Source organism: Muscardinus avellanarius (genome assembly GCF_963383645.1).
Source record: "Muscardinus avellanarius genome assembly, chromosome: 4".
NCBI classification, from domain to species: domain Eukaryota; kingdom Metazoa; phylum Chordata; class Mammalia; order Rodentia; family Gliridae; genus Muscardinus; species Muscardinus avellanarius.
Genome location: NC_137789.1, coordinates 116,060,636 through 116,285,011, shown reverse-complemented (window position 1 = coordinate 116,285,011; position 224,376 = coordinate 116,060,636). Strand labels below are relative to the sequence as shown.

The 224,376-nt window shown below is 39.8% G+C and overlaps 2 protein-coding genes across 8 annotated transcripts; one reads left to right on the top strand and one right to left on the bottom strand.

The window, feature by feature from the left end:
- Positions 1–61,867: 61,867 nt before the first annotated feature.
- HERC4 (HECT and RLD domain containing E3 ubiquitin protein ligase 4) lies at positions 61,868–171,955 on the top strand (the record flags this gene model as incomplete). 4 transcript variants are annotated; one of them, XM_080694269.1, is made up of 24 exons in its annotated part: positions 61,868–62,093; positions 87,618–87,777; positions 100,960–101,036; positions 105,243–105,464; positions 107,068–107,159; positions 110,185–110,315; positions 116,220–116,380; positions 119,367–119,443; positions 119,722–119,846; positions 122,341–122,400; positions 122,509–122,620; positions 123,092–123,281; positions 124,630–124,802; positions 135,058–135,177; positions 146,051–146,074; positions 149,446–149,544; positions 150,949–151,116; positions 151,335–151,478; positions 156,270–156,436; positions 158,879–158,945; positions 161,653–161,735; positions 167,536–167,719; positions 170,608–170,710; positions 171,706–171,955. In XM_080694269.1, 24 exons carry the CDS (start codon positions 61,868–61,870, stop codon positions 171,912–171,914), a joined length of 3,174 nt encoding a protein of 1,057 aa, XP_080550395.1. In that variant the 3' UTR covers positions 171,915–171,955. The 4 variants fall into 4 exon arrangements, with proteins under 4 accessions (XP_080550395.1, XP_080550396.1, XP_080550397.1 ...); XM_080694270.1 differs by lacking the exon at positions 146,051–146,074; XM_080694271.1 differs by lacking the exons at positions 156,270–156,436; positions 158,879–158,945.
- Positions 171,956–177,111: 5,156 nt separating this feature from the next.
- On the bottom strand, positions 177,112–213,288 carry SIRT1 (sirtuin 1; the record flags this gene model as incomplete). Of its 4 annotated transcripts, none has more annotated exons than XM_080694235.1 (9): positions 177,112–177,440; positions 181,582–182,133; positions 185,599–185,785; positions 187,028–187,107; positions 188,212–188,359; positions 201,849–202,001; positions 205,712–205,953; positions 210,499–210,663; positions 212,856–213,288. In XM_080694235.1, 9 exons carry the CDS (start codon positions 213,286–213,288, stop codon positions 177,112–177,114), a joined length of 2,289 nt encoding a protein of 762 aa, XP_080550361.1. The 4 variants fall into 4 exon arrangements, with proteins under 4 accessions (XP_080550361.1, XP_080550362.1, XP_080550363.1 ...); XM_080694236.1 differs by having other exon boundaries at positions 210,499–210,615; positions 212,880–213,288; XM_080694237.1 differs by lacking the exon at positions 210,499–210,663 and having other exon boundaries at positions 212,880–213,288.
- Positions 213,289–224,376: the final 11,088 nt, after the last annotated feature.

The window sequence follows — 224,376 nt, the reverse complement described above, 5'->3', positions numbered from 1 at the left end:
GTGGTGGCGCACACTTGTAATCCCAGCATTTGGGAAGCTGAGACCGGAGGATCGCGGTTCGCAGACAGCCTCAGCTACTTAGTGAGGCCCTCTGCAACTCAGTGAGACCCTGTTTCAAAGTAAAGAATAAAAAGTTGGGCAGGGGGTGTAGCTCGGAGGTCAAATGCCTCTGGGTTCCATCCCCAGACCTGCAAAAAAACCCAAAACATATATATATATATATATATATATATATATATATATATATATATACAAATTTTACTTTAGGAACTTAAAGGTTATTCTCCAATGATAAGACAAGTAAGAACTGAATGAAGATTCGCTGAAAATAAAAATAAAAACTTGAGCAATTACTATCTTACTAAATTCTTTAAATGCAGGTTCACCTGTGAGGGCTATGATGTCACTATAGTGACAATATTAAATACAATGTTGAGGCTGCGGTGTAGCCCAGTGGTAGTAGAGCGGTTTGCCTAGCATGTGTAAGGTTCTGGCCCCTAAAACACAAACAAAAAACCTACAACAACAACAGCAAACAAAGCAATGCCTAAGCCTAATTTTCATAACATCTGTAATGATCTTTTGGTCATGAAGTGTTTTTATATACAAACAGATTTTCTTTTCCATTCCCTTCTTCTTAACCTTGTTTATAATAGCATTATAGAAAATAAAAAGATATTAGTGTGTGCACTGGCACACATTTGTAATCCCAGTTTCTTGGGATCCTAAGGAAAGAAGATCACCAAGTTCAAGGCTAGCCTGAGCAATTTAGTGAGAACTTGTCTCAAAAAATGAAAAGAACTGAATCAGGCATGATGGCACATGCCTGTAATCTCAATACTTGTGAGGCCGAGACAGGAAGATTGAAGGTTCAAGACCAGCCTCAGCAAGAAGTGAGACTTTCATTAACCTAGGTAGGGCTGGGGTATATAGCTCCGAGGTAGAATAACCCCGGGTTCAATCCCAATTACCACACACAAAAAGGGCTGGGGGTATAGCTCAGTGGTAGAGTACTCCACAAAAAGGTAAAATAAAATAAAATTAAAAGATACTGATGACATCATAATCTCTATTAGCTAGTGAAAATACGAACTTGGTCTAGCTCATGAAAAATAAACAATGCTTATATTTTTTGACTAGAGACAAGCTATTTAAATTTGCCAGGTATTGTGGTACACACCTGTAATCTCAGTATTTGGGAGGCTGAGACAAGAGATCACAGGTTTGAAGCCAGCCTCAGTAACTTAACAAGGCTCTCAGCAACTTAGTGAGACTCTGCTTCCAAATAAAAAATAAAATAGGATGGAGGGTGTAGATCAGAAGTAGAATGCCCCTGGGTTCAATCCCCAGCACCATAAATAAATAAATTAATTAATCAAATGTTATCTCCATATGCTCTTAAAAGCTGTAATGATTTGGCCTTTTCATATAGGGCTTTAAAGATGAGTTAGATACTAGATTTTTTTTTAAGTCTCAAATTAGCACATGTTAAGAGGAGTTATGGGAGAGATGCGAATGCGAGCATCCGAGACATGGCAGGAGAATTTTCATAGTATCTTTCCTAATAAACTTTAAATTTCTGAGTATATTTATCTTCTCCAAAAATAAATACTTTAAAAAAGTACAATAATTAAAATTGATTTCATATTATTACTCTCATACCCATTTAACCATTCAGATATTTGCTAGTGGGATGGCAAGCTTGTGACTCAAAGGCTGTAAAGTCTCTCTTCCTAAATAGATGCAGCTCAGTGATGACAGTATTCTTCCCATTGACCGTGACTGGCTCGGCACTCCTCTCCTTTAGAAACCAGAGGTGGAAATGGACCTGAAGACGATTTGCCTTTCTTTGCAACTATGTTCTGGACCTCATGCTAAGAAGATGGAAAAGAAGGTAACCAAGATTCTCCAGGCTCTAAGATTCTGTGACAAAAAACCTGTTTAAGCCCATTCATCTCCTTTCCCTTACACGATAGCCTTACTTCTATCACAAGGCTTCCCAGCAATGGCCCTATTTCCCAAACTTCTACAGGGCTGCCCTAAACTAACCTCTCAATTGGCAAAGTAGGCAGTCACCTTGAGAGGGCGATTAGAGACGGCTAAAAGGATCATTTACAGCAAAATATTTTTTCCACATGCTTGCCAGAGCCTGAGCTCGTCCCTGCTGGAGACACTTATTTGGGTGAAGTGTACTGTGCCTTTAAAAGAGATTAATTTAAAATACAGAGGGGTTAGCTGAGGGCAAAGAGTCCATCTACAAAGATGTTTAACATAGTATGGATTATAATATTAAAAATCTTGGACTTTGTCTAATAATGAGAAACTAATTAAATTACATTAGACATTAACTAGAACTACATGACTATTTTAAATTTTGTTGAACAGTGAATGATATACCAAATAATATAAGAAAGTATAATTGATTTTCCCAATTGAAAATTTTCCCAATTTGTGCATCAGCCCTATAGAAGAACAGCAGATATGAAATAAGCTTAAAATGCTATTAGAAAATATAATTAATATACTGATTGTTACAATCAGCAATTCACAAACCAACTATTGTAATTACTCATTTGTAAATCAACTATTTCTTCAGCCTAGTTTGAGTTTCTATATATATTTAGATGTGAGGGTAAAAATTAGGTGCCTTATAAATCAGAATGCCTTTCTATTAGACATCACTATGTATTGTATTATAATGTGATTTTCTCCTTACCTCTTTATTATTTATTTATTATTTATTTATTTATTTATTTGCGGGCCTGGGGATGGAACCCAGAGGCATTTGACCTCTACGCTATATCCCCTGCCCTATTTTTTAATTCTTTATTTTGAAACAGGGTCTCACTAAGTCACAGAAGGCCTCACTAAGTAGCTGAGGCTGTCCACGAACCGTGATCCTCTAGTCTCAGCCTCCCGAATGCTGGGATTACAAGTGTACGCCGCCACGCCCGGCTCTTAACTCTTTATTTTATGATGTTTATACCTTGAGACAACATGGACTGAGCATTGGCTTTGAAACTAGATAGATCTGACTTTAATTTTTGTGACCCTGAGAAATTTACTTAACTTCTCTGAGCTTTGGTTTCCTCATCTGTAAAACATTGATAATATCTATTTCTTAGGGAAGAGGGACTTAACACCAGAAAGGCAAAGTCCTTAAAACAAGGCCTGTCACAGTAATGGGTACACAGCTGGTGTTACTTGAAAAACAATTTAGCCAGGGGTGGTGGCGCACGCTTGTAATCCCCACTCATGGGAGGCGGAGACAGGAGTTATCGCTCAGGTTCGAAACCAGCCACGGCTGGCTTAAGAGACCCTGTTTCCAAATAAAAGTATAAAATAGGTCTGGGAGTGTAGCCCGGAGGTAGAAGGGTTTCCAGGAACCCCAGTACAACACACACACACACACACACACACACACAAATTTAAGTTGGGCATGGTGGGACATGCTTGTAATTCCAGTACTTGGGAGGCTGAGACAGAAGAATTAAAGATTCATGGCCAGCCTCAGCAACTTAGTGAGGCCCTCTGCAACTTAGTGAGACCCTGTTTCAAAATAAAGGAATAAAATAGGGCTGAGGTGTAGCTATGGCAGGAGGTAGAATGCCCTGAGTTGAATCCCGAGGACTACATACAAAGTCATTAAAAATAAATAAATAAATAAATAAATAAATAAATAAATAAATACAGTATTGTAGTAGAGCACTTGCCCAGCTTATATGAGGACCTGGGTTTGATCCTTAACACTGTAAAAAAAAAAAAACAACAAAAACACCCCCTTTTATGTTAAGGTGATGTTAATATTGAAGAACTGTCAAAAGTTTATATTTAGTTGGACATGGTGGCACACGCCAGGTACTTGGGAGACTGAGACGGGACAGGAGGACTGCAGGTTCAAGAGCAGCTTCAGCAAGTAGTGAGACTCCCAGCCATGCCACCTAGCAAGACGCTGTTTCAAAACAAAAAGTAATATTGGGGGTCTAAGGGGTGTGTAGCTTAGAGGTGGAATGTCCTGGGTTTGATATACAGTAACACACATACACACACACACACACACACACACACATACACACACACACACAGAGTTATATATATATATATATATATATATATATATATATATATAATAAATGGAAAAAAGAATATTCATATACTCATATAAGTAATCACTGTTTCCCACATCTAGTTATTTTTTTTTAAAGAAAAGATAGTTGAAGTGTAGGTGTGTACTTGTTCTTATGGTTATGAGAAATTATGACAAACTTCCAACTATTCCAAAATATAAGATTTCTTTACTATTTTACTGTGTGTGTGGGGAGGGGATACTGGTGATTCAACCCAGGGGCATTCGACCTCAGAGCTACACCTCTAGCCCTTTTTATTTTGAAACAGGGTCTAGATAAGTTGCTGAGGGTCTCAATAACTTATTGAAGCTGGCCTTGAACCTGTGATTCTCCTGTTTCCGCCTCCAAGTGTAGGGATTACAGGCATGTGCCATCAGCTCTGGCTTCTTTTAATGTTTTATGACCTAACACTTTGGTGTTAGATAAAACTGGTTCAAACCATAGTTCTGACACTTCCTAGCTATATACACTTGAGAAAAGTTAATCTCTGTAAGCCTCAGTTTCCTCGTCTATAAAACAGAACTAATAACAGTAGCCATCTTATAGTTTGAAGTGATAATTAAATGTGCTTGGCATTTAGTAAACATTGAATAAATGGTAGATACTATTATTATATATAACAATATTATTATATAACAACTTATATAACAACTAAGGCCACATATACTCTCCATTTTATTTTATTTATTTATTTATTTATTTTTTGTGTGTGTGGGTCTGGGGATGGAACCCAGGGGCATTTTACCTCCAAGCTTCACCTCCAGCCCTGTTTTTGTATTCTTTATTTTTGAAACAGGGTCTCACTAAGTTGCAGAGGGCCTCACTAAGTAGCTGAGGCTGTCCGGGAACCGCCATCCTCCGGTCTCAGCCTCCCAAATGCTGGGATTACAAGCGTGCGCCACCACATCCGGCTCTCTCCATTTTATATATAAGAATTAAAAGTAGAATTGGTTGAGAAGTGACTTGATCACAGGCAAAACTGCAAAGAGAAACTGAACTTTAGATTTGTAGTTAACTTGGCATATTTATATTTTCTTGAAATACAGGCTCATGAGTGGATTACCCTGACTCTGGGTCTTTGCACATATCCTTTGGGCGTGGACTGCTCCCTGGCCCCACCTTCCTTCACTCTCTCACAGGGACAAATCCTACAGGGTCTGCAGCTCCCAGCTGAGATATCACTGTCCTAGGAGCTCTCCCCCCCATACTGGATACTGCTCCAATGTGCGCCCACTACTGTCGCTGCCCTAAAACAAGGTACCTAACCCAACATATTTGTCTCTCTGCTTTTCTGTCTTACTCTCTTTGTTTTGTACGGTCATCTCTCGATACACACAGCACATAGAAAGCAGTCAATAAATATCTGTTAAATTATTTTGTTCCTTAGAACTTCCTACTAACTCTATTGTTGTTGCTATAGTTGTTTGTGGTGCTGGGGATCAAATCCAGGGGCAGTCTACCTCTGAGCTACAGTCTCCGCCCTTTTATTTTATTTCATTTTTTTGAAACAGGGTCTTGCTAAATTGCTGAGGTTGGCCTTGAACCTGCAATCCTCCTGTCTCAGCCTCCCACATACTGGGATTATATGCCATGCACCACCACACTCAACTTTTTTACATTTTTAAACACAGGGTAAAATGGAGTAAAGAAAGTAGGGCAAAAGAAACTTAAAGAAAAGGAGAGAAGATAGGCTGGGCAAGGTGGCCCACGCTTGTAATCCCCGCGCTTGGGAGGCGGAGACAGGAGGATCCAGCAGGTTCCAGGCCAGCCACGCTGACTTAAGAGAACCTGTTTCCAAATAAAAAAGTATAAAATAGGTCTGGAGCCGGGTGTGGTGGTGCACGCTTGTAATCCCCGCGCTTGGGAGGCTGAGACAGGAGGATCACACAGGTTCGAAGCCAGCCTCAGCTACTTAGTGAGGCTTTCAGCAACTTAGTGAGACCCTGTTTCCAAATAAAATATAAAAAAGGTCTGGGATTATAGTCTGGAGGTAGAAAGCCTCTGGGTTCCACCCCCAGTATCACCAAAAAAAATAAAATAATAAAAAAATAAAATAGGTCTGGGAGTGTAGCCTGGAGGAAAAAGGGTTTCCAGGAACCCCAATACCACCGAGAGAGAGAGAGAGAGAGAGAGAGAGAGAGAGAGAGAGAGAGAGAGAGAAGCTAGTAAAGGCAGTCATAACTTCATAACTTTAAGGTAATTGTCGGATAAATATTTATAGTAGAAAAAATAACTGGGAGCAGGGCATGATGGCACATACTTGTAATCCCAGTATTTGGGAGGCTGAGACAGGAGTATCAAGGCCAGCCTCAGCAACTTAGTGAGGCCTTCTGCAATTTAGCGACATCCTGTTTCAAAATAAAAGCTAAAATAGGGCTAGGGTGGTGGGCGTGGTAGCAGATGCTTGTAATCCCAGCATTTGGGAGGCAGAGATAGGAGGATCCCAGTATTTGGGAGGCAGAGATAGGAGGATCGTAGTTCACAAGACAGCCTCAGCTACTTAGTGAAGCCCTTTGCAACTCAGTGAGACCCTGTTTCAAAATAAAGAATAAGAGCCAGGTGTGGTGGCTCATGCTTGTAATTCCAGTAATTGGGAGGCTGAGACAGGAGGATCATGCCGGTTCGAAGCCAGCCTCAGCTACTTAGTCTCTCAGCAATTTAGTGAGATTCTGTTTCCAAATAAAGTATAAAATAGGTTTGGGAGTATAGCCCAGAGGTAGAAAAGCCCTGGGTTCCATCCCCAGCATCATACATACACACACACACACACACACACACACACACAGAATAAAAAATAGGGCTGGGGGTATAGCTCAGAGGTAGAATGCCCCTGGGTTTCAACCCCAGTTTTAAAATAGGTTTGGGAGTCTACCTAGAGGTAGAAAAGCCCTGGGTTCCATCTCCAGCATCATACATACACACACACACAAAGAATAAAAAATAGGGCTGGGGGTATAGCTCAGAGGTAGAATGCCCCTGGGTTTCAACCCCAGCACTGCACACACACACACACACAAAAAAAAAAAAAAAAAAAAAAAAAATTGGGCTAGGGGTGGAGCTTGGAGGTAGAATATTTCTGGGTTCAATCTCCAGTACCAAAAAATAGAAAGAAAGAATGAATGAAAGAAAGAGAATAAAGAACTGAAATTATACTTTGTTTTGTTTTTATACCAGAAATATCCAAGAATTGCTGGGCATAGTGGCACACGCTTATAATCCCAGTGTTTGGGAGGCTGAGACAGGAGGATCGCACAGGTTCAAAACCAGCCTCAGCTACTTAGCGAGGCTCTCAGCAACTTAGAGAGATGCTGTTTCCAAATAAAATATAAAATAAGTCTGGGAGTATAGCCCGGAGGTAGAAAAGCCCCTGGGTTTCACCCCCAGTACCACAAAAAAAGAAAAGAAAAGAAAAGAAAAGAAATATACAAGAACATCTGATTACAATCAGAAAAACCAGGGCTTAAAATCCAGCTTTACCACTAAATAACTATCTTGAGAAATCTCAATAATCTTCACCTTTGAAGAAAAGAACAATTCCAGGTAAAAGCAGCTCAGATGCACGTGCATCTATGAATTGTTAAACTGGTCCGTATTTGCTGAAATAGGAAATACGATGATGCAGCACTTTCAAGTATTAATTTAAAAACTTCCTCTTTTAAGCATTAATTTAAAAACTACTTGTCACAAAATTTGTACTTTTTTTTTTTTTTTTTTTTTTTTTTTGGTGGTACTGGGGTTCCTGGAAGCCCTTCTACTTCCGGGCTACACTCCCAGACCTATTTTTTATACTTTTTTATTTGGAAACAGAGTCTCTTAAGCCAGCGCGGCTGGCTTCGAACCTGCGCGATCCTCCTGTCTCCGCCTCCCAAGCGCGGGGATTATAAGCGTGCGCCACCATGCCCGGCCAAAATTTGTACTTTTTTAGAGTCCAAGTGCTATTATGCATAACCTAGCTTTTATTCATCCGTTCAATTTTTTTCCAGTGCTGCTGGTCAAGCCCAGGGTCTTGCGCATGCTCAGCAAGCACTCGGTCACTGAAATCTTCCAATAAATCTTTATTGAGCGTCTCCTATGTGCCGGCTATCATTCTAGGAACTGGGGGTACAGATGGAAGAAAAGATAAAGTCAGTGTTCTCGTGGAGCTGGTGTGCTGGTGGGAGAGACCGCAAAGCAAAGAAGAAAATGAAGCAGAACAAAAGAATGGAGAACAGAGAAGAGAGAAAGTTATGTTCTTTTAGCTAAGAAGGCCGAGCAAAGCTTCTAAAGTGAAGAAGTTAGCTGTGAGGTCATCTGGGGGAAGAATGTTCCTACGCGGGGAAGAAATGTCAAGGCCTGAAGAGACAAGTGTGTGGCGTGTTTGAGTCAAGCCTGGTGTGCCTGGCCAGTGAGAGAGAGGAAGGAAACGAGGTCAGAAATGACAGACCAGGTGGTATGAAATCTTGCAGATCATGAAAAGGATTTCAAATTTCATTCAACTTTTATGTATTTACTTATTTATTTTTGTGGTACTGGGGATTGAACCCAGAGACACTCTACCTCCCAGCTATACCCCCAGGCCAATTTTATTTCTTCTTCGATTTCTTATTTGGAAACAAGGTCTCAATAGGTGTCTGAGAGCCTCACTAAGTTGCTGAGGCTGGCTTTGAACCCATGGTGTGTGCTCTTGTCCCAGCGTCTCAAGTACTGGGATTACAGGTGTGCGCCACTGTGCCTGGCTCTTCATTCAACTTTTATTTGTTTTGTTTTGTTTTGTTTTTTGGTACTAGGGATTGAACCCTGGGGCATTCTACCTCTGAACGATACCCCCAGCCCTATATTTTTATTCTTTATTTTGAAAAAGGGTGTCATTGAGTTGCAAAGGGCCTCACTAAGTAGCTGAGGCTGGCCTCGAAACACGATCCACCTGTCTCAGCCTCCCAAATGCTGGGATTACAAGCGTGGGCCACCACGCCCGGCTTCATTCAATTTTTAAATTGGCAATCATTTTAAGGTTTTGAGAAAAGGATGACATGGATTTGAAAAAGTTCAGTCACAGCTGCAGTGCAAAGCATTGGACTGAAAATGGCCACGCAGGAGCAAGCAGATCAGGTAGGAGGTGACTGCAGCATGTTAGGCCAGGGTAGTGGTGGCTTGGACCAGTGGGTGGTCGTGGTGGGAGGTGGTGAAAAATGGGTGGATTAAAGATCTCCTTTAAAAATGGAGCCAAACTGTTTGCTGACCGATGGGAAGTGGGATATGAGAATAAGAGCAGATTCAAGGATGACTCCGATATTGATGGCCTGGGAAACTGGGTGACTGTAGAAATCATTGCTGTGAGGAGGCAGGAGTGGGTTTCAGGAAAGAAAGTCAAGAGTTATCGTCGACATTTCATGTGGGGTGCTCAGAGTGACCTTTGACCTTGCTCCCTCATTTCTGTCCCTTACGAAATTGAGATGTGGTTTTTATGCCGCTTCCAAAACAAGAATGAATGATCGCTCCTGTGAGCAGACCGTGGTATCGGTGAAAAGGTGCCAGGCTGGAAATAAAGCAAATACTGTGGCCTCAGTCATGCAGACAGACTTCAGTAAATCATGGAAACTCATTTGACCACACAGTAAACTTAATTACTTTGCTAAATTTCTCTATTTTTATTTCTTTCCCTAGGGCTTTTCTTAAAGAGATGATTTTCCCTAAAAACTTGTTTTGTTTCATAAAAATAAAACTTGAGCCGGGTGTGGTGGCACGCTTGTAATCCCCATGCTTGGGAGGCTGAGACAGGAGGATACCCTGTTTCCAAATAAAGTATAAAATAGGTCTGGGAGTATAGCCCGGAGGTAGAAAGCCCCTGGGTTCCACCCCCAGTACCACCAAAACAAAAACAAAAACAAAAACAAAACAAAAAAGACTCTATTGTTGGAAATAGCAACAGTATGAATTCACTTTTCATTTATAATAAGATTATTTTATTATTTATTTATTTATTTAGTGGTACTGGGGATTAAACCCAGGAGAGTCTCACTACTTGCTAAGGCTGTTCTTACACCTGTGATCCTTCCTTCTGTCTCGGCCTCCCAAGTACTTGGAATTATAGGCATGTGCCGTCACACCCGGCTATAATGATTATTTAAACTGGGTATCGACAGAGAACTGGCAAACCTGATATTAAGTAACTTGAATTCAAACACAAATACTGAATTTTTGACTCTGAAGTATCATGAGCTGTTCATTATTTCATTTGATTTTTATTATTGCTTTATATTTTGTACTGAGGATTGAACCCAGGGATTTGAGCCTGCTATGAATGTATAATTATCATAAAGATTTAATGAGAAAGAAACTTAAGATGATTGGGGTGAGGAGATGTCAAAGTATACAAAAATTTAATTAGACAAAAGGAATATGTTCTGGAGATCTAGCATAGAACATGGTGACTATAGCTAATAATAATAAAATGTGTACTTAAAAACTGCTTAAAGAATTGATCTTAGATGTTCCTATCGTAAAAATTAAATATGTGGGATGATAGGTATATTAATTAGTTGAGTTAATCACCCCACAATGTATATACATTTTAAAATATCATACTGAACACCATAAATATATACAATATTTGTCAGTTGAACTTTAATGAAACTGCAAAAAAAGGAAACATCTTGTATGCATATGCCTTTTTTTTTGGTGGTACTGGGGGTGGAACCCAGGGGCTTTTCTACCTCTGGTCTATACTCCCAGACCTATTTTATACTTTATTCAGAAACAGGGTCTCACTAAGTAGCTGAGGCTGGCTTTGAATCTGTGCGATCCTCCTGTCCCAGCCTCTTAAACGCTGGGATTACAAGCGTGCTCCACCACGCCCGGCCACATATGTTTATAAACATTGCTCTACATTCACTAAAGTGTGGGGAACTCATCAATTAAAAATAAAGTGTCTCTACAAACCCCAAATCTAGCTTCTAGGTCAACACAAAAATAGCCTAAATGTAACCAGGCCTGATGACACACGCCTGTAATCCCAGTACTTAGTAGGCTGAGACAGGAAGGTTGCAAATTCAAGGTCAGCCTCAGCAATTTAGTAAGACCCTGCTTTAGAATTAAAAAAAAAAAAAAAAAAAAAAAAAGGCTGGAGGTGTAGCTTGGAGGTAGACTACCCCAGGGTTCAACTCCCCCAGAAAGGTAACTCTCCTTAAACTGGGGACGAATAGAACTACCCTACCTATTCCCTAGGTTTGTTTGTGAAAGTACCTTAAAAATGTGGAATACTGTGCACATTTAATCTCTTAACCCTTTTCTGCTGATGTATAACTACCATGCCTAGAACTTTCTTTAAAGGATTGAGAATAAAAACGATTAGACTTTGCTCTTTCTTTGTAATGCCAGTATTGACCTGTTTGTTTTGCTGTCTGTATCCCATGACGTTGTGCAAGAGAAGTATCTAAATTGATTCTTTTGGAGAAACTCTTGCTGAGCCAAGAACCAAATCTTAGTACACAGGAGCCAGTTCTGGAGAGCTGTGCACACCTCACCTTTGAACATTTGGCTGCAGATGGTATGAACTTTGTACTAAAACAGTGTCCATCTCCTCGCTAGTAAAGTGATCGTCTAGCCGGCGTGGTGGCGCACGCTTGTAATCTCAGTACTTGGGAGGCTGAGACGGGAAGATCGCACAGGTTCGAAGCCAGCCTCAGATACTTAGTGAGACCCTGTTTCCAAATAAAATACAAAATAGGTCTGGGAGTGTAGCCCGAAGGTAGAAAGCCTCTGGGTTCCATCCCCAGCACCACAAAAATAAAATAAAGTGATCATCTCTATCTTAGCCTTATTTCTAGTTAACTTTTAGCACGAATGGCATCAGTAATTTAACAGATTAGAATAAACAGTATGACCAGAATAAATACTTGAGGTATGTGAAAATGCCATACCAATAATAATATAGAAAGGAAGAAGAAAAAGAAATACTATAAACATATTCTGTCACTGGGCACATGCCTGCAATCCCAATATTTGGGAGACAAGAGACAGGAGGCTTGCGGGTTCGAGGACAACCTCAGTAATTTAGCAAGACCCTCCACAACTTAGTGAGGTCTTGTTTCAAAATTTAAAACGAAAGCTGGGCATAGTGGCACATGCTTGTAATCCCAGTATTTGAGAGGCTGAGACAGGAGGATCGCAGGTTTGCGGCCAGCCTCAGCTATTTAGTGAGGGCCTCTGCAAGTTAGTGGGATCCTTGTTTCCAAATAAAGAATAAAAATGAGGGGTTGAGATATAGGTTGGAGGTAGAATGCCCTGGATTCAATCTATAGTACAAAAAAAAAAAAAAAAAAACACCCTTCAACAAACAAAAACAAAACTGTAAGCAAGCATATTAAGGATTTTGAAGCTAGAGCCTAAACTTACTATTGCTGAAAGACAGCAAATAAATAGATAAAAGAAAATCCTGGGGCCTATAGAAAGGCTAATGGTGGGCACACAAAAACTTCAAGAATCTAAGATCAAAATGGGGGTTGGAACTAGAGTTAAGCTTGTGACAGGGTGCTTGCCCAGCATATGCAAGGCCCAGGGTTTTATCATCACCCCCCAAAACGGAAGGATGGTAGTCACAGAAGTGATTAGCATGAGAGCCTTTATATGTCTCTCAAGATCTCACCATTCAGGAAGGACTGAGCTGCAGTCTAAATGAAAACTCTTTACCAGTCCTGATTAACTAACTCAAAGATATTTTATTTTTTGTGGTATTAGGGATGGAACCCAAGGGCATTCTGCCTCTGAGCTATATTCCTGGCCCATTTTATTTCTTTATTTGTTGTGGCACTGGGGATTGAAGCCAGGGGCATTTTACCTCTGAGCTCGATTCCTAGCCCTATTTTATTTTTATTTTGAAACAGGGTCTTACTAAGTTGATGAGTCTCATTACTTGCTGAGGCTGTCCTTGAACCTACGATCCTCCTGTCTCAGACCCCCATGAACAGTACAGCTATTTTACTTTTTATATCAGAAAACTAAGAGAAAATTTAACACTTTCATTCTTTGGAAATTAAGTATTCCACGGTTAGTACCACTCATCTTACAATTTCAGGTTAATGCATTGAGTCTGTTAATCTTATTATATATAGGAAACTGCTGAAAACTTCAGCTGTTACCTGATCATGTATTAACATACAGTTCATTAAAGTCCTTTCAAAAGGGAGCCAGATTTATCTATTGTTCCATTTCTTCAAAAGTAAATTTGCAAAAGCTATCTCCAGGAATTTCAAAACCAGCTTGGATTTAAAAACTCATTAAGTTCCTTGTGTCCATAAATGGTAGTTCTGAGCCTGTTCCACTGAATATGTGCTTTGGTAAGTTCACTGTAATAGAAATACATAATAGAGTCTATATGATATATTATAGATATAAGGAAAGCTGAGGTTTACACATTATTATAAGTTCCAGTGGCATTAGCCATAGACTATAAGTGGGGTTAGAGACACCCTTCTAGTATTTGGATGGCATTCGGCTGTTTGTTTCATAGTCCATTATTATAAGATTCTGTAATGCCTATAATTTAGTCTCTCGACACCTCTGTAGTATAGTGTCCATATATTTCAGATTTCCTGGAATGGCCTTGAATTTAAATACTTAGCCTGTTGTCAAACAATGTGTCAGATAGTATATCTTAATTTTGTTTTTAAAAAGATGCTTATTATAGCTTTAAATATAGACCTTCTTTATTTCCTAAAAAAGCCTGTAATTTTATATGAACTTAGAGTGGCTGTTAAGGAAAGACTATAAAATTATGACAAAATTTTAATTGAGAGCTTGTAGAATTAATTTCATTATTCCTAAAATGAAAGTAACTGAGTCATCATAGTGTTCTGAGAAAAAAAAAAAAAAACCTAGATAGCTGTTTTGTTTCAAATTGTATGATGCTAATACTTTAATAGTCTGTTGATAAAGTGATAAAAATTTCTGAACACCATTACTGTAATGTTCGCTTTTGGGGGGCCAGAAGTACAGAGTAATTCATCCTTTTCTTATACAGTTTTAAAAATATTATTCAAAATGTGCATCTAATTACTGCTAATAGTACAATGTACTAGGCCAAACATTTGCCACTGAATGTCAAATGTCTTTCTGATGTGGGAAGAGAGAGAGAGAGAGAGAGAGAGAGAGAGAGAGAGAGAGATATCGAGATCCCTTGAGCAAGACTTTCTGCAGCTGTTGTGTACATTAATCCAGAGAGCAGATCTTCCAATACTAAATATAGCAAGCATATCCTTTTACATGATACAAAAAATTTTAAATGAAAGTCTTTAACTATGGAGTCACATTATTTTAGGTTTGGTTTCCTTTAGAAAGGAAATCGTATTGCACCCATAGTGTCTACGTATATGACATTATTTTAATAGATGAACGTGTGGAAAATGCCAATAATATTCACAGCATGTCACGACTCCCTCTGCTAAGTAATCTTTCTTTGGACTCAAATAGGTTGTGATCTCGGTGAGTCTCACCAATTCTTTCCAAAAGCCTGACATGCAGAATTTTATTTTTCACTTAATTATTGTCCTTTCGTACATAATTAGAAAGTTACCCTAGGTTTCACTCTTAAGTAATAGTTCTCTCAAATAGTCCTTTCCCCATTGTCAGTGCCCTGTTATCAAAGCACACTTGTGAGCTTAAATCTGGATATTACCTTTCTTTTTTTAGTTGACCCAGATGAGGATGTCCAACCCAGGCACTCCACTGTGATGATAATTGTCCAAGGAGAACTTTGAGTCGAAAGCACAGGAGGAAAGGAAAATTCTTCACGTCCTTGGAAATAGAGAGTAGCCGTCCATAGAGAGTGAGACGTTAACCTTAGTTTCAGTGAAGATGGCTGTAAGAAGCTGGGCAACCTGTCACCACCAAAGCCGGAGCATTTGTCAGCTCACAGGTCCCAAGTTATTTTGAGCTGTATAAACCATGTGCCTGTGAAACATTCCACCTGATTGGACAGGAGAAAACTGAGCAAAGGGATTCCAGAGCAGGACAGCACCTACGAGAGTTTGGGGGTCAATTGATTTTTCTCACTAAAGAATTTCACTTACAGCGCGGAGTCCCAAGTATTTATCGAGTGATTGGGAATTGAGACTAAATGCGCTACATCACATTCCATCTGTCAATGAACATGACATTATTTTTAAAATGTATTGAAATTACTAATTTTTAAGATCCTTTTCTTTAATCAATGGGAAATTTACAGTCATCGAGTCACCGATAAATTCAAGGAAATTTGACCATGAAAAACCAATATGAAATTGAGGTCTAATGTTTTAAAGTTGAAGGCTTAAAATTGTTTATCCAAAGGCCAAGCAAAAGCAGAAAAATGTTAAAAAGTAGCCAATTAGAAATCACAGAGGAAAACACATCAGCCTGAGATAAACCAGAAACAAATTAGTTAGAACATGCTTCCTTAGGAAAACCAAAAATCAATACTGCTTAAAAGTCAAAAGGACTAGATGACATAATACATTACAATTCTTTCACGTATTAGTACCTGGAGATAACTTTTTACACATTATTTTGAAAAAGTCAGTGATGACAGGTCTGGTGATGCACGCCTGTAATCCCACCTACTTGGTAGGCTGAGACAGGAGGATTGAAAGTTGGAGACCTGCCTGGGTAATTTAGTGAGACTCTATCTAAGATGAGAATTAGAAGCTGGGCGTGGTGGCGCACACTTGTAATCCCAGTACTTGGGAGGCTGAGACAGGAGGATAGCAGGTTCATGGCCAGCCTCAGCTATTTAGTGAGGCCCTCTGCAACTCAGTGAGACCCTGTTTCAAAATAAAGACTAGCCGGGCGTGGTGGCGCACGCTTGTAATCCCCGCGCTTGGGAGGGGGAAACAGGAGGATCGCGCAGGTTCGAAGCCAGCCGGGCTGGCTTAGGAGATCCTGTTTCCAAATAAAAATTAAATTAAAAAAATATATAGGTCTGGGAGTGTTGCCTGGAGAAGGGTTTCCAGGAATCCCAGTACCACCAAAAAAATAAAAAATAAAATAAAATAAATAAAGACTAAAAATAGGGCTGGAGTTGTAGAATGCCTCTAGGTCACATCCCCAGTAACACACACACACACACACACACACACACACACACACACACACACACACATTGGAAAAAGGACTGAGTGTATATAGCTCAGTGTAGGAGGGCTTACCTAGCATATGCAAGGTCCTGGGTTCAATCCCCAGTACTAAAAAAACCCTAAACAGTTCAATGCTAGATGTCTTCTTTCTACTCAACTACTAACTTTGTAAATGTATAGTTTCTTTGATATTACTTTCATACACTTTTTGAATTAAAAAAAATTGGCCCCGTTGATTAATGCGGACTAAGTGATGCCATAACATTCTCAATCTTCTTAGAAGCCTGGGGTTTGAAAATTCAGTGTCAGTTTTTTTTTGTTTTGGGGGGCACTGAGGATTGAACCCAGGGGCATTCTACCTCTGAGCTATACCCCTAATCCTATTTTTTTTAGTTTTGAAACATCTCACTAAGTTGCTGAGGCTGTCCTCAAAACTTTGATCCTCCTGTTTCAGCCTCCCAAGTACTAAGATTTCAAGCATGCACCACTACACCCAGCTCTGAGTGATTATTTATTTATTTAATTTTTTGTGGTACTGGGGATTGAACCAAAGGCATTCTATCTCTGAGCTACACCCTCAGCCCTATTTTTTATTCTTTATTTTGAAACAGGGGCTCACTAAGTTGCAGAGGACCTCACTAAGTAGCTGAGGCTGGCTGTGAACCTGCCATCCTCCTGTCACAGACTCTCAAGTACTGGGATTACAAGTGTGTGCCACCATTCCCGGCTTGAGTGATTATTTTTTTTTAAAGAATCATTGTTAGGAGCCCGGCGTGGTGGCGCACGCTTGTAATCCCTGAGCTTGGGAGGCTGAGAGAGGAGGATCGCACAGGTTGGAAGCCAGCCTCAGCTACTTAGTGAGGCTCTCAGCAACTTAGTGAGACCCTGTTTCCAAATAAAATATAAAATAGGTCTGGGAGTATAGCCCTGAGGTAGAAAGCCTCTGGGTTCCACCCCAAGTAGCACCAAAAAAAAAAAAAAAAGAATCATTGTTAGATTTTGTCTTTTCTTTTTTTCTTTCTTTCCTTTTCTTTCTTTCTTTCTTTCTTTCTTTCTTTCTTTCTTTCTTTCTTTCTTTCTTTCTTTCTTTCTTTCTTTCTTTCTTTTTGTGGTACTGGGATGGAACCCAGGGGCATTCTACCTCCGAGAGATACCCCCCCCCCGGGCCCTATTTTTTTATACTTTATTTTGAAACAGGGTCTCACTGAGTTGCAAAGGGTCTCACTAAATAACCGAGGATGTCCTCCAACAGCGATCCTCCTGTCTTGGCCTTCCGAATGCTGGGATTACAAGCATTCACCACCATGCCCAGCCTCATGGTTAGAATTTTTTAAACTTTTTATTGGTGCATTGTAATCATACATCACATTGGAATACAAGACTTGAGAGGATATCATTGTTAGATTTTGATACCATGAAATGCATCAGTTTAACTCTAGCTTTATAATTAAATTATGCAATTGCTTGTAGGGTTTCTTCCTATTCATCCATTCAAAAATATTTACTTGCCAGGCATGGTGGTGCGCACTTGTAATCCCAGTACTTGGGAGGCTGAAAGAGGAGGGTCACAGGTTTGTGGCCAGCCTCAGCTACTTTGTGAGGCCCTCTGAAATTTAGTGAGCCACTGGTTCAAAATAACAATTAAAAAAAGCTGGGCGTGGTGGCGCACGCTTGTAATCCCCGCACTTGGGAGGCTGAGACAGAAGGATCACACAGGTTCAAAGCCAGCCTCAGCTATTTAGTGAGGCTCTTAGCAACTTAGTGAGACCTTGTTTCTAACTAAATTATAAAAATAGGGCTGGGAGTGTAGCCCAGAGGTAGAAAGTACCTGAGTTCCATCCCTTAGTACCTCCAAAAAAAAAAAATAATAATAAAATAAAAAATAGGGTTAGGGTGTGGCTGGGAGGTAGAATGCCCCTGGGTTCAATCCCCAGTATTGAAAAAAAAAAAAATAAATATATATTCAAATCTTCCTGACTTCATGGAATTTACTAGGTGATCCTTATCCTTGAAACTATCTCTAGTTCACTGAACAGAGATAAAATTTTTTATTTTAATCACATCAGAAATTTCACTACACCCTTTGTTAGCACGCTGGCCTACACTATGCAAGGCCCTGGGTTTGATCACTAGCACCACATGCAATCAATAAATAAAATAACATTTTTTTCTATTATCCCACTTAAATCTTAGGCCATAATAGATATCAATGCTGGTAGGTCTTGGGGAAGCTAATAGGTATGCTACAATTTGATATTCCAGAAGGAAATGCTCATAGATGCTATAAGTGAACATATTTTTACTTTCCTGCAAATTGCCATAATCAGCCTGGTATCCTAACTTTCATGCAGGTATAAATATTGAGGAGACCTATACTGAAAGATTAGAAGCCAGGTGTGGTGACGCACGCTTATAATCCCCGCACTTGGGAGGCTGAGACAGGAAAATCACACAAGTTCAAAGCCAGCCTCAGCTACTTAGTGAGGCTCTCAGCAACTTAGTGAGACCCTGTCTAAAAAAAAAAAAAAAAAGGTCGCTGGGCATGGTGGCGCACGCTTGTAATCCCCGTGCTTGGTGCTTGGGAGGCGGAGACAGGAGGATCACGCAGGTTCTAAGCCAGCCGCGCTGTTTTAAGAGACCCTATTTCCAAATAAAAATATAAAAATAGGTCTGGGAGTGTAGCTCAGAGGTAGAGGGGTTTCCAGGAACCCCAGTACCACCAAAAAAAAAAAAAAAAAAAAAAAAAAATGTCTGGGAATGTAGCTCGGAGGTAGAAAGCCCTTGGGTTCTACCCCCAGTACCACACACACACACACACACACACACACACACACATACACACAAATAAAAAAAGAAGCCAAGGAAATTATCTTTTTTTTGTTTTTGTTTGCTTGTCTGTTTTGAAGTACTGGAGATTGAACCTCAGTCCTATTTTATTTTTTATTTGGAAACAGGTCTTGCCGGGTGTGATGGTGCACATTTATAATCCCAGTACTGTGGAGGCTGAGACAGGAAGATCACAGGGTCGCAGCCAGCTTCAGCTACTTAGTGAGGCCCTCCGCAACTTAGACCCTGTTTCAAAATAAGGAATAAAAAATAGGGCTGGGATGAAGCTTGAAGGTAGAATACCCCTGGGTTCAATCCCTAGTATCACACACACACACACACACACACACACACACACACGCACACAGAAAAGAAAAAAAAGAAACAAGGACTTGCTAAATTCCTGAGGCTGGCTTTGAACCTGCAATCTTCCTTTCTCAGTCCTTCAAGTACTGGGATTACAGGTACATACCACCAATCCCAGTTTTTTTTCTTCTTTTTTTCTTTTGACTATAGTTCCTTCCTTCCTCTCTCCCTCCCTCCCTCCCTCCTTTCTTTGGTTCTGGGGATTGAAATCAGGGGTTCTCTACCACTGTGCTATACACCCAGTCCTTTTTATTTGTTTTGAGACTGCATCTTGCAAAATTGCTGAGGCCTTGAACTGACAATCCTCTTGTCTCATCCTCCCAAGTATTGAGATTACAGGCATGTGTTACTGTGGCTATCTACTATAGTATTTTCTTAGCTCTCCTTATCTATTTATCAATCATCTATCTATCTATCTATCTATCTATCTATCTCTATCTCTCAGTCGGGGAAGTTGAACCTGGGGACATTCTTCTTCTAGCCTATGCTCTTAGGCCTTTTATTCTTTTGTTTTTGAAACAGGGTCTCACTAAGTTACTGAGTATCTCAGTAAATTGCTGAGTCTGGCCTCAAATCTGTGATTCTCCTGTCTCAGTCCAAATTACTGAAATCACAGTCATGTGCCACCATGCTTGGCTACTATAGTATTTTCAAATATAGGTAGGATACAAAATTTTTTGAGCTTTTCAAAAACAACAAAAAAGATAGATACAGATATTTAAAATAATATTAGTAACTATGGACACCTTGCTTATAATGTATCCAACTCATATTCTAGATTTTAGTTTTTTTAAATTAGTTTCTGCTTTTATATAACCCAGTCTCCACATTGTTTATTATCGGTAAGAATTACATAAACATCAACCACCAACCTGCTAGTTCAGATTTTACTAGAGTTTATTGGGATGAAGATTAATCTTTAAAACTTTTTTAATACACAACACAGTTAAAAGCAAACTATGAACAACAAGCAGACACAAGGTTACATGTCTTAAGCCCTCCCCATAGAGCCAGTGGCCCAGCCAACACGTGTGTTTATTGTGGTTTGAACATGATCCTGTGCTTGCCTTCAGCTGTTTTCTTAATTCAGTCACTCAGCTACAGAAATAATTTACTCACATTGGGATGATCCGGAGGAATGCCAAGGAATTTGGAAAATCTATGACGGAGGAAGTCTTAACTTGGAACATAATTTCCTTGTAGTCGATTCATGTACAATTTTTTCATTTGCTATTTTTCCATCTTGCCGTGGGCTCTAATTCTTCCAAAGAAACTGCTCACACACACCAAAATTTCAATAGGTTTTGCTCGAAGTTCATAGGTTGATGTTGAATTATCCCCATCCAGTGTCAGATGAAAAAACAGAACCAAATTTCTGTATCTTCTTTTTGAAGACCAAAAACACGCGTGTGTCTTTTCTAATCTTTTGTAATGAGAAACATTTTTCACACACAGAGACAAGTTCTTGACCATCCAGAATAATGGATAAGTGGTAGATTATAAACAGCATTATGCAAACCCCACAATAAGATTTAAAAATAACAATAACATTTTTTTATCTGAACAGTCTTGAAGACATTTGCCTGGAGAAACTAAAAACATTTTTACAAATATAAAGTTCAAATTCGACTTAATTTTAAAAACTAAAAACATTTTCAAAAGATACACAGAATGCCTGTTTAAAAACACGATCCTGAAAGGTAAATTTGTAGTTACCTGTCTCGGGAGAGGCGCCATTCCTCTATCAATCACCCGGGATCATCTAAAGTCCAAATCACACTGCCTAACTTATGTCAGCCACCAAAGGAGCATGAAGGAAATGTGATATGCCCCGCCAGAGCAACGAAGGGTATCTGCAGGGCTCCGTTGCAGATCCAGGGACAGTCTTTAGAACAGTCTGCTCTTTCGGATCAACCTTAATAACTCGGTCTGTACAATGTGGTCAGCCTGGGGGGACAGTGGGCGTGGATAATAACTAAGAAGACTAAGGATGCAGGCTTTCTTAATCTCATAGACGAGATGGAAATGATAGTACAGAAAGTCTAAGGAGTGCACAAGATTATCACATGTATAGGACGTGGAATGCCTTTATTTGGTATAAAACTGAGGTTGTGGTTAATGCATTTAGTTAAGTAAGTATGGAAAAACAATCGATTAATAAAAAAACACTCAAATTTGGTTCTTCAGTTTTAGAGTAATTGAAGTATTACCATGTAGTTTCCATGAAAACTCAGTAAGACTTCCTTTACTTGTGTCCATATCAAAGCTTATAGTGTGTGCTTGTGTGTACACAGCACACTTGTGGGGACTGAACTCAGGGATGTTCCACCTTTGAGCTTCACCCCCAACCCTTTCGGTTTTTTTTTTATTTTTAAACAGGGTCGCCGGGCGTGGTGGCACACGCTTGTGATCCCTGTGCTTGGGAGGCTGAGGCAGCAGGATCACACAGGTTCGAAGCCAGCCTCAGCTACTTAGTGAGGCTCTCAGCAACTCAGTGAGACCCTGTTTCCAAATAAAATATAAAATAGGTCTGGGAGTATACCCTGGAGGTAGAAAAGCCCCTGGGTTCCACCACCAGTACCACCAAAAAATAAAATAAAATATAATAAAATAAACAGGGTCTTATTAAGTCGATGAGGCTGGCCTCCAGCCTGTGATCCTCCTGTGTCACCCTCCCAAGTACTGGTGGGATTACAGGAATGCACCACCATGCCCAGTTTCAGAGTTTACACTTTAAAAAAAAGTATTGTTGTTGTTATTATTATTATTGTTATTCTGGGGATTGGGTCCAGAGGCATTCTACCTATGAGCTACACCTCTAGCCATTTTATGTATTTTTTTAATTTTAAAACAGAGGCTCAGAGCCAGGCGTGGTGGCGCATGCTTGTAATCCCCGCACTTGGGAGGCTGAGACAGGAGGATCGCACAGGTTCCAAGCCAGCCTCAGCTACTCAGTGAGGCTCTCAGCAATTTAGTGAGACCCTGTTTCCAAATAAAATAGAAAATAGATCTGGGTGTATAGCCCAGAAGTAAAAAAGCCCCTGGGTTCCACCCCCAGTACCACCAAAAAAAAAAAAAAAAAAAAAAAAAAATCTGGGCGTGATGGCACATGCTTGTTAATCCCAGAATTCGGGAGACTGAAACAGGAGGATCGTGGTTCGCAGCCAGCCTTAGCTACTTAGTGAGGCCCTGTTTAAAAATAAAGAATAAAAAAGCCGGGTGTGGTGGCACACGCTTGTAATCCCAGCATTTGGGAGGCTGAGACTGGAGGATCGCGGTTCGCGGACAGCCTCAGCTATTTAGTGAGGCCCTCCGTAACTTAGTGAGACCCAGTTTCAAATTAAAGAATAAAAAAATTAGGGCAGGGGGTATAGCTCGGAGGTCAAATGCTCCCGGGTTCCATCTCCAGACCAAAAAAAAAAAAAAAAAAAAAAGAATAAAAATAGGGCTGGGGGTGTAGCTCAGAGGTAGAATGCCCCTGGGTTCCATCCTCAGTACCTAAAAAAAAAAAAAAAAGCTTTATTCATTTGAAACTACATTTTAGTGCTTTACATGTTATTTCTGAGAACATCAACATCTATGAATAATTGTTTTGCAGATTAGCGGGGGGAAAATGAATCTGAATTCTCTCTTTGTAATATTTACATGGAATTTGCCTGTATGCAGGCTTCGGGCAATTCCACTCCAATTTTATTTTGGGGCTGCACAAACATCTTGAAAGCTGAAAACAAAGTTTAGTGTTCTCACTCATGACCAAATAATCACACTAACACTAATGATATAAGGGAAGAAAATGGTAAGTAACTTTTCTTGCAGGTGTACTCTGGGCCTGAATTACTCTTGCTTAATTCTGACATCCTGCAAAGTACTGTTATCTGTGTGATACTGGGAGAAACTTAAGCATAACAAAGTGTAGAGGCAGGTATGGCAGCACACACTGGTAATCTCAGTACTTGGGAGGCTGAGAGAGGAGGATGGCAGTTCGAGGATAGCCTCAGCAACTTAGTGGGACCCTATTTCAAAATAAAAAATAACATAGGGCTGGTGGTGTAGCTCAGATGTAGAATGCCCCTGGGTTCAATCCCCAGTAACACGCACACACACGTGCGTGCGGTGAGAGCTATTACTTTGGTTTTGTGGAGTTAATAGTGATTTGACAAAAACAAGAAGAGAACAGAATAATGGTATACAATCAAGTCTAGGGACATTTTCACCAAGAAGACCGATAAAATTGTCTGATTAAAATACCAAGAAGAAAGCTGGGCGTGGTGGCGCACGCTTGTAATCCCAGCGCTCGGGAGGCTGAGACAGGAGGATCACGCAGGTTCGAAGCCAGCCTTAGCTACTTAGTGAGGCTCTCAGCAGCTTAGTGAGACCCTGTTTCCAAATAAAATATAAAAAAATAGGTCTGGGAGTATAGTTCAGAGGTAGAAAGCCCCTGGGTTCCACTCCCAGTACCACCAAAAAAAAAAAAAAAAAAAAAACCAAGAAGACCGATAAAATTGTCTGCTTAAAATAACAAGAGTGAATACGCATTTTTTTTCTTTTGCAATACTGGGGATTGAACTCAGGGGCATTCGACCTCCATGCTACACGTTGTGCCCTATTTTTTATTCTTTATTTGGAAACAGGGTCTCACTAAGTTGTGGATGGCCTCTCTAAGTAGCTGAGGCTGTCCCTGAATGGCGATCCTCAACCTCTGGAATGCTGGGATTACAAGCGTGCTCCACCACACCCACCTAAATTTGCATTTCCTATCCCTATCCAAGTTCATATTTTTACTTGCATATGAATCTATCTAGTTGGCATTTCCTTGAGCTAGCAAACTTTCTATCAAATAAAGGCAGCATGCCTTCATGTAGCAGACCTGCAAAGTCTTTCTGTTTTTTTCTAAGTTGCTCTTCATTCCAGTATGAGAATGGAGTATTTAAAGTCTAGTCTAAACAAAGTCTTCTGGTCTGGTCCAAGGTAATTATTATGTGTGTTAAAAAATCTTAGGGCTCTTTTCCTTTCATCTTCTAGCCCAGCTAAGCTTTAATTCAAAATGCGGGTGATAGTGTCAATAAAAGAGATAAGAAAAGCAGACCGTGTTGAGGAGGCAAAAGGAAATAGGCAGATCGGGAAGAGGGCTCATAGAAAAAGCTTAATTTCCTGCTCTTCCAAGGCTCAGAGATAAGAAAGACCAAAGCTTCATAAAACCATCTGTTTACTAATCAACAAACCCAGGAGACATCACTAGAGCAAGGCTGACACTCCTACTGAAAGGAGACCCTTCAATGGACATGCAAATACCCTATGCAAATTCTGAGAGCTGCTTCCCAGAATTCCCAGAATCCCAAACTCACCACAACCAACAGAGGACATGCAGATATATATAAACCCCTAGCACAGTCACCAAGGCAGTTTTTCCCTCTCTGGGAACCCCTCCCCTTTGGGGAGCTTTTCTCTCTCTCTTGAAGGTTGCGTTAGCTTTGAGAGAAGGTGGAGTGCAACTGAAGGCATGTGGCCCAGGCAGCACTTGGGTAGTGACCTGAAGGCCTCTGCTGGACATCAAGGCTGACCAGGGCCCCTAGGGGTGACCTGCACTTCTTTTCTGGCAGATTGCATGGACTCTGGGAGAAAGCAGCTTGCAACTGAAGGCATTTGGCTTGGGCAACCCTCAAGTATTGTCCTGAAGTCAGCTGCTGGACTTCAGAGTTCCGATAGCCCCTTCAGGGTGTTTGGCTTCTTTTCCCTATTCTCTGATGCTTCCAATAAACCTTTTACTCCCCTTCCTACAGTCTTAGGGTATCATTCTTCACTCACCATAGACAAGAACCTGGCAAGGAAACGCCGAGTTTCTTCTCAAGAAACTCCGTTTCATCTTAATGAAACACTGGGTTTCTTCTCAATAACTCCCCCACCCCCTCCTCCCGTTTCAATGTTACAGAGAATTTTTTCTTTTTTTTGCAGTGTAGTATAAATTGGATTGGGGTACTCTACCACTAAGCTGAATTCCCACCCCCCCCCTTTTTTTATTTTGAGAAAAAGGCTTGAAAAATTGCTAAAGCTGGCCTTGAGTTTGTGATCCTACTCTATCTCCAAAGTGCTGGGATTACAGGCCTATGCCACATCCAGTTTGTTAAAGAGAAAAAAAAATTTTTTTCAGTACTAGGGATTGAACCCAGGGCCATTCTACCTCCGAGTTATACCCCCAGACCTATTTTTTATTCTTTATTTTGAAACAAGATCTCACTAAGTTCTTCAGGGCCTCACTAAGTAGCTGAGGTTGTCTGAGAACCACAGTCCTTATGTCTTAGCCTCCCAAATGCTGGTATTACAAGCGTGTGCCAGTATCCTGTATTGTTAGAGAGAATTTGAAAACAAAAACTGACCATAGTTTAAACTGAGTAGATAGTCCGCGATAAGTTGGGTCCCTCCCCCATGTGATCTTGCAGTGGAACCCCGGAAGCCAGAAGTGGTGCCTCGACTCCAAACATCGCGGGACTCCGTATGTTGTGAGAGAATCGGCTTGCCTATAAAACATCAGTGTCTCCGATCCACCTTGTGACTCAGCTGGCTGATGAGGACTAGGCACAACTCTCCTGACTCTCTGGAGGGTGCCTGGGTTGGGGCCTAATAAAACAGCAGTCTCTGATAACCCGGTTGGTGTTTTTGCCTCCCTCCTAAACTCCCTAACTCTATTTTCAACTATTCAGTCCACTGGCCTATCTACATTAAAATATTGTGCAAATTTTGATAAAGACTAAGAAAAGACACCCGGTATTGAGGAGATAGAAAGGAAATAGGCAGATAGGGAAAAGGCCTTGGTAGAAAAAAGCTAATTTCCTGAGTTCCCTGAGGGGCAACAAATGCCTGAAACTCCAAAGGCTCAGAGATAAGAAGACCAGAGCTTCACAAAGCCATCCTGAGTTTCCTGAGGGACAACAGATACCTGAAACTCTAAAGGTTCAGAGATAAGAAGGTCAAAGCTTCACAAGGCCATCCTGAGTTTCCTAATCAACAAACCCACAGAGCAAGTCTGGCATTCCTGAAAGGAGACCCTTCAAAGAACTTGCAAATGTCCTATGCAAATTCTCCTTGGAGTCACCCTAACCACAAACGGACTTGCAAGCGGTCAGGCATTGGCCAGTCAGATGGCAAAAGTGGGGCACTTTCCCACTCGGGACCCCCTCCCCCTTTGGGGAGCTGTTCTCTCTCTTGCAGGTCGTGTTGGCCCTGAGAGAAGGCAGAGTGCATCTGAGGGCACGTGGCTCGGGCGACTCTCAAGTAGTGACCACACCCAGCTACAACCTTTGTTTTATATCAAGTCCTTGCTTTCTTTCCACCTCCCCCAAAAGACTCTCATTTTGCTCCCCTCTTGAGTTTTCTACTTCATGACCCTAATTCCCATAGCTGAGAGGCAGCTCTGTCCATTCTCCTGTCCTGGTTTTGGGAATCCCAGCTCAAGTCCCCCAATGAGCTTTCTGTTTGCCCAGAAATAACAAGTACAAGCTGGTCATGGTGGCCCAGGCTAGGTAATCCCAGCATTTGGGAGGCTGAGACAGGAGGACTGCACAGGTTCAAAGCCAGCCTCAGCTACTTAGGCCCTTTGCAATTCAGTGAGACCCTGTTTCAAAATAAAGAATAAAAAACAGGGCTGGGGGTATAGTTCAGAGGTAAAATGCCCCTGGGTTCCATCCACAGTACCGCAAAAAAAAAAAAAAAACCAAACAAAAAAAAACAAGTACACTTAAAACACACATAATATTCTCTATTTTCATTCAAGATTTCAAAAATTTGTGACAGATTCCAATTGGAATTACTTCTTAAAACGCAGATACACGAAATGAATGATTTAGTTCTCTGACTGACACTAGCTAACCCCCAGCCCAGTGTCCAAATCAACCCAAGCCTAGCTGTTGATATTTAATATGTAATTTAACTTATACAACAGCCCAAGAAGTATAGATCATTATCCCCATTTTATGGGCAATGAAACGGAAAAGATTATATGCTGCTGTGTTTTTTGTGAATTCAAGGATCTGAAAAAGTCTCAGGAAGTCTACCTTGAGACTGTCCAAGGTACACTATGTCATTATCCTCTTTTATAGAGCAGGAGACTGAACATCAGAGAAGACATTTACACCGCGCCACTCAGAGCTGCGCTTCACACCCGCGGCTGACATGACGCCGAGGCCCAAGCTTGCTCTAGTACACCACGCTGCCTTTCCGAGGCGCGTCTACCTCACTATTAATGGGGTCAGGAATCAATTCAGGAAAAAAAACACACAAAAAAACAGAGGAGGTAGAGTAACAAGAAAGACACATCCACCGATATTGGGATTGTGTGGTTTTGGTTACTCCTTTCAAGTGCTTCCAAGTCCTTGGAAATCCTGATGATTCACTAGCTCTGACAGGTCAAAGAAACAACTTAAAGGAATTGAAGCCGGGCGTGGTGGCGCACGCTTGTAATCCCCACGCTTGGGAGGCTGAGACAGGAGGATTGCACAGGTTCGAAGCCAGCCTCAGCTACTTAGTGAGGCTCTCAGCAACTTAGTGAGACCCTGTTTCCAAATAAAATAGAAAATGGGTCTGGGAGTATAGCCCGGAGGTAGAAAGCGTCTGGGTTCTACCCCCAGTACCACCAAAAAAAAAGAAAAAAAAAAAGAAAGAAAGAAAAAAGAAGTAGTGAGACTCTAATCAACCTAGCAAGACCCTGTTTCAAAATAAAAATAAAATAAAATAAGGCTGGGAGTATAACTCAGAGGTAGAATGCCCCAGGGTTCAATTCAACACACACACACACACACACACACACGCACCCCAAGATGGGCATAGTAGCCCATGCTTATACTCCCAGCTTCTAGGGAGGCCAAGGCAGGAGGATTACTTGAGCCCAGGAGTTGAAGGCCAACTTGGGCGACATAGCAAGAGATTATCTCAAAGAAATAAAATAACAGAAGCCAGGCATGGTGGCACACACATGTAATCCCAGTACTTGAAAAGCTGAGACAAGAGGATCACTTCACAGCCAGCCTCAGCTACTTAGTAAAGCCCTCTGCAACTTAGTGAGACCTTGTTTCAAAATAAAGACTAAAAAATAAGGCTAGGGGTGTAATTTGGAGGTAGAATGTCCCTGGGTCCAATCAGAAGAAAAACAAAGAAGAAGAAATAGAGTAATAAATAGCACAGCAGCACTATTGCCTTTGAGGTTGCCTATTATTATTAATTACTGTTGTTATTATTATTATTATTATTATTATTATTATTATTATTATTTTGCAGTACTGGAGATGGAACCCAGGGGCATTCTACCTTCAAGCTACACTCTCAGCCCTATTTTTTATTCTTTCTTTCTTTCTTTTTTTCTTTTTATTTATTTATTTTTGGTGGTACTGGGTTTCCTGGAAGCCCTTCTACTTCCAGGTTACACTCCCAGACCTATTTTATACTTTTTTATTTTTGGAAACAGGGTCTCTTAAGCCAGCGTGGCTGGCTTCGAACCTGCATGATCCTCCCGTCTCAGCCTCCCAAGTGCAGGGAATTACAAGTGTGTGCCACCACGCCCCGCCGAGGTTGCTCTTTTTAATGATTATTTGGTACAGAGGAAATTCATTACTGGAAGAATCATGCTACATATCGATGCCAATCAACAACAATAACAACAGCCAGATTTCAAGTTTATCTATTAATTTAGTTTAATGAAAGATATTTCGGGGAACACCCCAAATTTACCCATTAGTGAAACTGTAGCAATAAATGTGCTCAAAGTAAGACTTAGAACAGCTTTGAGCTGGGCACAATTGCTTATGCCTGTAATTCCAGAGATTTGAAAGATAGAGGCAGGAGGATTGCAAGTTTGAGTCCAGGCTTAGCAGCTTAGTAAAATCTTGTCTCAAAAGAAAAAATAAAAATGGCCAGATGTGTAGTTCAATGGTAGAGCACTCCCCTCTAAAGTGAGGTTCAATTCCTAGTACCACAACAAATAAGTAAATACATACATGCATGCATAAAACAGGTTTAAAAGCCAGGTGGTGCATGCTTGTCAACCCAGTACTTGGGAGGCTGAGACGGGAGGATCAGGGTTCGCAGCCAGCCTCAGAAACTTAGTGAGGCCCTCTACAATTTGGTTAGACCTTGTTTCAAAATAAAAAAAAATAAAGCTGGGTGTGGTGGCACACACTTGTAATCCTAGTGCTTGGGAGGCTGAGACAGGAGGATCACAAAGGTTTAAAGCCAGCCTCAGCTACTTGGTGAGGCTCTCAGCAACTTAGTAAGATCCTGTTTCCAAATAAAGTATAAAATAGGTCTGAGAGTATAGCCCAGAGGTAGAAAAGCCCCTGGGTTCCACACCCAGTACCAACAAAAAAAATTTTTTAAATAAGGTCTTGGGGTGTAACTAAGAGGTAGAATGCCCCTGAGTTCAATCTCCAGTACCACAATAAATAAATAAGTGAATAAATAAATAAACCAGGTTTAAGTAACTGGATAGAAAATACAACTAAAAGAAACATTAAACGTTGTCTATAGACTATTTTATGTCTCTAGACAGTAATTCCTCCAAATAATATTTTACTAAGTCTTTTTTTGAGCTATTTTTATTTTTATTTTTTAATAAGTTGTCTATAGACTATTTTATATCTTTAGACAGTAATTACTACAAATCATATTTTACTAAGTCTTAAGAAAACCATGAGACTTGGGTTGATTTAGTCATTGAAACAGTTCTAATCACTTCATACATTTAATTTAATTTAATGGTGGTGCTAGGGATTGAACCCAAGGGCATTCTACTGCTGAGCTTTTTTAATTTTAATTTTTTAAGTTTTTTTTTTTGTTGTTGTTGTTTTGAAACAGAGTCTGCTCCGACATTGAGGAGGTTTTCCTCAAACCGGCAATCCTCTTATCTTTACCTCCCAAGTACTGAGATTACAGGTATGTGCCACCATGCCTGGCCAAAAACTTGATTTTAAAGGTCACCTATCCCATTAAAAACCTCTCCTAACTACTATGCGAAATCTCATCTCATAGAGAACCATATTTGTAAAAAAATCCCTGGTCTGCTACATTAACACAAAGAAATGATTGGACAATAATTTGCTGGTTGTTTGCTGGGTTTGTTTTGGGATGGAGTGGTTAAAAATAGCTTATTTTATTTTATTCTCTCTTCCCTACTAATTTAGATAGTAAAGGGCAAAGGATGTTTCCAAGCCGTGGTAATATTTAACTCAAAACAATAACACAAATAGATGAGCTAACCACCACTGTTACATTATTATTATAAAACATATCTTAAATAAATGTCATATATGCAGTTGCGCTGAGCTGTAAATTTAAAGAAAGGCCAAAGGCTGAATGGGCCACCTAGACTGATGACTCAGACCCAACAGCAGTTCAGATTTCCAGACTGATTCATCCTTGGCGCCTGGCCCGAGGCTGACAACAGGAACGCCAACTAGTGCCAAGAGTGATGAGTTTTTGTAACATGGGGTGCTGACCAGTAGGGACTGGAATCAGAGCACTTTGTAGAACACTGATAGAGCTCAATCAAGTTCAGATTCAAACCAATGGCATCCAGGTAAAATACTTCAGATCTAGCTACCACGCTCCTGAACCATCTGCTTCTGAATTCCACTTTCTCCACTTGCCCACTGCAAACGGGCTGAACACAGCTAAAGGATTTAAATTATAATTTGATCGGACAACCCAGGTATCACACAAGATTTCTTCAGCCAAATAAGTGAAATGGTGACAGTGATCAGTGCAGTATATCTACCCTATGGTATGCGCTTTCTGACAAGAAAATAATAATCGAGGGTACTGGTGAATATCTTGTTTCTCATCTAATCTAAAAACATGATGTCAACATAAGTGTGGTATTTAACATGGACTAATCCAACTAAGACTAAGTGCTTTGAGGGCAGAAATCTGGAAAGTGGGGGCTCTCTTGGTCTTTCCATGACCCTAAGTTGTTTAGAAAGCATATTAATACCTCATATAGAATAAGACAAAGCAACTGCAGACCTACTAAGTGCTTCTACTGCTAATGATGATGAGCTCAGGCAAACGTCAAATATGCAGAACAATAATGTTTCCAGACCTATTATTTAAATGTGGGAGTGTTGACATTGTATTTGAATTTTTTTTTTTTTTTCAGTACTGGGGATGGAACCCAAGGCATTCTACCTCTGCGCTACACCCTCAGCCCTATTTTTTTTCTTTATTTTGAAACAGGGTCTCACTGAGTTGCAAAGGGCCTCACTAAGTAGCTGAGGCTATCTGTGAACTGTGATCCTCCTTCTCTGCCTCCCAAATGCTTGCGATTACAAGCGTGTACCACCATGCCCAGCTAAAAATATTTTATTGCTCTTTCTTTCTTTCTTTCTTTCTTTCTTTCTTTCTTTCTTTCTTTCTTTCTTTCTCTTTCTTTCTCTCCCTTCCTTCCTTCCTTCCTTCCTTTTTCTTTTTCTTTTTTTTTTTTAGATACTGGGGATTGAACCCAGGGGCATTCTACCTCCAAGCTACACCCCTAGCCCTACTTTTCAATCTTTATTTTGAAATAGGGTCTGACTAAGAAGCTGAGGCTGGCTGAAAGCCCATGATCCTCCTGTCTCAGCCTCCTAAGCACTAGGATGACTAGCATGCGCCACTACTCCCTGCTGATTTGTTTTTATTAGCTATTTCTCATCAGAATCCTGTCAGCAGCCAGGCATGGTGGCACACCCTTGAAATCCCAGTACTTGGGAGGCTGAGACAGGAGGATCGCTGGTTCGCAGCCAGCCTCAGCTACTTAGTGGGGCCCTCTGCAACTTAGTGAGACCCTGTTTCAAAATAAAGAATAAAAAATAGGGGTTGTAGCTCAGAGGTAGTACGCGCCTGGGTTCTATTCTCAGTGATACTAACACACACACACACACACACACACACACACACACACACACACACTAATTCGGTCAGCAGATTGGCTTTAATACTCATGTTTTTTTTTTTTCTTTTTCTGTAAACCAATGAGAAAACTGACATGCAGAAAGAACAACTGACTCCGCACTGCAGGGAGACTCACGCTAGATCACCACTTATCTTCAAGTTGTGGTGCAAGTGATTGTGTCCATACACAGGGTGATAGAGTTTAGAAAGTATTCAGAGTATTGGTTGATTTGTATGCATTACCATTTATCCACCTCTCAACTAAACTCAGCTGAAATATCTTAGCATAATTCTGTTCTATTTCAATTTTTTGAGTAAATTTCCTTATTTAAAAGAACCTATTTGAAATATGATCCCCCAGTTACCTTTTTTTAAATTCTATTTTGAAATGTGGTAACATAAAATTTACCTAAAATGGTAAATTAGCCATTTAGGTTTATTTATAAGCTAATTATTTATAATCTAATTTATAACATAAAATTTACCTAAAATGGTAAATTAACCATTTAGGGGGGGCACTGGGGATTAACCCAGGGGGATTCTACTTCCAAGATATTCCCCCAGCCCTTTTTATTTTTTTGTTTTGAAATAGTCTTGTTAGGTTGCTGAAAGTCTTACTACATTACTGAGGCTAGCTTTGAACCAGCCATCCTCCTGTCTCAACCTCCCAAATACTGTGGACAACACCACACCTGGCCTAAATTAACCTTTTTAAAATGTATAAGCCTAGTCAGGCATGGTGGTGCACATCTGGCCTTATAGGTAATTTATGGTGTGTGTGTGTGTGTGTGTGTGTGTGTGTGTGTGTGTGTGTGTGTGTGTGTGATCTTAGGAGGTATTAAGAATGACAGGTAGGGCTGAGTGTGGTTGTGCACACTTGTAATCCCAGTACTTGGGAGGCTGAGACAGGAGGATTGCAGATTCACAGCCAGCCTCAGCTACATAGTGAGGCCCTCGCAACTTAATGAGACCCTGTTTCAAAATAAAGAATAAAAAATAGAGCTGGGGGTGTAGCTTGAAGGTAGAATGCCCCTAGGTTCTATCCCCAGTACTACAAGAAAGAGAGAAAGAAAGGGAGAAAGAAAGGGAGAAAGAAAGAAAGAAAGAAAGAAAGAAAGAAAGAAAGAAAGAAAGAAAGGAAGGAAGGAAGAAAGAAAAAATTAAAGAAAGATTCAGTACTATTTACCCATGAGAGCCTTGTCTGACAGTGCAGTGGGGAGCTTGAGGTTGGCACTGCTAGGCATCATGACCAGTAACTTGCCTTCTCTGATCTAAACCATCCAGTGGAATTTGGATTCCTTCCTTCCTTCCTTCCTTCCTCTCCTTTTTTCTTTACTTCCTTTTTTTGATACTGGATATCAACCTAAGAACATTCTACCTCCAAGGTACACCCCAGTCCTTTTATTATTTATTTGTTTGTTTATTGGTATCAGGGCATTCTATCTCTGAGATACATATCTAGTCTTTATTTTTATTTTAAGACAGGGTATCACTAAGATGCTGAGGGTCTCGCCAAATTACAGAGGCCGGTTTTGAACCTGCAATCCTTCCATACTGGAATTACAGTACAGGAATTACAGGCATGTGCCACCACACCTGCCCCAATTTAATGCTGTTGTTGGTGGCCTTTTTTCTGTGTGTGTGTGTGTGTGTGTGTGTGTTACTGGGAATGGAACCCAGGGGCATTCTACCTCCCAGCTAAACCTGAAGCCCTATTTTTTATTCTTTATTTTGAAACAGGGTCTCACTAAATTGCAGAGGGCCTAAGTAGCTGAGGCTGGCTGGAAACCTGTGATCCTCCTGTCTCAGCATCCCAATTACTGGGATTAAAAGTGTGTACCACCATGCCCAGCTTCCATTTCCTATTTTAATAAATATTTACTTATTGACTAGCATATTTAAGCACTTAGTTAAAATTTTCTTTAAATTGGCTCTGTAGGTTTTATGACTAAATGTCTAGGAAGGAGAGAAACATTGTTATTTACTAAGAATTCAGTATCCCTATTAGGTAGACCATATACATTCTCTACTGATATCCTAAGTATATGAACTTCATTCCATTGGGTGGTACCCAAGATTATCATTGAGTAAAAGCCATCATTATTGCAAATCACTTAACAGCCATTTAATCACAAAGCACTGAAGTATTACAACTGAGTAAATCTAGAGGAATGGTTATAAATATTCACTGAAAATGGAGACCGAAGGCAATGACAATTCCTTTTTAGAGTGAATCAATAGTTAATACGACAACAAAAGAGGCTTCTCTTCTCTTTTGCCACACACTTAAGTATGATCTTAAAAAGAAGAAATGCAGCCTGGTGTGATGGTGCATGCCTATAATCTTAGTACTTGGGAGACTGAGACAGGAGGGTCACAGGTTCAAAACCAACCTCAGCATTCTAGGCTGACCAAGGTTAGTAAGACTCTTAGCAACCTATTGAGACCCTGTATCAAAACAAAAGATAAAAAGGGCTGTAGCTCAGAGGTAGAATGCCCCTGTTTAATTTCTAGTAACACACACACACACTTATATACATATATATACCATGTTGTCCATTTATATCAAATGTGTAGAACAGGCAAATCTGTAGAAGCAGAAAGTAGTAGTTAAAATTAAAATTAAAAATTAATAGTTAAAATTACAATTAAAAATTAGTAGTTGCCTGGGTCTGTGGGTGGAGGATGCTGGAGCAAAAGCATGGCCACTACTGGATATGTGAATTGGGGGATGATAAAAATGTTCTAAAATTGATTGTGGCAGTAATTGCCCAACTCTGTAAATATTAGCGTATATGGTAGGTAAATTATGTGATGAGTAATTTTTAATATTTAATTTTTGGAAGCCGGGCGTGGTGGCGCACGCTTGTAATCCCTGCGCTTGGGAGGCGGAGACAGGAGGATCGCGCTGGTTCGGACCCTGTTTCCAAAAATTAAAAAATGGGTCTGGGAGTGTGGCCTGGCGGTAGAAGGGCTTCCAGGAACCCCAGTATCACCAAAAAAAAAAAAAAAAAAAAAAGAAAAAAATTAATTTTTGGTACTGGAGATTGAACCCAGAGGTATCATGCCTACCTCCAAGCTAAACCTCCAGCCCCTTAAAAAGTGTTTGTTTTGGAACAGGGTCTCATTAAGTTGCTGAGGCTGTCCTCAGACTTTCGGTCCTCCTGTCTCAACCTCCCAAGTACTGGGATTAAAGGTGTGTGTGACCATACTCAGTTTATTTAAAAAAACAAAACTTCTGAATCTCTGCCACCTAATTGTGTAATCCCTTCAGGTTGACAGTGTGAGGAAGCCTCCTTTTCTATTGGTGTATCTCAATTATACAGAATGGTGGGTTTCACTGGCATATTTGCACATACATAAAAACACAATCTGAGCCGAGAGTGGTGGCGCACGCTTGTAATCCCAGCATTCCTGAGTCTGAGACCGGAGGATCGCAGTTCCAGGACAGCATCAGCTACTAAGTGAGGCCCTTTTGCAACTTAGTGAGACTCTGTTTCAAAATAAAGAATAAAAAACAAGGCAGGAGGTGTAGCTCAGAGGTTGAATGCCCCAGGTTCCATCCCCAGACCCGCAAAAAACAAAACCACCACCAATGGTTAGGCTGGTGCCAGGACCACTGGCCAGCATCGGAGCCTTCCATGAAGCAAGGCCGCTACTGAGGCCTCCGAGGCCTGGAATGGAGCCTGCCGAGGGGTTAGGCCGATGCCGGGGCCATCGGCTAACATCGGAGCCTGCTGTGAGGAAGGCCGGGATCAGAGCCTGCTGAGGGGTTAGGCCGGTGCCGGGGCCACTGGCCGGCATCGGAGCCTTCCGTGAGGCAAGGCCGCTACTGAGGCCTCCGAGGCCTGGAATGGAGCCTGCCGAGGGGTTAGGCCGATGCCGGGGCCATCAGCTAACATCGGAGCCTGCTGTGAGGAAGGCCGGAGCTGGGGCCTCCGAGGCCGGGATCGGAGCCAGCTGAGGGGTTAGGTCGGTGTCAGGGCCAGTGAGGCCAGAACCGGGGCCTCCCAAGAGGCAAGGCCGCTGCTTGAGCCAGCGAGGTCTGGATCAGTCCACCGGGTAGCCAAGCCACAACTGGGGCCGTCAAGAGTGGAATCGGTATTTGCAACACGGCATGCACAGAGAAATATCGCAGAAAATTAAAACCAGATGCTTCTCCTAATCAGCAATAACTAGGAGGAAAGGGGCAACAGGAAGTGGTCGAGCTATAGAAAGGGCCCTATAGTGAAGCAATTAAAGTGACCAATCAGAGGGTATGGAATAGGGGAGGATGGAGCCTCTTTAAAAAGCAGGAGGTACATAAGCATATGTATCAAAGTTAATCACCAAACAAGCATGGGATTGAGGGAGGAGGAGGGAATGGGATGGGGACTGGATGAGGGCTAATTGGATGATGTGTGCTTGTATATCCTCTCAAGTCTTGTATTCCAATGTGATGTATGATTACAATGCACCAATAAAAATAAATTAAAAAATAAAATAAAATAAAAACAAAAACAAAACCACCACCACCAACAACAACAACAAAAAAAACCCCCACAATCTGATCAATTTCATGCCCCAATATCCTTTTCCTCCTCCAAACAAACCTCTTAATACCACTGCAGGGGTTGTTGTTGTTGTTGTTGTTGTTGTTTGTATGTGTTTAATACCGGAGATTGAACCCGGGGGCATTCTACCTACAAACTACACCCCCAGTCCTATTTTTACTTTTATCTTGAAACAGGGTCTCACTAAATTGATGAGAGAGTCTCACTACTTGCTGCGGCTGTCCTCAAACCTGCTGTCTCAGCCTCCTGAGTACTGGGATTAAAAGCATGCACCACCACCCCAGACTACACTGCAGGGTTTTAACATTAATGAGGAGTTGTAATTGTAAAAAGCAATAGGTAACATAAAACTGAATTCGAATACAGGAGGCAGGAATTTACAGAAACAATGGAGAGGGATGGGGGGGTGGAGAGGAGTGTAGATCGGTGGTAGAGCACTTGCCCAGCATGCATGAAACTTTGGGTTCAATCCCCAGCACCACAAAAGCAACAGTAACCAAAAGAGGGTGAAAGATCAGTGCCCTGGCTGGGAATGACTCATGAGCATTGTAAAATCAACTGATGCCCAGTTCTTTCTGAAATAAAAATACAGAAAATTCTGGCCCTTTGTAGAATCTATCTGTCTCCAATCAGCCCAACTTCTCTGTACTTCATACATGAAAAAAAAAAAAAGCTCACTGTGGCCCACCAAGTCTTATTTGTATGATCTCGAATCTTTCCTTCTTGGATCTGCAGTATCTCATCCTTCTCTTCATATCGTTTGGTGATGCCCTGTTATTATTCCTCTTCCCAAATGGTTTTAAAGATTTTGTGAGACATCTTCCCCTTTTACTCCAACACCTGAAGAAAGCAGCACCTATAAACCCCAGATTCCTGACTCAGTCAGGGCTCTCAATGAGTGGTTTGGATGAACACCTTGGGTGAGGATGGATATAATTCTTTTATTACTCTCTTAATTGTTAGATTCCTGGAGGCATCTCTTTACTGGGCAATGTTAAATTTTTACCTTCTCTGGACATTCCCTTAAGAAATCCCTTGCTTTACCTCCCAGGTTGAGATCTGACGGAGGGCCTTACCTGGCAGGAACAGCCGCGCAGTCTGAAGGCTAAGCGGGGTTCCCGGGGGACTCCCGGGCTCGCCTCACTTGCTGGGCAGGGAAGGCTGGGAAGGCTGCCTGGCTTCCCTTCCTGGGCTTGCCCATCCTGCTAATTTTAGGCTGCTTCCTCATGCGGCTGCCATGAGCATCAGGGCATGTGGCCTCCTCTGAGGAGCTATTTTTTCCTGTGAGTCTCATTGTTTGTTCCCAGCTTCCTCCCTTCTCCTCTCCCTCCCCACCTCTTTGACGGTGAGCGATTTCATTTTCTTTTTTCCCTTTTTCTTTTCTTTTTCTTTTTGCAGTGCTAGGGATTCAACACAGGGCTTCACACATGCTAGGCAAGGGTTCTACCATAGAGCCACATCCCCAGCCCTTTTTATTTTTTAATCTTTTTTTTGTGTGTGTGTGGGTCTGGGGCTGGAACCCAGAGGCATTCGATCTCCGAGCTACACCCCGTACCCTATTTTGTATTCTTTATTTTGAAACAGAGTCTAAGTTGCAGAGGGCCTCACTAAGTAGCTGAGGCTGGCCGCGAACCCAGCCTCCCGAATGCTGGGGTTACAAGCGTGCGCCACCACGCCCGGCTTTGAAGAAATCTTGATAACAGATCTAATCAAGTCTCATTATGTTCTTTGTCCTCTGTTAAAATCTTTAAATATAAAAGTCCTAAGCCCAATTCCTCAGAGAGGTCACAGACATTGCGATATACAGAATGATTCAAAGACACAGGGCTTATAAATTCCTGTTGAGATTTGTCTTTCAGCTAATGAATGGAATCACTCATCTAGTTAATCAGCAAAAATGGATCTGAGGTGATTCCTTGAATATAATATTCTGATTGCCACTGGAGGTAATATATGAAAATACATATACCATAGGTCTCTCCCTTAGAAAGATCACAATATAAATAAGGAATGATTGCTCAATTCACAAGTATTTAATGGATATTTGCTATTATATGTTCACAGTTTGCTCTGAGTCAGTGTGTGTGTGTGTGTGTGTGTGTGTGTGTGTGTGTGTGTGTATTAATGGACATTGAACCCAGAGGCCTTCTACCTCTGAGTTACATCCCCAGCCCTATTTTATTTTTTTATTTTGGATCAGGATCTCACTAAGCTAAGGCTGGCTGAGAACCTGCGGCTCTTCTGTTTCAGCCTCCCAAGTACTGGGATTACAGGCGTGTGCCACCACACACTAAGGTCTTCTTAACTATCCTGGAGATAATTGTGGAAGCAGAGGAGACTCCATTTTGCCTCCCCCCTTGACTCCATTTTGTCTCCCCTCCTGTTGTAAGCTGCTGATCTAAAAGTTTAACCTTGTATTTTGCAGGAGGACCACTCCCCTGCCCTATGTTAATGGTTTATCTCCTACCTGAAATTCCTGTGTCCCTTCCCTCCACCCGCTGACCTTGGGTGGGGCCCGACTCAGCACCTGACACACTAACTTCCAAGTTTTCCGCTTCTGTAACCTGCTTGCCTACCCCTTATAAGCCCCCCACCCTGGCCACTTGGGGCTCCCCTCTGGTCTGATTTTATTTGAAGATTTAAAGAAGTTTATTAGAAAGATAGAAATACAGAGGATAGGTACAGCTCCATACCAGACTGGCATGGAGGGGTGACTCGAATGAATACACCCCCTCTGGTCTGATTTTTGACTGAGGGCTCCGCCATTGGCCAGCTAATAAAGGCTTCAATTGGCACATTTCCCTTGGGCTCTCGAGTCTCTCATTTCTCGCAAACTCTGCATACAAAATAATGTTTTGAAAGATTTTTATATACTAAAAAACATTTCACAATAATTTATCTCTCCTATATTATTAATCAAAGATATAATTTTTGCCAACTAGTTTCTAATTAACATGAAACAATTTGTATTCATTCATTCTTAGGGATATATGAATAAAAAGATTCAGGTTTCTGACCTAGGTAGTGGTCTACTGAGGAAAAAGACAGACAACTGATAATGGTATAATATGTCAAGCTATATAGAAGAGGTTGGCACCAGAAAGAAGAGGGTCTCCTGATTGACACAGATAGTGCAAGTCTTCATAAAGAAAGTACTGCAGAGCTGGGCATGGTGGCGCACACTTTTAATCCCAGCATTCAGGAGGCTGAGACCAGAGGACTGCGGTTCGCGGGCAGCCTCAGCTGCTTAGTGAGGCCCTCTGCAACTCGGTTGTTGGGGGGTGAAATGTTGTGGGGAGAAGTAATTCCCCCACCACCACCACACAAACAGACAAACAGAAAAACCGTGGATAAGCTAAGAATAAGTATTCATCGCTTGGACCGTTGCTGAAGAGTTAAAGGAGTTTATTAGAAAGATAGAAATACAGAAAGTAGAAATATAGCCCCATGCCAAAATGGCATGAGGGGATGACTCGAATGAGTACACCAAAGGGCTTACACGTGGACTCAGCCTTTTATATCCATGACCTCCATCTTGTTTGCGTGACTCTGACGTAGTGAACATCCCTGTAAGGTACCTCCCCTAGCAAGGTGTGGTGAGGTATCTCCTTTCATGAAGGGCAAGGTCAAACCCTGCCCCATTCTCCCTAGCTCATCTAGTAGACCAGTCTTTAGAAAGAGGAAGCCCTAGCTCTCCTCTATTGACTTGTTAATTTTTTGAGCTAGGTTGATTTACATTGGAATAGCTGCCTGTTTTAGGCAGAAACCAAGTCCTTTCTTTTTTTTTTTTTTTTTTTTGTGTGTGTGTGGGTCTGGGGGTGGAACCCAGGGGCATTTGACCTCCGAGCTACACCCCCTGCCCTATTTTTTATTCTTTATTTTGAAACCGGGTCTCACTGAGTTGTGGAGGGCCTCACTAAGTAGCTGAGGCTGTCCCCGAACCGCGATCCTCTGGTCTCAGCCTCCCGAATGCTGGGATTACAAGCGTGCGCCACCACGCCTGGCTTCCAAGTCCTTTCTTTACCCATTTCTGCCGCCATTCTGACACAACTATTTTGAAATATACCAATTATTTTCTTTTGAAATATATTAATAATCAGAGCTTTCCCAAATCTTCCTAGGTCATTCCCAATACTGGCACATCGGTGAGACCTAGTTTCAAAATAAAAGAATAAAAAATGTACCAGTATTGTGAATGGCTTAGGAAGATTTGAGAAAGCTCTGATTATTAATAGATATATTTAAAAAATAATTGTGTCAAAATGGCAGACCTGGAGAGAAAGACTTGGTTTCAGTTTCAGTCAGGAAGCAAACAGCTTTATTTCTTCCTATCTGGTGGTACTGGGAGTGGAACCCAGAGGCTTTCTACCTCTGGTATATACTCCCAGACCTTCTTTTTTTTATATTTTATTTGGAAACAGGGTCTCACTAAGTTGCTGAGAGCCTCACTAAGTAGCTGAGGCTGGCTTCGAACCTGTGTGATCCTCCTGTCTCAGCCTCCCAAGCGCGGGGATTACAAGTGTGCGCCCCCACGCCTGGCTATTTTTTTTTTTTTTTTTTTTTTTTGGTACTGGGGATGGAACCCAGGGCCATTGTATCTCCAAGCTACACCCCCAGCCCTAATTTCTGTCCTTTTTTATTTGTGAAACAGGGTCTCACTGAATTGTGAAGAGCCTGGCTAAGTAGCTGAGGCTGTCTGTGAACCATGACTAGCCTCAGCCTCCCAAATGCTGGGATTACAAGCGTGCACCACCACGCCTGGCTTTTACTCCTAGCTTTTTTTGTTTCCTATTTTGAAACAGGATTGTTGGCTTCAAACCTGTGATCCTCTTATCTCAGCCTCTCATATACTAAAATTACAGACATGTACCTTGCACTTGGTTTATGCTGCCTTTTTTCTTGGTGGTACTGGGGTTCCTGGAAACCCTTCTACCTCCGGGCTACACTCCCAGACCTATTTTGACATTTTTATTTGGAAACAGGGTCTCCTAAGCAGCACACGCACGGCTGGCTTATGCTGCCTTTAAAAAAAAAAAAAAAAATACCGCCGGGCGTGGTGGCGCACGCTTGTAATCCCCATGCTTAAAGGGCTGAGACAGGAGGATCGCACGGGTTCGAAGCCAGCCTCAGCTACTTAGCGAGGCCCTCAGCAACTTAGTGAGACCCTGTTTCCAAATAAAATATAAAAAAGGTCTGGGAGTATAGCCCGGAGGTAGAAAGCCTCTGGGTTCCACCCCTAGTACCACCAAAAATAAATAAATAAATAAATAAAAAATAAGCCAGGTGTGGTGGCAAACGCTTGTAATCCCCACGCTTGGGAGGCTGAGACAGGAGGATCGCGCAGGTTTGAAGCCAGCCTCAGCTACTTAGTGAGGCTCTCAGCCACTTAGTGAGACCCTGTATCCAAATAAAAATATAAAATGGGTCTGGGAATATAGCCCAGAAGTAGAAAGCCTCTAGGTTCCACTCCCCAGTACCACCAAAAAAAAAAAAAAAAAAAGCCGGGTGTGGTGGCACACGCTTGTAATTCCCATGCTTGGGAGGCTGGGGCAGGAGGATCTCATAGGTTTGAAGCCAGCCTCAGCTGGCTTAAGAGACCCTGTTTCTGTTACGGTTTGAGATGATATGATTTTGGGGAAACTGTCCCCGAGGACCTGTTAGGGTTCCGGACACAATTTCCCTCAAACCACACACACACACAAAAAAAAAACCCAAACAGAAAATCCGTGGGTTCTTGTTCTGAGCTAAGGGTAAATACACATTAGCCCGGACTCTTGCTTGAAGATTTAAAGAAGTTTATAAAAAAGATAGAAATACAGAAGACAGGCTGGGCGTGGTGGCGCACGCTTGTAATCCCCACGCTTGGGAGGCAGAAACAGGAGGATCATGCAGGTTCTAAGTCAGCCTCTCTGGCTTAGGAGACCCTGTTTCCAAATAAAAATATAAAATAGGTCTGGGAGTGTAGCTCGGAAGTAGAAGGGCTTCCAGGAACCCCAGTACCACCAAAAAAAAAAAAAAAAAAAAAAAAAAAAAGTCTGGTCTGGGAGTGTAGCCAGAGGTAGAAGGGTTCCATCTCCAGTACCACAAAAAAATGTCAAGGGGGGCGGTGGGTGGAGGTGGGGGTGACGGTTTGAGCTAATTCCCCAAAGATACAACATGTGGAGCTTTCTTATAGGCCACCTGACCAGATCTGGGCAGGTCCTTTGATATGTAGATGTGCTGTCCTATCTCTAGCCCAGGTATCCTGCTCTGTCTCCATCCCAGCCAGATCCGCCTCCTCTCAGGCATGGAGGGGCAGCTCTGTCTCTGGCACAGACCCCCACACCTTTGGTTACACTCCAAAATGTGTTAAGTTGCTTCTCCAGAATCTGGGATTTCCTCACATCCTTGAGGAACTCTGCCTTTCTTTAGAAATGTAAAAAGACCCTAGGCTTCTTCTATTCTTTTGCTAATTATCCACTGAGAAATCTGCAGGCCCTCTCCCCACAGCTCCAGGCTTTCTTCACTACCAAAGATATAAATATATATATATATATATATATATATATATATATATATATATATATATATTGGTGGTGCTGGGGTTCCTGGAAGCCCTTCTACCTCCAGGCTATAGTCCCAGATCTATTTTATACTTTTTAATACTTTTTATTTGGAACAGGGTCTCTTAAGCCAGCGTGGCTGGCTTCGAACCTGCTTGATCCTCCTGTCTCAGCCTCCCAAGCGTGGGGATTATAAGCGTGCACCTCCACGCCCGACCCAAAGATATATTTTTAAAATTGGAAATCTTTCCCAATACTGGTACATTAATACATTTTTGTACCAGTATTGGGAAGATTTGAGAAAGCTCTGATTATTAATATATTTAAAAAATAATTGTGTCAAAATGGTGGCAGACCTGGAGAGAGAAAGGCTTGGCTTTGGTCAGGAAGCAAACAGCTATTGAAACTTAGATTGACTTAGCTACATGTAATTACCAAGTCAATAGGAGAGGAGAATTAGGCCTTTCTCTATCTAAAGACAGATCTACATGATTAGATAAGCTAGTTAAGATGGTAGGAGGGGTTGACCTTCATGAAAGGAGACACCTTGCCACACCTTGCTGGGAGAGGTACCTTACAGGGATGTTCACTACATCAGAATCACGCAAACAAGATGGAGGTCATGGGTATAAAAAGTCCGGTCCACGTGCTGTATCTTGGGGGTGGTGAATCGGCTCAGACCACCCTCCTCCCATGCCATTCTGGCATGGGGCTGTAACTATTTTCTGTATTTCTATTTATTGTATTTCTTTTTAATAAACTTCTTTAAATCTTCAGCAACTGTCCAAGCTATACATATTTATTCTTAGCTTAGGACAAGAACCTGCAGGTTTTTTTTTTCTGTTTTTGGTTGTTTTGGGTTTTGTTGTGGTTTGAGGGAAATTGTGTCTGGGACCCTAACAGGGGTCCCTGGGAACAGTTTCCCCACAACCATATTCTTCCAATCTGTAACAGTTTTGACACCTCTTCCCAATACTGGTACAGTTTCCAAATAAAAAATATAAAATAGGTCTGGGAATGTAGCCCGGAGGTAGAAGGCCCAGTACCACAAAAAAAAAAAAAAAAAAAAAAAAAAAAAAAAATATATATATATATATATATATATATATATATATATATATATAAAACTGGGCGTGGTGACACATGTTTGTAATCTCAGCATTCAGGAGGTTGAGATGGGAGGATCACTGTTCCTGAGTGGCTTGGCTACTACTTAGGCCCGTTGCAACTCAGTGAGACCCTATTTCAAAATAAAGAATAAAAAATAGGGCTGGGGATGTAGCTCAGAGGTATAATGCCCCTGAGTTCCATCCCCAGTATTGCACACACAAAAAAGTAAAATAAATTAAGAACAATTCTAACATTCAACATCCCACAGGATTTTTTTTTTTGCGGGTCTGGGGATGGGACCCAGGGGCATTTGGCTTCCGAGCTATACCCTCTGCCCTATTTTTTATTTCTTTAATTTGAAACCGGGTCTGACTGAGTTGCAGAGGGCCTCCTCACTAAGTAGCTGAGGCTGTCCGCAAACTGTGATCCTCCAGGTCTCAGTCTCCTGAATGCTGGGATTACAAGCATGCGCCACCATGTCCGACTTTCCCACAGGATTTTTAAAATTGTCAACAGTATCAGAGCTTGTGAATGGAGCAATTGGAAAGCTACCTTTTGGGATTTAGCTTGCTGGTTAATACTTCCATTTTAGAAAGGGGTTTAAGGCAGGCGTGGTGGCACAGGTTTGTAATCCCTGCACTTGGGAGGGGAAGACAGGAGGATCACGCTGGTTCGAAGCCAGCCTTGCTGGCTTAAGAGACCCTGTTTCCAAATAAAAATGTAAAATAGGTCTTGGAGTGTAACCCGGAGAAGGGTTTCCAGGAACCCCAATACCACAAAATAAAAAAAAGGAAAGGGGTTTATACTTTTATTAGTACATTATAATTTCCCATCATAATGTAACTTACACAGTGATGGTGACAAACATGCACACAGCATTTGGTAGCCTTTACCTGGGTTCTGTAATACTTTCTTTTAAAGATTGAACAGATAAGCCGGGCATGGTGGCAAATGCTTGTAATCCCAGCATTCGGGAGGCTGAGACCAGAGGATTGCCGATTGCGGTTTGCAGACAGCCTCAGCTCCTTAGTGAGGTCCTCTGTGACTCAGTGAGACCTGGTTTCAACATAAAGAATAAAAAATAGGGCAGGGGGTGTAGCTTAGAGGTTGAATGCCGCTGGGTTCTATCCCCAGACCCCCCCCCCCCAAAAAAAAACATTGAACAGATTAAAACCCAGGGTGGTGGTGTAGGCTTGTAATCCCAGTACTTGGGAGGCTGAGACAGGAGGATCATAGGTTCAGTGCCAGCCTCAGCAACCTAGTGAGACCCTGTTTCAAATAAAAAAGAATAAAATCAGGCTGAGGGTATAGTTCAGAGGTAGGATAACTAACCCTGGGTCCCGAGAGAGAGAGAGAGAGAGAGAGAGAGAGAGAGAGAGAGAGAGAGAGAGAGAGAGAAGAGGGGAGAGGGGAGAGGGGAGAGGGGAGAGGGGAGAGGGGAGAGGGGAGAGGGGAGAGGGGAGAGGGGAGAGGGGAGAGGGGAGAGGGGAGAGGGGAGAGGGGAGAGGGGAGAGGGGAGAGAGAAGAGAGAGAAGAGAGAGAGAGAGAGAGAGAGAGAGAGAGAGAGAGAGAGAGAGAGAGGAGAGACAGATGACAGATGTGTATGTTGCTTTTTGAAAGGAAACAGTGTATAGCACCTCAGTTTACTTCTTAAGATCCTATGTTTATAAAGAATAATTTTTCTTGTTTGGCATTTAAAAAATGTGTAGGTTAACAAAAGAAGCTTGGACTGCATAGTCTTTTTCTTGGGCAAATATTTCTGTCATTTAAATACAGTTAAGCTGTGTTTAGGTGATGTGGAGGTGGCAACTATAATTTATCTTCTAGGAACACTCAGTGCTTCTAGTCACTACTGCTCAACTGTTCCTTCAGGCTATCAGATCTTACATCAAGATTATAAGAACACATTTTTCAAACTCTCATAAAAACTGCCCATAAAAATGTCAGTGTTTTATTTATTTCTGAATTCCAGCTATTAGGGCAATTTTTTTTACTTTTCCAAAGAAGCCCAAGCAGCAGTAGACTTTTTTTAAAATTTTCAATGTGCATAACCAACTGTTTGCTAAAGGCAACCAACAGTTGCTTCTATACACACAGGATGTACAGTAAACATAAGGAATTATGGTGTGCAGGAGTTGAAAAGCTTTTCTATCTATTTTTATGGTCTTCTGTGCTGCTTTCATAACAAATTTTAGTGCTTAAGAATTTGAACGTGTCAGTTGTACTCCTAAGTCATTATTAAAGAAGATGGTTAGAAAAAGCTGTTTTCCTTATATTATTACTCTGAGAGTTTAACAAAAGATTCAATAGATGAAGATATTCATGCTCTGGTTCATTTCTATTCAAAACACAATATTGCTAATTTTACAAAAAATTGTAGTTACAATTAGTTTTCTTCCTAATCTTAATTGATGGCAAATGAGGCATGCATCTTACAAATATACATCGTTGTTGTTATTATTATTTGATACAGGGGATTGAATCTAGGGGCATTCTATCTCTAAGCTACACCCCCAAGTCCTATTTTATTTTGGTGGACTGGGGGTGCAACCCAGGGGCTTTCTACCTCCGGGCTATACTCCCAGACCTATTTTTTATATTTTATTTGGAAACAGGGTCTCACTAAGTTGCTGAGAGACTCACTAAGTAGCTGAGGCTGGCTTCGAACCTGTGTGATCCTCCTGTCTCAGCCTCCCAAGCGTGGGGATTACAACCATGTGCTACCACACCTGGCTATGACAGTAAGCTTTAATATTTGAAATTCCTCATTGTCATTGCTATATTAGCTGTTTTTCTTTCTTTTTTTTTCTTTTTGCAGTCCTGGGGATGGAACCCAGGGACATTCTGATGTATATGCCCAGCCCTTTTTTTTTTTTTTTAAATTCTTTATTTTGAAGTAGGGTCTCACTGAGTTGCAAAGGGCCTCACTAAGTAGCTGAGACTGTCCTCAAGCCATGATCCTCCAGTCTCAACCTCCCGAATGGTTGGATTACAAGAGTGTGCCACCACGCCTGGCTATATTAGCTGTTTTATTGTATTTATTCATTTTTTTGTGGTTCTGGTGGTGGAACCCAGGGGCTTTTCTACCTCTGGGCTATACTCTCAGACCTATTTTATACTTTATTTGGAAACAGGGTCTTACTATGTTGCTGAGAGCATCACTCAGTAGCTGAGGCTGGCTTCAAACCTATGCAATTCTCCTGTCTCAGTCACCCAAGTGCTGGAATTACAAGCATACGCCACCACACCTGGCTTATATTAGATGTTTTAAAAAATAAAACCAGGATGGGCATAGTGGCGCACATTTGTAATTCCAGCATTTGGGAGGCTTAGACAGGAGGATCATGATTCACAGATGATAAATCAGGGTCCCTCACTCATGTGACCTCCTCACCCATGTGACCTCTGGGGGGGGGGCAGGGGGCGGACCCTGGAGGCAGAAAGAGTCTGCCTCGCAATAGTATTCCCAGGAGTAAACCCCACCCCCGAGATGCAAACCTTAAAAGAAGGGCCCTCCTCTTCTAGCCTGGGATGGGCCAGCGGTCTGGAACTGCCCAGCCCCATCCCCATCCCCATTCCAGGGAGAAATGTCCCATTAAAGCTGATACCTGATACCACGTGTACTGGACTTCTCTCGTGTTTTACATTGCATATGGATCTGCATTTTACTTTACAATGGACAGCTTCAGCTACTTAGTGAGGTCCTTTGCAACTCAATGAGACTCTGTTTAAAAATAAAGAATAAAAATGGGGCTGGTGATGTAGCTTGGAGGTAGAATGTCCCTGAGTTCTGTCACAGTATGACAAAAGAAAGAAAGAAAGAAAGCCATTGTATGTAAAGATTCATATAAGTATAGATCCCACACTTCATGTTGTATTATCTTGGTGAGGTGCACTATTAATTAAAACTCACAGAATCTTCATCTTATAATTGCTGTGGGATAAATTTAAATTTATTTTTTATTTTTTATTTTTTCTGCGGGTCTGGGGGTGGAACCCAAGGGGATTCGACCTCCGAGCTACACCTCCTGCCCTATTTTTTATTTTGAAAATGGGTCTCACTGAGTTGCAGAGGGCCTCACTAAGTAGCTGAGGCTGTCCGCGAACCGCAATTCTCCCAAATGCTGGGATTACAAGCGTGCGCCACCACACCCGGCTTAAAATTTATTTATTTATTTTTATTTTATTTTATTTTGGTGGCACTGGGGGTGGAACCCAGAGGCTTTCTACCTCCGGGCTATACTCCCAGACCTTTTTTATGTTTTATTTGGAAACAGGGTCTCACTAAGTTGTTGAAAGCCTCACTAAGTAGCTGAGGCTATCTTCGAACCTGTGCGATCCTCCTGTCTCAGCCTCCCAAGCGTGGGGATTACAAGCGTGCGCCACCACACCCGGCTTAAATTTATTTTTAGTTAATTTTTTGTGGTACTGGGGATGGAGCCCTTCTACCTCTGGGCTACACTCCTAGACCTATTTTTTAAATATACTTTTTATTTGGAAACAGGGTCTCTTAAACCAGCAAGGCTGGCTTTGAATCTGCATGATTCTCCTGTCTCCGACACCCAAGCACAGGGATTACAAGCATGCGCCACCACGCCCGGCTATTTTTGCGGTACTGGGGATGGAATCCAGGGGCATTCTACCTGTAAGCTACACTCCCAGCCCTATTTATTTATTTATTTATTTATTTATTTATTTATTTATTTATTTATTTATTTATTTATTTATTTGTGTTACTCAGGATGAAACCCAGAGGCTTTGAAACAGGGTCTGACTGAGTTGCAAAGGGCCTCAGTAGTAGCTGAGGCTGTTCTCAAACCGGGACCATCCAGTCTCAGGATTATAAGCATGGGTCACCATGCCTGGCTTAAAGTTAAGTTTAAAACATAGTTTATTATGCGATTAAGTATTTTTAAACACAAGTTTTATTTTTACTGCTGCAAAAAAACAGTACAGTTTGAGAAGTTTCTCTGATAAGAGAGAGTAATAACTGGAGTAATAGCCATAATTTCAAAACGTATGAACACATCCCCACATACTGGTCAAGGGCCACATTACATGTCATTTCTCAAGTTTATGCCTGGACAATGTCTTTTAAATTCCTGTAATGAGAGGATGGAAAAACAAATACAAAGAATCACAAAGTTATAAAAGAGAGCTCTCAAGCAGAGTGCAGTGCCTTGCATCTGTAATCTAGTAGTTGGGAGGCTGAGACAAGAGGATTGTAGGTTTAAGACCAATCTCAGCAATTTAGTGAGACTCTCAGCAACCTAGCAAGACTCTGTTTCGAAACTTAAAAAAATTTTTTTAAGCTTTAAAAGAAATTTTAAAATTAAAAAAAATTTTTAAAAAGGTCTGGGGGTGTAACTCAGAGGTAAAATGCCTTGGGTTCAATCCTCAGTATCAAAAAGAAAAAAAAAAATCACTTAAAGTATTTCTAGTATTCATAACATATAGATTACTATTGTTTTACACTAAAATACTGCGAAGGAAAATGAAACCAGAATGTAAATTTGAAGGGGCGGAGGAGGTTGGGATGATGTGAGGGTGAAGTTTGAGAAAGATTACTATAATAAATACCCAGAATTATTATTCTTTATTTATAGATTAAGTGGCATATTTCAGACCATATATATATGTGTGTGTGTGTGTGTGTGTGTGTGTGTGTGTATTTTTTTTCTTTTTTTTTCTTTTTGCAGTACTGAGGATTAAACCCAGAGGCATGCTACCTCCAAGCTATACCCCTAGCCCAATTTTGTGTGTGTGTGTGGGGGGGTGGGTGGGTCTGGGGATGGAACTCATGGGCATTCTATTTCTGAGCTACACCTCCTGCCCTATTTTTATTCTTTATTTTGAAATAATAGGGTCTCACTAAGTTGCGGGGCCTCACTGAGTAGCTGAGGCTGTCTGTGAACTGTGATCTTCCAGTCTCAGCCTCCCAAATGCTGGGATTACAAGTGTGGGCCACCACACCCGGCTTTATTCTTTATTATTTATTGGTGGTACTGGGGTTTCTGGAAGCCCTTCTACCTCTGGGCTACATTCCCAGAACTATATATATATATATATATATATATATATATATATATATATATATTTTTTTTTTTTTTTAAATTTGGAAACAGTGTCTTTTAAGCCAGAGAGGCTGGCTTCGAACCTTTGTGATCCTCCTGTCTCCGCCTCCCAAGCACAGGGACTACAAGCATGCCCCACCATGCTTGGCTATTTATTTATTTATTTATTTATTTTGTGGGTCTGGGGATGGAATCCAAGGGCTTTATACCTCTGGGCTACACTCCCAGATCTATTTTTATATTTTATTAGAAACAGGGTCTCACTGGGGTCTCTATAAGTTGCGAAGGGCCTCACCAGCCTCCTGAATGCTGGGATTACAAGTGTGCGCCACCACGCCTGGCATATTATTATTATTATTTGCAGTACTGGGGATGGAACCCAAGAATATTCTACCTCTGAGCTATACCCCAGCTCTATTTTTTATTCTTTATTTTTGAAATGGTCCCACTGAGTTGCAAAGGGCCTCACTAAGTAGCTGAGGCTGGCCACAGACAGTGATTCTCCTGTCTCAACCTCCCAGATGCTGGAATCACAAGTGTGTGCCACCATACCCACTTCCTAGTTTACTTTTTTATTTTATTTTATTATTTTATTTTATTTTTTTGGGTGGTACTGGAGGTGGAACCCAGAGGCTTTCTACCTCCGGGCTATACTCCCAGACCCATTTTATATTTTATTTGGAAACAGGGTCTCACTAAGTTGCTGAGAGCCTCACTAAGTAGCTGAGGCTGGCTTCGAACCTGTGCAATCCTCCTGCCTCAGCCTCCCAAGTGCTGGGATTACAAGCATGTGCCACCACACCCAGCTGATTTTGCTTATTTTTAAAAATTCATTTTCAGCTGGGCGTGGTGGCGCAGGCTTCTAATCCCTGCACTTGGGAGGCGGAGACAGGAGGATCGCGCTGGTTCAGAGCCAGCCTCGCTGGCTTAAGAGACCCTCTTTCCAAATTTAAAAAAAAAATAGTTCTGGGAGTGTAGCCCGGAGGTAGAAGTACCACCAGAAAAAAAAAAGCATTTTAAGCTGAACATGGAGGCACACACCTATAATCCCAGTACTTGGAAAACTGAGACAGGATGATTACAGGTTTGAGAACAGCCTCAGCAAGTAGTGAGACTCTCATTAGCTTAGCTAGACACTGTTTCAAAAATAAAAATAGGGCTGGGGTATAGGTCAAAAGTATACCCAACACAACATCAAACAAACAATAACAAATGTGTTTTCAGATCTTTTTTTTTTTTTTTTTTTTTTGCGGGTTGGGGGATGGAACCCAGGGGAATTCTACCTCCAAGTTACATCCCCAGTCCTATTTTTTATTCTTTATTTTGAAACAGGGTCTCACTGGGTTGCAGAGGGCCTCACTAAGTAGCTGAGGCTGTCTGGGAACTGTACTCTGGTCTCAGCCTTTGGAATGCTGGGATTATAAGCGTGCACCACCACGCCTGGCTTTAGAGCATCACTTAAAAAAAAAAAAAAGCCATGCTTCCCACTCAAGAACCTTTAGATCCCAGGTAGGAAGACAAGATTTGAAAATCACCCGAAAGAGGCATAGATTTCTAGATAATCCAGCCTGGGCAGTGTAAAACGTGAAGAACCTGGCAGAGATTTACAAGACCCCCACATTCATTTAGGTCAGATCCAGCCTGCCTGAGACTTCCTATTACCTGGAGAGCCACAGAGACAGGTTCCAGACCATATATTATCAATAAAATGGCTTTGCTTTCATATATTAAAAACAAGGGTTATATTTACCACTCTGCTTTCTCATCTGTGAGGCAGTAGAGTTATTTATCTCTTCTCACTCATTTTTTGGACAGGGTCATACCTATCTTGGATGTCAGCAAAAAGATTTCTTCTTATACAATTCAGAAGAAAGAAACTGCGGAGACGGGGTTTCTTAAGAAACACCGCGTTTCCTTACCAGATTCTTGTCTGCTGCGAGCGAAGAATGACACCTGCAGACAGCAGGAAGGGGAGCAAGAAATTTATTGGAAACAGCATGGAATAAGGAAAAGTGGCAGAATACCCCTAAGGACTGTTGGGAATCTGGTGCCCAGCAGCTGCCTTCAGGACAATACTTGAGGGTAGCCCAAGCCAAATGCCTTCAGTTGCAAGCTGTTTTCTCCCAAAGTCCACGATCTGCCAGAAAAGAATAGGGAAAGTGGCAGAACACCCCTAAGGGCTGTCGGGACTCTGGTGCCCAGCAGCTGCCTTCAGGACAATACTTGAGGGTAGCCCAAGCCAAATGCCTTCAGTTGCAAGCTGCTTTCTCCCAAAGTCCATGCAATCTGCCAGAAAAGAAGTGCAGGTCACCCCTAGGGGCCCTGGTCGTCCTTGATGTTCAGTGGAGGCCTTCAGGTCACTACCTGAGTGGAGCCCAGGCCACGTGCCTTCAGTTGCACTCCACCTTCTCTCAAAGCCAAGGAGACCTGCGAGAGAGAGAGAGAGAGAGAGAGAGAGAGAGAGAGAGAGAGAGAGAAAGAGAAAAGCTTCCCAACAGGGAGGGGTTCCCAGAGTGGGTAACCGTCCTAGTGACTGGTCTAGGGGTTTATATATCTCAGTAAGTCCTCTGTTACTTGGAGTCTGGGAGGCAATTCTTAAAATTTGCATAGGGTATTTGCATGTCCTTGAGGTGTCTCCTTCCATTAGAGGTATCAGACTTGTCTCCTGGGTTTGTTGATTAGTAAACAGATGGTTTTGTGAAGCTTTGGTCATTCTTATCTCTGAACCTTGGAAAGGCTGGTCTCATTTTAGGAGCCTTAGAAGTTAATTAGTATTCCTTGCCCCTCAGGAAATTAAGTTTTTCTACCGAGTGAGGCCTCTTCCCTACCTGCCTACTTCTTTTCTACCTCCTCAGGGCTATGGGCCAAATTATGTCTCCCAAAGAATTTATATGCTGTAATTCCAGTACTTGAGAGGCTGAAACAGGAGGATCACAGGTTTGAGGCCAGCCTCAGCAATTTAGAAAAGCCCTTAGCAATTTAGGAAGGCCTCAGAGTGAAACTTTTCAAATAAAAAATAAAATTGTGTGTGTGTGTGTGTGTGTGTGTGTGTGTAGCTTGAGGGTAGAATGCTCCTGCCATCAACCTCCAGTACCACACACACACACAAAAAAAAAAAAAAAAAAAAGAAAGAAAAGTATGCTCAAGTTCTCTCTCTCAGTACTTTAGAAAGTGTCTATATTTGATGATAGGTCCTTTTTTTTTCAGTGCTGGAGATGAAACCCAGGGGCATTCTACTTCCAAGCTACACCCCCAGGTCTATTATTATTTAGAAACAGGGTCTCATTAAGTTGTGGAGGGCCTCACTAAGTAGCTGAGACTGTCAGTGAACCGTGATCTTCCTGTCTCAGCTTCCCAAATACGGGATTACAAGCAGTGCCGTCACGCCTGGATCAATAGCTCCTTAAAAGAGGTAATAAAAGCAAAATGAGGTCATAAGTCTAGGCTTTAATCTAATATGAATAATATTTTTACAGGAACTAAGACAGGACTAGGACCAGAGAGCACACAGATCAAAGGAAGACCACGTGACTGTGCAGTGGGGGAGGTGTCTACACTCATAGAGGAGGCCTTAGGAAAACACAGACAAACCAACCTGCTTCGACTTGTAGCCTCCAGAACTGTGAGAAAACGAGTTTCTGTTATTTAAGCCACCCAGTCTGTGGTGTTTTGCCATGGCAGCTATAGAAAAACTAAGACAGAAACACATTTTTAATTTTTCAAACTTAAGGTCAAAGCAGAAAATTTGACATTTCCTAGTCAAGAACTGTCTTCTGGCCACTGCCCTCAATAGCCGCCTTCATCTTTATAAATGTTATTCTTATTCAATGAATAGCTCAATTTATTTATTTATTCATTTATTTGTTTATTTTTGCGGGTCTGGGAATGGAACCCAGGGACATTTGACCTCCAAGCTACATCCCCTGCCCCACTTTTTTATTCTTTATTTTGAAACAGGGTCTCACTAAGTTGTGGAGGACCTCACTAAGTAACTGAGGCTGGGGTTACAAGCCTGCACCACCACACCCGGCTGAACTGCTCAATTTAAAAAGCTAACAGTGCCAGGCTTGGTGGCACACGCTTGCAATCCCTGTGTTTGGGAGGCTGAGACAGGAGGATCACACATGTTCAAAGCCAGACTCAGCTACTTAGTGAGGCTCTCAGCAACTTAGTGAGACCCTGTTTCCAAATAAAATATAAAAAAGGTCTGGGAGTATAGCCCGGAGGTAGAAAGCCTCTGGGTTCCACTTCCAGTACCACCAAAATCTCCTATGACCACAGACCTGTTAATCCTCTCCCCTAAATTGTTGTTGTGGGGTTTTGTTTTGTGTGTGTGTGTGTGTGTGTGTGTGTGTGTGTGTGTGTGGTGCTGGGGATTAAACCCAGGGACATTCTACCTCTGAGCTATACCACCAGTCCTATTTTATTTATTTATTTATTTATTTATTTATTTATTTATTTATTTATTTATTTTTATGGTACTGGGGATGGAAACCAGGGACATTCTACCTCTAGGCTATACCCCAGCCCTACATCTTAATGCAGTACAAAATGGTAGAGGCATACATGCACACATCACTCATGTAGGATTACCCAAATCACACCCAAATCCCTCCCTCCGCCACGCTTCCCATGTTTGACTTAGTGTTAACTTCAGCATGCTTGTTAATGGACACCATGTACATTAGGGAATTCTCCTTCCCCCACCCCTCACAGCTAGGTCGCCTTTTTGCTCATCTATAGTGTCTCCTTTGTCTAGAGTTCCTCCTATGACCCATTTTCTCCCTTTGCTTCCGCATATAGGAAGAGCATCTGATTTCTTTCTTTTTTTTTTTTTTTTTTGCGGGTCTGGGGATGGAACCCAGGGGCATTTGACCCTCGAGCCACACCCCTTGCCCTATTTTTTATTCTTTATTTAGAAACCGGGTCTCACTGAGTTGCAGAGGGCCTCACTAAGTAGCTGAGGCTGTCTGTGAACTGTGATCCTCTGGTCTCAGTCTCCCAAATGCTGGGATTACAAGTGTCGCCACCACGCCCGGCCATCTGATTTCTTTTTGTGGTGAACTAATCTCTTAGCAGACTGTTTTCCAGTTCCATACATTTCCTTGTAAATGACATAATTTTGTTCTCCTTTATGGCTGAGTAAAATTCCATGTGTACAAAACCCATAGTTTTGTAATCCACTCATCTGCTAATGGGCATCTTGGCTGCTTCCATAGTTTGGCTATGATGCAACTATGAATATAGATAACTCAATCCTTAGTTTGGTAGCTTGGTTTTTATTCTTTTGGGTAGATACTCAGAAGTGGTATTGCTGAATTATATGGTAAGTTTGTATTCGTTCTTCTGAGGATCCTCCATACTGTTTTCCAAAGTGGTTGCACTAATTTGCAATCCCACCAACAATGTATAAAATATAAAATAGGGCTGGGGGTAGAATGCCCTTGGGTTCAATCTTCAGCACCACAAAAGCAAAAAACAAAACAACAAAAAATAATAAAATATAGAACTCTGAACAAAACAGACAAAACCCCTGCTTTTATGGAGAGTTCAGCCTAGTATAGGAGACAAAGTTATATAGTTACAGATTATATATAATTGCTCATCTGTTTTATCTATGTTTTGTTTTGTTTTGGTGGTACTGGGGTTTCTGGAAACCCTTCTACCTCCGGGCTACACTCCCAGACCTATTTTATATTTTTATTTGGAAACAGGGTCTCTTAAGCCAGCGAGGCTGGCTTCGAACCTGCACTTATCCTCCTGTCTCCACCTCCCAAGTGTGGGGATTACAAGCGTGAGCCACCACGCCCGGCCTGTTTTATCTATATGTTACAAAATTAAATATCTTATTTTTGAGTCATATAATAAAATGTCAGGCAGTAATAACAAATGGCAGAGAGCAAGGGTGCGGTGTTGAACTTTGCTTAAGCACTTGCCATTGTATATTTATTTCTGTACCATACTGCTGTGGGTTGAATTTGGTCTCTAAATATGTGTTGAAGTTTTAACCTCAAGTACCTGTGAATGTGACCTTATTGGGAAATAAAGCCTCTCTAGATGTAATCAAGTTACAATGAGCTCATAATGTATTGGGATGTGCTCTAACCCAATCACTGGTGTCCTTCTAGAAAAAGGGAACTTTGGACAGACATATAGGGAAGACACCAAATGAAGATGCAAGCAGATATTAATGTTTCCTTAAGGATGGGCAAGGATTATTAGCTACCACCAGAAGCTACAGGAGAGGTATGGGAGAAATCCTCCTTGTGAAACAAACTCCAAAGGGAAACCATTCTGTTGCCGCTTGTAGACTTCTGGCCTCCAGATCTTTGAGACAATAATTTTTTTGTGGTGGTCTGTCATATAAACCCTAGAAAATTAATAAAAATATTCTAGCACAAACACTTTCTAATCTGAAATATACTTCTCAGTAAAAGATAAAAACATCAATTGTGGAATTTCTTCTAGGTTCTCAATTTCAAAAGCAAAGTGCTTTGTTTCATGTTCTACTTTTCTTTTCTTTATTTTTTGTACTGGGGATTGAACCCAGGGACATTCTACCTCTGAGCCACATCCCTGGCCTTTTTTTAAAAAATCTTTTTGTGCTACTGGGGTTTGAACTGGTACTGGGTGTAGCTCTACACCCCCAGACCTATATTTTGTTTGTTTGAAAAAAGATCTCGCTAAATTACCAAAGCTGGTCTTGAACCTGTGATCCTCCTGTCTCAGCCTCCAAAGTAGTGGGATTACAGACATGTGCACCATGCCCAGCTTATTTTATTTTATTTATTTATTTTTTGGTGGTACTGGGGGTGGAACCCAGAGGCTTTCTACCTCCGGGCTATACTCCCAAACCTTTTTTATATTTTATTTGGTAACAGGGTCTCACTAAGTTGCAGAAAGCCTAAGTAGCTGAGGCTGGCTTCGAACCCGTGAGATCCTCCTGTCTCAGCTTCCCAAACGCAGGGATTACAAGCGTGCGCCGCCACGCCCGGCTGCCCAGCCTTTTTTTTTTTTGGTGGTACTGGGGTTCCTGGAAGCCCTTTTACCTCTGGGCTACACTCCCAGACCTATTTTAACATTTTTATTTGGAAACAGGGTCTCCTAAACCAGCGCGCATGGCTGGCTTCGAACCTGAGCTATCCTGTCTCTGCCTCCCAAGCGCTGGGATTACAAGCGTGCGCCACCACGCCCGGCCGCCCAGCTTATTTTAATTAAAAAAAAAAAAATCGAGTCAGGGTCTTCTTCCAGTCTCAGTCTCCTAAATATTGGGATGATAGGAATGTGCCATCCTGCCTGGCAAAACTTCCCCCTTTTATTTTATTATCCTTTATTTTTTTGCGGGTCTGGGGATGGAACCCAGGGGTATTTGACCTCCAAGCTACACCCTCTGCCCAATATTTATTCTTTATTTTGAAACAGGGCCTCACTAAGTAGCTGAGGCTGTTCGTGAACCGCGATCCTCGGGTCTCAGCCTCCCAAATGCTGGGATTACAGGCGTGTGCCCCCACGCCCGGCTCCCCCTTTTAAAGACACTGCCACCACACTTAAGGTTATCATTTGCTGGAAAGCACCCATACCTCCTTAAGCAGAAAGACCTCATTGATCTTTCTTTAATTGAATTGATCTTTTATTCTACCTACAAGCTACACCCCCAGCCCTATTTTATTATTTGGAAACAGGGTCTCACTAGGTTGATGATTCTCACTACTTGCTGAGGCTGTTCTCCAACCTGTGATCCTCCTGTTTCAATCTCCCAAATACTCGGGTTACAAGCGTGTGTCACCACGCCGGCTGAGGACCTGCATTTATCTTTCCTAAGCATACCTTTCCGGGAGAGCACAGACAGTCGAGCCAACACCGTAACAGGAACCTGAAGTGGTGGTGTGGACAGGGCCAGACAAACTACAGCCCTTGCGATCAATTATATCTGAACCTTAGAATGACTCCGCTTGAGTCTAAAGGATAAAAAAAAGTCACCTGCCTTCACATCCGTATTTGTGGATTCCTCGACTACAAAATCTTCTTGGGAAAGGGCAGAATAAAATAAGACTAGGAAACGTCAGCAGAAAAGCTACCTAAAGACAGATATTCTTAATTCAGTAGCCCCGGTGCACGACGAAGCGTTGTTGAGAACTCCTTGCCACCTTCGCGTCATCTTCGCGCACTCCAACTTCTGTATTTCGCGGGGCCGCGCAGCACCGAGCCGCAGGGAGCCGCGCACTGCGCAGGCGCAGGACCAGGCCCTCCTCCGGGGAGGGCTCGGGCGCAGGCGAGGCCCGGAAGTCAGGGGGCGGGCTCTCGCGCCGGCCCGCGGTTCACTTCCGGCGGCCCCTCCCCCTCCCGCGCGTAGCCACCTCCCCCTCTCCCTTCTCCTCCCCAGCCTCTCCCTCAACTCTCTCCACCCCGCGCGCTCTCGCCCGGCGCCTCCAGTCCTTCCCCTCCCGCTCCATCCGGGTCGCTGACGGCTGCGCCCGAACTGGACCGCGGTGGCGGCTGCTTTCCTGAGGAACCTGGTAAAGTTTCGCAGGGGCCGAGGAGGGGAGCCGCGGAGCGCGGCCCGACGCCGGAGGAGCCCCGGCGATCGGCGGCCCTGGCTGACGGAGGAGCGTCCCCGGAGCTGAGACCTGCCTGGGCACGCGGGGCCGGTGAGTCGTTGCGGCGGCGCCGGGCGGGCAGGCCGGGCCGGGCGGATCCGGGCCGGCGGGGCGGGGGCGCTTTCCGGGGAGCGGGGCGGGGGCCGGGCCGGGCTCGCCGCTCGGGGCTGGAAGGTGGCACCCCCGCGCGAGGGCCCCCGGGGTGAGGCCGCCCAGCTCGCCCGCCGGCCTCCGCGCCGCGGGTGGGCAGCGCCGGGCCACCTGGGCGCCGCGGGGTGGGGCTGCCGACCCTGGCCGCGCCCCGGCCGCGGGAGCCGGTCAGGGCGCCGGTTCCGGGAAGACGGGACTAGACCACACCGCTTCTCTTCCTCCTACCTGTTGCTGGAGAGCGGACGCCTCTCCAGGCCCCCTTCTGAGTTTTAAAAGGGGAAAAGCATAGTTAAACCTAACGCGCTGAAAGCGGGGGTTATTTCCCAGCCCTTTCCTTCTGGAATAAAACACGCGAAGACAATGCCAAACTCTGGGGAACTGTCGAGTTCTGTTGCGTCCCCCTCCCAAAATGAAATCAAACTTCGGTGGTGGCCAGGGACCTCTTCAGCCCTCGCCAGCCGCCATGTAGGGTAATTGGATTTTGAAACTTAGTTTTTAAGGAACGTGGGTGGCTGCAATAGAAATAAGGCCGGTTTTCAGTAGTATTAGTGTTATTTAACAACGCGATGTGTTTGAAAATCTGTGGAGGCTTAGGTCAGGTGGACTCTTTGTGTCTTTACAAGCTAAGAAGTATTCAGTCAGTGTACTGGAAAGTTCTACAGATTTCGCCACCAAACTATCAGCGTCCCAGCCCCCATTGCTATTCTTGAAAAATCAGCAGTCCTGATGAGGTTCTTTGCAATTTTTTTCATCTTCGAATAATTGCCCTAGGGCTATAAATAAACATAGATTGCCCAAAAAGAATTTTGTAGCCACAGTTACTACTCGTACTAGAAAAGGTTGAATTGATATTTAAGCTGCATTTTTTTTATTATAATCACATTGATCTATTAATTGTGAGGTTGGGGTCTTAGTATTTTGATTTGTAACACCCGGTCTTTGGGGGCAGTTGTTTTAAGGTTATGGCCTAAAGAATCCTAATTGTGTGCATGGCCTATTAGTGTGAATAATTGAGTCATCTAAATTGTGGGAAACAAAATTTTAGTGGGCAGCTTACTGAGACTCTGGCTCAAAAATAAAAAGGGCTGGGGCTGTAGCTTAGTGGTAAAGTGACCCTGGGTTTGATCGCTAGTACTAGAAAGAAAAAAAATTTTTTTATTATTGATTTTATTTCTGTTACAGATAAGAACTTCAGTTTTCTGTTGATGTGGAGGTAGGTATTAGATTAAGTATGCTGTGAGTTGAAGGAGGTAACAAAGTTATGTTTCTGGAGTTGGCTGCATATTTTATTTGTTTGGGCATTGGAAAGATATCTTATTTCCTGCCTCTTTTGAAATTATTTAGCTCAAGCCCAGATTGGTGGCTCATGCCCATAATCCCAGTACTTGGCACAGCCAGCTTCAGCAATTTAGTGAGGCCTTCTGCAATTTAGTGAGACTGTTCTGCCGGGCCTGGTGGCACACGTTTGTAATCCTGGCTCCCTGCTTCCTGCACTTGGGAGGCTGAGACAGGAGGATCACACAGGTTCAAAGCCAGCTTCAGGTACTTAGTGAGGTTCTCAGCAACTTAGTGAGACCCTGTTTCCAAATAATGTATAAAATAGGTCTGAGAGTATAGCCCCGAAGTAGAAAAGCCCCTTGGGTTCCACCCCCAGTACCACCAAAAAATAAAAAATAAAAAAAAAGAGAGAGAGACCCTGTTCAAAATAAAAAGTAAAGCGGAGTGGTGGTGCACGCTTGTAAATCCAACATTTGGAAGATTGAGACAGGAGGATCAGGGTTCTCAGACAGCCTCAGCTACTTAGTGAGGCCCTTTTGCAGCTCAATAAGACCCTGTTTCAAAATAAAGACCAAAAAATAGGGCTGGGGGTGTAGCTCAGAAGTAGAATGTCCCTGGGTTCCATCTCCAGTACCAAACACAAGCAAAAATAAAATAAATAGATAAGTAAAAAAATAAAATAGGGCTAGGGTGGGGGAGTGTAACTCAGAATGCCCCTGGGTTCAATCCTCAGTACCACTAACACACACACACACACACACACACACACACACACACACACACACACAGATTAATCAACATACTGTTGCCATTAGTTTATTCTATTACAAGATGACAAATTTGAAACTAGTTAACATTTTTTTGCAAAGAATCTTATTACATGTATTTTCCTTAAGTATTTCTGTATGATGCATTCACTTTATTTTTTGTAATGAACTAATTATTTAAATTGGTATATTGTGATTATACATAATAGAATTTGTTGATAATATATTGTTTGTTGCATTTTACAAAACTACAACTAGTTGGTTTTTGAAGCTAAATGATAATTATGTAGCACAATATAAAATATAAAGTTTACTATGTAGTGATTATTTTAGCCTAGCACTTGTTGAAAGTTGTACATTGTATTTTCTTTGAAGTCATATTAACTTTTTTTCTATCTCCCCAGACATAGGATACCTCCAACTTCCCAGTTTTTCAGAAGGGAGTTTTGTATTGAAACTGGAAGACCAGAATAATTACAAGCATGTTGTGCTGGGGAAATGCATCCTTTGGACAACTAGGTTTGGGTGGAATTGATGAAGAAATTGTATTAGAGCCCAGGAAAAGTGACTTTTTTTTAAATAAAAAGGTCCGAGATGTAGGATGTGGACTCAGACATACTGTATTTGTTCTGGAAGATGGAACTGTATACACATGTGGATGTAATGATCTAGGACAGCTTGGTCATGAAAAATCCAGAAAGAAACCAGGTAAATTAAAAAAAATTATTTGTTATTTCTAATATATCATTTTAGGTTTGAAGTGTCATATCATTTCTGTAATGTTAAGCCAATATTCTTTATAAAACCTTAAAAGCAAAGCAATAGTTAAATATATCCTTGACATTTGCATGCTTGCTTCTTGGTACTTTAATATTTTGTGATTTTTTTTTTTTTTTTTTTACTACTACTACCACTATTATAAACATCATATGGCGCTATAAAACAACAAAGAAAACGAGCCTGCAATACATCTTTGGTAGAGAATATAAAGGTATAGAGCTCTTTAATAAGTTCAACCACTTTGGACAGGTTTTAGACTCATAACTTACTTATTTCTAAATCTGGGGGAAGAAAAACTAAGCTTAAAACTTTCTGCATTCATTTGCTTAATACATATCTTACTTTTTTTTTTTTCCTTTCTGGTACTGGGTATGAAATCCAGGAGTGCTCTACTATTGAATTGTACCCCCAGCCCCTTTTATTTTTTGAAACCAGGGTCTTATTAAATTGCTTAGGCTAGCCTTGAATTTGCTCCTGCCTCAAGCCTCTCAAGGGGCTGGGATTACAGGTGTGTGCCACTGCACCTGGCTGTAAAAGTTATCCTTATTCTATTTACCTCAACCATATTTTAAATATATAACATTATTTGGTATAGTTGGCAATGTCTTTTATTCCCCTAATTTTCCACTTTCAAGTATAAGTACTGTTGAAGGTTTTATGAATAGGAGTGTCCTGATTTTGTAGTAGCTGTACAAACAAATTCAAAATAATTTGTAGGGTAATAAGAATTTTGAGGAATCTGGTCACATTTAATTTTCTGTTTTTCTGGGAGTTATACTTAAAAGTGAACATTACTGCACTGAGTAACATAATATTTGATTTGCATTCAATTATGATAACTAAAAGTTACTCTCTTAAGGTGGTAAATTTTTTTTTAAGGTGGTAAATTTAAGTGAGACTAGCTGTACTGACTTAATTTCTATAATAATAATGACACAAGTATTTCCTATGGCAGTTATTTTTTCTTTATCAGTTCATTATTTAAGTGGTTTTGTTAATCTGCTTTTGAGAGTTAGTACTTAAAATTAAGGTATGTTTCATCTGTCATACTGTCTCACCAGCATGCCAAACCTCACTTTTCTAATTTGCAAATAATGTAGTTTGCAACCTCTCTGGTTAGGGTCTTAATCTCTTCTTTTCTGCCTTGATTTGTAATTTATTCTTATTGGATGAATCACAGTGATGCTTCTAACAGTAGGTTTAATGATTGAAGAACTCAAACTTGTATTCTACCTCACTAAGGGTATTTTATGGGTTCTTAACAGAATGTCATAATTTCAGTCATTGAGGTGGTCATGTTGGTAAAAGTGGATGGTAATTTACTGCTAATGTGTATGCTGTCTCTGCTTTAGAGGCAAATGGGCCCTTTACCTTTTTTGTTTAGCTTTGAAATCCTGCCTTAGGTTGAGATTTTCATGATATTGGGGTTTCTACTTTTTGGGGGGGAGATGGGTACTGGGTATTGAATCCCAGGGGCAATTCTACCTCTGAGCCATACCCAGCCCTTTTTATTTTGTTTTGTTTTGTTTTTGGGTGGTACTGGGGATTGAATGCAGGGGCATTTTACCACTGAGCTCCACCTCCAGCCCTATTTTTTATTCTTTATTTTGAAACAGGTCTCACTGAGTTGCAAAGGACTTCACTAAGTAGCTGAGGCTACTTAGCTGAGAATCTCGATCTTCCTGTCTCAGCCTCCCAAATGCTGGGATCACAAATGTGCACCACCACGTCTGGCTGGCTGGCTGGCTGGCTGGCTGGCTGGCTGGCTGGCTGGCTGGCTTCCTGGCTTCCTTCCTTCCTTCCTTCCTTCCTTCCTTCCTTCCTTCCTTCCTTCCTTCCTTCCTATTTTGCAGTTAGGGATAGAACACAGGGGCATTCTACCTCTGAGTTACACCCCCAGCCCTATTTTTTTTTTTTTAATTCTTTATTTTGAAATGGGGTCTCACTGAGTTGCAAAAGGCCTCACTAAGTAGCTGAGGCTGTCTTCAAACCATGGTCCTCCTGTTTTAGCCTCCCAAATGCTGGGATTAAAAGTGTGTGCCACCATGCAGGGCTTGGCTGTATTTTGAAACAAAGTCTCAGTTGCAGAAGGCCTCACTAAGTATCTGAGACTGTTCACAAAACTCGGTCCTCCTGTCTCAGCCTCCCAAGTATTGGGATTACAAGCATGCTCCACCACGCCTAGTTTAAGATTTAGGAATTTTAAATATTACTAAACACCTGTTCTATGTCCAGGACAAGGATAGACTATGAGCTCTTAATAGTATAATGATTATAGTGCCTGAAAGAGCTTCTAACTCTAAAGGTGTGATTCTGAAAAACTTAACCAGCCACTTCTTTGTAGTCTTGTTGTCATTGTGATGGTTGCATTGTGACATCTGTATCATTCTAAAGTTTCATCCTGGAGCATCATTTGGTAATATAAATTTGGGAGGGTGGATTTCTTTATACATCTTTAGGATTGCATCATTGTTGTCTAGGGAATATACCAGTCTGTAAAATAGAAAAATGAAAAAAATGTGCTTGGTGTATTAGAGATTTTATTCCTTGAGTTGGAAGTTAAGGCATAGATGAAATAATGTGATGGAACTGGAATTTGACATTATGTGCTATGTGTGCTTTGGACCTAGGGAATTTAAATGATGAGAAATGTCATTGAGAGAATTAGATTGCTGGGAGAAAATGAAGCTTTAATTCTGTTGATAGCTACACAAATAGTCAGAAAGTAAGTCTGGATCTAGAATTGCTTAGTCTTAAGAAAAGGGGGTTTCTGGTCTTGCTGAAAGCCTTTTATTATTGGAAATCCTAGTTCAGTAGATTGAAATGTACCTAGGTTACAGAAGTAGGAGAAAGTATAAGTTCAAGGAGAGGTGACTGCTATAGAGGAATTTCATCTTTAACCTCAGTCTTGTTTTAAGGTGCTTGAGTGTTATATTTTAATAATGTTTCTAACAAAAAATAATGAGAATGATTTCTTAATGTTTTAAATATGTTCTTAATATTGTCAGTCCTTTTTTAATATCAGTTTGAGGACTGGATTAGAAGATAGGAAGTTGTTGGATTCATGTAATAAACAGGTCATTTTTTTTTGAAGATTTAAAGAAGTTTATTAGAAAGATAGAAATACAGCTCCGTATCAGACTAGCATGGAGGGGTGACTCGAAATGAATACACCCCAAACAGATAATTTTATCAGAGCTTTAAACTTGTGTTGGGAAGAGGGGACCTAAAATTATTTCTTTATGTAGCTTGACTTTATAAATATAACATATTCTAATAGAGTGAAAGAGAGCCTTATCAAAGATAAGCTACTGTTACTATTTTTGATACTGGAGGTTGAATCCAGGGGCATTCTACCTCTGAGCAACACCCCCAGCCATTTTTATTTTTTATTTTGAAACAGGGTCTTGCTAAATTGTGAGGCTGGCTCAAACATGTGATTCTCCTCAGTCTTTCAAATACTGGAATTATAGGCATGTGTCACTATGCCTGGCTAGGATAAGCTATTCTTGAGTCATAGTAATTTACTGGAGGAACTCCTCTTGCAGTGTAGTAAATAGATTTGATGTGTGGCCTGTTGAGAGAATGTTTCCATTCTGGACATTTTCTGATCCAGATAGAAGATTTAACTGATTTCCTTTATTATATCAAGAATGTAGATTAAGTCCATATTCATTTATATTCTCTTACACGTCTGTTTCCCATGTTATCCTCACTAGCTGTTTCTGAGTATCAAGAGGAGTCTATTTCACTCTCATATATTTTTCTTATATAAGAACTTTTCATATATTTTTGTGGTACTGAACTTGAGGTTTTTTTTTTTTTTTTTTTTTTTTTAACAATTTCGCTCAGTTGCTGATGGCCTTGCTAACTTGCTGACGCTGGTCTCAAATCTTTGCTCCTTCATCTCCGCCTCCCAAGTACTGGGGTTATAGGAGTGTGTCACCACACCTGACTCAAATACTTTAAGCTAGTGCCTGAATTTCTTAATTCATAGTTAACAAGTAAATACATTTTATCTTCAGTATGCTGTATCAGTCCATTTAAGTGAATTGTTTTGTGTTTTATATTTCCTTCCAAAAAAACTTATGAACATTTTAAGATAATCTATAAGAAGTGTAGTTTTCTAAGTATGTAAAGTTATAATTATGACTTGGTGGCCATGGTCTTAAAGACATATTTTGCACATCTATTTGCATGTGTTTTGTATTAAAAATAGTATTAAGCCGGGCATGGTGGTGCATGCTTGTAATCCCAGCATTCCAGCATTCGGGAGGCTGAGACCTGGAGGATCGCAGTTCACAGACAGCCTCAGCTACTTAGTGAGGCCCTCTGCAACTCAGTGAGACCTGGTTTCAAAATAAAGAATAAGAAATAGGGCAGAGGATGTAGCTCGGAGGTCGAATGCCCCTGGGTTCCATCCCCAAACCTGCCAAAAAAAAGTACTAAATTATTTCATGACCATACTTTGTAAATACTGTGGTGTTGGGTTAAAAAGGACTACTTCAGTAGCTGTTTGTAGTTTATAAAGTTCCTTGAAATAGTATCTCATTTAATCCTCACAACAGTCTTGTAGCTAGCACAGGTTTTATGGTCCCCATTTTATGCATAAAGAAACTGAAATTAAAAGAAATTGAGACTGACAGGGATACTAGGTTGCCAGGCATTAACAGAAACTCTCTAATGTCTCTAGTTTCTTTTATCTCCACAAAGCTTTTCTCCTGCTATATTGAGAAGATAGAAGAATATTTGTTTACCTAGGAGGAAAATTTCCATCAGTATTTTAAAGTAATTCAGGGGTTTTAAGAAATATCTTTAAAATTATTCTTTTATAACTAAGGTTATATAGTTAGTGTTTTATTATCTTCCCTTTTGTGCATAAACTCAAGTCATTTTAAGAACCAAAGAAGAGCTAGGTGTGGTGGCACGTACTTGTAATCCCAGTACTTGGGAAGCTGTGATATGAGGATTTGCAGGTTTGAGGCCAACCTCCACAACTCAGCAAGATCTACTGCAACATGGTGAAATCCTCTTTCAAAATAAAAGAATAAAATAGGGCTGGGGATGTAGCTCAGAGATAGAATGCCCTTGTTTTCTATCCCTAATAGTACACAGACACACACACACACACACATACCAAAAACAAAACAAACTCACAGAAGATTGATAATTCTAGTTTCAAGATGTATTATTGTACCAACCCAAACTAAAAATTCAAATATGTGTATTTTATTCTTGAATGGAAGTAACCTGACTAGCAAAGCTCCAGCAATAGGTAGTTTTGAATAGTATGATAAAATTGTTTAGAATTCAGTTCTTTAAGATAGAAAGATGATCTGCTCTGATTCTATTTCCTGTATTAATGTAACAGCAATTCCTGTCAGTTACTCCAACAAGCATTTTGATTACACTGTAGTACTTTTCATTTTCTCACCTGTGCTCTGTTCACGAAACAAATCTATAAATGAGGTGTTCTGTAAAATGCAGCTAAAATCTACAAAGTAGTATAGGAAAATAAAAGTATAATATGGGAAATAGAATTACTTACTGGAGAGCAGATTAAAAATACTCAATTATCTCCTATTTCTTAATTGAAACAAAGCATATAAAGCCAAAGAAATTCATTGTTTTATAATTCCTTAATTCCACAATACCATCTAAGGAAGAAAAAGACGTAGATGATATGAGAACTTGAAAAAAGTAATTACATGGGTTGGGACAGGAGCCTTCCTTTGGACACTTTGAGACAAGTTAGTGCCCAAGAATCACAGTGTCAAGTATAGGGAAGAAATCATAATGCAAACAGATGCTGTTAGAGAGATGTATAATAATACTTTACTTTGTGTAGGACCCTACATCTGAGGAATTTCAAGAGCATTACACAATAATTCATGGTTCCTTTCAAAGTGCTTGTGACACAATTTGCAAGGATTATCCTCATCTTAGGGGATAAAATTATGGAGAAATGGCAGCAAAAGTTGGTAAGTAACTTATCAAAACAGCAGGTGACTGGTGAAAAGCTATAAATTGAGTCTGAAAGTTTAAGCCTGCCAGTCTCCTACCTTATTCACTAAATTGTGCTTATGTTTAGAATTATTTACCGTAGTATCTTCTGTTTGAGGCAGAGCAACAATTAATTCACAAATCGTTTCCTTGTCATTCTGTTTGATGGCCTGTTGAAATAAACCAGTATTTTACTGGAATGATTGCATTATAGTTATAGCCCTGTATGGTCTGAGGAGTATTTATTTATTTGTGTTGCTGAGGATCAAACCCAGGGCCTCATGCATGCTACCCAGGCATTCTTACTAGTGAGCTATACCCCCAGCACAAAAACTTACTATGGTGACACCTAGTCTTTTCTTATTTCTCTTACATTATCAGAAAGCCCTTTGTTCTTTTAACTGCTATGCTGTCCTGCTATCCAAGTTCACAGTAATTACCATGTGGGGTTGATTTGGTGGTAAACATTGACACATATAATCAGTCAATTGATTGATTGGTTATGTTGCATCATGCCTGTCATAGACCCATTTATGTGTTTCTGGGAAGCATTGGTTTGGTGAAGCTTTATAAAATTGTTAACCTACAGAGAAAATAGTAGTGGATACCGAATCTAAGCAGTCTAACATATGGTGGTTTCTTTAAAAAGTTTACTCTGTATGTTTGGTATGTTAGTGCTTTTTTTTTGGGGGGGGGTGCTGGGGTTGAACTAGGGGTATTCTACCTCTGAGCTACACCCCTAGCCCTTTTTTGTTTTTTATTTGGAAATAGGGTCTCACTAAGTTGCTGAGGCTGACCATGAACCAGGGATCTTCCTGTCTCAGCCTTGCAAGTACCGGGATTACAAGTATGCTCCACCACCTGGCTTGTGTGTTAGTGTTTTTAGAGGATTACAAGTGAGCAACAGAGCTGGGTGTGATGGTGCATGCTTGTAATCCCAGCTTTTGGGAGGCTGAGACAGAAGGATCCAGGTTTGCAGTCAGCCTCAGCTTCTTAGTGAGGCCCTCTGAAAATTAGTGAGACCCTGTTTCAAAACAAAGAATTAAAAAAAGTAGGGCTGGAGGTGTAGCTCAGAGGTAGAATGCCCCTGGGTTCCATTCCCAGTACTGGGGTCGGGGAGAACCAGGAACATGGTAGTTTTCACTTCTAGAGTTTGGGCATTTATCAGGATTCCTATTGCAGATGGCAGGTAATGAAAACTAGGTGGTCCAGTTTTCATTATCACCATAGGAGATTCTTGAGGATTCGTAGGGTTTCTCATATATATATATGAGAATATATATATATATATATATATATATATATATATATATATTTTTTTTTTGCGGTTCTGGGACTCAGGGGGCATTCGACCTCCGAGCTATACTCCCTGCCCTATTTTTTATTCTTTATTTGAAACTGGGTCTCACTGAGTTGCAGAGGGCCTCACTAAGTAGCTGAAGCTGTCTGCGAACTGCAATCCTCCAGTCTGAGCCTCCCAAATGCTGGGATTACAAGAGTGTGCCACCACGCCTGGCTTGGTTTCATATATTTTAAAATGTAGCACTCACTGCTGTTAACACTCATTCTCACCAACCCCCATCCTTTTTTTTCTTTTTGGCGGTATTTGAGATTGAAGCAGGCAATCTACCTCTGAGTTATATCCCCAAGCCTCTTTTTGTGGTACTGAGGATTGAGCCCAGGGACATTCTACCTCCATTGTTTGTTTGTGTTAATATAATTTGAGAACCCTTCTACACAGCTAATTTGCCAGCATTATGTCAAAATACTTTTTTTTATTTTTGGTAATAGAGATTGAACCTGGGCATTCTATCTCTGAACTATACCATTTAAAAAATTTTTTTAGAGCCGGGCGTGGTGGCTCATGCTTGTAATCCCAGCATTCGGGAGGCTGAGACCGGAGGATCGTGGTTCGCGGACAGCCTCAGCTATGTAGTGAGGCCCTCTGCAACTCAGTGAGACCCGGTTTCAAAATAAAGAATAAAAAATAGGGCAGGGGGTGTAGCTCGGAGGTAGAATACCCCTGAGTTCCATCCCCAGACCCGCAAAAAAAAAAAAAAAAAAAAAAAAAAAAATTTTAATATTGGAACAGAGCTCAGTTGCTGGGACAGGTCTGGAACCTGCAATCCGCCTGTCTCACCTTCCAAGTACTGAGATTACAGGTGTGTGCCACTATACCCAGCTCAGAATACCTTTTTATCTAAGAGAAGGTATCTAATTGGAAATTCTATTAATAGCTATACTTGTACAAAATAACATGTACTGCAACATTTATGATAGCAAGACAACAGAAACAACCTGTCTTTTAGGAACTGGTAAGATAAATTATGGAGCGGGGCGTAGTTGTGCACGCTTGTAATCCCAGCATTCCGGAGGCTGAGACCGGAGGATCATGGTTTGCGGACAGCCTCAGCTACTTAGTGAGGCCCTGTTTCAAAATTAAAAAAAAAAAAAAAAAAAAATCAAAATAGGGCAGGGGATGTTTGTTGCTCAGGGGTCAAATTCCCCTGGGTTCCATCTCCAGACCCACACATGCAAAAAGTATGGTCTGTCCTGTCAGTGTAATAAAATGCTATGTAGTTATGAAAAGGTTGAACGAGTTCCTTGTGGACTGATGGAGAAATCTGTTATAAGCATTAAGTAAAAAGAACAAATTGTAAAAAATTATATAGAAGTTATATTTTGTTAAGTCAAAAGGAAAAATATAACTGGGCATGGTGGTACATAACTATAATCTTAGTACTTGGGTGGCTGAAACAGAAGGATCCCAGGTTCAAGGACAGCTTTAGCAACTTAGTAAAACTTTTAGCAACCTAGCCAGAACCTGTATCAAAAAATAAAAATAGGAATGGGGGTGTAGCTTAGCGATTAGAATGCCCTTGAGTTCAATTCCTAGTACCAAAATGAAAAAATACATATTTGTATTTACTCAGATTTTTTTTTTTTTAACACTCCTGGGGATGGAACCCAGGGGCATTCTCCCTCTGAGCTACACTCCCAGCCCTATTTTTTATTCTTTATTTTGAAATACGGTTGCACTGAGTTGCAAAGGTCCTCACTAAGTAGTAGTTGAGGCTGTCCGCAAACCAGCATTTCTCCTGTCTCAGCCTCCCAAATGCTGGTATTACAAGCCTGCGCCACCACGCCAGGCTTGCTCATAGATTTTTTTAAAACTCTAGAAGGATACATACTAATAACATTGTTTACTCTTGGTTCAGAGGTAGGAAGAGGTGTGATCTAGGTTAATGGAGACTTGAATGATAGACATTTCACTGCATATTTGTTTTCCCCAGAGAAAAAGTCAAGAGGTTTAGATGGGAGTGATAGTGCATCCTTGTAATTATAGTACTTGGGAGGCTGAGACAGGAGGATCGTAAGTTCAGAGCCAGTCTCATCCGCTTAGTGAGACTCTCAGCTTACTTAGTGAGACCCTGTTTCCAAATAAAATATAAAATAGGTCTTGAGGTGTTGTTCAGAGTTAGAAGGCCCCTGGGTTCCATCCCCAGGACCACACACACACACAAAAAAAAAAAAAAGACAAGAGGTTTTACTTAGGAGAGTGAAGGATTTGAGGGAGAAGGCAGGCCATCTCAAGGGTGGAAGGGAGATTATCCCAGCAAGAGTGCATACTTTTTTTTGAACAATATAAATATGTTGCCTAGAGCTGGGCATGGTGGCACATGCTTGTAATCCAAGCATTCGGGAGGCTGAGACCAGAAGATCACAGTTCGCTGACAGCCTCAGCTACTTAGTGAGGCCCTCTGCAATTTAGTGAGACCCTGTTTCAAAATAGAGAATAAAAAATAGGGCAGGAGCCGGGCGTGGTAGCTCACGCTTGTAATCCCTGCGCTTAGGCGGAGACAGGAGGATCGTGCAAGTTCGAAGCCAGCCGCATTGGCTTAAGAGACCCTGTTTCCAAATAAAAATATAAAATAGGCCTGGGAGTGTAGCCCAGAGAAGGGTTTCCAGGAACCCCACTAGCACCAAAAAAAAAAAAAAATAGGGGGTGTAGCTCGGAGGTCAAATGCCCCTGGGTTCCATCCCCAGACCCTTAAAAAAAAAAAAAAATATATATATATATATATATATATATATATGTATATAGCTAATTAAAATTTGGGGGAGGGTAAAGGGTAGGTTCTATAATTAAAGTGCCTATTAGGCACTTGTTAGGCAATGTGTTGTTGGACACATTGCTTATCTTATACTCTGCGTGTTTAAGTGTTCCTTTTTGTAAAATTAGTAGTCATGCTAACTCCTAGAGGGGTTTGTAAGGATTTAAATGAGATAAGATGTAGTGCAAAGACCAAAGCTTGGCATATGGTGAGTATTCCATGTATGTTTGCTAAAAAAAAAAAGTGAGCTGGCGTGGTGGCACATGCTGTGATCCCAGTCCTTGAGAAGCTGGGACAGGAGGATTACAGGTTCAGAGCCAGCCTCAGCAATTTAGTGAAACTCAGTAACCTAATAAGACTCAGATAGACTGCCTCAGGGTTCTATCCCCAGTTTTTTTTTTAAAAAAAGCTATTAATGTTAGAGTGCGATTTTAGTCAGCCATACATGAATATGGGTGTTATGCTATTTTCATATTTGTCTTATGCCTGTTGTGGTTACATTGTCGGGTATAGAAACTATGCTGTTTACTTATTTGTATCCAGTAGACAATGCCTGTCTTCATTATAGCCGAAGCTTACTCATTTGTTAAACAAACAGGGTTTTTTTTGGTACTGGGGTCAGAAATCAGTACATTCTACCTCTGAGCCACACTCCAATCCCTGTTTTGTTTATTTTTTTAAGCAGGGTTTAGCTAGGTTGGTGAGAGTCTCACTACTTGTTAAAGCTGTCCTGTAACCTGTGATCCCTGTCTCAACCTCCTAAATACTGGGATTACAGGCATGGGTCACTACACCCCCCTACAAGTGTTTTACTATTGTGTCTCTGACATTGTTCTAAGCATCAAAGTACTTCCTTGCCTTTAGACTTTAATGACCTTATTGGAACTGTTATTCATTAAAGATTATACTGAAATTTAAAATATTTTGTTTGTGATGCTGTATTAGAACAAGATATAAAAGACAAGAAAAGAGCCGGGCATGGTGACACACGCTTGTGTGTAGCCCGGAGGTTGAATGCCCCTGGCTTTCATCCCCAGACCTGGGGGAAAAAAAAAAAAAAGACAGTAATTAAAGATGCTTTTTTCTTTTTTTCTGGGGATGAAACCCAGAGGCATTTGACCTCCGAGCTATACTCCCTGCCCAATTTTTTATTCTTTATTTTGAAACAGGGTCTCACTAAGTAGCTGAGGCTGTCCGCGAACTGCGATCCTGTGGTCTCGGCCTCCCGAATGCTGGGATTACAAGCGTGCACCATCACGCTGGCATATTTTTTAAATTTTTGAAACAGGGTCTCACTGAGTTGCAAAGGGCCTTGCTGTCTGTGAACTGCGATGTTCTGGTGTTGGCCTCCCAAATGTTGGGATTACAGGTATGCGCAACCCCGCCAAGCTGAAAGATGCTTTTTTTCTTGTGAGAAACACATAAATGATGGAAGTTAGGTTGGTCATTGATTTTAATAGATTATTAATTATGAGTAATTATATGGTATAGTTCCAGTTCCTTTTCTTTCTTTCTTTTTGGTACAGGGATCAAATCCAGGGGCACTCTACTACAAAGCTACATTCTCAGCCCTATGTTTTTTTTTTTTTTTTTTTTTTTTTAACGGGCCTGGAGATGGAACCCAGGGGCATTCGACCTTCGAGCTATACTCCTTGCCCTTTTTTTTATTCTTTATTTTGAAATTGGGTCTCACTAAGTTGCAGAGGGCCTCACTAAGTAGCTGAGGTTGTCTGTAAACTGGGATCTTCTGGTCTCAGCTTCCCGAATGCTGGGATTACAAGCATGCGCCACCACGCCCAGCTTAGCCCTATGTATTTTTTTTATTTTGAGATAGGTCATTCCAAGTTGCCAAGGCTGGCTTTGAGTTTACAGTCTTCCTACTTCAGCCTTCTCAGTTATTGGAATACCTTCTTCTTTCACTGTATCAGGTTGTACTGAGATTTTGAGTGTATATACTTGAGTAAATACTTATTTACAACTTTAACCCTTCCCTGATTCTCCCAAAATTTGGGCTAACCTTAATATTTAAAATAAATGCGTTTGATTATACCTTTTTATTCTTATTTTGCATTTGTAGTTATTTTCACATCAGTCTAAGTACACTTTTTACTTACTCTGTAAATATATTTTGGGGGAAGTATTGGAGATCAAAACCAGGGGCATTCTACCTCTGAGCACACCCCTAGCCCTATTTTACTTTATTTTTTTATTTTGAAACAGGGTTTCACTAAGTTACTGAGTGCCACCACACCACTATGCTCAGCTCAAATATATTATTAATAAACAGTACATTCATTACTTTATATGGCACTTGACAACGGGAGGAATTTATATATAAATAAAACCAAGAAAAATAGAAATTATAAAATGAATAAACTGGTGAACAACAATAACAAGAAAAGAACATTTAAAATACCAACCAAGCCGGATATGGTGGTGCAAGCTTGTAATCCCAGCATTCAGGAGGCTGAGACCAGAGGATCGCAGTTCACGGACAGCCTCAGCTATTTAGTGAAGCCCTTTGCAACTTAGTGAGACCCTGTTTCAAAATAAAGAATAAAAAAAAAATAGGGCAGGGGGGTGTAGCGTGGAGGGCAAATGCCCCTGGGTTCCATCCTTAGACCCGCAAAAAAATAAAAAAATAAAAAAATACCAGCCATTCTCTCCAAAACAGATGGCAAAAACCATTCTTCCTTGGGTCTAGGAGTATAGCGCACTAGTGGAGCACTTGCCTAACGTGTGTGCAGCCCTGGATTCAAGCCCCAGTGCTGCAGAAACAACAAAAAAACAAGTCATCCCTTTTTGTCAGTGCTTCTTGAACACAGCTAGAACCTAGATTCAAACCTTAGATTTTTGCTTGAGGGTCTGCTTTGTGGCTGGTAGCACTAACATTGAATCAGTTGCCAAATTCTATTATTTTCTCAGAAACTCTTGCCTTTTTATTACCTTTGCAAATGGCTATGTGATCTTGAGCTAGTTACTTTAAACTCTGGGGCCCTTAGTTTCCTTCTAGCTCCATCTGTTTTAGTCAGATTTTCAGCACTCTGACCAAAATGCCTGCCAAGCAAAATTTAGAAGAAAGATTTACTTAGCTCATAGTTTTAGAGGTTTCAGAGTATTTTTAAAATTTTTGAATTTTGTGGTACTGGAGATTGAACTTGGGCATTCCACTTCTGAGCTATACCCCCAGCCATATATTTTTTTTTATTGCAGCCCTATTTTTGTTTTTTATTGTACCAGGAGCATTCTAACTTTGAGCTACACCCCCAGGCCTATTTTTTATTCTTTATTTTGAAACAGGGTCTCACTGAGTGGCAAAGGGCCTTACAAAGTAGCTGAGGTTATCCGTGAACCATGATCCTCCTGTCTCAACCTCCCAAATGCTGGGATTATAAGCGTGTACTACCACGCCTGGCTCCCCAGCCCTATTTTTTATTCTTCCTTTTGAAACAGGGTTTCACTCCGTTGCAGAGGGCCTTACCAAGTGGCTGAGGCTGGCCATGAACCTGTGATCCTCCTGTCTCAGCCTCCCAAGTAGTGGAATTACAAGTGTCTGGGACCACACCTGGCTATCAAAGGTCATTTCTTCCTTCTTTTCTTTTCTTTTCTTTTCTTTTCTTTTCTTTTCTTTTCTTTTCTTTACTTTACTTTACTTTACTTTACTTTACTTTACTTTTTGCGGTACTGGGGATGGAACTTAGGGGCAGTCTACCTCCAAGCAACACCTCTGGTCCTATTTTTTATTCTTTTTTGAAACAGCACGGAGTTGCAAAGGGCCTGGCTAAGTAGAGGCTGTCCACAAACCGTGATCCTCTGGTCTCTGCCTCCTGAGTGCTGGGATTACAAGCGTGCGCCACCACGCCTAGCTACTGTGTGCTATCTTGAAACCCTCAATTCTCCTATTTCAGCTTCCCAAGAACTGGGATTATAGATGTGTTCTATGAGACCTGATTTCCAGGTTAACATGTGTGTTGGTGTGTGTGAGAGAGAGACACAGACAGACAGACTGGGATCAAACTTGGGCATTCTACCTCTAAAGTCTCTAGGTTGTTGAAAGGCTCACTATGTTGCTGAGGCTGTCCTTGAACCTGTGATTATCTTTTCTCAGCCTCCTAAGTACTAGGATTACAGGCATATGCCACCATATCTGGTTTAGGTTAATCTCAGAGCATATTTCCATTTCTCTCTCTTCTAAATTTCCAGCCAAAATATTCTCTCCTTCATATTCCTGAGTCACTCTTATAAAAACTCCAAAGAAGTGATAATGTTTCTTTATATTTTAAAAAGTATAGTTGGGTGGGCTTGGTGGTGCATGCTTGTAATCCCAGTACTTGGGAGGCTGAGATGAGGTCGCAGGTTCGAGGGCAGCCTCAGTTAGTGAAGCTCTTTGCAACTTAGTGAGACCTTGTTTAAATAATGAAGAAAAAAATGGGACTGGGTATAGCTCAGTATGTATAATAGACTGTAACTTGTAAGCCTTTCATTATAACGAATTTTATAATCTTTAGTTGTATCCATATAAACATTATTTTAACTGTTTATATGTATCAACTAACATTTGTAAGTTATTTTATATTAACTTTAAATTAAAAAGATATATGTATGCTTTTATGGTGGTAGTGATTGAACCCAGAGCCTAGAAAATGCTTAATCACTGGACCACAACCCCAGCCCTTAACTTTAATTTTTTTTTTTTTTTTTTTTTTTACAGCACTGGGGATGGAACCCAGAGGCATTCTACCTCCTAGCTACACTCTAGCCCTATTTTTTATTCTTTATTTTGAAACAAGGTCTCACTGAGTTGCAAAGTAGCTGAGGCTAACTTCCAACCTATATGATCCTTCCTGTCTCAGAGCCTTCCAAATGCTGGGATTATAAGGGTGCACCACCATGTCCGGCTTCACTATTTTTTTTTTTTTTTTTTTTACTACTAGAGATGAAACCCAGGGGCTTTCTACTCCCGGGCTATACTTCCAGACCTTTTTTATATTTTATTTGGAAACAGGGTCTCACTAAGTTGCTGAGAGCCTAAGTATCTGAGGCTGGCTTCGAAGCTGTGCAATCTTTCTCTCTCAGTCTCCCGAGTGCTGGGATTACAAGCGTGCGCCACCACACCTGGCTACTATTTTTACTAATAGGGAAATTTGTGCTTCAGGTGATAAGGCCTTTGGTTATTTTTTTTTTTTTCTGTAATGAAACTAGCAATATGATTATTTAAGGTAAAAAAATCTGACTTATTCATTGGTGCTGGTCACTAATTTCCAAGTGATTAATGTCTTCATCTTCAAAAAGTCACAATCATAAAATGCCTTAATTATACATCCATTTGTTTAAAGAAGAAAAAAAAAAAGAAAAAGAAAACCTCCGCAGATTAGTTTTGACAATTTGCATTTATTTTTCCAGTTTTTTCTCACCGTAGAAATTAGGGCTGTTGCTGGGCGTGGTGGTGCACATTTGTAATCCCAGAGCTTGGAAGGCTGAGATAGAGGTTCAAAGCCAGCCTCAGCTACTTAGTGAGGCTCTCAGCAATTTAGTGAGACCCTGTTTCAAAATAAAGTATAAAATAGGTCTGGGAGTATAGCCCAGAGGTAGAAAAGCCCCTGGGTTCCACCCCCAGTACCAAAAAAAAAAAAAAAAAAAAAGAAAGAAAGAAAAAAAAAAGAAATTAGGGCTGTTTGTGACTTTTTTTTTTTTTTTTGGAACCCAGAGGCATTTGACCTCCGAGCTACACCCCCTGCCCAATGTTTTATTAATTTTGAAACAGGGTCTCACTGAGTTGCAAAGGGCCTCACTAAGTAGCTGAGGCTGTCTGCGAACTGTGATCCTCCGGTCTCAGCCTCCCAAATGCTGGGATTACAAGCGTGTACCACCACGCCCAGCTGTTTGTGACATATTTTTAAAATAAGAAGGTGGAGGAGGTGGTCCAAGCCCTGTAATCCCAGTTAGTGGGAAGGATGGGGAAGATTAGGGCTATGGCAGGAGGACTATAAACTTTGAGGTAAGCCTGGACAATTAAGGCTGAGTGTGTAGTTAAGTGGTAGAGTGACACTGAACTCAATCTGCAGTATTGCAAAATAAGAGTAGGATTCATAACACCTTTTAAATTTTATGATATATTTAAATTTTTAGGTATGGATTTTAAGTACTTTATGTTCTAGTTACAGTTTTGAGTTTTTCAGAGAGAAGAGGAAAATATGTTTTTTTTTATTAACTAATGAGGCATGGTAGAATAGGGTTTTGAAACTTAACCTCTGGCAGAATTAAACAGATCAAAGAGTTGAAATGTTGCCTTTTAGAAATATGTATTTGTGCTGGGCGTGGTGGCGCACGCTTGTAATCCCCGCGCTTGGGAGGCGGAGACAGGAGGATCCCGCAGGTTCGAAGCCAGCCGCGCTGGCTTAAGAGACCCTGCTTCCAAAAATAAAATAGGTCTGGGAGTGTAGCTGGGAGATAGAGGGGCTTCCAGGAACCCCAGTCCCACCAAAAAAAAAAAAAAAGTATTTGGACACTGGGGACTTAGCTCACTGGTAGAGCATGTGCTTTGTAAATGTAGACCCTGGAAACTGCAAAATATAAAAATAAAGATAGTAAGCCATTAAGTTTGGAAATCTATGAAACAGAGTCTCAGTCTGGTGGGTGGGTTATTCTTGTACAAAATAGAAGAAACATTTTAGTAGCATGTATGAAAAGAACCTTTTTCCTTTTAATTATGTGCAAAAAATTTTAATTTTTTTTTGTGTAATGGGGTTGGAACCTAGGGGGCATTCTACCTCTGAACTATATCCCCAGCCCTATTTTTTTATTCTTTATTTTGAAACAGGGCCTCACTGAGTTGCAAAGAGCCTCACTAAGTAGCTAAGGCTGTCTGTGAGCCCGGATCCTCCTGTCTCAGCTTCCCAAATGCTGGGATTACAAGCGTGCACCACCTTGTCCAGCCTTTTAAATATTTATTTATTTATTTATTGCGGTACTGGGAATGGAACCAAGAGGCATTCTACATTTGAGTGACACCCCAGCCTTATTTTTTATTCTTTATTTTGAAACATAGTCTTACTGAGTTGCAAAGGGCCTAAGTAGTAGCTGAGGCTGTCCATGAACCGAGATCCTCCTGTTTCAGCCTCCCAAATGCTGGGATTGCAAGTGTGTACCACCATGCCCAGAAAAAAATTGTAATATACTAACAAAGATTGCCCTAAATTGGCATAGTTTCTGTCCAGAACTAGAAAGTTGTCTCATCTAAGGATGTAAAGGTTTACCACATCTTTTAGCCCTCAGTGTACCATTAGAATACATTTGGCTTCGGTTTTTTTTTTTTTTTTTTTTTTGTACTGGAAATGATACCCAGGGGCATTCTACCTTTGAGCTACACCCTCAGCCCTACTTTTTAGTCTTTATTTTGAAGCAGGGTCTAAGTTGGAAAGGGCCTAAGTAGCTGAGGCTGCCCCAAAATCGCAATCTTCCTGTCTCAGCCTCCCAAGTACTGGGATTACAAGCGTGTGTCCCTATACCTGGGGGGACTTAGTTTAGTTTTTAAGAGGTTCTTTTTAAAGAACAAAGAATGTTTATTGTTTTAGATTTGGAAACTCAGCTGGGCGTGGTGGCACATGCTTGTAATCCCATTACATGGCAGGCTGAGATAGGTTTAAGGATAGCCTCAGCAAGACCGACATCAGCCTAGTGAGACCCACTTTCAAAATAAGAATAAAATAAGGCTGAGATATATATCAGAGGTAGAATACCCTTGGCTTTAATCCCCAGCACTAAAAAACAAACAAACAAATAAGCAAACAAACAAACAAACAAAAAGAATTGAAAACTCATCTCCTCACCCCAATTTTGGGAATCAAACTCGGGGCATTACATATGCTAGGAAGGCACTCTTACTGAACTACATCGTTTGCTTTTACTGTATGGTTCATAGGACCCTTTTTTAAATCTAAGTTATATTACATATGCTTCATGAAATTATTTTACCTATGTCTTGAAAATCTTGCCTTTTCATTATAAGGGTTATCTTTGCCAAATCTTTCTGACAAGTTGAGAATTATACATTCATATTTGTAGCATTATTATAGCTCCTATTTATCAAGGGAATGAATAGTATTTTAGTATACTTTCTTGTCAAACCTTTATTTTTCTATAATCCTCCTCTTTATGCACCCAATAACTGAAGTGAAGTGAATTTAGTTCTCATTTGCCTTGTAACTTGGTGATTATAAGTTAATGTAGTTAGAATAGAACCTGGGACATAGTAAAAATAAATGTTAGCAGTTAGGCCTGACAATTCTGTTTGGCTGCTTTCTTACACAGGGCATTACTGAGCCAGACTTTCTAAGTGAATTTTACTGGGCTAATTTATTCCTCCTTCATTTTTGCCTGTCATTGACTCCCTCTTCAGGCCATCTTTTATTTTTTGTGATAATGGGAATTAAACTCTGAGGCATTCTACCTCCAAGTTACATCCCCAGACCAATTTTATTTATTTGGAAACAGGGTCTCACTAGGTTACTGAGAGCCTCACCAAATTGTTGAGGCTGTCCTCCCAAATTATGATCATTCTCTCTCAGCCTCCCAAGTACTAGGATTACAAGCATGCACCACCACACTCAGCTTATTCAGGCCATCTTTATTTTAGAGTATTAGTCAGAATTTGCCTGGATATGGAATGTCTCAACATACTGTTAATCTGGCTTTCTAAAGAACTAGGCAGCCAGCCAGGTGTGGTGGTGCACACTTGTAATCCCCGCGCTTGGAAGGCTGAGACAGGAGGATTGCACAGGTTTGAAGCCAGCCTCGGCTACTTAGTGAGAGTGAGACCCTGTTTCCAAATAAAATATAAAATAGGTCTGGGAATATAGCCCGGAAGTAGAAAGCCTCTGGGTTCCACCCCTAGTAGAACTTAAAAAAAAAAAAAAAAGAAGAACTAGGGCAAAAATGGCCAAAACTATTCCATTTTGATGGGCCATTTGGGAAAAAATATGTGATTTAAAAAAACTTATGCAGATAGGAGGCTGAGACAGGAGGATCACACAGGTTTAAAGCCAGCAACAGCTGCTGAGTGAGGCTCTCAGCAACTTAGTGAGACTCTGTTTCCAAATAAAGTATAAAAAATAGGTCTGGGACTATAGCCTGGAGGTAGAAAAGCCCCTGGGTTCCACCTGCAGTAACACACACACACACACACACACACACACACACACACACAATAAATAAATAAATAAATATAAATAAATTTAATAAAATAAATTATGTAGAGAAGTCCATTTTTGTGTGTGTGTTTTCTGAAATGTCAACTATTAAATACTGTTCTCAAGGCATATAACTGTTACATTTCTTAAATAATGCTTTTTTTTTTTGTGGCACAAGGGCTTGAACCCAGGGGCATTCTACCAATGAGCTACACCCCCAGCCTTAGCTTTTATTCTTTATTTTGAAACAGGGTCTCACTGAGTTGTGAAGGGCCTCGCTTAGTAGCTGAGGCTGTTGATGAACTGTGGTCTTCCTGTCATAGCCTCCCTGCTGGAGTAGCATTTTCTTTGGATAACCCCTTGTTCCCTGAGTATGGTATTCCTGTGTATAGATGAGATCCTTTTATGGATACTTGGAGAATTTCCAGGTTTTTTTGCTGTTAGATATGTAGTGCTGAAAATACACATGTTCTTAGGTGCATCTTTAGAATAAATTCCTAGAAATGCGATTGCTAGATGTGATTGGTAAATACTAATTTTTTTTTTTTTTTTTTTTTTTGGTGGCACCGGGGATTGAACCCAGGGGCATTCTACCTCCAAGCTTCATCTCTGGCACTAATTTTTATTCTTTATTTTAAAACAAGGTCTTCCTAAGTTGTGGAGGGCCTCACTAAGTAGCTGATGCTGGCCGTGAACCTGGATCCTCCTGTTTCAGCCTTCCAAGCATTTGGATTACAAGCCACCACACTATTAATTTTTTTTTTTTGATAATGCCACATTTTCTCCATTAGAGGTGGTTCTTCCTCTAACAATATACAAAGATGCCTCTCCCACCCTCAGCCTTACCAACAACTTTTTTTTTTTTATCATTCAAGGAATATCTAGGAATATATGGTTCTCCTTAAAAAAACAGAAGCATTTTTATTTATTTATTTAATTATTTATTTTTTATTTATTTTTGGTGGTACTGGGGGTGGAACCCAGAGGCTTTCTACCTCTGGGCTATACTCCCAGACCAATTTTATATTTTTATTTGGAAACAGGGTCTCACTAAGTTAAGTTGCTGAAAGCCTCACTAAGTAGCTGAGGCTGGCTTCGAACCTGTGTGATCCTCCTGTCTTAGCCTCTCAAGAGCGGGGATTACAAGCGTGCACCACCACGCCCGGCCAGAAGCATTTTTAATAGCAGGCTTTTTTTTTTTTTTTTTTTTTGGTGGTACTGGGGATGGAACCCAGGGGCCTTCTACCTCCATGCTACACCTCCAGACCTATTTTATATTTTATTTGGAAACAGTCTCACTAAGTTGCTGAGAGCCTCACTAAGCTGTGGAGGCTGGCTTCGAACCTGCAATTCTCCTGTCTCAGCCTCCCAAGTACTGGGATTATAAGTGTGCCATGCCCTGCTCAATAGCAGGCTTTATTTTGGAGCAATTTTAGATTCACAGCAACACTGAATCAGAATAGTTCCGTACACCCCATTGCCATTACCACACCATGCATTGCTTAACTTTTCCACTATCTATATCTTGCACTGCATTGTGCATTTGTTACAGTCAGTGAGTGAGCCTACATTGACACGTCATTATCTGTAGTTTACATTGGGTTATTCTTAGTATATTCTAAAGATTTTAGCTGGACACTCAGATGGAAACCTGTAATCCCAGTAGTTGGCAGGCTGAGACAGAAGAGTGTAGATTTGAGACCCTCATGGAAATCAGACTCTGTTTCAAAATAAAAAAAATAGAAGGGGCTGGAGGCCTACCTCAGTGGTAAAACCCTCCTGGATTTAATTTTTCAGTACCATAGAAAAAGTATTCTAAATTTTTAACAAATGTGTAATGACATAATGCAGATTAGTTTCACTGCTGTAAAAATATTCTGAGCTCTTCCTGTTCATCCTTCCCTCCCCCAACCCTTGCCAATCACTTGTCTTTTTACTTTTTCCATAGTCTTTGCCTTCTCCAGAATGTTACATGGATTTTGGGCTCATAGTGTGCTGCCTTTTCAAAGTGATGTCTTTCATTTAGTAATATGAATCTAAATTTTCTCCATATCTTTTTGTGTCTTTGATGGTTCATTCCTTTTTAGCACTGAATACTATTTCATTGTTCAAATGTAATAGTATTTATCCATTTACTGAAAGATATTCTTGTATGATTCCAAGTTTTGACAGTTGAATAAAACTGTTACAAATATCCATGTGTGGGTTTTTGTGTGAACATAAGTTTTCTTTTGAGTAAATACCAAGGAATGTGATTATTGGATCATATGTTAAGTTTTTTTTTTTTTTTTTGGTGGTCCTGGGAATGGAACCCAGAGGCTTTCTACCTCCGGGCTATACTCCCAGACCTATTTTATATATTATTTGGAAACAGGGTCTCACTGAGTTGCCGAGAGCCTCACTAAGTAGCTGAGGCTGGCTTCGAACCCATGCGATCCTCCTGTCTCAGCCTCCCAAGCGCTGGGATTACAAGCGTGTGCCACCACGCCCAGCTAATATGTTAAGTTTTTTAAGACACCATCAAACTTGTCTTTCAAAGTTGCTATATTGTTTTTAATTCCCACAGCCACTAGATAAGATGTCCTGTTACTTCATATCCTTACCAGCATTTGGTAGTGTGAGTATTATAGTTTTTGGTCATTCTAATAAATGTGGATCTCAGTGTTTTAATTTGCAATTCTCAGATGGCATATGATGTTGGGCATCTGTTCCTATGCCTGTTTGCCATCTGTACATCACCCTGCGTGAGGTATCTATCATGTCATTTACTATTTTCTAATCAGGTTGTGTTTTGTATTCTTATTGTTGAGTTGTAAAGAATTCTTTGTGTATTTTGGATAGCAGTTCTTTGTCAGCTGTTTCTTTTGCAAATATTTTCCTCCAGTCTGTGACTTACCTTCTTCTCTGGAAATCTTTTTGTTGAAGGTTAGCCCGTATAGACAAGTATACTATTGATTCCTCAGTGTTGTTCCTTCATTTCTTTTATCATTGAAGTTGAGCATCTTTGATATGAGTAAAAGAAAAAGCTGTTTCAGTTTTTGTATGCCCTTTCAGTTCACATCTTTTACCTACTTTTCATGTGAATTACTGATATTTTGTTTCCTTAGGAGTCTTTAAAAATTGGGAAGGTTAGTCTTTTGAGATATGAGTAACATTTTTTTCCTTATTTTTCTCATCAGTCTTTTGACTTTGCTTTTAATTAGTTTTGCTATAAAAATAACTTGAATTTCCTCAAATAGGTACATGGAATCTCTTCCTCTTTCTCAGCTTACCACTTAGCTTAAGCATTACTGTCTTCCAGAATTCTTCCTAATATTTTTCAAGGCTTAAATAAGTATCTCTTGCTCCCATTGTGTTTTATCTTTATCTTAGCATTGCTCATAATTATTTCATATTTTTCCACAAACTGCAAACCCCTTGAGAACAAGAACCCAGTTTTATTCATTTTGTGCATTTCGTACCTGCAGAAGTATTCATAATATTAGTGTTTGATATAAATGATTGTTCCTTGAAATTTGATCACATTTACAGCCATTGCTCTCTAATTTAAATACTCCTCATTTGTTATTGTGAACCGACCAGTCTTACTCATTGCTTTTGTCACCCTGTCACTTCTTTGAAGATTGTTCTGGGGAGACATTGACTTATTTTGGGGGCCTCTATGAGAAATAACAGGTCTTTTATATGTTTTACTTTTTTCTTCACAATAAACATTTGTAGCCCGTCGTGGTGGTGCATGCTTCTAATCCCAGTTTTGGAGAAGCTGAAACAGGAGGATCACAGGTTCAAAGTCAGCCTCTGCAACTTAGCAAGACTCTGAGAAGCCTAGTGAAACCCTGTTTCAAAATAAAAAATTGGGCTGGGGGTGTAGCTTGGAGGTAGAATGCCTTTGGGTTTAGTCTCTAGGTACCAAAAATAACAATAATAATCAAGATTTGTAGGAATATTTTGATGTAAGTAATGATCTTTTAAGTCCTTTTCTCTTTTGGGGGGGACAGCATGTTACATATCTTGTTTTCCTTTTTGTTTTTGTGTTTTTATGATTTTATGAAAACATACACAAAGTATATGCAAAAAATGAGAGATTAGTGTAATGAACTTCAATATACTGGGCACCAACTTAGAGTCACAAACTCAGTACCAAGGTAAGTATTTAAAATAAATATCATTAGAATTTAGTTTCCTAGAGGCTATCTAGGGCTAACTTCTCATTTCAGAATGCTGGATATAGTAATCCAGATATAATTTGAATTGCTCTATATGCAGGAATGTCGACCCTCTTGTTGTAGTCCGTTTTGTTATTGAATAGCTATTTTTGTAAATGTGCCAACAAACCTTAATTGATCCAGTTTTAATCACTCAACATAAGGCTTTTAGTTTACTGAATTCAGTAATTGTAGCTTCTTATTTTAGCTAAAAGAAAACAAAACCTTTTTTTTTTTTTTGGTGGTGGTACTGGTGTTGGAACCCAGGGCCTTTCTACCTCCGGGCTATACTCCCAGACCTATTTTATATTTTATTTGGAAGCAGGGTCTCACTAAGTTGCTGGGAGCCTCACTAAGTAGCTAAGGCTGGCTTTGAAGCTGTGCAATCTTCCTGTCTCAGCCTCCCAAGCACAGGGATTATAAACATGTGCCACCATGCCCAGTTACAAAACAAACAAACAAACTTTTAAACGGCGTTTTAGAAAAAAGAATCTCATACTGGTCCTAGTGAAACACTGACAAACGTTGCACATCTCAAGGATATTAAGGAGACTAGAGAAACAATGTCACTTTCTTTACTGGTTTGTCAGTGATTGGCTTCTGATGATTTTTTTTGGAGGTCAGTATTTTAAACTAACTTCTGATTTAAAATTTGAACACTGTGTGTGTGTGTGTGTGTGTGTGTGTGTGTGTGTGCGCGTGCGCACGTGCATGTTACTTGGGTTGAACCCAAGGCCATTCTACCTCTGAGCTATACCCCCAGCCCTATTTTGTATTCTTTATTTTGCAAAAGGATTTCACTAAGTTGGGGGGGCATCTCTTTAATTAGCTGAGGCTGGCTTCAAACCTGCTGTCCCAAGTACTGGGATTACTACGCCTGGCTTAAACTTGAACACATTTAACCACATGTGGAGATTTCATATCTTTTGATGTCAACATGACAGTACATATAGAACCTGTCATTTATGGTCATTGCCTTTCACTTCTTTACTAGCGTAGATGCTCTATTTATGTGAACTGTAAAAAAATTATTTTCCATTCAGAAATTGCCAATTCAGAGTCGGGCATAGTGGTGGACACCTGTAATCCCAGTACTTGGGAGGCTGAGACAGAATTGTAATTTCGAGGAAAGCTTCTACAAGTAGTGAAACTCTATCAACCTAGTGAGACCCAGTTTCCAAATAAGAAAAGAAATGGGGGTGTAGCTCAAAGTTGTCTCTGCGTTCAATTCCCATTACTACCAAAAACAAAAAATTGCCAATTTAGCTTTTTTCATTAATTTTAGCACCACTTCACTGTAGTATCTATATGGTACTATCTGGGCTTAATTGCAATTTTATTGTTAAAAATCAAACAGGCAGGTGTGGTGGTGCATGCTTGTAATCCTAGCATTCGTGAAGTGGAGACCGGACGATCGCGGTTCATGGACAGCCTCAGCTACTTAGCGAGGCCCTTCGCAACTCATTGAGACCCTTTTTCAAAAACTAAAAAGACTAAAAAATAGGGCTAGGAGTGGGGGTATAGCTCGGAGGTAGAATGCCCCCTGGGTTCCATCCCCAGTATTGAAAAAGAAAAAAAAAAAAAGAAAAAATCAACTAGCCAATTTATTAAAATTTTTTTTTAATCTGGACTCTTCCTGGTAATGATTTTGAATGGAGTACATTCTGAGAGACTCTTTATGAACTCATAACTATTTTATCAAGATATTCAGGTCATTTAAAATTCTGAGTGGGTTGCGTCATATAATGTTATTAGTATTTTGCCACAATGAGAATTATGTATGGAACATCAGTTTGTTAGATTTTTCAAGGTAACTGCTTATTTTTGGTGTTTTTAAGCATTTCTTAGCTTTTTTTATATAAAATAGATTGAATATACTTATTCTCATTGGAAGTTTAAAGTTAGAATGTAATGTCTCTCTTCTTGACTTCTGTTCTGTAGAGCAGGTTGTTGCCCTGGATGCCCAAAATATCGTAGCTGTTTCATGTGGAGAAGCTCATACATTAGCACTTAATGACAAGGGCCAGGTGTATGCTTGGGGTCTCGATTCTGATGGACAACTTGGCCTACTAGGATCAGAGGAATGTATCAGAGTACCCAGGTAACAAAGGTGACCACAAAGAGGTCCTTCATTTTTAATAATATTTGTTTATCTAAATTATCTGCTTACTGTGAGCATGTAAGCATTGACATCTAATTATTTCTGTCCTTTGAATCATTTAAAGAATTTACTAGGTAAATTTAATTTGGGTTCAGGTATGACTGATTAGGTATTTTTATATACTCTGTTATTTTCTCCACAATCATTAGAACTTCTATTTATGTTTGTAAAGAAAAGACATAGGGAATGCCTACTTCATTATAAATTTTCTTTTAGTAGTATAAACTGATTTAAGCTAATTATTCTATCTTGAATACCCTAGCTATTGAAATATTCATTAAATATCAGTTGATTGCATGCTTTTCTCTTAACTTTTCAGTCTTACTCTTTTTTTTTTTTTAACCTGAGTATGGAAGTTCAAACATACTTAGTGTAAAAATAATTTGGTCAGCTGGGTGTGCTGGCACACGCTTGTAATCCCAGCATTTGGGAGGCTGAGACAGGAGGATCACAGACAGCCCCAGCTACTTAGTGAGACCTTGTTTCAAAATAAAGAATAATAAAATAAGGCTGGGGGTGTAGCTCGGAGGTAGAATGCCCTTGGGTTCCATTCCCAGTACTTCAAAACAAACAAGCAAACAAAAATTCATTCACATTCTACTTTTTTTATGAAGCAGTGACCACAGTTTAATTACTATTAACTCAGACTTACAGAATTATTTCAAAATTCAAAAATAATGCCTAATCAACATTGTAGTTTCTCAGATTTGTATTGGACATACTAATTATTTAATATTAAAAAATGTAAGAGTATGGACAAATCCAGGGGAAAATACAAAGATCTAAAGAAAAGTATTCACTTTTTTAGATATATAAATAATAGCTCACATTTAGTTTTTTAAGTTATATTAATTCTAGAATCTTTAAACTCTTGTTCTTTCTTCCTAGTTATAGTTATAGGGACAAACGAACTCTCCAGGGAACCAAGGTATTCTTAAACTATATTTAGATTTATTTTAGGTAGCAATTTTTACACATATTAATGTGTTTTATTTTTAACATTTGATATGGTTTGTTTTATGAACTAGATGCAACTACTAGGATGAAAAATAGAGCACAGGAATTAGTATATTTCAAAACAGGAACTTTGTTTTATAATGAACTCTCTTTTTAATTTTTTGGATATATCACATTCATGTGTTTAAAGAAAAACATATAACAAAATTCTCCCAAATTCCCCAAATTTCTCTCCTTTTGTTTTGCAATAAGAAATTAACTTCCCAGTAAGTTTATAGTGTTCATTACTGATGATGTTATTGGGAAGAAAACATTTTTTCCTTAGGCTGAGTAATTTGAAATTTCTGGACATTTTAGTTTTTTTTTTTTAGAAAATGATAATTTGCAACCAGATTATTATTGACTAATAATACAAAGCATTTATGGAAACACAATGAAATTCACATTTGACCTACTTTACTAGTTTCTTTCATTTCTCTTCAAAATAATTGTTGTAGAATGAGATTTCTAATTTAAATTTAAAATAATTGTATTTTTGGGATGTAAAAGGATTTATATGTTAGATCTTCTATGTACCTATTCTCAAATTCATGGCTCATGGCAAAGTAACCCTTATACTTTTTTGTTTTGTTTTACTTCTGGTATAAGGGATTTCAGTCAGTAATACAGGTGAATAATAAATAAAAAGGTAATTATAAAGAGTTTTAAGATTTATTTGAAGGTTGCCTGATAGTAAAGTATGTATTTATTTAGTTAATTACTTTTTTTTTTTTTTTTTTGGTGGTGATACTGGGAATAGAATGCAAGTTATAACCGCAGCCCTATTTTATTTTGAATCAGGGTCTTACTAAGTTGCTGGGGCTGGCTTTGAACCTGTGATCCTCCTGTCTTAGCCTCCCAAGTATTGAGATTATAGGCGTGTGCCACCATGCCTGGATTATTTACTTACTTTTTTTGGCGTGTGCAGTATTTTTGTTTGTTTGTTTGCAGTACTGGGGATTGAACCTAGGGGCATTCTACCTCAAAGCTACACTCCTATCCCTATTTTTTACTCTTATTTTTTGAAACAGGGTCTACTGAGTTGCAAAAGGCCTCACTAAGTAGTAGTTGAGGTTGTCTGTGAACCATGATCCTCCTGTCTCAGCCTCCTAAATGCTGGGATTACAAGTGTGCACCACCAAGCCTGGCTCTTTTTTTTTTTTTTTTTTTTGGTACTGGGGATTGAACCCAGAGGCATTCTACCTCTGAGCTATATCCCCAGCCCCATTTTTTATTCTTTATTTTGAAACAGGGTCTCACTGAGTTGCAAAGGGCCTCACTAAGTAGCTGAGGCTCTCCGCAAACCGAGATCTTCCTGTCTCAGCTTCCCAAATGCTGGGATTACAAGCATGTGCTGCCATGGTTGGCAAATTGTGCTTTTTTTTTTTTTTTTGGTGGTACTGAGGGTGGAACCCAGGGGCTTTTTTTTTTTTTTAACCTCTGGGCTATACTCCCAGATCATTTTATACTTCATTTGGAAACAGGGTCTCACTAAATTGCTGAGAGCCTCACTTAGTAGCTGAGGCTGGCTTTGAACCTGTGTGATCCTCCTGTCTCAGCCTCCCAAGCGCTGGGATTACAAGCGTGCGCCACCACGCCTGGCCCAGTGATTTATTTTAATATCACTTTTTAGATGTATAACTTTCCTTAGGTGGTTTAAGAATGTAGAATTTCACATACATTATGAGTAAATGGATTTTTTTTCTTCTTCTTCTTCTCAGGACTGGGGATGGTATCCAGGGGCATTCTACCTCTGAGCTACACTCCTAGCCCTGTTTTTGATTCTTTATTTTGAAATGAGGTCTCACTGAGTTGCAAAGGGCCTCACTAAGTAGTAGCTCAGGCTGTCCAGGAACCACGATCCTCCTGTCTCAGCCTCCCAAATGCTGAGATTACAAGCATGCGCCACCAAGCTTGGCTTTATAAGTGGTTTTCTAAAAATTAGTCTTTATAAATTTACATAAGAATCAGAAAAGTAAAGATTCATATTAAGCTATTACCTTTTTTCCCTACCCAGTACTGGAGGTTGAAACCAGTCTTACTCATTGCTAAGAAGGCACTCTTCCACTGATCTACATCCTCAACCCTTTTAAAATTTGAGACAGGTTCTCACTGAGTTACCCAGGCTGGCCTTAAGCATGTGATCTTTCTGTTGAGTAGCTGGGATTATAGATGTGTGCCACCAGGTATGGCAGAATGTCACTTTCTTGACAATGAAAAAATGTGTGTGTGTGTGTGTGGGGTACTGGGAATGGAACCCAGGGGCATTCTACCTCCGAGCTATACCACTAGCCCCTATTTTCTAGTCTTTATTTTGAAACAGGGTCTCACTGAGTTGCAAAGAGTTTCACTAAGTAGCTGAGGCTGCCCTTGAACCACAATCTTCCTGTCTCAGCCTCCCAAATGCTGGGATTACAAGTGTGTGCCACTACGCCTGGCTTTTTTTTGGGGGGGGTGCTCGGTGTCAAACTAATGCATTTTAGGCATTTAGGCATTTGCCTAATGCATTTTAAGCAAACACTACCACTGAGCTACAGCTCTAGCCCCTAAATTCATTTTTATGCTATTAGATAAGAGTATGATTTAAGCAGCACTCAAGAATGTGAAATTAATAATAAATAGGTTATATTTAAAACTTACTAGTTTGCTGGGGAGTTTATGTTTTGTTTTTGGTTTTGGTGCTGGGGATTGAACCCAGGGGCATTTTACCTCTAAGATATATATAGTCCTTTTTATTTTGAAGCATGGTCTACTAAGTTACTGAAGCTGGGTTTGAACCTGCAATCTTTCTGTCTCAGACTCTCAAGTACTGAGATTATGGTTGTGTACCACCATGCCCAGCTTATACGTAAAGATTTAAGCCTAATTTTATTACCCTTTTTTTAGGTACTGGGGATGGAACCCAGGGGCATTCTACCTCTAAGCTCTACCCCCAGTCCTATTTATTTATTTATTTATTTATTTACTTACTTACTTACTTACTTACTTACTTACTTAACTTATTTGTGGTACTGGGGATGGAAGCCAGGGGCATTCTATCTCCAAGCTACACCCTCAGCCCTATTTTTTTTAAATTATTTATTTTGAAACAGGGTCTTACTGAGCTGAAAAGGGCCCCACTAAGTACCTGAGGCTGTCCAGAAACTACGGTTCTCCTGTCTCAGCCTCCCAAATGCTGGGATTACAAGTGTGGGCCACCATGCCTGGCTGGTACCTGTTTTAATGTAAGGAGAAATGTATAATTTTCCATATAGACCTTAGAACAGTAACACCTGGCAGTAAATTTGTAGTTTATTTTATTTGTTTATTTTTTTTGTGGTACTGGGGATGGAACCCAGGAGCATTCTACCTCCAAGCTATATCCTCAGCCCTATTTTTTTATTCTTTATTTTGAAATAGGGTCTTGCTGAGTTGCAAAGGGCTTATAGTTTATTTTTAAAAATCTTGCCTTTTGGGGAGTGGTGAGTTGGCCCGGGCCACCCTCCCCCCTCATGCCATTTTGGCATGGGGTTGTAACTATTTTCTGTATTTCTATCTTTTTAATAAACTTCTTTAAATCTTCAAAAAAAAGTAAAAATCTTGCCTTTCAGATATATGTAGTAGAAATTATAGCAGAATAGGTTATATGATTATCATTATCATGAGTATATATGACTATTTCTAGACTTAAAATTTTTGAACTGTCATCTTTGTCAAAACATTTTTCTTAGTCTTAAACATTTTGCAATTTTTCTTATTTTAGCACTTGAATATTCATAACCATGTTAGATTAATAGGGAAAATTAGTGTGTATTTTGTCTTTTGTTTAAGCAGTCTTGGGGATTTGAATTCAGCTCCTCCTGCATGCTAGGCACTTTACCACTGAACTATATACACTGCCCAGTGTATTTCCTAATAATAGAAACTAGGTCAGTTATTAGCCTAAATTCTGCAAAATTAAAAGAAGCAGCTGGCATGATGGCTCATACCTGTAATCCCAGTAGTTGGGAGGCTGAGACAGGAGGATTGTGGTTTGAGGCCAGTCTTGGTAACTGAGACCCTATTTCAATGCAAAAAATAGAATAGGACTAAGGATCTAACTCAGAGGCAGAACAGTCCTGGGTTCAATCCCCAGGACTGAAAAAAAAGTTTGTGTTAAGATTTTTGAAAAAATGTTTAGTGGTTATGGGAACCAAACCCAGGGTCTCACACATGCCAGGCAAATGATCTACCCCTGACCCACATCCTCAGTCCAGTGTTAAGGTTTTTCTTTTTTTTTTTTTTTAAGGTTTTTCTTAAATCAAGAAAGTTGCATATCTGGTAAATACAAAATTCTTAATTTTTTTTTTTTTTTTGCAAAACACTAAATGCTTTTGTTCCTCAATTTTAATTATATAATGTGAATGTGTTACTAATATTTATTATCAGTGGTTAGAATTTTGTCTTCAGAAATATAGCTCACAGCTGGGCATGGTGGTATACACTTGTAATTCTAGTATTTGGGAGGCCAAGACAGGAGGATTGCAGGTTTAAGGAAAGCCTCAGCAAGTAGTGAGACACTTATCAACCTAGGAAGACCCTGTTTCCAAATAAGAAATAAAATTGGGCTGGGGGTGTAGCCTGAAGGTAGAACACCTCTGGGTTCAATCCCTAGTACCATTAAAAATAAAAGAAAAATATAGCTTACAATGCCTAATTTCTGTCTTACATTGTCACTATATATGTCATTAAGTTGGAAAAGTAAAAGAATACAATAGTACTATACATAATTGGTAATTAGACTATGTTAGAATTCTGAGGGGTGACTAAATCTTATTTCTAAGATTAAGTTTTTTTATTGTTTATAAATTTCTAACCACTTTCAAAATCCATTCAAGAAATGACCCAGTTCTTTACAATCAAATCATTTTAGTTATACCAGTCATTTAAAATGTTTGCCATTCTTTGAATTTTAAAGTTGTTTTGATTTTTTGTTTGTTTGTTTTTACAGTACTGGGGATTGAACACAGGGGCATTCTACCTCCAAGCTATACCCCCAGCCCTATTTTTTATTCTTTACTTGGAAACAGTCTCACTAAGTAGCTGAGGCTGTCTGTAAACCTGTGATCCTCTTGTCTCAGCCTCCCAAGCAACTGGGATTACAAGCGTGCACCACCATGCCCGGTTCCATTTATTTCCTTTTTAAAATTGTAAACAGTTTAGGCATTACTTGACAAAGAGGATTCTCTTAAAAATGATTTTAAATTGATATATACAACACAAAAATTGTACATATTAATGAGATACTATGTGATGTTTTAGTACACGCATACGCTCGGCAATTATATTAGACATCTGTCTCCTCAAACATCATGTTTATGTTTTTTGTTTTGTTCTGATACTGGGGTTGATCCAGGGGCATCCTGTCTCAAAGCTATACTCCCAATTCAATTTTATTCGGTGTGTGTGTGTGTGTGTGTGTGTGTGTGTGTGTGTGTGTGTGTTTTACTAGGGATGTAACCCAGGGGCATTCAGTCTCTGAGCTATACCTCCAGCCTTTATTTTTACTTTGAAACAGGGTCTCACTAGGTTGGTGAGGGACTCACTACTTACTGAGACTGTCCTCAAAAGTGTGATCTTCCTGTTTCAGCCTCCCAAGTACTGGGATTACAAGAATGAACCGCCATGCCCAGTTCTATTTGTTTTTTTACTGGGGATTGAGCCCAGGGGCAGTTTACCTCTGAGACACACCCCTAGTCCTATTTTACTTTTTTATGTGGAAACAGCATCTCATGTTAATGAGTCTCACTAGTTGCAGAGACTGAATCTGCAATCCTCCTGTCTTGGCCTCCCAAGTACTGGAATTACAAGTGTGTGCCATCACCCTCGGCTAGTTTTTTGTTTCTTGGTTTTTTTCAGTACTGGGGATGGGATCCAGGGGCATTCTACCTCTTAGCTCCACCACCAGCCCTATATTTTATTCTTTATTTTGAAGCAGGGTCTCACTGAGTTGCAAAGAGCCTCACTAAGTAGCTGAGGCTGTCTGCGAACCCCAAGCCCGTCTCAGCCTCCCAAATGCTGGGATTACAAGTGTGTGCTACCATGCCTGGCTTTGTTTTTATTTATTTATTTATTTATTTATTTATTTATTTATTTATTTATTTATTGTGGGTTTTTTTTTTTTTGGTGTTACTGGGGTTCCTGGAAGCCCTTCTATCTCCAGGCTATACTCCTAGACCTGTGTTTTATATATTTTTATTTGGAAACAGGGTCTCTTAAGCCAGCGCGGCTGGCTTCAAACTTGCGCGATCCTCCTGTCTCTGCCTCCTAAGCGCGGGGATTACAAGCGTGCGCCACCACGCCTGGCTGTTTTATTTTTGAAACAGGATTTTGGTAGGTTGTTGAGGGTCTGGCTACATTGCTAAGGCTGTCCTTAAACCTCCAATCCTCCTGTCTCAGCTTCCCAAGTATTGGTATATAGGTGTGTGCCACCACACTCAGCTTCAAACATCACTCCTTTATGGCATAAAGCTCAAAGTTCGGAAATCCTAGCTTTTTGAGACACACAGTACATGGTTGCTATCTATAGTCACTACTGTGTAATAGCAAGCTAGAACTTATTCCTACCTAACTGTAAATTAGTACTCATTGGTCAACTTTTCCCTTTCTTTCCCATTTCTCTAATCTCTCTATTCTCTGGTAACCACCATTCTACTCTGAATTTACATAAGATCAACTTATCTATATCCCACAAGAGTGAGAGCATACTGTCCTTGTCTTTCTGTGCCTGGTATACTTAACATAATGCTTTCCAGTTGCATTTATGTTGTCACAGGTGACAGTATTTCATTCTCTTTTTTTGGGGCGGGGGGGAGTCCTAGGCTTAAACCCAGGGCCATTCTACCTCTGAGCCATATCCCCCAGCCCTATTTTATTTTTTCATTTTGGAACAGGGTCTCGCTAAGTAGCTGAGGCTTCTGGTTTCAAACCTGTGATCCTCCCAAGTATTGGAATTACAGATATGCACCACCATGCCTGACTTTTTTCCCCCTTAACACAGCTAAATAATATTCTGCTTTGTATATGTATCACATCTTCTTGATTCATTCATCATCTGCTGGACACAAGATTATTTCCATTTCTCAGATATTTTGTGTACTCCTACAATAAACACGGAAGTGCACATGTCTCTAACATACTGATTTCATTTCCTTTGGAAATACATATGGGATTTTGGATAATTCATTTAAAAATTTTTTTGAGAAACTTTTTATTTTGCTTTTCATAATGGCTCTACTAATTCACATTCACACCAACAGTGTACAAGTCTTCTCTTCTTTTTTTCCACATTCTCACCAGCACTTAACATCTTTTGTTTTTTGATAATAGCCTCTTACTAGTGTGAGGTGCTATCCTGAGGTTTTTATTTGCATTTCCTGATGATTTGTTATGTTTGCTTTTGCTTCCTGTGTTTTAAGACTTTTAAAAAAAAGTATACATTCCAATGTTTTTTAGCATTTCCCCTATTGTTTTTGTTTAGCTGTTCATTGTTTGGGGTCTTATTTTTTATTTGTAGTAATGGGGATCGAACCTAGGTGCATGTGCATTCTACTTCTCAGCTCCACTCCCAGCCCCGTTTTTTTTTTTTGTTGTTGTTGTTTGTTTGTTGGTTGGTTGTTTGGTTGGTACTGAGGGTGGAACCCAGGGGCTTTTCTACTTCTGGGCTCTACTCCCAGACCTGGCCTTTTATTTTCAAACAGGATCTCAGTAAGTTGTAGAGGACCTTACTAAGTAGCTGAGGCTAGCTGTGAACCTGTGATCCTCTTGTCTCAGCCTCCCAAGTACTGATTACAAGTGTGTGCCACCAAGTCTGGCTTGGGTCTTACAGTTAAATCCTTAATTCATTTTGAGTTTATTTTTGTAACTGGTGATAGAAGTCTAGTCTCATTTTTCTGCCTGTGTATATTGAATTTTTCCAGCACCATTTAATGAAAAGGCTGTCTTTCTGCTTATTCTGCTTAATGTATATTTTAGCACCTTTGTTGAAATCTTTTGGTTGGAAACTTTCTATTCTGTTTCATTGGCCTGTGTGTCTATTTTAATGCCTATACCATGCTGTTTTTTTGTTTTGTTTTTGTGGTACTGGGTATGAAACCCAGGAGCATCCTACTGCTAAGCTACACCCCCAGTCCTGTTTTATCCTTTTATTTTGAAACAGGGCCTTACTAAGTAGCTGAGGCTAGCCACAAACCTGCAATCCTCCTGTCTCAGCCTCCTAAGTACTGGGATTACAAGCTTGTGTCACCATGCTTGGCTCAGACCATGCTGCTTCGATTACAGTAGCTTTATAGTGCATTTTGACATTGGATAGTGTAATCCTCCCTTGTTTTTGTATGTTTGGTGCCATATTTTGGCATTGTGTTTTGATAGGGATTAAATTGAATCTAGATCACTTCAGGTAGTATAGAGATTTTTAACAATATTGGCTCATTTCATCCATGAACACCAATGTCTTAATGGCTTTTTGTGTCTTTTTATCAGTTCCTTTCATCTGTGTCTTATAGGGGTTTTTGTTTTATTTTATAGATATTGTATATTGAATTGTTTTCTTAATTTCTGTTTCATTATGTTTATCATTAGTGTATAGCAACACTACTGGTTTTTGTATGTTGATTTTAAATCCTGTAATCTTACTGAATCCTTTAATTAGTTCTAATAGTTTTTTGGTAGAATCTTTGGAGATTTCTATAAGATTATATTATCTACAGTTACAAATTGACCTCTTTTTTTAATTCCAATTTGGGTGCCTTGTATTTCTATCTTTTGCTTGAATGCTTTGATTGGACTTACAGTACCATGCTGAATAATAGTGGCGAAAGTGGGCATCTTTAGTTCGAGATCATAGATTCCTAAAGTGGACACTGCCCCTCCCTGGGTGTGCTGGAATTAAATATAGATAAAAGAACACAAATTTGTCATTCTGTCTTTTTTTTTTTTTTTTTTTTTCAGTACTAGGAATGGAACATGGAACCCAGGGGCATTCTACCTTTGAGCTACACCTCTAGCCTTATTTTTATTCTTTATCTTGAAACAGGGTCTCACTGAATACAGAGGGCTTCACTAAGTAGCTGAGGCTGTCCGCGAACCACTGTTCTCCTGTAATCCCAAATGCTGGGATTACAAGAGTGTGCTACTATGCCTGGCTATTTGTTCCGTGTTTTCGTTAATTTAAGGTAGATTTCAGCTGGGCATGTTGATGCCTGCTTGTAATCCCAGTAACTTGGGAGGCTGAGACAAGAGTTATTGTGCGTTTTTGCATCTATGTTAATCAGAGATAATGACCTATATTTTTATTTGTTGTATCTTTGGTTTTGATACCAGTAATGCTGGCCTCAGAATGTGTTTAGACAAACTTCCTCTTAAGTTTTTGGAATAATTTGAGAAAGTGCTCTAACTTAGTAGTGAAGCAATTGCCTAGCATGTTCAAAGTCCTAGATTCAATTCCCAGCACCAAGACAAAAAAATGAAAAGAATTGGTACCAGTTTACTCAGATAAAACAGACTAAGTAAAAAGTATTAGATAAGTAAGGTCATTATATAGTTAGTGATAAAGGAGTTAATTCAGCAAGAGAAAAATAGCAGTTCTAAATATATGCACTTAAAATTAGAGTATCCAAATATGTAAGCAAATATTAATATATCTAAAGGGAATAACAGAGCTGGGCGTGGTGGCACATGTTTGTAATCCCAGCATTTGAAAAGCTGAGACAAGAGGATCACAGTTTGAGGACAGCCTCAGCTACTTGGTGAGGCCCTCACAACTTAATGAGACCCTGTTTCAAAATAAAGAATAAAAAATAGGGTTGGAGTATAGCTCAGAGGTAGAATGCCCCTGGGTTCCACCCCCAGCACCAAAAAGAAAAGGGGGAGGGGGATGAAGGGTCCAATACAGTAATAATAATGATAGGAGACTTCAGTCCTTCTCTTTGAGCTGAGTAAAATTGCATCCTAGACTAAATGAACCTAATAGATCTCTATGGTATATTCCATCTAACAGCAAAAGATAATACATTCATTTTTTATTATTTTTTATTTTTTGCGGCTCTGGGGATGGAATCCAGGGGCATTCTACCTTCCAGCTCCTCCTCCAGTCCTACTTTTTTCTTTTTTCTTTTTCTTTTTGGTAAAAGAAATTAGAGATTGAACCCAGGGGCATTCTGTCTCTGAGCTACAACCCATTCCTATTTTTTTTTTAATTTTATTTTATTGGTGCACTGTATTCATACATCATAGTGGGATACAAACTTTTGTAGACATACATGCACACATCGCCCAGTCAGCCCCCACCCGATCCCCACCCCATTCTCTCTATTTTTTAACTCTTTGTTGTGAAACAACACGTGATTATGTTCCTCCCCACTTTTCTTTTTTTTATAGTTGGGATTGAATCCAGGGCCTTGTGCGTGCTTGGCAAGCTCTCTACCCCTAAACTAGACCCCCAGCTCCACATTTTGAAATTTTGATTTTCTACTTTACATCTTTTTATGTTGCCTTTCTAAATTAATGTGGTTATTTTTAATTGCTCCTTTTTGCATTGCCAGTGTTTAATTTTGCTACATTTGAAATTTTGAAGGTGCACTGGATTCTGCTAATTTGTTGGATTCTGCTAAATTGTAGCAGTACAACTCTCAGGCTTTGTAGTTAAGATCATAAATCCACTAAATAAAAATATATTTAATGCAACAATATGGAATTAGAGTAACTCTCCTTTTTCCTGCTCACAATTTGATTTGCTGAAGCTGCCTCCTGAAAATCATGGGTATTGACACTCTGTTCAGGACTTGCTCTGGATTCTCATTTGGCAGAATCAGGTCAGGTGGCAGTATAAGGTAAAGGGAAATAAGAAACATGTATCTTTCCCCTGTTCCCTTTTAAATTTTTTTTCTTGAAAGCATTCGTTCAGGAAAACAGTAGAATGGCCAAATAAAGGGAGAGTACATAGATGATGCTAGGATGGTTGATACATAGTGTTAATAGATTTTGATAGTTACATTTTTCTTTTAGCCTTTAGGGTTGCATCACAACTAAGCAAAAATTAAAAGGGAGGGATGTTATAAAAATATAAGGACAAAAAAACAATATGGCAGAAAAGAAGTGCTCAGCACATCAGTGATCACCATAAATGTGAATTGATTAAATTTCCCTACTAAGCTGGGTGTGGTGGCGCATGCTTGTAATCCCTCCTCTTGGGAGGTTGAGACTGGAGGACTGCACAGCTTCGAAGCCAGCCTCAGCTACTTAGTGAGGCTCTCAGCAACTTAGTGAGACCCTTTTTCCAAATAAAGTATAAAAATGGTCTGGGAGTGTAGTCCTGAGGTACAAAGCCCCTGGGTTCCACCCTGAGTACCACCAAAAAAAACCTTTTTTTTTTTCTACTAAAAGAATTGAATGTCACTGATTTAGATTTGAGCAAAAGGGTAGCCTGGCGGGGCGTGGTGGTGCTTGTAATCCCAGCGCTTGGGAGGCTGAGACTGGAGGATTGCATAGGTTCAAAACCAGCCTCAGCTACTTAGTGATGCTCTCAACAACTTAGTGAGACCCTGTTTCCAAATAAAGTTAAAAAAGGTCTGGGAGTATACCCTGGAAGTAGAAAAAGCCCCTGGGTTCCACCCCCAGTACCACAAATAAAAAAAAAAAAGGTAGTCTGAAAGGAGTAACTTTGATAATTTGTGCATTGGTATAGAAACATGATAGGAATCCCTGTTCTTAAAGAGCTGGTTAGAGAAAAACACATATTAAGCTATGCAAAACACCACTTTTAGACAAATTAGATGGATATACATTTGTTTTACAAACTGCCAAGTTTCATACCCTAAGGATTTAAACATTTTTTTTATAATAAAACATCTGGATTTTAAGAGGATGCTGAGGAGTACTTTCTGTGTGAGCATATTTCATTTTGCTTGAGTACTTTCCAAGGTATTTTCTTGTTATACCTTTTACTTTTAAAATATTTGATTACTCATTATAGCATAAAGTTTTGGTAAATTGTCCATGATTAAGAAAAATAGTGTGACCTGCTAGGTCAGCAGAAAACTTTTCACATATAGGTGGTCAAGATTGATTTAATAGAATGAACTGATCCTTCTCTCTCTTCTTGTTTTCCAGAAATATTAAAAGTTTATCAGATATCCAGATAGTTCAGGTTGCTTGTGGTTACTATCACTCACTTGCACTTTCTAAAGGTAAGCATTATTTTTTTTTAGTTCATTACTTGGTTTTCTTTCCTTCCTTCTTTCTTTTCTTTTCTTTTCTTTTCTTTTCTCTTCTTTTCTTTTCTTTTTTTGTACTGGAGGTGGAAGTCAGAGGCTTTTCTACCTCCAGGCTATATTCCCAGACCTATTTTTATACTTTTTGGAAACAGGGTCTCACTAAGTTGCTGAGAGCCTCACTACGTAGCTAAGGCTGGCTTCGAACCTGTGCGGTCCTCCTGTCTCAGCCTCCCAAGTGCTGGGATTACAAGTGTGCCCCACCATGCCCGGCTACTTGGTATTTTAACTGAGTAGAAACACCTCTGATTTTTCTTTCTCCTAGATTGTTTGTCTTGTTTCTTTATGATCCTTTTCATTTCCATATAATTTTAGAATTAGCTTATTATTTTTCGTATACACAGAAAGAAACTGTTAGGATTTTGATTGCATTGTTTATAAATGAATTTGAAGAAAATTAGTCAATTTCAAGATCATACCTCTCTATTGAAGTCTCCTTTTAATTTTTTTTTTTTTTGTGTGTGTGTGTGTGGGGGGGGGTCTGGGGATGGAACCTGGGGGCAATCCACCTCCGAGCTACACCGCCTGCCCTATTTTTTTTTATTATTTTGAAACAAGGTCTCACTGAGTTGCAGAGGGCCTCACTAAGTAGCTGAGGCTGTCTGTGAACCGCCATCCTCCGTCTCAGCCTCCCAAATGCTGGGATTACAAGCGTGCACCACCATGCCCGGCTCCTTCTAATTTTCTCATGAGTATTTTTTAAAGAGAGATTTAAAACCTCTTTTATTAGTTTATTTTTTATTTTTTATTTTTGGTGGCACCTGGAATAGAACCCAGGGGCATTCGCAGCCCTATTTTTTATTCTTTAGTTTGAGACAGGTTCTCACTGAGTTGTTTAGGGCCTTACTAAGTAGCTGAGGCTCTCCGTGAACCACCATCCTCCTGTCTCAGCCTCCCAAATGCTGGGATTACAAGCGTGTGCCACCACACCCTGTTATTTTTATTAGATTTTATCCCTTCCTCCCTCCCTCCCTCCCTCCCTCCCTCCCTTCCTTTCTTCCTTCCTTCCTTCCTTATTTTTTGTGGTGCTGGGAATGGAACCCAGGTGCCTTCTATTTTTGGGACACATCTCCAGACCTATTTTTTATATTTTACATGAAAACAAAGTCAAACTAAGTTGCTGAGATCCTCACTAAGCTACCAACACTGGCTTTGGACCTGCAATCCTTTCTCAGCCTCCCAAGTACTGAGATTTTAAGTGTGCATCACCATGCCTAGCTTACATCTTTTCTTAGGTATTTGAGTTTTTGTTGTTTGATATCAGTTTTAATTATTTACTATATAGTCCTGAAATTGATTGATTTTGTGCCTAAGAATTCAGGAAATAGCTAAAAGCTATTTCTTCATAGCTGGGGATGATTACTCTCCCAACATTATTTAGTCTCACAGATAAACTTGGTGAATAAAAACAAGAGTAGAAGGTTAAACATCCTATTAGCTTTGTTTGCTTATTTGTGTTCCTATCTCACTGGTTTAACTTTATCTTCATATGCCTGCTAAGTTGTTGGAACATGAGTTAATGAAGAGCCTGCCATGTTTTTCTCTTTTTCTTTTTTTGAAGCCATTTTAGGAAATAAGTTCTAGTCTCTCTATGATTATCATTGTTGTTAAATTTAGTAAATACCTAATTACTTTATTACTATGAATAAAGCAGGCTGAAGCAATGAGGAATCAGATGAGTTAAAATAATTTTAGGGACAATAAAGTCTACTGGAAGAAGTAGATATCTAAATAAATATAGTAGGAGATAGGAGCTAATAGATACTATCTTGGTCAAGGTAGAAGTAAAATCCTTTGATATAATGAAAAAGGCATAATTAGTTCTAACTGATAGAATTAGTAACATAAGGAGAGGATTGCTATTTGATATAAGTCATGAAAGATGAGTAGAATGTATTAAGAATTAGAAAAATGTAAGCCAGGCTTGCTAGGTTTTACTGGTAATCCAGTACGTGGGTGGCTAAGACAGGAGAATCACAAGTTTGACAGCCTCAGCAACTTACTGAGACCCTGTTTCAAAAAAAAAAAAAAAAAAAAAATGGCTGGGGGAGTATTTGGAAATAGAATGCTTCTGGAGTCAACTTTTAGTACCAAAAATAGAAGAAGAAGAATTGAGCCATGAATGGTGGTGCATACCTATAATCCCAAAACTGAGAAGATTGAGACAGGAGGATCACAGATTTGTTGCCAGCCTCAGTAACTTGGCGAGACTCTGTTTCAAAAAAAAAAAAAAAAAAAAAAAAGGCTATGGATATTCCTCAGAGGTAGAATGCCTCCGGGTTCAATCCCCAGTCCTCCTCCTCCCTCCCCCAATAATAATTAGAAAAATCCTAAGTGGTTAAGTAGTTTGAATGGATAAGGGTATATAAAGGCATAGAATAAAAAAGTGGTTTATTTGAGTATTGACATGTAGTTTTATGTGAGTATTGTGAGGGAATGGGAGACATACTCAGAGTTGAAGCTGTGCATGTGTATAAAAATGTTTCCTAGCTGGTCGTGATGGCACAGGCTTATAATCCTAGCATTTGGGAGGCTGAGACAGAAGGATCACGGCTCGTGGACAGTGTCAGCTACTTAAGGCCCTTTGCAACTCAGAGAGACCTTGTTTCAAAATAAATATGAAAAATAGTGCTGGGGTTGTAGCTTGGAGGTAGAATACCCCTGGGTTCTATCCCCACTACTGCGCCCCCCCCAAAAAAAAAATTGTCCTTGTATATGCATAGAACATTTGTGAAAGGATTTTGTTAGTAACTGGTAAGATTAGTTATTTCTTAGAAGAAGGATTCAGGGATCTTACTTTTGGTGGGATGCTTACTTTGTAAGTATTGCTTTGTAGTATGCGTTTTTAAATGCTTATTTGTTGCCAGTTGGTTTAATAAAAAAATAAAAAGATGATTAAAGTTACAAAATAGATCGGCAATGAAGGAGTAAAAGTGACAGGTAGATAAGATGATGAGAAATGGATTTGTCATGTTTTTCTTTAGAAAGAAAACTGAACATGACTAGGGGATAGATGATAGATTTGGAAGTGTGTGAGGTAAGAGGAGAGGATCTATTCAGGATACCTCCCTAGGTTTATGACTTGTGCTGCTGACTCAGTTATGTCATTTACCAATGGGCAACACTGGAGAGAGGTTAGGTATGGGAGGTAGGTGGAGGTCGTGAATTCAGTTTGGGGCATGCTTAGTGAGCCTCTCATATTTTACTTTTTTTTTAACCATTTCTTTTGAAATAGGCGGTTAGATGTCAGGTAAATAATGAGATACATGGGTTTATTGCTCAGGAGAGATCCAAACTAGTGATAAATGTTGAATATGATCTGCATATACTTAACTGAAGCCTCAAGTCTTACATGAGTCTCTCTCAGAAGTCCTAGAAGCCCAGTTGGTGGCGCACGCTTGTAATCCCAGCATTCGGGAGGCTTGACAAGAGGGTGGTGATTCAAGGCCAGCCTCAGCTACTTAATGAGGTCCTTTGCAACTCAGTGAGACCCATGTTTCAAAATAAAGAATAAAAACAAAACTAGGGCTGGGAGGGTAGCTCAAAAGTAGAATGTCCCTGGGTTCCATCCCCAGTAGTGCCCCCCCTTAAAAAAAAATCATAGAGCTGGGCGTGGTGGCGCACGCTTGTAATCCCAGCGCTTGGGAGGCTGAGATGAGGATTGCACAGGTTCGCAGCCAGCCTTGGCTACTCAATGAGGCTCTCAGCAACTTAGTGAGACCCTGTTTCCAAATAAAGTATAAGATAGGTCTGGGAGTATAGTTCCGAGGTAGAAAGCCCCTGGGTTCCATCCCCAGTACCAAAAATAAAAAATAAAAAAAAAGAAAATAAAAATTCATAGAATAAAAGTGAAACTTATAAAAGTCCATGTTAAGGAACATAAGGATGAGATTACCCCTAGTTATATAACTCATTGGTGTGATTACTCAATTTAAAAGTACTTTAATATAGAATGTTCTTCTAAGTAGTATTGGGTTTCCATTTAAGAACAAATTTAATTGCTCAAAAAAGAGGAATATTATATTTTCATCAGATGAGAGGAAAATGTCCCCAGATACTAATGATCTTCAAATGAATTTTTTGGTGTGAGAAAAATAATTTATTTTATTATATTTCTTACAGCAAGTGAAGTTTTCTGTTGGGGACAGAATAAATATGGCCAGTTGGGTTTAGGTATTGACTGTAAAAAGCAAACATCACCACAGCTGATTAAGTCTTTGCTCGGAATCCCGTTCATGCAAGTTGCAGCAGGAGGAGCCCATAGTTTTGTACTCACCCTTTCTGGAGCTATCTTTGGATGGGGACGCAACAAATTTGGTCAGCTAGGTCTTAATGATGAAAATGGTAAGTTCTCATTATAGTTCAGATGCTCTTTTAAAAGAGATGATCTTTTAAGATGAATGAGTGATTCTTAGTGTGTCAGAAAAAAATGTATGTTATAGAGATACAGCTGAGATGTTAATGTAAAATTTTCATTTGATAATATTTTAGGAAAATGGTAGGGAGGCATAAAAATTCTTTCATCATAAAATAGAGAAGTATATCTGGACAAAATCTTTATTTTGGAGATTCATTAAAAAGACAATTGAACTGGGCATGGTGGTAATCCCAGCATTTGGGAGGCTGAGACAGGAGGATCAAGGTTCGCTAACAGCTTCAACTACTTAATGAGGCCCTTTGCAACCCAGTGAGACCCTGTTTCAAAAATAAAGAATAAAAAATGAGGCTGGCAGATAGAATGCTCCTGGGTCCCATTACCAGTACTGCAAAAAAAAAAAAAAAGTACTGAAAATATTTAATTTGTAACCACATTGTTCCATTATTGGCTGTCATCAATGAAATGGAACTGTAAAATTACTGAAAGTGGTGTCTGGAAATCTACCTCAGGGGTAGAGTACTTGTGTAGAATATGTAAGACCCTGGGCAGAATCCCCAGCACTGCAAAAATAAAGACCACTGGGAAAGTAACATGAAGAGTTTCATTGTTTCAGGAAATATTTATATAATTTGGGGTCATTAAATGAAATTTTAGGGGGCAAGGTGGGGTGTTATTTGCCTTTAATCCTAGTATTTGAGAGGCTGAGACAGGAGGATAGCAGTTTCCATGCCAGCTTCAGCAACTTAGTGAGACCCAGAACAACTTAGTGACTTAGTGAGACCCTGTTTTCAGATAAAAAATAAAGTAGGACTGGGGTTTAGCTCAGAGGTAGAATGCCCTTGGGTTCAGTCCTCAGTAAACACACATACACACTCTCTTGATAATAATAATTTTTTATTTATTTCTCTTTGACACTGATGCTAGCTAGAGTCTTGAAAATAAATGTGTTTTGCAGTTTAAGAAATCACAACTATTTGAAACAAGTTCATATTTTGGATTTTTTTATGGCTGTTATAGGTTGAATGCAAGTATTTGAACTTAATTTCATTAAGCTCAACATAATTGTAATGAGTGGGACAAAAGTGAATTGTTGATCTAGTAACAACCGGAGGGAATTATAAGCAAACAATACCCTCAAAGAATTAAATAGTAGTTCTGTGAAAGAAATATGTGGCATAATAGGACATAATGTCTTTTCTGCTACAAAGTATTAGAAAGTAGAATTTTTTTGGTTACTAATTAGGATCCTGTGAGCACATTACCACAAGGGGAATATAAAGAATGATATATAGAAATGAGAAACAGTTAAATAGGCTTGAAATTCCTTGGTGGGAAGTTCTATGCAGATTGGCATATAGGCTGATAAACACTTAACTCTTTAAGTTCCTCTTTATCACAGTAGCATGGATAGATAGGCCTAGGAACGCCATTTAGCAGGCTGTACTACAAAATCATTCACTCATAATTAAAGCTATTTAATCATTACTGAATTTGGGAAGCTATAGAGAAGACATTTTAGAAGAATTTTAATCTAAAAATATTATTAACATCTCCTATTGGAATTTTCAGATAGGTATGTTCCTAATTTACTAAAGTCACTAAGATCTCAGAAAATCGTTTATATTTGCTGTGGAGAAGATCATACTGCTGCGCTAACCAAGGTATTGTACTTCTAAAACTTATTACTCATAGTAGTTCTTTCATAATTAGTGAATGTCTTCATGATATTTACATTAAGACTTGAGATTGATATTGGTATTTATTTATTTATTTATTTTTTAATTTTTTGGTGGTACTGGGTTCCTGGAAGCCCTTCTACCTCCGGGCTACACTCCCAGACCTGTTTTTTTACATTTTTATTTGGAAACAGGGTCTCCTAAGCCAGTGTGTGCGGCTGGCTTTGAACCTGCGTGATCCTCCTGTCTCTGCCTCCCAAGCAGGGGGATTACAAGCGTGCGCCACCACGCCTGGCGATATTGGTATTTCAAAAATAATTTGTCTTGAACAAAGATCATTATTCTTGAAAATGTCTTAGCTGGGCGTGGCAGTGCACGCTTGTAATCCTAGCATTTGGGAGGCTAAGACAGGAAGGAGGATCATGGTTTGCAGGCAGCCTCAGCTACTTAGTGAGGCCCTTTACAACTCAGTGAGACTGTTTCAAAATAAAGAATAAAAAATAGGTCTGATGGTGTAGCTCAGAGGTAGAATGCTCCTGGGTTCCATCCCCAGTACTGCCAAAAAAAAAAGAAAAGAAAATGTCTTGCCTTAGTCTTCAATTTTGTTTAGCATTATGAAATATGAATTGTGATGTCCTATTACATGTGATAATATATGTTTATATTCCTGAGTTCCTCAGCTTTATAAGAAATACTTTAATATTTTAGATAAAATGATTCCATTTTAGTTTATCAGGCTTACCATGCTATGTGTATCCATCTCAGTTATATTGTATTTGCCTAATTTGTAGCTTGGAGGTAGAATGCTCCTGGTTCAATCTCTAGTACTGCAAAACAAAAACAAACAAACAAAAACTTATAGCTGGGCATGGTGGCGCACGCTTGTAATCCCAGCATTTGGGAGGCTGAGACTGGAGGATCGCAGTTCACAGACAGCCTCAGCTACTTAGTGAGGCTCTCTGCAACTCAGTGAGACCCGGTATCAAAATAAAGAATAAAAAATAGGGCAGGGGCTATAGCCCGGGGGTCTAATGCTCTTGGGTTCCATCCCAGACCTGCCAAACAAAACAAAAAAACAAAACTTATTCTGTCACTAGTATTGGGAAGAAGTAAGTTTTCATAGAAATAATAGAAGATAGCTGGGCGTTGTGGAGCACGCTTGTAATCCCAGTATTTGGGAGGCTGAGATAGAAGGCTCATGGTTTGCAGTCAGTCTCAACTACTTAGTGAGGCCCTTTGCAACTCAGTGAGACACTGTTTCAAATTTAAAAAATGGGCTTGGGTGTAGTTCAGAGGTAAAATGCCCCTGCGTTTCATTCCCAGTACCACCAAAAAAATTAAATAAAAGATAAACATCTTGGTACATAATTGAAATCCCAGTACTTGGGAGTTTAAGACAGGAGGATCACAGGTACGTCGTCAGCTTCAGTAACTTAGCTAGGGTTTCTGCAAAGTGAGACCCTATTTCAAAATAAAAAATAGGGATGGGAGTGTAACTCAGAGGTAGAATGCCCCTAGGTTCAATCCCCAGCATAAAACGCACACAATGCACACACACACAAAAAGCAAAGACTACTTGAAGTTCATACTGGATATTAGAAAGAAATAATACAGCCAGGTGTGGTGGCGTATGCTTGTAATTGCAGCATTCTGGAGATGGACATTGGAGGATCACGATTTGCGGACAGCCTCAGCTACTTAGTGAGGCCCTTTGCAGCTCAGTAAGACCCTGTTTCAAAAAATAAAGACTAAGCCAGGCGTGGTGGCGCACGCTTGTAATCCCCGCGTTTGGGAGGCTGAGACAGGAGGATCGTATGGGTTCGAAGCCAGCCTCGGTTACTTAGTGAGGCTTTCAGCAACTTAGTGAGACCCTGTTTCCAAATAAAATACAAAAAAAGGTCTGGGAGTATAGCCCGGAGGTAGAAAGCCTCTGGGTTCCACCCCCAGTACCACAAAAAAAAAAAAAAAAAAAGACTAAAAAGAAAGAAGAAAGAAAGGCCAAATAATGACCACAAAAAATGGAAATACATCAAATATATAAAGTCTATGAGTTTGTATTGATATTGCTATCAAATCAATATAAGCCAGTTTCACCACTTACCTTGGGAGTTACTAGAACAACTCATTTTTTAAAATTAGTAAATAAATACCCTGCCTTTCACTTGCAGTTTTTGTTTCAGGGTATTTTAATAGTTAATGGATTAAGTTTTTATAGAATTCCAACCAATAAGCCTAGAAGAAATGATAAAATTTTATTTTGTTGTAATGATTGATCTAGGCAAATACATTAAACATAATGGGGATGGATTAGGCTGACACACTCTGACCCACTTACTTACTTATTTATTTGGTGATATTGGGGATGGAACCCTTCTACCTAAGGGCTACACTCCCACCTCTGGGCTACACTCCCAGACCTTTTTTTAAAAAAATATTTTATTTGGAAACAGGGTCTCTTAAGCCAGCAAAGTTGGCTTTGAACCTGCACCATCCTCCTGTCTCTGATCTCTGGGCTATACTTCCAGACACCTTTTTTTTTTTTTTTTTTTAAATATTTTTATTTGGAAACGGGTCTCTTAAGCCAACACGGCTGGCTTCGAACCTGCGCAATCCTCCTGTCTCTGCCTCACAAGCGTGGGGATTACAAGCATGCGCCACCACGCCCGGCATCCACTTATTTTTAAGTGTCAACCACACATTTTGTAACATGCAATAAAATAGGAAGATTTAAACATGTATGGACATGGTGGCACATCCCACCAGAACCCAGCTTTTTGGGAGACTGAGGAAGGAGAATAACAGCTTTGAGGCCAGCCCAGGCAATTTAGTAAGACCCCGTCTCAAAATATAAAATAAAACGTCCTAGGTATGTAGCTTAGTGAGAAAAATAGAAGAGAAAAAAAAAAATCAAGTCCATATTAAAGACCAGCATATTTTTCTGAAGAGTTATCAGGTCTTCTAATAAGTGGTTCTTTTCTCTCATTCTTTTTTTTTTTTTTTTTTTCTCCAGGAAGGTGGGGTGTTTACTTTTGGAGCCGGAGGATATGGACAGCTGGGTCATAATTCTACCAGTCATGAAATAAACCCAAGGAAAGTTTTTGAACTCATGGGAAGTATTGTCACTCAGATTGCTTGTGGAAGGTAAGCTATTATGGAAAAGAGTAATTAGATCACTATACCATGATTATTTAGAGATTTTTAGTAAATTGCTTTAGAGATCTAATAATCTGAGGTAAAACATTTCTCCCCAATGCTTAACTTGCTGCTGAGGAGTCATAGTTTATTTTTAAAATTTTGGGAACTGCTATTCTATTTTCCTTCATGACTACACCAGTTTATATTTCCATCAACAGTGAGTAAGGATTCTAGTTTCTCAGCATCCTTACCAACACTCATCAGTTTTTCTTTTTTTAATCATTTGTTATGATAGAGGTGGGGTGGAAACTCATTGTGGTTTTGGTTTTCATTTCCCCGTGTATGGCCACACCACCCTGAATGCATTGAAACACACCTGATCTTGTCTGATTGTCTGATTTGCACTTCCCTAATGTTTAGTGATATTGGATATCTTTGGGGAGATATCTATGCAGACCTTTTTCCATTTTGAATTTTGTTTTTGTTTTGAGTTCTATATATTCTGGATATTAATCTTTATCAAATACATAATTTGGAAATTTGAAGGCATTTTTTCTTCTTCCTGTGGATTGTCCTTGTATTATGTTGGTAGTATCCTTTTATTTTATTTTATTTTTTTACTTTTTGTGGGTCAGGGGATGGAACCCAGAGGCATTTGACCTCCAAGCTACACCCCCTGACCTATTTTTATTCTTTTTTTTATTTTTTAATTTTTGGTGGGATTGGGGTTGCTGGGAACCCTTCTACCTCTGGGTTACACTCCCAGACCTATTTTTATATATTTTTTATTTGGAAACAGAGTCTCTTAAGCCAGCTAGGCTGGCTTCGAACCTGCGCGATCCTCCTGTCCCCACCTCCCAACACCTCCCAAGCGCAGGTGTTACAATCATGCGCCGCCACGCCCGGCGTCTTTAGGGTATTTTTAAATGGTGAAAAATATACAGAAGTTGAACTCAGCTGCACATATACAACTCAAGCTTTTGAAATTCTATTGATCAAAAGCAAATTACATAGCTCTTAAGGTATGAGGAATATACGCTTCTTAGTCACCATTAGGCTGTGACAAGAATAAGCATGAAGCCAAGTGTGGTGGTGTAAACATGTAATTCTAGCATTTGGGAGGCAGAGACAGGAGGATCATGCAGGTTTGAAGCCAGCCTCAGTTAGTTAATAAGGCCCTTTGCAACTCAGTGAGACCCTGTTTCAAAATAAAGAAAAAAAAATAGGGCTGGGACTGGGTGAGGTGGTGCATGCTTGTTATTCCCGCACTTGGGAGGCAGAGACAGGAGGATCGTGCAGGTTCAAAGCCAGCCTTGCTGGTTTAAGAGACCCTGTTTCCAAATAAAAAATAAATATAAAATGGGTCTGGGAGTGTAACCCGGAGGTAGAAAGGTTTCTGGGAAACCCAGTACCACCAAAAAAGAAAAACAAACAAACAAACAAACAAACAAAATCAGAGAAATACTTTATCAGTACCTTGTAAAATATAAAAAATCATTTAATATTTTCCACTTTTGTAATTTTTTTTATTTTTTTGTTTTTTGGTGGTACTGGGGTTCCTGGAAACCCTTCTACCTCCGGGCTACACTCCCAGACCCATTTTATACTTTTTTTTAAAATTTGGAAACAGGGTCTCTTAAGCCAGTATGGCTGGCTCTGAACCTGCGCAATCCTCCTGTCTCTGCCTCCCAAGCGCGGGGATTACAAGTGTGGGTCACCACACCCAACCACTTTTGTAATTTTAAACAGGTAAAATGTACACTATATAAATACTTATTCCAAGCTGGATGTGGTAACATACGCTTGTCATCCCAGTATTGTGAAGCTGAGATAGGAGGATCACAGGTTCGAAGCCATCCTTAGCTACTTAGTGAGGCCCTCTGCAACTTAGTGAGGCCTTGTTTTGAAATAAAGAATAAAAGATAGGGCTTGTGGTGTATCTTGGAAGTAGAATTCCCCTGGGTTCCTCCCCCAGTACAAATTAGAAACAAACAAAAAATACTTATTTCTAGTTTTAGAATTTTAGTTCTTTCCAGCTGGATGGTGGTGCACACTTGTAATCCCACCATTTGGGAAGCTGGGACAGGATTGTGGTTCACGGACAACCTCAGCTATTTAGTGGGGCCCTTTGAAATTTAGTGAGACCCTGTTTCAAAATAATGAAAAGTGGGACTGGGGGTGTAGTCAGAAGTAGAATAGCCCTGGGTTCCATCCCCAGTACCACAAAAAAAAAATTATTTAGCTATAAACTTGAGTAGATATATCGTTATTATGAGTTCCAAGAATTTATTCTGCAGAAGGAATATCTTGAGCAGTTTGACTTCCAGGTGGTTAGTAGTATAAGATTTTCTTTGTTAAAGGTGTATCCTTGAGCCAGATATGGTGGTGCATGCCTATAATCCCAGTACCTGGGAGGATAAGATAGGAGATTCTCAGGTTCCAGACCAGCCGTAGCAACCTAGCAAGACCCTGTTTCAGAACAAAAAAATAAAATGGGCTGGGGGTATATCTTGGAGGTAGAATGCCTCTGAGTATTTTGGTATTAATCCCGATTAGTACCAAAAATATATATTCTTGCTTAAAATTTTTGATTGAGCTGGTCATTGTGGTATATGTCTGTAATACTAGTCCTTAAGAGGCTGAGGCAAGAGAATCACAGGTTCAGGTTCAAGGACAGTTTCAACAAGTAGTGAGATGCTCACCAATTTATCGAGCCCCTGTTTCCAAATAAAAATAATATAGGACTGGGAGAATAATTCAGAGGTAGAATGCCCCTGGGTTCAATCCGTAGTGTCACCCCCCCCAAAAAAAAAAAGAAAAAAGAAAAATAAACACTTTTATTTTTAATTGACATTGACTCACCTGGATCTGAGGTAAGATGGTTGTTAGATTCTACTTAGTTTTCAATAGTGTTGGCTAAGTTTGCCAGGGAGTAAAGGTATTGCAAAACAAAAATCTGAAAACCAAAGCTGTTAGTTTGTATAGACGCTGAATTCACGCTTTAATAATTGCCAGTCTAAGTAATATTAGATTATATTGCTAAGCAAACCACTTCAGAACTTGGTGGCTTAAATTGTTTATTTAGCTAATGATTCTGTGGTTTAGTAGCTGTGGCTGCTTGGTTGATCAGCTGATCTGGCTGTGGACAAGAACTCTAGGGCAGCTTCATCCAGGACAAGTTGTTTCTCTATTTTGTATCTCACACTTCTGCTGCTAAACTTGGATTATTTTCATGATGGTGGAGCAGAATTCCTAAAGATAGAGAGGGAAAGAGTATAAAGCCATATCTGAGGCGTGTAGACTCAGAACTGCAACATCATCACTGCTGCTGCATTCTGTTGGTCAAAGCTAGATGTAGGCCAGAACCAAGATGTAAGATATGGAGAGGTCTAGAGAGCTAGTTCAGTGATAGAGTGCTTGCCTAGCATGTGGGAGGCCCTGGGTTTAGTCCCCAGTGCTGAGGGGAAGAGGGATACCTTATCTTGGGAACAGTTGCAAAAGTCATATTGTATAGAATAAAGGCATAGGGAGAGAAATAATTGAAGCCATTTTTATAAAGAACACATACCAGCCTGGCGTGGCGACATGCTTGTAGTACTCGAAAGGCTGAGACAGGAGGATCACAGGTTCAAAGCCAACGGCAGCTACTTAGCAAAGCTTTCAGCATTCTAGTTGAGACCCTGTTTCCAAATAAATAAATTTGGGCTGGGGTTGTAGATCGGAGGTAGAATACCTCTGGGTGCAATTCCTGGCACATACATACATACATACATACATACATACATACATACTACATGTTTCCAGGTGGCAAAGAGGTTTGAAGCAGGAAATGAACTCTCTTAAAACATGATAGAAGCAGGAGTGAGGGCTGAGATACCCTCTTCTCTAAGTAAAACTAACCAGAAAGGGTACATGCAATTAAATATATTCCTGCTGGCATGCGGAGACTTTTGTCTTTGGCCTGGTTTTTGGTTTGGAACTTCAAGAGAATATATAACCACAGGTTATCCGGAGGCAAGTTTGGGACCTGAGTTTATTGAGTTTATACTCAAATGCTTTATATTCCAAGAAAGTAATACAAATCTGTCCTGAATTAGTATATTTATAACTCAAAACATATAAAGGGTTTTTAATGAAATAAACTAGTGATTTGGGGAGGGAGGACTTCTAGAAATGTGGTAAAACAAAATCACTGAAACTGAAAATTCAGGGGCTAGATAAAATACTAGGTTGGGTACCTTTCTCAAAGAAAAGCTGTAATTTGAAAGATTCAAGAAATTACTCAAGGGTATAGAGATAAAGAAAGATTAAGAAACTGATAGGATTTATATTGGGAAGATCCAACATTTTTCCAAAAATGAGGAATAAATGGGTGAGAGACTACAGAAGTAATCCTTTAGAATTTTCCAGTTGACTAAAACATGAAACCTGAGATTGAAGATGACAAGGCCTATATGGGTAATCACATTTAACTTATTCCTGTACACACTAAACATTAGAGAGGTTTGAATAGATTAGTGGAGAATAGATCGGTAGGTCATCTTTGTCTTTTGTTCTTTCATTTCTTTAGGTTCCTTTGACCTAGTCGTCTGAATCAATTTCCCCAGAAAAAAACGGAACACTGTTTCTATTGTGATTGGTACCAAATTACCTGCCAAATGCTTAACCTAAATCTTTTGGGTAGTATCCAAATAGTGGGCCCTCATGGATCATGGCTCTAGGATAGAACCTGACCAATAGGAAAGGGGGAAAGGACCTGCTTGGACAAAATACTTGGGTGCTACTCTGGTGCTGAATCACTTGTTAAAAGGAATTTTAGTATAAATTTGATCCCTTCTAAGTTTGGACATTTTCTGGACCTAGCTTACATAGACTGCCTATGTGATAATGAATTCATTCTGTATAGATTAAGACTGTATTCTTTGTGTGTGTGGTTTTAGAAGACCACCATAATAGCTATTTTGTAGGTAAACTAGATAGTGAAAAAGTAAGAATTACACTAAAATGAGAAATTTTGGTTTTAGGCCAATGAAGCAGACATACCCTAAGTGACCCCCAGTGAAACATGCCATTATGTTTTCTCCTCTTCTGTGCAGCAAGAAACTGGGACTTCTTCCTAGCCAGTACATAATAGCAAAGGTGAAGGGATTTTTCAATTTTGGATGGCCAAGTAATTTTTAAGCACTTGCATTGTAATTACATGTTGTAGTAATGTTCAAAGTCAAACAAACAAACCTGCCCACAGGTTCTGGTGTGCTTCCCTTCGGGTTCTACCCTGCTGCCCACCTTTGCCTATACATAATAGTGAGATTGCTAATGGTATTGTCATACATGGACACAGTATAATTTGAACTGTTTCTTTCATCAATTCTTATTCCCCCATCCCCTTTCACTCTTTTACTGATTACTCTCTTCAGTTATCTAAAGTCTTTTGTTTCCTGTTTTCTTAATAGTTTCCTCTTATGAGAGAAAACATTGAACCCTGACTTGCTGAGACTGATCTCACTTATCATAGATTAAGGCTGTTATTTTGTACAGAAGTTTTAGAACTTAATACTAAATTTATTATTTATTATTTATTAATTTATTTTTGCAATACTGGGGATGGAACCCAGGGGCATCCTACCTCTAAGCTACACCCTCAGCCCTATTTTTTATTCTTTATTTTAAACAGGGTCTCACCGAGTTGCAAAGGGCCTCACTAAGTAGCTGAGGCTGTCCTTGAACCATGATCCTACTGTCTCAGCCTTCCAAATGCTGGGATTACAAGCATGCGCCACCATGCCGGGCTAATACTAAATTTATTTTTGAACAGAGAAATTATATCAATTAATATTTTCTCGGTTTTTCTCACTCTGAATTGGTTAGAAGGTAACACCAAATCTGAGATTTTCTATTATTTTATTTTAGGCAGCATACCTCTGCTTTTGTTCCTTCATCAGGAAGAATTTACTCCTTTGGGCTTGGTGGTAATGGGCAGCTGGGGACTGGTTCAACAAGCAACAGGAAAAGTCCTTTCACTGTAAAAGGAAACTGGTTTCCTTATAATGGGCAATGTCCACCAGATATAGGTAAGTTCTAATATATTGAAACTTCCGTATACATGTTAAAATTCTTATTAAAACATTGCTCTTAAGTGATAAAGCCTGTATTTGCAAAAATTCTAAGATACATTGTTAAGTTAAAATAGCAAGTTGTAAAACAATGTGTATAGTTGCTGGTTTGTTTGTATTTACTTATATATGTAAAAGAAATTTTGGATAAAGCAAAAATGGTTTCGGAGAGTGGATAATACAGCAACTAGTTAGTAATTAGGTACCACGGAGAGGGAGTTTTTGTTTTTATTTATTTATTTTTGGTGGTACTGGGGTTCCTGGAAGCACTTCTACCTCCGGGCTACACTCCCTGACCCCCCCTTTTTTTATATATATATTTTTATTTGGAAACAGGGTTTATTAAACCAGCGTGGCTGACTTCGAACCTGCGCGATCCTCCTGTCTCCACCTCCCAAGCGTGGGGATTACAAGTGTGTGCCACCACACCCAGCAAATTTTTGTTTTTAAATTGGGCTAAAGTTTAAATAACATAAAACATACCAAATTTTTTTTTTTTTTGTTTGTGTGTATATGTGTGGTTCTGGGGATTGAACCCAGGAGCATTCTACCTCCAAGCTATACCCCCAGCTTTTTTTATTTTTTGCCTTGAAATGGTCTTACTAGGTTGCTGAGAATCATGCTAAATTGCTGAGGCTGTCCTCAAACCTACAATCCGCCTCCCTAGTACTGATATTATAGGCATATACCATTATACCTAGCTCTAACAACCATTTTTAAGTTCAGCAGTGTATATTTACAAAGTACATTCACGTTGTTCTATCATCATTCCCCAGAACTTGTTTTATCTTGGAAAACTAAGACTTTACATCCCAGAGCACACTACCACTAAGCTACATCTCCAGACCTTTTTATTTTTTTATTTTGAGATAGAGTCTCGCTGGGTTGCCAGGTTGGCATCAAACTTGTGATCCTTCAGCCTTCCGAGTAGTTGGAATTACAGGTGTGCTCCACTACACTGGGCTAAAACTACTCTTTTTGGTTGGAGGTGTAGCTTGTGGTAGAATGCATGCTAAGCTTTTTTTCTTGTAAAACAAAAGCACATACTCATTTGTATCTCTGTCACTATTTTGCTCCTAAGTAAAAGTATAATTTACAGAATTATGAATGTCTTCAAGGCAATTAAAAGTAAGGATAATCTGAAATAGTGACCTAATCAAGACAACCCCCCATTTAAAAATTTTTAAATTTATTTTCAAAGTCTACCATTTTTTCTGGTAGTGTATTTTATAAAGAAGAATAGGGAGAAAGTGAGTTAACACCTCCCCCCAAATATGGAATCCATTTATATACCATAAAACAAAGCTGGGCATAGGGGGACAAACCTGTAATCCCAATCCAGGAGAATCATGGTTTTGTGACCAACCTTTGCAATTTAGCAAGTTAGTGAGACCTTGTTTAAAAATAAAAAAAAAATTAGGTCTGGGCAGTTGTGGTTCAGAGGTAGAATGCCCCTCATTCAATCCCCAGTACCATCTGGGGAAGAGCAGGGCTCAGGGTATAGCTCAGAGGTAGAATGCCCCAGATCATTCCCTAGCAACACAAATACAAGAAAACAGGAGTTAAACCAGATTGTTGGTATAGAAATAGAAAGTCAAGGAAGAATAAATTCTTACATAAACATTCTACATGGGTTCTGTTTCAAGTACAAAATCCATTTGGTTGTTTGGAATAATTATTGAGAGACTTTTAGAACACTTTGACAATAAAGTGTGATAGAGTGTGTATTATAGTGGAAGAGATAGTACCTGAAACATTAAATCAAGGCATCACTAAGGCTAGAAAATGGGGAAAAATTACTCAGCACATGAAAATAGTGGGGATAGCCAGATATGATGGTGCATGACTCTTGTCCCTATACTTAGGAGGCTGACACAGGAATATGGAAGGTTTGAGGCCAGCCCCAGCAACTTAGCAAAAACCTGAATAAAAATGAAAAGGGGTGGGAGGTAATACACACACACACACACACACACACACTTTATAATTCTGTTTTTGGTACATATAGTATAATATAAATAATAAACCAAGGAGTCAGAAGTAAGATAATAGATGGCTTATATTTGAAAATAATTACCCTTAATATACAAGAAAATTTAAAGCTGTATTATCTTTTGAACATTGAAAATGAAACTAATTTCGCATTATGACTTATTTATTCAAGCTTAACTTTTACTGTGTATTGTTTTCCTTGTAGGAATGAGTATTCCTAAGTGTGTACTAGGGATTGAACCTGGGGGGCATTCTGCCTCCCATCTACACCCCCAGCACTTTTTGTGTTTTGTTTGGAAACAGGGTCTAAGTTGCTGAGGCTGTTCTTGAACATGTGTTCTTTCTGTCTCAGCCTCCTAAGTACAATTGCCACTACACCTGGCAATTTTCTTTACTTTTTTTCTTTCTTTCTTTTTTTTTTATACTGGATATTGAACCCAGGGATATTCTAACTCCAAGCTACATATTCAGCACTATTTTTTATCCTTTGTTTTGAAAGAATCTCAAACAGGATCTCACTAAGTTGTAGAAGGCCTCACTAAGTTAGCTGAGACTGGCTATGAAGCTGTGATCTTCCTATCTCAGCCTCCCAATTTCTGGGATTACAAATGTGCACCACCACACCTGGCTTTTTTGTTTTTATTTAAGCTATCTCTTTCAACTTTCATTTAATTTTTATATTACCTTCAGTTTAAATTGAAATACACTGAGATCCAGACTTTTTGTGTGCAGGCAAGAAGAAAGGCTTATAAACTCACCGAGTGCTGTTTATGCTCATGTAATCATTTAATGTTCATCCTTTGGTCAGTCTCATCCCCAGAGCAATTAGAATATTCCAAGTTAATTTATGTTGTGAAATTCCTTAGATAATTAAGACAAATCCAATAGCAGTTTGATGCTTTGAAAAATACACATTTGGGTTGTAATTTTTGGCATTTCATTTTTATTACAGATTCTGTAGAATATTTCTGTGTAAAAAGAATTTTCTCAGGTGGAGATCAAAGCTTTTCACATTACTCTAGTCCCCAGGTAATAATATGGTCATGTAAATAATTATTTATCTCAAATAATTTTGAGAAATTAAAAAACTGATTATAATATTGCAAAGTATAACTGCCTTAATTTTTATCTATAAAATAAAATTTATCTTTCTGATCTATTTTATAAGCCTTTGTTCAAAGTACTTAGTAGTAGGGTTTATTCTGTTTAAAAAAATACAAAAAATATCACATACTGGGAGGTTCTTGGTGTTGAGTTATAGACACTGTCTCTTCCCTCTGACTAATCTTTTTAATTTAAAATTTTAGACCTGTGGGCCACCAGATGACTTTAGATGCCCTGAGCCTTCAAAGCAGATCTGGACAGTGAATGAAGCTCTGATTCAAAAATGGCTAAGTTACCCTGCTGGAAGGTTTCCTGTGGAGATAGCTAAGTAAGGACAACATTTTACTTTAGACAAACACAGCCTTTCAACCCTGTGATAGAATGGCCTTTATTAAAGAGTGTTACTGGGGATTGAACCAAGGGGCATTTTACCTCTGAGCTACAGCCCCGGTTTTGTTTTTTTTTTTTTTTTTTTTTTTTAGGTACTGGGGATGAAACCCAGGGGGATTCTACCTCTGAGGTACACTCCCAGCCCAATTTTTTATTCTTTATTTTGAAACAGGGTCTCACTGAGTTGTAAACGGCCTTACTAGTAGCTGAGGCTGTCCGCAAATCACGATCTTCCTGTCTCAGCCTTCCAAATGCTGAGATTACAAGTGTGCATCACCACACCGGGCTCTTATTTTTAATTTTGAAACAGAGCCTTATTAAGTGGCTAAGGCTGTTTGTGAACCGTATCACCACACCCAACTAGGAGTTTTCATTTCACCTTTAATTTCATTGAATATTCCTCCACTGCATGGCTTATATGTAAAAATGTAAATATCTAATTTTCATGATGATGGATATTTTAAAATATTTAAAATTGTACCAGTTGTAATTTTTTCATATAGATAAAGATGCCTAAGTGATAAAATATGAAATTAGCTGTTTTAGGATTGGGTTTAAAATATGTTCCCTTTGACATTATAGTGAGCACTCTCCCTGGTGTGGTGGTACACACCTGTAATTCTTGTGAGGCTGAAATAAGAGGATCACATATTTGAAAACAGCCTTAGAAACTTAGCAAGACTTTGTAACCAATGAAACCCTGTTTCAAAACAAAACATAAGCCAGGCATGGTGGCACATGCTTGTAATCCCAGAATTTGGGAGGCTGAGACAGGAGGACTGCATGGGTTTGAAGCCAGCCTCATCTACTTAGTGAGACTCTCAGCAACTTAGTGAGACCGTTTCCAAATAAAGTATAAAATAAACTAGGTCTGGGAGGATAACCCAGAGGTAGAAAAGCCCCTGGGTTCCACTCCCAGTACCAAAAAAGAAAAAACAAGAAGAAATTTAATCACATCGGTTTGATGAATCAGAAGATAAAATTAATATTTGAGAAAGTCTAGGGCAAGCAGTAATATGTTTTTAAGTATTCTATAATTATTCCTCAATAATTTATATAATTTCTGGCTGGGCATGGTAGCACACACTTGTAATCCCAGTACTTGGGAGGCTGAGACAGGAGGATCACAGATTCACAACCAGTCTCAGTTATTTAGAGAGGCCCTCCACAACTTAATGAGACCCTGATGCAAAATAAAGAATAAAAAAATGGGCTGGGGTATAGCTTGAAAGTAGAATGCCCTGGGCTGAATCCCCCAGTACTGCAAATAAATAAATAAACAAACAAACAAAGTAATTCAAATTAATTTTATTTTATTTTTTGGTATTGGGCATCGAGTCCAGAAGCATTCTACCTCCAAGCTATGTCCCTAGCCCTCTGCCCCCACTTTTTTGCAGTGCTGGGATGAAACCCAGGGGACTTCGACCTCTGAGCTACACCCCCTGCCCTATTTTTTACTCTTTATTTCGAAACAGGGTCTCACTAAGTTGCAGGGGGCCTCACTAAGTAGCTGAGGCTGTCTGCAGACCACAATTGTCCAGTCTCAGCCTCCTGAATGCTGGGATTCCAAGTGTGTACCACCATGCCCGGCTACCCCAGCACTATTTTTTATTCTTTATTTTGAAACAGGGTCTCACTGAGTTGCAAAGGGCCTCACTAAGTAGCTGAGGCTGGCCATGAATCCCAATCCACCAGGCTCAGCCTATTTTTTTTTTTTTTTTTAATTGTGTCACTATGTTGCAGACGGTCTTGCCAAGTTGCTGCGGCTGTCTTTGAACCTGTGTTCCTACTGTCTCAGTCTCCCAAGTACTGGGATTACAGGGGTGCACCACCATGCCCTGCTTCTAATGTGTATGTTTGTTTGTGTGTATTTTGCAGTACTGAGAAATGAACCCAGGGCCCTCTATCTCTGAGCTATATGCCCAGCCAGCCCTGTTTTTTTATCTTTATTTGAAACATTCTCACTAAGTTGCTGAGGCTGACCTTGAACCTGTGTTCCTACTGTCTCAGTCTCCCAAGTACTGGAATTACGGGGTGCACCACCACACTCTGCTTCTAATGTATGTATGTATGTATGTATGTATGTATGTATGTATGTATGTATGTATTTTGCGGTACTGAGGAATGAACCCAGGGGCCCTCTCTCTGAGTTATATGCCCAGCCCTGTTTTTTTTTTTTAATCTTTATTTTGAAACAGAGTCTCAGTAAGTTGCTGAGTCTGGCCTTGAACCTGCACTCCTTCTGTCTCAGCCTCCTAGGTACTGGGATTATAAGCACGAGTCACCTTTCATAGCCTAATTTATTTTAATTGGCTATTGGTTAGAGGAATGCTTCTGCTGTTAAATATTAGATCAAATATTCATCGTAATTTTTTATTAAAAGACAATCAAATTTCTCATTTTGTGATTAATATTTTAAAATATGTTTTTAGTGAAATAGATGGAACATTTTCTTCATCTGGCTGTCTGAATGGAAGTTTTTTAGCTGTTAGGTAAGTGGCAATTTGTTGCCTTAGTGAAATTTTCTAACTAATTGCATCAAGTAGTAAAGTGAAATAATGTAAAAGTTTTTTATTACTCTCTCTCTTTTTTTTTTAAAGCAATGATGATCATTATAGAACAGGCACCAGATTTTCAGGGGTTGATATGACTGCTGCTAGGCTTTTATTCCACAAGCTTATACAACCTGATCATCCTCAGATATCTCAGCAGGTTTGTTTTTTAAAGTATTTTATATTTAAGTTATTTAGCTTTTGAGTTTTTCCATTTTATTATATATTTCATAACTTATTTGTAGTTTTATAGAATCAATGCATTTTATGTAATTTTATTAAATATATTAATGTAATAATTAAAATAAGATTTTAGTTTAAAGCATTTATAATGTAGCTGTCAAAGATCTATGCTTGTCAAACATTTTGAATTACCTTTATATTGCCACATTGGTTAAGTCTGTTTATACCTTTATTTGTTTTTTGGTAGAGTATTTGAGTCTTTAACAGTTATCTTAGTATTGCTTAGGCATTAACTTTCATTATGCTTCAAAGTACATTCATTGTCTAGACAGTTTTTTATCTTTACCATTTTGTACCTTTTCTTTTCTTTCTTACCTGCTTTTTTTTTTTCTTTGCCGAAGTGTATTCATTTTAAATTAAGTAGGTTTTACTTTTTGTCAAAATTTAGGTGGCAGCTAGTTTGGAAAAGAATCTTATACCTAAACTGACTAGCTCCTTACCTGATGTTGAAGCACTGAGGTTTTATCTTACTCTACCAGAATGTCCCTTGATGAGTGATTCCAACAATTTCACAACAATAGCAATTCCCTTTGGTACAGCTCTTGTGAACCTAGAAAAGGCACCACTGAAAGTACTTGGTAAGAACTTCAGTTGTTTTAAAATCCTTTCTTGTTAATTGACAAATACTTAAAAATTTATTTTGCTATTTGAAATTTACTGGCTTGCGTATTTAACATTGTTCTAATGAAAAAATAAACCTGCTTTTTCTATTGTTGTTTTTTTCTAATCACTTAATTCTTATTTTTGGAGTTGCTAAAGGCAGTTTGTTAGAGAATCTTATTCAAATCTAACAGTAGAGACAGTATCAAGAAAGAAAAACCTACCCTTTATCTCCCTCATTGTCTTAAGAGTGATCTTGCTATTAAAGAAGTAAAAGAAGAAAAATTAAAACTGAACAAATGTTTTTAAAATTACTTACTTTAAATTTTAAATTGTTCTCTGATGTCACTCCTTTGCCTCATGTTTCTTCACTTGCTAATCTGAGGTTTGATTTTATGTCTCTGTAGGAGAGATTTTATTCCTCATGATCTTGCAGTTGTCTTTAGTTGCTCTGGTTTGTCAGTTGAGACACTTCTTACCTTAATCATTTTGATTGTATAGGTTTCCTTTCTAATTCATGGCCTTTTGCTTGCTATATTTAATCCAGTTTTCTTCTAATAGTATTTGCTAGATATGTGGAGCTGAAATAGAAGTAATAAAATCAGTATAAGAACTTCTAAGGCTGTGGGATGAGCAGAGGAAGCAAGGGTAGAATGCCGGTATTGGAAGAAATTAGCCAATAATAGAAAAGTGAAGCCAGGATTCATGAGAGTTATTTCTACTCTTTTAAAAAAAAAATTTTTTTTGTAACCTGCTTCATAGGATTGTAGTATTTGTGGTTATCAACTACAAATAGTGAATGGACAGATAGACATGTTTTATAATTTCACATTGTTAGGTTTAATACTTTATCTTCAGTAGTTCCTTGCATTTTAAAAGTGGTGCTTTGCAGTGCTTTAGGCTTTATATTAATCTGAAAGAGAAAACATGGAAGGATCTTTAAATATTAGAGCAATACAATTTTAAAGTGTGTTTAGTTTAAAAATCAAAAATTTGACTTCAAAAACATTTTAATAACTGGCTTAATACTAGGTATAGTATGTGTAGTGGTGATTTCTTAATAGGATTTAGGAAACCAGAAATGTAAATTCAACAGGTTTTTCATACTTTATTTTTGCTTTTGACAGCTTTTACAATCATAACATGGTTCATTGTTGGGGGGGGTATCTATAAACCCTAGAAATGTTATGTAAAGTATTGCTTTGTGCATCTTCTTGGAATGTTCAAACGGATTAACAACCACTGTTTGAGAAAAAAAATCAGTATGGTTTTTTAAATTGTGATTTTTTAATTCATTTTATTTGCATGTTCACCCTTTGATAACAGAAAACTGGTGGTCAGTACTTGAACCTCCACTATTCCTCAAGATAGTAGAACTTTTTAAGGAAGTTGTGGTACATCTTTTGAAACTCTACAAGATCGGCATTCCCCCTTCTGAAAGAAGAATTTTCAACAGTTTTCTTCATACTGCATTAAAGGTTTTAGAAATATTACATAGGGTATGTCCAATAGTTCCTTTATTTTCCTCTTTCCCCATTTCTACTAACAGATTGATGTTCATTTTAACATTAATATATTACAGATTTAGATTGAGTAAAAGATAAATATTATAGAAATTTGGAAAAGTTATCTCTAGTTTCCTTTACAGGAAATAGTATATCTTAACTTTGGAGCGTTGGTCTTACTTGACTTTGTTTAGGCATTTATAAATAATTTGTTTATAGTTGGGCAGAACAATAGCATACTAATGAATTAGAATTTTTCTTATTTTCCTTGAGAACATAATTTGTTAGCTTAATAAATTTTTTGTTAGTTTTATGTGGCTATCATATGAAAGAGACTGGGCCCTAGTTGTTACCAACATTTAAGCTCATGTTCTTTTGCTCCTGGGTACTAATGGCCTCAATCAAAATAGAATGTTTCATTTGAAACAAATGACTAATTTGAAATCAGAACCCTATATAATTCATTAATTTGCTTATTGTTCTTTCCTGCCCTTCTTCCCAGTGTAAGAAATAGTACCCTTTACACTTGTAGCAGTACAGTTATATGAAGAAGTAGAGTCTCAGCTGTTTCATTAAAGATGGATTTGAGTCATCCCTGACAGTTGGTAGGTATATCTTTGTTATGCCATTTGGTATTCTTGAATTGCTATTTAGATGAGACATGACCTAAGGGAGAAGCATATGTTTTCTAGTCTATAGAGTGACTGAAAAAATCATATGAACCTTTAATCTTTAGTTTCTTTTCCTTAACAACTTCTTTGCACTTTCAGACTCTTTTTGCCTAGTGCTAAGGTATATAATAAAAAGATAAAAGTGATAGTCCTTCTGCTCTGTAAGAAACAAACCTTATGGATTATTTATTATTTTTTTATTCTTTTAGTGACACTGCTGGGTATTTTTTCAACTACTTAATTTTCTGTACTTTTCCTTTTTCTATTTAGTATATTTCTAGAAAAACAAGTAATTTCTTATTGTAATTATAAAAACATGATAGCCATTTCTTTCCTAGTGAAATGATTTTATTCCCCAGGACAAGGCTTTCTTGCAGCAAATCAGGGTCTGTGTCTGCAGAAAATTGCCATAACGAAGATACTCAAACTCATGGGTTGGGTCTACCAAAAATACCTGAAAATGTATTCCTTTTGCTTAATATTCAAGAGATTGATTAGATTTTTCTTTCCTCCAGATTCCTTTTTACTGCTTTAATAAATCATCTTTTTTCAGCTGGACCCTGGTCCTAAATAAATGGTTCACTCTCTTTGCCTTTATTATCTGCTTATCTTTATTCCCTTTTGAAAATATTGGTTTTTCTTAGCTGTACCTTTTACCACAGAAAAGGGGAAGGGAAAAGAAAAAGAAGTTGGGTATTTTGTCTTTTATTTTGGGGGGTGGTGGTACTGGGGATTGAACCCAGGGGTTTTCTACCTCTGAGCTACACCCCCAGCCCTATTTTTTATTTTTTATTTTAAAACAGGAGTTGCTGAGAGCCTAAGTAGCTGCGGGTGGCCAGGATCCTCCTGTTTTAGCCTCCCAAGTACTGGGATTACAACTATGGGCTACCATGCTGGCTATATTTTGTCTTTTTAAACTATAGCTAGAACTTGAGTACAAAGCTTATCTGTATAGCTTACAAACCTGTTTCTGCTGAGGAAGAACCACATAGGGTTATATCTCCAAAGCCTTTTTATTTTTCCCTAGAATCAGGCAACATTTAGAAAGAATCGGATAGTAGGATACAGTTTCTTGTTAGTTGAAGGAGAAGGGAAAATAGCCTAACATTTACTGCTTGCTAATAATATCCAGCATTAGAACTTCCTTTGTATATAGTATATATGAGTGCTTTGTATCTGTTATTCATGAAACTTTTTTAACCTTGTATAGTTGGTATTTTGCCCCTTTTTAGACTGGGAAAATAAATGAATCTCTACATCAAAGGTCATAAACCAGTAAGTAGCAGAATTCAGTTCTAAATCCAAATCTTCTTCCAAAGTCCCTGCTGTCTCTAATATTCTTTTATATTAGCAGGTACAGTAATATATTTAGAAGGGGGTTTGCTTTTATATTATGCCCCTAAATCTAGAGGTTCATACTCTAGGTTATAGATAGTTATGGGACCTGGATTAGGAATCAAAAGACCAGCTTTAATGTCTTTGTGCTGCTTTCTACCACTGTGATTTTTGAATAATTCTTTCTGTTTATTACTTATGCATGTGAACATTTATCTATAAAATAATTAAAATATCAGCCCTGATAATTTTCCAAGATTTATGTATTGTATAAATTATACAATATATGTATATTAGCTGAGCGTGGTGGAGCACGCTTGTAATCCCAGCATTTGGGAGGCTGAGACAAGAGGATCATGGTTTGCAGACAGCCTCAGCTACTTAGTGAGGCCCTTTGCAACTCAGTGAGACCCTGTTTCAAAAATAATAATAAAAAATTGGGCAGGGGGTGTAGCTCGGAGGTCAAATGCCTCTGGGTTCTATCCCCAGACCCGCAAAAAAACCAAAAACAAAACAAAAAAAGCCCAATATATGTATGTTGCAGGATGATGATACTTGGATGGATTTCTTAATCATTTCCTCAAAATGTCCTTATGACAGTCAGTTATCTCTCTTCTACCCCTTTGAAGAAAACTTTGCTTCATCCTATTCTGACATAAATAAATAAATACCTATAGATATTAATAGGGATGATTCATTTTCATCTTTAGAGAAACCAAAGTTAAGAACAGAAACTTGTTTTTCAAAGACACTTATGAGCTGGGTGTGGTGGCATACACTTGTAATACCAGTACTTGGGAGGCTGAAAGAGAAGGATCATGGGTTCACAGCCAGCCTCAGCTACTTAGTGAGACTCTCTGCAACTTAGTAAGACCTTGTTTCAAAATAAAGAATAAAAAAATAATGCTGGGGGTATAGTTTGGAGGTAGAATGCCCCTGGGTTCAATTCCCATTATTGCCAAAAAAAAAAAAAAGGACACCCTATGTTTGACAGTTGTATATACTCCTTCTCTCTGCTCCATGGTTAAGAATTATGCCGGGCGTGGTGGCGCACGCTTGTAATCCCCACGCTTGTAATCCCCGCGCTTGGGAGGCGGAGACAGGAGGATCGCGCAGGTTCGAAGCCAGCCGCGCGCGCTGGCTTAGGAGACCCTGTTTCTAAATAAAAATATAAAAATAGGTCTGGGAGTGTAGCCCGGAGGTAGAAGGGCTTCCAGGAACCCCAGTACCACCAAAAAAAAAAAAAAAAAAAAAAAAAAAAATTATAGGAAGTAAGCCACGTGTGGTGGCACATGCTTATAATCCCAGCATTTGGGAGACTGAGACAGGAGGATCGGGGAATGCAGCCAGCCTCAGCTACTTAGTGAGGCTCTCTGCAACTTAGTGAGATCCTGTTTCCAAATAAAGAATAAAATAATAGGGCTAATGATGTAGCTCGGAGGTAGAATGCCCCTGGATTCCATCTCTGGTACTGAAGAGAGAGAAAAAAAATTATAGGAAGTTAGCCTGGGTGTGGTGGCACATGCCTGTAATCCCAGTATTTGGAAGCTGAAACAGGAGAATCAAAGGTTTAAGGCTAGCCTCAGCAACTTAGCAAGACCCTGTTTGAAAATAAAAAAAAATAAATAAATAAATAAAAGGAAGTAGAACACCTCCAGGTTCAGTTTCCAGTATTAAAAAAAAAAAAAAAAGCCGGGCGTGGTGGCGCACGCTTGTAATCCCCAGCATTTGGGAGGCTGAGACCAGAGGATCACGGTTCGTAGACAGCCTCAGCTACTTAGTGAGGCTCTCTGCAACTTAGTGAGACCCTGTTTCAAAATAAAGAATAAAAAAATAGGGCAGGGGATGTAGCTTAGAGGTCAAATGCCCCTGAGTTCCATCCCCAGACCTGCAAAAAAGAAGAAGAAGAATTAGGAAGAGCATCCTTTTTTAACCTACCCTGAAACAGAATTAGGAACTAGAAAATTGAATATTGTGTTTCCTATGCATTTCAGGATGTGTCTTTGTTCCTCCCATATGTCATGTCCTTTGGAAAGCTTTTGAATTAAAAATAATTTCCAGTGTTCCAAATGGCATCGTAAGAGAAATACCTTTGATACCTGCTGTCAAGAAAGGGGGTAATATTAGATAAATGAGTTAACTGGCACGTAATTGGGTTATTTCTACATTTTCACAGTGTAGTGATACTAGTATGCCAAAAGAAAAGACTAACTTGGTCTGTCTAGCCTAGTTGTTCATGTATTGTGCTGCTCTTCTAAGTCAGTGGTTTAAAAAAAATATTTTTTTATTGGCATGGAACTCTTAATAAACCAAATCGATAAGTATTCAACATTACCCCTGAGCTAAGGTTTATGAACTAAACTGTAGTTAAAATGTGAAATAAAAATATGATCAAACTTATACAGATTTTGTTTAATGTATTTTAATGTATAGGTTATGAACTTCTACCATGAGATTTATTTTTATTGATTTTTAAATATTTATTGAGTGCCTACTATCACTGTTAGATATTAGGGTTGCAGTAATAAGGAAAAGATGTGATTTTTGCCCTTGCTTAGTTTATAATCTAGAGGAATTGTGCATGTGTATCTGTGTGTGCAAATGTACATATACATACATACATACATACATTGCAAGTAAATAACATTTGTGATATAGCATGGTATGTGTTAGATTAGGAAGAATATAGGTTGTTAACGCTGAAGGTTTAAATAACGAAAGCTTCCTGGATAAAAGGGTGTCTTGTTGATTCTTATCTACTATGCATATTTTATATGTATAGGTTTTTGAAACTCTTGGTTTTATATGTAAATTTGCAATGCAGATCTTTTGGATCAGACTTTTGTTCCATATTTAATTTTCCTATTTTTAAAAATAGTGTTAAGCTGAGCGTGGCGGCACACGCTTGTAATCCTAATGCTTGGGTGGCTAAGACAGGAGGATCACATAGGTTCAAAACCAGCCTCAGCTACTTAGTGAGGCTCTCTGCAACTTAGTGAGACCCTGTTTCCAAATAAAGTATAAAATAGGTCTGGGAGTATAGTCCAGTGGTAGAAAAGCCCCTGAGTTCCACCCCTAGGACCACAAAGGAAAAAAAAAAAAAGCTGTTCATTTTGCCGGTGTGGTGGCACAGGCTTGTAATCCCCACTCTTGGGAAGCTGAGACAGGAGAATCACACAGGTTCGAAGCCAGCCTCAGCTACTTAGTGAGACCCTTTTTCCAAATAAAATATAAAATAGGTCTGGGAGTATAACCTGGAGGTAGAAAGCCTCTGGATCCCACCCCCAGTACCACCAAAAAAGAAAAACAAAAACCAGTGTTAATTGGTTTCTTTTTTGTTGTTGTTGTTGTTGTTATCAAGTCATTATGTCTGGATTAGCTGTCAACCGTAATTTATCCATAAATCTACTTTTGAAGTTAGTTGGTAGTTGGTTCCTGGATACACACCGGGTTTCTATATTATATATATATATATATATATATATATATATATATATATTTTTTTTTTTTTTTTTTTGGTGGTACTGAGGTTCCTGGAAACCCTTCTACCTCCGGGCTATACTCCCAGACCTATTTTTACATTTTTATTTGGAAACAGGGCCTCCTAAGCCAACGCGCGTGGCTGGCTTCGAACCTGCGTGATCCTCCTGTCTCTGCCTCCGAAGCGCGGGGATTACAAGTGTGCGCCACCACACCCGGCTCTATATTGTAAATTTTTATTCCAGCATATTAGCTTTTTTTTTTTTTTTTTTTTTTTTTGGTGGTACTGGGGTTCCTGGAAGCCCTTCTACTTCTGGGCTATACTCCCAGACCTATTTTTACCTTTTTATTTGAAAACAGGGTCTCCTAAGCCAGCGCACGCGGCTGGCTTCGAACCTGCGCGATCCTCCTGTCTCTGCCTCCCAAGCACGGGGATTACAAGCGTGCGCCACCACACCTGGCTACTTTTGGTGAAAGAAACTATGGTTTACCTTTTAAAATTTACAGTAGTTAAGATAAAAATATGAGGTCAATAAAATGTGAGTCAATCTATCAATCATTAAATATTTAGGATAATGTGATTCAAAGTTTGTGTTTATAAATATAAATGTTGGGATTGTCATGGTTTTTGAATAATTGTATATCATCTCCTTATCTTCCCCCCCGCAGTACTGGGGATGTACAGGGTCTCACTGAGTTGCAAAGGGCCCAGATGCTGGGATTACAAGGGTGTGCCACCACGCCCAACTTTTTTTTTTTTTTTTTTTAACACATGTCTGGGAATGGAACCCAGGGTCATTCGACCTCCGAGCTACATTCCCTGCCCTATTTTTTATTTTGAAACAGGGTCTCACTAAGTAGCTGAGGCTGTCCATGGACCATGGTCCTCAGGTCTCAACCTCCAGAATGCTGGAATTACAAGCATGCGCCACCATGCCTGGCCTATACTATTTATTTATTTATTTATTTTGCATGTCTGGGGATGGAACCCAGAGGCATTTGACCTCAGAGCTACACCCCTTGCCCTGTTTTTTATTCTTTATTTTGAAACTGGTCTCACTGAGTTGCAGAGGGCCTCACTAAGTAGTTGAGGCTGCCCGCAAACTGTGATCCTTTGGTCTCAGCCTCACAATTGCTGGGATTACAAGCATGCGCCACCATGCCTGGCTTACTTTCTTTTTTAATAAGGAGTTTGGCTAATGATTTTAGTTAACTAAAGCACAGCACTAAAGGCTAGGGCCAGATAGTAAGTATTTTATACTTTGTGAGACATGTCATTTCTGTTGCAGCTACTCAGCTCTACACTCTGCTATGGACAGGATGTAAATTCCATTAAAATTTTATTTATAAAATTAATGGGTAAGCCGGGCGTGGTGGTGCACACTTGTAATCCCCGCACTTGGGAGGCTGAGACAGTAGGATTGCACAGGTTTGAGACCAGCCTCAGCTACTTAGTGAGGCTCTCAGCAACTTAGTGAGACCCTGTTTCCAAATAAAGTATAAAATAGGTCTGGGAATATATAGCCCGGAGGTAGAAATACCCAGGGTTCCACCCCCAGAACCACCAAAAAAATAAATAAAATTAATGGGTAATACGTGACCCACAAATGGTTGTTTGCTGACTTCTTGCTCTAGGATGAAGATTTTGATCTCCATATAGGAATTTGGTATCTTTGATTTGTTTGAAAGCCAGTAAATAGCAGTTTCAGTTTGGTCTGTCTTTTCTCAAATGAGTACCCTCACCACAGAATAAATCAATCAAAACAATGGATGAAAGAATTCAGAATATTCTTGTGAATAAATAGAAAGCTTAGAAACTATAATTTGGTAAATAAAAGTAGTACTGTTAAGTATGTGCTTCTTAAATTAGGTTTTTTTGTACCCAGAGTAAGCCACAAAATTAAGCATTTCAGACATTCATAAAAAGGTAACACATGTATTCCACATATTTTACATAGTTTACATTTTTATATACCTGCATATTTGAACATATTTTAGGAGTAAAATTAGAGATTATGAACTAAGAATACATGGTGACTGGGCATGGTGGTACACACTTATAATCCTAGCATTTGTGAGGCAGAGACCTGAGGATCATCGTTCTTGAATAGCCTCAGCTACTTAATGAGGCCCTTTGCAACTCAGTGAAACCCTGTTTCAAAATATTAAAAAAAAGACTAAAAACTAGGGTTGTGGGTGTAGCTCAGAGGTACAATGCCCCTGGGTTCTACTTCCAGTACCACAAAAAAAAAAAAAAAAAAAAAAAAAAAAAAAAAAAAACATGGTATGAGAGCTGGGGGTATAGCTCAGTCTTCAAAAGCTTGTGCTTATCATATGGCTCTGTGTTCAATCCCCAGCACTTGGACAGGGATGGTGCAGGATACATTAATGAAGTTTGTGTTAGATTTCTGGCTATGTAATCTTCTAAGTCTTAATATATGTAGCTATATGAGATAATGTACACTGATATCTCCTTCATATTCCATAACAATAGCTATTATTAGAACATAAAACTTAAATGAATTTTAAGGTAAAATTTGCATTTCAATTAAAAATTTTTGCTTCCCATCTTGATGTGCATGATAGAGACCTGACACATCCCCCTACCTTCTGGGGAAGAAAGTAGTAATGATATAAGGTGTGTGTGGGTTCTTATTTTCTCTTAGAAATACTTCAGAGCTAAAGTATGAAAAATATGGAAATCATATGAACAGTTCTTTTAACTAAAAATGAATAATGACATTATGACATATCTTGGTAAGAATGCAGCGAATTTTATAGACTTGTCATTTTAAAGTACCATTAGAAGCATGGAGTATATGCATATCTCTTATACCTTTTGATTGGACATCAGTGTTATCTGGTTAGATTTATACCTCCAGTGGATGATTTCTTTTGTTCGTGTGTGTGGGGGGGTACTGGGGATGGAACCCAGGGACATTGTACCTCCGAGCTACACCCCCAGCTCTATTTTTTAGCCTTTTTATTTTTGAAACAGGGTTCAGTGTGTTGCAGAAGGCCTTGCTAAGTAGCTGAGACTGTCCACGAACTGTGATCCTCAGGTCTCCGCCTCCTGAAAGCTGGGATTACAAGTGTGCACCGCCATGCCCTGCTCTTTTGTTCCTATTAAGAAATTACTTAGTTGGTGTTTGAGATTTTGTAATTTCCCATAGGAAACTTAGCTGGTTTATATGTAGATCAGTTTTTTGTTGTTTCTTTTGGTAGTTTATTTTCTTCTAAGTACAATATGTCTGGTGTCTTCTAGCTTTTTTTTTTTTTTTTTAACTCCTATGTCACCCTCATCTTTTGCCATATCTACCACACATAACAGAATTCCTCTAGTCTCTTACCCCCCCCCCCTTATTTTGGTGGTACTGGGAGTGGAACCCAGAGACTTTCTACCTCCGGGATATACTCCCAGACCTATTTTTATTTTATTTGGAAACAGGATCTCACTAAGTTGCTGAGAGCCTCACTAAGTAGCTGATGCTGGCTTCGAACCTGTGCGATCCTCCTGTCTCAGCCTCCCAAGCGCGGGAATTACAAGTGTGCGCCACCACGCCCGGCTCTCTCTCTCTCTCTCTTTTTTTTTAAAATACTGGAGATGATTGAATGGAGAGGCATTCTACCTATGAGCCACACACCCCCAAGCCCTATTTATTTATTTTTCATTTGGTATTAGAGATTGAACCCTGGGGCATTCTATCTCCAAGCTACACTCCTGCCAATTTTTGTTTTTTGTTTTGAAACAGTCGCACTAGGTTGCTGGGAGTCTTGTCAGGTTGCTGAAGCTGGTCTGGAACTTGTGATCTTCCTGTTTCAGCCTCCCAGGTACTGGGATTTCAGGCATGACTCACCATGCCCAGCTTATTATTATTATTATTATTATTATTATTATTATTATTATTATTGAAATAGGGTCTTGCTAAATTGCTGAGGCTGGTCTGAAACCTGTGTGTGATCTTTCTGTCTCAGTCTCCCAGGTACTGGGATTACAGGTGTGTGCCACCCTGTCTGGCCAACTCTCTTCCTTCTGTTCTCATTACCTTGACTTTTTGAAGTGTCTTGGCCAGTGTTGTAAAAGTCCCTCAATCAGGATTCCTCTGATTGTTTCTTCATGGTATCATTTAACTTGTCTGTCCCTTATATGTTTTCTGTAAACAGGAATTTGGATCACAAGAGTCAGATCATTTTTTGCTTCTTAAACTATGTGTTTGTTTCCTGTTGCATTTTATCAGCAGTAACATAATATTTTCATTATTTCATTATAGGTGATGGTTAGTTTGATCACTTGGTTAAGGTAGTTCTCTCCACTGTAAAGATTTATTTTTCCCTTTCTAATTAATCATCTCTGGGGTGATGATATGTACCCTCTTCATTTTACACATCCTATCCAGATGTCACCATTTAAGGTTTATTTCAGTCAGATGTCAAATATATTTAACCTGAAGTCTCATAGTTTCTAATTTATAATATATATCTTATTTGTAATATTTCGTACTATGTTGTGATTTTAAAGGTATTTGTGTCTCTTTTCTACTAGATTTCGGGGTACTGAATATCACATCTTATAAATTGTCTCTCCCATAGCAATTAACTAGCATTTTGCATATAGTAGGCACTCAGTAATTATTATTATTTTTTTTAGGAAAAGAAAATTAGCTAAGAAATCTCCAAAGCCTTTTTCTATTTAAACATTTTTCAGTCTTTGATTTAGATACAGGTAAAACTTAATGTTAATTATGCCCCCCCTTCTTCTTTAGGTAAATGAGAAAACAGGACAGATCATACAGTATGATAAATTTTATATCCATGAAGTACAAGAATTGATAGACATAAGGAATGATTATATCAACTGGGTTCAACAGCAGGCCTATGGAATGGTAAGTTTCCTGTGCATTTTGTGATTTCATTTTGATATATTTGTTCTCATACAAAAGAAATGCTTTTGAAACACCAAATGTTTTCAGAGGTTTTGTTGAAAGCTTATCTCTTAAATAAAAATACATTGCAGAGAAGTAGCTATATTTATAAGCAAACATTTTATTTGTCTACTAAAGCCAAATCAGAGAGACATCATAATTTTCTAAAGAAAAATGCATATGTGATGTGAAATTTTAACTCTTATTTATAAGTTTTCTATGTTGACAATACTGGAGTCTCTGTTAATAGAACTCTAAAGAATGTGTTATTATTGTGGAATCATGCTTTAAAATTAGAAGAAAACCCTGGGACTACTGATTTTATTTTGATCTTCCCTTTTGTGTTTAATTTTATTTCAGCCTGTTTATATGTATTCCCATTCGGCTTCCTTTGTAGGTGGCTAAGTAATAACTAGATACTTAGTATATTAAAAGTAATATAATCTAATAAAACTTGAATGAGGCACATAAAAATTTTTAATGTAGAAATGGGTAAGCAGCTAGATATAAAGTAGCTTTAATACTGTTAGGTATCTGTTTATAGTAGGGTGAATAACCTTTTATTGCTTGCTAGGAACCAGCTGTAAGCTCTTAATCATAAGCATTCTGTCATTTTATTCACCAGCACCTCTAGTAGTGTCTGGAATATGTTTAATGCCAGCAACGTACAGTAATTTATGAACAGCTTGATTAGTGCATCCTATTTTTAAGATAGTCTCAGCATTAGGAATTAGGTAATTTCTAGAACATCCCTTAGATACTTGAGTCTAGACTAGGAGAGACTCACCAAGTTTTCTTCAGAGTGAGTGGAAGGCTAGATCAGGTTTTTAGCCATCTGTAGATTTAGTTTATTCATCTACTCATTCAACAGATACTTTTAAGAATCTCCTGTATAAGAGGCATTGATTTTGGTATTGGAAATACAGTAGTGAACCAGTCACAGGGTCTTATTTCTCATGGAACTCATAGTTTAGTGGGCAAGATTAACATTAATGAAAGCAAAAAATATCAGTAAATAAATTATTATATAGAGAATTAAAATTAAGGAATGTTGTGAAGACTAGTTTTTTGAGATTAGGTAATAAGATAATTGATGAAATATGAGTGGTAATATGATAACAAGGAGCAGCCCTGTTAGATCATAGTCCAAAGAATTTCAAGAAAAAAATGAACATCTGGTGAAAAGCTTAGGTGCAAACAAACTTGACATGTTTGAAGGATAGAAAGAGTCCAGTATGGCCAAAATATGGGAGTGGGGAGGAATTGGAGAAATGGAAAGGAACCAGATCATATTGAGTTAGAATTGGGAATTTGAATTTTATCTGAAGCGTTAGGGCGGACCATTGATGAATGGCAAGCAGTGAGGAGTGTAATCTAATTGATTTGATTTTTTTTTTTTTTTTTTGGTGGTACTGGGACTGGAACCCAGGGACATTCTGTCTCTGAGCTATACCCCCAGCCCTATTTGTTATTTTTTATTTTTGAAACAGATTATCATTGAGTTGCAATGGGCCTCACTAAGTATCAGAAGCTGACCACGGACCGTGATCCTCCTGTCTCAGCTTCCCAAATGCTGGGATTACAAGTTACAGCCCCACAGCCAGCTCTGAATGATCACATTACTGACTGGCTGAGAAGAGAGTATAGGAAATTGGACCAAAATGAGACCAGTGAGAAGGCTATTTTAGAAAATTAGGGGAGGAGAAAATGATGGGTTTGACTAAATTTTGTAAATGGAAAAAGGAAATAGATTTGGGATAATTCTTATAGATAAAAGTGACAGGAATCACTGATAGAATGGATATGAGATGAGGAAAGGAGAGAAATCCACATAGGAGATTAAAGAGTAGTATCAGGTGAGGTAAGGGGAAAACTCAGGAGTGTTATGGAAACCACAATTAAAAAGTGAAGAGTGCTGGGTGTGGTGGTGCACGCTTGTAATCCCTGCGCTTGGGAGGTGGAGACAGGAGGATCGCGCCATGCTGGCTTAAGAGACTGTTTCCAAATGAAATATAAAATAGGTCCGGGAGTGTAGCCTGGAGGTAGAAGGGTTCTATCTCCAGTACTACCAAAAAAAAAAAAAAAAGTGAAGAAGAATCAGGTGTGGTGGTGCACACTTGTAATCCCAGCATTTGGGAAGCTGAGACAGGAGGATCGGGGTTCGAGGTCAGCCTAAGCTATTCAGTGAGATCCTCAGGAACTTAGTGAGACCCTGTTTCAAAATAAAGAATAAAAAATAGGGCAGGGTGTCTAGCTCGGAGGACGAATGTCCCTGGGTTCCATCCCAAGACCTGCCCCGCCCCCCTCCCCGCCCCCCAAATTGAAGAAGCCTGCATCACACATCACACACTTGTAGTCCCAGTACTTGGGAGGCTGAGACAAGAGGATTGCAGGTTTGAGGCCAGTACTGTGCAGTAATTTAGCAAGACCATGTTTCAAAAAATAAAACAGGGCTGGGAGTGTAGCTCAGGTAAAATGCCCCGGGATTCAATCCCCAGTACTGCACAAAAATATATATATTTTTTTAATTTTTTATTTTACTTTATTTATTTTATTTTACTTTAAAGAAATCTTGTGTTGAATGAGGAGAATAAAACCAAAGACTTGAGCAGTGAATTTGGTTACATGAAGGTTATTGGTACCCTTGATAATGACAGTCTAAGGTTGGGGGTTGCTAAGAAGAAACTTGGAAATTAAGAAGTAGCATCAACAACCATTGGAAGCCTTCTGAGAGGTGTGCTTTAGTGGCTGGAGTCAAGGGATAGTTTTGTTGTTGTTGGTTTGTTTGTTTTGTTTTGTTTTTGGTGGTACTGGGGTTCCTGGAAGCCCTTCTACCTCCGGGCTATACTCCTACAGGCTACACTCCCAGACCTATTTTATACTTTTTTATGTGGAAACAGGGTCTCTTAAGCCAGTGCGGCTGGCTTCGAACCTGCGCGATCCTCCTGTCTCAGCCTCCCAAGCACAGGGATTACAAGCGTGCGCCACCACGCCCAGCTAAGGGATAGTTTTTAAGCAAGAAAATAATTGACCTCAGAAAGTTTTGAATAGGCATTTTTTTCTTCTTCCCTATTTGAATTAAATCTCTGACCTAGACTTAAACTCTTCCTCCAGAGTACCTGTGAGGGCAGGAGAAATCATATATTTATTTATTTTTTAACCTTTTCGTAGCAAGGTAAGCCCCCCTTGTCTGGGGGCTCATATTCTATCTTTGAACACATGCCAAGTATGCATTCTACAGATATAGATACTTACTGTAATGTAAAAGGAATTAAATGTATTTTACCATTGAAGAAGCTTGAAGCCCTAGACACATCACTACAGGCCTTTGAGCAATGTTTTGTTTGTTTTAGCAATACTGGGGATTGAACCCAGGGGCATTCTATCTCAGAGCTACACCCCCTACTTTGTGTTTTTATTATTTCTTTTGAAACAGGGTCTTGCTAAGTTGTGGAGGGCCTAAATATAGTTTAATGATTATGTAAAAAATATTTACACATTAAACTAGTTCTAGTGCTTAGCTCTTAACTCTAAAACTAGACAAATTGATCTTATAAATAGTATTACATTTAAAAAATTTTTTTTTTATTGGTGCATTATATTCATACAACTTATTGGGGTAAAAAACTTGTGTGTACAAACATGTACTCATCGCTGATTTAACCCCTACCCAAATCCCACCCCATTCCCTCCCCGTCCCTCCCTCCCTTGATTGGCTTAGTGATTGACTTCAATATGTTTAAGTACATTGTGAGCTTTAGAGATTTTCCTCTTCCCCTCTCATTTCTCCTCCTTTAAGTTGACTTGTTTGCTCCTCTTTTCTCCCTAACTCTCACATATTAGGGAAAGCATCTGATTTCTTATTTTTTGTGCCTGACTAATCTCACTTAGCATAATGTCCTCCAGTTCCATCCATTTCCCTGAAAATGATGTAATTGAGTTTTTTTTGATGGCTGAGTAAAATTCCATTGTGTACATATCCCACAGTTTTGTAATCCATTCATCTGTTGATGGACATCTTGGCTGGTTCCATAGTTTGGCTATGGTGAATTGTGCAGCTATGAACATAGATACACATGCATTAGTTTGGTAGTTTGGTTTCTTTTCTTTTGGGTAGATACCCAACAGTGGTATTGCTGGATCAAATGGTAGATTTGTTCCCATTCTTCTGAGGATTCTCCATACTGTTTTTCAAAGTGGTTGCACTAATTTGCAATCCCACCAACAATGTCTTAGAGTTCCCACTTCTCCACATCCTCGCCAGCATCTGTTGTTTGTGTTTTGAATGATGGCCATTCTAGTTGGAGTTAGGTGGAATCTCAGGGTAGTTTTGATTTGCATCTCTCTGATTGCCAGTGATGTTGATCATTTTTTCATGCATTTATTGGCCATTTGAATTTCTTCTTTTGTGAAGTGTCTATTTAGTTCATTTGCCCATTTTATTATTGGATGCTTTGTTTTCTTAAGTGTTGGGTTTCTTGAATTCTCTGTATATTCTAGATATTAGTCCTCTATCAGTGGTGTAGGTGGCAAAAAATCTTCTCCCATTCTGTTGGCTCTCGATTGAGATTCTTGATAGTTTCCTTTGCTGAACAGAAGCTCTTCAGTTTCATGCAATCCCATGTGTTGATTCTCCTTTTAATTTGTTGTGCCTTTGGGGTCTTGTTGAGGAAATGTTTGTCTGTGCCTATGTGTTGTAGTGTTGGACCTATGCCCTCTTCAAGGAGCTTCAAAGTCTCTGGTTTAATTTCCAAGTCTTTGATCCATCGTGAGTTGACTTTTGTACAGGGTGAAAAAGTGGGATTAACATCCAATTTTCTGCATATGGTTAACCAGTTTTGCCAACACCATTTGTTGAAGAGGCTATCTTTTTTCCAGTGTATGTTTTTGGCCTCTTTGTCAAAAATCAATTGGCTGAAAGTGTGTGGACTTGTTTCTGGGTCTTCTATTCTGCTCCATTGGTCTATATATCTGTTCTTTTGCCAGTACCATGCTGTTTTTATTACAATGGCTTTGTAGTATAGGTTAAAGTCAGGTATTGTGATTCCTCCTGCGTGGTTTTTGTTGCTGAGAACTACCTTGGCTATTCTGGGCTTTTTGTTATTCCAGATAAATTTAAGGACTGATTTTTCTATGTCTGTGAGGAATGATCTTGGTAGTTTAATGGGCATTGCATTAAATCTGTATATCACTTTTGGGAGGATGGCCATTTTAATGATATTTATTCTGCCAATCCATGAACATGGAAGGTCTTTCCATCTTCTAAGATCTTCTTTGATTTCTTTTTTCAGTGTTTTATAATTTTCTTTGTAGAGATCTTTTACCTCCTTGGTCAAGTTTATTCCTAGGTATTTTATTTTTTTGTGGGAGATCCTGAGTGGAAGTGTTTTCTGAATTTCTTTTTCAGTGGATTTATGGTTGGTGTACAGGAAAGCTTCTGATTTTTTAAGATTGATTTTTGTATCCAGATACCTTGCTGAATTTGATCAGTTCTATAAGCCTTTTGGTTGAGTTTGTTGGGTTTTCTAAATATAGTATCATGTCATCTGCAAATAGTGAAAGCTTAAGTTCTTCTTTTCCTATTTGTACTCCTTTGATTTCCTTTTCTTGCCTTATTGCTCTGGCTAGAGTCTCTAGTACTATATTGAAGAGAAGTGGTGATAGTGGACATTCTTGTCTCGTTCCAGTTTTTAGGGGAAATTCTTGAAGTTTTTCCCCATTTAATATGATGTTGGCAGTGGGCTTATTGTAGATTGCCTTAATAATGTTGAGATATGTTCCTTCTATTCCAATTCTCTGCAGTGTTTTTATCATAAATGGCTGTTGAATTTTATCAAATGCTTTTTCAGCATCTATTGAGATGATCATGTGGTTTTTGTCTTTGATTCTGTTTATATGATGAATTACATGGATTGATTTTCGTATATTGAACCAGCCTTGCAATAAATAGTATTACATTTAAAAAAATCTAGTTGATATTTAGTGTGAGCTAGAAGTGGTAGCACATATCTATAATCCCAGTACTTGGAAGGCTGAGGCAGGAGGATCACAAGGTCAGGGCCAGCCTCAGCAACTTAGTGACATGCTGTTTCAAAATTGAGCAAAGGATGAGTTGTAGCTAGAGGTAGAATGTCCCTGGGTTCAATCCCCAGTCCAAGTAAATATAAATATATAAATTTAGTACAAAGAATGATTAATGTTCTGATTTTTAGGAATCCCAGTTTACTACCAAATATGTTAAAAAAGCATTGTAACATGAAAGCGCCTATGTTCAACTGAGCATTTATTCAACTCTTTGTCCCCTTGGAGAGATTATTTAATTTCCCTTAGATTTAATTTATTATTCTATAAATTAGGATAATAATGCTTGCCTTACATAGTTACTGATATTAACTGACATGATCCATATGGAGCACTTAGGGTAATTTTGGTAAATGAATATTGTTATTGGCAGCCTTGTTACAAAGCTTTAAGTCTGGCAGTAGCCTTCGTGTGTGTGTGTGTGTGTGTGTGTGTGTGTGTGTGTGTGTGTGTGTGTGTGTAGATTGAACTCGGAACATTCTGCCTCTGAGCTAAATCCCTAAACCTTATATTTTATTTTTTGAAGCAGGGTCTCACTACGTTGGTGATAGTCTCACTATTTGGTGAGGCTGTTCTTGAACCTGCAATCCTTCTCAGACTTCTAAGTACCGAGATTATTGCAAGTATGTGTAACTTGCAATATATAGCCACACCTGGCTAATAATTTTCATTTTGAGGTGTCTAATAATTTTTCTCTTGCTGCCTTTTCCTGTCTGCACTTTAATGAGCATCTGCTTTTAGAGTGAGATGGGATCTTTATTTGGCCTCTACTTACCAAGCACACCATTCAAATATGGAGTTTTTTTTTTTTTTTTTTGTGGTACTAGGCAAGGAACCCAGGGGCTTTTCTTCTCTGGGCTGTACACCCAGACCTATTTTATATTTTATTTGGAAACAGGATCTCACTAAGTTGCTGAGAGCCTTACTAAGTAGCTGAGGCTTGCTTCGAACTTGTGCGATCTCCTGTATCAGCCTCCCAAGCGCAGGGATTACAAGCGTGTGCCACCACGTCTGCCTCAAACATGGAGTCTTACACAATTACAGAGATCCTGTTTGGTGCCAGTTTGATTATAATCAGAACCATTGGAATTTCTTGGAAATACTGGGATTATAAATGAATGATTCTTCTTCTGGAATTTTAAATTAATTGTTTTATTAGTATAAAGGAACTAAATTTAAAATGCTCCCAGAGCACTGATAGAACACCTAAGAATATTTCCCTGAGGGATCTACAAACCTACTTTGAGAAGCATTGTCTTGGAAATACCTGCTTTGGTCATGCCACCACACGCAGCTCTTAACTTTTGTTAGATGATTTTTATCTACTTCCTTGGTACTGTTTTTAGTTACACTTTTTTTTTTTTAACTTTCTTAAGTTATTGATAAAAATACCTTAGTAGCCGGGCGTGGTGGTACACGCTTGTAACCCAACATTTGGGAAGCTGAAACGGGAGGATCGTGGGTCACAGACAGCCTCAGCTATTACTTTAGGCCCTTTGCAACTCAGCGAGACCCTATTTCAAAATAAAGAATAAAAATAGAGCTGAGGGTGTAGCTTGAAGGTAGAATGCCCCTGTGTTCCATCCCCAGTACCGCAAAAACAAACAAAAAAAAACCTCAGTAGCTACTTCCAAACTCTGCTTGCTTTCTTCCCCTTTTTATATTTTTAGTTAGAGCTGGGCATTGTGGTGTGCACTTGTAACCCCAGCGCTTGGGAGGCTGAGACAGGAGGATCTCACAGGTTCGAAGCCAGCGTCAGCTACTTAGTGAGGCTCTCAGCAACTTAGTGAGACCCTGTTTTCAAATAAAAAATATAAAAATAGGTCTGGAAGTATAGCCCGGAGGTAGAAAGCCTCTGGATTCCACCTCCAGTACCACACACACACAAAAAAAAAATTGTATATTTTTAGTTATTATATCTGTATACATCAATATATATCTAGTAATATTGACTTGAATAAGGTATAGACAGGTTTATAAACCTTAATTATTCAGTATTAATTGTGCTTTGTTTCTGAATCATTACCATACTTGTCTTATAAAATTACATTGTTATGTTACCTGTGGCTATCTTCTGAGACAGCAACATGTGCTCACCAGCAAAATAAGTAGGAAGATCAGCTGGTATAATATCTGGGTGGACTAGCTTTAGCACTTTCCTGGGTTGAATTTCTTCCTCATTTAATAAAATGAGAATGTTGCCTAAAGTGTATTTTTATTTCCTTATAACTGTAGTATTTACCAAAAAGTTCATCCTTATTTTAAAGTTCTCCCTTATAATTTGTAATGACAGTATTTAGTAGGGATCCAGTTTTCAGACTTTTGGACTGATCATATCATTTTCTTTCCTTAGGTATTAGATTACCGAATTGTTTATGTAATTTTCCATTTCCTTCATGATTCAGAGAAATTTTATTTCTACCTTAACCACCAAGGCTACTTTTCTTATTTATTTGAAGTAGTTTAATAACTTCAGTGTTCTTTATTAAACTTTCTCGGAGTAATCTATGTCATATCCTTAAATCAAGATGATACTAGTAATGGTTGAGTTTTTGCTCTAAGTAATCAGTCCAAACTAAAAGATACTGCATCCTTTTTGTTAATTAAGTCTGGAGTCATTACTAATCATGGTGAATTTTTTTTTTTCTTTTAGAACTGGGGGGTTCTAGAAGCAAAACTGATACTACATGACCTACATCCCCATCATAAATCATATTGTTAGATTGTCCAGATGGCAAATTAAAAAAAATTCTATCAGGCATAATATTCCAAAGGCTTATAAAACGTCTCCCAGTGGCCAAGGGAAAATGTTCTTCCTTGGATAAGCTTAATCCTTTATTACACAAGGAACCTTTCACAAACATAGTGGCATCTCTTTGCGGGGCGGTACTGGGGATGGAACTCAGGGGCCTTCTACCTCTGGGCTACGTCCCCAGACTTTTATTTGGAAGCAGGATCTCACTAAGTTGCTGAGATCCTAAGTTGCTTAGGCTGGCTTCAAACCTGCAATCCTCCTGTCTCAGCCTTTCAAGTACTGGGATTATAAACATGCACCACCACTCCTGGCAACATATTTCTGAAGATTCTAGAACTTTACATAAGTCTAAACCCTGAACACATAAGGAAGTGTTCAGCAAGAACATGTGCATTTTTTCAGTGAAGTGATAAGTTTTCATTATAATTTTTTTTTCTACTTATCAGCCCTGTCCTATACTTGGTATTGATTTTCTTTTCTTAACTCTTTTCTTTTTCTTCTTTCTCTCTCTCTCTCTCTTTCTTTCTTCTTTCTTTTTTTGTGGTTGTGGTAGTGGTACTGGGGGTTGAAGCCAGAGACATTCTACCTGTGACCTAAATCCTTAGCCTTTTTTTTTTTTTTTGTGGTACTGGGGTTCCTGGAAGCCCTTCTACCTCTGGGCTACACTCCCAGACCTATTTTATATTTTTATTTGGAAACAGGGTCTCTTAAGCCGGGGAGGCTGGCTCCAAACCAGCACGATCCTCCTGTCTCCACCTCCCAAGCGTGGGATTACAAGCGTGCGCCACCATGCCCGGCCGCCTTTTTCATTTTTATTTGGAAATAGCGTCTCGCTATGTTGCTGAGAGCCTCACCAAGTTGCCAAAGCTGGCTTTCAACCTGTGATATTCCTGTCAGCCTCCTAAGTATTGGGATTACACGTGTGTGCCACTATGCCTAGGTTAATTTTTTTTAAACACAATATAAAATACCTTATATTTTACTGGTTATTTCTGTCAAATAAAAACAATTTATGGCTGGACATGGTGACACACATTTGTAATCCTAGTATTTGGAAGGCTGAGAGGAGGATCGCGGTTTGTGGCCAGCCTTAGCTACTTAGTGAGGCCCTTTGCAACTCATTAAAACCATTTCAAAGTAAAAAATAATAAATAGGGTTGGGAGTGTAGCTTGGAGTTAGAATGCCCCTCTGTTCCAGCCCTAGTATAACAACAACAACAAAAAAGGCTTTTTTCCCTTCGTTTTGTTTCTGTGTAGCATTTATTATACTAAATACTTTGGCTTTGTTAAGATTAGCCAAGGCTTTAAGTCTGAGAAATAATTTCTCTATTTCCCATGTAAATACACAGCCATAAAATTATTTCTTCAAGACCATGTCAGGTTTAGGATTAGTTTTCCTATTCTATATAAATTCTTTAAGCAGAGATATTTAGCAACAGAAACTAAATTTCGTTATGTTCAAGCCTTGATAACTTTTATTTTTTTAAAATATATTTTTATTGGTGCATTGTAGTCAAACATCTCAATGGAATACAAGACTTGTGAGGATATACAAGCACACATCACCCAGTTAGCCGTTATCTGATCCACATCCCATTCCCTTCCCCTCCCTCCTTCCCATGCTTGATTTAGTGATTGACTTTGATATATTTGTGTAGTACATCATCTGCTTTAAAGAGTTTCCATCTTCCCCCCTCCCATCCCCTCAGATAGGTCACCTTAATTGCTTCTCTATAGGGCCCCTTCAACTAGAGTTCCTTGTTACCCACCTGATAGCTTTATGATCACAAGATATCTAAAATGAACTGTTACATTTATAGATGTGGATATATAAGGTTCATGAAAGGGTAAGTTTTGTTGTATATGTATTTTCTACCTTTTTAATTTGGTATTCAGTGTAGCAAAATACATGAATTGCTACTTTGATAGAAATAGTTAAACCTGGACACTAACATTGCTCTTTCCTCATTATTGTTGCATTCTGCACTGCTGTTTTAGGATGTCACCCATGGATTGACTGAGGTAAGTTTGGTGTAATAGTTTCATATTCAGCGTGAGATACATTCTGTGTCATAGTCAAAGATTCCTTTTTGTATTTTTTTTTTTATTGTGCATATTGCCAGTTATGGTGGAACATGCTTGTAATCCCAGTATTTGGGAGGCCGAGACAGGAGGATTGCTCAAGTATGAAGCCAGCCTCAGCTACTTAGTGAGGTTTTCAGTACTTTAGTGAGAACCTGTTTCCAAATAAAATACATGTGTGTATAGCTGGGAGTGGTGACGCACACTTGTAATACCAGTACTTGGGAGGCTAAGTCAGGAGGATTGCAGGTTCACAGCCAGCCTCAGCTATTTAGTGAGGCCCTCCGCAACTTAGACTGTTTCAAAGTAAAGAATTCAAGCCTGGCATGGTGGCGCACGCTTGTAATCCTAGCACTTGGGAGGCTGAGACAGGAGGATCACAGAGGTTCGAAGCCAGCCTCAACAACTTAGTGAGACCCTGTTTCCAAATAAAAGTATAAAAATAGGTCTGGGAGGATAGCCTGGAGGTAGAAAATCCCCTGGGTTCCACCCACAGTACACAAAATAAAGTAAAATACATAATTCTCTGAGCGTGGTGGTGCATGCTTTGTAATTCCAGCTCCCAGGAGGCTGATACAGGTGGATTGCACAGCTTCGAAGCCAGCCTCAGCTACTTAGTGAGGCTCTCAGCAACTTAGTGAGACCTGTTTCCAAATAAATTATAAAATAGGGCTGAGGGTATATCTTGGAGGTAGAATGCCCCTGGGTTCCAGTACCACAAAAAAAAGGTATTTTAAAAATTGATTTAATAGAAATTATCCTGTGTAATATCAGAAGAATTTTCTGAAGAGAACTAAAACTTGTTTTAGTTAGCATTATATCTGTATGATGCCTTTCAACTAAGTTTGCTTTAAGTGGTTCTTATTCTCCTTGTCTCATAATGTGTCCTCAGAATATAAAAAAGGCTTTTTGTTTTTTACCTAATAAAGCAAAATATATATTAGAGAAGTAAAATGATCTTCACTTTTTAAACCTAAATCGATATTTGAAATTGTCTTAAAATAAAGCTTTCAATATGATCATTTTTATTTTGTCTTATGTACTCAATAAACAAAGTTATAGCACTTTAAGTAGTCAGTAACCCTGAATCACCTTTTACCACTTGGGAACATTAGAGTATTACTTTTATCTGTTATATATGTTAGGTTTCACTTTGCTTTTGTTACTTTGTTTACTTGATAGTGTTTTCTCTGCACTAAAACCAGTGAAGCATTGAGTTAGGTTTAAATTATAGATTTAAGCTAGGCGTGCTAGCACAGGATTGTAATCCCAGTACTTAGGAGTCTGAGGCAGGTTTTAGGACAGCTTCAGCAAATAGTGAGACTCATTAACCTAACAAGACCCTGTTTCAGAATAAAAATAAAATAGGCCTGGAGGTGTTACTCAGTGATAGAATGCCCCTGGGTTGAATCCCCAGTGCCAAAAGACAAAACTAAATTATAGGTTCAATATTTTTTTCCTCATTCTCAAATAGAAATATTATGAAATTATGATGTAAGACTGGGTGTAGAGGTACTGTTTGCTTAACATGCACAAGGCCCTGGAGTGATCTAGAGAGAGGGGGGCAGGGAGGGCATGCGGAGAGGGAAAGGAGAGAGAGACACACACAAAAGAAAATAATTTTGAAGTGAAAGGGGACTTAGAAATATTTAAACCTTTGACTTTCATAGTAGTAAAATGCCTTTCTATGATCAGTAGTGAGGTTGTTACAAATAGAGGATGGAGGTAAATTCTGTCACATGAAAAATATTAAAGAGAGATAATTTAAGGTATAATATAACTTAGCATATTATCTTAATGAGAGCAGTTAATAGTGATTGAACAATATTAGATTATTTTGGTTTGAGTTCAAAGGTGAGGAAGACAAATTGATATCCATTGAAAATAAGGCAGTTAGTAGCAAAAAAGAGCTGGAACCCATATTAATTTGAGAAGGGCTAGGGAAATTGTAAATGTTTAGCACAGAAAAAAGACCATTTTGCTTGGCATAGTGTTGCATGCCTGTAATCCCAATACTTTGGAGGCTGAGACAGGAGGATCACAGCAACATAGCAAGGCTCTCAATACAAAAGGACTTTCTAATCACTTTTTAAAAGGGGATTTTTTTTTTCTTGGTCTATCAGTTCTCCATTTGAACCCTCAGCAGGTTTCTATCTCAGGTCTAGCACAAAAAATATAGCCATGTTTGATACAAGAAAATGTATATTGTTGGATAGATGGCCATCTCTAACTGCAAGAATATGTGACTGACAATTCATACCTGTATGTTACTTCATGGTTAAAATAGCAATCACTACATTAGGTTAAATGTCTTTTTTTTGTGTGTGTGGTACTGGGGTTCTTAGAAGCCCTTCTACCTCCGGGCTACACTCCCAGACCTAATTTATACTTTTTATTTGGAAACAGGCCAGCACGACTGGCTTCGAACCTGCGCGATCTTCCTGTCTCCGCCTCCCAAGTGTGGGGATTACAAGCGTGATCCAGCACGCCCGGCTGGTTAAATGTCTTTATAGTATCTAATGTCTGATCATGCTGATAAGAGATCAGCTCTCCAAAATAACAACTAACAGAATAAAAATAATGATGCTTATTTTGAATTTTGACTGTATGAAAGATTACTTGGCTTATAACTTTAACCCCCTCCTGGCACTCAGTATCTATTAAATGAAATATCTGTTAAATGAAGGAACAGGCAGATTAGTTTTCAGCGGTCTCAGTTGCTAGAGTAGCCTTAACATTAGAACTGGATGTGGTACTTAATATCAACCTGTTTTTTTTGTTTGTTTCTTTCTTTTTTGTGTGTGTGTGTGAGTCTGAGGATGGAACCCAGGGACATTCGATTAAGAACTGTACCCCCTCCTCTATTTTATATTCTTTATTTTTGAAACAGGGTCTCACCAAGTTGCAGAGGGCCTCACTAGTAGCTGAGGCTGTCCGGGAACCACAATCCTCCAGTCTCAGCCTCTCAAATACTGGGATTACAAGTGTGTGCCACCATGCCCGGCTAACCCCATTTTTAAAATAAACATAATTCATTAAACTTGGAGCTAATATATGCTAAAATACTTTTTATTTGTAATGTATAGGTTTTTAAGGATTCATTTGCCTTCTAAAATTGGAAATTGGGTTTATCCTAGTGTTTCATCTAATTATCAAGAAAAACTCTACATTTAGAAATAAACATGTTATATAATTCCTGAACCACATATAAGTGAATAGATCATGAAAGTGCTCTTTTCAAGAAATGACAGCACCCACAATAGATGTTTCACTAGTTAACTTGTACTAATGAGTTAATCTTTTATTTCCAGTTGGCAGATATCCCTGTTACAATCTGTACATATCCATTTGTATTTGATGCCCAAGCAAAAACTACTCTGTTACAAACAGATGCAGTCTTACAGATGCAGGTAAAATATTATATGATACTGATCTAATTTGAGGATTTGAGAGGGTTTTTAAAAAGTTCTTTCTGTGATATTTCTAAACAGTAAATATTTGAGACTTGGCTGTATACAGTAGTCATTGGGTATATTTTATATAACTATCTTTTTTTTTTCAAATGCATTTCGTGTTTTATATCATCCCAGGCATTTTAATAAATACAAGGGAAATTTTTAGAGATTTGCTTCTATTTTCATCTCCAGATAAAATATTTTTGTTTGGTTCTATGTGCTAGTAAAGTAGTTTTGAGGGAAACTCTTTGTTAAAATGGTATTTTAAGCTTTAATATGGTATATTTGTTTTAGAACAAGAACACAGGGAATGCCATAGGAAAAGAACAAATGCTGTACATGCTGAAGGCCAAATGCTTGGTGTGTGAGCACAAATGCTGACCACTCTTCTAGATGTGTTTCTATAATGTGCTGCCTTAGCCAGGTTGTTTCTCATTCTCTTTAGGGGTTTGTTTAGTGCTGTTTTAACTCTCCATTTCTACCCCCTAGGTATTATTATTAATGCTTTTAGAAAAAAAATGTTCAGGTTGAGCAGTATTATTGCAGATCTGGGCTTAATAATGTTTGGATTAATAGAAAAATTAATGTGAAATAATTAATATAAAATTAATATAAAAATCTCCAGGGAAATGGATGGAACTGGAGAACATTATGCTAAGAGAGATTAGTCACAAAAAATAAGAAATCAGATGCTTTCCCTAATATGCAAAAGCTAGGGAGAAATGGGTAATAGCAGGAACTCTAGATGAAGAGGAAAGTCTATAGAGGAGCCAATAAGAGGACCTAACTGAGGGGATGGGAGGGGGGAAGAGGGAAACACTCTTAAGCACATGATGTACTTAAACATATCAAAGTCAATCACTAAGCCAAGCATGGGTAGGAGGGATGTGGAGGGAATGGGGTGAGGGTCGGGTAAGGGCTAATTGGGTGATGTGTGCATGTATGTCTCCACAAGTCTTTTATCCCATTAAGATTTATGACTATAATGCACCAATTAAAAAAAAAAAATCCCAAGCCATGCATGCCTGTAACCCCAGTACTTAGAAGGCTGAAACAAGATCACAGGTTTGAGGGTAGCATCTAGTAACTTAGTAAGACCCTGTTTCAAAATTGAAAAGGTCAGGGGATATAGCTCAGTGGTGGAATCCCCAGTACTACTATTTAAAAAAATCACTACTCTGTATTCTCAGTTCACTAAATTCTAATGCCATATTAGATGCTGTGTTAACTGCTATGTGAAATCAGTAGCATTGGAATTATTCCTGGAATCATAACCTCCAAGAGGTAGATGCTAGCATATCCAATCACAGTAGCTTCTTTGTAGCATTTCTATTAAAATTTTAATCTTTTGTTTTCTAGATGGCTATTGACCAGGCCCACAGACAGAACGTCTCCTCTCTTTTTCTCCCAGTGATTGAATCGGTGAATCCCTGCTTAATTCTAGTGGTGCGTAGAGAAAATATTGTAGGAGATGCAATGGAAGTCCTTCGGAAAACAAAGAACATAGATTACAAAAAGCCACTCAAGGTAATTTCTTGTTTTCTTCTGTATAACTGGGATTTTTATTTAGAAGTTGTTTTAAGTTGTCTTGTTTTTAGTGTGTCCTTGAAATGTAATAAATTTATGTAATTTTTAAACTATAAATTGCTGAGCATTTATTAATAATAAGTAGCATGTTATAGGGCCTCCAGAATTTACTTTGATTTCTTTACAGTCCATTCAGTGTTTGCATTATGCTATTTTAGGTTATATTTGTTGGAGAGGATGCTGTTGATGCAGGAGGGGTACGCAAAGAATTTTTCTTGCTCATCATGAGGGAATTATTGGACCCTAAATATGGCATGTTTAGATATTATGAAGATTCCAGACTGATTTGGTTTTCTGATAAGGTAACATATCCAACAATGTAAATTACTTCTTTGTGTATGCCTATGTATATATACCTAGATATATCAAATTATACCAGTAAGAGTTATTACTAGATTCCTAATATATTTATATCCAGAGGTATGCTTCATTACAATTTGAAAAATTTTATATAATAGGAGTTGTCAAAACATTTTAATGGTACTAAACACATTTTAAATTAACAAAATGAGTTAATAGTCTCAAAATAATGTTGATTTTTCCTTTGACTTATTTCAGTTTTGGAATTGAATAATAATTGATTTTGAAAAGAATTATCAGTATTAGAGATCATAGGTCTCTCATCATTTAGCCAAAGGGCCAGCAAACTATAGTCTAGAAGCCAAAACTTAAGCACATAGTTTTGTAAATAAAGTCACACTCACTTATTTACCTGTTGTCTGTGGCTGCTTTTAAGTTACAATGCCAGAAGAGTTAAGTAGTTATAACAGAGACCCAGTAGACTAAAATATTCACATGGCTCTTTATGGGAAAAGATTGCTGACTTGTGATTGAGTAAAATGAATGGTTTGATTTTTTTACAACTCTGAATTGAGAAGAATTTGAATAGAATTCCTACTGTATAATAAAATTATGTATTACTTAGTCTTTCTTCCAGGATACTGGCCAGCTTATCTAATATTAGCAGTCATTAATACTCAATGCGTAATATTACTGTGATTTATGAATCTTTGAAATAAGTTTTTTTTTGGTTTTTTGGATTTTTTTTTTTTTTTTTTTTTTTTTTTTTTTTTTTTTTTTTTTGCGGGTCTGGGGATGGAACTCAGGGGCATTTGACCTCCAAGCTACATCCCCTGCCCTATTTTTTTATTCTTTATTTTGAAACAGGGTCTCACTAAGTTGTGGAGGGCCTCACTCAGTAGCTGAGGCTGTCCGCTAACCACAATCCTCCGGTTTCAGCCTCCCAAATGCTGGGATTACAAGCGTGCACCACCACGCCCAGCTTAAAATAAGTATTTTTAAAAACAGGGCTATATGCTAGGTGTTGGTAGTGCATGCTTGTAATCCCAGTACTTGGAAGCTTAGACAGGAGGATCACAGGTTCGCGGCCAGCCTCAGGTACTTAGTGAGGCCTTCTGCAATGTAGTGAGACCCTGTTTCAAAATAAAATTGGGCCGGTCGTGGTGGCACATGCCTACAACGCCTGTACTTCAGAAGCTGAGACAGAAAGACCAAAGGTTCAAGGACAGCCTTGCAAGTAGTGAGACTTGCACCAACTTAGTAATACCCTGTTTCCAAATAAATAAAATCAGGCTGCATCTCAGAGGTAGAATGTCCCTGAGTTCAATCCCCAGGATCATAAATAAATAAATTTTTTAAAAACCAGGGCTGTTATGAGCCAGGTGTGGTGGCGCACGGTTTATAATCCCAGCATTCAGGAGATTGAGACAGGAAGATGACGGTTCATGGATAGCCTCAGCTAGTGAGGCCCGATGCAACTCAGTAAAATTCTATTCCAAAATAAAGAATAAAAAATAGCGCTTGGGGTGTAGCTCAGAGGTCGAATGCCCCTGGGTTCCATGCCCAGAACTGCAAAAAAACCAAAACAAAACAAAAAACCAGAGCTGTTCTATACATATTTTTCCCTTCATCACAAAAGGATATTTTAGCCAGGCATGATGATGCGCACCTATATTCCTGCCTGCACTGGAGACTGAAGCAGAAGGATCACAAGTTTGAGGACAGTCATGGCAACTTAGGAAGAACTTCTCTCAAAATAAAGGGATATGAGGCCGGGCGTGGCGGCGCATGCTTGTAATCCCAGTGCTTGGGAGGCTGAGGGAGGTTCACCCAGGTTCAAAGCCAGCCTCAGCTACTTTAGTGAGCCAGCCTCAGGTTTCAGCAATTTAGTGAGACTCTGTTTCCAAATAAAACATAAAATATTTCTGGGGATGTAGCATGGGCTAGGCCCTGGGTTCAATCCCTAGTGCCAATAATTTATCAATTTTTAAAAGAAAGGATATACTTTCAGCTTCTTTTTTTTTTTTTTTTTTTTTTTTTTTTTTTTGCGGTACTGGGGTTCCTGGAAGCCCTTCTACCTCCGGGCTACACTCCCAGACCTATTTTATATTTTATTTGGAAACAGGGTCTCTTAAGCCAGAGAGGCTGGCTTCAAACCTGCGCGATACTCCTGTCTCCGCCTCCAACGCGTGGGGATTACAAGCGTGCGCTGCCACACCCAGCCAGCTCCAGAATTTTTATTTGATCCTTTTTCATCCTCACCCTCCTCCTCTCTCCCCTCTATCCCCTTTCTCTATATTGATATTCTATATTTGATGATGCACTATTATCCTAGTTTCCTACAACTCTAGTCTGTGGTTTCCCTTCACTCTTCAAGTGTATTAAATACAGTTTATTTAAAATCTTTGTCTTAGCTGCGTGTGGTGGTGCATGCTTGTAATCCCAGCATTTGGGAGACTGAGGCAGGAGGATCGTGGTTCGTGGACAGCCTCAGCTACTTAGTGAGGCCCTCTGCAACTTAGTGAGACCCTGTTTCAAAATAAAGAATAAAAAATAGGTGTGGGTATAACTCAGAGGTAGACTGCCCCTGAGTTCCATCCCCGGTACTGGAAAAAAAAAAAAGAAAAGAAAATTCTCATAAGCTATTAAAACTATCCCATGCCACATCAGTTGGTATAAGGTTTTTTTTTTTGGAGGGGGGTAATACTGGGGTTCCTGGAAGCCCTTCTACCTCCGGGATACACTCCCATGGGCCACACTCCCAGACCTATTTTTTAACTTTTTTATGTTGAAACAGGGTCTCATAAGCCAGCGAGGCTGGCTCTGAACCAGCACGATCCTCCTGTCTCCGCCTCCCAAGCGCAGGGATTACAAGCGTGCGCCACCACGCCCGGCATAAGTTTTTTTTTTTTTTTTTTATTTTAGTGGTACTAAAATAAATTTATTTTATTCTTTATTTTGAAACGGTCTCACTAAGTTGTGGAGGGCCTCATTAAATAGCTGATGCTGGCAGTGAACCTGTGATGCTGTTCTCTCAGCCTTCCAAATGCTAGAGTTAAAATCATGCACCATCACGGCTGCCTGCTATAATATAAATTTTATAAAGAGGTAATAGAAACATTTGTGTTGAGGGGATGAGTACTGGGGATGGAACCCAGGGGCCTTCTACCTCTTAGCTACACCCCAGACCTATTTTTTTTTTTTTTTTTTTTTTTTGCAGTACTGGGGATTGAACCCAGGGGCATTTCTAACTCCTAGCTAAACCCCCAGCTCTATTTTTTATTCTTTATCTTAAAACCTGGTCTCACTGAGTTCCAAAGATCCTCACTAAGTAGGCTGAGGCTGTCTGCAAACCATGATCCCTCCTGCACAGCCTCCCAAATGCTGGAATTACAATTGTGCACCACCACGCCTGGCTCATTTTTCTCTTATAGGATTCATTTCCTCTGAAGGCAAGTGATTCATTTCTGAGTAGTGTGTATACCGGTGCTATTTTATGTATAAATTCATCATTAATATTCTGTGTGTGTGTGTGTGTGTGTGTGTGTGTGTGTGTGTGTGTGTGTGTGTGTTACTAGGGATGGAACCCAGGGTATTCTATCTCCAAACTACACCTCCAGCCCTATTTTTTTTTTTTTTTTTTTGAAACAGGGTCTCACTGAGTTGCAGAGAGCCTCACTAAGGAGCTGAGGCTGTTTGCAAACCGCGATCCTTCTGTCTCAGTCTCCCAAATACTGGGATTACAAGCAAAGCTAGAACTTTCAATCCACCTGTCCTCAGCCTTCTAAGCACTGGGAGTAGAGGCCTGCCACTAACCTGGTTTGTGAAATATTTTAATTTTATATGTTGTAGTATTTATTAATATGTACATATTAATCAAGTTCAGTGATAAGTCCGTACATGTATATAGCATGCACTGATCAAATACCACTACCACCCCCACTACACAAACCATACACACATATACATACATGCCTTCTTTCAAGTAGACTTTATTTAGCTTAAGTGATCAGATTTGCAGATATCTATTTTATTTTCCCCAAATTTCAAATAATATATTGTGTTTTAAATCAGAAAGGTATTGCAATAATTTTACCTCTAATTTAATGTTCTGTTTTGTTTTGTTTTGTTTTTCATGGTGTTAGGGGTTGAACTTACAGCTGCCCCTGTTAGGCAAGTTCTTTACCACTGAGTTATATCCCCAGCCCTAATTTAATGTCAAAAGACTTGGAAATGCTTATATTTCTAGAAAACCAACTGGTTTTATCTATAAATATAAGCAGTAGATTGTAAAATCACACATACACACAATTACGTCAGCAAAGTGTTTTCTTAAGTGGTAGAAAATACATTGAATGGAAACGTGCAAAAAAATTTGTTTGTTTTGGTTTGTTACTGGAGATTAGACCCTAGGTATTCTACCTCCGAGCTATACCCCAACTCTATTTTATTTTGAAACAGGGTCTCTCCAGTTGCTGCTAGTCTCTCAAAGTTGCTAAGGCCGCCCTCAAACCTGCAATCCTCTTGTCTCGGCCTCCCAGGTACTAGGATTATGGGCATATACCACCAGGACCAGCAACAAAACTTTTTAACATTGATGCTATGCCAGAGAGTTAATGAAGAAGAACTTTTTTGGTTCATGTCTATGTGTTTTTGTAATATGAACTTATATATATATATATGTATATATAAATATATTTTTTCACATATTTACATCTATTATGAGTTTAGAGAAATTTTTAATGTTTTAGCTTAGAAGATAAGACTGACTTTTTCATTATTGTATTTTTTAGACATTTGAAGACAGTGATTTGTTCCACTTGATTGGTGTTATCTGTGGATTAGCAATTTATAATTTCACTATTGTGGACCTCCATTTTCCTTTGGCTTTATATAAGAAACTCCTAAAAAAGAAGCCGTCCCTGGATGATTTGAAGGAACTAATGCCTGATGTTGGGAGGTTAGTTGTGAAGTGTTAAGGATAGAGTTTGAGATATTAAAAATGGGGAATGTACAGAAAGCTTTCCTTTCAAGAATAATTATGTTTTGTGTTTCTATTAAATTACTCTAGTAAGCCAGGTATGGTGGCACACACGTGTAATCTTAGTACTTGGGAGTCTAAGACAGGAGGAACGTAGGTTCGAGGATAACCTCAGCCAATAGTAAGGCTCTCATTAACCTAGCAAGACCCTGTTTAGAAATATAATTAAAAAGGCTGGGTAGAATGCTATTGGATTTAATCCCCAGTACCACGAAAGTATATATACACATAAATCTAAAATAAGCAAAAACCTTTCCAAGAAAGGAAAATTTATTTTATTTTTATTTTATTGAAAGTAAATGTTATACATTTAATCTGTATTTGGTGCCCTCTCCCCGCCCCTCATTTCCCTTCCCCCCTCCCGATACTTAATACCCAGGCTAACCTTGCTATATTTGTATTTTTACACCTATTTGGAAATAGCCGCTCATCAATCAAGTTCAGCCTCCTTCCTCTCTTAGTTTTCCATTCAAACTTTGCTGAGATTTCCCTTCCATTATCTGGCGTACCTCTGGTATCCCCAATGCTTACTTGTTTGGGCATATTAGAGGAAACATATGTCCCTTCTCTAATAAAGGAAAATTTATATGTTACTAAGATAAAAATTTCCTACTGAAAGACTGAATTCACTCGGTAAAATTGGCTAACTTTTTCTAATAGAAAGTCTGAATTTTTGAAAGTCAGAACTCATGTTGCTGAGGGTCTCACTAAACTGTTATGCTCAAATCTGCTGTTCTCTTTTCTCAGTTTCCCAACTACTAGGATTAGAGGCGTGTGCCACCAGGTCAGGCCAAAATTCAATATTTAGTGGTTTATCAGTACTTTCCAAATATCAGATAATAAATACAGAAAGATAGTATTTTCTACAACTGAATAAATAATTTATCTGAACTTTTGGGCTGGTGATGTGGCTCAGTGGTAAAGTTCTTGCCTAGCATGAGTAAAGCTCTGGGTGGATTTTAATTACACACTTATTCTTACTTTGAGTATATAAAATTTTTAAATTTATTACATAAAATGCAATAAAAATCAAACCAGGTGTGGTAGTTAATGCCTATAATCCCAGGACGTGGGAAGCTATGACAGGAAGATTGCAGATTTGAGGATAGCCTCAGCAAGTAGCAAGACTTTTGGCAACCTAGCAAGACCCTGTTTCAAAAACAAAAAATAAAAAGGGGCTGGAGGTGAGCCAGGCTTCCTGGTTCATGTCCGTAATCCCAGTACTTGGGAAGATGAGACAGGAGGATTACAGGTTCAAGGCCAACCTCAGCAACTTAGACCCTTTTTCAAAATAAAATAGGGCTGGGTATATCTAAGAGGTAAAATGCCTCTGGGTCCCACCTTTAGTACCCAGGTGGGGAATACTGGTAGTGTGGCTTAAAGGTACAATGCCCCTTGGTTTAATTCCCAATACCACAAAAAATAAAATGGAATAAAAATCACATGTAAATAAGAAAATTCTTAGACGGGCGAGGTGGCGCACACTTGTAATCCCAGTACTTGGGAGGCTGAGATAGGAGGACCACAGGTTTCGTGGCTAGCCTCAGCTCCTCTGCTACTTAGTGAGGTCGTCTGCAACTTAGTGAGACCTTGTTTCAAAAACTAGGGCTGGGCCTGGTATGGTGGCGCACACTTGTAACCCCAGCATTCGGGAGGCTGAGACGGGAGGATCGCAGTTCGCGGACAGCCTCAGTTACCTAGTGAGGCCCTCTGCAACTCAGTGAGACCCGGTTTCAAAATAAGAAATAAAAAAATAGGGCAGGGGGTGTAGCTCGGAGGTCGAATGCTCCTGGGTTCCATCCTCCCCAGACCCTTAAAAAAAAAAAAAAAAAAAAAAAAAAGCTAGGGCTGGGAGTATAGCTTGGAGGTAGAATGCCTCGAGTTCAGCCCCCAGTTCTGAAAAGAAGGCAAGTCTTAAAAATAAGTTGGTATAGCCGGGCGTGGTGGCGCACGCTTGTAATCCCCGCGCTTGGGAGGCGGAGACAGGAGGATCGTGCAGGTTCGAAGCCAGCCGTGCTGGCGTAAGAGACCCTGTTTCAAAAATATAAAATAGGTCTGGGAGTGTAGCCCAGAGGAAGAAGGGCTTCCAGGAACCCCAGTACCACCAAAAAAAAAAAAATAATAATAATAAGTTGGTATGTGGCCTTTTTATTCAGAGAGAGGGGAAAAACTAGATTTTTTTAAATTTTATTTTGCATCATAAGTTTGCCATTGCACACTCACTGTTACGAAATAGGTTTTAAAATACAAATTAATGGGAGTGTTTTATCAAAAGGGAATGAGTATATATTTACTCATAAACAAAATACTCAAAATACCTAATAAAGTTTTACCTTAAAGACATATATATTTATTTTACAGAAGCATGCAGCAATTACTGGATTATCCAGAAGATAATATAGAGGAAACATTTTGTCTAAATTTTACGGTAAGATAAAAGAACATATGTTAGCCTGATTATTATTTCTCTCATTTAACATACTATGTAAAATAAAACTTGTCATATAACATTAGATTATTTTCTTTAAATTGTGCCTTACGGTTTGTCTTTTTTTTTTTTTTGGTGGTACTGGGGATGGAACCCTTCTACCTCCGGGCTACACTACACTCCCAGATCTATTTTTTATATTTTATTTGGAGACAGGGTCTCATAAGTCAGCGAGGCTGGCTTTGAACCTGCACGATCCTCCGTCTCCGCCTCCCAAGTACAGGGATTACAAGCGTGCGCCACCATGCCTGGCAGTTTGTCTTTATTTTGATAGATGGAATTTTCAATTCTGTACCTACACTTACTAAACATTTGCTATGTGCTGGTCACAATATATGCATTATTTCATTTTATCCTTAGTATTCCTGTGAAGTTAGTATTACATTATTTTACAAATAAAGAAAGCAAAACAATAATTCCACATCAGAGTCAGTATTCATACCCAGCTCTATGACTTCACATTTTATGTACTTTATGCTGAAGATATTTATAAAACCAGGCATGGTGGCACACTCGGATAATCTCAGCTACTCTGAGATAGGAGAATTGCAAAGTCAAAGTCCAGCCGGACAACTTAGCAAGACTTCGTATCAAAATAAAATGAAAAGGGCTGGGGATGTAGCTCAGTAGTAGAGCGCTTAGCTAGTATGTGTATGGTTCTGGGTTCAGTCCCCAGTACCATGGAAGGTGGGAGTGGGTAAGATAGTAACAAATATAAGATATCTTTATCTATGTGTATATTTTTGAACCTGCAATTACAGGAATGCTTAGAAAGCAAAGATGTATTATAAAAGGAGAAGTTATTAATGAACTTACCGCTTAAAAGGTTAATTCCCTCCGATAGGTGCCTTTCTCCTTCACACTAATATTTATCCTTGCCTATCTGGTCTTACTCACTGTTGGATGACTTAGGAGAATAGACACTCAAATAAATACATTCCAGTATTACTTGGAAATGAAATTGCCAGTCATGTAAAAGATGAAAAATTTTATTAAGTCAGTGAAAGAAATGTTAAATAACCAAGTCTAGTCACATGCAGAGCCACTGACAAATGAAGACCTGGCAGAAATAGACCAGTTGGCAATAAAGAAGAGAAAGTTATCAAGGATGATTAGGCACTTTAGAAGGAAACAGTTTGAATATTATAAATTAGACTCTTGGGAAATTGGTAAAGCCTTTAATTTTCTTTTTCTTTAAAAAAAAATTAGTGTCTTTGTTAATTTTCCTCCCCTAGTCTCTCCTGATGATGTCATATTGTGCCAGTACACAGTTTTACCCATAAAAAAGTGCCCCCCTTAAAAAAAACTTTTATCAGAGCCTGGCTTGGTGGCTCATGTTTGAAATCCCAGCATTTGGGAGGCTGAGACAGGAGAATTGAGGTTCACAGACAGCCTCCACTACTTATTGAGGCCCTGTGCAACTCAGTGAGACCCTGTTTCAAAATAAAGAATAAAAAATAGGGCTGGGGGTATAGCTCAGAGGTAGAATGTCCCTGGTTCCATCCTCAGTACTGAAAGAAAAAAATCAGTATTTTGGTCATTTTAAGAATGCTGCGTTTATAAGAAAATTTGATAGATGAAATAAGTACTTTTTTTCCCTTTTCTCTTTTTGCAAGAAGATTCATCTTTGGAGTTTTTCCTCACTACTTCATGTGAAATTTTAGTTCCTATTTTCAGTTGATTTATTTATATCCATTTAAGTGTCTGAATCTGTGTTGATCATTCTCAATAGATTAAAAAATTTTGAGTTCCAAGCAGTTTAATTTCTGATTTATTAACCATCAAATTTGTAAACTCAATATATTAAATCATTTTTTTCTATTGCTATTTCTTCTCTAGAGTTTTAGTATCTCTGTTGCCCGCAGAATATAAGTTTTAGAATGGGTACCATTCTAAAAAAAGACATTATTATCAGGCACTTTTAAACAATTACCTTGTATTCCCCCACTCATACCAAATTGTATAATGTCACAATATTTTCATATACTTAGCTTTCTTTTTTTTGAGCTTCTTGCCACATATTTTCAGAACATAATCATTTCTCTCATGTTTATCTTTTTTTTTTTTTTTTTTTTTTGGGTGGTACTTGGGGTGGAACCCAGAGGCTTTGTACCTCTGGGCTATACTCCCAGACCCATTTTATATTTTTTTGGAAACAGGGTCTCACTAAGTTGCTGAGAGCCTCACTAAGCAGCTGAGGCTGAGGCTGGCTTCGAACCTGCGCGATCCTCCTGTCTCAGCCTCCCAAGTGCAGGGATTACAAGCGTCCGTCACCACGCCTGGCTATGTTTATTTTTTTTTAAATTGATGTGCTCAGTAAGATTCCTTCTCCTCTCCTAGTGTTTTAGAATCTTGTCCTTCTAGTTCTTTTGCAACTGGCATTTCTTTTTTTTTTTTTAATTTTCCTTCTTTCATGTGTGTGTGTGTGTGTGTGTGTGTGTGTGTGTGCGCGCGCGCGCGCGCGCTCTATTGGGGATGGAACTCAGGGGCAGAAATTCTACCTCCAAGCTAAACTTGTGGTATCAGAATTTTTTTTCAAATTGTCTAGATTTTATATCTAATGAGAAAAAGGGAGATATAATAGATTATTAAAGTACTCTCCTTTCTGAGTCTGACATTGACTTTTTTTAAAAATTTAAATTACTAGATCACAGTTGAAAACTTTGGTGCAACAGAAGTGAAAGAACTGGTTCTAAATGGTGCAGACACAGCTGTTAACAAGCAAAATCGGTAAGTAAGACATAGCAGCAACAGCGGGAATAATGGGACTCTGCAGACATTTTTCTCTGTATTTAGAAACATGTCACAACCCTTAGTTTTTACTCAGGTTAAATTTAATCTCGGACTGTTTATTGAGGAAGTAATCTGTCTTTGCTCCTGAAATGCCCTTAAGATATCAACAAATGAATGAAAAGATGGTAAAAGAACAAAGAGGAGTGAGAGGATACTGTAGTCAACACAGTTTGTTTTTTGGGTACTGGGGATGGAACCCAGGGGCATTATGCCTCCATGCTACACCCCAGCCCTGTTTTTAATTCTTTATTTTGAAACAGAGTCTCATTGAGTTACAAAGGGCCTCACTAAGTAGCTGAGGCTATCCACAAACCCACGATTTTCCTACCTCCCAAATGCTGGGATTACAAGTGTGAACCACCACACCCAGCTCCAAATTAACACAGTTTTGAAAGCCTGAAAATGTTGGCAACTTCAGCAAACAAGAAAAAGTTGCAGCATAAAATGGAATGGAGATGCCAAGAAGCTCGCCAGTTCATGTTGCAAAACAAGGGCTTGGGCATTGAGCATAAAGCATACCTTTTGGAAGTGTATGAGGTTTGGGGACATGCTATAAACAGAAAGGTTGGCTTTTGTAAGAAACAGACGCCTTTCCTTTCGCACATCCAGTAGCCAGGCAAACGACCCTTTCCAGCCTAGGCAGATTAGAAAATCTACCTCCTAGAGAGATTCAGCAAAAAAGACTGTCAGTGTGAGCCACCTTAGGTACAGCTGTGGGAAAGGAGCTATACTGAAAACAGGGATATTAAGCCAAGTCTACAGCTCCAAATTGAAAAAGAAAGCATGGAAAGAAATGGAGTGAAATTTGTCAAAGAAACAATACCAAAAACATTCCCCAAATTAAACAACATGGCTTTCAAGATCAAAAGCATGGGAAGTAGAAAAACACAAGATAGATGAAATTTCAAAATCTTCAAGATAAAAGAGGCACGAAGTCCATTCAGAAGGAAGGAAGAAAGAAAAAGGAGACCACATACAGAGGATTAGGAATCCGAGTAACATCAAACAGGAAAAACAACACTGGAAGCCAGAAGATCAAAATTCTGAGCTGGGTGTAGTACACATCTATAGTCCTAGTTCTTGGGAGGCTAAGACAGGAGGAAGATCACAGATTTGTGGTCAGCCTTAGCACCTTAACAAGCAAGGCTCAGCAGCTTAGACCCTGTTTCAAAAAACAAAAAATAAAATGGGTTGGAAATGTAGTTCAAAGGTAAAGTGCTCCTGAGTTGAATCTCCAGTAACACACGTACTCTGGAAAAAAAATTAGTTTGAATTTAGAATCCTATATTTGTATACATATATATTTGTGTGTGTGTGTGTGTGTACACTTTTTTTCTTGGCACTGAGGATAGAACTAGGTGTGATAAATCTCTGAGCTACACCTCTAGCCCTGTTTTATTTTTATTTTAATTTGAAACAGGGTCTTGTTACAATGATGAGAGTCTAAGTTGCTGAGGTTGGCTTCAAACTTTTGATACTCCTGTCTCAGCCTCCCATGTACTAGGATTACAAGTGTGTACACCCTGCCTGCCTTTATTCATATAGAAATATGTTCATACATGCATAATATCAAGAAATTTATTTCTGCTACATCTTAGGTGGATTCAGTATACCAAAACAAGGAATTACACCAAGAGAGAGGAAGGCACAGGACATTATAGAAGAAAGGCAAAGGGAATTTTTCTTTCTTTCTTTCTTTCTTTCTTTCTTTCTTTCTTTCTTTTTCTTTTCTTTTCTTTTCTTTTCTTTTCTTTTCTTTTCTTTTTTTTTGCTGAGTGTGTGTGTGTGTGTGATACCCAGGGGCTTTTTCTACCCCCAGGCTATACTCCAGACCTATTTAATGCTTTATTTGGAAATAGGTACTCACCAAGTTGCTGAGAGCCTCACTAAGTAGCTGAGGCTGGCGTTGAACCTGTGCGGATCCTCCTGTCTCAGCCTCCCAAGCGCTGGGATTACAAGCGTGCGCCACCATGCCCGACTGTTTCTTCTTCTTTTTTTTTTTTTTGGTGGTACTGGGGTTCCTGGAAGCCCTTCTACCTCCGGGCTACACTCCCAGACCTATTTTATATTTTGAAACATGGTCTCAAGCCGGGCGTGGAGGCGCACGCTTGTAATCCCCGCGCTTGGGAGGCTGAGACAGGAGGATCGCGCAGGTTCGAAACCAGCCTCAGCTACTTAGTGGGGCTCTCAGTAACTTAGTGAGACCCTGTTTCCAAATAAAATATAAAATGGGTCTGGGAGTATAGCCTGGAGGTAGAAAGCCTCTGGGTTCCACCCCCAGTACCACCAAAAAAAAAAAAAAAAAAGAAACAGGGTCTCTTAAGCCAGCACCACTAGCTTCAAACCTGCGCGATCCTCCTGTCTCCGCCTCCCAAGTGCGGGGATTACAAGTGTGCGCCACCACGCCCGGCTTTTTCTTATTTTAAAGGTTGTATTGTTGAAAGAATTCTTAGTTCCTAAGAAATATTTCACATAGATTACTTAATGGAGGAATAATTTTAAATTTTTTTACTATAAACTGGGCGTGGTGGCGCATGCTTGTAATCCCCGTGCTTGGGAGGCAGTGGAGTCCAGAGGATCGCACAGGTTTGAAGCCAGCCTCGCTGGCTTAAGAGACCTGTTTACAAACAAAAATATAAAAGTTTTGGGGGTGTAGCATGGAGGTAGAAGGGTTTCCAGGAACCCCAGTACCACCAAAAAAAGTTTTTTTACTATATCTTGGCATATAAAATAATTTAGGTTTTTGTGCTTGTGAGACTAAACTAATATAGATAAATTTAACTTTCTAATAGATTTAGTTAAAAAGTTCTACATAAGCTGGGGGTGGTGGCACATGCCTGTAATACCACTATTTGGGAGGCTGAGACAGGGGGACTGCAGGTTTGTAGCCAGCCTCAAATACTTGCTTTGCAATTCAGTGAGACCCTATTTCAAAATAAAGAATAAAAGCAGGGCGTGGTGGCGCACACTTGTAATTCACGCACTTGGGAGGCTGAGACAGGAGGATCACGCAGGTTTGAAGCCAGCCTCTGCTGGCTTAAGAGACCCTGTTTCCAAATAAAATATAAAATAGGTCTGGGAGTGTAGCCCGGAGGTAAAAGGCCCCTGGGTTCCATCCCCAGTACCATAAATAAATAAATAAATAAATAAATAAATAAATAAATAAATAAAATAAAGCCCGGTAGTATAGCTCGAAGGTAAAATGCCTCTGGGTCAATCCCCTGTACCGCAAAAAAAAAAAAAAAAAAAAAAAAGTTCTGCATTACTAAATTGGCTTTTTCTTTCATCTCAACTTGATAGTATATAGATCCAAAATTTTTAAATTTTTTTTATTTATTTTTATTTTTTTACTTATTTTTTTTGGTACTGGGGATGGAACCTAGAGGCATTCTACCTCCGAGCTACACCCCCAGCCCTATTTTTTATTCTTTATTTTGAAACAGGGTCTCACTGAGTTACAAAGGGCCTAACTAAAAGTTGCTGAGGCTGTCCATGCACTGCAGTACTCCTGTCTTAGTCTCCCAAATGCTGGGACTAGAAATGTGTGCCACCACACCAGGCTCATATTTTTATTTTTTGATGGTACTGGGGATTTAACCCAGAGGCATTCTACTTTTGAGCTACACTCCCAGCCCAATTTTTTTTTTATTGTTTGGAAACAGGGTTTCTCTAGGTTGAGAAGAGCCTCACCACTTGTTGAGGCAGTCCTCAAATCTTCAATCCTTCTGTCTCAGCCTCCCAAGTACTGGGATTGTAGGTATTCCCTACCAGTCTTCTCATTTATAGAATTGTCTTATTATTTAGAAAATAAAGATATAAAATGTTAAAATTCTTTAGTACCTATTTTTATTATTTGGTTCATGAGAGATATACTTCATAGAAAGGTTTGTGACTCGCTTTTCTTTACAGTATCCTTTTGTTTCTTAAGAGCCAGAAGGAAATTAAAGGTGTTTGTGTGCATGTGTACTGTGCATACAGTGAAAAAGAAACTGCGTTTCTATTCAGTATGATTATCCTAAAAGAATGATTAGTGCCCACTACTTGGAGATATTTTGGTCTTTTTTTGTGGGGGGGACTGGGGATTAAACTCGGGCATTCTACCTCCCAAACTAACCCTAATCCCTAGCCGTATTTTATTTTTTATTCTAATACAGGGTCTCACTAAGTTGCTGAGGCTGTCTTTGAACTTGCTATATCCTCCTGTATCAACTTCCCAGTACTTGGAAGGCTGAGACAGGAGGATTTCAAGTTAGAGGACAGCTTTACCAATTTAGTGAAACTTTCAACAACTTAGTGAGACCTGTTGAGTGAGTGAGTGAGTGAGTGAGTGAGTGAGTGAGTGAGTGTGTGTGTGTGTGTGTGTGTGTGTGTGTGTGTGTGTGTGTGTAGCATACACCACGACACCCAGCTAGCAGGGGTTGAACCCAGGAGCATTCTATCTCTAAGCTATACCCTCAGCCGTATTTTTTATTCTTTAATATGAGACAGTGTCTCACTAAGTAGTTGAGGCAGGCTGTGAACCTGAGATCCTCCTGTCTCAGCCTCCCAAGTACTGGGATTACAAGCATGTGCCACCATGCCTTCTAAAATTTTAAAAGGGACTGAGGATTTAACTCAGAGGTAGAATGCCTCTTGTTCAATCCCAGTGCCAAAAATAAATTTTGTTCAGATTCCTTGGAATTCAAGTAGAAAAAGACTGCTGTTAAGACTGCTTAAATTCCAAAACTGTCCTTTTACCCAATATTTATGTAGTTTTATTTTATGATACTGAGGATTGTGCCTCTGAGCTACATACACCCCTAGTCCTGTATTATTTTTTATTTCGAAACATGGTCTCACTATGTTACCTCACACTTCTCCAACCTGTGATCTTCGTGTTTCAGCCTCCCAAGTACTGGGATTAAAGGTGTGTACTGCCATCATCCAGTATTTTAACAGCCCGCTCTTTTAGGGAGTATTAGAGGTTGATACATGCAAATTTTTGATGTATTTTAACTATTTAAAAATTATTTTGAGGCTGGGGGTGGCCCATGGTCATATTCCTAGTTACTTGGAGGCTTAGACAGGAGGATCGCAGATTCAAAGCCAGCCTTGGCAACTTAGTGGAGCTTTTAGAAATTTAGTAAGACTCTGTTTCCAAATAAGAAATTTTAAAAAATCAACTGGGGGGTGTAGCTTGGAGGTAGAATGCCTCTGGGTTCTATCCTCAGTTCCACCCCCCACCAAAAAAAAATCATTTGCATCACTTTACCCATTAAGAAATGAAATTTCAGCTGGGTGTGGTGGCGCACGCTTGTAATCCTTACTCGGGAGGCTGAGGCAGGAGTATCCAAGTTCGCAGCCAGCCTCAGCTACTCAATGAGGCCCTCCACAACTTAGTGAGGCCCAATTTCAAAATAAGTAATTAAAAAAATATTGGGCTGGGGGTGTAGCTCAGAGGTAGAATGTCCCTAACTTCAATCTCCAGGACACACAAAAAGAGAAATGAAAATTTTCCATAAAAAATAACCTAAGAACTATGAATGTTTCGTGTGTAGACATACCTGTTTTTTGGCCTTGTTTGATAGATTTACTCCTAAATAGCTTTGTCTACTTTAAACCCTACTCATTTTCCTGTTTTGTAGATAAGTAGCAAAAAATACCAAAGCACACTCAGTGTTTTATTTAATTAGCTTATATTATGTATTCTCTATAAATTATTTCTTTAATGTGTGTATGTGTCCTTTTTCATCTATAGGCAAGAGTTTGTTGATGCTTATGTGGATTACATATTCAATAAATCAGTGGCTTCCTTATTCGATGCTTTTCATGCGGGCTTTCATAAGGTCTGTGGAGGGAAAGTTCTTCTGCTCTTTCAACCCAATGAGCTACAAGCAATGGTTATTGGAAATACAAATTATGATTGGAAGGAACTGGAAAAGGTATGGAAAAAACAAAATGTATGGCATTGGTTAAATTGAAAGGGAAAAATATTGCCCTTCTATGTAATTCTCTCCACCTTATACAGTTTATTACTTGCATTTTATAGGAAAACTATACCCTTCTTACTCTACAATGAATGAATGAATTTGAACTGTGTATAAATTAGGGGAAGCATTTTTACATTTGATGGTATTACAGGGAAAATGTCATATATGACATCTGTAGAATAGAAGCCGCAGCCAAAAATGGTTTTTTATTCTGCCTCAGTTAGGAAAACCATACGTAAGATCTTCGTTTTCATTTTCTCTGATTAGTCTAAGTGTTAAACAGTGTTTTTTGTTTTTTGTTTTTTTGTTGTTGTTCTGTGGCTCTGAGGATGGAACCCAGGGGCATTCAACCTCTGAATGAAACAGGGTCTCACTGAGTTGCAGAGGGCCTCACTGAGTAGCTGAGGCTGTCCACAAACTGTGACCCTTCTGTCTCAGCCTCCCGAATGCTGGGATTACAAGCATGCGCCACCACGCCCAGCTCTCTATTTGCCCCCCCCTTTTTTTTGGTGGTGGTACTGGGGTTCCTGGAAGCCCTTCTACCTCCGGGCTACACTCCCAAACCTATTTTAAATTTTTTATTTGGAAACAGGGTCTCCTAAGCCAGCGCACGCGGCTGGCTTCAAACCTGCGCGATCCTCCTGTCTCCGCCTCCCAAGCACGGGGATTACAAGCGTGCGCCACCTCACCCGGCTCTATTTACTCTTTATGGCTCAGATAAAAAGTTTTAAAGTTTGGGACCCTGTGGAAACTGCAATGAACAGCATGTTTCCTTCCTTGCTCAGTTTTCCATTTAGCTTGAGACTTTCCAGGCATACCTGGTGAGGTTCCTCCTTGTGTCCTATTCACTACATCCCTGCTCTGCTTTTTGTAGTTATGGGGATTCAAGTAATGTCTAGCGCCCAATTAGAAAGCAGGGACCCAGCCTCAGTCTATCACTGCTGTCTCCTAACGCTACTCATCTCTTACATGGTGTTAGGTACTCTGTAGAGGCTCAGTAAATATTTGTTCATGGGCTACTGTTGAGTTTTGGTTCTCCTAATTTGTAATGATGACTCTCTCAACCACTGACCTTGATCATTCAAATCTGCAGAAGGCCTCCTGTACTTGCAAACAAATGTGAAGAAAATGGCTTGACTTCCAGCATTGTCAGTCTGTTAACTTAGTTGAATTTAAAAGCTGTTAGTGGGAAGCTGGGTGTGGTGGCACACTCTTGTAATCCCAGCGCTTGGGAGGCTGAGACAGGAGGATCAGAGGTTTGTGGGCTGCCTTGGCTACTTAGTGAAGTGCTCCACAACTTGGTGAAACCCTGTTTCAAAATAAAGAATAAAAAATAGGGCTGGGGTGGGCTGGGCGTGGTGGCACATGCTTGTAATCCCCGCGCTTGGGAGGCAGAGACAGGAGGATCACACAGGTTCAAAGCCAGCCTCAGCTGGCTTAAGAGACCCTGTTTCCAAATAAAAAATATAAAATAGGTCTGGGAGTGTAACCTGGAGGTAGAAGGCCCCTGGGTTCCATCCCCAGGACCACCCCCGCCCAAAAAAAAAAATGGGGCTGGGGTGTAGCTCCAAGGTAGAATGCCCCTGGGTTCAATACCTAGTACACACACAAAAAAAAAAAAGAAAAGAAAAATAAGACTAGGCAGATGTGGTAGTGCATACTTTTAACACCAGTATTTGCGATCCTGTTTAAAAATAAAAAATAAGGCAGGGGGTGTAACTTGGAGGTCGAATGCCCCTGGGTTCCATCCCCAGACCTGCAAAAACAAAAAATAACATTCAACATTTGTTTTACACAGTGTGTATGGATGATCAGGAATGGTTTAACTAGGGATTTTGGCCCATGGGTCTCTGATATTATATTCAAGATAATATGGCCCTGGTGCTATGGTCATCTTCAGGCTTAAGAATAGTCACTTCCAAGATGGTTCACTCATGTGGCTGTTAGCAAGAGGCTTCAGTATAGCACCATAAAGACCTTTCTCCACAGGGCTCAGTGTCCTCGTGAAATATCATCCGACTCCCTAAGTGTGTGATCTAAAAGGGGCTGAAGCCACAGAGGGTTTTTCTATGTTGTTGTGTATGGCCTAGCCTCAGAATTTGTACATTCCTCATGTGCTTTTTTTCAGTAATTATACACCCCAGGCCCATTCAGTGTGAGCAAATCACACACGAGCAGTGAACCAGGAGGCTCACTGGGGGTCACCTTGGAGACCACCACAGAAAACTCATGGTGCTCTTATTATTTATTTGTTTATTGGTACTGGGGGTGGAACGCAGGGGCTTTCTACCTCCAGACTACACCCCCACCCCTATTTTATACTTTATTTTGAAACAGGGTCTCACTAAGTTGCTGGCTTTGAACCTGCGCAATCTTCCTGTCTCAGCCTCCCAAGCCTGCGGATTACAAGTGTGCACCACCAGGCCTGGCTGTTCTTTTTTTTTTTTTTTTTATAGGAGAGATACAATGTAAAAATGATTTGACTTCCATGATTATAGGCAAATTTTATAATGATACTCCTGTGCTGGACTTTCCATAATTCTTTGATTTTATTTTAGTAATTCAACCTTATTCTTATTGATATATTTCTTTATGAAGATGATGGTAATGTCCTGTCAGATTCTTTGAAATGATGAGGAGACATTTCTGGGGATTCATGTTCTTCCTCTACTCCTGGAAATTACTACCTTAAAACTGCAAAATACCCAGAAAATAGTGGATAATCATCTGCATTTTGAATTCCTGGACCATGGTAGTATTATCGGCTAAGAAAGTCAGTTTGCTAGAGTAAGACAAAACTAATATCCATTAATACTAATAAGAGGTTATATTGTCTTTAGAATACAGAATACAAAGGGGAGTATTGGGCAGAACATCCTACGATAAAAATTTTTTGGGAAGTGTTTCATGAATTGCCATTGGAAAAGAAAAAACAATTTCTCTGTAAGTATTTACGTTACCATATTTATGAAATACAAAATCTAATTATTAAACTCATAGAATATTGATTGGCTCACAAGAATCAATGTGGTTACAATAGACCAGCATTGTAGAATCCCTTTTAGATCCTCCTCCCCTTGGTGGTACCCAGGAGCATTTTACCTCTGAGATATACTCCCACATTCTTTTATTTTTCATTTTGAAACAGGGTCTCACTAAGTTGCTGAAATTGGCTGTGAACCTCTGATTCTTCCATCTCAGCCTCCCAAGTACTGGAATTACAGACAAGTACCACAATGCTCGGCTGGAGTTTTTGTTCTTTTTTTGTACTGGAGATGGAATACAGGGGCAGCCTGCCTCCGAGCTACACCTAGCCCTCTTATTTATTTTGAAACGGTTTCACTAAGTTGCGGAGGGCCTTACTAAGTAGCTGAGGCTGGCCACAAACCTGCAATCCTGTCTCAGCTTTCCAAGTACTGGGATTACAAGTGTGCACCACCACACTGACAGATTTTATATTCTAAATCAGAGACATTACATGTGATACCCTTGCATATTGCCAATATTGTTGACACTTTGAGAATTCTGGTTAAATTATTTGTGTCATAAGGATAACAAACTATTTTTTTAAAGTGATTTGGGTTTTGTCTTCTCATTACAGCTTTTTATTAAAAATAACAGAAGTAGAAAATCAGTAAACTGACACTTTGTACTTGTTTATCTAATTCTAAATTTCTTCCCACCAAAGTATTTTGACAGTAGCAAGCTATTAATTTATCAAACATTTATTGAACTCTTGTGTGCCAATATTAAGATTATGCTTTTAATGAAAATAAAATATGTGGATGGATAATTGGTGTCTTAAAAATCTTGTCTTCCACAAGTTCTGGAATTAAGCTTCAGCTTTAGAGCAGATGTTCAAATAAAACTGCTATGGTAACTGCTAAGTATTACCAGCTACTGTGTGTGTAAATGATTTTTTTTTTTTTTTTTGGCAGTATTTTTGACAGGTAGTGATCGCATTCCTATTCTTGGTATGAAGAGTCTAAAACTAGTCATCCAGTCAACAGGAGGTGGTGAGGAATACCTGCCAGTTTCCCATACCTGTTTCAACCTTCTAGATCTCCCAAAATATACAGAAAAAGAAACTCTACGCTCTAAACTGATCCAAGCTATTGATCACAATGAAGGCTTCAGTTTAATATAACTTAAAATTGCTCCGTTTATTGCAAAAGCATTAAACAATTTGTGTTTTTGTGGTGATGAATTCAGCAGTGTAAGAGGAACTATCATAATTCTTACTTGCAAAGTGTTTAATGCTATGAATATTCATGAAAGCCAAAATATATTAAGGGAAAATGAACTGTTAATATGAACTTACTGTACAGAACCATGAATTTGTTTTTCCCATCTTCCTCATAAACATACAAGTATTGTGAATACATTAAAATTTTACTAACATGGATTTTAAAAGTTTGCCTATTTCAGAAATGATCTGGTGTGTGAGTGCATGGGAATTGCTTAATTTTTCTTCAATCACTGGGTGAAAAACCTATAACTTTGGCCTGCAATAGTCGTTTGATTATTTTTCCATTTTGTAAATAATGTTAAGTTTTGTAATAAAATAGTTATGTTCTGATACCAGTACAGTTTCAATGGTTATAATTGAACCGAGCTTTTAAGGATTAAAATTATGACTTAATCTTACTCTGAGCTGGTGAGGTAGCTCAGTGGTAAAGTACCTGCCTAGCATGTGAGGCCCTGAATTCAATTCCCAGTACCGCAGATTTTAAAAAAGGCATGATAGTTAGTCTTTGAATTTTTTCTCGAAAAAAATGTTCAAATCCAAATTACAGAGAGAAATTATACTAAATAACTTAGTTCTTTCCCCTATGCATTCTAAGATGTTGATAGATGGGGAGGTTATCAGAAGGCTTATTGCTATTAATGGAAGAACTTTGTCTCTACAGTTGCCAGAAATAGAAATACTGGTTATTCTGAAAATCATACCAAATTATAGCTTCCAAAAGTATCGATGCTGCAGATTGGTAGTCAGAATTTTTAGTGCTTTAGAACTATTCCTTGAATTTTCAGAAACAAATCTTACCAGTTTTATGGTGCTGATGCTTAGTTATCTGATGTCATTGTTAAAGTGAGTTGAAGCTATACATGTGACTTTCTGCTATAATGCAAATATTTATTTTTTAAATTTATAAAAATATGCCGTGAACTGTTTAAATAATAAAGATTTATTGGTTTAATACTTAAACTTTCAGTGGCTCTCATAAGATTCAGAATTCTTCAAAAAAGGGGCTGTCTCAGGGAGTTTCCTAAATTGCACGTTCCCATTCCCACATAAATTCAGAGGTCTAGTCTTTTACCTATAATTCCAGAAGAAAAAGAAAAATATTTCATATTTTATGGCAAAAGCTGGACATGGTAACACAAGCCTGCAATCCCAGTACTTGTGGGACTGAGGATCGCTGGTTCTAGTTCAACCTCAACAACCTAGAAACCCTGTTTCAAAATAAAAAGGGCCGAAGAAAGCGTAACGTTGCAGTGAATTGGATTCATAAGGACAACTATTAGGGTCAGTTTTTACTAACAGATTTTTGGCCCTCCTTGCAGATTTTATCATGGCATTTTAGTTTAGCAAAAGGTCCCAAATTGAAATGCAGTATGTATAAGGCAGCCTTTCCCTGAAGAGCATGTGTAATTCTCTGAAGGGAGGGAGGCAGGGATTTACTGTTATCCGCCCATGCTCCAGCTCTTTGGCACGTTGCCATCCAAAACTCAGTTTTTACTCTCTGCTAAAGAATTCACCGTATTTCTTTACCTCCCTAATACCACCAGTGTTTGCTTATAAACCCAAATTATGATGAGATTTCACAAAATAGGTTTCCTTAAGAGACAACTTGTTTCAAATAAAAAAGCTTAGTAGATAGCTGGGGTAGGTGTGGCACACACTTCTAATTCCAGTACTTGGGACACCAAGACAGGAGAATCACAGGTTCATGGCCAGCCTCAGCTTAGGCCCTCCACAAATTAAACCATTTTAAAAATGGGCTCAATTCCCAGTACCGCGTGGTGGCGCAAAAAAAAAAAAAGGAAAAAAACCTTAAGTGGCAGTACAACACCATATACTTAAGATACATCATTACTTTAAAGAGAAAATCCTAATTGAACCATCATGTGCCAGCCAGGTGTGGTGGTGCACAATTCTAATTCCCAGTACTTGAGAGGCTGAGGCAGGAGGATCGCAGGTTCAAAGCCAGCCTCAGAAACTTAGCAAGGCCTTCTGCTATTTAGTGAGACCACCTGTTTTCAAAAAACAAAAGCAAAATTGGGCTGGGGATTTAGCTCAGAGATAGAATGCCTCTAGGTCCGATTGCCAGTCACACATACACACGCGCGCGCATCATTAAAATAGGCAGTTACCCTAAGTGAATGGCAGTACACATCACTAAAGTGGTTGGAGAACAATAGAGTACACAACTTTATCAAGTACATTATGTGATACTTAAGTGGACTATGTACTTCATTTTTCCAATTTGTATATGGAATCTAAGTATAGGATTGATTTCACAGGCATTTTCTCTAACAACCAGGACAGTGTTAAATAGAAAGTTGACTGGGGAAGAGATGACAAGAAAACTGCCAGTTAAGGCTTTGCTACCTATGCATTATAAGGGGCCCATCTTGGCCTCTTGAATAGTACTGTATTGCAAAACCATTTTAATGAAACCAGGGCTGATGGTGTAGGCTTGTAATCCCAGTACTTGGGAGGCTGAGACAGAAGGATCACTGGTTTGAAGCCATCCTCAGCAACTTAGTGAGGCTCACAGAAACTTAGCAAGACCATTTCCAAGCAAAAAAGTCTGAAGGTGTGCCCCATAGGTTCTATCCTCAGCACCACCACCAAAAACTGAAATGGAGAAAAGAGTTTCTCAGGTCAGCCTCAGCTACTGAGCTTGTGTGCCACGTCACACACCTCACACCTGTGCTTGCAGCCCAGGAGGCTCAGACAAGATAGCTTGAGCCCATGAGTTTGAGGCCAGCCCAGGAGTATGTCAAGAGCCCACAAAAAGGTTGATGCCAGCCAGGTGTTGATGGCCCATGCCCATAATCCCAGTACTTGGGAGGCTGAAACAGGATTACAAGTTTGGTGCCAGCCTCAGCAGCTTCAAAACAAAAAAATAGGCCTGGAGAGTGTAGTTCAGAAATACAAAGTCCCTGTTTTAATCCCCAGTACCACCCAAAAACAGGGGAAGGAAAAATAGTAATTTTTTAAATTTTTTGGTGGTACTGGGGGTGGAACCCAGGGGCCTTTCTACCTCCAGGCTACACTCCCAGACCTACTTTATACTTTATTTGGAAACAGGGTCTCACTGAGTTGCTGAGAGTCTCGCCAAGTAGCTGAGTCTGGCTTTGAACCTGTGCCATCCTCCTGGTCTTAGCCTCCCAAGTGTGGGGATTTCAAGCGTGTGCCACCACGCCCAGCTGCAAAATAGTAATTTAGAGGGATCTGGTGATAGGCCATGTGCTATAACCAGCACTATCAGTGTTTCAAGTACTGGCCTGGTTAAAGGGAATATTATAAATTAAGTGAAGAAGTAAGTATGAGAAGGCACTGAGCCTAAGGCATTGTATAAATCCTACGAGATTTAAAAACAAAGTAAAAAGAAGTCAAATGACAATTTTAATAGACTTTAAAACAGTGTATACAAGTATAAAACACTGGTTTTGTATTTCAAAAGTTGGAGGAAGGTATCCAGTCATTAAACAGTCTACAAAACATATGCCAGTAGATTACATAAAAGACTATGTACAATATAAAAAGAGCTGAAAACAGTCTTCACTGTAAAAATAATTTAAAACAAGTCTTTCAATTTAAAATATCATCTATAGCACAAACACATCATGCAAAATGGAAAACTAAACATACTGCATTCTTTAGTGTAGTCGAATTCAGATTGAGACATCTTTTAGGTAGGGAAATGGCCATTTAATACATTTTCTTCTCTGGCAGAAATGGTCCTAAGCTGGGTATTTTATGCATTAAGAACAGCTATATTTCAAACCTTTTTTATTGTATGGATACTAAATCAACATAAGAATACTTTATAATTTGGGAATAATGTTGAAAATATAAGTCTGTAAAATTAATGCTTACTGTGTGACTATAAAATATGAGATTTTTGAAAGGCTAGAAGCTTCTGCAGTTAAGAAAGTTCATCTCTAGTTTTAAGGCAGGCTAAGCTTTTAAAGAAAGATAATTTAACTATTCTGCTATTACACATTACATCATGTTCATCTCCATAATACTAGACTAGCCGTTTGGTATTTATTACACCAAATCCTCCCAACTGGAGACATGTACTTTCTGGCTGAGTTACAATTAACATCTTATTACTTTGGAACTGTAATCAGGGGCCTGTTGTTCTCATTAATGGAAAAACAGCAGCCCAAAATATTACACTCTCCCCAGTACCATTATTACAGATTCTGAAAGGCTTTGCATATTCACATCTTGGCAGTTTAATACTTGTGGAAAAGGGTCGATGCAAGCTCTACCACAGTGACAGGTACTTAAATAATGGCAAATATTTCAAAACTAAGGGGATCCAGGCAGGCACTATTGTTTCAAAAGCAACTGAAACATTTCCAAAGCATGTTTTTTCGGGTTAGTTTTATGAGCCAATATAGACATTACTACATGTCGCAGGAAGTACAAAAGCCATCTTCAACAAGAATGCAATACTCCTGAAACGCTTAGCACCAAGTCTCACTCAAAGAAGCAGAGACAACTGAGTGCTCTTCCACATCTTGTTGGCTTCCTTCTACTTGCGTGTCACTTATGTTTTTTAAAAAGTTAGCTGCCACAAGTTTTGGAAAACACCAGTGTTTAAAAATAGGTAATAGTGCTAATGAATCAAAAGTTCAGCAGAACAGAGATTTTTGAGGACTTCAAACCATTCAATATTAACAAAGAAAAGGGAAAATACCATTCTTTGGTCTAGATAAGCTGTTCCCTTTACATTAATTTAACATTCCAATGGCTTTTTGAAAACTTTAAAATGTTGAAACTCACTATGCAAAAACAAAAATTATATATACATACAGGTGTATCATACAAATGAACCTTTAAAGGAAAGTCTTGACCAAGAGCTAATTAAAGATACTTAGTACCTTTCTTTAGAAAAAAAAGTTAGTGTTGAGTGTACAAGTACAGAAAGAATGGAAGTTTAAAAATTAGCCATGAAAAAACAATCATTTTACCAGTCTATAAATATTACACCTTTCTGTTTTCCTTGCTCTATTGAGTTCACAAGTAAACATTCACTTTGACATGCTAACGTTCCTAATGCTGGTGGAACAATTCCTGTACCTGGATAATCGTTACATTATGATTTGTTTGATGGACAGTTCATGTCTGTTACATCCTGTCTGATGGACAGAGCTTCATTAGTTGCTTCTTGACCGCCTCCATCAGCCCCAAGTCCAGCTCCTCCAGCTCTCTCTGGAACATCAGCATCATCTTCCAGGCCGTTGTAGAATTCTTCAATTTCACTTTCATCCTCCAAGGGTTCTTCTAAACTTGGGCTCTGACATGTACCACTATCACTGTTACTGCCACAAGAGCTAGAGGATAAGACGTCATCTTCAGAGTCTGAATATACCTCAGCGCCGTGGAAAATATAACGGTTTGGTGGTAAGAACAGATACTGATTACCTGAAATGTAGAAATATTATTTTCAGTTTTGTAAGGCTCAATGGCAGTTAAGTGTTGTCTATCTTTGTCTTTTATTATTACTGGGGATATTAGTATTAGTTTTGTGGGGTGGGTTTTTTGGTTTTTTTTTTTTTTTTTTTTTTTTTTTTTTTTTTTTTTTTTTCCAGTACTGGGGCTGGATCCCAGGAACATTCTACCTCCCAACTACACTTCCAGCCCTATTTTTTTTTTTTTAATTATTTTGAAACAGGGTCTCACTGAGTTGCAAAGTGCCTCACTAAGTAGCTGAGGCTGGCTGTGAACCACAATCCTCTTGTCTCGGCCTCCCAAATGCTGGGCTTACAAAAAAGTGTGTGCCACCACACCCCACTCTCTTACTAGTTTAACAAGCTGTTATTACTTGTGGGTTCAAATCTTATTTCTGCCTCTTAATAGCTTTGTCAGCTTGTACAGGTATCTATCTCTTGTCTCAATTTGTCATCTGGAAAATAAAAGTATAAAAGAATGTAAAGAACCATATTTAGGGCTGGGTGTGGTGGTGCACACCTGTAATCGCAGCATTTGGGAGGCTGAGACTGGTAGATCGCAATTCAGGGACAGCCTCAGCTACTTAGTGAGGCCCTTTGCAACTCAGACCCAGTTTCAAAATAAAGAATAAAAAAATAGCCAGGTGCGGTGGCATATGCTTCTAATTCCCACACTTGGGAGGCTGAGACAGACACAGATTCAAAGCCAGTCTCAGCTACTTATAGTGAGGCTCTCAGCAACTTAGTGAGACCCTGTTTCCAAATAAAGTATAATATAGGTCTGAGAGTATAGCCCCTGGGTTCTACTCCCAGTACCACCAAAAAATAATAATAACTAGGGCTGGGAGTGTAGTTCAAAGGTAGAATGCCTCTGGTTTCCATCCCCAGTGCCTTAAAAAAAAAAGAAAAGGTTCTTAATATGGTTAAGAACCATAATGTTCTTTTTTTTTTTTTTTTGGTCAATACTGGGGATGGAACCATTCTATCCCCGAGCTATACCCCCAGCCCTATTTTGTATTCTTTATTTTGAAGTAGGGTCTCACTGAGTTGCAAAGGGCCTAAGTAGCTGAGGTGTCTGCTGACCCGGATTCTCCTGTCTCAGCCTCCCAAATGCTGGGATTACAAGTGTGCACCACCAGACCCGGCCAGAATCTGTTTTTACAAGAGTTCCATCCATAAAAACTAGTCTGACAAGCACTGATCAACCAGCTTGATCTTTAATCTTTCTTCCCTGATGTCCTCACAAATTAATTCTGAGGACAGCCTAAGAGTGAGTGTGTTACAAGAATCACCTGGCTGCCTCCCCGTAAGCCATGGACCCAGGCAAATACCCTCCTTCAAAATGCCCTCCTTTTCTTAAATCACTTTGAATCCCTAGATGCTAATAAAAGTTCTTGAACTACAGAACAATCAGCCACATCTCAAATTCTTTTTTAACTAAATAAAGGATGGAATATCCCTAGAAAGAAATGAGATTTCTGCCCCTGAAATCACAAGAACAAGGTAGCAACTAACTTAAGTCCACTTGATGCTGTATTTATTGCATTCTATCCTCATCACAAAAGCCGGGTTGGCACAAATGGCATGTAACTAGATACTCAGCATACCAAGCTTCTCTCTGTTTTCTTTTGGTACTGGGGATCGGACCCAGGAACATTCTACTTCCCAGCTACCCCTCCTCCCCTTTTTCATTCTTTTTTGTTCAGCTAAGTAGCTGAGGCTGTCCATGAACCGCGATCCTCCTGTCTCAGCCTCCGAATGGGATTACAAGCCTGCGCCACCACGCCCTGCTTCCTTTTTTATTTTTAAAACAGGTCTGAGTTGCTGAGCCTGACCTCAAACCTGAAATCCTTCCATCTCAGCCTCCCAAGTACTGGGATTACAGATAGGTGCCACCACTCTCAGCTCTTAAAATTTCTCTTTGAATTGACTCTAAAACTTTTTTTTTTTTTTTTTTTTTGGTGGTACTGGGGTTCCTGGAAGCCCTTCTACCTCCGGGCTACACTCCCAGACCTATTTTTGCATTTTTATTTGGAAACAGGGTCTCCTAAGCCAGCGCGCGGGGCTAGCTTCGAACCTGCGCGATCCTCCTGTCTCTGCCTCCCAAGCGCGGGGATTACAAGCGTGCGCCACCACGCCCGGCTAAAACTTTTTTACACTGTGTCATGAGCCATGTCTGACAACTCTCATCTGAATCCACAAAACTGAAATGACAGTCCACTCAAAGCAGACTGTGAAAACCAGTTATCTCATTCTTTCACAAGTCCGTTTTCTAGGACCATTTAATTTGCATAGTTGGAGCCAGGAATAAAGTACTCCAGTGCTAACAGAAAATGCCACATTGGCTGGTACTTCTAATTGGACCATAGCCTTTGATTCATACCCTTTTAAGGGATCTCAGCAGATGGCTGTATTGTACTTTCATTTCTAGTTTTGATCTGTGCTTCTAAAAAATGTTTCTGCCCTGGCCTCACTGAAGAATTATGAACTTCTCAGCCAAATACTCAATACCTTTCAATGTTTTTGTCCTCTACTTAGCAGCCATCACAAGACATTAAAAGTTTACATGGTGGTGCACACTTGTAATCCCAGAACTTGGGAGGCTGAGACAGAAGGATCGCAGGTTTAAATCCAGCTTCCGCAACTTTACAAGGTGCTCAGCAACTGACCCTGTTTCCGTGTAGCTTGGATGTAAATATGCCTCTGGATTCAGGTCTCACTATGCTTCCACTTCCTTTTTTTTGTAGCATCAAGATGGAACCCAGTGGCATTCTACCTCTTGAGTTATATCCCCAGCCTTTTTTTATTTTGTTCTGAAACAGGGCAGGGTCTCAATTAGGCTGCTGAGAACCTCACAAAGTTGTTGGGGCTGGTCTTGAACCGTAGTACAGCATGCCTTGCACACAAAGTCCTGAAGACTAACTCAGCTGAATTAAAATTAATTTTACACCAAATGATTGGTACTCTTAGTACAGATTTTTCTAAATTTCGTTTTTTCTACCAAGTGTGTTAAATATCATTCAAATAAGACAAGTGTTCCAAGTTGTACGAAACAGTTAAACCTAACTTAAAAACGATATTTGGTTTTATAGTGATTAAATTAGGAATTTCCCCACATAAACTACATTGACTTATCATTTTCCAAAAAGCAAGTTATTTTACCCAGTACTAATGCAATTAATGCTAATGTCAAGACTGCATATGTATCAAAGCTGGGCCATGGTAGCACACACCTAACCCCAGTACTTGAGAGGTGGAGACAGGAGGATCTCAGGATCCTCAACACTTTAGCAAAGGCTTCAACAACTTAAGACCCTGTTTGAAAAAAAATATATAGCTGACATGGTGGTGCCTACTTGTGATCCCAGTACCTGGGAGGCTGAGACAGGATCACAGGTTTGAGGACAGCCTCAGCACTCAGCAAATAGACTTTCATCAACCTAGCAAGACCCTGTTTCAAAATAAAAATGGAAAATAGGCTGGCAGGTAGCCTGGAGGTAGAATGTTCCTGGGTTCAATCCCCAGTTACACATGTGCACACACACATACACAAAAGATCCATGTATAAAAACAGGGTAGATACTATTCCTGATATTCAATGAAGAGTCTGAGATGTCTCAATCTAAACTGTACAACATAATAAGGCCGTGAGGATAAAACTGGAGTTAAATCTGACTTTTGCACTCCCTAGTTACTAACTTTTTAGGGTGCTTAACCTTTATGTCCCTCAGTTTTCCCTCCTAAAGCAGCAGTATCTAGTTCCTCATGGTCTCAAAATCGGATGAATATGTAAAGCAGCTGACCCAAAGATAAGCCAAATGACCCAAACTTTAGTCATTTCTACTAGGCTAGAGCTCTCATCACACACCGCAGAGCACACAATATAAACACATTCTCAAATGTTTCTTCCAATCCCTTGGAGAAACAACATAAAAAGCACTGTTAAAACGCTTTCTTCTATCACGTAAGATGCCACCAACTTTACCTTTCTCTAACTTAAAATCATGAACTTCACAGTTTCTCCGAGTAGTCAACTGAGTTCAACCACATAAAGCTACCTCAATCGACTGACTTTCCAGAGCTGCTCATTTCCTGCAGCTCTGCCGCACTCTTACCATCAAGCCTCTTGCTAATCTGCTCCTTTGCAAGTCTGTTGGGCCAGCACTTCCTTACTGTTTCAGCAACTGAAGTTCTTTCATTTTTCTCCCCAGTGTTGGAACCAGTATCTTTCAGACCTGGATTTTCCACATTAATACTCTCAACATTTGTAGACGTCTGTAGTTCCTGTGATTTTTCTTCCATGTATCCTTTTGATTCCAATGCATCTAAATCTTCATTACTCTTAGCTGATTGATCAAAAAGTGTAACAGTCACTAAAGAATCTGGTGGTGATGTTCTTTCTGGTGAACTTGAGTCTTCTGAAATATGAAGAGGTGTTGGTGGCAACTCTGATATGTGAACCAATTCTTTTTGTATTCGTGGAGGTTTTTCAGTAATTTCTGAAAGCTTTACAGGGTTACAGCAAAGTTTGGCATATTCACCACCTAGCCTATGACACAACTCATTAATTATGACATCACAGTCTCCAAGAAGCTCTACATCAAAATGCAGATGAGGCAGAGGTTCTCTGTTGATTAATATCTGAGGCACTTCATGGGGTATGGAACCTAAAAGCAGAGTGGAAAAAAAAATTAGAAAAAAGGAGGGAGCACTTACTTTTGTAAAGTGGTGGCACTTAACTTGTGTGTGTGTGTGTGTGTGTGTGTGTGTGTGTGTGTGTGTTAATCCCACCATTCAGGAGGTTGACACAGGAGGATCACAGGTTCTCAGCCAGCCTCAGCTACTTAAGTGAGGCCCTTTGCAACTTAGTGAGAGTCTGTTTCAAAGTAAAGAATAAAAAAAACAGGGCTGGGTGTGCTTGGAGGGAGAACATCCCTGGGCTCAATCCTCAGTACTGCATTAAAAAAAAAGAAAGAAAAGAAAGAAAAGGAGGGGAAGCAAGCTAGTAAAATTACAACAAATGCACCATGCAAAGAAACAAGGACCTGAGCTCCAGATACAAAAAGGAAACCCTCCACCAACACATCACCACGCCATTATATCTCATCAGCGCTATCTGGCAAGCAGAGGGCAGGGAGCTTCCTTCTCTGTAGAGAATGAGGATGATATTTTCCCACAAGGTTGAGGCAAGAAATATTAAGATATTAAATGCATTGTTGGGCCGGGCGTGGTGGCGCACGCTTGTAATCCCCGCGCTTGGGAGGCAGAGACAGGAGGATCTCACTGGTTCGAAGCCAGCCGCATGCGCTGGCTTAGGAGACCCTGTTTCCAAATAAAAATGTAAAAATAGGTCTGGGAGTGTAGCCCGGAGGTAGAAGGGCTTCCAGGAACCCCAGTACCACAAAAAAAAAAAAAAAGAAAAAAAAAAAAAGCATTGCTGGGCGAGGTGGTGCACGCTTGTAATCCCCGCACTTGGGAGGCTGAGACAGGAGGATGGTGCAGGCTCGAAGCCAGCCTCAGCTGGCTTAAAAGACCCTGTTTCCAAATAAAATATTAAAAAAAATAGGTCTGGGAGCGTAACCCGGAGGTAGAAGCCCCCTGGGTTCCATCCCCAGTACCACCGAAAAAAAAAAAAAAAGATATTAAATGCATAAAAGAGTTGGTATACAAGTATTAGGTTACCATTCCACTGAAGTAGCTGCTGATAAATAGATGAAAATTCTTAAGTCTATTCTACACTTATTTTGTGTGTCTTTGTGTGTGTGTGTGTGGGGGGGGGGTTCTGGGGATTGAATTCAGGGGAATTTTACCTCTGAGCTACACTCCCAGCCCTATTTTATTTTTATTCTGAAACAAGGTCTTGCTGGGTTGATGAAAGTCTCACTACTTTCTGAACCTACAATCCTCCTTTCTCAGCCTTCACTATTATAAACTTATTTTTGTATTTTCAAAAGATCATCTTTGCCGGGCGTGGTGGCGCACGCTTGTAATCCACGTGCTTGGGAGGCGGAGACAGGAGGATCGCGCTGGTTCGGAGCCAGCCTCACTCGCTTAAGAGACCCTGTTTCCAAATAAAAAGTATAAAATAGGTCTGGAGTGTAGCCTGGAGGTAGAAGGGCTTCCAGGAACCCCAGTACCACACACACACAAAAAAATCATCTTTGCCTATCACCAATACACTATTATATTACCCACAGAAAGCTTTTAAGAGAAAAGCTTTAAAGGGAGATAAAGCCTTAAATTAGCTTTTTAAAAAAGATGGGTGACTTCCAACTACTGGGGAGGGTAAGGCAGGAGGATCTCTTGAGCCCAGGAGTTTGAGGATAGCTTGAGTGAAAGATCGATCCCACCCTTCAAAGAAAAAAAACTGGGCTGGGGTATATAGCTCAGTGTATTGTGCCTGTTTAGCAAGCATAGGCCTTAGGTTTGACTCCCCAGCACCATGCAAGGAAAAAAAAAAATGGGAAAGGAAGGAGGAAAAGAAAAAAACATATATTAAATTTTGTTTGTTTGGGGTTTTTTTGTTCCATTACAAATCAGCTTTTTGTGTGTGTGTGTGTGTGTGGTACTGGAGTTCTTAGAAGCCCTTCCATCTCCAGGCTACACTCCCAGACCTATCTTATACTTTTTTATTTTTGGAAACAGAGTCTCTTAAGCCAGCACAGCATGGCTGGCTTCGAACCTGTGCGATCCTCCTGTCTCCACCTCCCAAGCACAGGGATTACAAGTGTGCGCCACCACACCCGGCGCAAATCAGCGTTTACTTTAAAAGGATTTCACAAAGGTGGGCATGGTGGCACACAAATGTAATGCCAGCATTTGGGAGGTTGAGACAGGAGGATCACGAATCGCGAACAGCCTCAGCTACTTAGAGAGGCCCTTTGCAACTCAGTGAGACCCTATTTCAAAATAAAGAATAAAAGAATAGGACTGGGGGTGTAGCTAAGAGGTAGAATGCCCCTGGGTTCCATCCCCAGTACTATTTCGGGAAGATTGAGTTAAGTGCTGAGCCCACCAGATGAAGGCTACAGAACTGGGGCCTGGCTCCATGCTCTTCTGTTTACCTATTTGACTGCTGTCTGCGCTTATCCTTCTGTCACCTTCAAAAGGACATATCTGATGCAACTGAAAATCTCCCTTGTTCTCTCATTAGAGGAGAGAAAAGGTGATGTAAAAATTTCCCATGGGAAAAAAAAAAAGGACTTAGCCGGGCGTGGTGACACATGCTTGTGACCCCAGCATTTGAGAGGCTGAGACAGGAGGATCACTGTTGATGGACAGCCTCAGCTACTTAGTGAGGCCCTCTGCAACTCAGTGAGACCCTGTTTCAAAATAAAGAATAAAATATAGGGCTAGGAGTGTAACCTGGAGGTTTAAAAAAAAAAAAAAAAAAAAAAAGAACTTGACCTGCACAGAAGCATTATTCGACATACAAACACATGCTACCACTTTGGCACAGCATGCATGAGAGCTCTTCCTAAGAGAAGAAACTAATCATTTTGAGTCCCCAGAGTACATGACAATTTTTATATTTATTTATTTACTTATTTTTTTGTGGTACAAGGGATTGAACCTGAGGGCATTCTACCTCTGAGCTACACTCCCAGCCCTTATATTTATTTATTATTTTGAAACACAGCCTCTAAGTTGCTGAGGCTGGCTGAAAAACCTATGATCATCCTGTCTCAACCTCCCAAGTACTGGGAATACAAGCTTGTGCCAGACTTACATTACACTCTTAATAAGCTATACATCTGAACTTACTGAACCTGAAATCAATAAAAATTTAAAAGATAAACAACTGTAATCATTTAGTCATGAATAAAAAATTTCACAAGTTTAAATTAATTGACGATAACCTCTGCCACATTAAAAGCACATTCTATTTTGCCTTCATCTGAATTTCTAGGTTCACCAACTAGAATTAAAATTTAATATAATTTCCGTCTTGACATCCCCCACCACCCCCACAAAGTCATTCTCACCGATCTTCACAAACAAGAATACCACATAAAACTTCCTTCTTCATTACTCTTTTAAACAGAAACAGTAAATCACTAGGGTCCACTATACAAATTCACAACTCACGACATTACATGCAGAAATGTTCCCCCAAACCATCACTAACTTACTTGGAATTAGTGCTACTGGTCTTACTTTCAGGGAAGACCCAATAACAATAAGGAGATCCACTTCATCCTTGTCATACTTCATGGCTCTATGAAACTGTTCTGGTAAATTTTCACCAAAAAAGACAATCTCTGGTTTCATGATAGCAAGTGGTTCATCAGCTGGACACCTAGGGCATCGAGGAACTACCTGCATGTTCCAGATTTTGGTTGAGATGAGAAAGCAAATTCAATATCCAAGTTAGACGCAGTCAATATTTCTATACTTCTTAAGAATACATTTCAGTATTATCACAGAAAAACAGAAAAACTATGGATAAACAGCAGGGAAAACTGGACACAAATAAATGTCAATTGTCAGAAAAATGTAGTTTGTTAATATAAGATGAAACATAAAATGATACTATTTGACATTAAAGAGTCTACTATAAGCTGGGCATGGCGGCACATGCGTGTAATCCCAATACTTTGGGAGGCTGACAGGATGGTTGCAGTGTTCAAAGCCAGCCTCAGCAACTTAGTGAGAACTTGTTTCAAAATAAAAAAATAAAAGGGCTGCGGGTGTAGCTCAAATGTAGAATGCTTCCGAGTTCAATCCCAATACCAAAAAAGACGACTTAAAATAAAAAACAAGAGTCTACTGTATATTAATGGGGAGGGTAAAAGCGGATATAACACAAAATGAGACTTAACATAAAAGTTTGTAAAGCTAAGTATGGTGGAACATGCTTGTAATCCCAGCAGTTGGGAGCTGAGACAGGAGGATCGCGGTTCGAGGACAGCCTCAAGTAATTAGTGAGGCCCTTTCCAACTAAGTGAGACCCTTTTTCAACATAAAGAATAAAAAATAGGGCTGGTGATGTAGCTCAGAGGTAGAATGCCCCTGGGTTCCATCCCCAGACCCGCAAAAACAAAAGTTTGTAAAGCCAGGCATGGTGGTGCACACCTACAATCCCAGTACTTGAGAAGTTGAAATAGGAGTATTACCAGGCTCAGCAACTTGAGACCCTGTTTCAAAGCAATAAATAAAAAGTGCTTGGGAACTCAGTTCAAAAAGAAAAAATAGAGCCAGGTATGGTGGCACAGACTTGTAATCCCTGTACTTGGGAGACTGAGACAGAAGGATCACAGTTCAAGACCAGCCTCAGCTACTTAGGCCCTCTGCAACTTAATGAGACCCTGTTTCAAAATAAAGGACAAAAGAGAGCTGGGGGTATAGGCTCGGAGGTAGAATACCCGAGTTCAATCCCTAGTACTGCAAAAAAAAAATTTTTTTTAAAAGAAAAAAAATCTCATACTTCACTATATTTCCTACTGATAAACACTTCCTGGATCTGTCAATATCACAAAGTACTTCTGGGGGGAAGAATAATTTGGAGGCAAAAAAATAGATCAGAGATGTGCACATTACTAAATATGGGTAATAAATTACCTGATTAAAAATATCTCCCCGTACAACTTCACAGTCAACCTTGTATTTACAAATCAGGCAAGATGCTGTTGCAAAGGAACCTAGAAACAACAACACACACACATTTTAGTGAAGACATATCTGCTCCTGACATACTGCAAAGGTTATAGTTTGACACCAGAGAAATAAGAGATCCTAAAGTATTCTGTATGGAAACTTAAAAGGACAAAGTAAAATAAATATATATGGAGAGAATCCAATCCTCTACTGTGAGATATGGATTAAAATTAACTCCATTAGGGCTAACAATCCAGAGTTGGGAGGTTTCCTTTTCTTTTCGGTGTGGTACTGGGGATTGAACCCAGGCACCTCTCTACCTCTGCGCTACACACCCAGCCCCATTTTATTTATTTGGAAACAGGGTCTCACTAAGTTGCTGAGGCTTGCTGTGAGCCTGCAATCCTCCTGCTGCCTCAGCTTGAGATAACAAGCATGCACCACCATGTCCAGCTCATTTTATTACCTTAGCTCAGCTAAGATTGTGTTTTAGAAAGTTTATAAATACATAAGAAAATGGCTGATTCATATTTTTCTTTCTTTTTTTTTTTGTGGGTCTGGGGGTGAAACCCAGAGGCATTTGACCTCTGAACTACACTCCCTGCCCTATTTTTTTTTTCTTTATTTTGAAACAGGGTCTCACTGAGTTGCAGAGGGCCTCACTAAGTAGCTGAGGCTGTCCGCGAACTGCTGATCCTCTGGTCTCAGCCTCCCAAATGCTGGGATTACAAGCATGTGCCACCACGCCCAGCTTCATAATTCTTTTAAACTGACAATCTTCTAAAATTTCTGAATTCTATACATCCAAGCTATATAACTATGCTTTGGCTTACAGAGGTCCTATTTCTTCATACACAGCAAGTATTACTTTTCAAATCAAAAGACATTTAAAATAACTGATAACATCTTTTGAAATCAGAAGTACATTACTATTTGATATTTTTATACAATTAGGCATCAAGGCTAATATTTCTGGTTATCACTCTTGCATTCTACTTTTCTTAGTTTATATCTACAAGTAATCAGATAACATGATTAAATAATAATGCTTAATATCTCATTATATAAGAGTACAGTCTGCTTTCTAATCCTTACTCCCCCCCCCCAAAAAAAATAAATTACAAAAAGCCATTTTGAAGTTTACTAACCATGACACTGAATTATCCTTTGGATTCCTGCAACCTGTTCCAAGGTATCTATATTCTGAGTATAGTTGCGCAGTAGTTTTCCTTCCTTATCTGACAAGGCTATGAATTTGTGACAGAGAGATGGTTGGAACTGTCCAGGATATATTTCCTATATAATGCAAAAGATAGAAAAAAGTTTACATTAATGGAGTAGGTATAACGGACATCCTGCTTAGGTTTAACAAAGAACTACCAATGATAATCCCCCAGGTATACTTTAAAAAACAAATATATGAGCACTTTAGCATTTAGATAGATGTAACACACACCTAAGAAAAAGGATTGTTGCTGTAATATGTATAAAAACTCAGCAATTAGTGAACTTTGGCCCTTGAAGAAAAGGATAAAATTGATCCATAAATATCTCTAATAAATGCTAATAGACTAATTCTGAAGTAATACACACCTTAGGAAATCTAATTTTTGTTGGCTGCAAATTCAGATTTTTAAGGAAAAAGGGGGAAGTTTACACTGAAATTACAAATATCAATGGTATGGTGACTTTAAAAAAACTAAAAAAAATTCTGTCAACATATGAATATTAAAAATTTTTTTGATTCATCATTCATTATAAATATCAACCTGTTGGAAGTTTAAAGCTAAAGTTTAATTCCTTACCAAAATTGTTTTCCTTCCACTGCACAGGCACATACTGGTATAGTATAGAGTTGCTCATGAATGCTGAGTTGCTGGATTTTGTGTGTGTGTTTTTCCCCCCAAATAATGCTTCAATGCTGTTTCTTCTTTAAAAACAAAGAATTCAGATATACACATGGCAGAAAGATCAGAGAAAAAGTATCAATTTTGGTCCTCCCAACTTTCAACAGTGTTTTATTCAATTTCATTTAGTAAGGGATGGTGGCAAAGGAAGTTTCTTCTTTACTTTTTTCGTTAAAGTAGCAGTGCTATCACTCACTCACTTCCTTACCATTCATTGCAGGCTCTAACCCATCATAATACTAGCAAAAAACTAGACACAACCGTATGTGCACCAATAAGGAATCGGTTGTAATAATAATTATATACATCTATAATAGTGGAATATGCAGCCATTAAAAAGAATGAGGGAGATCCAGATGCACTGACCTGGGAAATGGTCCATGAAATACGTGAAAAAAAGCAAATCGTCACCAGTGTGTATGGTTTCTTATTAGTAGTAAAAAATGGAAATTATATGCACATATATATAGATATGTCCATATAAACAAATCAGAAAGACTACACAAAGTGGAAAGTAGAGGGAACAGTCACATCTGACATTACACAAGAGTTTAGTAATGAGATTAGGGATAATTTTTACCTATTTAGTATCTTAAATTTTAAAAATACTTTTCCACACAAATAGAATACCTCCTTTAAAAACCTTAAAAGGTATTCCCATGATAACTACTATGTACATGTCCATATGCTGCTAAAAATCTATTCAAGTTTTTGCCTTACTTTCAAATGTTTATCAAAAATAAATGTCAATTACTTTGCAAAATTAATTTTAAAAAATGAGTGCAATATAAGAAACAAGACAGCTGGGCACAGCGGCGATCATCCTAGTACTTGTTATCCTAGTACTTGCAAGACTGAGACAGGAAGATCACAGGTTTGAGGCCAGCCTCAGCAACCTATCGAGACTATTTCAAAACAAAAAATTTAAGCCAAATGCATGCCTGTAATCCCAGTACTTGGGAGGCTAAGATAAGAGGATTGCTGGTTCACGACTAGCCTCAGCCCCTTAGTGAGGCTCTCCACAACTTAGTGAAACCCTGTTTCCAAATAAAAAATTAAAAAATAGGGTTGGTGCGCCAGGCGTGGTGGCGCACGCTTGTAATCCCTGCGTTTGGGAGGCTGAGACAGGAGGATTGCATGGGTTCGAAGCCAGCCTCAGCTACTTAGTGAGGGTCTCAGCAACTTAGTGAGACCCTGTTTCCAAATAAAATATTAAAAAGGTCTGGGAGTATAGCCCGGAGGTAGAAAGCCTCTGGGTTCCACTCCCAGTACCACCAAAAAAAAAAAAAAAAAAAAAAAAAAAGTAGGGCTGGTGGTGTAGCTCCAAGGTAGAATGCCCCTGGGTTCAATCTTCAGTTCCACAAAACTAACTAAATAACAAACAAATAAGGGCTTGGGGTTTGACTTGAAGGAAGACTACTCCTGGAGACTGAGACAGGATTATTGCAGGTTCAAGGCCAGCCTCAGCTACTTACTGAGGCCCTCTGCAAACTTAGTGAGACCCTGTTTCAAAATAAAGAATAAAAAATAGGGCTGGGGGTTTAGCTTGGAGGTAGAATGCCACTGGGTTTGACCCTTAGTACAGAAAAAAAAATATTATTCTTGGATTCAATCCACAGTTATACACATACAGGAGAAAGAAACAAATAATGCAGAAGGAAGAAGCAGCAGGGGAAGAGCTAACACAGTGTTTTCAGGAAACTGCAAGTGATGCTACATTCTGGAAAATTCTTGAACTGTGTTACACCAACCACTGTCTTCTACTCAGGATGCTCTGCTGTAAGTACATTTATATTCTAGAAGTTAAACACTTTTGTACCTGATTAAAGTTCCTTCTGAAAGTATCTTTTAGAATATTTTAACCAGTGTTAGAGAGGCTAAGCAACAGATAAACAGGATTTCTAAAATAGTAAGCAAAGTGACAAAGTCATACCAAATAGATTAAGAAGGAATGAGGAACTCCAATGCACAGTCAGGCAACAACACTAAGACTATCTACCCTCCTTGAAGCAGCAAGGTAAGTCTTACCCACTATCTCCTTTCAAGAAGGAAGTAAATAACACAAAGATGTAGGGCTGTGGGTGTCACTTAGTAGCACAGCATTTGTCCAGCATCTGTGAGACCCTGGGTTCCATCCCCAGGAATGCAAAACATAAAGTAATAATAATAATAATAACCCAAGAAAAACAAGGATGTGCAGAATATAAGATTTAGCTCTACCCTCTCATTTCCCTTTAATGACCAACCTGGAATGGTTCAAGGTAACTAGCTTAGCTTTTAAAGGTACAGAAACACTCCTAATATACAAGAATCTCAGTGACTGAGTCTAAACTGTGTCAACCCTCTTTCAAATATGAAGTGAAAAGGCTGGTATGTTGGTACATGCCTGTAATGCCAGTACTTAGGAGGCTGAGACAGGAAGATCTCAGGTTCAAGGACTACCTTAGCAAATATTAAGACTCTCACCAACCTAGCAATACCCTGTTTCAAAGTAAAATAAAAAGGGTTGGAGCATATGCATCTGAGTTCAACGTCCAGTACCAGGGGGGAAAAAAAGCAAACAAATATGAAATGGACGTCTGAATTATTCCATCTAAATATAGTATTAATATATATAGTATTTTGGGGAGGGTGGTACTGGGGTTTCTGGAAGCCATTCTACCTCCGGGCTACACTCCCAGACCTATTTTATACTTTTTTATATTTGGAAACAGAGTCTCTTAAGCCAGCACAGCTGGCTTCGAACCTGTGCGATCCTCCTGTCTCCGCCTCCCAAGCGCAGGGATTACAAGCGTGCACCACCACATGCTTGTAATCCCAGCATTTGGGAGGCTGAGACAAGAGGATTCGGGTTCACGGACAGGCTCAGCTACTACTTAGCGAGGTCCTTTGGAACTTATTGAGACCCTGTTTCTAAATAAAGACTAAAAAATAGGGCGGGAGGTGTAACTTAGAAGGTAGAATGATTCTGGGGTTCCATCCCAGTACCACAAAATAAAATTAAAAATTACAAAATTTATTTATTTACTTACTTACTTGTACTGGGGATTGAACTCAGGGGCATTTTGCTTCTGAGCTACACCCCTAGCCCTATTTTATTTTTACTTTTGAAACAAGGTCTCACTAGGTTGGTAAAAATCTCACTACTTGCTAAAGCTGTCCTTGAATCTATATGTCTCCTGCCTCAGCCTCCCAAGTATTGGAATTACAGGCATGTGCCACCATGCTTGGTTTGAGAAATAAAATTCAATATTGTGAAAACAATTGAACCTGGAGGCTTTCTACCTCCAAGCTACACCCCCTACTCTTTATTATTTGTTTTAAAACAGGGTCTCACTTGAAAAAAAAAAAAAAAAGCTGCTTCTTTTTTATAGTATGGCAAGCCCCTATAAGTAACCTAACATAGAATTTTCATTAGTGAAGCTTTAATAATAAACTTTTAGTATGCACCAGGTATAGCACAAGCACTTACATTTTATATTTATTAGAATGCTATACACAAGGGTGGTGACTGAGTTTTTACTTTTTTAAAAGGTTGTAATAAAAAAAACACACATGACACAGAGACCCTATGTGGCCCACAAAGCAGGTCACATCATTTACAACCTGGCCCTTTGTAGAATGTTTGGTTGAACCTGTTTTAGACATATATGGTCCTACTTTGCAGAATAAATAAAACAAGCACATATAACTTGCCATTTTGGTCACAGGATACAGTATGTAAGTAGCAGAGTCATTCAAACGTAGTTTTGATATGAAGTACAGCTCTTTCCAGTTTTTTAGTCACTTGACCTCAAATTTTCTGTTTCTTTTGTGATAAGCACCTTTTCTCTTAGGTACTACAAACTAGTTAACTTAGCAAGACCTTATTTTACTGAAAGCTAGAATTACAGTCAATACATATAGTATTGCTGGGTGTGATGGCACACACTTGTAATCTCAGTACTCAGGAGACTGAGACAGGAGGATTGCAGGTTCACAGCCAGTTAGCTGTGATCTTCTGCAACTTAATAAGACTCTGTTTCAAAGTAAAAAATAAAACAGAACTAGGGTGTAGCTCAGAGGTAGAATGCCCCTACATTTAATCTCCAGTACCACAAAAATAAAAAGAACATATAGCCAGGCATGATGGTACATGATTTTAACCCTAGTACTTGGGAGGCTAAGATATAAGGATCATAGGCTCAAGGACAAACTCAGCAAGTAGTGAGACTTTCATCAACCTAGTGAGGCCCTGTTTCCAAATAATAAATAAAACCAGTCCGGGGGTGTAGCCTGGAGGTAGAATGCCTCACTGGTTCAATTCTCAGTACCACACACAAAAAAAAACATATAGTATTTCTACAAATAAGTATAAAAAACACCCAAATGGGGGAAAATGGCTAAGAATAAGGAATCAATTCAATATACAGCATCAGTTGTTAAAGTAAGCTGGGCGAGGTGATGCACACTTGTAATCCCAGTACTTGGGAGGCTGAGACAGGAGGATCAATCACAGGTTTGTAGCCAGCCTCAGCTACTTAATGAGAAGCTTTACAACTTAGTGAGACCCGGTTTCAAAATAAAGAATAAGAAAATAGGGCTGGGGGTGTAGCTCAGAGGTACAATGTAGAAAGGATCTGGGTTCCACCCTCAGTACCACCAAGGAAAAAAAACAACAGAAGAAATCTAGGGTTGTTTGGCAGCTTTGAAACTATCAATGTAATAGGTAAAAATTAATACATTAGTGTACAGGTTCTTTGGTTTTATGGTAGATCCTTTCTACCTCCGGGCTATACTCAGACCTATTTTATATTTTATTTGGAAACAGGGTCTCACTAAGTAGCTGAGGCTGGCTTCGAACCTATGTGATCCTTCTCCCTCAGTCTCCCACGTACTGGGATTACAAGCGTGCACCACCACGCCCAGCTACTATTCTGTTTTAATTAGTGTAGGTGACTTTTTTTTAAGCAGTATTGGTGATTGATCCCAGGGACATTGTGGCTTAACTATAAAATAAGAGGTTTCTTGTGCGTGTATATGGTACTGAGGATTGAACCCATAGACATTCTACCTTCAAAACTACACCCCCAACCCGATTTTTTTTTTTTTTTTTTTTTTTTTTGGTGGTACTGGGGTTCCTGGAAGCCCTTCTACCTCCGGGATACACTCCCACGGGCTACACTCCCAGACCTATTTTTCAACTTTATGTGGAAACGGTCTCTTAAGCCAGCGAGGCTGGCTCCGAACCAGCGCGATCCTCCTGTCTCTGCCTCCCAAGCGCGGGGAGCGGGGATTACAAGCGTGCGCCACCACGCCCGGCTCCCAACCCGATTTTATTTCTTATCTGGAAACAGGGTCTGGCTAGGTTGAAAAGTGTCTCACTACTCAGTGAGGCCATCCTCAAACCTGTGATGCTTCTGTCTCAGCATCCCAAGTATGGGAATTAGAGGAATGAGCCACCAAACCTGGCTAAAGTAGTCGATTATGCAGCCTTTAAAAAAAATGCGGTATGTCTGTTCAGTGCCATTGTGATACAATTTCCAAGAATATTAAGTGTGCGTGTGTGGGTGAGGGTAGGGTAGAAAACAGGATGTTTGATTCTGCTCGTAATCATTTTTGAAGTATTTATTTAGAAAATACGTGGGGCAAGCAGTGTAGTTCAACAGGAGAGCACTTGGATGGCAAAGAGAGGCCCTGGGTTAAATCCACAGCTGTATAACCATGTATTGTGGGGTTTTATGGTTCTGAGGAAGGAGGTGGTATACAGGGACTAGCTAAATCAGCCCTCTCACACACATTTGACAGTGTATTTTATCTCAACCTTTTCTGGTAGCAGTAGAGACAAAATGTTATCAGAAGCTTTAAAAAAAATAAACTAGCAATTTCTCTATCAGGAATTTATCCTAAGAACAACATACCAAAAAGGAAAATTGCAGCAACACTATCTGTACATCAAAAATATACATATCCAAAAGAAACAATCAACACTATACCATTAAAAAGTACCAACTGAAAAACTGGCCATTAGCAGGGCATGGTGGCGCACACCTGTAATCCTAGTATTTGGGAGGCTGAGACAGGAGGATCGTGGTTCACATATTCTATTTTCCCTTATGCACCAAGTTTAGATTTCTATTAAATTTATAAAGCATGCATGGTGGCACATGCTTGTAATTCCGGCACATAGGAGGCCACGAAAGAATTGCACATTTGAAGCCAGCTTCAGCCACTTAGGCTCTGTTTCCAAATAAAAAATAAAACAGGTATGGAGTATATACCAAAGGTAGAAGGCCCCTGGGTTCCATCCCTATTACCACACACACAAAAAAAGAATAAAGTTCTTAGAATTTGTCTTTATCAGGGTAATTATGAATTACTTCTATAGGCTTTTTACATGTCAAAGTTAGTTTAAGCTAAAAATGCATACCAAATTTATACATTGTATAGTTAAGTTTATAATCTTTCTTACCTTGCTATTTCTATTCCTATTCTCAGTTACCACATTTTTCTTTTATTTTTGTTTGTTTTTAAGACAAGGTCTTACTAAACTGCCCATGTTGGGATGGAAGGAATTTCTGAGTTCAAGCCATCCTTCTGCTACAGCCTCCAGAGTATTTAGGAAGATGTCATCCCCACTTGGTTTAGTAACAAATATTTTTCTAAAAAGTGTCAGGTTACCGCTTTGAAAAAAATAAATTCGCTATTTAAAAGAGTAACTCTTAAGACAGGTGTGGTGGAGCACGCTTGTAATCTAAGGCATTCAGGAAGCTGAGACAGGAGGATTGCAGATCACAGACAGCCCAGCTACTTAGTGAGGCCCTCTGCAACTCAGAGAAACTGTTTCAAAATAAATAATAAAAAAAAAAGAGAGAGAGAGCAACTCTCTTTATTTTTTAAAACCCAGGGCCATTCTACCTTGAGTGACACTCCCTATTTTTTTTTTCTTTATTTTGAAACAGGGTTTCATAAGTTGTGGAAAGCCTAAGTAGCTATGGCTGTCCTCAAACCTGGAATCCTCCTGTCTCCGTCTCCCAAGTACTGAGATTACAAGGCATGTACCAACCATGCCCAGCTATAATTCTTAATTTTAAATCTTTAGCTGCAGTTTATAACTTAACTAAGTAGTTAGTTCATTGCATAATAGCAATATAAGTTTGGGAGCCAAGCCCGGTGGTGCATGCTTGTAATCCCAGCATTCAAGTGGCCGAGACAGGAATATCAAGAGTTTGCAGACAGCCTCAGCTACGTAGTTAGGGCTTTTGCAACTCAGCAAGACTCTGTTTCTGAATAAAGTATTAAAAACTGGGCTGGGGGTGTAGCTCAGAGGTAGAATGCCCCTGGGTTCCATTCCCAGTACCGGGGTGGGGGGGGGGTGTTTACGTGTGTGTGTGTGTGTGTGTGTGTGTGTGTGTGTAAAAGTTTGGGCAACATGGTTTGTTCCCTCAAAACAGGTTTAAGTAAAAATCATGGGAACAAGCCTGGCATGGTGGCACATGCTTGTAATCCCAGCATTCGGAAGGCTGAGACTGGAGGATCGCAGTTCACGGACAGCCTCAGCTACTGAGGCCCTCGGCAACTTAGTGAGACCCTGTTTCAAAATGAAGAATAAAAAATAGGGCAGGGGGTATAACTCAGAAGTAGAATATCCCTAGGTTCCATCCCCAGACCCGCAAAAAGAAAATCATGGGAACATTATAGAAAATGCTGTTATAATAAGATGTAAAATACGAGATCAAAGTAATTTCTAGTTATCTATTGGCCTTAAAAAGGTGTCAAGGCCAGCCGGGCGTGGTGGCGCACGCTTGTAATCCCCACGCTTGGGAGGCAGAGACAGGAGGATCGCGCAGGTTCGAAGCCAGCCGTGCGCGCTGGCTTAGGAGACCCTGTTTCCAAACAAAAATGTAAAAGTAGGTCTGGGAGTGTAGCCCGGAGGTAGAAGGGCTTCCAGGAACCCCAGTACCACCAAAAAAAAAAAAAAAAAAAAAAAAGGTGTCAAGGTCTACTAACTAGAATTGTTATAATACTAGTGTCCAAGAGTCCACATCAAGAAATCTCTAACTAGCCGGCTGTAGTAGCACACACTTGTAATCCCAGTACTAGGGAGGCTGAGACAGGAGGATCACAGGTTTGTGGCCAGCCTATTATTAAGGCCCTCCACAACTTAGTGAGACCTTGTTTCAAAATAAAGAATAAAAAAAAAGGGGCTGGGGTGTAAATCAGAGGTTAAATGTCCCTCGTGGTTCAATCCCTAGTACCGCCAAAAAAAAAAAAAAAAGGAAAAGAAAGAAAAAGAAAGAAATCTGTAACTAAGTTATCCTGAACTGATATCTGCTCCTAAGGCTAGACAAAGATGATCACCGTAACTGCTGATACATTAATTAAAATAAAGTTCAGCTGGGCATGGTAGCACACCCTTGTAATCCTGATGCTTGGGAGGCTGAGACAGGAGGATCTTGCAGGTTCAAAGCCAGCCTCAGCTACTTAGTGAGGCTCTCAGTAACTTAGCGAGACTCTGTTTCCAAATAAAATATAAAATAGTTCTGGGAGTGTAGCCCAGAGGTAGAAGACCCCTGGTTCCATCCCCAGTACCACCAAAAATAAATAAATAAATAAAGTTCAAAACTATAAATTTCAAGTTACTTGCTGGAAAGATTCAGAATTCTCAATTGTCTGAAAGCTTTTCAAATTTAGTTTGTAATCCCAGTATTTAGAAGACACACAGGTTCAAGGACAGCCTCAGCAAGTAATGAGACTTACCAACTTAGTGAAACCCGTTTCCTTTGTATTATTAAAAAAAAAACTGGGTGTGGTGGCATAGGCCTATAATACCAGTACTTCAGAGGCTGTGAAAGGAAAATACCTAGTTCAAGGACAGCCTCAGCAAGTAGTTAGGCTCTCACCAACCTAGTGAAATTGTTTCAAAGTAAAAATAAAAAGTAGGGCTGGGAAGCCAGGAATGGTGGCACACACCTGCAATCCCAGCATCTGAAGGCTGAGACAGGAGGATCAGTGTTTGTGGCCAGCCCCAGCTACTTAGTGAGGCCCTTTGAAACTCAGCGAGACCCTTTTTCAAAATACAGAATAAAAAGTAGGGCTGTGGGTACAGCTCAGAGAAAGAATGCCCCTCAGCTCAATCCTCAGTCCCACACACACAAAAACAATTTAGCTTTCAGTTTACTAATTAAAAAAAAAAAAAAAAATCAAGCTGGGTGTGGTGGCACACACTTGTAATCCCAGCGGTTGGGAGGCTGAGAAAGGAGGATCACGCAGGTTCAAAGCCAGCCTCAGCTACTTGGTGAGGCTCTCAGTAACTTAGTGAAACCGTTTCCAAATAAAGTACAAAATAGGTCTGGGAATGTAGCCAGGAGGTAGAAAAGCCCCTTGGTTCTACCTCCTGTACCAAACACACACACAAAAAAATCATAGTTAGCCAGGCGAGGTGGCACACTTTTGGAATTCCAGCATTTGGGGGAGGCTGAGACAGGAGGATCTCAGTTTGTGGCCAGCCTCAGCTACTTAGTGAGGCCCTTTGCAACTGACACTTTGTTTCATAATAAAGAATAAAAGATAGGGCTAGGGATATAGCTTAAAAGTAGAATGACCCTGGGTTCCATCCCCATACCACAAGAAAAAAAAAAAAAGATTATAGTTAAGGTGTGTGTGTGGTGAGTGGTGTGTACTGGGGAGTGAGCCCTGGTGCATTTTACCTTTAAGCTATATCCCCAGTCCTCTTTTTTACTTTTTGTTTGGAAACATAGTCACTCTAGGTTGCTGATATCTAGCTATGTTGCTGAGGCTGTCTTTGAACCTGCAATCCTTCTCCTTTATTTCCCGATTACAGACATACAGACATATACCTGGCTCATATTTAAGAAGTTTTAGTAAATTTTTTGTGTGGTTCTATGTATTGAATCCAGAAAAATTCTACCTCTGAGTTATACTCCCTGCCCTATTTTGTATTCTTTATTTTGAAACAGGATCTTACTAAGTTGCAGAGGGCCTCACTAAGTAGCTGAGGCTGTTCACAAACTGCGATCCACCTGTCTCAGCCTCCTGAATGCTGGGATTACAAGCTTGCACTGGCTCCAATTTTTCTTTTTTAAAATTTGAAAGAGTGTCTCAGTAGGGTGCTGAGAGTCTCACTAAGTTGCCAAGGGTGGTCCTGAACCTGCGATCCTCTTATCTCAGCCTCCCCAGTACTGGGATTGCAGGTATGTGCCACTGCTCCTAAATTTTTTTTCTCATTTTACTCCAATACCCTTTTTATTTTGGTTCTGGGGGTTGAACCCAGAGCATTCTACCTCTGAACTACACTCAAGGCCATTTTTGTTTTGTTTTGCAGTACTGGGGATGGAACCCATGGGCATTCTACCTCCGAGCTATACCCCCAGCCCTATTTTTTATTCTTTTTTGGAAAGTGAGTCTTACTGAGTTGCAAAGGGCCTCACTAAGTAGTTGAGACTGGCCACGAACCACCATCTCCTCCTGTCTCAGCCTCTAGAATGCTGGGATTACAAGCATGTGCTGCCACACCCGGCCTATTTATTTATGGGGGGGGGGTTTACTGGGGACCCAGGGGCTTTTCGACCACAGGGCTACACTCCCAGACCTATTTTATACTTTATTTGGAAACGGGTTTCACTTAGTTACCGAGAGCTGGCTTTGATCCTATGCAATCCTCCAGTCTCAGCCTCCCAAAGCACTGGGATTACAAACAATGTGCCACCACAAGTATGGTGGGGCATACTTGTAATCCCTGCCCTTGGGAGGCGGAGACAGGAGGATCACGCAGGTTCGAAGCCAGTCGTGTGGGCTTAAGAGACCCTGTTTCCAAATAAAAATATAAAAAAATAGGTCTGGGAGTGTAGCCTGGAGGTAGGTAGAAGGGATTCCAGGAACTCCCGTACCATTAAAAAAAAAAAAAAGAGGGTGTCAGTAAATTGCTGAAGATGGCTTCAAACCTGAGACTTTTCAGTCTCAGCCCCCAAAGTACTAAGATTAATACCCATTTAATATATACTATACTTGAATGAAATAAAATATTACTTTAAAAGACAGGTACCAATTTAAATAAACAGTATTTATTCTGAATTAGCAGAGCTTTACCTAATAGCTATTTAAGTACACCATATGGTTTGAAAGTATTGAGGACACTCTTTAAAATGCACATTTGTAATCCCAGTACTTGGGTAGCTGAGACCCTCCACAACTTAGATCCTGTTTCAAACTAAGGAATAAAAAAATAAAGCTGGGAGTGGAACTCAAGAGACAAAATGCCCCCGGGGTTCAATTCCCAGTACTACAAAAAAATAAAACTGAAGCCAAGTTGTGGTGGCATAGGCTTATAATCCCAGCATTTCGGAGGCTGAGACAGGAGGATAGTGGTTCACTGCCAGCCTCAGCTACTTAGTGGGGCCCCTTGCAACTCAGTGAGATCCTGTTTCAAAATAAAGAATAAAAAATAGGGCTGGGGGTGTAGCTTGGAAGTAAAATGACCCTGGGTTCCATTCCCAGTACTGCAAAAAAAAAAAAAAAAAAAAAAGGTAGGTGTGATGATGCACACCTGTAATCTCAGTACTTGGGAAGAAGAGACAGGAGGATTGCAGGTTCAAAGCCAGCCTCAGCCATTTAGAAGGCTCACAGCAACTTATGATACTGTTTCCAAATAAAAAGTAAAACAGAGCTAGGTATATAGCTCAGAGGTATCAATCACCAGACCACAAAGATTTTTTTTCAGGTTCAAAGCAGGGGATGGTAATACAACCTAGAATTTGGGAGGTTGAGACAGAAGGACAAGTTTGAGGCCACCTCAGCAACTTAGCAAGACCCTCAACACCTTAGTGAGACCCTGTTTCAAAATAAAAAGGGCTGGGGGCTCAGAGGTAGAATGCCTTGGGTTCAATCCCCAGTACCAAAAAAAAAAAAAAAAATTACTAATTTAGTATCTGATTCACTAAACAGTCTCTGTACAAAAGACTGTTTTCAAATTTACATCCAAGCTTCATCTTTCTTTGAGTCTAAATTATAGGAAAAAACCCTAAAGTTTAGCCGAGCATGGTGGTGCACGCTTATAATCCCTGTGTTTGGGAGGCTGAGACAGGAGGATCGCACAGATTCAAAGCCAGCCTCAGCTACTTAGTGAGACTCTCAGCAACTTAGTGAGACCCTGTTTCCAAATAAAATATAAAATAGGTCTGGGAGTATAGCCCGGAGGTAGAAAGCCTCTGGGTTCCACCCCCAATAACACACACACCTGGCTACTATAAAAACATACTAGAGTAGATATTATAAACTTTATGGCTCAAAAAAATTACTGAAAGCCAAAATAGTTATGTTGCTCTTCTATAGTTTACAAACCTTTAAAAAAAAAAAAAAAAAACCCAAGCAAAATGAAGACCATAAATGAGTGCATATTTAAAAAAAAATTTTTTTTTTTGGGTACTGGGGTTCCTGGAAGCCCTTCTCCCTCTGGGTTATACTCCCAGACCTATTTTATACTTTTTTATTTGGAAACAGGGTCTCTTAAGCCAGCATGGCTGGCTTCGAACCTGTGCGATCCTCCTGTCTCCGCCACCACGCCTGGCATGAGTGTATATTTTAAAAGTATGACACTGTCTCTTTTTTAAATGAATTCAGAGCTGGGATGTAGATCAGTTGTTAAGCCTTTACCTTGCATATTGCAACACCCAAGGTGCTCAATACTCAACACCAAAAAAGAAAAAAGAAAAAGAAAATCAACCTTAAAATGAAGAATTCTGCCTGATGAGCAACCTTACACCACCACAGTAGTAATCACTTGCTAGACAATTAATGTAAGCTTAAAAAGCCTACACATGAACAAAATACTTCTTCATTAGAGGAGGACAACTAGAAAACAACTAGGAAGTCAGTGGTACCTTTGCAAACTTGAAGAATGGTCTTGGATCTTTTCTGAAATATTCAATATCAAACATTGCCTGAGGGTCTGGAAGATCTGGGAAGTCTACTGCAAGACGAGCATAAATACCATCTCTTGACCTGAAGTCAGGGATTCCACACGAAACAGATACCTGAAAGATGCACAGGATAATTTAAACAAACAAATCTACTATCTTTATAATTAAGACCTCTCATACAATTTTAGGGAAGAGCCAAAAAATAACATTTTAGCTTGAAATGTTTTGGAGTAATAGAAATATTAACCTACTCTAATATCAAACAGAATTAAAAACACCCAAATATAGCCAGGGGTGGTGGCGCACACTTGTAATCCCAGCATTCAGGAGGCTGAGGCCAGAGGATCACGGTTCGCAGACAGCCTCAGCTACTTAGTGAGGCCCTCTGCAACTCAATGAGACCCGGTTTCAAAATAAAGAATAAAAAATAGGAGCCGGGCGTGGTGGCACACACTTGTTATCCCCGCGCTTGGGAGGCTGAGACAGGAGGATCGCACGGGTTCGAAGCCAGCCTCAGCTACTTAGTGAGGCTTTTGACAACTTAGTGAGATCCTGTTTCCAAATAAAATATAAAAAAGGTCTGGGAGTATAGCCCGGAGGTAGAAAGCCTCTGGGTTCCACTCCCAGTACCACAAAAAAAAAAAAAAAAAAAAAGAATGAAAAATAGGGCAGGGGGTGTAGCTTGGAGGTCAAATGCCCCTGGGTTCCACCCCCAGACCCGCAAAAATAAATAAATAAATAAATAAATAAATACCCAAATAAATTAGTCTAATCTGCCACATGTTCTGCATATAACGGTAATGGGAATTTTAAGTTGGGCTAATATTAAACCTTTAATCATTTAAACAATAAATTAAGGCAAGTTCCCTGAAAAGAGAATAAACCAGTTCAGCCACTTATTTTACTAAAATACAGGCAAGAATTTCTAATACAGACATTTCTAAAGAAATAGCCCTCCTATGGTCAGCACCCTATTACATTAAAAATATTAACTTTTGGCTGGGCATAGTGGCACACCTATAACTCCAGTACTTGGGAGGCTAAGACAGGCAGACTACAGGTTGAATGCCAGCTTCAGCAACTTAGCAAGACTCTCTGCAACCTAGAGCAACCTATTTCAAAACAAAAATAAAAAGGGTTGGAGGGTGTAACTTGGAGTTAGGTTGCCCTGGGTTCAATCCTCAGTACTGGGAGAGAAAAAAAAAAAAAAAAAAAAAAAAAAAGCTGAATGTGTTGGCGCATGCTTGAAATCATAGTACTTGGGAAGCTGAGACAGGAAGATCACAGGTATGTGGCCAGCCTCAGGTACTTAGTGAAGACCCCTGCAACATAGTGAGACCTTATTTCAAAATTAAAAATAATAGAGTTGGGGTATAGCTTGGCAGTAGAATGTCTCTGGTTTCAACCCCCAATTCTGGGGGGTAAAAAAAAAACTACATTGCATGTCTCAATTCTTAATTTAAAAAAAAAATGGCCAGACGTGGCACATGCCTATAATTTCAGTACGTGAGAGACTGAGACAGGAGGACCACAGGTTTAAGATCAGCCTCAGAACTTGGAAAAGCAGTGCACACCTGCAATTCCAGCACTTGAAAGGCTGAGACAAGACAATCACAGGTTCATGGACTCATCAAGTAGTGAGATTCTAGCCGGGCGTGGTGGTACAATGCTTGTAATCCCCGCACTTGGGAGGCTGAGACAGGACAATTGCACAGGTTCGAAGCCAGCCTCGCTACTGAGTTAGGCTCTCAGCAACTTAGTGAGACCCGTTTCCAAATAAAATATAAAATAGGTCTGGGAGTATAGCCCCGAGGTTATAAAGCCTCTGGGTTCCACCCCCAGTACCACACACACAAAAAAAAGTAGTGAGATTCTCATCAAACCTAGTGAGAATGTTTCAAAAATGAAAACAAGCCGGGTGTGGTGGCACACGCTTGTAATACCCGCACTTGGGAGGTGGAGACAGGAGGGCCGTGCTGGCTTAAGAGACCCTGTTTCCAAATAAAAACATATAAAAATAGGCCTGGGAGTGTAGCCCGGAGGTAGAAGGGTTTCCAGGAACCCCAGTACCACCTAAAATACATACATACATACATACATACATACATACATACACACATACATACATACATACAAAATAGGCCTCAAGGTGTAACTAGTGGTAGAGTGTCTTAGGGTTCAATCATCAGTACCACACAAACACAAACACCAGCCTCAGCAATTTAGTGAGACCCTGTTTCAAAATAAAAAGCTGGGGGTTTAACTCAAAGGTAGAAATGCCTCTGGATTCAACTTCTAGTACCAAAAACACATTTTCTACAGACTGACATCTCAAAAAGGAAACTTATCACATATTGTAGCTGGGATTAGTGTCCCATGCCTATAATCCCAGTACTTGAGAGTCTAGGATAGAATGGCAGGTTGTGTTAGCCCCCACAAGTAGTGGGACGCTCATCAACCTAAGTAAACCCTGTTTCAAAATAAAAATAAAACAGGACTAAAGATGTAGCTCAGAAGTAGAATGCCCCTGGGTTCAATCCCTGGTCTCACACACACACACACACACACACACACACACACACACACACACACACACAAAAGTTACATTGTCTTACTTTGTTTGTTTGTTTGTTTTTTGTGGTACTGGGAGTTGAATCCAGGGGCATTCTACCTCAGAACTGTTTCTCCAGACCCTGTTTCAAAATGAAACAGGGTCTCACTAAGTTGCTGAGGGTCTGGCTAAATTGCTGAGGCTAGCCTTGAGGCTGCAATCCTCTCATCTCAGTCTCCCAAGTACTTTACAAGTATACATGACTACACCTGGGCAAAAAAAAAAAAAAAACTATTCTTGACAATCATTTAAGTAATTCAACACACAATAGCTTTAAGTGAGTCAAATGAAAAAATGTCAAGTTACCACAATCCTATCATCCTAATTTAAAATAATAGCAGAGCCGGGCGTGGTGGCACACGCTTGGAATCCCAGCATGAGGGAGGCTGAGACAGGAAGATCATGGTTCTTGGACAGCCTCAGCTGCTACTTAGTGAGGTCGTTTGCAACTCAGTGAGACCCTGTTTCAAAATAAAGAATAAAAAATAGGGCTGGAGTATAGCTCGGAGGTAGAATGCCCCTGGGGTTCCATCCCCAGTGCCACAAAAATAAATAAATAAAATAATAGTAAAGCCGAAAATAATTAATTACCACCAACACTATCATCATCATCAACTAGGTTTCTAGTTTCTTCACAAAGACTACAAATATCCAGTACCTCCACAAAACCTTGATATACCTTAACACAAATAGAAGAGTTATAAGTTGCTAATCTCAAGGCAATATATAGGTAACAAATCATGCTTTAACTCCAATTACTTACTGTGCTATAAGTAGATGCAATTTTTTTTTTTTTTTTTTTTTTTTGGTGGTACTGAGGATGGAGCCCAGGGGCATTCTCCCTCCAAACTACACCTCCAACCCTGCTTTTTATTCTTTATTTTAAAACCAGGTCTCACTGAGTTGCAAAGGGCCTAAGTAGCTAAGGCTGTCCTTGAACACCAATCCTCTGGTCTCAGCCTCCGAGATGCTGGGATTACAAGTGTGAACCACCATGCCCAGCGACGCAAATATTTTTTAAGGCAGTTAAATATTTCTCCTTTAAACCGAACCAATTTAACAACTGCTGCTACAATCAGTTTTCGGCAGTTTCAAAACACCAACTACCATTAAAAATGAATCCCTCTAAAACAGAAAAATGTTCCTTGACTGGAAAAGAATGCATACATACACCAACTCTCCCTTTTATTAGTATTTTAAGCACCTTACATACCCCAGCTCCAGTTAGAACTATTATTTTTTTGCACTCTTGCAGTAATTTCACAGCATCTTCAATTGTATTAATATCTTTTCTTTTTTTCCTTTTTGGTGGCTCTGAAAGGATATTAATAACAATCTGCCACAGTGTCATATCATCCAATTCAGGAGGAGGAATTGTTTCTGGTAGTAAATCTTTAAGAATTGTTCGAGGATCTGTGCCAATCATAAGATGTTGCTGAACAAATGTATATGGACCTATATTAAGAGAAAAAAGATATATCAAATCCACTTCAAAGTAATTTTTAAAATCTCATTTATTTTCTAAAGTAGCAATTTAGCAACCTGTAAGGTTATTTTGCTAAGAAAATGCAACTTAAAAATATTTCATAAGGTGGGCGTGATGGCGCACCCTTGTAATCCCAGCATTCGGGAGGCTACGACCAGAGGATAACAATTCATGGACAGCCTCAGCTACTTAGCGAGGCCCTCTGCAACTCAGTGAGACCCTGTTTCAAAATAAAGAATAAAAAATAGGGGAGGGGGTGTAGCTCCTAGGTCAAATGCCCCTGGGTTCTATCCCCACACCCACAAAAAAAATAAATAAAAGTATTTCATGGCCAGGCGTGGTGGCGCATGGTTGTAATTCCAGCATTTAGGAGGCAGAGACCGGAGGATTGTGGTTCGCAGACAGCCTCAGCTACTTAGCCAGGCCCTTTGCAACTCAACGAGTCCCTATTTCAAAAAATAAAGACAGCATTTGGGAGGCTGAGACAGGAGAATCACAGTTTGTGGCCAGCCTCAGCTACTTAATGAGGCCATTTACAACTTAGTGAGACCCTGTTTCAAAATAAATAATAAATAATAAATAATAGGGCTGGAAGTGTAGCTCGGAGGTAGAATGCACCTGGGTTCCATCCCCGGTACCTCAATAAATAAATAATTAATTAATTAAAAAAGTAAGACAGGGGGTGTAGCACCGAGGCAGAATGCCTCTAGGTTCCATTCCCAGTACTGAGAAAAAAAAAGTGTTTCATTTTCAAGGTACCCTCAAAGTTAATGCTCTATCCCAATGAGATTTTTTTTTTATTTACTTTTTTTGTGTGGTACTGGGGATTGAACCTAGGAGGATTCTACTACAGAGCTATACCCTCTCAAACCTTTTTTTTTTTTTTTTTTGTAGTACTGGGGATGGAACCCAGAGGTTTTCTACCTCCAGGCTACACGCCCAGACTTATTTTTATCTTATTTGAAAACAGGGTCTCACTAAGTTGCCAAGAGCCTCACTAAGTAGCCTAGTCTAGCTTCGAACCTGTGTAATCCTCCTGTCTCAGCCTCCCAAGTACTGGGATTACAAAATGTGCACCACACTTGGCTCCAGCCCTATTTTTAATTCTTTATTTTAAAACTGGGCCTCACTAGGCTGGGCGTGGGGGCACACGCTTGTAATCCCAGCATTTGGGAGGCTGAGACAGGAAGACTGAGGTTCCTAGAGAGCCACAGCTGCTACTCAGTGAGGCCCTTTGCAATTCAGTGAGACCCTGTTTCAAAATAAAGAATAAAAAATAGGGCTGGGGGTGTAGCTCAGAGGTAGAATGCCCCTGGGTTCAATTCCCAGTACTACAAAAATAAAAAATAAAAAAATAAAATTGGGCCTCACTAAGCAGCTGAGGCTGGCGGTAAACCTAGGATCTTTCAGTCTCAGCCTCACAAATACTGGGGTTACATGCATGCACCACCACCCCAGCTTCCCATGAGATTAGGGAGAGCTAACCAAGAGCTGGAGGGTCCCCCTGAGCTCTAAGTATTTATTTCAAGAGTCAAAATGGGAAGGAAGGGGACTATGTAGCTCAGTGCTAAAACACAAGTTTAATATTTGCCAGGCCCTGGGTTCAATCTCCAGCACGAAAAGAAAAAAAGCCAAAGTAATTAACCACCAGAATAAGTTTTTAAGGTTGAATCTGGAACTTGTAAACCCAGTATTTGGGAGGCTGACACAGGAGGATCACAAGTTGGAGGACAGCCTCAGCAAGTAGTGAGACTACCATCAGTGCCCCTGGGTTCAGTCCACAGTACTGCAAAAATAAAAATAAAAACAGACAAATAAAGGTTAGGGGCTATTTATCTCAAAGGTACAATTTCCCTGGGTTCAATCCCCAGTAACATACAGACACACTTAAAAAAAATTGGAGGAAAAAGGACAGCTTCAACAAGTAACAAGACACTCAGCAACCTAGAGGCCTTAGAGGATTGTGCAGGTTTGCAGCCAGCCTCAGCAACTTGTGAAGCCCTCTGCAACTTAGTGAGACCATTTCAAAATAAAGAATAAAATAGGGCTGGGAGTGTTGCTCAGTAGAATGTCCCTGGGTTCCGTCCCCAGTACCACAAATCACTAGTACCTCACAAATGCAAAAAGAGGGCTCTACAAATAATCACAGAAAAGATTTTACCAATTCTGAATGACCATGCTATTTGTCAAGAACTTAAAAGAGAAAGAAATCTATACATAATTTTCTCATTAACAATCTTCAATTTGATCTTTACCAGTCTCCCAAGATGATACATACAATGCTGATGTTTTGAGCGTTAATAATTCTTTTGCCCTGAAGTTGCTCGAGTCAAGTTTCCTAGCTTGAGAAAATTAAAAATATTAAACATTAAAGAGGAAGTAACTAGCTAGGCATATTATCCCAGTATTTGGGAGCCTAAGACAGGAGGACCACAGCCTCAGCAACTTAGCAAGACACTCAACAACTTAGCAAAACTGTTTCAAACTAAACAAACAAAGTAAATAAAGGACTAGGAGTACAGCTCAGCAGTGGAATATCCCTGAGTTCAATCCCCAATACTACACATAAAAAAGAGGAAGTAACTAATCACCTATGTTTAAGCAGTTGAAGCATTTGAAAAAGCTAGAGCAAAAAGAAAAAGCTCATATTTAAGAAAGTTTCATTATACTTTTGGTATAAAAATCTCGTAATGTAGGACTAGGGGCTCAGTGGTAGAGCATGTGGCTACCAAGTACATGGGCTTGATCCCCAGCCAATGCAAAAACAAACAAAATAAACTGATCATGTTCTCTATTTCAATACTTTCCCAGGGAGTTGGGGAAGCAGCTTAGTGACAGAGCATGTACTTGCCAGTCACAAGATTGGGGTTCAATCCCCAACACACACACACACACACACACACACACACACACACACGGAAAGGAGGAAAATGAAAAAGAAAATTTCCATTTTATATTTACTGAGCAAACTATGTAAAGCACTCTATCTAGGTAATAATAAACAGTAATATACAGGTCAGTCAAAAACCCCTGTCCCCATGATGCTTAGGCTCCAGCACAGGAAACAACTAAAAAACAAGATAGAGTGGCCCACCCTTGTAAATCTCAGTTCTTTGGGAGGATGAGACAGAAGGACTGCAAATTCACAGCAAGCCTCAGCTACTTAGTGAGACCCTTCACAACTTAGTGACATCCTATTTCAAAATAGAGCATAAAAAATAGGGCTGGAAAAGTTGAGAGTGTGGTGGTACACGCTTGTAATCCCAGTATTTGGGAGGCTGAGACAGGAGGATCTCAGGTTCACAGCCTGACTCAGCAACTTGTAAGGCCTTCCACAATTTAATGAGACCCTGTTTCAAAATAAAGAATAAAGCCGGGCATGGTGGCGCACGCTTGTAATCCCCACGCTTGGGAGGCGGAGACAGGAGGATCGCGCTGGTTCGGAGCCAGCCTCGCTGGCTTAAGAGACTCTGTTTCCCATAAAAATGTTAAAAAATAGGTCTGGGAGTGTAGCCCATGGGAGTGTATACTGGAGGTAGAAGGGCTTCCAGGAACCCCAGTACCACCAAAAAAAAAAAAAAAAAAAAAAAAAAGAATAAAAAGACAGGCGTGGTGGCTCACACTTGTAATCCCAGCATTTGGCAGGCTAAAACAGGAGGATTGCAGTTTGAGGACAGCTTCAGCTAGTTAGTGAGGCCCTTTGCAACTCAGTGAGACCCTGTTTGAAAATAAAGAATAAAAAATAAGGCTGGGAAGTCGGGCATGGTGGCACATGCTTGTAATCCCAGCATTCGGGAGGCTGAAACAGGAGGATCGCGGTTTGTGGACAGCCTCAGCTACTTAATGAGGCCCTCCACAACTTAGCGAGACCCTGTTTCAAAATAAATAAAAAATAGGGCAGGGGTATAGCTCAGAGGTAGAATGACCCTGAGTTCTATCCCCAGAGGCACGCGCGCGCACACACACACACACACACACACACACAAAATAGGGCTGGAGGTATAGCTTGGAGGTAGAATGCCCCTGGTTCCATCCTCAGTGCCGAAAAAAAAAAAATGGGGCTGGGCTGGGAGCTGGGTGTGGTAGCACAGACATATGTAATCCCAGTACTTGGACAGGAGGATCGATGGTTTGTGGCCAGCCTCAGCTACTTAGTGAGGCCCTCCACAACTCAGTGAGACCTTGTTTCCAGATAAAGAATAAAAAATGGGGCTGAACACAGGTTTGAAGCCAGCCTCAGCTACTTAGTGAGGATCTAAGCAACTTAGTGAGACCCTGTTTCCAAAAAGTGTATAAAATAGGTCTGGGACTATAGCCCGGAGGTAGAAAGCCCCTGGGTTCCACCCCCAGCCACAAAAAAAAAAAAAAGATGAATGGTAAGTCTGGGGTGTAGCTCAGAGTTAGAATGTTCCAGTACCACAAAAAAAGAAAAAAGAAAATAAAAAAAGAGGGAGAAGGGAAGAGGAGGGGAAGGGAGGAACACTTATCCAAAGCTGCATAGCTCTGAACCATACCTATCCGTGGCCTTGGAGTCCAGTCACTAGAGCTTGCATGGGAAGCTCTATCATCCTCATCACTTTCATATGAGTGAAAACCATTAGTGATAATTTCATTGCTGAACAGAAGGTTATCTGCAAAAGAAATCATAAGTAATTTAAGGCTGCAGAAACAATCTGCATCTAAAACAGTATGAAAACCTACAATGTTATGATGCAAAGATTTTCACTGAATAATGCACTTAACATTCATACTGCATGCATATAAAATGCCTATGAGGAGCCAGGCTTGATGGCGCACGCTTGTAATCCCAGCATTTGGGAGGCTGAAACAGGAGGATCTCAGTTCGCAGACAACCTCAGCTACTTAGTGAGGCCCTCCGCAACTTAGTGAGACCCTGTTTCAAAATAAAAAAGAAAAATAGGGCAGGGGGGTGTAGCTCGGAGGTCAAATGCCCATGGGTTCCATCCCCAGACCTAAAAAAAAAAAAAGGTCTGGGAGTATAGCCCAGAGGTAGAAAAGGCCCCTGGGTTCCACTCCGAGTACCAAAATAAATAAATAAAGGGGTTCATATGAATTATCAATTACAAATAAGAGTTCAATAAATAGGAATTTACCCAAAAATGTCCTTTAAGTAAAACCCTGGGCAGATTAAATTTGTCAGATCAAAAATAGGAAATCGCCGGGCATGGCGGTGCATGCTTATAATCCCTGCACTTGGAAGGTAGAGTCAGGAGTGTTGCACAGGTTCAAAGCCGGCCTTGCTGGCTTAAGAGACCCTGTTTCCAAATAAAAATATAAAAAAAAAATAGGTATCTGGGAGTGTAGCCTGGAGGTAGAAGGGTTTCCAAAACCTGAGTACCACAGGAAAAAGAAAAGGAAATCCTCAAGGATGACATGATATATACTCCACCTTCAGCTTCAATATGTCAAAAATAAGAAAATTAATGTTTCACAATTACATATATCCAAAAAATTATAAAGAACTAAATGTCTTATAAGAACAGGATTAAAAAAATTTCCTGAGTGTGGTGTGGTGGCATACTTATAATCCCAGTACTTGGGAGGCTGACACAAAGGAATCACATATTCTAGGACTGCCTCAGCAATTTAGGGAGGCCCTCAGCAACTTAGACCCTGTTTCAAAATAAAAAAATAAAATCAGGCTGAGCGTGTAGCCCAGAAGCATAATGTCACTGGGTTCAATCCCCATTAGCAAAAAAAGAAAAAAGGGAAAAGATTTCAACAAAATAAGTCTATAAAGCTGGGTGTGGGTGGTGCACCCTTGTAATCCCAGTACCTGGAAGGCTGAGACAGAAGGATCCTAGGTTCAAGACCAGCCTCCGCTACTTAGTAAGGTCCTCTGCAACTTAGTGAGACCCTATTTTAAAATAAATAATAACACTAAGCCAAATATGAGGAGGGAAGTAAGAGGGATTTGGGGAAAGGCTAAATGAGTGATGTGTGCATGTATTCCTTTACCATCTTGTACCCTATTAAGATGTATGACTATAATGCGCCAATCACAACTTTTTTAAAAAAATTAAAGAAATAAGAATAAAAAATAGGTCTGGGAGTATAACTCGGAGGTAGAAAAGCCTCTGGGTTTCACTCCTAGTAACACACACACACACACACACACACACACACACACACACAATGGAACAAAAAACAGGGCTGGGGGTATGGTGCGGAGGTAGAATGCCCCTGAATTCAATCCCCACTACCACAAAAAAGTGTTTTATTAGTTTTATTAAATACTATCAAAGCCAGGCATAGTTGCACTTGTCTGTAATCCCATTACTTGGGAGCCTGAGACAGGAAGATCGCAGGTTTGAGGCCAGCCTCAGAAACTTAGAAAGGTCCTCTGCAAAAAACAAAACAAAACAAAAAAAACCCACAAAAATGTACTATCAATCACTCTTTTATACTCACTGTCAATTGCATAACAGAAGGCAATCTTTGAAAACTGCCATACTCCCTAAATACTGGAGGCTACGACTTCAGAAACTTCGATCCTCTAAAATCTCAAACTTCAAACTTGAAAAATATAGGCCCTCAGAAAGAAATTTACGCAAGTGTCACTTTGCAAACAGCAACTGCAAAAGGTCGGTCTCCAGAGGAAAGCCCCGAGTTGCAGCCCTAAGAGCACGGAGAGCGGGGGAAAGGCAAAGGCCGGGGGGAGGGGGCTTTAACAAAAGCAACACGCTCCGACCGTAGGACGGGAGCGAAAACTTATTTAAAATCCCACTGCGAGAGCCCGGCGCCCCCGCGGCTGCGCAGAGCGAAGGCCGGCCGGCCGGGCGGGCGGGGAGGCGAGGGCGCCGCGCCGAGGCCGCCCCAGCCCGAGCCGCCGGCCGCCCAGGCCGAGGACGCGCACCCGCCGCCGCCCGCGCACCTCGGTAGCCCAGCGCCGCCGCCGCCGCCGCCGCCTCGTCGTCGTCCTCGCCCTCGTCGTCGTCGTCGTCGTCGTCCGGGTCGGCGGCCGGCGGCGGCTCCCGGGCGCGGCCCTGCAGGCCCGGCCCATTGTCTCCGGCCCCGGCCGCCGCGGCCTCCCGCTCCGCGCCCGCCGCCGCCTCCCGCCACAGCGCCGCCGCCGCCGCCGCCGCGCAGCCCCCGGCCGCCGCCGCCTCCCGCTCCGGGCCCGCCGCGCCGGGCTCGCCGGGGCCGCGCCCGAGCCCCGGCCCGTCCCGCCGCGGCCTCTTGCGGAGCGGCTCGCCGGCGGGCGGCGCCGCGGCCTCCCTGTCGGCCGCCGCGGCCGAGGGGGAGCCGCCGGGCTGAAGGGCGAGCGCCACCTCGTCCGCCATCTTCCAACTGCCTCTCTGGCCTCCTCCTCGCCTCCTCTGCTCCCGCTCGACGCGCGGCACTGGCGCCCCCGCGGCCCCGGTGCGGGAGATTTAAACCCCGTCACGTGACCGCCCGCGCCGCCCCCGCCCCGCCCGCGCCCGCGCCCGCTGCACCCCGAGCCGTGCGGAGCCTGCGGCCGGCGCCGGACCGAGCCGCGGGCCACGCGTAGTGGCCCCAAGAAGTGAGGCCCGCCGTGGACTGCTTTTTTTTTTTTTTTTTTTTTTGCGGGTCTGGGGATGGAACCCAGGGACATTCTACCTCCGAGCTACACACCCCCTGCCCTGTTTTTTTATTCTTTATTTTCAAACAGGGGCTCGCTGCGGCGCGGAGGGCCTCACTAAGTAGCTGAGGCTGGAGCGAACGCTGACCCGCCCGTCTCAGCCTCCCCAATGCTGAGATTACAAGCTCGCGCCCCCACGCCCGGCTCTGCGGTGGGTTTTGTTAAAGGATAGCAAGGCGAGGCGAAAGGGCTCAGCTCCCACCCTCCTCAGGCCCCTCTCACCACGGGCCCACTTACCAACTGGGCCTCCTAGAGTCTCAGATTGCTCCTTTTCCCCTCCATCACTTATTTTTGTTTTTCTGTGATACTGGGGATGGAACCCAGGGGCGTTCTACTTTTGGAGATACAACCCCACACACACACACACACACACCCCAGCCCTGTTTTACTTATTTATTTATTTTTTTGGTGCGATCTTCCTGTCTCAGCCTCCCAAGGGCAGGGATTACAAGCGTGCGCCACCACGCCCGGCCTTGTTTTATTTTTTATTTTGAAACAGAGTCTCGCTGTTGCTGACAGTCTCAATAAATTGCTGAGACTGTTCTAGAACCTGCGATACTCCTGTCTCAGCCTCCCAAATTCTGGGATTACAGGCGTGTGCCGCCTCACGCGGTTGGCCTCCGAGATCACTCGTTAGGGTGGTGTGCACTGTCAAATCCTTGCCTGAATCCCCTGGAAAGACCATTGGCCTAGGGGTTGGGGATCAGCCAAACTGCCTTTTGAGACCCAGTTTACACCAAAATGTGTGCGCCTTTATCTCTGGACATCAATTTGGGTACATGAAGAATTAATACAGGTCCTGGGCCCTACTATATACATCTAAATTTGCTCCAAATTTGGGGTCCAACTACTTTCTCTTAAACGAATCTGGCCTGTTGTAAACACAATTTTTTCTCATCTCTAAAATGATAATACCTTAGCCGGTGTGGTGGCACATGCCTGTAATCCCAGTACTTGAGAGGAGGATACAAGGGGATCACATGTTCGAGGACAACCTCAGCAAGTAGTGAGACTCTCATCAACCTAGGGAGACCCTCTTCCAAATTAAAAAACAGCTCAGAGTGTAGCTTAGAGGTAGAATATCCCCGGGTTCGATCCCCAGTAACACACACACACACACACACACACACACACACACACACACACACACAGTGATACCTGTTTTGCAGGGAGTTAAATAAAATAACCAGCCAAAAAATTAGGGATAATTAGTAGCTCAAAAACCTTAGTCCCGCCAGGCAAGGTGGCCTACGCTTGTAATCCCCGTGTTTGGGAGGCGGAGTCAGGAGGATCGTGCTGGTTTAAGAGACCCTGTTTCCAAATTTTTAAAAAAGTATAAAATAGGTCTGGGAATGTAGCCCGGAGGTAGAAGGGTTTCCAGGAACCCCAGTACCACTAAAAACCCCCCACAAAAACATAGTCCCTAGAGCCAGGTGGTACACAGCTATGCTCAGCTCAAATATATTATTAATAAACAGTACATTCATTACTTTATATGGCACTTGACAACGGGAGGAATTTATATATAAATAAAACCAAGAAAAATAGAAATTATAAAATGAATAAACTGGTGAACAACAATAACAAGAAAAGAACATTTAAAATACCAACCAAGCCGGATATGGTGGTGCAAGCTTGTAATCCCAGCATTCGGGAGGCTGAGACCAGAGGATTGCAGTTCACGACAGCCTCAGCTATTTAGTGAGACCCTCTGCAAATCAGTGAGACCCTGTTCCAAAAATAAAGAATAAAAAATAGGATAGGAGGTATAGATCGGAGGTCGAATGCCCCTGGGTTCCATCCCCAGACCCGCAATAAATAAATAAATATAATAATAATAAAGATAAAATAGTGCTGGAGGTGTAGTTCAGAGATAGAATGTCCCTGGGTTCAGTCCTCAATATCACCCTCCAAAAATTAATTTAAATATTTGTGGGTTAAAGCCAGGTGTGGTGGCCCATTATTGTAATCCCAGTACTTGGAAGGTTGAGACAGGATGGTTGTAGGTTTGCAGACAGCCTCAGCTACTTAGACCCTATAAAACTCCGTGAGACTCTGTTTCAAAATAAAGAATACAAAATAGGGCTGGAGGTGTAGCTCGGAGGTAGAATGCCCCTGAGTTCCATCCCCAGTATCGTAAAAATAAATAGATAGACAGACAGACAGACAGATAAAATAGGGCTGGGTGTAGCTTATAAGTAGAACACTCCTAGGTTCAATCTCTAGCACCAAAAAATAGGAATATCTGTGAATTAATATTTGTTATTACTAGAATAAGACAGTTTCTGCATCAGTTAGCTGTGAAAAACTTTGTCCACTTATATAAGTAGACATAAATGAAACCACATATATATTTGTGGTACTGGGGATGGAACCCAGGGGTGTTTTACCTCCAAGCTATACCCCTATCCTTATTTTATTTTATTTTATTTTATTTTTTATTTTTTATTTTTATTTATTTTTTATACAAATTTTTTATTGAACGTATTTGGTTTACATTTAAGCTATGCTTTGTGCCCTCTCCCCCCCCACCCTCATTTTCCCTTCACCCCTCCCACCAATGATTTTCCAGGGTAACCATGCCACATTCATAATTTTACACATATTCGGATGTAGACCCTCATTAAACAAGTTCAGCATTTCCTCCTCTCCTATCCTTCCATTCAAACTTTGCTGGTATTTCCCCTCCATTATCTGGAGTCCCGCTAGTATCCTCTATGTTCCCTAGTTTGGGCATATTAAAGGAAACATATGTGCCTTCTCCTTCTGTGCTTGGCTGATCTCACTTAACATAATGCTCTCCAGGACTTTCCATCTTCTTGCAAATGTTATGATTTTGTTCTTCTTTATGGCTGAATAGAATTCCATCGTGTGTATTTCCCAAAGTTTTGCAATCCATTCATCGTTTGATGGAGGCCTGGATTGGTTCCATATTTTGGCTATTACGAATTGTGCGGCTATGAACATAGGTATGCATAAGTTGCTATAGTTCTCTGTATTCAACCCCTTTGGAAAAATACCCAGGAGTGGTAGAGCTGGTCATATGGTGGATCTATTCCCAGTTTTCTTGTGAATCTCCACACAGATCCCCATAGTGGTTGAACTAGTTTGCATTCCCACCAACAGTGTAAAAGAGTTCCTCTTTCCCCACATCCTCACCAGCATTTGTTGTTATTTGATTTCTTTATGCTTGACACTCTGACTGGAGTTAGATGGAATCTCAGTGTAGTTTTGATTTGCATCTCCCTGATGGCCAGTGATGTAGAACATCTTTTCATTTATCTATTGGCCCTTTGCATCTCTTCTTTTGTGAAGTGTCTATTTAGTTCATTTGCCCATTTCTTGATTGGGTTGTTTGTTTTGCTAGTGTAGATTCTTTTGAGCTCTTTGTATACTCTGGATATTAGCCCCCTATCATATTGGTGGCTGGTAAATATCTTCTCCCATGCTGTAGGCTTCCTCTTTAGGTTTTTGATGGTTTCCTTTGATGAGAGGAAACTTTTTAGTTTGATGCTATCCCACTTGTTAATTCTTGCTTTAATTTCCCGAGCTTCGGAGGTTTTGTTGAGAAAGTTACTGCCTGTGCCAATATGTTGTAGTGTTGAGTTTATGCCCTCCTCTAATAACTTCACAGTCTCCAGTCTAATTTCTTTCTTTCTTTTTTTTTTTTTTTTTGTGGTACTAGGTGGAACCCAGGGGCTTTCTACCTCCGGGCTATACTCCCAGACCTATTTTATATTTTATTTGGAAACAAGGTCTCACTAATTTGCTGAAAGCCTCACTAAGTAGCTGAGGCTGGCTTTGAACCTGTGCGATCCTCATGTCTCAGCCTCCCAAGCGCTGGGATTACAAGCATGCGCCACCACGCCCGACTTCCGGTCTAATTTCTAAGTCTTTGATCCATCTCAAGTTGATTCCTGTGCAGGGTGAGATGTAGGGGTTTAGTTCCATCTTTCTACAAATGGATAGCCAGTTTTCCCAGCACCACTTGTTGAAAAGGCTGTCTTTTCTCCAGCGTATGAGTTTGGCCCCTTTTGTCAAAGATTAATTGACTAAAGATGTGTGGATTTGTTTCTGTATCTTCTATTCTAATCCACTGGTCAGTATATCTGTTATTGTGCCAGTACCATGCTGTTTTTACCACTATTGCTCTATAGTATAATTTGAAGTCTGGGATTGTGATGCCTCCTGCTTGTTTCTTATTACTGAGAATTGCTTTGGCTATTCTGGGTTTTTTCTTTCTCCATATAAAGTTCATGATTGATTTTTCTAGGTCTATGAAGAATGTCGCTGGTATTTTAATGGGAATTGCATTGAATCTATAGATCAGTTTTGGCAGGATGGCCATTTTGATGATATTTATTCTGCCTATCCATGAGCACGGGAGATCTTTCCATCTTACAAGGTCTTCTTCAGTTTCTTTCTTTAATGTTTTATAGTTTTTGTTGTAGAGGTCTTTTACATCTTTGGTTAAGATTATTCCTAGGTATTCCTAGGTATTTTATTGGTTTTGAGGTTATAGTGAATGGAATTGTTTTCTTTGTTTCTTTCATTGTGGATTCATTGTTGGTGAAAAGAAAAGCCACTGATTTCTTTAGGTTGATTTTGTATCCTGCGACTTTGCTGAATTTGTCGATCAGCTCCAGAAGTCTTTTGGTTGAGTTCTTTGGTTCTTCCAGATAAAGGATCATGTCATCTGCAAATAAGGATAATTTTAATTCCTCTCTTCCTATGTGAATTCCTTTGATTTCCTTCTCTTGTTTGATTGCTGCAGCAAGAGTCTCAAGGACTATATTGAAAAGGAGTGGTGATAGTGGGCATCCTTGTCTTGTTCCTGACTTTAGAGGAAATTCTTGCAGTTTTTCCCCATTCAATATAATGTTGGCTTTGGGTTTACAGTATATTGCCTTAATGATGTTGAAGTACTTTCCATCCCAATTTTTTGCAGTGTTTTTTTTTTTTAACATAAATGGGTGTTAGATTTTGTCAAATGCTTTTTCAGCACTATTGCTATGACGATGTGGTTTTTGTTCTTGGTTCTATTTATGTGGTGAATAACATGTGTATGTTGAACCAGCTATCCTTATTTTATTTTTTATTTTGAAACAGGGTCTCATTGAGTTGCAAAGGGCATCACTAAATAGTAGCTGAGGCTGTCCACGAACCACAATCCTCCTCTCTCAGCTTCCCAAATGCTGGGAATATATATATATATATATATATATATATATATATATATATATATATATACACACACACACACACATATATATTTTTTGTACTGAGGGTTGAACCCAGGGGCATTTGACCTCTGAGTCACATCTCCAACTTTTAAAATTTTTATTATTTTATTTTGAAACAGGGTCACACTAGGTTGCTGAGAGTCTCACTATGCTGCTGAGGCTCACCTTAAAACTGTGAACCTCTTGTCTCAGCCCCCCATGAATTTTGTTATATCATCCTATTCTTTGAACTTATTTCTAGGTTTAAGCCCAATATCACAGCTAGATATTGTGGTGCACTCCTGTAATCCCAGTACTTGGGAGGCAGAGACAGGAGGATCTCAGATTCAAGACCAGTCTCAGCAATGTAGCAAGACTGTCAGGAACCTAGAGAGACCCTGGTTCAAATTAAACAACAAAATTTTAAGAAAAGGGGGGCGAGGGCATGGTGGCACACACTTGTAATCCCAGCATTTGGTAGGCTGAGACAGGAGGATCGCAGTTCGCAGACAGCTTCAGCTACTTAGACCCTTTGCAACTCAGTGAAACCCTGTTTCAAAATAAAGAATGAAAAATAGGAGCCAGGCGTGGTGGCGCACGCTTGTCATCCCAGCATTCGGGAGGCTGAGACTGGAGGATCGCGGTTCGTGGACAGCCTCTGCTACTTAATGAGGCCCTCTGCAACTCAGTGAGACCCGGTTTCAAAATAAAAGAATAAAAACTAGGGCAGAGGATGTAGCTTGGAGGTCAAATGCCTCTGGGTTCCATTCCCAGACCCGCAAAAAAAAAAAAAAAAAAAAAAGAAAAGAAAAAAGAAAGAAAGAAAAATAGGGCGGGGGGTGTAGCTCAGAGGTAAATTGCCCCTGAGTTTCATCCCCAGTACTACGAAAAAAAAAAAAAAGAAAGAAGAGGAAGAGGAAGAAGAAGAAGAAGAAGAAGAAGAAGAAGAAGAAGTAGTAGTAGAAGTAGTAGTAGTAGTAGTAGTAGTAGTAGTAGTGGTGGTGGTGGTGGTGAGCTAGGGTTGTGGTTCAGAGATAGAATGTCCAAGCTCAATTCCCAATACCATACACACACACACACACACACACACACACACACACACACATACACACACACATCATTTTTAATAATCTACTAGCTGACTCTTTGATTAGTTTCTCCTTAGGGTTCTGGAAAGCTATGCACTGGAAACTACCTGACTTTCAAAAAGATCTGTTAGCTGTTAAAGTCATTCACTTCTCATCTTGTGAGAAGTTTAACTCAGCTTACCAACTAAATACTAATTGCATCTAATTGTCTTCTAAAATTGGAGGCACCTGTTTAGGAAAGTTTGGGGGATATTAGATATTGCTAAATGTAATACAACTCTGTGTGTGTGTGTGTGTGTGTGTGTGTGTGTGTGTGTGTGTGTGTGTGCTGGAGGTTGAATTCTGGGGCATTCTACCTCTGAACTACACCCTCAGCCCTATTTATTTATTATTGTTTTTCTGTTTGTCTATATTGTGTGGCACTGAGGATGGGACCCAGAGGCATTTTACCTCTGAGCTACACCCCTAACCCTATTTTAATTTGAAAACAGGGTCTCACTAGGTTGATGAGAGTCTCACTACTTGCTGAGGCTGTCCTTGAACCTGTGATCCTCCTGTCTCAGCCTTTCCAGTACTGAGATCACAAGCATGTGCCACCATGCTCTGCTTTTGTTTTCATCCTGAAACAGGGTCTCGCTAGGTTGATGAGAATCTCACTACTTGCTAAGGCTGTCCTTAAACCTTCAATCTTCCTGTCTCAGCCTCCCAAGTACTGGGATTACAAACATACACTACCATGCCTGGCTCATAATATTTTTGATAAAATTATCTTATCACATACCTTAAATATATTTTTCTCAAAACCTTGAAGTTTCATATTTAGTTCAGTTAATGAATGCAACAATGAAGTCCAGTAGAAGTATGAGTCATACACACAGCATGTGTAAGGGCTACTGGGGATCGAACCCAGGGACATTCTACCTCTGAGCTACACCCCAGCCCTATTTTGTTTTTTATTTGAAATGAGATCTTGCTAAGTTGCTGAGAGCCTTGCTAAATTGCTGAGTCTGGCTTTGAACCTCTGATCATCTTTTCTCATCATCCCAGATAATGGGATTACAGGTATGTGCCCCCATGCTTGGCATGTATATAAGTTTAATTTTTCTGATAGTGATACTATAAAAGCTTAAAAACAGCAAGGCATAGTGACATATCCCTATAATCCCAGTTCCTGAGAGGCTGAGATAGGAGGATCACAGGTTCAAGGTCAACCTCAGCAATTTAGTGAGACAATTTTCAAATAAAAAATAAAAAGGGAGCTCTTCTCTTCTGGTCTGAGGTGGCGACTGGCCTCACCTCCCGGTCGGCTTCATTTTTACCTCTCCTCTCGTCTTCCTTCCTCCCTCAGCCTGAGTTGGCCTGAGCACCTCCCGCCTCCTTAGGGAAGAGCTCCTGTCATCAGTCCTCACCCTGCCCTGCCATGAATGAGGAGTAAGACGTGATCATGCTGGACACGGCCGGACAGAATGTATCGTCAGGTAAAATATCAGTGAATGGAAAGAAGGTTCTTCATATAGACCAAAACCCTTTCTATAGAGGAGAAAGTGCATCTATAATACCACTGGAAGATCTATACAAAAAGTTTAAGTTACCAGGAGCACCACCAGCATCAATGGGGAGGGAAGAGGCTGAAATGTTGACTTAATTCCCAAGTGCCTCATGGCTAGTGGTCAGCTGGTTAAGATGCTGCTGTATACAGAGCTCATTTGCTATCTGGATTTCAAAGTGACTGAAGGGAGCTTCGTTTATAAGGGAGGAAAAATCTATAAGGTTTCTTCCACTGAAGGAGAAGCCCTGGCATCTAGTTTATTGGGCCTGTTTGAAAAATGCTGCTTCAGAAAGTTCTTGGTAGCCGGGCATGGAGGCGCATGCTTGTAATCCCCGCCCTTGGGAGGCTGAGACAGGAGGATCGCACAGGTTCGAAGCCAGCCTCAGCTACTTAGTGAGGCTTTCAGCAACTTAGTGAGACCCTGTTTCCAAAAAAAAAATATAAAAAAAGGTCTGGGAGTATAGCCCAGAGGTAGAAAGCCTCTGGGTTCCACCCCCAGTACCACCCCCCCCCAAAAAAAAGTTCTTGGTATATGTTGCCAATTTTGATTAAAAAAAAAAAAAAAGATACTAGAGCCGGGCGTGGTGGCGCACACTTGTAATCCCTGCGCTTGGGAGGTGGAGACAGGAGGATCGCGCAGGTTCGAAGCCAGCCGCGCTGGTTTAAGAGACCCTGTTTCCAAATAAAAATATAAAAATAGGTCTGGGAGTGTAACCCGGAGGTAGAAGGGCTTCCAGGAACCCCAGTACCACCAAAAAACAAACAAACAAAAAAAGATACTAGAACTTTAGAGGGCATCAATTCGATGAAGACTACAATACAAAACATGTGTAAGAAATTTCATTTGGGCCAAGATGTTATAGATATACTGGTCATGCTCTTGCACTGTATAGAACTGATAACAACTTAGATCAACCATGTTGTGAAACCATTAATAGAATTAAACTTTACAGTGAGTCTTTGGCAAGATATGGCAAAAGCCCTTATCTTTATGCATTCTATGGCCTTGGAGAACTACCACAAGGATTTGCAAAGCAAAGTGCTATCTATGGAGGTACCTACATATTGAATAAACCAACTGAAGAAATCATTGTGATTGGTGTAAAATCTGAAGGAGAGACTGCTCGCTGTAAGCAGCTCATCTGTGACCCCAGCTATGTAAAAGATAGGGTAGAAAAAGTGGGTCACGTAATCAGAGTTATATGTATCCTCAGCCATCCTATCAAAACACACCTGCCAGATTATTATTCTAAAGAACCAAGTCTAAGCCGGGCATGACACTTGTAATCCCAGCATTTGGGAGGCTGAGACAAGAGATAGCAGTTCGAGGACAGCTTCAGCTACTACTTAGTGAGGCCTTTGAAACTTAATGAGACCCTGTTTCAAAATAAAGAATAAAAAAAATAGGGCTGGGGGTGTAGCTCAAAGGTAGAATGCCCCTGGGTTCCACCCCCAGACCCGCAATAAAAAAGAAAGAAAGAAAAATGACGTCTATGGGGAAGACTAACAGTACGTGTTAATGTCTGATTACGACAAATTTAAAATTAGGCAAATAATGCAGAGTATATGAACCTAATATTGAAAGGCCTGGCTGGGTGTGGTGACACATACTTGTAATCTCAATACTTGAGAGGCTGAGACAGGAGAATTGCAGGTTCATGACCACCCTCAGCTACTTAGTGACCCTGTTTCAAAACAAAGAATAAAAAATAGGCTGGGAGTGTAGCTCTGAAGTAGAATGCCCTGGGTTCAGTCCATGGTAATGGATATATATATATTGAAAGAATTGCTTTTGCAATCAAAATGGAGAGATTGAAGAGTGCTGTTCCAGCAAATGCTCCTCCCTTCATCTTCCTAATATTATGTATTAACTTGTTTTTATACCACGGCTATTTAGAATTGGACAGTTACCACATTCCGTTCAATTTGACCTAACTGGCTTTTTTCTAATGAAGGAGCAGTTTAAACAAACATTGTGATATCAATACAGATAACTTGATACAGTATTTGTATCTTTTAATCAATGTAGACTTTGCAGTTGTGTGCTTCTACTGCTCAGGAGCTGGAACAATTTGAGTACTGTCTTTACATGAAGGAGATATTTTTTTCTTTTTTTGTGGTACTGAGGATGGAACCTAGGGGCATTGTACCTCCAAGCCCTATTTTGTAGTCTTTTTTTATATTTTCACTGAGTTGCAAAGGGCCTTGTTAAGTAGCTGAGACTGTCAGGGAACTGCGATCCTCTGGTCCCCGCCTCCGGAATGTTGGGATTACAAGCATGCACCATCACGCCCGGCTGACATTAAGGAGATTCCATAATTTGGGACAGCATCCCCCAGTTTTCCCTAAGAACTTAATTTTGTGTTAAGTATTATGGCAGGGCCACAAGTTTGGTTTATGTGGGCATTCTAGCCAAACTCCAGACTTGGGCACTTGTTTGGAGAAAGCCAGTGTGTGGTGTTTTAACCTAGTAAGATTTATGAGAAAGCCGGGCGTGGTGGCGCACACTTGTAATCCCAGCATTTGGGAGGCTGAGACCAGAGGATCACGGTTCGTGGACAGCCTCAGCTACTTAGTGAGGCCCTCTGCAACTCAGTGAGACCCGGTTTCAAAATAAAGAATAAAAAATAGGGCAGGGGGTGTAGCTCGGAGGTTGAATGCCCCTGGGTTCCATCCCCAGACCCGAAAAAAAAAAAAAAAAAAAGATTTATGAGAGAAGGGGAAAGGAACTAATCGTAAAGCAGGTCAAATGTAGAAGCATCTTTTGTATCCCAGGAATGGTTTCTTCAGTAGACCAAGCTACAATGAAGGATTGATTTGACAGGGCCTCTACTTCTATGATGTCTGTCTCAAAATGGCTCCAAATGATTCCTGGTCTGCAAAATAAAGCCAAACTCTGGAACCCTCAA